General features: G+C 54.7%; 1 protein-coding gene across 9 annotated transcripts; it reads right to left on the reverse strand.

Moving 5' to 3' along the window:
* Positions 1–8543: 8543 nt before the first annotated feature.
* Positions 8544–195021, reverse strand: LOC123952790 (DAB2 interacting protein). Of its 9 annotated transcripts, XM_046022292.1 has the most exons (17): positions 132795–133031; positions 110617–110720; positions 92135–92280; positions 35906–36059; positions 33931–34029; positions 32582–33136; positions 29544–29688; positions 29316–29460; positions 26836–27072; positions 25019–25220; positions 23204–23382; positions 20498–21386; positions 19652–19804; positions 17408–17601; positions 12386–12473; positions 11531–11601; positions 8544–10472 (listed from the first exon to the last, which is right to left on the reverse strand). In XM_046022292.1, exons 1-17 carry the CDS (start codon positions 132916–132918, stop codon positions 10463–10465), a joined length of 3495 nt encoding a protein of 1164 aa, XP_045878248.1. In that variant the 5' UTR covers positions 132919–133031; the 3' UTR covers positions 8544–10462. The 9 variants fall into 9 exon arrangements, with proteins under 9 accessions (XP_045878248.1, XP_045878247.1, XP_045878246.1 ...); XM_046022291.1 differs by lacking the exon at positions 132795–133031 and adding an exon at positions 194855–195021 and having other exon boundaries at positions 8544–11601; XM_046022290.1 differs by having other exon boundaries at positions 8544–11601; positions 20498–21320.
* Positions 195022–247329: the final 52308 nt, after the last annotated feature.

The following is a 247329-nucleotide window of genomic DNA, read 5'->3' on the forward strand; positions in this document are numbered from 1 at the left end:
ACTGACACGAAACTGACCGAGGTTGATGACCATCCCGCGATTACCCAACAGAGGATCTCCAGTCGTACTCAATGCACGCGGGAGTCCTTAGGGGTAAAGGACCATGACGTATGTCGCTTATCTTCAAAGAGTTCAGAAAAAAATTGTGGGGTTGGGGGTGTGGGGAGGAGAGACACCAATGATAAGGCAAATGGGGTAAGTGTTACTAGGGGAATCTGGGTGTTCTTTGTGTTATTGATTTCAGCAAATTCACTGTAAATGTGAATTCTATCCAAATCGGAAGGTGGTTGTTGTTGTTGTTATTGTTTTTAAAGATTTTATTTAGTTATTTGATAGAGAGAGAGAGAGCACAAACAGGGCGGAGAGCAGCAGGCAGAGGGAGAGAGAGAGGCAAGTTCCCCACTGAGCAGGAAGCCTGACATGGGGCTCGATCCCAGGACCCTGAGATCATGACCTGAGCCAAAGGCAGAGGCTTAACCCACTGAGCCACCCAGGTGCCCCTGGAAGGTTTTTGGGTTTTTTTGTTTTTTTAAACTTCAGTTTCCAGAGCTTGAAATTTTAGACTATGTGCAAGTATAATAATTAAAAAAACAGGAAGGAGGAAAGGAAGGAAAGAGAAGGAAAACAAAAAAGAGAAGGAAGGAAGAAAAAAGAGAAGGCAGGCAGGCAGACAAGGACAGCTTAGGAAAAGGATTGTATCTGTCATGAATTGTTTGGTGTCCGTGATACACTGCCAAGTGAAAAAAGCAAACTGTCCATTGGTGGGGAGTGTGATTGCACTTAAAGATATTAGTTTGTATGCTCGGGAGTTAAGTCTGTCAGAGATCTCAATCGGCGGTTCACAAACGATTTCCATCAAGAAGGGGATTTGTGAAGGAGGAAATCCCTTTTAACTTTAGAGGTTTCTGTTTGTTGTGGTTGTTTTTCACAGGTGTCAGGAAAATTTGTGAAAGACTTCAAAATAGGGAACAAGGATTACCCGACTCCTGGACCCGGAAACTGCTTTTCAGTATCCTTGAGCTACTTTTCAGCTCCTTCAATCACAAAAACCTGATTAAAAGGCATATGACTTGGGCAGGCAGAAGCTCAGTCGGCTCAGACTACCATCAGCTCAGGTCCTGATCCCAAAGTCCTGGGATCGAGCCCCACATTGGGCTCCCTGCTCAGTGGGGAGACTGCTTCTCCTTCTGCCCCTGCCCCTCTCTCTCTAATGAATAAATAAACAAAATCTTAAAAAAAAAAAAGGCATATGATTCTTATTCTTATTTGTAGAAACACAGATAGATCACGTCCAGTGGAATGTCCTTGATTACGGCCCTGTGGACAGACTAGTTTCTCATCTATTTGTAACATTTGTTCAGCATTTGTGATTTCCTATATAAATGTGGCTTTTTAAATTCTCCTCTGAATGGGTTGTGACAACTGGCGGGTTTCCTCATTAATTAATAAGTTTTAAAAATGCTAAACATACGTTCATTTGATTTGTGTGAGAGGCATGGTTTCATCATTTTAATAAAACGTATCTTTTAACTTTCATAACGAAAGGTAAAATCTAGAAACATTTTAAAAGAAAGACAGTCCAGAGATTCTCCAGAGAGCCTAATCAGAATCTTGGGGGAGGGTGGGAGGGGGTGCTTCTTTTTTTTTTTAAAGATTTTATTTATTTGTCAGACAGAGAGAGAGAGCACACAAGCAGGCAGAGTGGCAGGGAGAGGCAGAGAGAGAAGCAGGCTCCCTGCTGAGCAAGGAGCCCGACGTGGGACTCGATCCCAGGACCCCAGGATCACGACCTGAGCCGAAGGCAGTAGCTTGACCCACTGAGCCACCCAGGCGCCCGGGAGGGGGTGCTTCTGATCTCAGAAGAGATCAGATCTTCCCTGATGGGCAGGAAGTCCAACTTCATGCACCAGGAAAGCGTAAACACCAAGTGTGGGCACCCCCATCCCGGGACCCCCACCAGCCTTCCCCAGGGATCCTGTGCCCCCAGTGAGTGGGGCTTCCTGGCCCCTCATTGTCACTGACCCAGAGTCACTGGCTGGCCAGGAGGACGTGGCCAAAATCAGACCTCCGTCCTCTGGGAAAGGGATTCTTTCTGTTTCCGACTGACTAGGCATCTCAGAGAGCAAGACATCCTCGGTTAATTTGTTTTCTGGGCGTTTCAAGGATATAAAAAAACAAAGAAATGCCAAAAGAGAGTCACAAAAATAGCAAATTTTAAACATTTATGTTGCATACATGAATGTTTTAATACGAATTCAATAAACAGTGCTGCGTAGTTGTCCTGCTCATCAGAAAATAATTCCAGGATCTGGTGTGTGATGGGGTGTGCTCTGGAGACGGCCTCTTCCCCTTGCTGGGGGTCCGGGTACCACCCAGACCATGTGGACCACCTCTCTGGGGGATCCAGGTGTGAGTGCCCATGGAGAAGCAGTTTCAATTTTTTATATTTATTGCATACGTAGACACTTTACTGAATTGTGACCAGTTTTTGGCTGATTCCCAAGGAAATCCTAGGACAACCCCGTCTTTTGTCTTCTCTTGCCCGGTGATTATAGTTGGCTGCTGGCATTTGCCGCTGACAGGGGCAGTCCTACAGCCGAATCTTAACTTCTTACCTCATCGGGTCTGTTTCACTCTTGAGGGTGATCTTGGCTATTGGCTTGAGACAGTCTTTCTTTTTTTTTTTTTTAATGTGCTTTTATTAAAAAGCAAAAATATGTTCAGAAAATACCGATAAGCAGGGCGGGGGGAGGATACAAGTCCTCGCCCCCTCTCCATCCGTGTTTTGCGACCAGCTCAGTGTATGTCCTTAATAATAGTAATTATTATCTTAAGATCTTTTTTTTAAAGATTTTATTTATTTATTTGACAGAGAGAGATCAGAAGTAGGCAGAGAGGCAGGCAGAGAGAGAGGAAGGGAAGCAGGCTCCCTGTTGAGCAGAGAGCCCGATATGGGGCTCCATCCCAGGACCCTGGGATCATGACCTGAGCCGAAGGCAGAGGCTTTCACCCACTGAGCCACCCAGGTGCCCCTTATCTTAAGATCTTTATGAGAATGATTATTATTGCTCCCAGAACAGGTAACGTTCATTTCTGCATCAGCACCTGTGGACAGACAGGGGTGACAAACAGCATCTCTGCAGACAGTTGCGGAGATGGTCAGTCCCACCTAGAGTCGGCGGCCGTCAAGACTGAGCAGACTTGCCCCAGTCCCCTAAGCTCACATATCAGCAGACATCAGACTGAAGCCCAGGGTCCCTTACGCCCAGGCTCAAGCTCTTACTTACCCTCCACTGCCTCTTAATGCAGATTTGCTTTTGCAAATAGATTTTAGAAACTAAACTCCAATTCTCCTGGACGTACGATCCTGTTATCAGCTTTTACACCCAATGTAGTGTTAACAGCTCTCGCCCTCTCTTGTTATTCCACAGATTTAATGGCTGTCCAGCTTTTTATTACATGGATATGTTTTACTTGTTCTTAAAGGGCTCCATACCAAAACAAGCAATTTAGACTGGTTGGGAAATATGGACACAATGATAGTATGAAGCAGAAAGGGCCTGTCCTCCTGTCCCATCCTGCTGAGCCCTGCACGGCGGAGGAAGTCATCACTAGTTAGTAGCATGTTTGTTTCTACGGCTCGGCCGTATCACTCACTGTGTAATTTGCTTTCCTTTAAAGGCTTGGGGGCATGTGGATTTACTTCCTGCCGTTCACACCCGCTAGATCGTGACCACCATTCCAGAACCATCTGTCCTTTTTCATGCACGAGAATCAAGAAGTCACCCCTGGCTCCTGGTGACAGCAACGGGGAGGACTGGCAATGCCGTTTTGGGGTCAGACAAGTCCGGAGCTTAGCTTTGGGCACGTGGAGCCGGACGCCAACTGGCGATGCTAAGTGGGCCCCTGACCCTAAGGATGTGGAGCTCAGAGAGACGTGGAGCTGGGTATGGAAACGTGGGTCTGTGAGAAAAGCCACGGTATGGAAATCTGTAGCCGTGTGCCCTGCTGGGGGGAGCCATGCCTGCAGGAAGGGCAAGTGCTCTTCAGTTCACCCCGGGCCCCACCTGCTGCTCCGGTGACAGTCGTCACAGGTGGCCCTGCTTCCGTCACTCACATTGCCTTGCCCGCTCACCGAGGCCTTGCGTTTCGCATTGTCAGAGAACATTCAGAAAAATCATCCAACTTTGCAATTAAGGCAAAAGAGGCCAGCTCATCGTTCCAGTGTCCCCTAGAGTATTAGGGTTTGTTTGTTGTTTATCTTTTTTAAGTTTTATTCTTTTTTCCCTTTTTTTTTTTTTAGAGTGAGCCCACGTGCATGCGTGAGTGGGGGCGTGCAGACGGAGGGAAGAGAGACTTTTTTAAAAGTACTTTTATTTATTTTTTTGCACAAGTGATAGAGACAGCGAGAGAGAGCGAGCGGGGGGGGGGAGGGGCAGAGAGAGAAGCAGGTTCCCACTGAGCAGGGAGCCCGATGCGGGATTCGATCCCGGGACCCTGGGATCATGACCTGAGCCGAAGGGAGCCACTTAACCAACTGAACCACCCAGGCGCCCCTGGAGGAGAGAGAGACTTAAGTAGGCTCCACGCTCAAGCCCCGTCCCCGTGGGGCTCATCCGCAACCTGAGCAGAAGTGGAGTGGGACGCCCAACCAACAGGGCCACCCAGGTCTCCTTTTCCTTTTTCCCCTCCTTCAGGAATTCCCAGTAGTTGGATGTTGGGATGAGCTGGATTGAGCTTCTAGATTTTTTTCCCCCTCACTCCGTCCCATTCTGTGCTTGTGTATTTTGTTGTACTTTCTGGAAGCACACCCCAACTTTGTATTCCATCACTCCTACTGGATATTCTGTTTTTGTGAAGAATCTAATAGTCTGTTCTTGATCCTGGTTTCTTTTTCGTGGCACCTGTTCTTGTTTTAGCTCCATAACGATCTTAGAGTTTGGGGTTATTACTGTTTTTTTTTTGGTTTTTTTTTTTAAGATTTCATTTATCCATTTGACAGACAGAGATCACAAGCAGGGAGAGAGGCAGGCACAGAGAGAGGAAGGGAAGCAGGCTCCCTGCCGAGCAGAGAGCCCGATGTGGGGCTCAATCCCAGGACCCCGGGATCATGACCTGAGCGGAAGGCAGAGGCTTTAACCCACTGAACCACCCAGGTGCCCCTTTTGTTTTTTGTTTTTTTTTTTTTTTATGATCTTCTCTTTCCTGCATTCTCTCTCTTTCCTGTTTCTTCTCTTGGGCTGGTTGGTTTCATCTCTCTTTCACGTTACAAGATTTGTTTCTTTCTTTTCTTCTTCTCCCTCCCTCTCTCCTTGCTTTCCTTCATTCTTTCTTGAGCTGTTATATTTGCAAGTAGGGGCTTTATTGCCATATTGAAACAAAGGCCCAGAGAAATTCATATCCAGTTCCTTTTACTTACTGGAAGCTTTCCTTAGTCCGGGGGGTGGGGGGGGCGTTCCTGGGATGTCCGTGCTCTTCCCACTCCCACGCACGCACACAGAACATGTTGATTGCTGGGTGTCGTTATGGGATGCTGGGACAGAGATACAGTCTTGGCATTGGGGAAGCATCTGGAGGTCTTTTCTCCAAAGCCAGTTTTCCAAAGAATGTTCCAGTCAGGCTGCCTGGGGGATGGGCTCCGGGCATTCTGGGAGCAGAGCAGGTGAGCGGGGGGGGGGGGGGGGGGGCAAGCACTACTGGGGGCAGAAGCTCACTTTACCCCCCGCCACCAGCTCGCGGACCTGCACCTCACAGAGCCCTCTGCTCTGCCCGTGTCCCCAGGTCTGGAGCATGCCTGTTTGATTCCTCCATAGAATAAATGTCCAGTTCCTTCCAAGGAGATGAGACGGTGAAGAGAAATTTCCTGGTTGTGCAGAGCAGGGGAGGAAGCTGGGGCCTGGTTCTCCTGTTTCCCACCTGGTGTCTTGGCTCAGCCCCATCACGCCGAGACCTCTCACTCCCCAGCCTCTCGGGCGGGGCTGCTCAGCGCACCCCCGTTTGTCTGTCTCCCTCCTCAGCTTCCATCTGCCAAGGCTTTTCAAATTCTCCTGTCTACTGAGTCTCCTCCCACGTGCACTGCTGATCATCTTTCCAGTCCTTTCCCCGTCAGGGTGGCGTTAAGGGAGTTAAAGAGATAAATGAGTGTGGTCCTTAGGCTTTAATGAGAAGATGTTTCTTTCAAAAATCTAATTCTATTGATTCAATATTTATTTTTTTAAACTTCCTGATGGTAGCTTTTTTAATTTTCTTGTTTAAACATTTATTATTGATTTCTAGTGTTATTGCTTCGAGGTACAGAATGTGGCCCCAGTTGTGTCTTTGGGCACCTTTCTGAGGATTTCATGTCTCAATATATAGTTGACTTTGGGTCATGTTCCAAGCATACTCAGAAAGAAGGTATGCTCTCTGGGGCAAGAGCAAGGTATCCCTGCTTATTAAACGTTATAAATTATTTAAAGCTTCGGGGTTCTTATTGTCTTCTTCATCTGTAATAAACCAATAGCAGTGGTGTGTTAGTCTCGAAGGTAATTGTGTTTCTGTTGATTTTTTTTCCTTTGCATTTCCAGTTTTCGTTTTCTGTTTGATGCTACTTAATGTACACATGGAGGTTCATGGCTTCCGGACGTTTGCTGAGGGACGCCATTCGTCAACATGATTGGTCTCCTTTGTGGCTACTTCCCTGACCCCTGTGATGTTTACGTGGTCCTGCCCAGCGGAGGAATGGCGGTCCTTGATCTTGAGGACCAAGGATAGCGGAATGGAAGCTCTAAGGGGGCCCAAGCGTTTGGCAACGGGGTGGTAGAGGTGTGGGAGGTGAAGCCCGGTGGAACTGGGTAGGGGGAGGAGCGGAGGTGACGAGGTGGAGACGGGGTCCCCGGGGCAGCACACCTTAAAGGTTGGCTGAAGGGGGAGGGAAGAAAACCCAGCCTGGAGCAGGTGAGCACTCCTGGTGCGGTGGGAAAGAGCAGTGGGGCTGGTTTTAGGAGCGATGCAGGCAGCAAGGGTGATGGTCCAGGGGCTGCCCCAGGAAGAGGGTCTCCTCCTTCCCTGTGGCTGCAGGCCGTGAGGGCTGGGAGTGAGCCAGGGAAGGGTCAGAGGGTCAACGATGGAGCCTTCTCCCCGCGGGCAGTACGGCCCTCTGAGCAGGCAGGGCGTCTGGCTGGGAGACGGGAAAAGAGGGGAGGGACACGGGAACCCACAGGGGCTCGGTGCGAACTGGGGTGTTTTTCTTCTGCCGTGCTCAGCCACCCAGAGAGCACAGGTCATGGGTAGACTCAGGGTGACGTGATCCAAGGAGATTGCCAAAAGGGTGGCTTGGAAAGGAGGAGGAGGGAGACCACAGGGGCTAAGCTGGGTGGGGAAGGCAGCAAACACAGCAAAGACACCTGGGAGGGAAGGGGGTCTAAGGCCGGGGTACTAATGTAGACAATGGGGAGGGGGTCTTCACGGAACACCAGAGGACTGTGGTGACCCAGGCTGATGGCCGGAGGCATGGTGGAGGGGCACAGTCTGAAGGGCGCTGGGCAGGCAGGCAGCGGTGTGGGGCAGGGGCCGAGCCAGGAGAAGCACGGGTCTGGGAGGTGGAAGGCAGCCCCTCCCCCACCCGAAGCCCCTGGGTTTGGAGGCACCCACGGCCGAGAGAAACACGGGTGGGCTGGTATAGGTGGGCAGTGACGTGGGGCTCTGCTACACTGTGCCACGCTGTTCTCGAACCAGGCCTCCCACTGTTTTCAAGGACAAGCACAGGCCCTGGGAATGCTGGACAGCCGGGGCCCAAGTCCCTGGCAAGAGCCAGAGACACCTGTGCAGGGGACAGACGGGAGATCCCCATCGGGGATCTGACGAGACACATCGCTGCCCTCTGTTGTATCTGGGCCCCCTTCCCAGGGGATGGACTGAGGCCTGGCCATGCCCCCTCTCAGCCAGGTGTGAATAGGACCGGCACTGACCCCTTGGGGTTACTGGGCGGGGCCTAGCTCCTGCTGAGTCAGCCCCTGGCTGCAACGCCCCTCCCCACCTGCATGGGTGCAGCCGAAGGGGTCTGGGGGCTGCTTGGTTTCAGAGACCCTGGGTGGGGCCTTGCAAATGGGTCGGGCTCATTGAGACCCCCATGCGTTTAGGCCTTCCAGGCATTCGAAGGTTGGTTGACCTTGACCTGCTGGTGACACAGACCAAGCTCCCGCCCCTCCCCTGGAGAAAGCATCTGAGCTTGGCAGGAGATGGTGTCTGCCACAGGACGTGCAGGAGCCATGCCATCCCTCTGGAACTGTGGGACCAGCAAAGAACTCCCTCTGGAGCTTCTTGGGGCAGGAAGGGCCCTGCAGAAGGCACCAGTCCGCTCCCTAAGCGGAGAGACCCCCACCTGCTGGAGGCAGCGTTCACTCGGTAAGCTGAGACCACTGCTCCCCGTGCTCCAGGAGTCTCCCCTGTCCACGACTACTGCCAGGGTGAACCCCGCGCTGCCGCCCTTCGGGAAAGCCCACAACTCAAGAGTCACCCCTGGAAAATCTCCTGAGACACAGCTGAAGGGAGGTGAGTCAGGCTTAAAATAGCTAAATAAATCTTTAATATTTCTAGGTGCAAATGTACAGATTGCACAGCCACACAGTTGTAGAACAGCAACAACCTTCTCTGTACATTCTTACATGGTTAGAAGTCACAGCGGAAGGAGGACGTCCAGCCAAGACTCTGACGTTTGCACTTTTTTCTTTTTCACATACTTACAAAAGGGGGAGCAGGAGGTGGCTTTGGGGCCAAAGGTGTAGAAAAGAGGGGCTGTTTCCCTGGACAGCCTGCCTTCCGCGGATGGGCGGGGGCGCAGGGAGAGAGGCGTACCCCGGGGCAGATGCTCTGGGGGGGGGGTGGAGCTTTGGTCTTGGTTCCCCACCCCCCTTTCTGGGCAGTCGGAAAAAAGTCTTCACTTATAGGAAGTTTGGCAGTTTCCTTCACCCTAAATGTAAGAGTTAAGCAAAAAAGTCAGGCCTCTCTGTGCTGGCAGGGGAGGAGAGCTAGCTGTCTCCCGCAGACTCTGGGCCTGGGGCCCCATTGGGCCTGAGGCCTTCCCTTCCCAGAGCAGGGCCTACCTCCCCTCCCTCCCCTTCCCTCTGGCCTTCAGGCAAACCGGCCCAACACTGGGACGCGGTTCTGCGTGGCTGGGACAGAAGCCACTTTGCTGGTCCCGTCAGGGTGCATGTCCCCAGCAACCCACCCAGACCGCACGCTGCGAAGCCAGCAAGTACATGCCGCGGGTAGGGAAAAACCCCAACACCCAAATCCCAAACCTCTTCCTCCTGCCCAATACTGTTCTCTAGATTAAAAAATAAAATACACACCATCGGAGAGCAGCGGTCCCGGGCAGCCCTCGGCAGCACCAGGACTAAAGACTATATACAACCATTAGGTGAAATAGTTACATTACAGTCGAACACCAAGAACATTTACAAAAATTGTCAGACTTGCAATTCAGATAAAAATCTGTGAAGAGTCTGTACACTTTTACAGTTTTTGCACTAAGTAAATAAGGCTCTCGGCCTGAGAGCTCACAACCCACGCCAAGGGCCGCCAGCACCAGACCCGCGCTGGCCTCCTCTACCCAGGGCCCCGGGAACCTCCCCCGTATTGCTAAGAGGCGCTCAGTCCGAGGTTGCTCTACGAGGCATCGAGGCATTGGTGGGAGAGAGGTGGGGGGGAAGAGGGGAGGAGACCAAACCAGAGGACGTCCCTGGGGCTGGGCCCTGCCTGTGTGGGCAAGAGTGGGGGCAGCGCCATAGCCCCCACGGCCTTCCTTCCTGAGGTCTGTGACCCTTGGGGGGCCTGCCCTCTCCTCACCGAACTGCAGGCTGCCTCTGAGAGGCCCCTCCTGGGGCACGGGCCAGGACCAGGATGGGGTGCTGCACGATCTGGGCCACCCTTCGCACACTCCCCAACCCGGCGGGCTCTGCGGGGACCTCGGGGACCTCGGCCCCTGGCAGCGGCAGGCCTCCAGTCCCAGGGCCGGGAAGGGCTCAGGCTCTTTCCGAGGGTCTCCCCGGCTTCCCGAGGCTGAGGCGGAGGGGGTGGCTCCACGGCCCTGCAGCTGGGCAAACCACCAGCTCTGGCCGGAGATTACCCAGGGCTGGGGGCGGGGACAGGGAGGGACCGAGACAGACCCAAGCTCCTGCCCACCTGTGTCCCACAAGAGGGGGGGAGCAGAGAGGGCTGAGAAGCCACAGAACAGCCTAGAGCTGGGGAAAGCCAGCCCCAGCCGTGCCCCTGTCCTGTCTGCAGCGCCTGGGTCCTCGGCTGGGGGCCCGGGAAGGGTGAGGAGGCGGCCGGCCACACACACGGGGCCTGGTGCAGGCCGCTGCTGTCTTGGAGAGGGAGCAAGGCTAACATCCTCCAGGGCTGCTATTTCCCATGCAGTGCGCACGCTCAATTTAAAAGGCCCCTGTGTTCCAGCAAGCGAGCAAGCGGGCTTTTGTTTCTAATGCATACTGTGAAAGGAAAAAAAATCACAGTTATCCACCTTCTCAGGGCCTGCTGGCATCAGACTCTTTTCACCATCCATCAGGGAAGGTCGGCCTTTCTTTCGGGGTGAGCACCAGCTGGCCACTCCCCGTGCGGCCACCGTGTCCTGGCGCACCAGCCCCAGGGGAAGGGCGGGTACCAGGCACAGGGCCATCTGGGCGGGCTCTGCCCAGATCTTTGGCTTTGGGGAGGCCTGGAGGGTCAGCCTGGGCCTGGGGGCTCTGGATCGTCCCCCCAGAGATGAGGGCCCAGAAGAGCGAGCCAGGATCCTCACTGGGTCTATTTGGCAACACGAATGGGGGGGGGGGGGCAGGGAGTCTGGGGACAGGACAGGTACAGGGGGAGTCCTCAGTTCTTCATAGCCAGGAAGGGTCCCCAGACGGACTGCATGCAGGGGCAGGTGCTGAGGGTGGAGCCCTGCGGGGACAGGAACTCTGATGGCTCCATCCCTCCCACCCTCTCCCTGCCTACCAACCGGCCGGGCAGCCCCGGGAAGCAACGGACAGGCCCCCCAGGGCAGGGGCCGGGGCCCCCGCCTCTTCAGTCCTCCACCTCTGCAGTGCTCCCCTCTGCACTGCTCCCTCCCGAGGGAGGGTGTAGGGGCTACATGCACTTGGCCAGGTCAAGAAAGAAAGGTGACACACACCAAATTCAATAACCAACAGAGACATTTTGGCAGGCCCCTGCTCCCACCAGGCCGTCCCCCCCACAGCGTGCAGTCTCCTTGGCCTGCACCGAACTCGCTTCTCAGGCCAGAAGAGAGGGGAGCAGGCCCGCGCCGCGTCAGTCTGTTGAGGCTCCCTCCGTGGCACCTCCTGGACCGCAGGTGGAGGGAAAGGGGGGGAGCCTGGGCCTCCCGCCCCCGCGCTGGGGCTCCCCGGGCTGAGGTCTGCCCTGCGCCACCACAGTCCTCCCTCCTCGGGCAGGTTAACAGTGGCTGCTGTTTCGGAACTCGCCGTTCTCGGTAATCTGCAATTTGGTGGGGTTGGTGGGGGAGACGCCGTTACGGGCTTGCATGCTGTACCTCTCTTTCAGCTGCGTCAGGGCGCTCATGAGGCGGGCGTTGGCGGCATCCAGCGAGGCGATGCGCTTCTCCTGGGGGCAAAGAGGGCATTAGTTGGGGCCGCAGGGGGCTGTGCCGGGACAGTGGTCTCCCCAGGGGCTGAAGTCGGGGGGGGGGGGGACCGGGAGCCCAGGGTGTGCGAAGGGCGGTAAAGGGGCTGAGGTCATGGGGCCATGGGTGTATGGGGAGGAGGCCGGGGAGCAGGCGGCCTCAGCGCCGTGGCCTGAGACCTCAAGCCTGCCTTCCTAGGTCTCTCACATCACTGCTTCTCCCCAGAACGGCCTAGTGGTGGTGTCCATCAGCCACCTGAGCCCCAAGGGTACAAGGTCTGTGCCTCGCTCACATGCACGTATGTGACACAGAGGTCACAGCTCCTGGCTGGTCCGTGCTGTTCATAATCTGAGCAAGGCCTGGCCTTATTCCTGGGTGAGTGAGAGGGGAGAAGTGCAGGGAAGGCAAACGGAGGCCAGAGTCTCTTCTGTGCCTCCTTTCTCAGTCCCCCGGGAAGCCACAGTTCTGAACTAGAGCCCCTCTGCTCTGTCCGCCCAGCCTGCTGTCACCCCATGCCATCCCCAGTCCCCTCCTGAAAAGCTTCCACTCTTGGGTCAGTACCCAGCCTTTCCAGAGCCTGTCCTAGTGAGCTTGTGATCCACTGAGACCTTGAAGCCGGACTTCTCGGATCAGAGAGCCTGGCCTCCTGTCCCCCCTCAGCTTTTACAGTGGGGGTATGACAGGGGACGTGGAGATGTCAAAATCAGCCCGCTCCTTCCCCCAGGTCCTTCAACACCTCTGGCTGACCAAAGGGCCAGAACCCACCTGGGCGTCGATGATCTTCTGTTTGGAGTCTACCGCTGCTTGCATCTCAGCATGGTCCTTCTTCAGTTCCTCCTCCACTGACATCAGCCTGTGACCAGACACAAGGACAGTCCAGCTGGCACTCGAGGGAGCAGCTAAGGAGGTGGGGTGGGGGGGTTGGGAGGGGGCTTGTGGGAAGCAGCCATCACACGGGCACAGAGGGCACATACTAGGAGAGCCCGTCCAGCGGGCCTCCAACCACTGACAAGAGATGAGTCTGTTCCTTCTTATACTTAACCTGCTCCAGACTCTGTTCCCAAATCCCCCAGAAGCCCTTGGAGGTACCCATTTCTGGATGTTCTTCCAGGAGCCAAGGTGGGTGGGTTGGGGGGGTTCGATATTTAGATATTCACCACCCCCCAGAGCAAGGCAGGGGGTGTAGCGTCAGAAGATCCGATCTGTGGCATGGGGGGAGGATGAAAACTCTGCAGAGCCCTAGGGCTCTCTTCACCCACCCGGCATTCACCAAGGCTACGCTAAGAGAGGGGCGGCACTCGATGTAGTGAGATGAACAGAGATCTCCAACACTCAAGAAGTTACAAGGTGGCAGGGCTATAGACAGGCAGACAGCAGCCGTGCCCTGCATGGGAGGCCTGGAGGCCATGAGAACGAGACCAGGGAGTAGTGACTGTCCTGGAGGGTGGGGTGGACTGTCCACAAGGGCTGAAGGTACGGTAGGGAGTAGGGGAGACGGGAGGAATGCCGTGTGCAGAAGCCCCGAGCTAAGGCACGTGTGTGTCTGTCACCAGCTGCTCCTTCCCTGAAACCCCTCCTGGCCTCACCTCGAGGTGCACTGTCAATCACAGTGGCTCACACCTACCTTCTGATGCTCTTGCATTAGTTTCCGGACCCCACACTCTCTGGATCTGCCTCCTAGCTGGCAGGCCACTGCTCTGCCGATGCCTGTTCCCCTTGCCCCCAGCATGTCAGGGCCCTGCGGGGTCAGTCCCAGTGCCCGTTGTTCTTGTTCCCCATGCTCTTCTCAGACAAGCTCACCTGCTCCCAAGGCTTCGTGCCCATTGCTACCTGCATGACTTCTCCAGGCCTGCAGAGCTGTGCCCTAACTCCCGGGTGGGCACTGAGCCCCTGATGCAGAAGGAACACAGGGAGGTCAACTGTGCTGAGGCAAGTACCCACGGGGCCTTATGCGAAGTCAACAGGATTAGCAGTCAGGGAGCACTGATCAGGAGGAAAGGGTGAAGGGCCACGTCAAGGGGGGGTGGTTTCCTTGTCACAGTAAGATCAGACACTGAGTAACGCCTGCAAGAAGCAGGGAGGGAAGACCAGGGAGCAGAAGGGCACCGAATGGCGTCAATCTGAAGGGAAATTACACTAGGGGAGAGAGACTTGGGCTTCCAGTTGGTGGGAAAACAGGGACTGGGTTTACACTCCTGCCATCAAACAACAATACTAAGAAACTAGAAAACCAAATAAAAAATATGAAAAAAAAAAAAAAAATGCCTTCCCGACAATGAACAACAGGCAGTGCGTCCTAAGGAAAGGGAATGCGTGAGCTGAGTCCCGCTCACAGCCTGAAGTGTCCCGGTCAAACAAAAGGGAAGTCATGTCGCGGAGCTAAGGAGAGCCAGGGAAGCGGTGCCCAAGAAGAAGACGACACAGGGGAAAGTCCATGTATCTCCCCTTAAGAGTTCCCCTTGAGTCTTCGGCTGCGGATGGGTCTGCAGGCCTGTGCGAACACAGCCAAGCTGGGGCAGGAACCACGAGAACATTAGAACAAACAACCCCAAGGAGAGCTCACACTCCTACCTGGCAGAGTGGAAAGACATACTAACAGGGGGACATGAAGTAGACTCCCCCAGAAGGAAACTGACTCAGCAGTGGAGCCAGATTAGGTTAGATTAGAGGCTGTCCAGACCCACCCCAACAAAGCTTAAACATAAGCCTCCAAAGACTCAAACTAATTCCAAATAACCTCATGGTGTCCCAGAACAAAGCCTCAGAAATATTTAAAAGAACACAAAATATCCCACACCTACCTAAAAGTCACAATGTCTGGCATCCAACCAAAAATCACCAAGCATAAGAGAAGGAGAAAAATAGAATCAATAACCAGGAAGAAAATTCACGAAAACAGACTCAGAAATGTCACAGATGACAGAATTAGTAGACGCTGAAACAGCTATTGTAAATATATTCCACATGTTTGAGAAAATATAGAGGAAAATATAAGCGTGATGAGAAGAGAAATGGACAGAATTTAAACCAAGCTGAAAGTCTGAAAGTAAAAAATACAGTATCTGAAATGAAATGAAAAAATACTAGGTAGGCTTAATAGCAGATTAGACACTGAAGAAGAAATGATTATTAATCTTGCAGACACAGGGATAGAAATCACCTGATATATAATGGGGGGAAAAAAGTAAAAAAAGGGGACGCCTGGGTGGCTCAGTGGGTTAAACATCTGCCTTTGGCTCAGGTCAGGGTCTCAGGGTCCTGGGATAGAGCCCTGCATCCAACCTTGTATCCAGCCCCGCATCAGGCTTTCCACTCAGCGGGGAGCCTGCTTTCCCATCTCCCGCTGCCTGCCTCTGCCGACACGTGATCTCTCTCTCTCACCTTGTCAAATAAATAAAGTCTTTTTAAAAAAGTTAAAAAAGGACACAATGGAGCTTCAGAGTAATGTGGGACAATACAAAGCAGTCTAATGTATGTGGGATGGGATTCCTACAGGAAGGGTGGCATACCTACAGATTCAAGAGCTCAAACCCAAGAAAGATGAAGAAAACCATGCCAAGGATCTTCATAATCAAATTATCGGCAATCAACGATAAAAAAAAAAAAAAATCTTAAAAACAGCCAGAGAATAAAGACAGTTTAAATACAAAGGAACAAAAGTAATGACAGAATCCCTACTATTACAGTCTGACAGGGCCCAACTGGGCCCACTGCCTGTTTTTGTTAATAGCCACACCACACAGACAGTTCTGCTCAAATAGTGCGGCTGAACACTTACAGAGGCCATATAGTCTTGCAAGGCCTAAAATATTTATTACCTGCCCCTTTAGAAGAAGTCACCAACTCTTGCCCTAAAGTGACAGAGATATAGCTAATAAGCCAGTAAGAGATAAATTGCAATCATAAAAATGCTCAATCCAAAAGAATGCAGGAAAAAAGGGAACAGAACAGATGGTAGGAATAGAAAACAGTAGCAAGATAAAGAGATTTAAACCTAAGTATATTGATAATTACATTAAATGTAAATGGTCTAAACACTCCAATTAAAAGGCAAAATAACTGCCAGATCAGATAAAAAGCAAAAACTGAAAAGGTGTCTACAAAAGAAACTCATTTGTACAGAAAGACACAGATTGGTTCAAAGTATAAGGACAAGAAAGGATATACCTGGCTTTATACTAATCAGAATAAAGTTGGGATATCTATAATCAACAGCAAAGTAGATTTCAAAGCAAAAAGTATTATGAGAGATAAAGAAGGTGATTTTATAACAATAAAGATGCCAGTTCATCACCAGCACATAACAATCCTAGATGTGGATGCATAGTTTCAGTGTACATGAGGCAAAAACAAAAGAAAAAAGAAATACACAAATCCACAATTACGATTAAAACCTTCAATATTCTTTTCTCAGTAAGTAACAGAACAATGAGCACTAAACAAGTAGGCAAAAACCTAGTAATAACATAGAAGGATTCAAACCATGCTACCAATAAAATTGATAAGTGACATTTCCATTAGGGAGGAAAAACAGCAGGATGGGTTAGTAGAAATAAATGTATTAAGCAAGCCACTGAATTCAGAGACCACGCACCCTTCAGAGAAGAGACACGATGAGGAGGTGTTGGTTAGTTTGAGAAGCATTTCCATTCTTGAAACCACACACATGAAGAGAGCCGAGAACAGAGCTGGCTGTCAAGTGAATGGTGGATTTCTAGTCAGCCCGGTTACAGGCCCTCTGCTCATGCTAACCATTTTACAACGAACAAACCCACAGGTAAGTGAAGCAAACAATAATTAGGAGCAGAGAAACACACAGCCTAAAGAGGAAGCACCTGGGAAGGGTTACTATAGTGGATGAAGCATAAGGCCGGGTGGGGAAACGTCCTGGCTCTGGCAGTCCTGCGAAGCCTATCCAGATGACGGACTTGGATCGTGCAAACAAACAAGGTGCAAAACCCACAGCGTGTCCTCCTCAACCTATTACTGTCGTGAAGAAGTGAACATCATGACTGGGACACCACGGGACGGCCAGGATGCTACACCTTCACTGCACTCCCTTCCTACAGACACGCAAGAGGGTGTACCCGCCCCACCCATGGGTGCAGACAGAGAGAGACAGAGAATGAGAGAGAGAAAAGCACCACAGCATGTGATATCTAAGCCATCAACAGAGATAAGAGTCAGCATCAAAGCTAACGGAAATCTTTGCTGGATACCTCACCTTCCAACTCAACAGATCCCAAACTGGCATGGTTGGGACACCTAAATGCCCAAAGACCCTCTTCTCAGCAACTGGTACCAAGACACCCCGATCCTCTTGGTAGAAATCTGGGGTCATTCTGCCTCCTTCTCCTTCACCCAGTGAATGTAACTTGACTTATCCCTACTTTTTCTGCCCTGAGTTGGGTTCTCACTGTGTTTCCTGGCACCTCCAATCCTACCTCCTCTGACAGTGCTCACCAAGATCACAGGACTCCTTCCAGGGGTCATAGGCCATGTCAGCTGGCCTTGGCTGACCTTCTGCTGTGCCCAACTCTGCATTCTACCATCAGTACACACTGATGGCAGGGCTCCCCACGCCCCAGGCTGCTACCCACCTCCAGGCCTGTGCCACACTGTCTCTGTCCCCTGGGACACTCTCCTCCTTCCACTCCCATCTCCCCCTGCAGCTGATCAGCCCTTCCTCCCTTCAGGAGGGCGGTGCAAAGGTCTGCCCACCGTGTGTGTGTGTGTGGGTGGGGGGGGCAGGACCAGAACTGGCCCAGAGCAAAAGGCTGTCCTCACCTGCTGATGATGCCCTTCATCTGGATGTCCTTGTCCTCCTGCTGCCGCCGGAGCCGCTCCTCACCCTCCTCTAGCCGCGCCTGGTACTCCAGCACCAGCTTCTGCGTCGTCTCCTCCTGGCACTTGAACAGGGTCTCATACTCTTCCAGCTTCTTGGTAGAGATTCGCAGCTTGTCCTGCAGCACCGCCAGGTCCTACCAGGAGGGCAGCGTGCCACGGGCACAGCACCCAGGACAGAGAGCACAGCCTCGTGAGCCCGAGCAGGAGCACAGGGTGGGAGGGAGCCCAGCTCGGGATGTACCAGGGGTCTTCACCACCTCAGCCCACTTGACACAGTGAGGAGACGCCTTCCGGGCCCAGCTGGAAGGGCCAGGGTGAGACTCCGAGCTTGTCCCCGTCCAGGGCTCCTCCCCTCCAAACTCCCACCCCTGCAGCCTGACCTTACAGCTATGAGGGAATGAAGACTCAAACCCAAATCTCAGAAGTAAGGACTGCACTAGAGCACTGAGTTTTTTAAATAATAAACAAATGTTAAAACACACTCTTGAAGATATAAGATCTGACAGCACCCTGAGAGATAGGGACTCTATAGGAGGGGGAAACTGAGGCCCCAGAAGGTCCCCCAGTCCCATGGTGACTGACCCAGAGGGTGAGATCCTAGCCTCCCAGCCTCTACTCGACCGTAAAGCAAGGGCAGTGGTGTGGGGAAGTGAGGGGCCAGAGAAGCTCAAGGTAAGGTGGGGTTGACGCCACGGGGTTGGGGGCCAGGGTGCTGCGACTATATGGGACTGGGGAGGCAGGGGGAGCCTCTCCCAGAGTCCTAGGCAATGCAAGCCTAGTATACTTTGGCAAAGGGCCACCCAAAAGTTAGAAAGCAGCAAGTCCAGACGCTGGTGAGAGGCCCAGCCCAGCCCCAGCTCCAAGTTAAGCATCTAAAGCAAAGCTGGACCCACAGGAGAGGCGGGCTCCAGGAGAGATGACCCTGGCCCGTCCCAAGTCTTGCTCAGCCAGCCAGAGCCGGGTAGAGAGCTTCCTTCCTGACAGAGGCAGTGCCAGGTCTCCAGAGAGCTCGAGAGAAAGGTCTCCCCCGGACCCGCCTGTGAGGGTTAGCAGCACAGAATAAGAGGAGTAGCTCGTTCAGCCATGGAACGGCAAGGGAAGAGGGCACTCCAGCTGCAGCCTGACCCCTGCAAGTCACGAACGGGACTCTGGGTCTCCGAGAGGTGCAGAGCCCAGCCCCAGGCTCACAAAGGGAGCCAAGGCTAAGGCTGGCCCAACTTGCTGCCCAACAAAACTCTGGCTCTTGGAGCACTGAGCCAGGTGTCCCCCGCCTCCTTCATGTAATTATGGTGAAAGCAGGTGGATGCAGTGGACTAAGGGGATGGTGGAGGGTGGCGGAATGCAGCATGGACGTGAACCTCGCCCTAGGCCAGGGGGAGGGAGAGCTGCCGCCCTGACCTCCGTGCCCTTGCCTGAGAGGCTTTTCTAGGGCCGAGGCGAGGGCATCTAGGGGAGTGCAAGAAGTGGCTGCCATTCTGAGGTGGTTTTGTGCTGGGTCCTGCGTCTTCTGGGCTCTGGCCCACAGGAGGACACAAGAACCAGCCATGGAACCACGGAAGTTGCCATAACAACGGGCAGAACTTGGGAGGACAGGAGCACCCCCACTGGCCCACATAGTTGCTAGATGTGTGTGGTGGGTGGAGTCTGGGTATTTCAGAACCGTTTCCCCCCGGGGGAAGAAAACCTCTCAGTAGCAGTCGGACCCTTTACCTGGCTCTTTCTCTCTCATGTCCTGGTGGAGACAGGAACTGGGCAAGAGCCAGGCTCTGGATAGGTGCAAACCCAGAGTGGGGGACCTGGTTGGGGACAGCCCTCCCCACTGTCTCAGGGAACCACACCTCTGCCTCCTCATGCACGAAACTCCCTATGACGGTCTCCATGTGCCTCTCTGGCACCCCCAGCCCTCAAGTCCCAGCCACCAGAATCTGGACTCTGTACAATCTCCAGCTGAGCCTCAGGTGCAGCCTGTACAGGAATTCTTAGCTCTAAGCGAAATTCCTCTTGCTGCTCTTTTTCCAGAGTCCACGGCTGATGTCTGTATGGGGGACGAAGGGTGGAGAGGGGACTGGCCATATGCAGGGAACAAGCGGCACCTCTCATTCAGGGCTCAAGGGGAGAGAATGTTGCCAGTGGCCACAGGCAGGCAGCCCCGCCCTACCCCAAAATGCCAGGGTCCGGCTTTACCTTTTCTGCTTGGCTGAGCTCTTCCTTACTCCTTAGCCTATCCCTGTGGGGGGGATCTGGGCCCAGGCCCTCGTCTTCTAACAACTGCGCGTTCATGGTCAAGAGCCAAGCGGCTGTGCGGTCCAGGGCATTGGGGCTCACGGGTGAAGGGCCCTACAATGAAACACAGCTGTGAGGGTCTGGAGGGAGGCAGGGGGGTGGCACCAGGTGAGTCACAGGGACAAGTGGCTCAGGGACATTGCAAGGGTAGAGGACCTCCAGCTGGCCAGTTACTGATACAATCCCCGACTCAGGAATTCCCACTCCTGATGGCAGCCTGGGCAGAGTTAGGAGGCCAGGTAGTCTGAGTGCCCCTCTCTGCCACCCAGGTAAGAGCAAGTGAGCTCGGCCAGGCAGGCGGGCGGGCATTCAACCTAGAGCACATCTGTCCCACGTACTGTGTGTGGCCCCAGGGTGACACGAAGATCCTGGAGGCCAGTTCAGAGCACAAAGGTGGGGGTGCTGGGGGTCTGATTGACCCCTAACCTGGTGGGGCCTGGAACTGGAGATGAACGGACCCCTCCCCTCTCTCCCTGACCCCAGCTGCCTCTGGGGGAACTGGCAGAGAGACCCTAAGGCCACACTGTTCCTGGTTCAAAGGATTCTGGCAGGGATCAGTGGGCCTCAGGGGAGAGGAGAGGTGGTATGCGTGGCAGGCTGGTGGGATGGGGCCACGTGTGGCCTTGTTCAGCATGGGATGGCAGCTGAGGACAGGTGAAATGACCAGGAGGAGCAGCACGACACGGGTGGGGTATGATGGCCCGGCGGGCCCACGAGCACGGCCTGCCCTTGGACAGCACCACTGACCTGCTTGTGCACTGCACGAGGCTTCAGCTCCGGGCTGTCACCCTTGGACGAGGATGAGGGCTGCCGAAGCCGGGCTCCGGGGCCAGCCCAATCAGGCGAGGCCGATGCCAGGGTTCCACTCGAGGGCCGCGGGTACTGCAGGGTGCTCAGCAGGGTGGGTGGCGTCCGGCCGCGGGGTGCGGGAGGTGGCGGTGGGGGCGGCGGCGGCGGCTGGTCGATCCTCCGCTGGGGGCCGGCACTGTTCTGCCGCGGCACCGTGGGCTGCCCGCCCTTCTCAGTCAGTGACATCTGCCGCCGCGCCAGCTCCCCAGGCCGCCGTGCCAGGTCCTCAGCGGCGCTGCTGAAACTCCCCAGCTTGGCAGCAGCTGCCAACTCCTCGCTGTTGCTGTGGGAGCTCAAGGAGCTATGGCCCTCAGAGCCCGAGTCGCCCAGGCCACGAGGTGAAAGCGGCAGGCCGGCCGCCATCTGGTACACGGGGTTCTGGAAGGAGAGTGGCGCCAGTAGCTGGGGCCGGCCTGGGGCGCCCTCGGAGGTACCCGGCGTGGTCGGCGTCTGGCCTGCCCGCCGCACCGTGGCCAGCCCTGCCAAGCTCGCTGGGGCTGCCCGAGCCGGCCATCCAGCCACCAGCTGTGATGCCGGCGCCTGTCCATCGGCGGTGAGGGCGTCGGGGCCCGCCGGGGAGCCCGCCTCCCCGTCCAGCGTGCGGGCATCTTGGAGGTCCACCATAGACAGGCTCTTGCCACCATTGGCCATCTGAAGATCAGGCTCGTTGGCTTCCGAGTAACTCGAGCTGCGGGCAGGTGAGGGCTGGACCCCGGAGGACCTTGTGACAAAAAACAAGTCCTTGTTTTCGGGGGTTGGAGACGGTAACCGGGTGAAATCTATGAGACTGCAGGGAGACAAGCACACACAGGGAAAGAAGGGGGAAGAGAAGAGCTGTGAGTGCGGCCAAGGCGGCTCCAAACCGAGAGCCCCGCCAGCCTGCCGGGGCCTGGCAGCCTGAGCATGAGCCGGGGCAGCGGGGGGAGGGGGAAGGCAGGGCAGGGGAGAGGAGGTGCGCGGGCTGCAGAAGTGGGCTGGTCTTGCGACCAGTGGCCTGGCTGCAGCACCAAACCACAGCCCCGGCCGCAGCCCCTGGTGGAGGCCACCTCCGGGACCAGGCGACCAGGACAGCCGCTTCTGCACAGCACCTCCCTTCTAGGGGCCGGTGCTGCTAGTTCCAGGCCAGGCAGTCCGGCATGTCCATTCCTGGTTCAGCTATACCTTGGGACATTGGGTGCCGCGGCCTGGAGTGTTCTGGAAAATTCCCCCTAGCTAAACCCAAACCCACAACGCAGTGGCTCTCTGCTATCCAAGGGTCTGACTTCAAAGCCACAGGGGCTCCCGCAGCCTCTTCTCTCGTGTTCCTCACCAGACTGACAACCAGAATGGGGACCTAGTGAAGCCTTCCCCCCCACCCCCACCCCTACCCCGCCCAGCCTCCTGCTGCCACCTTTGTCTGACTGGCAGGCGGGGGCTGCTGTTCCTGGCAAAAACAAGGAATCAGAGGAGGATCCGAGGGTGTGACTCAGGCAGGGAAGGTCTGCACCTGCAGAGGCAGGCCATACCTTTCCCCCAGTCCCCCAGCCTCTCCCTGGCCCCTCCCCGGAAGCCGGCTCCTTAGAAAGCACAATGTGGTAGGTCAGGTGGGCTTCGGAGGGGAGGTTGTAGGGGTGGGGTAAAGAGAGCTCTGAGCAGGTGGGGGGCTCAACTATGGGGGGCTGGAGTTGGCCCAGCCCTGGGATGGAGAGGATGCCTGGCTCCCTCTGAGCCAAGGTATGTCTTCTACTTGAACTGCTCTGTCTCGCTCGGCAGCTTGTATGAATGGACCCTCAAGACTCACAGGGAGCTGGGAAGTGGCCTCCAGTCCTGCACACCACACCTCCGAGGTTCCTGATCTCAGTGCCCTTGCCTGCTTACAGGCTTGCCGCCGCGACAGGACCCGACTCCCGGCTCTGCTGTCCGTCCTCGTCCTTATGAGTCGGCCCAAAACGGCCGCTGCAGGGGAGGGCATGAGTGGGGCAGAAATAGCTCCCCGTAAACCCGAGTCTTTCAAAGGAACATCCTCATTTTGATATTAACATTCTAGAACGTTCTGCCTCCCTGTCCACCAAGTGCTTTATTTACAGGTCACTGTGCCTTTGGGCCAAGGGCTCAGACTGTGGTCTGGACCTCGACACCTCCCCTAGTTTCTGGAGCTCCCAGACTCGGAGACTTGCAGTCAGTCACCCCCGCGCTTGCTGAAAACACACATGCCTGAGTGCTACTTCTGGAGATTCTGATTCAGACCCAGGAAATACCACCAGAGTATTCTGAACACATGACTGGGTAATCTAGAGGTATTTGGGACCAAATGGTTCTTCAACAGAGCGTATTTCTCCAAGTCTTTGTGTTAGTTCCTCTATGTAGAAGGCCTTTTCCACCAATGGAAAAGGTTCTCGCTCCTAACGAGCCCCAAACTATGGCACCACCTTCTCCAAGAAGCCTTCCCTGATTTTTCCCAAAAGGAGGTTCACTGCCTACAGCCTGCCTAACACATTTCAAGTCTCATCTAGCTTATTTTATAAACATTTGTGTAGACGTCCTCCTCCCCAACTGGGGCTGCAGACTGCCACACCTTGCCTTCATGCGTACCCTACAATACCCGGTATGCCTCGCAGGTCTTACCCAGAGAGGTCGTTCTCTATCACCATTTTCTGCAGTCCGGCCGAGATACTGCTACTGCCAGAGCCAGGAGTGGAGGCCAAGTCATTGGTCCCTGGGAGCTGCCCACTGCCTGGGGTGCTCAGTGCTGTGTGGACATCCCTTAGGATTCGAGGCAGGGGCCCCAGTTTGGATACGATGCTCTGCAAACACACAATAAGAAGCAGGTGTGATCTGTGGGGGCCACTTGGGAAGGCCAAGTGCTTTGCAGCTGCTGTGGTTCAAAATTGCCGGGGAGCCCCTTGGAAAGGCAGGCCCTGCCCTCCCCCACCCATCAGATCCAGCAGGTCTGGGAAGCGGCTGGGAAGGCCAGGAATCTGCACATGAACATTTTTCCCAGGCCTCTCAGTTATTTCTGGGAGTGAGGGAGGGGCGCAAAGCCCAAAGGGAGAAATGGTGACCTAGCCCAAGCCTTCAACCCGGGTTTGTCCTATCCCTGTGCCCCAGAGAGGGGAGCCCAGGGGGTACCCCAGAATCTGCCACAGTGACACCTCCTTCTCTGAGGGGCTTCTGGGGTGCCCTCTACTTATTCACTGGCTTCCAGGACTTTGTGCAGAAGAAAAGTGTGAAACTCATATTGTCAACACAGCACAGACTTGAGAAGCAGACAGCTCAATTTCAAATCCTGGCTGCACCGGCATCAGCCGTGATGGCAGCGGCCACCATCCGTGCTTCCACCTGCTGGAGCGGATGTAGCGGTCGGAGGCCGGCTCCGGGACTCGGCAGGCAGTGGCTGCTAGGGCGTGACCCCTCCGGTGCCTCCTGCAGCTAAAGGGCAGTGGACTCCCGCAAGCAGAAGGGAGTGCAGCAGCAGAGCACTGGGATGAACCCGAGTGTCCAGCGACAGTGCAGTGGCCTGTGTGCTCCTGTGCCAGACAGCGTGCGGCCATCAGGTCACAGTGGTGATGCGGCAGGACAACAGTGAGACAGAAATGCATACTGTGGGCCCACCAAAGTTCCCGCTTGACCACGAACAAGAGGAAAAGAACTCTGTGCCTGCGTGTGTACTTCATCCACGAGCAGAGGAATCTGGAGAGCTGCACACCAGAGGGCCCCGAGTGGGACTGTGACAGCAGCAGGGAGGCCCTCCGGCCCTGTCTAGGCAGTAACTACTTTAGTCAGGCGGACTCGTGCGGTCCTGGAAAGCAGGAGATATTCCGGAAGCAAATCCTGCAGGCCTGGCTCTTGCCGCCAGGAACCTGTCCACTGTGTGGGCTGGGGTTGCGGGGCCAATGGGGGGACCCCAGGTCACAGAGGGCGCCTGCCAGGTGGCTGCAGCAGGGTGAGAGGTGGCTAGGGAGTCAGATTTTCAACTGACAGTCAAGGGCAACTCTGGAAAGGTCTACGCCTTCCTGCCTGACATGGGGAGGTACCGCATCTTCGGTCTACATTTTTCACATCAATAGCCTTAAACCCTGAAGCAAGGACATTTCTGGAGAAGCAGTGAAAAACGATCACATTTCTTACAGGCAGGGAGCACACCGTCATGCACAAACCCGTCCACTCACTGCTGAGTGTGCCCAGGCAGAGCCAGAGCCCCGGTGCACAGAGTGGCCTCCGGTGGCAGGTGCTGGCCAAGTGAATGGGACACGCCCCTCCCAGGAAATGGGGCCCAGAGCCCCCCAGCGCATGCTGACAGGGCCTGGCCTGGCACTTCCGGCTCCAGCACCTGGGTGGGCAAACACTTTTGCTCCCCGAATTAGTCTGGAGGAGGACCCTTCAGCGCTGCGGCAGCCTCTGGCCCAGCCCAACCCCCTGCAGCCCCTTGGGGCCAGGCACCTGCTCCAGCTGGCTGACGGCCTCCCAGAGCAGCGAGTGCAGACTAGAGAGCTCCCGGCCCAGGTCAATGTAGCCCTCGAAGCCCGCCGTGTTGGAGACGGTCTCAGGGTTGGAGATCTCCAACAGGAAGCGCTGCATGTTGGTCCACTCATGCTCCAGGAACTGGTTCATGAACGACATGTACTCCTCCTTGCTGCCAAACCTGGATGGAAAGCAGGCAGGGTAAGAGCTCCGGGGCCTCGCCCAGGAGCCTCCCTTCTCTGAGGCACTCTGCTGCCTCAACTCCCATCCCTCCTAGCCCACTGCAGCTGCCTCCCATGCCACTCACTCCCCTAGCCGACCAATCTGTTCTGATTCAGAGCCCTCGTTCCTGGCTAAACCCAGAGACCCCTCTCAGGACCTCTTCTCACAGGACCTAGAACACTCTGTGGCCCTTACTCTCCATTCACTGCCGGTCAGTCTCTTTCTTTTCTGCCAGGTTCCAAAGGCTTGGTGTTTAGATGCTTTTCAGTGCGTGTCTGGCAGGCCTCTCTGCTGAGCTTTCGGACATGCACATCCTCATGCCCCTCCCTGTCCCTGGCCTGGCCAAGTGACATCCGCTCTGTCGCCCAGACCCATGGCCCGCCACCAAGCTGCCTATCCTCAGGGGGTTCCCCAGATAGCTGAGCCAGAAGCCTGGTGGTGTCCGGCTTCTTGCTCTCTCACCAGTGAGACCTGCTGACTTTATCTCCCAGTAACCCCAGACCCCAGAGCCACTGCCTCCTGTACCGCCACCGCTTGCCCCCGGCACTGCCAGTTTCTTTCGTGGGCGGGAACCACGGCTACCCTCTTGGCCCTGGCTCCCAGCTGCCTGCTGTGCTTCCTCCACGTGCCCCTGACTTTCAGGCTAACGGGTTTAGGACCCCGAACGGAGGACAGCCAAGCCCCCTCTTGCTTCAGGCTGTCCAGTGGCTCCCCCTGCCCCACCTGCACCTCAAGTCCCTGTGACCTCTCGCATCCCGTCTCCCGTTCCCCCTGGCCTGGCGCATGATGAGTCGGGGATGCCGGGGTCCGCATCCTGCCAGCACATGGCCCTCCGGGGCCTCCTGCCGCACCTCTGCTCCTGCTCGCCTCATCCTGACATGCAGCAGGGGCACGTGTCCCAGGACCACCAGCCCGGGCCCCTCCTAAGAGGTCTGTGCGTCTCCCTCACTGCTCTGCTGCTTCTCCCACATCCCTCTCCCTGGGGAAGGATGGGTCCGGGAAGCTGGGGCCAGATGTGACTCACAGCCCCGCACAGAGATGCCTACATAGGCCCCCATCCACACTGCAAACGAGCCCTTCCGTTTCCACCCACTGGCTCCAAGGGCCAGCTAAGAACACTGAAGTGCCTTCTGAGCAAAGACATCCTTCACGGCATCAAACAAGGACAGTCTGAAACAACCTGGGAGCCCGACCACGCCAGGCGGGTTACAGAAACATGGGCCATTCTCCCTGGAAGGCATATTAGTCATTCATTGCAAAATGAGGCTTATGAATGTTAAGTACATGGGATAATCCTTATGATAAAATGTTAATTCAAAAAAGCAGAAGGAAAAAATATCTCCTCTTCTCACCTTTGAAAATGAAGGAAACGTACCCAAATGCCATGTACTTTCTGTAGGGGGAGGATGAGGGGCGGAGATTTTGTTTTGAACAATGGGGACGGAAGAACTGAGGACAGCGGGGCCATCCGTGGGGACTGTGCGCCACCCAACTCCAGGGCAGAAAGACCCCGGCTCATCCCCGCGGCTCCAGCCGGCGCCCGGACTCCGCCCCGAGGGGCGCCCGGCACTCACTTGGCGAAGTTGGCCAGGTTCTGGGTGACCTTGGCGATGAGGGTGAGGGTGCGGGCGGTGCGGTCGTCAGGGTACTCCTGCAGCAGGTTGAAGAGCGAGGGCGACATGATGGCGGGGCAGAGGAAGCGCAGGAACAGGGAGGCACTGATGAGCCGCTCGCTGATGTCGGGCCGGCCGCGGCTGCTGCACTCCTGCCGCCACGAGGCAAACACCTCTTTCAGCTCCCGTGGGAAGACACTGAGGGGACAGAGGACGGGGGGGGGGGGGCGAGTCATCGGGCAGGGTGCCAGGGCAGGAGGGTGCACAGCAGGGACCCCAGTTCTGGGCCTGAGAGGGGGAGGCGGGCTGCGAGGGAGTTAGCCAGCACAGGGGAGCATGGCGCAGCGAGGGCCAAGGGAAGGCTGGGTGGAAGGAACAGAACAGTTGAGCTCCAGGCAGGCCGGTGGGCTCTCCACGAAGGGGCCGAGAGGGGAGGGGCACGGGCACAGAAAGGCCAGGGCTCCGTCCCAACAAGAACCAGTGGCAGTGGCTAGCCTGCCCGGGGGCTTCACCCTCCGCCTCCAATACCAGACACGAGGCACAGGGAGGAGCATACAACTGGAACCGGCCGCGGCTCCCTGAATGCCATCACTGGCTGCTGAGACTCACTCCCTTTGCTTGAATCATGTGCGGGAACTGGACAGCTTCAGCAGAGCTCAGAATGATCAAGATGGGAACAGCCTAATCCCGGGATGAGAAGACAGCTTTCCACTTTCTCGGCGGGAAGGCAAATGGAGGGAGTGCGCCCCCACCCACCCATGGGGGGCCGGTGGGGGTGGGCAGGGTTCCTAGCACCCAGCTGGGGGCTCTCTCCGCTGAGCAGCCACAGCCTGCCACAGTCAGGCCCCACTGGCCAATCTTTAAGTGGTTTCCCTAGCCTTGACCCAGAACAGAGATGCCTCCCACCCCAGGAAAGACCAGTACTGCACAGACTCTACGTCCGGCTCCATCACCGGCTCCATCACTGGCTCCACCGCGAGCTCTGTCGCTAGCTCAGGGTGCTCTGAGCAAGCGCCCAGCTCTCCCTGACCTTCAGCTCCCTCACTCTTACAATGAGACCAAGGCCTGCCCTGCCAAGTTCACAGGACCATCTCAAGGCCGTAGGAAGCCTAAATCAACTCACAAGGCTTTTGCCCAATAAGCCCAGCACCTGCCCAGCAGGTTCTCCGCAGTGAATGAGGCTGAACCGGCAAAAACATGCCAGAGAGAGAGCGACAGGGGAGCAGGGCAAGGATCCTTAGTCCTGGCCCTCTAAATGCCTGACCAAGACCAGGCAGGGGCAGCTGTGGAGCCATGACATCTGTGGAAGGCCTGTCCAGAACAGAAGGGCGCCTCTGGACGTCTGACAAATATCAGAAAGAGGAAATGGGAAATCGCCATGGATGTTTCCCTGGGTCCCACACCCAGTCTCCCCTGGGAACGGGCCGGAGGGTGAAAGCGCAGCCCAGCCCAAGGGCGGGAGGTGTGTTCCCAAAGCGTTCAGGGCTATGTCTCTACCACCAGGTCCGGGGGTCATTTCTGGCCCAGCCCAGGGAGCCAGGCTGACCCTAGGTGGGTACCCTGTGCAGCCCAGGGGCAGAGGACATAGTAGGGGAACATCCATTCTGCTGCCTCTGGCTGTTCCCTCTGCTCCCTGCCCGTGGCTCTCACTCACCGAGCAGGCCTATCTCTGCTAGTCTTTCAGGAGCAGCAAGCCATTCTTGGGCCCTCCTAGGTCCAGCCCTGAGCTGGCGGATCCAACTGTCCCCAGGGAGTTCCAAGTATATGCAGGAAACAGATCTGGACACAGGCACAATCCCCCTCTGACAGAAGTGCCCAGGAGGGATGAGACAACCATGTTTGATACCATGAAGGGGGGCCGCTGAGGGGAGGCAGGCATAAGGCCTTAAAACAGGAAGGGAGGTGGCGTGTGGTGGTGGGGCTGCGGGGGGAGGGAGGCCCTGCCCAAGAAAGGAGCGAGGTATGGCGCGGGGGACAGGTGGTGGCTGCAACCCTGTGGACAGCGGAGAGACCCTGCATGAAGCCATCTGCCTGGCCCTGGAGGGTGCCTGGATAGGGCCTTGCCCACCTCGCTCCCCACACTGCGGCTCCGGCACCTGCGACAGCGGACGGCCCACGGACGGGACCCACTAAGAGACTTGGTGACACACTGCCCCATCGATTCTCCAACCCGTGTCCTGCAACGGATTCTGAGACCCTCTTCTACATCGGAGAGCCCACCAAGGACCAGGACGGGGGCCAGGCAGGAGGGAGGTCCCCTCCCAGAGCCACCACTTGGGAGCTATGTGAGGCTGCAGCTGGGCCACCGGCGCCCTCATCAACCCTCTGCACTATCGTGTAGGAGTCAGGGAGGATGGAGCCCGAGGGCCTTGCCCAGCACCCTGTGGGCACACTGACACAAGCAGGGCCAGAGGCGGGGCAGGGGCGCAGGCGGCACTGACCAGTAGGAGTTGATGATCTTGCAGAAGGCCAGCTCGCAGCACATCTTGAGGTTGCCCTGGTGCTCAGGGAGGTCAGCAGCTGAGCACTTGCTCGGGTCGACTTCGCAGTTCTCGTCCGACTCATACAGCGCTTTGATGAACTCGCCTGGGGCAGGAGGCAGCAGGAGGGCGTAAGGATGGGCGGGGGCGGGCCTCCCACCGCCCATAGCTAGCCTGCACCCTCCCTACCTAGCGCGTCCTGCAGGTACTTCTGGCCCACCAGCTTGAGGTACTCCTCGATGGCCTTAGTGGCCAGTGTGTTCTCCCGGAAGATAAGGTGTTCGTTGTCCCCGCAGCGGTCCACCTCTGACATCATCAGGTCGGTCAGGAAGTCCTGGGAAGGCAGGTGAGAAGAGCGGATGTGAGCAGGCCCGGATTACAGGACCCGAGGATCCCAGCCCCACTCCCCAGTCAGAAGCACCCACTTCTTGTAGCTGGTCAGCTGGTGGTGCCCACCTCTGGGAGCTGCTGGCGGGTGAGCATGGGCAGCCCATGGAGGGTAGACACCTAGAGGTGGTCATCAGTGAGAGCTGGGTCCAGCTGCCAGATGGAGCCAGGAGCCAACTGCACTGTGATCAGCCCCGCTGGACTCAAACCCTGAGCAGGCCTGGCCAGGAGACCAAAGCAGATCTCCCTCCCCATTGCCAACAGCGCTAAAGAGGACACACAGGCCACCCTCCCTCCACTGTATAAACAGTTGCCACGATCCTCCTACCCATGATTCTGATGGGGTCTCCCACACCAGATAGACTTGTGCCACCCCACAGGGGGAAGCTGTCCAGACGCCCTGGAAGGCAGTGGGCCAGGGCTCAGATGGCGAGAACACAGTCCTCGGCTTGAGGGGTGAGGCAGCCCCTCACTGCTGTGGGTCCCAGGCTTCTGGAAGGCAGCTGTGAACCTGAGAAGTCTACAGGTCCCCTACACAGTGTCACGGGGAGACCCTGGAAGGAGCCTGAGCCCATGCCCTCCCTCCTGACTGCGAAGATGAGGTACGGTGAGCCTGCCTCCCTTGGGAGCCCCTGCCTCCTCAAGCCCTCAGCCAACCCTGTGACCTGGGGGAGGGGAAGAGAGGGAATCAGAGACCTAGTGGAAGGAAACAGAGGTGGCAAGGTGGCCTGCATGGGCCAGGGTTTCTGGTGCCCTGGAAATCCCTCACATTAATACACACCACTTTGGGCCCTTTCAAATCACAAGTGGCCCCTGAAATAGAGAAGTGAGTTCTAGGTGCAGGAGACCTACCGGCCAAAGAGGGAGAGGGGGAGTGGCTGATGCCTCTTTGGGTATCACACACCCCAAGAACCCCTTCCTGCCCTACAGATGAGCTGTAGGCCCCCTTCTCTGAAGACACAGAAGCAGAGGCAAGTACTGCCATGGGGCCTTGCAGCTCCACTGGGCTCCGGCTCCCGGTCACAGGTCTTCCATAACTCCTGGGGTGGGCGTGAGGCCCAGGCTGGGATGAGAGCTAAAACCCAATGAAGGGAAACAGGCACAGAATAGTAAAGTGACCTGTCCAAGTCCACACACAGCTACCTGGGCCAGATCTGGAGTGGGGATGGCAGGGAGAAACCCTGGAGTCCAAGGGCAAGAACTCTACAAAGTCATGGCCCCGGAGGGCAGAGCCTGGGGAGAGGGCAGGAAGGTGCTGAGATGCCCACTCATACAACCTTTACCTCAGGATTGCAGGGCCCTTATTAGACACTCTGCCTCTCCCCCAGAATGCCCCATTAGTTCCCAAGTGTTCAGAGAGAAGAAGCTCATAGGCACATCACCCCAGCTCAAGTTACTTTCCATCGTTCTGCCTAATGATCCCCCAGGCCCACTGAGGGTGGCTAGAGCCTGGCGTCCAACTCCCTTGACGGTGAGGACCACAAGCCTTACGAACAAAGGTCACCGCAGAAGGAAGTTGGACTGCCAGGCCAGCCCAGCCCAGGCGGTCAGGTCTTGAAAGAACCAGACCCAGCAGCAGAAGATGCCTTGCTCACTCCCTCTCTGGGAGCTAGGGGCTCCCTCAGTTCATTCGGTTTCCCAGCAGCCTACCAACACCGACCAGAGCCTGTCCAGCCTAGTCAGGTCCAAAGCTGGGGGAGGGAGAAGGAAACTCAGCGCTCCCTCCCTGCACAGAGACCATGCTGAGGAAGTCCCTCTCCTTGAGGGGAGCCACCAGTCCAAGAGGTGGGGGGCTCTAGAGGGCCCAAAGGGGGCCAAAAACTTCTGGGAGCAGGTAAGGGAATAAGGGGCCCTGATGGGGGTTATGCGCCTGGGCCCCCAACCCACGTCTACCCCCTGCCCCAGACCGTGAGGGCTCAGGACCTCGACACATGTCAGTCCCTCACCTCCATCAGAGGCCACTTGGCCCTCAAACCATACCATGTCCAGAACACAGAGGCCCGGCTCCTTCTTTTTACTTCGTAAATGTAGATAAGACATTCATGTTTTACTCTCCTATAACAGGGGCCAGTACCCGCGGCCTTCCGCACTATGCAGTCCTTCTCCACTGAACCCCCTTCAGGTAGCTCCCCACCAACGGAAGCAGCAGGACTCTGAGGTCCATAGAACCACATTCCACCGTGCTGGGCAGCTGGGCAGTGGGGGCCTTCCTGAAGGAGCCTACTTGTCTCCGGAATCAGGTGCGAGGGGCTGAGCACAGCCTGGAAGATGAAGGTGGGGGGCAGAGAGGTGAGGTCCTCCACCCCTACAGGAGGGCCTGCTGGATGGCTCTGGGACAACCCCGTTCTGTGGGCTGTGGGGCCAGGGACAGCAGTCACCACAGCGGGCTGACTGCCGAACGGCACAGGCACGGTTTGCACCGTGTATGTGAGCCCAGCTGTGAGCCTGTGTGTCTGACATGGAGGGGGAGGCTGGGGGTTAGGACAGGCCGTCACATGTGGGGGATGTCACCTGAACGCTCCCTCACTGGATGTGTGTCTAGGAGAGGCCAGCCCTCGAGGGCCGCGGAGAGGCCCCTCAAACCTGCTCCTTTGCTCTATGCCACGACCCCATCCCTCGGCTCCACGTGTACGTTAGCAACCACCTCCAACCATGGAGGAGGGACACAAAGCCTCCCGTTCTATGATGCAACTCTGGGGCTTGGGGGCCCACCTGGCTGTGAGGAGTGCCTCTGTGAGAGCTAAACGCCGTGACTCGGACACGGGGGACAGTGTACGCACCACCAGGCCTCCGTGTGGGCCGCACAATGTGCAAAGACCCACCTGTGCCCACACACGCACCTTGACCTTGCCCGTGCTCTGCAGAATGTGCACCAGGGCCGACGCCATCTCCTCCTTGGTTTTGGCACTGAGGATCGGCTCGAGGGCTGCGCAGAGCCCCAGGTAGTGGTTGGTGATGTGCTCGGCAAACTCCTTGTACATCTCCATGGGCAGGATGGTGATGGTCTGGTAGCGCGCCTTGATGCGGATCATGGGCCCGGGGCCCTTGCCACCCTTGGGGTTGGGCGTCACCACCGGGTACCATTTCTCCACAAACTGTCGCCCGGCCACGGAGGCAGCCGGCAGGCTCACCAGGCCCAGGTAACTGTTGCGCTCCTTCTTCTTCTTCTTGTCTGTCTCCCGGTACAGGTGGACGGTGACAGTGCGCAGGGGCGGCAGGTTGTGGAACTCAAAGTGCTCCCCCCAGAAGACATTGTCGGTCTTGAGCTTGCCCGTGGTGCGGGCGTAGAGCACGTCGTCCAGGCACAACTCGCACAGGTACTTCTTTTTGGCCGGCAGGTCCTTGGCCTCAATCACCCACAGCTTCAGGATGTGCTCCACACGCCGGCTGTTGTCCTGCACACACACAAGGGGGCCGCGCTCACCGTGGGGGCCGCAGAGAGCTCTCAGACCCAGGTGGGGCCCAGCCCCGACATGGGATCGGGAGGAGGCAGGGACAGCTCTGGAGCCTGGCGGACAAGGGGCCGGGTCTCTGCTCTGCCTTGCACTAGCCCACGGACCTTAAGACTGTGACTTCATCTAAGCCTCGGGTCCCTTTTCTGTGAAATGGGAACGAAATGGAGTGACAGACCAAGTGAGAGGGCAGCACAAGGCCTGGCACACCGCAGACAACTGTGCCATTTCCCAGCTCTTCTGCATCTGCCGGTCTGTAAAGTCACTTAGGTGTGACCGCTGCTAAGTCCCCTTCTTCAGTGAGGTCATGGCGACCAGGACTCTGCCCAGGCCGTGCAGGCAGGCCACGGAGGCAGGCCCAGAAGTGGCCAATTACAGAAGGGGGATCCATGAACCTGACGGGAGGAGCTGGGGGCCCAGCAGCCTAGGCCAGTGGTGCTCCTCTGAAGGAAACGGCTGTCCAAGCTGGAACTGGATGCACATGGAACCAGCCAGATGCATGGTTAGGGGGCAGGTGGGGACAGGAATTCAGGCAGCAGGGCACTAGCACCCAAGTCCTTAATGGCCCCATACTCGGTCCTCTGGCCTGCGTCAGCCTGGCCAAATGGAGCTCCTACTTCGGGGCCCGACACCACTGGCACTCTGATGCCGCGTCCATCCCCCATCGCGGCCCACACCAGAGAACCCTACTCTGTCCCTCTTGCCAGAGTCTGTGTCTGGTTTGGGTCCAGGCTTACCTTGTTGGGGTGTACCGCTCGCCGGAGGTTCTCCATCCACTTATCCCGCTCGGCTGCCGATCGGCAGGAGAAGCACTTGCTTCCCGACGATGTCGTCACCTGGGGGACGGGCAGGATAGTGTCACAGGAGGGGAGCACAGCAAGGCTGGTATGATGGAAGACCTCTGGGCCCTGGAGAACTTCAGCTGCCGGGTCTGCACCACAGCCACAGAGAGGAGGCAGAACAAGGCTCACAAAGACCACGTTTGTAGGTGACTCGCCGAGACCCAAGGTCCCAGAGCAGGTCAGCAACAGCAGGACAGCCCACGCCTGTACCCGTTGGTGCCTGGCCCCGGCTCCTTGCCCTTGTCTCAGCACCCTTGTCCACAGGAAAGCATCTTTCTGGCTCCAGTCTCTCTCCCAGAGATGGCAGGAGAGAAGGTGAGGGGCCCCCTGTCCAGGTCAGAGGGCAATGCTTACCCAGAACCTCCCTCTACAGGTAAAACCACAGGCACCAAGGAGACAACCACCGGTAAGCACAAAGGATCACCTCAGTCAGCTGACGCCTTCTGACAGTTCTTTTCCCAAGTGGCAGTGACAACAGTGATCGTCACAGAAACTTAGCATTTTGGGAGCCACACTGGAGAAATAAGAATTGGGCTATCTAGGGGTGCCTGGGTGGCTCAGAGGGTCTGCCTTCAGCTCGGGTCATGATCTCAGGGTCCTGGGATCGAGCCCCGCATTGGGCTCTCTGCTCAGCAGGGAGCCTGCTTCCCCTTCTCTCTCTGCCTGCCTCTCTGCCTCCTTGTGATCTCTCTCTCAAATAAATAAATAAAATCTTTAAAAAAAAGAATTGGGCTATCTAGGCCGGCTGGACCCTGGGGTCCTTCTGTCTGAAACCCTTCCCCTCCCCTGTCTTCCTCATCCTTTGGTCTCCTCCAGGTGAGGCGACCTAACCCAAGCAGCTCCTACTCTGTTCCTGCTGTCCCCAGCACCAGGCCAAGGGCTCTACAGGGGGAAAGCAGGGTCCTCATCCAGCCACTCAAGGGCTGCACAAAACAGCACCCCCTGCTGCAGACAAGCGGACAGACATCATCTTCAGTCCATCCCAGGCAAAGACGTCCGAGCCCGCTGGACCAGGAGCCTGTAGCCCGAGACGGCACCCAGTGGGTACAGAGCATGAGGCAGGTGCCAGGCCCCACTCTGTTCTTTCCCCAGGGCAGGGGCGTTTGGAGGTTGTCCCTGAGTAGCTGATTTTCATTACCAGGCTCATTCCTCTATCAGAGAGCTCCCCTAATCATGCCAAGATTGTTAGGGGTGGGAAGCTTCCCAGAAACAGAGGTGGGAAGAGAATACAAATAATTGGAGAAGCTATTAGGAACTCCCAGGAACCCCTGCAACATTAGCTACCCTGGTCCTGGTTTGGCCTCGGGCTGCTGTGTGGCTGTTGACATCTTCTCGATCACTCTGGGCCTCGGCCTCCCCATCTACAGTGAGGGACTGGGCAGGTCACAGCCCTGCACACCCTGCATATGTTGGGTGGCTGTCCCTCTGCTCTCAAACCTTCGGTCACAGAAAGCTAGGACAAGAAAGGCTCTGGCTCTCATTATGTACAAGGGGAGACAGGCCCCCAAAAGGTGATGGTCTCTCCTACCCCACAATGCATTCATTTGAGGGGTTTCTGAGGAGTGAGCAGGCTCTGGGGCTTAAGCAATTCTATACAGGCTTTCTCTCCTCTCACCCAATGGGACCTTGTGCCCTGCGCATGAAGGACAGTGCTGGCCCATTTTCAAGGAGCCCACGGAGCAGGAACAAGCACCCCATCTCCCACCTCCATCTGGTTTCTTAGGAGCCAAAAGCTATAAGCAGATTTCCAGCCTTGCCCCAAAGCACCCAGGCCCCAGTAAGGCCACAGAGCACTCCAGAGAGTGGATGCAAACTGGCCTGACCAGGAGAGGACAGCGGTGCCCCACCCCACCCCTGCGGGGGGACCCACCTCGAAGCAGTAGTCCTGGCCCAGGATGCTGCTGTGCACCGGCTTGATGACCACCTCCTCCTCCATGCTGAGGTCCAGCGCTTCCACCGCGTTGCTGGGGCTGAGCAGGGACTCGTGGGAGCGAGACTCCTTCAGCCTGGGCATCAGATGGGACCTGGGGGGGCGGGGGTGGCTCTTGCGTCAGGTCCAGCTTGCCACGCCCCTCCCTTCCCCCTTTCTCCAGGAAGCCTGCCCAGACCTCCCAGCGAGAGGCAGTCACTCCTCCCAAGACGGGGGCATTACAGTCCTGGAGTTACAGGGACCCGCCAGGCCCTCTTCCCCACTGGGGGACTCTGGAGAAGTGGCTCAGCCTCTCAGGGAGCAAACGGCTGAGGGCGAGGCCACCACACAGGAGCTGAACACCAGCACCGGGTCTGGGGCAGGGTCCTGGCCTTGGACCCACAGCACCCAGGCAACCTTCCCCACCTCCTTTCCTTGGCCCTGGTCTTCCTCCAAGACCTAAGGAGTCGGCCATTTGTCCAGAACGTCACTGTCAAGAGCCCTTTCACACAGAGCATCACAGTCCGCGCAGCAGCCCCCTCAGGAGGAGAGCAACAGGACTTCCGCCTCTCCCCGGCCACATACAAGGACACGAGGCTCAAACCGGGAAGGATGTAGCAGTCTCTGCTCGGTCCCTGAGATACTGACACTCGGACTCGTACTGGAGCTTGGGCCCAAGGCCAGGGTCAGTGGGCCCCACGTGGACACAAAGAGCAGAGGTAGTGGGCCACCTGGTGCCCAAATGGAGCCCAGACCAGGATGGGCTCTGTGAGACCTGCGCACACTGCTCACTTGCTGTGCAGCCCTGAGGAAGTCACTTCTCCTCTCTGAGCCTCGGTTTCCTCAGCATATCCCATGGAAAGCACCTCAGATGGCACGTGTACCAGAGCTTGGTGGAGTCCTCAGAGAGGTGAATGTCCCTTCCAGAGCCAACGGCATAGAGCAGTGCCCCACCGAAGCCCCCTCCCACAGCTGGGACCTGAGGACTCGCAGGCCTGCTAAGCCCTCCCCTAGCATGGAAGCTGGGCGGGCCTTGCCCCTACTGTTGTCCATAGCCCACACCCCTGCAACAGGCACAGAACCCACCCTGGGCTTAGCCCACCCAGGCTTCCTTCCCCCAACAACTTCTGCCTTTCAGCTCCTGGCCTCTAATGGCCCAAGGCCCACGCTATCATTCTCTCCCTATCTCAGCAAAGTCCCCACCTCAGGCAGGAAGATCTGGCAGGGGCACCAGACACTCACCACAGGTCACAATGCTGTAGCCCTTATCTCTACGCCCACTGGAGGTAAGGGGGAACTGAGGCCCACAATGTGGGGGGGCTCAGGAATCCAGAGATGAGCCAACAGGCCCCACCCAGAGACCTCACAGGCTTCAAGAAGCCACGCTCCACTCTCTAGACTCTCCATGTCCATGCAACAGCCTTCTCTAACATGGAGTCCTGTGCTAGGCACTCCATGGGAGTCAGAGCCAGAAGTGGGACCCCAGCCCTAGGGAGTCCCAGAGCTTGACCCAAGAGACCCAGTGAGCCTCCCTGCAACTGCTCCCCGCCATGCCCAGCATGAAGCTGGCACAGGGTAAGGCTCAGATCACTCAAGCTGAACAGAGGAGTTCACATAGGACTCCTGAGAGCTCGAGGGGACTGTGCAGACCAGAGGGAAGCTGTGGGGCAGGCTGAGGTCAGGTCAGAGCCAGGCCAAACCCTCAAACTCACACGTAGAGCCTAGTGAGACTCCAGGCCAGCGGCATACACAGCTACACTGGCTCCGCTCCTCTGGCACCCTGTCCCCGGGAGGCGGCTTTCCCAAACATGCACAGTGGCCTACCACACCACCTGCCCTTAACCAGTTCCCCAGGTTCTGCTCCAGTGGCCCGTTCCCCGTTCCCATCACAGCACTGGCCTGGGCTGGGGGTAGATTTGTAGGTTTGTAGTCCCCTCAGCTGCAAAAGGCCACCCTGGGCTGTCCACCACATGGGGCAGACTCCAGGCCTCCCTCCCAGGATGGGGCTTCACAGCTCAGTGCAAGAGAGGCCCTGGCCCAGAGGCTGGAAAAGTCACCCTGCCCAGGAAGGGCTGGGACCCACCACTCCTACACTTGCTGTCCGGGACTGGAAACCCAGCCGGCAGGCCAGGATCCGGCTGCTTTCTGACCCAGCCTGGAAACTCCTGCCTGGTAAGGATGCTGGGACGGCAGAGTACGGACCCAGGAAGTGCAAAGGGAGTCACGGTTCAACAGACTGGTCCTATCCAGGGAGAGCGAGGGGCTCTGGTTTTATAGTCCAGGAGCCCCGCAGTCCAGGTCAGACCTCAAAGCAGCCAGAGCCTGGAACCTATGGCTGCAGAACCCTCCTCTTCCTTCCTCACCGTCCTGCTCCATAAACACGCCCCAGCTGGCCCAGGCCTCCCTGGGAAGGCTCCTGGCTGAACAGAGGCCGTGGGCAAACTCACAGCTAGGGCATCCTGGCTGCAGCTGGGCAGCCGTGACCCTCCCACCCTCCCGGGGGCTTCTCCAGGCTGGGGGACTGGAGCAGAGGCCACACCGGGCCAGCCAGTAGCTACTCCAAGGTGTGCCAGTCTGTTTCTGCACAGGAGAGGGCCAAGCTCGAAGTGCTGCCCCATTGGGTGGGGACAGGACCAGCAGGCCGGGGCTCCTGATTCACAGGCAGACACATATCCTTCCTGCTCAGCCTGAGTCCACCTGTTGCCCTCCTCCCCAAAAGGCTCCTGGCGGGAGAGAAAAGGGCACAAGAGGCCCAGAGGGAGCTGTTCTGCTGTGACCCCGCCAGGGTGAAAGGTCCTGGCAGAGGCTGAGTGTGTCCCTGGTGGTGGTTGATAAAATGACTAGGGCTTGGGAAGGAAAAATTGTCACTTGGTCACTTCCTGAAACCAGAAGTATCACCAAATGGCTTAGGAACCACCTCGCCCAGGAAGCCAGCCCTGTCCCAGGCTTGCAGGACCCCTAATACTCTACACCAGCCGGCGCCATCAATGAGTCAAAGTAGGCCTTCACCCAGCCCTGCCTTTGCCTTGGGACAGCATCTCAGGGTGGTGTTTCGCTCACCTATAGGCTGGCCAAAAAGCCCAACAAGGCAGGGAGAAGGGTGGAGGGCACCGCAGACTTCCCAGGCTCCCAGCGGGCAGCAGGAGGCTCAGTCTCCCGACCTAAGAAGCTCCGGAAAAGGAGGAGACCAGCTGCCAGCTACTGCCTTGCCCCCACTCCACTGCCGGGAGGTACTCCACCCAGAAGCACCCGCCTCCATCAGGCCCAGAACACCCAGCTGCTCACTTCCACATCCCTTTCACCAGCAACATTCATCTACCCATTTTACAGAAAGGCAAGGGGCTCAGGGAGCAGCAGTGACCTGATCTGCCCAAGGTCCCTGATGCAATGGGGCCCCAGTTGGTCTAGGAGCCCTGCCCATGGCCACCTTGTGTGATGCGGGGTTCTGGGGCCTGATGCCATTGTGTACAGGTCTCTGTGACCCCTAACCCCACATCAGGTCCCTCCCTGCCACTCCACGGCTAGCCTAAGAGAGAAGGTGGCCCAAGAGTCCCACTGCGTGGCCTCCTCCAGCGCCCAGATTTGTCCCATGATGGCTTACCCTGATGACCTCCTGTGGTCCCTGGAGACCAGAGCCACCACACTAAGGGGAGCAAAAGCCTTCACACTGCTGCAGTCCAGGTCCGAGCTCATTCTCACAACAACCCTGCCAGGGATGCCATGGGACTGCACTGGGCTCAGATCTCAGTCCAGACTTGGGCTCCGTGCGCCTGGCCCTCCTCACCAGAGCAGAGCTGGCAGCTCTGGGCTGTGCCCACGGGAAATGTCACATATATCCCTTCGCTGAAACCTCACATGGCCGAGAAGCGAATACTGAGCTCACCCCCACTTCACCAGGGAGAGACAAGCCCGCTCCGAGAGGGCAGGCCCAGGGGCTGGTCTTCCTCCCCGTGTTGCCTCCATACCTGAACCCCCGGGAGCCACTTCCTTATCTGAAAAAGAAGGGCCCTGCTTCAAACAAAACCCAACAGAAACGAGCAGACACTGAAGTGTATAAAGAGGATTTGGGGAGAGAGGCGATTCTCGGGCCCTGGAGCAGAAGAGGGGTTCCGGGCCAGGAATGCATGGAATTCAGTACCAGCTCCGCTTGCTGGGGTCCCTCTGCCTGCTCTCCCTCACCCTGGGCTGCTCTTCCCCAGGACTCACAGCTCCCTCAGGCAGGCCTCCAGGCATATGTCATCCCCTCATCCTATCCAAACTTCAACACTCAACATCAGCACACCCTCCTCCGTGAAGCCTTCCCGGACTCCCCGGAGACAGCAACCTTGCAATGGCCCCAAGCCCTGACAGTCATCAGACTATGCTGGGAAGGTCTGTCACAGACCATCTTCCTGTCTGGCTGGGGGCTCCTGGTGGGTAGGGCTGGATCTGTCTCAGAAAGAAGATTCAGGGCCTCTGGGGTTCCCGGACCAAAGCCACAGTATCCTAGCAGCCAAGATCAGCTAAGCTCTGGGAAGGGGGAGGAGCTCAGTTGGGATGGGGGCAATCCTCCCTGAGCTAGTGGGGTTATCTCAACCCCACTGACCGGGAAAAGGGACAAAGACAACCCAAGCGTTGATCACGGTGGTTGTCTGCTCGAGGTCAGGTCCCAGGAGCAGCACCCCAGGGCTCCCCCAGAATTTGAGAGATGCCCCTGTTCTGGCATTGTCCAGTTATGGGGAGCTCCCCCCACTCCTCCCAAGACCAGATGGCTCATTGTACCCTCCATGGCCACAGCCCCCATGACTGCTCCACCCTCTGAGATATCCCTGAGTCTTAGACACAATGGATTCTCTAGACCCTCATCAGACCCCAAGGACCAAAAGCCCTGTGTCCCCTCCCCAGCTGAGGCCGTCTGCTCAGGTCTTTACCTCCATGGCATGGAATCTTCGTACTTCCTGGGAAGGGGATAGTACCACAGTTCCCAGGTCACAGATGGGAGTGCCACGGGTCACGGGGAGCATTGCAGGAGGGCCTCCCCCCACCAGCCTTCTCCATCTGACCACAGCAGCACCATCTTACCAGATGGGCCCCTCCACCCCCATCCCTCTGCCATCCCCTCACAGCCTGAAGAGAAACACGTCACTGTGCTTCAACCTGGCACTGAAGCCCTCCCCGAAACACCTTCTCTATCTCCCCTCACACCACACCCCGACAAGTGACCCAGACTCTCCTCCCGACTCGTCCCCCTTTGGGGCCCTTTGCCCATGCTATTTCCTGAAGCCCTACCACGTCTCCCCATACCTGTCTGCCTAACGAGTTCTCTCTTTCTCAGCTGTCGAAGCCCAGCCCAAATGCTGCCACCACCAGCCTGTGGCCTGGTGTCCCCGGGCAGACAAGAGCTCACAGCCAGACCATGCGGCTGAGACGATGCCCCGCACCGCTCTCCCACCTGTCTCCTCGGGACAACCCACCAGGGCCGAGGTGCTGCACCCCAGAAGGGCCGGGTAACTCACCCGAGATCCCATGGGTGGCGAGCAGCCAAGTAAGATCTGAACCTGTTCAGCAGAGTCTAAGGCTAGCTCCATCCATGCCTCCTTCAACATTCCATCACCCCACAGGCAGCTGAGCCACCGAGGGCCATGGCCGGCTGACTTGCTCACCATGACCCACGTCCAGAGGGAAGAGCCAGGGGGGCTGGTGAGGGTGGGACAGCCCCTGCCCAGGAAACGTGGGCCGGGCACAGGCACGGGCACGGGCGGAGGCGCCGCTGGAGATACAGCCAAGCCCCAACAGCAGCTCATTGTGAGGGCCAGGGAGCAGGAACAAGAGGACATTGTCCCAGCTCTGGGGCCACAGTCTTATCTGATAGCCTTCCAGCCAACCCATGAGCTGTTTTTCAACTCCAGCCTTTTTTTTCTTCAAAGGTTACTAACACAGAAGTTTAGCAAATTCCCCATTATTTCAAGAAGGGAGGAGACCCAAAAACAAAACTTGCGATAATTAAGAAGCCCTTTCTTACATGGGAGGATATTCCCAGTGGACAGGGTGAGTTGAGAGGTTGTGTAGCCTGGAAAATGAGATTCAAAATTCCCTTCAAAGCCTTAAAGGGGCAGAGGGAGCTGCCCTGCATGCCCCCAGAGGGCAGAGCTGGGATCAGGAGAGGCCAGTCACTACTCAGGCACAGGCTGGTTTGGTTTTAAAGGAGTGAGCACCCTGTCTGTGGGAGTGTGCAAGCAGGAGCTGGTAGTCCCTTTAGGCATGCGGCAGAGGGGACGCCTGCCCTACCGGAGGATGGCTGGGTAACAGGCTCTGCAGGAAAGCAGGCAGTGGAGTATGCCCGGGGAGCAAAGGCATGCATGCCCTCCCGACTCACAGTTGGGAACAGGGAGGAGGGTAGGAGGGCCTAGTGTCAATGGTGCCCAGCCACAGCGCCAAAGCGGGTCTCTATTTCTTAGAAACCACTCAACCACAATCACTTGAAAGTCATTCAACTCTCCGGGCCTCAGTTTCTGCACCCGTAACTAGGAGAATGGCCTACCTCCCCTACAGGGCTGTTAGAAGGATCAAGTAAGATGGTGCGGGTGAGTGCCAGATACCACTGTGGGTGCAGGGGTGCAGCTACGAGCAAGGCCAACACAGGACCTACCTACCTGTGTGAAGGCTGTTTCCAAGGTGGGTGATGCGCCTGACATTTGGGGTGATGAGATAAGGACTTCTCAGGCCATTTTCTGTTCCTTTCCTCTGACCACTCTAGTCTTTTCACCTTCTCCACGCCTCAATTTTCCCCATCTATAAAATGGGGACAAACTACATCTACCCAAATGCTCTGGGATACCTCAAAAAAAAAAAAAAAAAAAAAAAAAAAAAAGGCCCTAAACTTCCTGAATGAGAGGAATAGGTGGTCAGGAGACCCCTCGAGGGGCCACTTTAGCCCCTCTGCCTGTGACTCCCAAGCACAGCATCCCCTGACCCAAGCTCCCACTCACGCTTGTGTGGTCCACTGCCACTGCCCATGACCACAACCAGGCCTGGAAGGGGTAGAAATCCTGGACGAGGTTGGTCTCCATGGAGGAGGTGCCCGCCTGAGGGCTGGCGGGACCTGTGGACTCTGGAGTCAGGTCAGAACATGCCAAACTCACTTCTGCCTGTCACAGAAAGGCGGACCAGACAGCTGTGCTGGTAACCTCTGCCTTCCAAAACTGGAGCACAGTCGGGGTGTGGGCGCCAACGTCCTGGGAATCGAGCGGCAGGACACAAACAGGGCAGCACCCCACCCAGAACATCCAGCAGAGCCATCTCTCCCCACACCCAGCCTTGCCCTGCTGGCCTGGGAACCCGCTGCTGAGAAGGCCAGTGCTTACTCCTGGCCCAGCTGCGGTCCCAGGAGAGGGGAGAAGAATGCAGCTGCCTAGCGGCTCCCAGGGCCCAGGGGAGACAGAGCCTGTCCTTAAAAGGCAAGGAGGCTGGCTGCTCTGCCTGGGAAGTCTTCCTGGGATGACAGGGCCTGGAAGCATGGTCCCTCTCGGCCTGGGGTTCTCTCATCCAAGGCCAGGGGACAGGTCCTAGCAGTCACTGGAACCAGTATGACCCCATCTCTATCCACACGCTGAGCCCTGGGCTGGGCAGTGCTGGTCTCCAGCCTTCATCCGACCCCTGGGAGTCCGTGCTTCCCTTCCACGCCGCAGGGCCAAGCTGGCAAAGGAGGTCTACACCACTACAACAACAACAGGAGGACGGGGTGGCTTATCACGTGCTATGGCTACAGCGCAGCCCCAGGCCTGGCTCCTAGGAAGTGCCCCATGGGTGCTGATTTAATGATCGACACTGTGGCCGCGTGGACTTAACAGCCACTTACTAAGCACCTACTCTGTACCCAGCTGTGGGACAGGAATGCCTATCTGGGCGCGCACATCACAGCACAGCCTTCTCCCACAGCCCCGCACAAAAGGCAGCATCACCCTAGCAGAAACGGGGAACATGAACTCAAACAGGTCCGCACAGCCCCACCTCACGGGGCAACTTTCCCCCTACACACCCCAGTTAATCTGAAGGATCTGACGAAGGAAGCTTTAAGACAGCAGAGGACACGGGCTGGGAGAACGGAGTGCCACGGCCCGGTCACACAGGGCAGAAGGGGAGCTGAGAGCCAAAGGGCTTCATCAACCTCAGGGGGCCGGCGCTGGTACTTAGCTCACACTGGGCCGGGCCTGGACGCTCTCACAGAGAGGGAGACGAGAAACCTGGCCAGGAGGGCTCCTGTCCTGGACAACCCCACCCTCCCACCCCATCCCTCAGACCCCTGGACTTGCTGCATAGCAGCCCCGAACTAGCTCCCTCCTCTCTCTGGGGTGCAGTGCCTCACCCGCTGGGCCGCTTCCAAGGGCGCCACAGAAGCCCCACCATGTCCACAGCCCAAGAGACCAGACACAAAAGAGCACACTGCCTCCCCCGGCCGCCACCACCTCCAGCGCCTTCCCAGCGCACCTCACTGCTGCCTGCCGCGGAGCCGGAGCCCAGACGGGGGACGTGAGGGGTGATCCCCATCCCCACCCTTTCCAGTGCTATTCCGCAGCCTAATGGAGTTTTCAAAAAACATTCGGGAACACATTTACCTCCCACCTCTTGTGTCTTGGGGGGGGGGGTCGGGGGGCAAGGGGCACACACAGTGAGAAGAAACAAAAAAACTTTCCACCTAATCCCCCAAGTCATCCTGCAGCCTGAATAATTTCGGGTTTTTAATCAATAGCTGTCAGACTTGTCAAATTACTTTGGGGACCGCAAAGCAGTTTTTAAACATTCATAAACCTCAGTAGAACAGCGAAGTGCCCTGAATTTTAAAAGAAGAGAATCTGAGGAACACTCGTTGAATGGGATGAGATCTGGACAAATCGAAAGTGAGTTGAGGGCCGAGTGCCCCTCCTGCTTCGGAGTGGGGGCAGCTCTCCGGCCCCCTCGCTGCTCTACAGGAGAAACAGCCAAGAGCCTGGCCAGGGCACTCAGAAAGATTAAGGAGGGTGACACCCCTAAACCTTAAGCCCCCCACTCCCAGCCCCAGGAGCACTGCCCCCAGCCTCGTGTGCGGCAAGCCTGGCACTACAGGACCGCCAGGACCCAGACAGCAACCCACCGCGCACACGCTGGGCCCCTGCCGGACGCCCTTCCACCTTCTCCACTGGGACAACTCTCGAGAATGGTTCAAGGCCCTCACCGAGCTGCTCCCACCCTGCAGGCTCAGTCTGTAGCCCCTCCTTCTCACATACATGAACGCACCCATCCATCCCCTTGGTCCCACGGATCACACCACTGAGTGTGGGACTGGTTTCTGACTGGTTCCCCAGCAACCCCGTCACCCCCTGGGGCAGCAACCATAAATACCGCCAACAGCTGCCTCAGGCCCTGGGGACTCATGACCCAAGTGGGGTGAAAGATGATGAAATAAAAAAAAACAAATGAACTGAAAACCAAGGACTTCCGTCTCCCAAGAAAGCCACTTTTCCCTCTGGCTTATCTAATTCCTCCCAGCTCTTCACCTCTGGGAAGTCCTCCTAGGTTCAGGTGGCCCCTCCAAGAAACGGGAGGTGGGGACAGAGGCAGGACCTTCTCCTCTCCTAACACCCAAGGGCCATGCCATGTCCCCTCCTGTTCTGTGCAGGCTGTTCACGTCAGGGTGACAAAGCTATGTGTGGACTGTCTTCCCCGTCCCTGGTCACCAAGCTTCCTGTCTCAACCAAGGACCAGGCCCTTGTCAACACAGCCCCAGGTCCCGGCACTGTGCTGGCTGATGACTGGTCAATGTGGAGAGGACTCCTTCCTTAAAAACAAACACAGGTTGAGAATAAACCTCTGGGACTTTGGTCACATTAATTACTCCATATGTCTCCGTCTGTCATCTGCAAAATGGGGATGACACCACCTCTGACACGCAGTGAGCCCTATGATCAGCCCTGGTTCTGCCTTTGCCTGGACACTGCGCCCCTTCCCTACCCAGCAGCACTGCTCTGGAGGTTCCTGGCTTCTCCCTGGGCACACAGTTATTTCCAAGACGCTTCTCACTCTGCCCAGCATGCAGGACCTGTCCGGCCCCCCTGTATGGAGGCTCTTGAAGAACCTCTCTGCCATCTGAGCCCAGAGAACCTTGGCCATTCCACATACCACCCCCAATAGCAAGATTGAGAGTGTTGTCATTTTAAGTGGGCACCTCAAGCCCCCATTTGAGGAGAGATGGACAGACACATCTGGGAACAAACACAGACCAAACACCCTAGGTTCCAGCCCCAGTGTTCATCTCCAGTCCTGCTGTCTTTTTAATTCCAGCCACAATTTGGGACAGAGCGGCTGTGTGATCTCAGGGAGACAAGAGTCGAAGATGGGAACAGGCACTGGGCCAAGAGAGCAGAGTTCTCAAGTTGGCCTCTCCTGCACCTCGGCCTCTTTACCTGACAAATGGGCTGCCCTTTCCTCCTGCCAGAGCCTGCTGGAGGCTCCTCATGCTCACGAACCTCATTATGTCCCCCATTCCCGGTTCGAGTTAATCCAGCACCCCAGCAGAGAGCTACCAGGTGCCTCCAATATGCCGACACTGAGCCTGGAGGCCTTGGGACCCGCGCTCCCTAGTCATCCCCAAGCCTGGTATCTGGGAGTCTCAGCAGGACATCAGAGCTCTGCTTCCCAGACTGTAACTAGTGGGAGACAGCCTGGGTCATTCAACAGCAGCAAACTAGCAGGAGAGGGTGGCCGCCAGTGAGCCGCAGGTTCCCAGGCCACCAACAAAGGCAGGAATCTAGACGTCAAAGGAAAGTGGGGTGTAGCTGCTGAGTTCCTGCTGCTCCTAGTGACCGTAAACCACAGCCATCTGTGACTCTACAGTGCCTGCCTCACCAATGACATCTCACACCTGGGAAGTGTAATGGGTCCACTAAATGTGGGCTTCTGATGCTCATAAAACCCAGCCTCCTAACTACAGTTAAGGAAACTGAGGCTCGAGACCTTAAGGGGCTTCCCAAGCCCAGACAGTATGCCAGACCCTGAGAGCTTACCAACTCTCCCCACCAACCCCCCATACTGGCTGCCTCTAGGATAAACGAGCCCAATCTGTCATTCACCACCTGGCCCATGGGATTCCAACCAATAAGGCCATACACTTTTAAATACAGCATCCCAGGTGGGTTCCAACCCAGCAGCTTTATCCATGAATCCTGGCTCAAAGACCCCCTACCTCCATGACATGTGCCCCAGCAAAACCGAGAACGCCCTCCAAGGTTTGACCCATGCACCTCACCCCCCAGACACTGGGACATGGAGGCAAGGAGTGGTCCAGCAGCTTGTCCAGGGTCACCACTCCCAGGTACGGGGCAGAGCTGGAGGCCTAGCATTTGGCCTCCAGCTCTAAACTATCTTCACTGCTTGTCAAAGCCTCTGGCTTCACCAAAACTACAGAAATCATGTGAGCCCATGCACCAGCTTTCAGAGAACTTACAGAAATTCTGGGTCGCCAGACCTGTACGCCGAGCTCTGCCTTTGTCACCTCCGGTGTGACCCTGTCTGGAAAATGGTGAGAAGGACACCCTTCTGGTAGGAGTCGGATCCACCACCAGCCCCCGGAAACGGCAGTGAGGGTGGCTGGGACCAAGGCTGGAATGCACCCGGCCTAGCGCTTGGCGCTTCACGGCACTGGCTCATTTATTCCTCACAAGCCCTCCGCTAACAAGCTGGATCTCTGCCTTCCCTAGAGACAGAGGTACTTCCCCAGGAAAGGCCGCCACATCACAGTGACCCGGCTCCTAACACCGTTTCAGATGTGTACGCGGGAGCGGAACACACTCCAGGTCCGGAGCACCCTTCCTGATCTTCCACCGCCCGCAGGCCCAGGGATCAGGGAACAGATCCAGGAAGGGAGGGGAGGAATATAAAAAAGCCCTGCTGGGGGGCTCGGGAGCTGGGGTGGAGATGACATGGCCCCCAAACCCCAGCGCAGCCCCACCCAGTCCAGCCCAGGGTTGGGCCACCCAGAGCAAAGGCCAAGATCCTCAGCTCAGAAAACTTTTCGGCCATTCCTAGCCTTTCCTGGTTCTCAAAGGGGTAGGCCATCAAGGCTTGGCTGTAAAAACTAAAACCAGCAGCAACACTTCTCAGTTTTTCGCTTTTTGGCGGGGCTAATCTAACTGTTTTCACATTCTGGGCAGGCGGGAGATGTCTGCAGAGACACCATCTCTGGAGAACTACCGAGTCCCTCCCAAGACTGAGTACCTGTGACAACCCCTCCCTACCAGCCTGCTCCCACCTATCTCACTGGGGATCCCTGGGCCCAGGAGGCTGGTCAGGAGCCCTGGGGCTGGCAGCCGCCCACATTCCAGCCTCTGCTCAGGCAGATCAGAACAATCAGGCCACTTACCATCCCTCAGCACGGCCACCAGGGTCCCCAAGCCACCAGGATCACCAGGCCAGGGAAAGCAAGGGGCCAGGCCAGCCACCGGTCAGCCTGCTGTCCCCCAGTGGGCCCAGCCAGTCCGCAGCACTCCAGTCTGGTCCTAGACATACCACTCCAGCCCTGTCCGCTGGGACTAATCACTGCTAGTTAAACAAAGGCTAAGTTCCAACTCTCTGTAATGTGCTTTTAAAGGGCCAGTGTCCCACGCAGGGCTGCTGGGGCCTTAAAGGCACAGATCCCTTTTTCAGTGTAGGAGACAAAACAGCAAAACCCAAAAAAACTCCCCCAAAGTCATGATCAGAATGGAGGGCTTGGGCTTCTCAGGAAATCTAGACAAAATACACAACAGTAAAAATTCAAGTTTCACCCGAAGAGCGCCCCGCACCCCCAAACACAGCTACCTCTGAAGCAGGAAGAGCAGAAAGCACGGCTCTTTGGCACTCAGGCTCTTTGGCACTCAGTACGGGGCGGACACAGTGCTCAGCACTTCCTAGCACTGCTCACAGCCCTCCACAGGCACGTGTCCCCACACCCCATCTCACAGATGAGGAAGCCAGGCTTCTGGCTCCCACCTGCCCCCTCTGGAGGCCCGCTTTCCCCACCCTGACCCACAGGCCCCACCTGTTCCACACCCACGAGCATCCTTCCTTCACAGGGAGAATGTGGAGGGTAGATGGGGACTCACTTGTTGCAGGTGCCCAGCCACTGGGCTTTCAGTTTGGGTCTCAAAACCCTGTGGGGTCTCTTCTATTGTTTCACCCTTACAGATGAAACAACTGGGAATCACGCCTGGACACAACACAGCAGGAAACGGGCAGATACTACGCAAGAGTGAGATACAGGAAAAGGAGAGAGAAGAGGCAGGTCTGCAGCCCTGCAGGAGGACTGCTTGACACTCAGGCCCTCATCGCTTTCTGGAAAGGCTGTATGGCCAGAGGAAGGGACAGGTGAGGCGAGCCATCCTCCCAAGCTCAGCAGCTGAAGCCCTTCCACTGTCCCAGAGCATGGAGGAGGCAGGGCTGCAGGGCTGAGTGCTCTCCAGAGGCCCTGAGGCTCCAAGGGTAGGCAGGGCCTGCCGAGCTGCTAGAACAGGAGTGGACAGAGGTGAGGAAAGGAGAGACTTACAGCCTGCACCTTGGTACCTGGTCTAACAAACACTCCAAGAGAGGTGGACTGTTTCCCGGCATCTGGGGTGTCTGGCCATCCTCCATGAGAACGGCCAAGGCCAGGCAGTGTCCTTGGGCCTAACTCTGCGAGGGCCAGGTCCTTCAAAGGTTGACCATTTTGTTTCTGTTTCTGATTCTAGAGAACCCGGCAATCACATAAGTTTGAAGCTGGGTAGGCTGCTGGTTAAGAACAGACTGAGTTCACATGTGGGCCATGTCACTTGTCACTTGCAACCCAGGTGGTCGAAGACAAGCCCCTCTCTGTAAAATGGGCAATAACAGTACTTAACCCCCCAGCGGGGTGGCTATGAGGAACTGAGGAGTTACGGAACAAGGCCCAGGTCAGAGCGAGCACTTGAAAAAGAGCAGCCAGATAAGCTAGGCTGCAGGAGGTTGCCCCCATGATATGCTGGGAGACAAAGTAGGAAACCAGCTTACTGGGTTGTGACCCTGAACAAGTCACTTCTTCCTTAGGTCCTCAGATGCCTCTGTAAAGCGGGGGGATCCACCTGGAACCCTCAGGGACTACAACGCAAGACCACTCTGAGCTCTTCCCAGGTGCCTGCCCTCCCCAAGAAGCATCCAGGCCAGAAAGCCATGGAGACAGTGGGGTGGCAGGGGTGGGGGTGGGGTGCTGTGGCCCAAATCCTTAGAAACCTGGAAAGAGCCTGCCTCTGTCCTGCACCAGCCCCAGACACTACCCCAGGCTAACTGGGATCTGCTGGGTAGGAGGAGGGGAGCAAGAGTGCAGAGGCACCTGGCCCATGGGGAGGGAGCACAAGAGCCACCCCTCCAGGGGCAGCCCAGCCCCACCCCTGCCATCTCTGAGTCTCCTCAGTCTCCCCAGTCCCCAGTGAGGTGGCAGGCCCTGTCCTGCTTGGTTGTCTCCCCCGGGATGCTGTGCAGCTGAGCTGGCTTTCCTGTGGGGTTTTCTGCAGCAGCCACACATGCCATATACAAACAGCCTCCCAGAAACTGGGGACCCCCCAAGCCTTGACCCGGTTCAAGGCTGCCTCATCCTATCTTCCTGGAGCCTGGAGCCAGGGAAGGGAGGGTCTGGACTGCCACAGTAAACAGGTGGTCAGGAGGAATGCCCTACAGCGGCACAGCAAATGGCCACTGCTCCCAAGGGGCAAGAGGAGATCCAGCACCCTGCACCACCAACCGCTCCACACCCCCAAGGCTGGTCCCATGAGCAGCCTCACTGGGTGGGGGGGGGGGGTCTGCAGGCTTGGAGTGCAATTCTGGTGATGTTACTTAGCAACTGTGACCTCCGGGCACAACCTTTCACTTTCCTGGGCCAGTTTCTTCAGGTATGAAATGAAGAAACACCCCCTGCAGATAACAGATGTGAAAACACTGCTTAACCAGCAGAGGAAGCATTTAACCAAACAATCTGGGAGCCCAAAGACGCAAATATCTGAGTGTCATTCATTTGACAGTTTCTGAGAACCCCCATCTGTGGACCATTAGAACTTAGGTTGTCCCCAACCCTATTCTGTCCACCCACAAGCCAAACACATTCTAAACTCCCCATACAGCCATCCATGCCTTGGGGGAGGTCCAGGTTCTGGCCACCAAAATACCCTGAAAAAGACCTCAAACTTCTCTGGATGCCCAACACACAAAGGAGCTTTCCTCCAGAGTAAAGTTACCAGTGTAAATGAAGTCTAGCGTGCTCTGACAAAGAAGGAAAGACTCTCCAAGCAAACCCAGTTCCACAATGATCTTCTCTAGGGGCCTTGGACCCAGAGAGAGACGAAGTAGGGAGATGGGAAGAACGGGGATCAGGTGCTCCCACGAACCAGAAAAAGTGAGCCATTACAGGGCAGTGAGCAAGCTCTGTTGAGAAAGGGAGAGAGGAGCCCAGACAGGGGTTCAAGAGCACCTTACGGCACCCCTCCAGCCCTCTGTATCAGCCTCCAAGGATTCTGCTCAGAGGATTTGGATGGGGCACAGGGTTGAGATGAATGGGCAAGACCCTGGCAAACCCAAAGAAGAGAGAGGAGGGTCTGAGCCCTTCCCCGATCCTCCCCTGCTTCCCGGATTGGCTGGTGCTTCCTGCCCTTCCCTGACACCACTGCCTCCTCCTCTACTATCCAACTCACTTGTCCTGACCCCAGTGGTTCTCCCCATGGTCCCCAAGCGCCTTCATGGGGCCAAGGCCAACCATAGTTTCTATCCTCTCTTTACTGACACAAGACAGCCCACACCCTCCCTGAAACCCAGGCCACCAGACCCTCTGGTGTTCCTCCTCCCTCCCTGCCTCCACCACCTAAGGTTCTCCCATCTCCTTTCCTGCTACCTCGGCCCCTTCCCTGGGTTGGGGGGATTTGGAGCGGCTCAGGCTCTAACCCGGCACGCCCTTTCAGTAGAACACCTTTGCTTTGGGAATTTCATCTGTTCCTTTGCTTTCATCAACTCTAGTGTGCTCAAGGCCCCTCCGAGTTCTATCCCTAGCCCTCCCCTCCTCTGAGCTCCAGACTCACACATGACATGCTGGGCTGACATCTTCTCTTGGACGCCTCAAGGAATCTCAAGTCCGAAATGTCCAAAGTGAAGACTCAGGAGACAGGACAACCCCCCACCCCAGCCTTCAGGATCCAATCCATCAGCAAAACCTGCTACCCCCTAACATCTCCCTTGCTCGCCCCAGCCTGCAGCCTCACTCCCACCCCCACCAGGGAGCCAGAGGGACAGTACAGAAATGTAAATCGGATTATCTAACGCTGGGGTGAGAAACTCCTCCAATACTCCCTACAGCACTCTGAATAAATCCACACTCCTCCCCAAGTGGAAGAAGTAGGCAGGTGCCTACCCTCTAACCTCATCCACCAAACCCAACCCCCACCCACCCCCGCAGCTTCTGCTTTCCCGCCTTGGGGACTTTGTACTCGCTGCTGCCTCGGTGGGCGTTCTCCTGTCACCTCCGCCAGGGAAAGGCCTCAGGGAAGCGCCAGCGTCTGGAGCTCAGTTGTTCCCCACCGATAGTCCCTGGATAGCTATCACAGGTCCTGCCACACCCCATTACTCCCCACTGAGACACTTGTTTCCTTCATAGTGTTTGGCTCATTCAGCCAGCAAATATTTATTTAGTGCAAACTACGTGCCAGGCACTATTTTAGGCACTGGGAAACAAGGTGCCGAACAGAGGAGACAAACATCCTTGACTTACATTTCAGGAGGACAACTTTCCCCAATCTGGAATTACTCTGCTTTCCCGCTTATTTACGAGCATCTGTCTCTCCTGAGAGAAGCCAAGCTCTGCAAGGCCACGGCCGCGTCTTCTATTTCTGCGTCCTAAGGGAGGCTACGGCAGGGTGTTGGAGCTCAAGAAGTGTTTATGAAATGAAGAACAAGGCAGCAAAATTTTGAACCAAACCCAAAAAGCCTGAGAAGTGGGGGCGCCTAGGTGGCTCAGTGGGTTAAGCCCCTGCCTTCGGCTCAGGTCATGATCTCAGGATCCTAGGATCAAGCCCGGCATTGGTCTCTGTGCTCAGCGGGGAGCCTGCTTCACCCTCTCTCTCTGCCTGCCTCTCTGCCTAGTTGTGATCTCTGTCTGTGAAATAAATTTTAAAAATCTTGAAAAAAAAGCCTGAGAAGTCAAGAGCAAGCCTTCACCATCTCCTAGCGCAGATGCCCTTCACTGCCCTCGGGGTCTCAGGCTTCTGTATGCCCTACCCTCGACCCTTCTGGGGAACAGACCAGATTCGCAATGGCAGCTCCGGTGAACTGCTGGAAAACAGAGGAATGACCACAAGGCCAGTGCAGTCAGGCAAGACTTCCTGAAGAGGGGAAATCTGAACAAGGCCAAATCCCACCCCCAGCCCCAAATCTAGGGAGAGGAAGGAGAACAGATTTGCGTTTTAGAGCTCTGATGTTCTTTGATCCAGTAGAAAAAAAGGAAAAAAAAAAACAAAAAACAAAAAACTTACTCCAAAAAACCTTTTACTTTTTATTAGTGTCTTGATCAATAAAAGTTTTAGGACTAAAGCTTCTCTCCTGCAACACTAACCGCCGGAGAGACAGGCTAGGATTATTAAATCTGTCTCCAAGAGGCCTGCTGGGAGCCCCAGGCTAAGGGAACAGCCGCCGGGGGCCCTCACTGACTCCTCACCAGGCAGCTTGGGGTCAAAGCCCACTTCTCACAGCCCACCTTGGCAACCCTGCCAGTTCCCTGGGCCTAGGTTACCTTCCAGGCACCCGAGTCTTCCTGCTTTGGCCTCCTTGGTCCTGTGCTCCTGGGCCTCTCTGTACCCTGCCACCCAGACTTGATGCTCCCTCAGAAGAGCTTCTGAGTCCCAGGAGAGGAGCCAGCCTAGCAACCCTGGCCCCACCTTCACTCTTCCCAAGCCCTTGGGGAAGCCTCCCATTCAGTGCCTGTGGGCCAGTCAGAGATAAGAGAAAGGGGTGCTGTTGTAGACCTCCTCGGCACACCAAGGAGGCCCTGGACCCAGGTGAGGGGGATATCCCAGGGCTGGGCCTCCTTGGAGAAAGAGCCCCACACCTTCCAGCTGGATCCGTGCCCACCCACCAGGGAGGAAGTTTCCTGTGCCCCTTTCCTCCCACGGAGGCCCCCACAGACCTTGGCAGTGGAATCGCAGTTCTCTCAAATGACCCCGGTCTGCGCACTGGGAGCCTGGGAGCCAGATCTGGTTTGCGAGGTTGACCGGGTCTCCACAGAGCTGGTGCTTTGGCCCGGCCCAGAATTTTGCCAAGGTTGTCACCAAGGAGTCCGAGGCCACAGAGGCCCATTCCTGAGAATGGCCTGCAGCCAAGTGCCTCTCCCAGCCAGATCGGGGGGACCTCTCAGCTCCGGCCAGCATCTAAGAGGTGTGTTCAGGCGTGCCTCCCCTTCCCGCAAAGCACATGCTGAATCTGTCTTCCAAGTTGAAATTTCAAAAATGACTTAAAAAAAAAAAAAACAACACACACAGCAGTGACAACATCTAGAGATTTCCGGGTCCTTCAGAGAACAAGTGGAAAATTACAGTCTTCCATACAGGTAACCACATGGCACAACATCCAAGAAGTCTGGAAAGACTCCTGAAAACCAACAATTGCTTCCAGCCACGGGCAAGTCTTCCTCCCAGAGCACGGGGTAAGGGTGCAGACCTGGCGCCAAGCTCTGGGTCCAGGAAGCTGGAGGAACCTCGGCCAGAGAGGTCCGTTGCAGGCTCCTCCCATGAAGCGCTGACTCCGCCCCGGGTCATATCTTGCCCCAGTCCCGCCTCTGGGCCTTTGCACTTGCTATTCCCTCTGAGCGGCTCTGGCTCTAGACAAGTCTGGTTTCGCCTCATTCCGGTCTCATATCAAGTCTCATATCAAGTGTCCTGGGAGAGGCTGTCCCTGGCCACTCTAGCTAAAGGCGTAACTTCCACCCCAACCCCCAAGTTACACCCCGGCTTCATTTTCCTCGTAGCCCTGATCTTAAATCATCTTGTTCTCTCTCTCACCGTAGGAAAGTTTTGTAAGAACAGGGACCTGTTCACCCTGGTAAGCCCGAACACCTCCGAGCAGTGTCTGGCACAAAGCAGGCAGTGGCACATGTGCTGAGGAATATCTTTCGGTACCTTACTGGCTGGCCTGTCACAGACCTGTCACAGCTCGGGAAGCTGAGCGAGGTAACTCGGGGGACGCGCCAAAGCGCCTCTCCACCAGCCGCTCCCGGCGCATTCCTTCGGGCGGCTCCACGCCCCATTCCCCCAGGCCGGAAGCTACCGGCTCCGCCCCCAGCCGCCGGCCCCGCCCCCAGTCCCGGGCCCAGGAGCCTGCCCACTGGGAGCCGCACGTCCCGCCCTTCCCAGGCCCCGCAGCGGCGCCGGTCGGCGCGGCCAGCTGTCCGCAGCTGCAACGGCTTTCCGCTCCCGCCCGGCCGCTGCGCCCTCCCGCCCAGCTGCCCCCGCCAGATCCGCCCCAGATCCGCCGCAGCCGCGGAGGCCACACCCGGGCTCCCTGGCTAGGAGCCGCAGCCCGGAGCTTTCGCACTCCCGTCACCTCGCACTTCCATTCAAACATTTCTAAAGTGTGAACGAAGGCGGAGGTACCGGCACAGTCAGGGATTTGCTCACCCAAGTCACTGGCGCAGACCCCTGCGCAGTGAGGAAGCACCGGGCAGCAGTCCGGAGTTCAAGTTCCCTCTCCCACCCGTTCATCTCCTGTAGGGAAGCACCTACACACCCACATCCTGGATGGGGCCACGATGACAGGAGTAGGTTTCACTACCAGGAGGCGCTTGGGTGAGCAAGGTCAGCTGCCCAGGTTTGGGAAGGCTATGGGGGCAGGCAGACCCAGTCCGACCCACGGGCCCAAGTGCCACCCCACCCTCTGGCGCAGAGACTCATCTTCAGGTCACACCAAAACACAAATCGCTCTGGGAAGGGCACACCCAATCAACTCAACATTTTGGCCTGGAGTCACCCCTTTTCCATTCCACTTGAGCTGGCTACATAGTGAGCCTCTGCCACACATAGGGAACACCTTCTCTTATAGCCACCACCCTGAGGGTTAATCAAGCTGGGGCCCAGCACCCAGAAGCCTCCACTGGCTTGGCTGCCGCACAGCCTTCTGAGACAATGAGATAACAGCATCCAATTCCGCCATGTAAATATGGATAGAGAAGTGGAGGTGGGGGAGAGTATACAGCCCTTGCTGGGGGTCCTGCCTACTCCTTGGCTTCTATATCCAGAGACATCACAAGCCCCTGTTCAGCTCACGGTGCTTTCAGCCTGGAGTCCCTCGGCAAACATCTGAGTTCCTATCAAGTGCCAGACTGTCTAGCACCTACTGTGTGCAGGCAGCCAGGACTCTGGCTGGAGCACGAAAGGCTGGTGAAGAGGCCTGACTGTGGCCCCAAAGCAACCCCCAAACTGGGAAGTCTGTAATTCACTCCATCCCCTGCACTGTCCTCACTTGGGCTCAGCTCCATTTAGGCAATGGTGACCCTGACCACTGGTGGAGAAGGCCTGCAGCCCCCAACATCTCCATCCACCCACACCCACAGCCCAGAGGGCTCCAAGCCCAAGATCCCAATGTCCTAGGGGAAATTTCAGAAGAGGGGAGAAGTGAGGCTATAAGCAGAGGGAGAGAGATGTCTTAGGGCAGAAGCCAGCCCCTGGCGACTGGAAGGAGGGCCAGAGAACATTTCCAAAGCACCTCCACTAGGTGCAGGCCCTACATGACCTCCTACTTGAGCTCAGTCTGGCAACAAACAGGCGAGGCCAATACTGTGACCCCTTTACAGATGAAGAAATCAAGTCCAGAGAAGCTTGGTCACTTGCACAAGTTGACCCAGCTTCATCTGAAAGCAGACGATCATCTGCACCTACTACCCATCTGGTCCCCTCAGACTCCCTCTCCAATTCTAACAACCCCTTTCTCCTGGAGGCCTTCCCAGATTACCCCCCCCCGCCAGCATGAAGCCACCCTGCTGATGGGTCCTCCCAGTTTTAAGCTTTTGTTCTACAGAACAGGTCCCTAGGACAGCGGCTTCTCAATATGACAGCTACCACAGGAGGGGGTCAAAAGCTAAAAAGAAACAAGTTTTTGCATAACGTATGTAACTATCAAATCATCCTGTAGTGCACCTAAAACCAATATAATATTGTCCATCAACTATACTTCAATTTTAAAAAATAAGATAAGAATAAGAAAGAAACCTGTATTTGGGGTCAGAAAATGTACATCCCACTTCAGGCTCCCACACTCACCAGCTGCTTGACCTTGAATAAGCTCCCTCCTCCATACCCTTCCAGCCTTAGCTCAGAGGGCTACATAACCTCCTGTAAGCTCCTTTCAGAGTCAACTTGAACAATATGTGAAAGTACAGAACACACACTGACTTGGCCACAGATAGCTGGGGGAATTCCGGAGGCTGCCAGGATCCAGTCACTCCTGCCCGGTTCCAGCACCTTGGGAGAACCAGGCCGCCGCGATCACTTGGCCCCACCTACCCACTGAGGCACTCCTCACCCTCACAGGAGCAACCAGCCACAGGCTCTCCTTTTTCACTGTCCCAGGCCTGCCCTGCCCTTCCTCCAGGCCACACCTTTGCTCCCCGCTGATCTCACCCCTCCTCCCCCTACTCCTAATTCTCATTCAAATTTTCAGACCCAGCTTAATTGTCCCCACCTGCGGGAAGGCTTTCCCAGTGTCCCCAGGCACAGGAAGTATGAAATCACCCGTTCCTCTTCCTGAATTCCCGGCCTGCAGCACGCAGCATCCCTCTCCCCCGGGGGTCCTACTGACTGCCCTGTCTGACCCTCCTTGGGATCTATTCATCTCCTGTTCTTCAGTCCTGAGATTCTAATAAATGTGTGATGAACACAGACACCCTGTAGGCCAGTCTCCTACTAAAAGTTCAGAGCCCAGATGTGGCATCATCTTTCAGATCTGAAGATGTCTCGCCAACTGGGCTAGGCTCTCTGGAGAACTCTGGAACCGTCCTCCCTCAAGCACCTTCCCATCTCTTGATGTGCAAGAGCCAGCCCCAACATTGTCAAGGCACAGCCCTTTGGGAGGGGGACCTATCTTGTGGCCATGGATCTCTTCTTCCTAGAGGCTATGTAGAGGATGGAGGCCCTCTGAACTGCCCAGGGCTTTCTCAGCTAGAGGACGGAGATGGGCACAGGGCCGGAGACAGATGCCTTACAGGAGAGTCAGCCCCAGGGACCGGCTGTTCATGGACAAGAGCTTCTAAAGAGACAACTGCTGTATTTGCTGAAGGTGGGAATCAAACTTGATATTAGACTGAGGGCCAACTCTGGAGAGCAGTTTCAGAGCACTCCAGCTGTTAATTTATGTGCGCACATCTATGCTTATGTGGTTTTATCATCACCAACAAACAACAACTGTGTCCTGGCACCTGCTATGTGCCAGGCCCAGTGCTAGGCATTCTACATACATTATCTCCATGAATCCTCCAGAGAGTCATAAGCTGTGGGCATCCACTGCTACATTTTACTAAAATGAAGCTAAAGCACAGAGACGCTGGAAAAGCTGCCCAAAGTCACACAGTTTGCTAGTGGTGGGAGCTGGGATTCCAGGGCCCGTCAACAATCTGGCCCCAGCCTGTCCTTCTGGTCTAAGCTGCCAGTGTTCACCATTCCAGAGCCTCTGTTCTTTGTCCCTGTCTCTGTGCTCCCTACTCACCTTGTTTTGTGATGTGTGTGTGTGTGGGGGGGGGGGGGTTAATGTACACCGTCAGCCCACAACCTCCCAACTCTCTCCCTCCTCTCCACCTGCTTAGAGACCCGCACCCCCCCCCACCCTGGCCAAGCTCCCCGGTCCTACGGCCTCCCATCAGGCCAGCCAGGCTCCCCACTTGGCCACCTCCTCACCCTCCACTGGCCTGTTTGTATCACCCCCATCTGCCAGGCCCCCAACCAGTGCCTTGTGGTAATGACTTTAGCTGGCAGGGAATCCTGGAACCTTCTCCCCCACAGTGATGTTGACACATGTTCACTCAAAAAATGCAATGTTTCCATCAAAACACTGTGCATGTATAGGGGGTGGGTAAATTCCCACCCACGTGATGCCTCCTTAGAAAAATAGTAAATTTACTCTCGAACTTGCAGTAAGACCTGGTCAGCATTTCTCTCTTGGTTGTCATGGTGCCAAGTGCTGGGCAAACACTCAGCATGGTGTTCCAGGGACTGACTGCTGCAAGGGGCAAGGGGGAGGGAGGGATGGCTACAGTTTCTGAGCCTGTGGCTGCCAGAGTCCTGTGACGGTATGCTGGGCTCGGCTGGTGGTCAGGCCCTCCCATCCCTAAGCCCCCAAAGCCCCCAAATTCCATTCACTGTGCTCTACCAGGGTCTAGCTTCTGTGTCTTTGACTAGGTCACCTGCTGCCCAGTCCCCAAGTTCTGTCTCCACCCCACGACAGTGGAACCCTGCTCTCATAGCCATTGCCACCACAGGTCTACACCGGGCCCGATGCCCCAGTTCACAGACACGCTCTCTGATTTCACCAAGTCCCTAAAAGGTCAAGGAATCCAAATCTCCCTGAACTGTCCCCTTACCCATCCCCATGCCTCTGGGACCAGCAACAGTATCATGGGAGTGGACTGGGGGACCCTGTTCTACCTCCAGATGCAACACTGCCAAAACAAAGTCCCAATGCCAGGCACTGGGACCTGGGCGCCTTCCTGGAGGTCAGCAGCGGTTGGCTAGGTCCTAATTCATCCCAGCCCCACCACTGGACAATGGTAGGTATGGCTCTCTGAGACCAGAGCAGCTCGAGCAGCCCGAGCTTGGGAAAGACCCAGCCCCCAGAGCAGAGAAGATGGAGGGGATGAGGGGAGACCCACAGACTACACCCCGTCCACACTGCTCCACATAAGGAAGCGACTCTGCAACAAGACGGCACTAACAGTCCTTCCCAGGATCCCCCAGAGCCCGATCTTAGATGCTCCGGGCTTCAAGAGGGTGGAACAGAAGCATCTGATCTGACTTCCTCCAAATGTTTCCCAAGAGTTTTTGCAGGTGTCTATGCACAAAGCTGCCAGTAGCCTCTTTCTGGGTGTCCCGGGGAGACACTACTGTCTCATTTTACAGACGAGAAAATAGGTCACCCGTCCAAGGTCACCCAGCTAGAAAGGGTGTGACATCAGTGTACAAGCAAGTGAAAAAGACACGTGCTCTCTACCCTCAGGAAGCGCGGGGGGGGGGGGGGGGACCCACACATACAGACATCATTGCCAAACAAAAGCACACCTAGCTACAAGTCCAGGAGAGGCTGAGTGAGGATCCATTGCAGGGCCTGGCCCAACAGGGGGCCTGTAATGACTGCAGAAACATTTCCAGTTGATTGCAGGGAATCAGGAACGGTTTCACAGAGAGGAGGGCAGCCCAGCCTGTATGCCTTCTGAGATCTGGGTCCCCTACCACGCTCTGTGCCTTGCACACAGTGCAAGGGAATGAGTGTGGATGGGTGGGTTAACTGTCCACATAGCACGTCACGTTCCCAGCACGACAGCCTGGCCCCCAGAGGTATGTCAAGTACTCATGCCTCATTTACAGATGAGATGGAGTGGCCAGCAGTCAGCTCTCTGCTCCAAGTCATACAGCTAGTAAGGTCCCAGTTGCATCTGATCCCAAGGCCTGCCTCTCCAAAGCACCCGATTTCCATGAACCTCAGGTTCCTTGTCTGTAAAACTCCACTGTCAGAAGCACGTCTACTGCAGACAGGGGTTGGACATGAAATGCCCCAAACCTGCAGCCTGGGTCCAGGAGGTGGTGACCACACACTCCAGACCCTGCTCCTGTGGCCTGCTCTGTGAAGGAGCACAGGGTGTTCCTCTGTTCCCAAACCAAGCATGCTAAGGAACGGCCACTGATAGGGAGTTATAATTGGTGAGCTCGGCAGCACGGAACCCAGCAACACGCCCGGTGGGCGCTGGCGGTAGAGGGGAAATAGCTGAGCACAGCAAATATAGCCGCTGACCCAATTCAGTTCAGTTCTGTCTTCGAGAAAATAATTGAGTTTAAATGAATAGGTTTCCCATGTCCCCTCCGGCCTCAGGAGGGTAGAAAGGGAGAAGGGGAGACAGGAACAGTTCCCCAGGCTCACTGTTGGTTAGTTTTGAGTCATTAGGCCCATGAAAGGTTTTCTTTCTTTCCAGGGTGGCCAGTGGGGCTCAGACACACCTGGAGGGCGGTGAGGATGAAGTGTAAGTCCGAGCCTCCCCAACACCAGCCTGTGGCAGGGTCCAGCGGTCCCGCTGGGCCCCAAGCTCCCTGTCTACAGAATGGGAACATTATCCCCCTCCCCTGCCCCCAACACACAGGGCCTCTGGGAAGAGCTAAGGCGGGCTACGCCAACTTGAAGGCCTTCCAGGGAGAAAAGGATGGGATTCCTGCAGGAATACAGGCTCAATGCTGCCACATCTGCTTGCTCGGGAAAAGCCAGAAACCCTGATTTTTCAGGTGAATGTTTTGTGGGTGTTTCAGTGTTGGTAGCTGATTTTTTTTAAAAACACCAAGAAACACCTCTGTATCCTCTCAGACCCAAGGAAACCTGTCTGTGGCCGACGTATGGCCATAAGCTACCTGGGTGCAACCTCCGATTTAATGACAACAAATGGACGGCGATTTATGGTGCACTTGGTGTCCTCCCACCTGTTTATTGCCTTATAATTTTCTTGGGCTGTGAGGCCAAGCCCAGCGGTGGTTGAGTGGGAGAGGCAAGACACCATCCTCTCAAGATGGGACTCAAGACCCCAGGGAAGGACAAGGAGGGGCGGCCCTCCCTCTGCTGTGGGAAGGTGGTTGAGTGAGCTGGGCCCGGTGTCACCCGAGAAATGAGGGGCCCCAGTCGCGCCTCCTGCACTGCCCTCAATTCCTTGTTAGGGTCTCAGTTTCCTCTGCAGCCAAAAGGGAGTTTCTGCGAGGACCAAACAAGAAAGGGAAAGCTTCGAGAGGAAAAAGCGAGCACATGTGCCAAATCCCCAGAGAGGCAGAGCTGCACACGGAGTGGAAAGAACGTGAGTTAGTAAAGAGCTTGGGCCGCGTCCCCAGCGACCAGCTCTCGGCTGTGGGTCCCAGGGACGTTACCTAACCTCCTGGATGTCAGTCTCACGCTGTGAACACAGCGGGTAGGAATCTTCAGGGCACAAAGCTGTTGTGAAGATGAGATCATTGTCAAATGGCCGGTAAGATGCCTGGCACAGAGCAAGGGATCAAACATGATAGGAGTTATTACTAGTGTTATCTTTGGTGAAAAGCATGCCAGAAATTTTGACTGAGTGATTACAATAATGTAGCACAACCAGGCAAACTTGTTGTTAACAGATGAGGCCACCTATAATTAGCACAATCATTACGTATGCAAATGGGGTGGCTTAAATGCTGGAAAAGGGTGTTCTTTGAAGTGTGTTTAAATAACCCCTCTCCTCTGGCTGCCTGCCCTCCCCAAATCTTGTTTACACTATTAATTTCATTAGCAAACATGTTCTTCTTAAAGCAGACAGAATTCCAAACCAGTATTATATTCAAATCAAGGAGGTTTTAAACCATTTGAACCCCACCGAGGGGCTCTCCCTGGAGGAAGAATTGTTTGTGGGGGCCCATGCTAGGTCTCCTCAGTTAGCTGTAGGCCTCTGCTGTACTCTGCTGTAGGGCTGGGGCGGGGGGGGGACACGGGACGACTGCCTGTTACCACTTCCCCAGCCTCCTCCCCGCGGAGAGTCCCGCTATGGAACATGCAGAGCTAGGAAGAGGGGCGGAGGAGAAGGGTGTTGGAGGGGCACGTTCTTGGTGTGGAGCAGGTGCCTGATTTGAGGAGGGGAGGTATTCAGCAGCTTTAATGAGTGAGTTCCTATGGGCCAGGCCCTATGGTATCAGGCATACCATAATACTCATTTACATCCCCCAAAAAACAAGTCTCAAAGGAATTCAAGGAAGGATTTTGTCCAAAGACATGTAAGTTGCAGAGCTGGCTTCACCGTGGCTCAGTGCGCTGCCTCGAGTCTGCTCTTCCAGCTTTGCGCTCAAAGTGCACTTAGCCCAGCCTTCTACCTGGAGAGGACAGAGTGAAGTTAATAATCCAAAACTGATCCCAGACCCTTTGAACTGGGAGGGATCATCGGGGACTGACCTGGGTTTTGAGCTGAAGACACCGAGGCTCAGAGAGGTCGTGTGATTTGCCGGGGGTCCCACAGGCAGAAAGCAGAAGAACCTAGGGCCCAGGGCCTCTTGCCCCAGCCTTGTTGCTTTTGCATTCAGATGTTTAAACACGAGACGATTCAACCATCTTCCTCCCCTTAATAGCTGGGTCAGTGTCTTAACCATCCCTGTATCCCCTGGGCCCAGCATAGATCTAAGCAGACAAAAGATGCTCAGGAAATGTTTGCTGGTTTGCCGAACAGTTTTCTTACCAAAAAAGACAATGCTGAACAGCAGGAACAGTGAAGGCAAGCAAAGGAAGATGGGTGGTGGCTCAGGGACAAGGGCGAGAGCAGACCATCCTCTGTGGGAAAAGAACACAGGCCACCCTTAGCTTGGAAAAGGCCCGTCTGAAAACATTTCCTGCCGGTGCCTGCTTCAGGGGCAGGGAGTGAGCTGACTTTCAGTGTGGGGAAACAAGAGAAGTCTTAACAGGTATGTCAGCCCCTCACCTGCCCCCTGCTGGCTCCAACCACCATCAATCCTTTCCTTATTCCTTCCTTGGTCCCAGAATTGAGGCTAAGAGAGACTTGCCTGAGGTCAGCAGCAGTGGAAGCTAGGGCCCAGACTTTGCTCCTTCAGTCAGGCTCTCTCATCACTCCTCCCCACTTCTGGCCCTGGGAAACCTAAGGGAGCCTCGATAAGGATGGTGAAGATAACTGCCCTCACCCTTGCCCCTAGCTCCTACCCCCATGACCCCTCTGCCACAGCTAAGGCAAACTGGGCCCCTCCTATGTGTGGATGCTCTGCTAGGCCTCTCCCCCCTTAATTTTATTTTTTTTTAAGGTTTTATTTTTTTATTTGAGAGAGAGAGCACAAGCAGGGGTGGGGGGGAGGGGCAGAGAGAGAAGGAGAAGCAGACTCCCCACTGAGCAGGGAGCCCACCATGGGGCTTGACCCCAGGACCCTGAGATCATGACCTGAACCGAAGGCAGACACTTAACCAACTGAGTCACCCCAGTCCCCCCCGCCACTTTAAAAACAAATAATCCTCAGAAATACTCTGGGAAGCAGGTACAATTACTGTCCCCATTAACAGAAGCAGACACTGAAGCTCAGACAGGGCAAGCAACCTGCTCAAGGCCACAGAGAGGGGAAGTGGGCCAGATGAGACTGGACGCCCGGCAGTCTGACCCCCAGCAGGGGCCTGCACTATTGGCTCCGCTCTGAGGTGCGGCCCAGGGAACCCCCAGACGGGGAGCTGGTGGGGGCATGAATGTTCTGGCGCCACATCCTGCCCCGCGTCATTCAGGTTCTCGCCCTGCCTCCAGGAGAAAACTGTAAGTAAACCTGGGCTAAAGATGTGCCTTCTGGGATTGAGGTTCTGGGGCCTTCCAGATCTGCACCAAGTCCAGCTGAACGCTTGTTGGGGAGATCACTCTAAATCCCATCTTCCCACCATCTCCGGTTCCTAGCCCACAAGCATTCAGGGGTGGGGACTGGCATTGCAGGCAGCGTGGGGGAGGGACAGGGGAGGAGACTCCCCTACCCTGGAGGATGAAGGGGAGTCCACTGCTGGTGTCCACCCCCTCCTCCAAGACAGCCTCCCACACCCCCCCCACACACAGCCGGGAGCTGCTTCTAAAACCACAGCCCCATCCCCTCTGAAAATCCAGCCAGCTACAGGGGCAAGTGCAAACTCTGCCTTCTCATCATCTTCCACTCTATCCCCCGCCACTGCCCAGCCCAACACACTGCCACGGTGGCCCACGACACCCAGACGCCAGGCCCATCAGCCAGCCCTTCCCTTACCCTCCACAGGGAGATCTGCTACCAGTCTTCACCTTTCCCCTGTGGCCCAGACAACTCTGTGGTGCCTTCCCTGATCCCAAGTGGGATCCCCACTCCCTTCTCTGTCCCACGCAGCCCCTCTAATGCAGGCAGGGTCCGCCTGCTCCAAGGAGCCCTTGGAGGCAGATACTGGGTGTGACTGCCCCGGCGCCCAACACAGTGTGCCAGCCAGCCGACTGGCTGGCATTTGCTGCACCGGGCTCCCTGCGGTCAATGAGGCCAGATCTGAGGGTGATCCCTGGAAGGGGAGTCGCCTGGAGGCAGACCTGACCGTGAGCCCCCGACTCAGGTCAGGTTAGGGCCTGCCAACTGGCTCCCCTAACTTGGCTCATCAGGAGAACGTGGACGGTGCCAGGCCCAGTCTTTCCATGGATGCCTGACAACGGTTGTGTGGAGAATCACAGGAGATGAAGTCATTGCTCCCAGAAATAGGCTGATTGAGAAGACGTGACAACAACGCAAACAGCAAGGCTGGAGTCTTTCTCTCTCTCTCTCTCTCTCTCTGTCTCTCTCTCCATGTGCTTCTCTGCCCTGGGAAGCTGGGCCAGGCCTGAGCTCCTCTGGGGAAGAAATCGTGCCAGGAACCAGAGCCAGTACAAGGGGCCTCTGGGAGCCGTGGTGCCCCGGGTCTGCCCCTTCAGGGCTATGTTGCAGAGACTCTCTGTCCTGAGATTCAGTGAAGTGTCCGACCCGCCCCCCCGGCCCTCTCTGGCCTCCCTCCCACCAGTCTTCCTCACTCCCTCCTGTCTTCTCAGGGTATAATACCCACAGTTCTCAGCCCCTTGCATTCTCATCCTCTCCTGGAGAGCAGGCCTGCCTAGATTCGGGGGAGGTGGTAGCTTCTACTGGCTAAGACAAGACTCTGGGCTACAGACATCTGGCTTATCAAATCTTAGTTTTGTCATGTTGCAAACGTGACCATGAGCTAGTCAGTCCCCCTCTCTGAGCTCACCTTCCTCGTCTGTAAAAGTGCACAGCAATGTGCCTACCTCATGGGGTAAGGGTAAATGAAATCCATTTATCTGTTCATTCACCAACCTTGTGGCAGGATCTGTTCTAGAGGCTGGAGACACATCAGGGAACAGGACAGCCACTACCTGCTTCCCTGAGGCTTATAATCTAGTGTGGGAGAAGTACACAGTGATAATCTCAGGTGAACTCAAGTGCGAGAAAGAAACACAGAGTAGGGTCCAGGCTAGACAGAGAGGAGGCTGCTTCACGCATGGCTGGATGAAGGGAGGGAGCAGGTCACAGACACCCGGGCAGGGTGATCAAGGATAAGGGAACAACAGAGGCAGAGACCGTGGGCGAGGGTACTTGCAGTGCAAGGGATAGGGATGGGTCAGTAAAGTAAAATCGACAAGACAGGCAGGAGGGAGCCTGGAGTCTACTGGGAAGGGGTGGGCCATATGGGGTTGGGGGAGCACAAAGGGGAGCAAAGCTGGAGGTGGGGACCAGCCTAGGGGTGGGCCGCGGGGTCCTGGCACAAAGTAAGCCTTCCTTCACTCTTCTTGTCCCTATCCTCATCACCATCAATACCCCCATAACCTGGACACGGGCGCCAAAGCCAAAGGCCATCAGGCAGACCTCTGTACCCCATCTTAACAGGTGACCAAGTACCCAGTGCCGTTCAATATCCCCAGAGCAGCAACAAGGGCGAACACTTGGCCCAGACTGGACTCTCCAGCCTAAGCAGACGGGTCTTCCCCCACCCAGGGCCCAGTCCTCAACGAGCTCTGCGCCTTAATCCACACAGGGCCCCCAATCCATGCAGGGGGCAGGAAACAGGGACCCCACACAAAACAACAGCACCAGCATTTGCACCTCGCAGATCTTTCCAGTTCTTTCTATCCAGTTTCTCCCTTGTTGAGCTGGAGGTACTTCAAGCCCCATCAGATGATGGACCAGAGTTGAGAAAATCCCTTTCGAATCCTAGGTTATTCCAATGCCTCCAAAAGCTTCCCTGAGCCCAGGCAAACAGTCTTCCCTGGGCTCAGCTGCCCCCAGCCCCAAATAGTCCCTTAGGGCCAGGCTCCAGGGTCTGTGCCTGGTGGCCCACCTTGGCCCAGAGGGAGAGGCCAAGTGACGTCCCCAGCTAGAGAGTCTCACTAAGGCTGCACAAATCTCTCCTACCCGAGGCTGGGAGCTCCTCCAGGGCATACAGGGACCACAGCTGACTCCTGTTCCCGTCCCCAGGGCTGGGCACAGGTGGGCAAAACCAGAAATGACTCGGTCCCCTGGGGAGTCCTGTCTGCACAAGAAGCCCTATGAAGGCCATGCAGCCTGTCTCTGCCCCCTCTAGAAGCCTGAGTTTGGAGCCCACACCACGGCCCCACCTAGGGAGCCGCGCCACCCCCAGAGCTATGTGGCTAGAGGGCCGAAGGAGGTGAGAGACAGGGGTGGAGAGTGAGGTGTCTTCATTCTGGGCCAAAACAGCCAGCTTTCCCCTCTTCCCCTCTCTGCAGGCCAAGGAGGAAGGATTACACTAGTTGACATGTCTTCAGCACATAGGCACAGACACTGTTTTTTTTATTTGCCACAAAAAGTCTGCAGAAAAAGCCCCGCCAACAGTCAGCCGTGGTTTTTGTGGGGTGGGGAGGCTCTATGGTGACAGTGGTATGGAAGGGAAATGTCACTTTTTGCTTGACACTCCCCTGTATGGCTGGAATTTGGTACTCTGTGCTTGTACTTTTAATTACCTTTACGCTAAAAAGACTTTAAAGTGAAGGATGTGAACGAGAGGGTATCCAGCAAGGAATCTGGCAAAACATGGCACCTGCTCCGCCCAGAAGGCCAGGAGCCTCCTTACGTTTTGTTTCTTCTGCCTGCACCTCACCCAGGCCGGCTGCTGCCACCCCACAGGAGGAGGACAGAGCGCGAGTGGGAGGAGGCAAGGCTGGGAAAGCAGCCAGGAGTCCCTGGCCTCAGACACAGGCATCTGGGGATCAGAGAGTCACCTCACCTCCTCCCTGACTGCCCCTTCCCACTTTGCTGCCTCGCTGCCCTTCACCCAGACCCTGGAGCTGACCCCGCCACGGTCCGTGGGTTGAGTCTGTCTACGCCACCCGTTCCTGGCCATATCAGGTCTCTGGCTTCAAGCACCTCTGTTTCTCTGGCCCAAGGTCCTGCACACAGCCGGTGCTCAATGCCAGTTTGCTAGACATATTGCCAGGACAATCTGAAGGACCCTTGCAGCAGGTGATCACTTAGAAGGAAAAGAAAATATGGATTGTGGAGGGCGTGGCAGACAGGGTGGAGAAACAAAGGAAAGTTATGCCTGCAGGCCTGAACAGGAAGACAACCAGACAGGCTCTGGCCAGAGCAGTCCAAACCCTTTGAAGAATGCAGGACCCCTGCAGGGGTGGGGAGAAGTGAGCCCCTTCTGAGGGTGTAGGACTTCCGGTGCCTGAAGGAGCTACAGGGCCAGCAGGAGAGCAAATGCAAAGGGCAGGGGGAGGTCTTATGCACACACGGACACCCAGACAGACGGACAGTCCCCCCAGAGCTGTGTAATTATACCTCCGCTAAAGATCTGGATACCAGGTGTCCCAGGGCCTTCTCCTAATTACCTCTGACCTTTCCTCCCTGAGCTCTTCCCCGACCAGAGATTCTCATTTACTGTGCCGATGGTGGGCAGAAACCCCCAGCTAGAGGGTTGGGGCAGAACCGTTGCCAGCTCAGGGTAGCCGGGGTCAACCTGCCACTTCTCCACTCCGCTGGGGCAGCATTTCACACCAGCTAGGGTCGGTCCGTCTCCAGGCAGCACGGCTTCCACAGCCCACATGACACCCCACCCAATCTGCCACTCCAGGCCGCTTTGCTGGGGTCCCCAGACCGTCCTGAAAACACGGGCGCAGATTCGCCCAGCCACACCTCTGCCCAATGTGGCTCTTCTTCCAGAAGGCCTTGCCTTACCCACCCCGGCTGTCCACCTGGGTTCCATCCGACACTTAGATAAAGGTCTCTAAACTAAAGAGTATGGGCTGTATTTGGTCAACATTCATGTTTTGTTAAGCCCACATAGCGTTTGACATTTTTAAGTTTTGAATCAATTGCCAACATTTAAAGATGTGAAATTTTAAAATGTCACCCAAAACGCTCTAGATTTCTGGCTTCTCTTATATATCCAAAGACCTGGTGACATAGTATAGAGGCTGCTCCCCGCCCTTAGCAGGGCACCCACTCTCCAAGTTACATAGTGCCCCCCCCATCCGTGGACTGCCTCAGCCAGGGGCTCCTTTCACAGCTGGCAAGACAGGGACAGATCCCACCACACATCTCTCCAGGGACAGAGTCAGCACCTGGCACACAATAGGGACTTGTCTATCGTCTGTGGAATAACGGGCAAAGATGCAATGCCTCACTGTGCCCAGGATCTCCTGATTGCTATCCACTTCCCTGCAAGCCCCCAAGCACTCCTGGGGATCCCCTCCCACAGCTAGGCACACATGCAAAGGGGCACTGGGGTAAGCCTTGGGAGCTGGGTCCAGAGTCCCACATCTGTAAGTTGTGTCTTCTAGAGCCCAGGCAAAGCAGAGCAGCGATCCTGGCACGGCCCTGCCTTCTGGAGAAGTGGCAGGATTCCAGGCCAGCCCACAGACACTGATCCCCAGGACTTCTGTTAACCTGAAAAGGAGAAATTCGGCAGCAAGAACTGACAAAGCCAAGGCTTCCTCAATGTCCGCCCGCAGGAGGCCTGCCCCCCTTTGAAGCCTGCAGCCAACTCTTCCCTTTTTCTGGGTTTCCAAGGTCAGAGTCACATTGGCAGGAAGGGTTCTCTTTGTTCTCCTGCCTCTGACTTACCCCAAACGCAGTCACTGTCCCAGACAGCCAGTTCCTCAGCAGTGGCAGAGGGGGCCCCTGCTCCTGCTGGGGCAGAGCAATGAGAAGGAGTCAGGTGCTGGCTGTCCCCCCAGGGGCCCTGCTCCTGGAAACCAGAGTCTCTGCAGGCCTGACTTCCCTGCTGGCCCGGGAGCACCATCTCTGGTCCCCCGTTCCAGAGTTCAGTGAAGCTGGTGGCAGAGAAACAGCTGACAGCTCCCAAGACGCACTCAGAGCCCAGGGGGTGGGCATCCACTTGGAGGATGGGCGCAGCCTGGCTCTGGGCCCCACCGGCTCACGATGTGACCCCAGGCTACTTGCCTCTTCTCTGTGCTTTGGTTTCCTCATTTGGAAAATGGGGAGAGGAACACCTGATCCAAGACAACTGACCTAAAAAGAGCCAGAGGAGCTCTGGGGGTCACAAAGTGCCACGCCGGAGTCTATTACCCCAGCGCCCGGTGGAGTTCCTGCCATGCAGTAGGTGCTCAATGTATCATCCACAGTACAAGCATTTATCAGGCCCCTGTGCTAGGCCGGGCTGTAGGCAAGGTACCAGAGGCCCAGAATGGAGGCCTGTCCCTCAGTGAGGCCCACAGACAACTGTCATACCCTGAGAACTGCCAGGAAATAAGATCAGAATAGTTGTGAGACCTACGGGGGGGTCGTGGGCTCCCCAAGGAAGGGGTGAAGGACCCAGGTCTTCTAAGAGCCCTATCTCTCGGCTGCTGGGCGGCAGAGGCCAGAGTTGGGGCTGCCCAGTGAGAGGCCGCCTGGCACTGGTCTCATTTCCCAACAGGCCTGGCTCAAAGAAAGAGCAGCCAGGCCCGCTGAGCAGCGACCCCATCCTCGGAAGGTGCCCACTGTGTCGTGTGCACCCGCACACATGTGCTGGGTGACTCACAGTGACACCGCATCTCTGTGGCCCAGAACCAGGGCCACCCCTTTCAGGTACACTCTCCTCATGGTTCCCACACCTGGCTGGGGAGCAGCTAAAATAAAAGTTCGGGCCCCGGCCCTAGAGAGGAGGCACTGCACTAGCTCCAGCAGGCAGTGCTCAGCAGAGCCTGGAGGCTCATGAGGCCCGGGTTCCCACTCTGTGCCCCTTACTAGCCCAGGAAGCCCAGGTCAAGTCACCAAACCTCTGGGCACCTGGTTTCCCCACCTCTCAGGTCACGGTGAACATCTAGGAGAAAAGGCACCCGGCACAGGGCAAGGATGCCCATCCTCCCCTAACTCAATCCAACACACGGGCGGGGGTGGGGGGACTGCTCACCTCTCTGCACCCGCATCTCCTCACCTCCCACTCCCTAAGCTCCAAGCCCTTTCTCACCTCCCACGACGGCCTCACATCCCACGAGGACAGGAAGATTCTGACCTCTGAGCATTTGCTCGCAGGGTCCCTCTGCCTAACCACCCTTCTCACCCATCCCTCTGATGGGCTGCTCCTCTCTCAAACCTCAGCTCCTGTCACTTCTGTGAAGTCCTCCCCAATTCTTCCCAGCTCCAACCAGCCCCCAAGGAGAGAAGCATGCAGGGCCTCCAGGTCCTGCGTGCCTGGAGATGTTCCTGCCCCACTCATGGCCTCAGCTTCCCCACCTGTGACAGGATCTCAGACTACTTCTCATTCTACAGCCTTACAAATGAGTTTGGTCACGTGCTGCACTGGGGGAGGGGGGGACCTCCAAGTTCACCCTGAGGTTCTGGGGGACTGTGAAGGAGCTAGACTCTACTTTGTTCTGCCGAGAAGGGCAGGACAAGGACAGTTCAAGAGACCCGAGCCAGTACCCTCAGAAGAGCCCAATTGCAGAGCAGACGCAATAATCACAAAGCACAGAAAGCAGGTGGAGAAACACGGAGCAAAGTGAAATCTGCCGGAGACCGGAGCAAGGGGCTGTGGGCGGGCTCCAAGCAGCAGCAGCCAGGACTAGACAGATGGACAGTGTCCACGCAGGAAGAGCAGGGGCAGGGAAGGAGGCACTCCAGAGAGGGGAGCGGCCCGAGACAGGGACACCTGCCGCTTGGCAGGGTTCGGGCGTCTCAGCATTGCTGTGCGTGTCTCAAGGTGCTCTGCCCAGCACCTGGCCACAGATCCCATTTACTCCCCATGACCTCCCTGTGAGACAGGAAGTGCCCGCATCCCCATTTTACAGAGTGAGGCGAGTTTCCTGGAGTCAGAGTTGACGAGAGGGGTGCTGAGATTTGAACCCAGGCATCCATCTGCAGGGGGAATTTGTCTGAGTAACATGAATAAACAGGGATGACCCGGGTAGAGAGCCTCAGGGGAGCGGGGGTGCAGCGAGGATGACAGTCTGGGGACTCCCAAGAGACTTGTTAAGACCTGGAAGTCGGGCTTTGTTTTCCTGCAGCCGGGTCTTGAGCGGCACCCAACCAAGGCCACTGTTGCGGATGAAATCTCTCAAGGGTAACGCCCCCCCCCCACCCCCGATGCTCGGGAGAGTCCAAGGACCCCAGCCCAGCACCTGCCCTGCACCATCAGCCTAGAGGACGCGGGAGCGCGCGGCTGCTAATGAGTGCCGGGGTGTGAGGAGCAGGGGGGCCGCGGGCGAGCGCAGCCACTCAGCAGCCAGAGCTGTCAGCGGCCACGCGACAGGCTGGCGCGGAGCTGTTGCCAGGGCAGCCCGAAGATTCTGCCTTCACAGGCAGAGTGATTTAGAACCCAAAGGGCTCTTCTAGGCCACTAGTTTGGCCAGCTGGGGGCTCCCCATCGAGTGCCTGGCCTCCTGAAATGGGAACACAAAATGTCAGGGGCCCCCTGCAGGGGGGCTACCAGCATGAAAGGCCATCAAGACAGAGAATGGGCGGACATCACATGGTGGAAACAAGTCCCTTGTCACAACACAACCCAAACAGGGACCCCGGCTGGGGGCTTGAGGGTCCTGAGCTAGCATTTCCAACAACCCAAGTTTATCTTGTAGGATGCCCAGCATGACTGGCGGTGGTCCCCCACCCCCACCCCGGTCCTCCGAGGCCTGGCCCGGCAGCAGCAGGTGGCCCACAGGGACCGGTGTGGAGGCAGGACCAGGAAAGGCAGGGGAGGAGGGGAAGCTGAGAGGGGACCAGTGCAAGGAAGGCAGGACCCTGACTTCAGTGCTCCCCCACCCCAGCCTCCCTCTGGGGCCAGTAGAGAGCTGCCATCCAGCAGGACCTGACACAGAAGCCAGAAAAGCTCGGGTAGGGAGGGGCGACCATGCCCAGAAGGGCAAGGTGATGTTCAATTACGAATGCCCACGTACTGCGAAGTAGAATGTGGTCCGTACTGAAACACATTAAGGTAAATGGCTGACAGTGGGATAAATACATGTGTGAAACTTAAGTGAATCCACCCAAAGGCAGGTTTGCAGACCCCTCATCAGGACCCCAGCATGCTAGGGGTGGCCACAGGAAGCCTGTTAACTAGTTTTTTGTACAACTGAAACCAGAGAGGATGCCGTGTTTCCTCTTGTTTAGGAATGTGTTTCCAATAATGTAATGAGTGGCTTCAAATGTGACTGGACAAAAGAAGGGCATCGGGCATTGCCATCCTGCCCGTACCTGCCCCCAAATTCAGGTGAGCTTAGCAAGCCAACCCTTCACATATGGCCGCTTGGGGTCCAAGAATTCTTTAGATCCTGAATCCCACCACTCAGCGGAGAACCCTGGCCTCAAGCCCATAAGGAGGTCCCTGCCACGGCGCTGGCACGAGAAAGCGCTGGGCCACGAGGACCCTGCAGCATCACCTGGGAGTGACTCTGGGGTGCAAGGTGCTTCTCCAGGGCAGAAGGACAAAGCTGGGGGTGGCCAGGCTTACCAGATGCCATGGAGCTGCACGCCATGTGCGTGCACAGGGCAGGTGCTCTATGAAACATGCCTGCCCTGAAACACTCTTCCCAGTAGTAGCTGGACACAAACGAGATGGAGTCCCACCACCACTAACGGTTATAGGCCGCAGACATCTACGGAAGGAACCCCACGACAGCTACGCAGCCACCTTGACTTAGGAGAGAGAGAAGCAGGGATGACCAGTCAGAAATGGGTGGTGACAAATCCTCAGGCTTGCTGCTGAGCTGCCTGGGTTCCCCGGGGCGGGGGGGGCGGGGGGGGGACAGGGACAGTCCACTGTCTCCCTGCAAACAACAGAGCACCATGAAAACAAGCAGGAGAAGAGAGTGCCTGAGCTGGGGCAGAATTTGAGGGATGCAAGACTCTGGAATCCATCCATGGCCCAAATGGAAGAAAAAGTGTGTGGGACAAGGCTTGATCCGGCCACTTCTGCTTCCCATCTGCCTGGGCTCAGGTTAGACTGAGTCTGCCCCCACTGGAGAACAAAGACTGACTAGGAGGAGACTCCAGATTGGGCTGTTGTGGGGACCAAAAATACCACCATGAGTAGGTCCGGCTTGCTTGGTTTTCTGAGAGAGGGACTGGCTCCCTGAGAAGAAGGAATAAGAACAGAACGCAGACCTCAGGGCACCAACTCTGGGGGGCCACTGATAACTCCCTCTGGCAGCACGAGTGCTAGGATGGGACTAGATCCCCTCTGTACCCTCAGGGCCAGCCACAGACCTGTCCCGAACCCCACAGGAGAGGCCCTGCTGTTTATCTGAAAAACTCAGCAGAATTCTTTTGGAAGTGGAATCTGAGCAGGACAAAAGGCCCTCAGCTGGGGCTCTTCCACCAGACCAAATAAACACTCTTCCAGGGGGGCTGTGGTTTATACTTGGAGAGGGGTAGGGAGGAGTCAATCCAATCTGAGTTTGGGCTGAAAGTGGGCTTTCAGCCAAAGCAGTAGCAAAGCAGCATAGCCCAAGTTCCTGTCTCCTCCAGGGCTCAGGTCCCCATGGTGCTGCTTCGTCCTGCTAGTGTCCCTCGGGGCCATGAGGCCTGGCTCCCCCAACTGGAGCAGGCAGTGGTACATGCGGCCCCAAGGTCACTCTGCAGCCTGATAACCTGGCACCTCCACCACCAACAGCCCCCAGAGGCCTGGGAGCCTTCCAGAAAGGGGAGAATCCAAGGCTACTAGCTAGGGATCTCAGTGCTTCAGTGGGTCTTAGAATCACACCGGGGTTGTCAAGAATTCAGAATCTGGGGCCAACTCTAGTCTTATGGCTCCGACCCTCCCACATAAGGCTCTGGAAACTTCTTACCAGACTCCTTGGTACCATGATGCTGTTGTCATCAGGGACAAAGAAAAGGTGAGATGACCTCTGATGGCCCCCATCCCAGTGCTCCAGGTGAATACTTGATTACTCCCTATTCGCAGCTGCCACTTCCTAAAACCCTGGGGAGTTCATAGGTCCCCAAGCACCATGAACGACCACACCTCCATCCCACTACTACAGGAAGCTCATAGGCTCCACCTGATGACAGGCCAGCAGGGATTAATGGCAGGGAACAAATCAACCCACTTCATGGGGAGAGAAGTGTGTTAGAGAACTTTTTTCAAAAAGGAGTCATTAGTTGACTTGGCATTTTGATCAACAGAAAATTACCCAAGTCATGTTGCCACCAGGAGGAAGCAAAGCCTCCCAAAGGCAGAGGCCTGGCTTTGGGACTAATGGAGCTCCCTCTCCCTGGAATCTGGAATCTTGGGAGCTCAGGAAAGTCCTAGGCCCCCTGCCCTAGAGGAGTGGGGGCCTGGCGCTGGCTGTGGAGACTCCTGAGAGGGCAGAAGGCGCCTAGAGCAGCTCCCAGGCCAGGCATACAGTTAGTCACGGAGGCCTGGGTTCAAATCTGCCTCTGCCGTGAAAGGCCGCATGATCTCTGGCAAGTCTCTTAAGCATCTTCAGCCTTAGTTTCCTCACTTCCAAAGTGAGGAAGTATCCACTTCTTAGGATTGCTGTGAGGGTTAAGGCCACACAAGCCCGTTTAGCACCTTTGCTCCCAGACCACTGGGTCTGCACAAATTCTTCCCTCTGCCCAAAAGGCTCTTCCCTAAGAGCTCAGCTCACTCCTCCCTTTCCGTGGGGAGGCTGTTCCCACCATCCCCCCCAGATCAGACCCACTAGTTCTAGGCTCTCCTGCCTCTCCCGGCCCTCAGGACACAGATCTCAACCATAAAGACACCTTTACCTGTGGGTGAGTTTCACTGCAGTCTGTCTCCTCTGCCCAGAGAGCAGCTGGGGCTGGCTGTGCTCACCACCACATCCCCAGAGCATCGCCCAGAATGTAAGGTAACTGAAGAGTATCCCCTCGCCTTGGGGCCAGGCCATCGGAGCTCCCTGTCCCACCAGACTCCAGATCTGATCCCCCAGTAACTCCTGATTCCAACCCCTACGATGCTCAAATCAGAGCTCTGCCCTGAAAGGACCCTCTCGGACCATCCACTACCTCTGCAGCCTCACAATGCTACCAGCTGCTTCCGGAGATTCAGCCTCACATGGCTCTCCAGATTTTTCATAGTAACACCTTCTCAGAGTTTCGGAAGCAAACCGAAGTCATTTGCCAACTATTTTCTCCCATTAATCTCACAATGCATTTGCTATTCTCCCTCCATAATGACTCATTTAGCATCAACAGAACAATTAGGCAGACCACAGAGTATTGATTTTATAAGTGGGAGAGATGTCCACACAAACATCTCTTCCTGCCTGTCTTGGGCTGTCTCCTGCTGCACGATGTGGTGAGCCCTGGGAAGGCGAGGCCGCACCTGCTGGCGGGGCGCCGGCGTTTCACACGGAGGCTCCAAAGCATGGCATGTGCTGGGGCCCCTGCACGGCTCAGTTAAGCGTCTGACTCTTGATTTTGGCTCAGGCTGTGATCTCGAGGCTGTGGGAGCCCCACATCGGGCTCTGCGCTCAGCAGGGAGTCTGCTTTCTCTCTCTCTCACCCCCCTCCTTCTGCCCCTCCTCCCGCCCATGCTGGCGCGCGCACTCTCTCTCAAAATGCTAATAAATAAATCTTAAAAAAAAAAAAAGCACGGCGAGTGCCAATGTGAGAGATGGTAAAATGATCATGTGAAAAAGATGATCCCACATAACCAGAGGCACCATTATCACACTCATTTTAAAGATGAGGAGATCTAGGTTCAGAGCTTAGGGCACTTGGCGCAGAGCACACAGGAGGTCAGGAAGCCAGGGCCGCACCTCAGCCCGTGTGTCGGCAGAGCAAGCTTCGGCTCATCAGGGTACTCTTGTGGTGTCTTGCTCTCTAAGGGAACAGGGTGGCCTTGCCACTTGAGGGCAACACAGTCCCTTTCACCGTGCGACCCAAGGAGACTCCTGAGACATAAAACAGTTGGCCTGGGTCCTGGACTCACACCTGAGGTTCAGAGCAGCCTCTAAGCCTGGGTGCTGCCGACGAGTTCACCCCAGGCTGCCCCTCGCCACCCACCAGGCCCGGGCAGCAGCTCTCAGAAACACCTAGAACAAGGGATGGCAGTGGGACTTGCCTGGCCTCCGCCACCCCCTGACCACCACCACCAGCCTGAGACAAGTGGCTACCTAGCTCCTGGGGTACTATAGGTTCCCAACCTATAGAAGGAGAGCACAGAAGAAAAAAGAGAATCCGGAATGGCTTGATGAGTGGGACACCTAGTAGTTTTATGCCCATCTCTGCATGTGGCTCCAAACGCAGGCCCTGCAGCTGGGATACTGTTAAACAAGGTTTTGGAGAACCTCCTACTTCCCACTCCCGGAAATTCGGAACCAAGCTGGGATGGGGGCTGTGGGAGGAACAGGTCCCCAGTGGCCCAAGGACCAATGCCAGCCAACACACTGACCTTCATTTAGGAACAAATGGTTTCTTTGCGGCCAAGGGGAAAAAACTGAAGGTCCAGCTAGCAGACATGGGTTTATTTATTTATTTTTTTTAATATTTTATTTATTTAACAGAGAGAAATCACAACTAGGCAGAGAGGCAGGCAGAGAGAGAGGAGGAAGCAGGCTCCCTGTGGAGCAGAGAGCCCGACGCGGGGCTCGATCCCAGGACCCCGAGATCATGACCCGAGCGGAAGGCAGTGGCCTAATCCACCGAGCCGCCCAGGCGCCCCCAGACATGGGTTTAAATGCCAACTCCACCACCCATCTATGTGCCTTAGGGTGAGATAATGACCCTCGAGTCTCAGCTTCCTCATCTGTAAAATCTGTAAAATGGGATAATCCCTGCCACCTCCCTAGCCAGTATGAGGGCCAAATGGTAATGATGGAGTGCCACACACACGCTGACAAGGGCAGCTCAACAGAAGACAGGGTTTCCTAGAGCTGGCACTGCCCAGCAGTGGCATGGACATCTCCCCACGCCTGGAGATGAGCAAGCAGGCCCCAGAAGAGTCTGTGCACGGGGCGGGGGGAGAGCATTCTATATACCCTCTTGGACACCCAGATGCATACATTAGCATATTCAAGGCTCCCAGGACTCAAGCATTGAAGAAACTTACTTGCTTTGGTTCACTGGCTGTTTCCCTGACCTGCTGGCACTATGGAATCCCCTTATCTCTTAATGGGTCAAGCACTCATTAACAGAATGTGGTATTCTGTGGGAACCAGTTTGAGAAACACTCTTACAGAAGCTTCTGACAATGATGAAAGGAGGCAGGGCTGAACCGAAGGCCTTTCAAGGACAACCCTGGCTTGGAGAGACTATAGGATCTTCCCTAGTGTCAGCAAGGCACAAGCAGACTCAGCCCTCAACCTCCCTTCCTAGCATGGCAGGTGGGCAAGACCACATCTATGAGGGAAAATTCACTTCTTCCATGAAACAACATAAAAAAGGGACTTAGAAGCCTCAGATGCAAGGCACTCTCAAGCCACTCCTGACCTCAAGAAACCCAGAAACTTGGAGGAACTGAAAAAGAAGAAAGGCCTCGAGCAGAAATGCCCCCTCGTCCCCTGCTCCTGCCTGCAAACTCACCACCACTGCCCTTACCTCTGAATCAACAGGGGTCCCTCCAGGCCACCAGAAAAGGGAGCTAAGTCTCTACAACAGTCGATCATACTTCAAAGAAGAGTTAATTTGTAGGACCACAGAAAGCAGGAGAATAAAGAATCCCAAATCATTTGTGTGTTTGAGACCCCATTTGTGGGTCCTGGAAGAAAGGAGCAAATGTATTACCAGCCCCGCCCATTATGATGCTATCGGCATCACGTGGACACGGACACACACACGCACGCACACACACACACACACACACACACACACACACACACCCTGCACACACATCATAACCCAGTGCCCTCTCCTCTCTCTGGGGGCACTCCATGCCAGGAAAAGCCAAAGAGTCCGGGAACTGGTTCCTGGAAGAGCTCCGGCAAACCCATCCATGGCAAACCCATCCATAATGGTGCAGTCTTTGCTCCCAGCAAGGACAGAGCTTTATTAATTATTCAGGGGACAGTGCAATTATGCAAATCAGTGGGTAGCCTCTGCCCGGCTGCTGCCTTCTGCAGGAGTCCAGAGGGGGATGGGGACGCCCAGAGCCCAAAGCTGCTGGGTACAAGAAGGGAGCCATCCAGCCTGCAAAAGAGGAAATAAATCCCCCACACGCTGGGCCCACAGAAAACTCAGACCAGAATGAGCCCCAGCCCACATGTAGGAGAGTGGGTAGCTGCTCCGGGGAGTGATTCTGAAGACCTGGGATGCCTTTTTCCAAACCAACATACCCCCATACGACCTGCTGGGCTAGCAAGGCCATCATTCAAAGCTTACTCCTGTAGGTCCTAAAGGCATGGAATACTTCCAAAGATTCCTCTTAAAAGCATGCTTCTAAGGAGAGGTAACATCTCAAATTAGTGTTTACTAAAGAATGTTTGGCGAATGGCTACTGCTCCACAGATGCTCCTGGGGTGGGGTGTGGGGACAGGAAGCCCTGGATTAATCAAGATGAAAATGGTTTCTTTACTTCAAGGCCTCTCCTGCCGTCAATGTTCTGGATCAAAGAATGAGTCCCCAGGAGCAAGGATGCCCGCGATCCCCGTGGAGGAAAACACCTAGCCTTACCTCTAGGAACCTCAGGAACCGAGTTTGAGAAACTCCGGCTAGATTGCTCACTGAGTCCCCCGCCAGCTCCAACAGCCCTGGACTCTGAAAACCCCTTAGACTGGGTCTGGCCATCAGAAATGTGGACTTCACATCCCAGGGAAACTGGACAAGACCACCTCGGGCAGCTTGCGTGGGCTGCCGTCATAACACCCGACCCTGTCTGGCCACTGCCCCACACGAACTTCCAGCTCCCTCCCGGTCCTGGCAGCTGGGATAAGCACCATCGCAGGTCTGCAACGGCCTCACGGCCCTCACCAGTCAGGAGTGCGGCCCCAGCTGTGATTAGTGGCCCCCTGGGTGCCAGGCTTCCCCGTCTCCCCAGAGGTCCACAACAAAGGCTGGCTGGGGAGACCCTGCCCGCCATCGCCACTCTGCTTTCCCTTCGCCCACCTGGGCAATGAGGAAAGTCACCTCTGTGTGCTGATCCTGGGAAGAAAGGGAGGTGCCGCACAAGGCCAGTTAGCCGGCGCATAACCTCTTCCACCTGCCCGATCTCACCCAGCATTACAAATCAATAGATCTAAATGCAGCCACAGCTCATCAGCTCTGCCAAGAGAAAAAGAAATATGGGAGCCCAGAACCCTGAGGGGCCCATGGAACGAGACACGTATAATCACTGATTAAGTACAAATGCCGGGAACAGTCACCGAGCGGGCCCTGCCCTCACATCCTGGAGAGGAGGCCAGGAGGAAGGCCCGCCTCCATGCCACCACGGCCTCAAGACCTGAGCACCCATAACGGCCTCTAGTAGTCCCCACAGGTGGCTCTCATGCTGTCTCAGCAGGAAGACAGTAAACCCGTCCAGAAAGATCTAGGAGGGAATCCTACCTCTGCTGTGCACATGCTGTCCGATGCAGGGCAAGGAGCTTTGACCTGACAGAGCCTGGGCTTCCTCGCCTGGAGAACAGGGAAAAGGATGATACTGGGCGGCGAGCGGTTAAGAGTACAAACGTGGGAGCCGGACTACTTGGGTTCAAACCCGGCTCTGCGGTTCTAGCTGTGCGGTGGCAGTTTCCCGGCTGTAAACCTGGGATGACGAGCATGCAGCACGCGGGCCGGTGGAGGGAGGTGACCCTAGGACGTGCCCCTTGTGTCAGCTGTTGCATTAGAGAGGGCCCAGACTTTGAATCTAAAGAGACCTAGATTCTAAATCCATCAGGAGGGTAATCCCCGATAAGTGATTTTACCCCTCAGAGCCAGTTTCGTCACCCAGAAGATGGGCGGAGGATAAAACCAGGGGAGTCAGAGGATTAGAGATGACACCTACGCGACACACAATGCCTGGCACGAGACAAGACGCTTCATAAAGGCAGGTGGCTGACTGATGACATTACTGACCGGGCATGCCTTCTGTAGAACGAGCGTGTGAACACAGACCACGCAGAACAGTGACTGCCAGCGGACTTCATATAACGCAGGCCCAGAGCCTGGGTTGGAATCCCAGTTCTGCCACTTATGGGCCATCGGACTCTGGCAAGCTGTTCAGTCACTCTGGGCCTCAATTTTCTTCTCCGCAAGATGAGGACAGTAACAGCACCTATCCCTTACAGTGTAGTGTGTTGGAAGGCTGGAATGAGAGAATGCAGGCAAAGGCACCAGGAAAGGAGCCTGGCCCCTCCTGAGTGGCCACTTGAGGCAGCCCAGCACCAAGAGAAGCTCGCCGTGAAGGATGCAAAGATGGAAGGCGCACCGTCCACCTGGCTGCTATGGCTCAGCTCCAGGACATTTCCGGGGGCCTCAAGGCCTTGAGGAGGTACAGCAAAGCCTGGGAAAGATGACACACCACCCTGTACTAGCTGCTTTCCTTCCAGGAATCCTAGAATCCTGAACACTGGGATATTAGCTTTTGGTTTTGCTTTGTTGAGATGGGGAAACTGAGGCTCAGAGAGAAGCAGCAGGTAGGCTGGGCCTTGGACCGACTCTGGGTGACTGCCTCGGGCACACATACTATTGACCTCCTCAGCTACTGGTGGCCCAGAACATGGGGCTTTACAGCAGTCCTGGGTTCAAATTCCAGCTCCAGGCCCACAGGCCCAGACTCCCCCTGCCCTCTCATCCTTCTCCCACAACTTCCAGCCGGTGCCTGGCCTCCTGGGTGAAGAGTGCAGCCCAGCCCACCCCACCCCACCAAGCCTGGCCTCTGCATAGACAGCCACGGATCCCTGAGCAGAGACCCTCCAGGCTGTGCTCAAAGACCTCCACTCTCAGGTGGGGACCAGAGGCACATGGTCCAGTCCTGAAATGCTGACTTGTCCTATTCTAGGGGCTCTGACTTGGTGGACTTGGGCTTGAATTACATGACTGCCACCTGCTTCATCCTGGTAGTGATTACCCCTCTGTGGACCTCCGTTTCCACACCTGTAACTGGAGAGCTGGCAAGACGAATGGGCCTTGGTGGCATGGGTAGGCTGAGCACTGGGCCTGGAGTGAGAAGACACATTATAGCTCCACCTGTCCGAGCCTCCCCTGCTTCACCCCTACAATGCCAATCACAGACACACGTGCCCTAACTGCTCGACGTGCCCCTGGGAGAGCAGGGACACCAGTGTGAGAGCTTTTTACAGTGGGGAGCCCTGCGCAAGCACAAGAGGGAGCTACAGCACTTCTCTAGGAGGGGAAGGTTCATTCCAAAAACATCATTAAGCATAAAAAGAAGGGGCGTGGCATGATAATGGGGGGATTCTAGGCATTAATCAGGGAACGGATTGCGGGGCAAGGAGGTCCCCCAATGTGTGACTCTGGGCTAGCTATGCTCCACTCCTCGTAGTTTCGGTTTCTACATCCAATGGGAGACAAAAAGCCTCTCACTATGAGGAATCAGTAAGGATACAGCACGGGCAGTGTCTGGGCAGGTCGTTGGCACAGCACTAGGGCACAATGCCTGCGCCCCTGCAAAAGAAACAAACTCTGGGCAGTGTTTCTCAAACTGGGTGAAACATGATCACTCCACCAGAATCTGACTCTGGAAGGGCGGGGCTAGGGCCCAAGAATGTGCATTGTATCAGGGGCCCCTGGCAATTCCTCTTCATCACACAGGTCCTCCCTGGGGTGGGCTGGTCTGTCCTGCTCCGGAGCCCGGCCCAGGCACGAGTGGGGCTTCAATCAGAGCATGTTCTGGGGCCCAGTTTCCGGATGAAATGTGGGGAAGTTGGAAAACGAGGAAGAAGACAGGAAGGGGACTAAGGAGGAGGGAGTGGGGCTGTGAACAATCTATTAATCAATCTCCTCCCTCGCCAGAAACAATAATTGAGGCTCATACATCCTTCACATGCTAACAGTCCTCAGCTGCAAGACAAAGCTTTGATTACAAATGTCAAAAAGACGGCATGAAATTAACTTCCCCTTAGTCCGTGGGCACAGGGAGACGCTGCACTAATTCACTGCCCTCGGTATGAAAACTCCCCACGACAACGTCGCATCCAATTAGGGCCTGCGCAGCCAGGGTGGCATCTGTATCTGCCCAGTGTGCTCTGTTACAAGTAGGCTGGGCCTGCGAACAAGGGCCCTGAGGGTGTGAGAGAGGTTGGGCCAACAGGCGGGTGGCAGGGGCATGGTCAACTGGGAGGTGGCCAGAGCCAGCTTGGAGAGGGGGCCGGAGAAGGCTCTTCAGCTCCCCCCAGGAGGGCTGCCCACCAGAAAAGGGAGGTGGGGGAAAGCGTCGTGACAAGGAATAACTCACCCCACAGGGCATCTGATGCAGAGAAATGTTAAGCCCCTTCTATCTGGACCAACTCCTGCCCCACCAGCCTCACTGGAGGGATGGAGCACAGACTCAGAGCTCCAGTGGCTTTTCTGAGGCTGATCACGTGGAGTTAGCAGTCAAGCCTGGCCTAGGAGCCAGGTTCCCACAATTGGTGCCCTCTGTCCACTCTGGCCTGGTCTGTGGCAGTCAAGGTACAAGAGGCGGAAGGAGGCTGGAGATGGCAAAGCCCTGCTGAGGCTGCCTTCGCGAGAAGAGAACATTTAAGGCGCAGGACTCCGGGGCTGCCCTCGCCGCCCCCCACCCCCCACCTTAGAAGACTGAAGCTCACGCAGTTATTCACTGGGCAAACCCAGAGCACCAACTCTGTGCAGGGTACAAAGTGCTCTGTCAGAGCTTCCAACAGTCCACCCCACGCCGCTACCATCGGCTGAGGTCTTGGAGGCGACGAGCCCAGGAGTCAGCATGCAGGCTTCCTGAGCGGGTGCAACTAGGGGTAGGAGGGGAAAACCTATTCTTGGCATGCCCCCAGGACTGGGCTTGACCTCTAGCCTTGGGGTCTCTTCCTACCCTTCCCCAAGAATGCCCAAGGTATTCCCAGGCAGACTGCCAGAGACCTTGTGGCTGGGGACCCTGTCTCCCTCTCTTCCTGGCCCTCATCCCACCACCCACCTGGCTCAGAGGGGACCTCTGGCGCACAAATGGTGGCTTCCACAAGGTTTGCCTTCCAAGTGCCAGGGAAGGCTCTTCTGTGTGCATGCCCAGGTGTGGCACGTGGTGTGAGCTACAGACACGACATGGCAGGCAGCCAGCCAAGGCTGTGTCCCGTGCTACGTGCGAGACACTGTGTGTCTTCCCACAAACTCCCGCCCACACATGCCCACAAAGAACAGAGATTCTCTCTATCTCATGAGCGGACAGTAACACAGGCCACCCCTCCTGGCACTGCCAGCTGGAAGGGGGAAACTCCCACACGGTTTCCATCACAATAATCTCCCCTGAGTTTTCAGTCTGTCCTTTGAGGTAGATGGGCAGGCTGGGATCACAGGTGACTTCACCAGAGCAGAGGGGGAGCACACAGAGAAGGGAGCTGGCCCCTGGTGGAGGTTTGGCCCTGCAGGAAGCTGCCTCAGGCTCTTAGGCTCTTGGAAGGGGTAGGGGCCAGGGGACTGCAGGAAGCAGCCCAAAGGCACTGGAGAAGCAGGGAAGGGGTTACTCTTCAAGCAGAGTGGCCAGTGACTGTCCATCCCACAGCTCAGGTCCGGGCAATGTTACCTGGCTGCTCAGAGGTTTCAGAGGGCTGGGGCTTGGGTTGGGCCTCCACAGCTATCCACAGCTCCTCGCACGCCCCACCCCCAGGATGGGAATGCGGCCCAGGCCATTCCTCATAGATGGACAGACTGATGGCCAGAAGACCAGAGTATCTTCATACAAGGGGGGCTCTCTTTCACTCACCCACAGCCGACTACCACAGGGCGGTGAGCTGGCAGGTCAGGGTAGGGAAAGAGCTAAGTGTGCCTTGCCACCTGGGATAGAGTCGCTAAGCCAGCCAGGGGCACTGAATGTTTTCCTTCTTGCCTTTTTGGTCCCCCTATGATCTCCAGCTCTTTTCTGTGGCCTTCTAAAATAGCCATTAATTAAAGCCTGGTAATTAACTTTCTGGTTCAAGTAATATTTTGCAAAGGAATTCCATTAAAGAGTCAATTTGCATATCCTCAGACATAGGGGCCTGGAAATAGGCAGGTTACTTGTGGAGAAGATGACAGGCCCCTTGGCACCCCAGGGGTGGGCTCTGCTAGCCCCTGAAGGCACAGGGGATTAAGAACACAGCTGTCCTGTGGTGCCTGGAGGCACCTGGGTGGCTCAGTCGGCTAAGCATCTGCCTTTATCTCAGGTCATGATCCCAAGGTCTTGGGATCCAGCCCTGCATCAGGCTCCCCTCCCCCGCATAAGGCTCCCTGATCGGCAGGAAGCTTGCTTCTCCCTCTCCCACTCCCCTGCGTATGCGTCCTCTTTCGCTGTGTTTCTCTTTGTCAAATAAATAAATAAATTTTTTTTTAAAAAAGTGGCAGCTGTTCCGATGGGCAGGTATATGCCAAGCCCTGAGGTTCTCCCCAAGCAGGAGGGCAGTTTGTTCACGATACTGGCCACCTCAGGGGCACACACCTAGACTGAGACTGCACACAGATGTGCACGTGTGAGAGCTCAGACACAAGACACACACTACGCACAGTGTATGCAAACGCACACACACAGTGGTAGCCACGTACACAGAAATCAGATGACAATAAGGAGAGCAGTCAACACTTAGTGAGCACTTCCTAGACTGAGCCATGTCTGTATACGACCTACAAAAACAGTCACTTCATATGGTCCAGCCCAGAACGAAGCGCCGGGCACTGTTCCAAACACTTTACATGTCATCAGTCATTTCAAACGCACACTCGTGCGCAAGAACGTTTACATATAATGCACACACACCTTCATGAAGGCAGGTACATACAAAAACATGCGTGCACAGATGTACACATGCTTACGAGCTTGTGCAAAAAAAAGGCTTCTCCAGCCTTTGAAACCCCAGCCTGGGGCTGATCACATTACCACTAGCTAATTTCCACCATTCCTAAAAATAATGCCCAGCTCTGATCTGTGGAAGATACACGAGGGAGCCACTGATCTAAAAGGAGGGCGATAAAAATGAGAAAGCAAAAAATAAATTGGTTCTTTCCTACGTCCAGGTCATGTTCTGTGGCTTTCCCCTCCCTCTCCGGAGATGAGGCTCAGAATCATGTGCTTATGTGCGTGGCCTTGGTCAGCCCTGCCCCCGCAAAAGTGCCCATGGGCTCCAAGTACAATGTTGCAGACGGGCTGGGACCTGGTCACCAGGCCCGGCTTCTGTGATGGTCCCACCTCCATGCCTCTGACTGCAAGCCTCAGTTTCCATCAACCTAATAGCCCTTTCATTGCCCACCTACCTTGCAGGGCAGAAGACCTTGCAAAGTGCTGTGTAAATGCCAGGCCTCCTTATGATAATTATCAGATTAAGAATTAAACCTGATTCTCTTATGGAGGGGAGGGGAGAAGGGAGAGGAGAGCTGGGTGAGCCCTTCTTGAGGGTAATTAATGAATTCCCTACCATACCCCTTGGAAGGCAGGAGCCCATTTAACAAAGATCCACCTACATGGGGCCTCTTAGAGCTGAGGGAGGCCACAGAGGGCAACTAAGAATGCTGCAAGGGGCTTGTCTAAGAATGTTCGGAAGGCAAAGACAGGATTAGATAAGACTCAAAAGAAGCAGCACTACTGGCCATTAAACTCCAGAAAATAATATTCAATCCCTAACAAGCAATGAAATGCAAATAACAAAGAAATGCCATTTTTCTGCCTATTTGAATGACAAAGATCGTTTTAATGACACCCAATGTTTTTAAGGATGTGAGGAAACAGGTGGGCACGCTCAAAAATCATTGGGGAATATAAATTACTACAGGCTTTTTCATGGGGGGGGGCATTTTTATCAAAAACCTAAAACTGTTTATATTCTTTGACCCAGTAATTCCATTTCTAAGACTTGACCCAGAGGAAAAAGAGACGTGAACAAAGATAAATATTTAAATATTTGAATACCAGCATCATTTTTAATTAGGAAAAAAAAAACCACTGGATATAACGTAAACATTTAAATTATTAAAAACAAGTATGGTCCAAACATAAATGGAACAATAGATTTTTTCCCCTATATTTTATTTTATTTATCAGAGAGAGAGAAAGACCACAAGCAGGGGGAGAGGCAGAGGCAAAGGGAGAAGCAGGCTCCCCGCTGAGCAAGGAGTCCGATGTAGGACTCAGTCCCAGGACCCTGCCATCATGACCCAAGCCAAAGGCAGACGCTTAACCGACTGAGCCACCCAGGCATCATCCCTGGAACAGTGGACTTTTGAAATACACACAGAAGTTTGTCTGCCCCACCCCCTACAGCATAGACAGGAATGAGGGTCATTCTATTTCTTATATTCAAGGTAATAATGATTTTCTGCACAACCCTTTTCACCTTTCCAGAGACAGCAACATCCAGTTTCTCTCTTGAACCTCAGAAGAACACAGCATGATTGCCTGATATTAGTCTCACGTTGTAGATGAGAAAACAGGCTTATCTAAAATGAAGTGACTTCTTCCCACTGATGGTTAACTCTCACTTACTGAAAATGCTAGTCTTAGCCTCTTTCACATATTATTATTTATTTAATAACATTTAAAAAACATTTAAGAAATGTGCGAGACCTAAGCGCCTGGGTGGCTCAGTGGGTTAAAGCCTCTGCCTTCAGCTCAGGTCATGATCCCAGGGTCCTGGGATGGAGCCCCGCATCAGGCTCTCTGCTCAGCAGGGAGCCTGCTTCCTCCTCTCTCTCTGCCTGCCTCTCTGCCTACTTGAGATCTCTCTGTCAAATAAATAAATAAAATAAAAATTAAAAAAAAAAAAAAAAGAAATGTGCAAGACCTGGTGTTAGTTGCCTAGGAAATAGCACCAAATGGGACACGTTCTATTAAACACATGCCAAATATATTAACATTAATATTTCCAATCATATTAGCATCATGAGGCCCATTTTGCAGATGTGCAAACTGAGGCTCAGGAAGGTTACACTATTTTCCCCAAGAATGCCTGGCTTCAAAGCCAAAGATCACACACTTCCCATTATTCCCAGAGACTGTCTAAGTTGCACAATCATCCCGACGTCACCCAAGGGAAGGCAGAGGACCAGACACTCCCTGTCTATGGAAGGGGAGGGAGAGAGGCAAGAAAGGCCGGGCCCCAATCAGCTCCTCCTGCACCTACTGTCAACAGCTAGAGCAGGAAAACGGATCCCACCTGCCATTCTCCATTTCCCTTAAGCTTCCCCTCCCCTCCCCAGGGATTGCTTCACCCAAAGGGACTGAACTGATTGCTGCCTACTCTGGGCCAGTTGAGGGTTCCTGAAGGCCCCCACCCCCACTTCCAAGTATCTCCCTCCCTAGCTTTACTCTGCCTGGAATCCCTCCATTAGTAACTCTCAGGTGTGGGAACTCCAGGCAACACACATATTCCTGAGAAGCGGTCATCAATCTCTTAACTCTGCACACAGCAGCCCTGCATGCCTGCGCCTGGCTTGCCCACGTTTACAGGATCAGCTCTGCACCAGGCCAGCTGGGAAGAATGGGAAGGGGGGTGCAGCCACTTCAGAGTAACTACAGGAGTAGGGGGATGGGTTGAGAGCCAGAGAGGGCATACTCTCAGCACCCGCGGGGAGGCAGAGTCACACAGCAACAGTAGCACCGAGGAAGTAATATTGCCAGCTGACCCTCCTAGCTACTCAGGAACATTAATAAATGAGTGACTTGGAAATTATCTTCTGGGAAGACAGAACCACCACATCCTAGATGGCTTTTACCAACATTAAGACAGCTTGTAACTGAAGCAGCAACATTTCCAGCCTACAAAACAACAATGCTTCTACCAGCACGCCTTTCACCTGGAAAATCCCTGAGCAGCATTCATTTCCCTTATTCAGGAGACATGATTACCTGTCCTTGGTGCTTACTTCCAAAACCTCCAAAGAAATCAGTGTCTAAGGGGGCCAGGGATTTTGCAGACCAGTTGGAAACGTCCCATAAGCCATTTCAGGAGAATAAGTACAAAGGCTCAAGCCTGTCCTGTGGCCCTCGAGACTCCCAGGACCCAGCTGTGCCCCCAAGTCCTGGCTGGCCTGACCCCAGCCTCACAATCAAGACACAGGCCCTCTTCCTTAACCAGCAGAATTCAGCGGCCCCACACCTGGCCAGACTCCTTTCCCAGAGAGCCGAAAAGATCCCAGCACAGCACCAACTGATTTCTAGCCTCCAGATGAGAGAATTCCAGCTCAAAAAATCGCCTCCACAACACAGCAGTTTGCAGAGCACAGCAGACGGCATGCAACGAAGCCGCTTCAGCGGCTCTAAAACAGACAGCGTTATCCAAAGTCTGAACCCAAGTGGCCACCCCAGAGTGCCCCACGCTCTTCACTGACAGGAGGAAGCCATGGGGACCAGGGTTCACACTTGCTACCCTCGAAGCTTCCGCCCTCCTTCCAATGCCTATCTCCTCACTGAGGCTGCACTTACCCCCTCCCCGGCCAGAAACTCGGCAGCCCGGTGGGGGTCCCAGGGAACTAGGATCCAACCCCCTCCTCGCTGCTAAGCCACGCCAAAGGCAGTCCGTTCTGTCCTCCCAGCCTTCAACAGCACAACCACTGCACATCGGAGTGGAGGGAGGCTCCTCTCCACTCACCCGGGTTTGACCATGAGCGTTTGGGGAGGGGGGTTCCACCAGTTGGTTTTACTCAGTCAACTCCACACAGGACGACTCCAGGGACTGCCCCAGAGAAGCATCTACCCAAGAGAAATATCTGCCCATCCATCCCCAAAGCAGCTGAGAAAGCCATTATTTCTAAGCAAAGCAGTAAAGCAGAAGATCCCAGTCTCCTGACAAAGCCTATTTTAGCTCCAAGGCTGGGTCCAGGGATTTCACACTCGGTCTCTCTGCCTGTCCGTGAGAAATCCGGGATCCCTTCCTGTGCCAGAGAAGCCACCGAGCCAGATTTTGTTTATAGAAAATTAATAAGACAATCCCACACCACTGCCAGTGACATTCTGCTCCAACAGCTACTGTTAACACCGTTTCTAGAAACAGGCTTAGAGTTTCCCTCCCGAGCCCCCACCCCCCCACCCCTCACCCCCCAGGCATGTGGCAAGGCTGACCTGACCTGAGACCAAGCTGGGCAGGACCTGCTAGAGGTCATCTGGGCCATGCCCCGACCTCCAGCCCGGAGCCCGGGTTGCCAGCCAACACTTGCCGGCTTCTTGGTGCAGGCTTCCCGCTGGAGGGAGGTAAACATGGCATGCGTGCTGTCTGCTCCCGGGAGGATAGACACTCAGAGGCTGGACCGCCTGCTGTCTCTCCTGCTCCCCGGACAACCGACACATGCACACAAAACGGGGTACGTACACAAGCCCCCGCATGCGGGTGCAGAGGGTCCTGACCCCCGCCAAGGAAAGCGCAGAGAAGGGCATGTTCCTGGGGGAGAAAGCCGGAGGCAGGGGCCGGGCGGAGGGAGGAAAGCAGCAAACCGGGTGGCCTGCCGCCCAGACAATAACAAAGATGGGAAGCGAGATTTTCAAAGACGCAGTGGCTGCACCCAGCGCTGAGCTCTGGCCTGGCTGCATGCTCCTGCCAGGGCACGCCTGGTCCCCTGGGGCACCACGGCCATCAGAGAAAGGCTGAGGGTCCTGCCTCAGGCTGGGCTTGGTGGCCGGGGCAGGAAACCAGCTGCAGGCAGCAGTGGGGATGCAATGGAGAGAGTAGCTCTGGGCTGATGGAAATTAAAGGTCTAGTAATTCTCCCCGGGGATGGGAGGGGTGCTCTCCAGGAAGATGCTAGGGGTCAGTTAAACAGCCACTCAACCTTGGGCAGGAGTTGGGCTGTAACTTGTACTCCTCTGCCTGCTGGAACCAACGGGGAGGAGAGACATTTTTATTCTACCTGTGCCTCCCCTACGGGGAGTGCCAACTTGCCAATCATACACAGGGACACAGCCCTATGAAGGCAGATGCCAGGGGTCTGAGATGTCGGGGCTGAATACTGAAAAGGCTCCTTGGTGCCTGCCTGTTCTTTCACCTCCACTAGCTGAGCAGGGACACGTTCTAACTGGCACCGAAATCTATCACGGTGCCTGTGCCCAAGCAGAAAGGTGCCGTGGCTGGTACGGCTCAAGGAGGGGGACCCGGGTGGAGAGACTGTATCCGCCCAGTGCCCCCGCACGCGGACAGGATGGCTTGCCCTTGCGAGCTGAAGCCTGCTCTGTTGCTGGTGACTGGGAGCAAGCTGAACCACCTCCTCCCTCTCCTCCTCTGCCCCACAAGCCACCTCCCCCTGGAATTTCCACACCTGCTCCTGGCTTGCCCAGGAAAAGGAAACAGGGAACAGGAGACACCCCTGGGAGTAGAGAGGTGAGGGAGGGAAGCAGCTGCCCCGGCTGGGAGAGGATGAGGCCCTTCTTCCCTAGCCTCAGGCAATGCCCCTGAGCTCCAAGCCCCCGGCACTGCCCCCTCTGCTCACCCCAGGCCCCAGCGGAGCACGCGCCCTACTTAGAGCAGATGTGCCCCCTAAGCGGCCCAGCCCCCTGCTCCTCCCCTCCAGATGTTCACCCTTTTCCTCACCACTGGGTCTCAGCAAAACCTAGCTGAAAATGCCTTTTGTATCGGACACCCGGAGGCTCCAGAGGCGGGGGATGGGTCCTGGGGGTGGAGGCGCCACTTCGGTCCCCAGCTCCGGGCACTGTACCGCCCGGGAAACAATGCCCACCTCAGCGAGACGAGGCAGGACTTCTCGGCGAGGGCACTTCCCGCCCGGCCTCGCCCCGGGCCGCGGGCACCCCCTCTTCGCCCCGCGGGGAGAGAGAAAGGTCCTCCCGCCGTGCACCGCCCCCCGTCCGAGGTGGCCCCACAAGTTGCCGGAGGGCGGCGTGCGGTGTCCTCCCGCTTCCAGCGCGCCCCAGTCCCGGCTCTCGCTTTGTCCCCGCGCCCTCCGGGGCGCATCCCGGGGCGGCGGCGCGCGGAGGCCGGGCCGGGCGCTGGTGGCGGCGGGCTCACCTCTCATTGTCCGCGGCGGCGGCGGCGGTGGCGGCGGCGGCGCTCCGGAACCCCGGCAGGATGTGGCGGAAGCTGTGGTTGCGGTCCAGCTTGGGCTGGCTCTTGGTGCGCTTGATGGAGCCCTTGAGGCGGCGGCTGAGGAAGCCCTGCGCGCGGGGCGACAAGAGGGGGAAGGGGAGGCGGGGTTAGCGCGGCGGCGGCGGCGGCGGGCCCGGGACCCGCGCGGGACCCGCGCCCGGCTCGGGCGGCCGCGCGGCCGAGGGCGGGCGCGGGCTCGGGCTCGGGCTCGGCCCCAGCTGCTCGCGGCCCGCGCCGCCCGCCCGCCAGCCGACCGAGCGCCGACCGCCCGGCCCGCGCAGCGCGGCCCAGCCCACCCCGCGCCGCCCGCCGCCCGGCCCAGCCCGCCACGTCGCCCCCGCCCCCTAAGCCGCTGTTGCCATGGCGACGGCGAGCCGAGCCGCGCCGGCCGCGGCCGAGGCCGCCCGAGCCCCCCGAGCGCGGGGGTTGGTGGGGGGTGTGCTGGGGACGAGGGGGCGGGGCTGCGAAGGGGCGGGGATTCCCCCCCCCCCGCCGGGGCCGTAGAGGGCCCCCTCACCCCTTCCCTCGACGGGGGCACGCCCCCACCCACTCACAGAAATCCACACCCCGCACCCGGTCCCGGCTTGACACTGTGCCGTCCTCCACTCATGAGGTCCTACAGATGAGGAAAACTAAGGCTCTGAGGGAAGGAGTGTGATGGGTCCTCTGGAGCCAGCGTCTGGTAGTACCCTGGCCACCTGGCCCCCTAGCCTGTGTGCCATTCCTTCAGTAGGCGACCCTCAGGGGGAAGCCCCTTGCCTGGAACCTTGGTATTTCAGCGGGGGCAACCACCTCAGGGACAGGGTCCCTAGCACCTAGCTCAGGCAAGGGGCAGAGGCTGAAGGGTTTGCTGAGTATGCCTAGTGCCTGCTGCAAGATTTGCAGCCACGTCTGAGAGAAGGCTGGGCGGTCGCTTGACAGGCTGCTGCAGGACCCCATTCATGACCCATGGTAGATAAAGGTCCGTTCCTAGGAGGAGTATGGCGAACCTCAGCCAGGGCCCCCATTCAGGCCATTTCATCTGTCCATCTTCACAGGACAGAGCTTAATCCCCTCCCCAAACCCCAGGAGCTCCTGGTCCCATGGAAGACACAAGGAAGAGACAGCAGGCAGGTTGACTAGTGCTTCCTTTATAGGGGAGGGAAGATTTAGGGGCTCAGAGCCACAGCCTGGGTGTCCAGGACTCGCAGCTACAGAAGGCTGGAGGAAGAGGAAAACTCGTGGAAGGCAAGAATTCCCTGGGGGAGGAACTGCAAAGAGTTCTGGGGTCTCATCCCCCACCCCAGCCTCAATTCCAGGTGGTATAAGGACAGAAGCAGAGGGGAGAGTAACTCATTTTGATGTCAAGTATGCAATCTTATCCCATTTCATCTGTCATACAATAAAGAATCCAGAGGTAGACATTTGCTATAGGCCAAGCCCTAGGCTGGATCTGTCCATCTCTGCACCCCAGCACCCTGGTCATGATGAGGTGAACCATTACCTGGACACATCATCTCATGTCCCCCATACAAACAAGAAAATGACAGAAACCCATTACCCCTTTCTGCAAATGAAGAAATCCTGCTCAGAGAGGTAAGAGGACTTGCCCAAGGACACACAGTTTCCAGGCCCACCTAATGCCAGAGTTTTTCCCAGAGGACCCCCACCCCCACCCCTCCCATTCTCTTCAGGCTTTCCCTTATTCTTTCCTCTCCCTCGGTCTCTCCCATCCATAGGAGACCTATCCCTCTGGCACCCACCAGAACTCCGCACATCCTCCAGGGCCGCCGCCAAACACCACCTCATCCAGGCCTTCTCAGGCAGTGGGGTCCAAATGCCTCTTTACTTGGCAGCTCGGTGTCACCCAAGCTCCTCTAATCAGCTGTAGTTCAGCAAATATCTCTTAGGTGTCAGGGACCACAGGAGGGACCCTCCTCCAGAGAGCGATCCCTAATGGACAGGGACCACAAAGGGTGGCAGGCCCAGGAGCAGTAGGCTCTCCGGGAGCCCCGGCATGAAGGCAGGAATCTGCACTTCTGTGTAAGCTCTGGGCGCCCCCAACCTTGGCCTCATGCCGGCTCCGCGGGGAGGGGAGATGCACCTGGCGAACTTGGAGGGGTTCTTCTCTCACAGGTGTTGTCAAGCAAGTTCCCCAATGGGCTTATACTTTGTCTTGGTTTTTATTTTCTACACCCAGAAAAACTTCACAATTTTTACACTCTTGTGGTACAAAGAACCATGAGGCATTCTTCACAATTTATGTAGTCATTAGGTAGCTATTGACAGCTTTATCCTATTTCTGAGTTTTTGGTTTTGTTTTGTTTTTTTTAAGCCTTCTTCCTTCTGGGAGGTTGAGTGGGATGAGTGTCACTTCCTCTTCCCCACCCCTCCCCCTAGGGCTAGACTTAAGGCTCCTCTGACAAGCTGCCTCCACCCTGAAGACTGCCATCCCGCACCAAACCAACCATGACCTTGGGGTCTCAGACTCTCTGTAACATTCATTAACTCACTCATTCACATTTATCCAGAGCCTACTATGTGCTAGACACAGTAACCAACTATAAAGAAGCAGTGTGCAGATTAATAAGAGGACAGGGGGCTCCTAACCACTGGGAGAGTGATTCTTTAGGGGAATGGGGAAGGTCCCTGTTAACCCTTCATCACACCCTGAAGGACCTTGTTTCCACTAGAGGACCCAACTCAGCGCTGTGCATATAGCGGGCTTAGCAAATGCTCATCATCCCAGAAAGCCACAGTTGGAAGGGGACTCAGATCCAGAAGACCGGATAAAAGGGTGAATGAGATCCAGAGAGGGGCAAGGACTTTCCCAAAATCACACAGCAAGGTTAATCAAAGACCCCAGACTCCCTACTCTGCCCAGCCTCACAGCTTGCTTACTGACCTATTTCCTGGGGTGAAGGGCCAAGGACGGCTTCTCAGCCAGCCCTGGCCTTGGATGAAGAGAGATGAGCTTTTTCTCCCTTCCTTTCATGGGCAGGTCCAGGGACGTGATTTCTGGAGGTGGCTGCAGCTCCAAATTCAAGAAGCATCTTCAAGTCAGAAAATCTTATTCTAAACCCAAGTCAACCTTAGTGAGAGGGAGTGAGCGAACCGTGTCCCTTCTTTCAGAAAAGCAATGTTCTTGAGGTCCGCTTTCTACGACTGCCACGGAGCCAGTTCTGAGCCCTGGTTTGCCTGCCCCCCCAACCTCTGCTCCCCATTATCAGCTAGCGGCCTACTCCCAGCCTCAGTGTCCCTCATTGTAAAACAGACTCACGATGATCCTACTTTATGGGGTTGTGAGAAGGATCAAATGAGGCAAGCTATTGCCGGTAAAATAGTAAATATTCAGCCACTACACGCAATCATTGCCAGTTTTACTATTATCATGACTGATGTTGGCGGGAGCACAGACACTGACTTTTGCCCTGAGAAGGCACATGACCACCATGGGTGGGAGTCTGTCTGGGCTCCCCCAGGGGCCTGAAGGCTGTCTCGCAGCAGGGACAGGCTGGTGTCATGCCTTGTGGATGAATGGACACGCTTGCAAAATGATCCTGGAGCGACGGAATGTCATCCTGCTCGGTAGTTTTGAACGCTTTTAAACAAGCACTTTTTTCTACAGCAACCTCACAGAGACTCCCAGTGTACAAAGTGTGCGAGCCGGGGGCGGCCAGGGCTGCTCAGGGGGAGGCCTCAGCTTTCATTCACCAGAGCAGGGACTGAAAGCTCAGCGAGCCGCCAGCGCGCTCTGCGAGGATGGAACCTGCCAGATGGGATGTACGGCCTCTATGAACCCATGGCCACGGTCCCCTGTGCCCGAGGCTGCTGCCCTTGAGACTGGGTGGGGACAGCTGTGTAGCCTCTGCCCCTCTCTGTGACGGCCAGCTGCCCTTTCCAGCCAATCCCCACGGGTCCCCTGGGCTTCCCCCTGAGGGGGTCTCTGGAGGGAAGGACCCCAGTTCTCGGCAGCTCCCCCACCCATTTCCTGCCACCATGCCACCATCCTGACATCCGGCCCTAACCTTGCTCACCCCTTCCTCGGGATGTTCTAAGAAACTTTCTCAAGGGCCTGAAAGAATTCCAGACACAGAATTTGTTCATTCCCCCATTTCAGTCAATTCCAAGTGAGGCCGATGGAGAGAGAGGACCAAGTTGTAGAGCTCCTACTCTGCTGGGTCTCTGCCCCGGGGCACCCACCGGACCCCTCCCAAGCCCTCGGAGGGAGGCTCAGAAGGGCCCAGTGCCTGTTATTGGGAACGCAGGGAGGATGTGTGCTACAGAATGCAGGTGGGGAAACAGAGGCTCCGAGAAGTTATGCCACTTGCTGGACGTGACAGAGCTCCTAAGGGTCAAGCTGGGGGGCTCTAGCCCCGGGGGTGGGCAGGGCGGGGGCCCTCTCATACATGCCCGCCCGGGGGTGGGCAGGGCGGGGGCCCTCTCATACATGCCCGCATACAGGCCCCGAAGGCCAGACTGGGAACTGACAGCTCAGCCCCAACCTCCCAGGACCACAGGCCAGACCAGAGGAGAGAAGGGAGGCGCCCTCTCTCCCTGACCACAGGGGAGGGAGGGCCTGGCCGCTCAGGGCGGGGACGCTTTGCCCAGGCCCAGCCTTTCGTATGCCTCACCACGAGTCACCCAGGCAGTATGGAGGAGACCATGGGTTTGCATTCCAGAGCCACCACTTGGCAACCCAGAGGTGGCCTGTCACCGCTGGTGTTGGAGTCATCTTTGAACCTGAGTGTGAAGCACCAGGCCCTGTGCCTGGCACATAGTAGGCGCTCTGTCAAGGGTGAGTCTCCTCCCCCAACTCCACCATCTGTTTGGGGCTGCATCCGCCATCTTGTCTTCACCCCCCTCTCCCCTTCCAACCCCCAGACCAGTAAGTAGGCCTGACCTACCTTTGACTCCCACTGAGACCTCGCTCCGAATGGAGGCAGAACCCGGTGGGCTCTCCCTCCGCCCAGGCCCCGCTCCTCCTCCAGCAGCTGTCTCTAAGGCCTGCGCCCAAACAGCCTTCAAGGAAGGAAGCTGTTTTAACAGGTGTGTCTCTCAGGATCTTTCGGCAGCTTTGCACGAATGCCAAAATCACACCCAAAACACAAGAAAGGGAGGGGAAGACCTCATCTAGATAGTTCCGCCTCTCTCAGCCCCAGGAGAGGAGACTGGCGGGGGACACTGGCTGGCAGGCCGTCCTGACCCCTCAGCAGGCTCAGGCTCCAGGAAGAGATGCCGCTTCCAGAGTCACAGGGAGAGCTGCAGGGCCCAGATCTGGCCGCCAGGCCAAGGCCCACACAGTAGGGACAAGGCACCCAAGGCACAGGGGGCAGGGCACTTGCCCATTGTCACTGAGCAAAGCAGTGGCAGAGCACGGCAGAACCCTGGTGCCCTGTCTCCCCGCCCAGTGCTCTCTGCAGCACCCCAGGCTTCAAGAACCTCTCAGCCTTCACACATTTCCCTTCTCCAGGCCTCAGTCTTCCCTTCTGTATCATAAGGGCTGGCTTGGGTGATCACCAAGCTCCATTCCGGCACAGACACTGGGGAAGTTTAAAAAACTGAAGCTGTGGGGCGCCGGGTGGCTCAGTCAGTGAAGTGTCTGCCTTCAGCTCAGGTCGTGATCCTGGGGTCCTGGGATCGAGCCCCACATCAGGCTCCCTCCCTGCTCGGTGGGGAGCCTTGTTCTCCCTCTCTCCCATCCCTGTTCATACTCTCTCTCAAATAAATAAATAAATATAAGAAACGGAAGCTAGAGCAGCTGCCTTCCACAGCTGGGATCTCCCAGGCCAGGCGCTAATAACAGTACCAGCGACTTCTCTGGCTTTGCCTGAGTCCTTCAGATGCACAGTTCCTCCTTCCTTCCTTCCTTCCTTCCCTGTTCCTGGGGCTTGGCCCTCAGCAGGCTGCTGGGCTTCTCTGGGAGGTATGGATCCCTCCAAGAGGGTCCCAGCGGGGAATGACTCACTAATGGTGGAAGGTCAGACATCGTGACAAGGGACAGGAGGGAGGCATCCGAAGCCAGGATGAAGTCAGTGCCTTCCTGGTAACCACCTACTCAAAGGCCACCCTCTGCCCACATGACACACAGCCACTGCCTGCTCCTTTGAACCTGAGCCCTCCACGCTCCAGCTTCCCCGGTGAGGGCAGCCAGATTACTTGGGTCACACAAAAAAGAACCAATTCATGAGCCATGAGAGTCAGCAGGGGGCTAGACCTTGGCACATAAGGGTCACTCTTGCATTAAACACTCATCGGTTAACCACACTTAAACACGTTCACACAGAGAACTGCACACGGCCAGAAACGCACACGAACTCAAGGGCGTGCATGCATGCAAAGACACATAAGGGGGGGTGTGCCCACGAAGAAACATACACGTCTCCTCACCACCACCGTCCACAGATACACACACATTGACGAGCACACATACAAATACACACATCCAGTTGTGAAACATGCAAATAAAGATAAAAATACTCACACATACTCAGCTGTTACCAGACACACACAGAATGACACACAGGCCAAACACCAGCCCTGATCTGTGTTCATGTTCACAGCCACAGTAGGAAGGGAAAGTGGCCCAAAGAACCAGGTTCAAAGAGCTAGGAGTCAAAAAAAAAAAAAAAAAAAGAGCTAGGAGTCAAATGTCAGGTCCAAGGGCAGAAAATGCTGTTGCTACCATAGTTCCCCTGATCCCTGTGAGGGACCTTACTTTGTTCCAGAATCCCAGGACATCCTATTTGCTTCTCTCACACCCTGAAAACTGGCCTTCCTAGCTCCCTGAACATGTGCTTTCTTGGGAGTCCTGTAGCCCAGCACATTGTCCCTCGGGGCCCAGCCCTACCCAGAGCCGGAGACCCCTGCCCCAAACATTTCTCCTTCTGCCATCACCATGCCTAAAACTCCAGGAATGCGCAGGTAAAATGCAAATACTTTTCACCTCCCTCCCCCCCCCCCAGGAGGCATGGTAGCAAAGGGTTCCACCGCTTCATGGCTATGGGCCCCAGGCCAGTGACCTAACCATCCGAGTCTGTTTCAATTTCTGTAGAATGAGGACAACGGTAACCACCTCAAGGTTGTTGTCACAAGTCCATGAGATCATGCATGTGAAGAACTTAGCCCATTTCCGGGCACTTGGTAAATGTTAGCTGCTATCATCATCATGGTCATTGTCATGGTTTTTATTGCTTGGACTTTGACCAGCAGGGGACAGCCCTGCCCTTAGCCAGAAGGAAACAGAGGGCAGGAGTTTACCAAAGCTAACTGTGGAACACAAATCACTTTTGATGGGGAAGACTGCTGGTCAAGTCTCGTTCAGGGTGTATTCCCTGGGCCTCCCCATGTGCTGAGTCCTGGAAGGGACTTTCCGCCTGCAAGGATCCCAATGTCCAGCCGGAGAGGTGGACTGGCCCTTCCTAGACACTCCCAGGAGCCTCTTTGCTGCTTTGCTATCTCCAGTCTTGCCTCCCTTTCCCTGTCCATTCTCCAAGGGCATCCAGAGGGGTCCTTGAAAAAGCAGATCAGATCTTGCGCTCTACCCCCTTTGAGCAGCTCTACCCCCTTTCACAGCTCCCAGGGCTTGAGGATAAAAGCCTAGCTCCTTGGTAAGGCCCCTACGGCCTCTCATGATCCATCCCCTGGGCTCTAACCCCAGTGTCTTCAGTGGGACTTTCAGAATTACCAGTCCCTCCTGCCACAGGGCCTTGGCATAGGCTGTTCCCACTGCCTGGAATGGAGGCCCCCTTTGCCAAGGGGATCCTGCACACCCTCAGTCTCTCCTCACAGTCTCTCCTCAGAAGCCTACCAGATGCCCCCGGATTAGGCCAGGTCACTCTGCAGACTTATCACAGTCGTATTTACACAGGTGTTTATTTCACGCCTCCCTTCCTCACAGGATTGTGGGGGCCGTGGGGGCCTGGGTTCCCAGTGCAGGACACCTGGCAGGTATTCCTAAACACTTCCTTAGTTAATTAACAAATATTTATGATACGAAAGAGAAAGGAGAAAGGTGAGAATATGCTCTGGGGAGTCTTTTAAGGGTCAATCCAGGTGGGCTTGCTGGAGGAGGCAGTTTTTGAAAGCCTAATAGAAACACTGAAAGTGAGGCAGTGGGGGATCCTGCTGAGATTATCTGGAGTAGGGAAGCCACATTCCAGACAGAACCACAGCAGAGGCAACAGCACAGAGGTAGGAAGGCTGTAAGGCCGACGGAGGGATCACAGGTCCATCTGACCTCCAGTTACACACCACCACCTGAGCCCAGGCTGATAACATGGAGCCTAACTTCCTGCCTCCCTCCACACACACACAGTGCAGAGGACACCCAGATCTAGGGGTCCCCTAAGGAACTCTGCGAGGAAGGAGGAAGGGAACACCAAGTCGGATAGAGGGTGAGCATGTGCAGGTAGGAGGGGGGAATGAGGACAAGAGAGGCTCTCCTGACTCGTGCCAGTGCCCAGGACCTGCCAGTGCCCAGGACCGAGGGGCATCAGTGAACAGAAATCGGACACACATTTCTGAGGTCTCCGGAAAGGACGTGATAACCCAGAGCAGTCAGAGAGTGACTCACTGCCCCATAAATCCTCTGGCTAGCCCGCACTTGCCTTAGCATAATCAGCCTGTCCCAGAGGTCTGGACAGCTACAAACACTCCATCAGCTCTTTAAGCCCTTGGTCAGCTCTGACCTCGGGGCAGGGAGTCCAGCACCGGGGACCGCCTGGCTGCAGGGAGGCTGACTCCATCAGGGAGCCTCGCCCCTGCCACAGGGTCTCCACTTTCTCCCTCTGCCTCCCTCTAGGCCCTGCCTGAGGTCCCAGCACCAGACCAGTCTTCCTGGGTGACTCACTGACATCGGTGTCTAGTTACCGGGTCCTCTGCTCTGTACGCTCCACGTGAGCGAACATTCGGCAGAGGCTGCCTGGCAGAGTGGCAAGAAAACCACGTTCAGGGTCAAGAAATGTGAGTCCAAAACCCAGCTCTGCTATTAATAATAATGAGGGATGTTCCAACATGCTAATAAGAGTAAGCCAGATGTACTTATTCAGCCCTGTCTAAGCTTCAGGCGCTGAATTAGAGATTTACAGGATTTACCTCATTAATTCTCACAATCCGACGTGCAGATGAGAGAAAGGAGGCTCAGAGAGGTCAAGCAACTTTCACGGGGTCACACAGCTAGGAAGTGGCAGAGCTGGAATCAATCCAGTCTGTGCCAGAGTCCAAGCTCTTCCATAATCCCATTACCACACTCTGAGGCTCTCTGTGACTCACTTTCCCCATCTGTACAATGAGGGGATTGGTCTAGCTGAGGTCTAAATCCTTCCCAGGGTGGGCATATGGCATCTCTCCCCTCCCTGGTGACCCACTTGCGGGTGACAACAAATGGGAGGGATCTTCTGGAGACCACAGCTTTCACGAAGGAAGAGTGTCAATGGAGGGGACTCCAGCTCTGTGCTGGGCCACAGGGAGCTTCTGGAAAGTGAGATCCTCCCTCTGGCCAGCCCCCAAGCCCACAGCTGGCCTGGAGTAGCCCCTAAGCAACAAGGCAGGGAAGAGGTGGTATCCTGTTTCTCCCTGCGCCAAGAGCCACGGAGGAGGACCAGGACCCCAGGGTGCCCCAGCCCCAGGGACAAGTAAATGTTAGTGGCCTGGGAGGGGCAAGAGGCCGGTGGCAGGCCCGTAAATCCACCTGAGTGAGCAATGCTTTTTAAAGCCCTTTTCACTACAGGATACAAAATGCACCGTTTTGGGAGAGGATTTTATAGGCTCTTTCTCCTCCTGGGTGATTTACCATCTGTAGGCTGCCTCACCTAGGAGTCCTGCCCCTGAGGGATCATGGGAACCCAGGGGGCGGAGTCAAGGTCAATTTCACAACAAGGGCTGGTGTCCTTGCCAGGGCTCTGTGGTGGTCTGGGTGACTTGTCCTGACCTCTCCTCCCAAGAAGAGTGGCCACTCGGCCCCAGAGACACCAAGTGGGGCTCTCAGAAGCCAGAAGATCTCTTCTCCCCTCCTTTTCCCCAACCTGCACTCACTCACCAAATTCATTCTTTGCCTCTGTCTCTCTCACACACCTTCACTGCACAAGCCCATCCAGGTGCCCACCACAAGTGAGGCCCCGTCTCAATGCCCGGGGTTCAGATAAATCAGAAACAGTCGCTGCCCTTGAGAAAGTCACCGTCTGGTAGATGGTTAAGTCACAGTCTGTGCTCTGAAGCCTAGGGGAGGGGGGATGCCTGCTGGAGTGAGGGGAGTGTGGAGGAGGGAAGCAGCTCTCAAGGCAGGGAAATGAGGGAGTACAGGACCAGCCTATAGAAAGGCCCTGAGGCTGGGACAGGACTGGGGGTGCCAGTGGGGGGGGAGGGGGCAGATCCCATCCCCCAAACCATCTAAGATGCTAGAGCAGGGCAGTGACAATCATGGCTTGGTTTAAGCATTCTTTAAGCAATTCCACAGGATAAGTAACTCATCCCAGCGTGGGGCCTTGTATAGGAAACAGATGTCATTGCTGCCACCTCCAAAGAGGGCCTCCTGGCTTTGGAAACAATTCCCACCCGAAGACTCAGAGATAATTATGTCTATAATCCAACCCAAATGCCACTTGATGTGACAGAGGCAACTGCTTCATTTTCATACCATGGGGGGAGGGGGGAGTGAAGGCATCTGAGCCCTGCCCCCCATAGCCCCCCCCACCCAGAAGAGAGACTGCAGGGGCCACAGGATGGGGAGGAGGGAAGCAGTTCCCTTCCAAGCCAGGTGTGTTGGCCCTGCACAGACACCTCTTGACCCTTGGGGGCTACGCTGGCTGGAGGCAAGGCCAAGACCAGATGAGGCAGCGAGATGGGGAGCCCCAGGTTCTAATGCCAGCACGGTCCCCAATTCGCTATGTGACCTGGGACAAGGCACCTTCCCGCTCTGAGCCTCAGTGTTCTCATCTATAAAATGGAGAGAACAGCAGCATGGTTGGCAGAGCCTGGGCTGGTCCTGTGGGCCAGGCTCTGCAAGGACTTCATCACTGTCCAAACGGCCAGCGGCTGGCAGAGCTGGAATGCGAACCCACGTCAGTGGGACTTTCAGCCCAGGCTCTGACCGCCACCCCCCTCTACCAGAAGATCAGCCTTGCTCCCTTCCGAAGTCCTGGCGAGAATGGAACAGGACACTGCAAACCGGGGAAGAATGGCCACAGTGGAGCGTCTGCTGGCCAGCTTGGCAGACAGCGGCCCTCAGGGAGGCCGGCCTCAGCCTGCGCCTGTGCTCCTGCTGGAAGGTTGCATTTGCCCCAGGCCTTGCCCCGCTGCAATGGCCCTAATTAGGATCCCCTTTCCTGGGTCCCCCAGCTCTCCGGCCAACCTCGGTCCAGTCGGCTCAGCCACCAGTGCCAGGCCCAGCTGTCCATAGGTGCTCCTTGATTTGAGTTCTTCCCTCCACCCGGTGGTGAGCTTTGTGGCTAGTAGTTCAGTTCAGCTGGGCCCCTGCGGCCCTGGGGGGCACACAAACCCCTGGGACTTCCAAAGCTCCTCTGGGCATGGTTGTCCAGGCAGCCACTCGCTGCCCTCTGCTGCCCCCAACTGGTGGGAGGCGGCCCTGCACAGACACCTCTGGCTCCCTAGATCCATGCTCAGGACCTGGGATTTTGGTCTCTGGCCCCTTAGGTATCATTTTACCCACCTCCACCTCCTGGTGCCTGGGCCGAGCCCTAGAAGCTCTGCCAAAGGCAATGTCGCACTGGGGCAGCAGATGATGGGTGGGGTGGGAGTCTGTCTGTCTGACTACCTGAGGATTTGGGGAAAGGGGTCTGGCGGGAGTGAGCCCCACCCAGCAGAATGGGGGACAGAATGGGAAGCTTAATGCCTCTCCTTTGCCAGGCACCGGACCCTCACAGCCACTCTGTGGGTAAGGGGCTCCTGTGCCCATTTACAGATGGTGAAACAGAGACTCAGAGTCAGGCAATGATACCATTATTAATGGGGCCAGCAGCCTCTAAGCCCTATCAAATACCACAGCCCGCCCAGAGCCCCAGGCCTGACTTCAAGGTTCAGAAGGTTCCAAACAGCCCCAAGTCCGACATCCCCGACCCGAAGAGCATCCCGTTCCACCCCGGCTGCCCTGGCCAGCTCCTGCGTCTGGGTTGTCTGTAAAATGTCCCCAGCTCCTGCATTCCCGCTGCAGGAAAGGAGTCTCTCCCTGTGGATGGTGGACACAGACCAAAATGATAGTAATTTTCCTTTTGCGTTTGAACAGTTTAATAACAATTAGGCTCCATGAATGGCAGGGGTGGAGGAAGGCTCTCCCACCACCCTCTCATCTGGGGAACACTTGCCAGACGCTGGGCTGGGACACCAGCTCACAGGGCACCACGGAGCAGGATATTGCAAGGACAGGCATGGGGCGTCCATCTGTGGGACCCTGATCCAGGGTCCAGTACCACGGTCCCATCACAGGCAACCACGGATGCACAGCTGACCTCCCCACGCCAGCTGGGGGACCACAGACATAGACGTGTCCCACGTGAACGCACATTTGCTGTGGGCCAAGGACAGCCAGGAGTGGAGGAGCAAGTGAGCCCCGACAGGCATTCCGGGCAAGCCTCCCCTCTCTGGGCCTTCGTTTTGCCGCATGTGCAATGACGGTGTTGGCTCATCTGATCTGTGACCCTGACTGGCTTTTCTGCCCACCCCTCACCCAAGGCCTACTGGAGTCGCCCTCGCAGAGAAGGGGCACTCGTGGACCCAGAGAGGCAGCCCCGGAGGTGGCAGTGTGCTGGTAAGTGGGCAGGAGCCACAGCCTCTCCTCCCAGGAAACCTGATGGAGGCAGGGAGAAGGTCTCAGCTGCAGGGGAGAGAGGGCTGGAGTGAGCAAAGCCCGAAGAGCGCTGAACGGGGGGAATGGCGAGACCTGGGCTCAATTCCAGGCCCAGGTATGCTGTGTGGCTTTGGGAAAGGACCCTCCCCTCTCTGAGCTTCAGTCCTTCCTCTGTCCAAGGAAGGCTTCATGATCATTTCCAACAGCCCTCCAGGGTGGGGTGGAAGGGGTGCCTTCCAGGCCTGCAGGGTTATGTCCATGTGCCTTTTACTATGGGTGTGACAGGAAGACAGCTGACCTGGGGGGAAGGTGCAGAGAAGCTGCCAGAGTGGGAAGGGGGCCAGCGGCTGGGGAATCCTGAAGTCTACACCCCAGAGATCCGCTGGTTCCACTCTCACCCAGCATCTGCGGCGGCTCCTATGTCCCGCAGGGTAAGTCCAGAGCCTTCACTCACTCCCTTTCCTCCCCAGCCACCTCCCCCGCCACTTCAAGACTCCAACTCACCCAACACTCTAATCCCATGGGGCCACTGGCTTGTTCTGATTGGCTTCTGTCTCCCCCAACTGGGATACTCTTCTCCCTTTGTTCCTGACAAACTCCTACATGTCCCTCAAAGCTCAGCACCTCTGAGCCTCCCTAGGATGCCTCCTCTAGGAATTCTTCCCTGCCCTTCCTAGCCAACAGCAACTGGTTCTGGGTGCCCACAGCACCCCAGCCACACCTCCAATCACAGCTCCAGGACCAGCGAGGGTGCGCACGAATGAGCATCCAGTCAAAGTGGGTGATTAAAAGGAATGAAGACCCTCTTCTAGAAGCATCTGCAATCAACCCGGCACTGAGTTTATCCGCAGCTTCCGCCAACCCCCTGGGCCTTCCCCTCCCTGACACTTCTCCTTCTCCATCTTGCAAAAAATAGCCCTGAGACCTAATTTCAGCTAAACCTTCAAACACGATTCTCCACTTTCAACTTCCCGAGGAGGAATCAATTGGCTGTCAAGTTTCCCAGAGTCTCTGCCACCTCCCACACCCCAGCCCTGCCAGCTCTCCTCAAGGTCGAAGGGAGGGGGTGGGGGCGGAGGAGGGAGAGGGGAAGGACCCAGCCTACACCAGGGGAAGTTGGGTCTGGGGAAGGTGGTGGGCTGAGGGGACCTGTGGGGAGACCAGGAACCGTCACCACTGCCTTCCCCCCAAATCAAACCATCACTTCCCAACATGGGGTGGCGGGTGACGGGGGCAGCACACTGCTACGCTAAGGGTGCCTGGGCTTCGGGAAGGGAGATGGGCCCATGCAGAGCCTCTGGACTCCGCCTGACAGTCTGTGCCGATACGGGCCCCCCCAGCTTGCTGCCTGCCCGCCCTCTCTGCCCCTCTCTCCTTTCCAGGATTCCCTACCGGTCCAGAGAAAAACAGATCTGGGTTTGAATCTTGGCCTCAGCATCTCTTTGGAGCCCAAGAGCTGACAGCCCGAGATGGGCAGGAGGTTCATTTGGTCACCTACTTCCAGTTTCCTTTCCCATCCTACCCTCATCCGGGGTCCTCCACAGCCCTCAGGGCACACACGAGCCCCCCCATCGCCGTGCGGTCCTAGTGGCCCACTCCCAGCTGGACGGTGAGCTTGCACAAGCCCAGGTCCTCCCAGGCTCTAGTCTTCATGGAGGAAGTCAAGACGATATACAACACAACATGTTGCTTCTTCATTAAACTACTGGTTGCAAAGGGGCACTTCTACAAAGAGACGGTGACATCTGCCATCCGAGTTTCAGATGGCAGCGAAGACACCAGTTATTCAAACATATCCTGTGTAGCTTCCCCAGGCAAAACCATGTTCCCCGAGTTCCCTCGGGGGGCTGCACAGAGCAGCAGTCAGCCAAGCACGAGGGATGTGGCTTGTGGGGGCGCCTGTGAGCAAGTGTAAGCTGGGGCAGAGGGAGAGGGTGGGCTTTGGGCCCTTCACAGGGTCTGGGAGGAAGAGTGTCCCCAACACCCAAGCCAGGCACACTGCCCACCCGCCCCCAAATACCCTGTCCTCTGTTTTCCACCCTGACCCTCCCTAGATCTGTACTGTTCTAAAGCCAAAGAGGGAAACACAATTCCAAAGACAGTGGTGGATTTTTTGTATTAAGTGTCTACTGTGGGTCAGACCTGGGCTTGTACGCGCCAGGGCTCACGAAGGTCCACAGTCCTTCTAGAAAGGGTGGACATTCCACAGTTGACTGATAAGGACACAAAGGTCAGAGAGGCTGAGTGACTGACGAGGTCACAGAAGAGCCAGGATTTGAACACAGATCCCTACCTCTGAGCTCTCCACCACTTCCGAACTGTGAGCACCAACCCAGGATAGAAACTCATACCCCTTGCGGCGCCTGGTGGTTCAGTCGGTTAAGCGTCCGACTCTTGATTTTTGGCTCAGATCATGATCTCAGGGTTGTGGGATCAAGCCCCATTTCAGGCTCTGCTCTCAGCGTGGAGTGTACTTGAAATTCTCTCTCCCTCTGTCTCCCTCTCCCTCTGTCCCTCCCCACTGCTCACGTGCATGCTCTCTCTAATAAATAAATAAATCTTAAAAAAAAAAAAAAAAAGAAAGAAACTCACATCCCTTTCCTTAACTGCCACACGCAGAAGAGGACAGTGCACAGAGAAGGACACAACATGCGAGCATCCAACAGTACTGGCATCCGTGCCTGGCTCCTTCCCTCGGAGCGGTGTGACAAGGGGCAAACAACTTCCCGTCCCTCAACCTCAGTCCCCTCATCTGTGCAATGGAGCTGCTCGTGGTCCCTCCCCTCGGGGCTGCTGTGAGAAGTAGGGAAGTTGGCAAGGGACCATGTCTCCCGGCCTGCAGAGCCCGGCAGAGCAGGCGGGACGGTGACTCCTGGGCCTGGGGGCTCAGAGGGTTGGGGCTGGCTCTGCCCACGTGTGGGCTCCGCACTAGGACACAGAGCGAAGAGGCCACTGCAAGGAAGATGACAAGGCTACCCGACAGTTAAAGAGCTGCGAGTGACAGCCACGTCAAGGTGGGATGATACCTCTATCAGAGCAGCCAAACAAGGGGACAAGGGGAAAAGGCCACACTGAGAGACTCCGGGAGGGCGCGGGGGAAACAGCTCTCCTCCTCACAGCACGCTCGCAGTCTGCCGTCAGACAGGCTGGGTCCCAATCTTGGCTCGATCATTTATTAGCATCTGGGGCTTGGCTGAGTGACTTCCCCTCTCTGAGCCTCAATTTTCTTGACTGTGAAATGGGTTGATCAAAGTGTCAGCTTCAGGGCTCTTGAGGATTAAAAGAGATCACAAATGTGAAACTGGAAACACAGGGCAGGTGGCCACATTATTATTAGTCATTGTTCCCTCAGGCCCCTGAAGGCTCGGCCCCAGTGGCTGTGGCCCCCAAGGGCCTGGGGAAGGCAGGACTCGGCCTCAGCTGCAGTTGACCGGAGTCACGGTTACCCAGGTGTCAGCATCCTGGCCCTCCCTGCAGCTGGAGACCCTCTCCCAAGGGCCCCCACCCCCCACCCCGCCATACCCAGGGGAGGGACCCTGAACGCACTCTCCTCCTAGGCTTCCCTTTTCTCCTTGCCGCCCAAAGTTGATTCAGAGCCTGAAGCTCTCAACCACCACTTGGGGGCGCTTGTGAAAATGCAGGTATCCAGGTTCTGTCCCTGGTCCCCTGCTCTGAGATCTTGAGGGGGGCCTAGGAACATATTTTGCAAACATTTCTATGGCACACAGACAGGTGGGAGAATCAGTTGCCCTGGGGACAGACCCATCCCTTAGCCTGGCACTTGACTCTCTACCTAAGCCAGACTCCGCCCAGCTTCCCAGCCTCACCCCCCACCCTGTCCTCCACACCCCTCAACTCCAGTCCCACCAAAAATTTGCCCGCCCACAAACACATCCATTTCTCGTGTGCCTCTGTGCCTTTGCAACTGCTGTTCCCCCTACCTGGAACTCCCTCTCTCACTGTCCCTGACTATCCAAATTCCACTGACCCTTCAAGACGCAGCTCAAAAGTCAGCCTCTGGGGTGCCTGGGTGGCTCAGTTGGTTAAGCGACTGCCTTCAGCTCAGGTAATGATCCTGGAGTCCAGGGATTGAATTCCGCATTGAGCTCCCTGCTTATCAGAGAGCCTGCTTCTCCCGTTGACCCTCCCCCATCTCATGCTCTCTCTCGCTCTCAAATAAATAAATAAAATCTTAAAAAAAAAAAAAAAAGTCCGCTTCTGGGGGACACCCTTCCCAATGCACAAGGAATAGCTAGTCATTCTTAACTCACCTGGAACCCTAATAACACACACCGTGACAGCCGGGCCTGTGCCCTCTCTGGTCCCTCCACCCAAAACCCTCTTCCCGCTGCTCCCTGTAGGACTGGCTCCTCATCCACTGGGCCTCAGCACAAATACCACCTCTCGACCACACCACCTCCAGGAAGCCCTCCTGTTTTCCTCTATCACAGCAGCATGCTTTTCATCACAGCACATAACCTGAACATCAGAATGTGAGCCCATAAATTCCAGAACTTTGTCTACCTGGTGCTCTCGTGGCCAGCTCCTCCCACTGTGCCCCACTCCCAAAAATGGGGACTGGCAGGACGCCTGGACAGCTCAGTGGGTTAAGCTGCTGCCTTCAGCCCAGGTCATGATCCCAGGGTCCCGGGATCAAGTCCCACATCGGGCTCCTTGCTCGGTGGGAAGCCTGCTTCTCTCTCTGCCTCTGCCTGCCACCCTGCCTGCTTGTGCACTCTCTCTCTCTCCCTCTCTAACAAATAAATAAAATCGTTAAAAAAAAATGGGGCCTGGCACACAGCTGGCAGGCCATAAAACTGCTGAATGAATGGACGGATGAGCTCACGATCAAACATCCAGCTCGGCTACAGACCACGAGCCCTCGGGAGAAGAGGCCGCGGCTTCTATTCTTCCCGTTCTACTCCTCCTCCAGGGGCTGACGGAGCTCCGGACAGAGGAACACATGGTAACATGCTGAACGGGGAGGAAAAGGCATGTGAAACCGTACGTGCTGGGCAAGGACACAGAGAGTCAGACATCAAGGGTCACCGCGTTCCGTCTCTGCAAAGTTGTTCAGGTTTGTGAGAAAAAGGTGCGTGCCGGTGGGCCTATGAGAATCAACAGCTAAAGTATGTAAGTTGTGTTTTGTCAATTTCAAGACATCATCAGTTTTAAGATACAGCATTCTTTTATGTCTCTCCAAGAAAGAAAAAAACACAGCAATGAAATTGTGACACACCGCAGGCTGTAACATGAGGGAGATATTCCCATGTAAAAATGAAAACCATCCTAAGAGTCGAGAAAGCATGGTGCGCGCGTGCACAGGAGAGGCTGTGTTTATCTGGTCTCACACGACTCTCTCTCTCTCTCCCCCGGCCAGCTTGCTCCGGGTCCCACAGATGCAGGGCTGTCTGTCCTCTGTGTCTGCCCCCTCCCTCACAGGATGGGACCCCCACGTGGCCCGCAGGCTGAGCCACCGAGAGTGGGAGCAGCTGAGCAATCGGATACCTAGAACGAGGGAGGCTGGATGCTCTCCCGGTCCGTGAGGCTCCAGGAAGGGGGCCCGCGGGGTCGCAGAGCAGCACCCCAGGCCAGGTGGCGATGGTGACGCAGAGATAGTTACCGTGACCCGGAACGGTGTAGCGGCCGAGGGCTCCATGCTGGGGCTCTTCTCTGACAGGCTGCCGGGCAGACTGCGCCGGGAGCCTGGCCTTTCCTGGGGCGACTCTGTCAACAGAGGGAGAGAGAGGGTGAGGATGGACATTCAAGGCCACCCAGTGAGGCCCTCCTGTCATTCCCCATCCTGGCCAGGATAGCAGACAAGTGGTCCCCATAAAATGGTATAGTCACTATGGAAAACAGTTCGGCGGCTCCCCCGGAAAGTGAAAGACAGAATGACTGCGTGACCCAGGAATTCCACTCCCGGATATATACTCAAAGCCTTGAAAACAGGGACACAGACACATACGCAGACTTGTATACAAATGTGCAGAACAGTGTTATTCCTAACAGCCAAAGGCAGAAGCAAACCAATCATGCATCCACAGGTGAATGGATGTAGTGTGGGAGGTCCGTACCACGGAATGTGGCTCCAGCATCAAAAGGAACAAGAGTTCTGATACACGCCGCAATATGGACAAACCTTGATAACAAGCTGAGTAACAAAAGCCGCACACAAATACTATACTGAGTCCACTTACACAAAACACGTCTTAGGCAAACTCCTAGAGATGGAAAGCGGACTAGAGGTGACCGGAGGCTGAGGGCAGAGGGTATGACTTAATGATAAGAGTTTCTGTTTGGAGTGATGGGAAAGAGAGGGAAACAGACCAACAGTGCTGATGGTCTCACAACACATAATATACAGCAGATGAATATGCTTAATGCCATTAAATTGTACACTTAAAAATGATTAAAATGGCAACTTTTATGTAATATGTATATGTATCCCAGTTTTGTTTTTTTTTTTAAAGATTTTATTTCTTTATTCGAGAGAAAGCAAGGGAGAGCACAGAGGGAGAGAAAGAGGGGGAAGCAGACTCCCCGCTGAGCAAAGAGCCAGACTCGGGGCTCAATCCCAGGACCCTGAGATCATGATCCAAGCTGAAGGCAGACGCCCAACTGACTGAACCACCCAGGCATCCTCCCCCCCGCCTTTTTTTTTAAAGGTCTCCTAAAACCTTCACTTCAAATCATATATCTTGTGACATAAGGAGCTGCCTGTTACTGGAGGTAAACAAGTAGTCCCTACAAACACGAGAATCCGTGATCTCTGGCTTCCAATTCAGACCTTCTTTTCCAGCGGCCTTACACTTGATGGCAGTGCAGGGCTGGCAGTTTCCAGGATCAAGGGTAGCAGCCTCCTGCTTGTTCAGCGTCGCCACAGGGGGCCCAGGGCAGCCACAGCTTCCCACAATGCAAGAGAAGCTGGAAATCTGAGTTTTTTTAAATGTAAAATACTCTAATTTTTAAATGGTGATGGCTCATTTAAAACTTATGGCCATGACGTGAGCATGTCTGTTCAAAACCTCCCAGGTTCAGTGCAAGGCATCCACTTTCCCAGCTGGCTGTTCCCCACACCAGGCTCGCCATGCTCAGCTCCAGGTGCCTCTTTCCCAGGGCTCTGGCTGGGACCCCCACAGGGGACTCTGGCTCATCCCATCCTGCAGGCCCCAGAGGAGACCCTTGGAGACCCTTGTGCACCTCACTGTGGGACCCCTTCTGGTTCCTACAGCAACAGCCAGGCCAGGCCAATCTATGTTCTCACGTTGCACCCAGTGCATGCGTCTGTGTGTCTGTGTGTGTCCCCCCTCTGCTTGGCCGTGGAACTCCTAAGGCCCATGCCCGATCTGCCTGTACCTCCATGTCCCCAGTGACCTGCGTGGAGCCTGGCATGTGGGGGTGCTCGGGGAAAGGCCTGTTGGTTCACAAGGAAGAATAAGGACAGGGCGGAGATTCCCCTGGTTTGCACGCACACACAGGCACCATCGGGTGCACTCTCACTCCACACACGCGCACGGAAACATCAATGCATGTACGTACCCACACAGACTCATCCCCAGGGACGTGTCCACATGAGGACAGGTGGGCATGTGCACATACACAGGACAGATGACAGCGAGGAGCAGGCTTTTCCAGAAGGGAGAAGGGGCTACTGGGGACAATGTCTACACCTTCCGGTCCCTTCCCTCATTGCAGCCAGATTGGGCAGGGGTCTTCAGATGTGTGGAAGCCAGAGTTGAGCCCCCAAGGAAGGGCGCCAGTACCAAGCCCTGGCCGATGACCCAGCAGGCAATGCCACCCTGGGCCTGGGGGAGGTGAGCCACCCACGGGGACGGGTCTGAGCACTGCTGACCACCAGACAGACCTAAGGCAAGGGTCGATACCAGGCCCAGACGTGCACCAGCCAGCCCGGGGCCCCCTCCTCCAAGAAAGTTTCCTCCTCTCGGTTCCTCCTCAGCCCAGTGACCACAATCTCTGAGGGCCTCAGTGTCTCACTCGTGGTGCTTCCTGCTGAGAACCTTCCTCCCTCTTCCATGGTCCCAGTCAGTCATACTCTAGGAGACACCCACTCTTTCTGGAGGTTTCCCTAGGAAATCTCTTGTGCTCCCCAGTCTACCTTCACCTCCCCCCCGAGCACCTCCCCCCCATCACCTGCACCTGCGTGTCCACCTTAACTGCTATGTCCTACCACACGTGAGGCACTGTGGTCAGCCTCCAGAAGCCCCTCAGGAACGTCCCTCCCTCCCCAACACACACACACACACACACACACACACACACACACACACACACAGCTATAGCTCCACGGCCCCCTCCTGGGCAGGTGGGCCATCGTGGCTCCAAGCAAGACATGCACAGAGTCCCCTGTAGGGCTCAAGGAGCCCAACAAGGCTGCCTCCCTTCTGAGAGTGATGTCCCCAACAACCTGGACAGAATACCGCCTCTTGCCTCCTGGGCCAGGAGGTTCTCAGGGCTTGCTTGAACCAACCACCCATTTTACAGATGAGAAAGCTGAGCGCAGAGGAAAGGAACTTGTCCGTTAGTCCCTAACCCAATAGGTCTAGAGCAAAGACTCTCTCAGGTGCTCCCGAAATAACCTTAAACTTCATTTCAGAAGCCTTGGCCATGCCCCCTCCCTGTCAGAAGGTAGAAATGCAGCCGAGGGCTGCAGGACAGGACAGGACAGGACAGGAGTTGGCTCTCCCTCCTGCAGAGAGTGGCCAGTTCTGCCTGACCTCTCAAGCCTCCCGGCCCACGCCCAGGGCAGGGCCCTGCCCTCCAGAGGACACTGAAGGGGACTTTTGTACCTTTCCAGGTAGCTTCCACTGGGCCCAGCTCCATTCTCCACTCTTCTCCACCCTGCCTTCTGCTCCAGGGGACCCACCCACCGAGCTTCTGGGCCCCCCAACTTTTATGGGGTTAGGCCAGGGAGGAGGGAGTCCCTGGCAGGGAGGTCAGGGGAGGGAGAGTGGCCCAGGCTGGCTGGCTGCCTCCCTCCACTGACGGCCCCAGGTACTATCAAGATGAGCCCTGAGCTCTTGCTCACCTCCCCTCCCTAAGCCTCGGTATCACGAGCTCTGGGGTCCTGCGCTCCCTTCATGAGTCCCCATGCCCGCCCACACTTCCAACCATCCTAGCGTAAGTGCCATCTGCTTCTTGCTGGACCCTGACTGATGCTCCAGGCGGGATCCCAGCTGCCCAAGCCCCAGCCCCCACTTATAGAGGGATGGGGAGGTCAGGCCAGGAAAGAAGCCATGTCGTACACGCGGTCCTCGGGGGCAGGGTCTGGGCTGGCCCAGGCCAGGCTCTCTCGATCCCTCACCCCAAACGGCTTTCCCAAGCCCGCCACAGGCTCAAAACCCCAAGTTAAAAACCTCGTGGACCACTGAGTTCGGAGCCAGCATCTCTCTACCTTCTCTTCATTACCATTTCTCCTGAAGGATCTTTTTAGACATTTTTTTCCCTAGTTCTCCTCTCCCCCCATAAAACTTTAACACCACATTTCCAGTAGCTATCTTTATGTATCTACGTATACTGGGCTTCATACAGAAAAAGAGTGAGAACTTTTTTGCCCCCTCCCTTCCAAGAACCAATTTTTCCCCCACTTTGGACAGTATCACTCCCCACTAAGAAGGCACGTTCTGGATCCATTCAAATAGTCCCCACATAACAACTTGGACAGCTGTGGTCAGTTCCATTTTCCAGATGGGGAGACTGAGCTTGCAGGGGCAAAAATGACTTTCTCTAAAGTTCCACCTGGTAGGAAGTAAGAACGTGCCGAAGCTCCTTAAACTGCCCTCCTAGGGCGCCTGGGTGGCTCAGTGGGTTAAAGCCTCTGCCTTTGGCTCAGGTCATGATCCCAGGGTTCTGGGATCAAGCCCCACATTGGGCTCTCTGCTCAGCAGGGATCCTGCTTCCTCCTCTCTCTCGGCTGCTTCTCCGCCTACTTGTGATCTCTGTCTGTCAAATAAATAAATAAATAAATCTTTTTTTTTTAAAAAACTGCCCCCCTAAACCCACACCGAGGACCCCACAGAAGGCTGAGATTGCCTGGAGCCAGGGGCATGGGGAGGAACTTAAGGCTGTCATTAGGAGACAGGATTCAACCTGGCCTTTGCTGTGTGACTCCAGGTCAGCCCCTTTCCCTCTCTGAGCTCCTGATTTATCAGCAATCCAATTAGTCAGGGAGGGTTAGAGCAGTGACAATCTCCATTCTCAGCCACCAAAACAAAAGCAAAGACAAAAAAAACAAACCCTATTTTACACCAGCAAAGAATATGGAAAGTTGACCTTCTGCCCCCCTACAATTAGGCAGAATTAGGACCCTTGACAAAAACATAGATGCCTCTGACTTTTGATTTAGGAGACATTTTTTTTAATCTGGGGAAGCAGACACTGGGAGGCTCAGGCCCTGTGCTCCCCAAAGGTCTAAGCAACACAGCTGGTACAGAATCCCGGACAGGGTAAGTGACCTAACACTGTCCAGCATGAAGCTGGCAACCCTAGACCTTGGAGCACTGGTCCAGGAGTCTCCCCTCAGCTCAGACTTCCACTGTGACCTCCACATGACCTCAGGGCTCCCAACCTGCAAAAGCAGGCCATAGGACAAGCGGATCCTCAACCTCCTTTCCACCACAAGGTCAAGAGAATCTCCATTTACCAGGAAAGCCAGGCTGTCTTCCCATTCCTGGAAGCCACAGCCAGAGAAATGCATTTTAACCTTGATGTGTTTGCAAAAAATAAATAAAATAAAATCGGTTTCATTCAAATGCTGCTGGCTTGGTTGCCATGGATACCACCTAATCATGAAGGATGACTGTTACTTGTTCCCATGGAAACACGGAGGCCTGAGGAACATCCTGTAATTTCAGACAAGACACCAAATTTCAGTTGTCGGGTCGCACTGCCCAGATCTTAATGCTTAAAAACAGGGAAAGGCAGCAACCTCTAATATTGGTGTCAGGAGAAAAGAAGTCAGCACGAGTATAGAAAAAAGAGACAGGAGACAGGGGAATATGTGTGTGCTGGACTTCAACGGTGACCAGGAAAATGCAAATTAAAACTACCAGATACCATTTCACACCATTCAGACACGCAAAAATAAAAAAGAACAGTGACCCCGAATGTTGACAGGGACGTACGGTACTCTTTCATCGCCGCTGGTGGAGTGGATCGGGTCTGAAGAACAGTTAGACAAGAGCTAGCGGAAACTGACTCACGCACACGCTCTAGGACCAGAACTCCCTCCCTCCACATCCAATCTAGAACTGCTTCATCCTTGCACAAGGAGATCTGCCCACAGATGTCTCCTGCCACACTGGTTGTAGCAGCAAAAGGTTGGGAGCAACCTAAGTGTCCACCAGTAGGGGAATAGATGATCCCACCCCAGGGCAGTCATTTGGTGGGATACGACAGAGCCAGGAAGAAGGTATGATTAAGGGGGCTCGGTTCACGTGGCACACAGTGACACTACGAAGGACCTGGTTCTGTAAGATCCACATGAAGCACACCCAGAAACATGGTGTTGAGTGAAAAAAAGTATGCCATCCAAGGAAATGGAGCATAATCCACTTTTGCACATTTTTGTACCAATGTTCATAACATGCATAATAGCCAAAAACCAGAAACAGTCAAAATGTCCTTCAATAGGTGATTGGTGAAACTGTGGTCCATCCACAGTGTGAGAGGCGGAAAATAGCCCCCCAAAGAAGCCCACACTTCTTCCTAATGTCCAGAGCCTGTGAATACGTTACTTTACATGGGGACTTTGCGGACAGGATCAAGGGTAAGGAGATGGGCGTTTATCCTGCATTATCCAGGGGAAATAGTCTTAAATGAGGAAGAGAAAGCAGAAGGGTACAATGATGGAAGAGGCAGGAGACATTCTAAGCACGAAAGGAACGACTAAAGAAGAGAACGCAAACCAAGAAATGTGGGTGACTTCTATCTTGAAACTGGGAACATGCTTCCCCTAACAGCCAGCAAGAAAAGGGGATCTCAGTCCTACAACCACAGGGAACAGAGTTAAGCCAATGAAATGGATTTTTCCCGAGAGCCTTCCGAAAAGAACTCAACCTGTTAACATCTCAATTTTAGTGCTATAAGACCCATGACCCATGGCAGACTTCCGACCTACAGAACTGTCCAATGGCAGCTCTGTGTTGCTTGAGCTGTTCAATTTTTTTAAGTTTATTTATTTTTCTTTTTAAGGAAGCTCTGCAGTCAACGTGGGGCTTGAACTCACGACCCTGAGATTAAGAGTCATATGCTCTTCTGACTAAGCCAGTCAGATAAAACTAAGCTGCTAAATTTTCATTTGCTGTGGCAGCAACAGGAAATAAACACACATACTATGAAATCTACACAACAATAAAAAAAAGAATGCACTATTGATTGATTTCCACAACTTGGGTGGATCTCAAGGGCATTATGGGGGGGGGGAAGCAAGTAGCAAAAGGCCACCTGGAGTATGATTCCATTGATATGGTATTCTTAAAGTGACAAAGTTCTAGAGATGGAAAACAGAATAGCGATTGCCAGGGGTTAGGGATGGTGGTGAGGGGTGGGGCATGTCCGGTGGGTGTGGCTATAAAGGGGCCGCACAAGAGCTCTTGGTATTCATAGAGTCTTGTGTCTTGACGGTGGTGGTGGTTACGTGATAAAATGGCACAGAACTGGGGCACCTAGGTGGCTCCATCACTAAGCACCTGCCTTTAGCTCAAGTCATGATCCTAGGATCCTGGGATTGAGCCCCATATGGGGCTCCCTGCTCAGCGGGAAGCCTGCTTCTCCCCTCCCACTCCCCCTGCTTGCGTTCCCTCTCTTGCTGTCACTCTCTCTCTCTAATATATACATAATCTTTTTTTTAAAAAAAGGCACGGAATCATACATACACAGGTACCAGGTTGCAGAAAAGGAGGGAAAGGAGTGAATGACAGCAGCCCGTGGCACCCAGAATCCAACCCGGCGTAACAGACATGCCATGTTATTCTCCTTTTGGACATACAGAAACTTCTAGGATACCAGCCTCAGACAAGTTTACCGGGTTAAAGTGAAACAAAACAAGGCCATGTCATAATTTTGCCTAAGCAAGTGGCCAAAGTCAAGTCACTGTGCCATGCACAAAATACCAAACACCCTCCTGCCTTGGCTGAAATGACTGACTGCTGCTTCCCTACAATGACAGCTTTATCTTCGTGCTTGCCTCCTCTCCCTAAAGACACGTGTGGAGATCCCTCATCATAAAATCACCCCACATTCTAATAGCAGCCAAGCTAGAGTGAACCTCACTTCCTTAGGCTTCCCCCTAAAACACCCCCATCAAAGCCCAAATCCTATAGCAGGTATTTTTTCTACCATATTTATGAAGACTGAGATGTCCTGTGGTTCTCGGTGGTGTATATTCTCCCTCGCTGGCATAATAAAAAATAAATTCACCCTGTCTAACTAGAGGCGTGCTCCCCGTGGGTTTACAGCTGGAGGGCATCGATGCTGGAGGGTATCATAAAATAGTCACGTTGAGACATAACTATCAGAGAAACCAGGTGAAGGGTACAGGCAGACCTCCCTGTACTCTTTTTGCAACTGCTTATATATCCGTGATGATTTCAAAATGGAAAAGTAATAAACAGCCTATTTGAAATACATGGAATCATATCTGTGTGTAAATAATTGAGATTTTCCATCCCAAGAAACTAACTGCAGAAATGGATTGGTATCCCGTGTTACCTAATAGAGGAGTTAGCAATCTAGAGGTAAGAGGCCCAGAAATATAACCTTCACCACACAGGCTTACCCTAGATGCCTTAGGCTGAAGTACATTTGTTGTCTATGTGATTAAACCGATACGCTGTTTTACCTTCTGTTGTGTGTGTGTGTGCACAAACTCATATAGAAAAAAAAATCATCAATAGTTCTCGAAACATTTATCATCAGACGTCCTCGTTGAAGGAGGGGATGGGCTAGGGGTGGACACAGATGACCACACTATTTACTGAACAAAGAATAATTGAGACATCCAAAAACTAACAGAAAAATTATAATATAAATAGGTGGTATGAGAATTCAGCATGAATTGTGCTCCCTGAACACATAGGAAAGGAGGAGGAAAAAAAAAAACAAGTCAGAAAATGAAACCAATAAATCAGAAATGGCGGCCCAAATTACCAGATGGCTACAGAGAGTGAATCAGGAAAAGTTCAAAAAGTGGACCTAGGAACAAATCGGTAGATGAGGGAACATAGCCCCCGATCCTGGAGGGCCAAAAGACTGGTCCCCGCCATCCCCCTTGCCCACCCCCACCACGGGAGTGGCCAGGTAAACAGCAGGAAGAGCCAAAGGTAAAATCACCATGGCAACAGGCCATGGAATCTTCACACTGTTAGAACTTTCCAGACGCAGCAGTCCAACTATGATGGCTCTGTGTCTATCTTTGTGTGCGTTAATGAAGCACATCCGTACTCTTATTATCTGCTCGTAACAGTGAGCTAAATAGTGAGTTTGCCAAAATATTGCACTGATAAGTTGGTAGGTCTCCTGTCTCCCACTGGGCACTTTTTCCAGTTCAATTTTTGGTCATCTGTCTTTGGGAGAAGGGGGACAGATGTTCCTTAGAGATGACTAAGCCTTACCCACCGGCGGTAGGCAGAATAATGGGCCCCAAAGAGCCCAGGTCTCAATCCCTCGAACCTCTGTAGAGGTCACCTGTGTGGTGAAAGAGACTTTGCAGACGAGATGAAATCAAGAGCCCTGAGATGGGGAGTTTACATTGGATGACCTGGTGGGCCCAATGTAATCCTGAGAAGGAGACAGGAGGGTTCGAGAAGGCAGAGCTGGTGCTGTGGTGAAGGGAGCAAGGGGGGCGGGGGCCATGGGTCAAAGACTTCTAGAAGCCGGGAAAGTCCAGGAGACTGACCCTCCCCTGGAGCCTCCACGAGGAATAGTGTCTGCTGACACCTTGATTCTAGCCCAGGGACACAGGTTTCAGACTCTTGACCTCCAGAACTGTAAAATAATAAATCTGTGTTGTGTTAAGACACCGAATTTATGGTCATTTGTTACAGTAGCAACAGGAAACCCATACAGCCCCTGATAAAAGCACAACGGACTCTAATTACATTAAAGTAAAGATAGAGGGATAGCGCCGTCAGACCGTCAGCTGATGCAGACAGGGGACGCTCAAGGTCTCCCATCTCTCACTTACAGCTGCTTTAAAAAAGAAGTCAAGCTTCCTTCTAGAAAGACAGTGTTCATCACCGCGTATAACCTAAGCCTCTTTCTCTCTCCACAATGCACCTGGTATCAGAGGACACACGTGATAGCCACAGACCTGAAAACCACAAGCACATAGGGTACATTTGCTGGTTATTTCGCAATATAACTTAGAGATGTTTTCACATCTGTGCCTGGAGAACGTTTCATCTCTTCGTACTCAGCACTCTGTGTATTTATCCTCAGTACAGATACTATTTACATCAATCATACTTCTCTAGGGTATATAAGTTCTAATGATAGCACTCCAGAGGGAATCGTGATTATCCAAACCTAAATATTCTGATGTATTATTAGATTCATCCTATTTTTCATTTCATTCAGAAAATACAAGCTATTTCTTTTTTCCCCAAAATTTGACCTCAGGACTTAAGGTTCTGCACATTTAAGAATCGTATTATTAAATTAGTACAGGGCTATATGACATAACAGCCTTCATTTTTTTCCCCCAACAAATTAAAAGGGGCATAAAGCTTTAAGTGTGTATCTATTGATGTTTACATATAACTTGAAAAACTCCCTTTACCTTTCGGTACTTGACAACTTGGAATTCAAATCCTAAATGATCTCCCAGGTTCTAACTTAACGGTTTAATGCTTAAAGCAAACTGAATTCCAGTTCTTTGTGCAATTTTTAGCCTACAGAACAGCTGACCCCCTAGATTATATATCAGATTCTGTCAGGGACATGAAGCTGTAATTTGGAAACACAAGGGAGTGATCATTTTATGTTCTAGAACAGACCATCTGTGACTACCCTAGGAACTTGAGGGGAAAGGGGACCAATGTAGTCATGGAGCTCCAGCTTCATGTCTCTGACCCTGGGGTCTCCTATCTTCTGCCAACACCCATGAAACTACCAGGCTAGGCTCTTAGCTTACAAGTAGGGTAATAGTCCCACCCTGCGTGGTAATTAACAAAGAGCATCAAAACTACTTTTAATAAAGGAGGTACAAGACTAATAGCTAAAAATATGTCACTGAGAGACTTTGTAAAAAAAAAAAAAAATCTAAATAAATGAAGAAGAGATATACCATGTTCAAGGATTGGGAAGACTCGATGTTGTTAAGATGGATTTCTCCCAAACCCATCTCCAAATTTAATGCGATCCCAATCAAAATGCTAGCAGGCTTTCTGAAGACAATGACAAACTCAATTTTAAATTTAGGTGGCTAGGCAAAAGACTCAAAAGAACCAGACGATCTAGAGTAAGAAGAAACAGGTTGGGAGACTTACATTACCTGGTTTCAGGGCATAGTTTATAGTCTTGAAATAGAGCTAAAGTAATCAAGACCGTTTAGTATTAGCATTAGGACATAGATCAATGGAACAGAAGAGCATGCAGAAACAGTACCCCACATAGATGGTCAATTGATTTGGGGGGGAAAATGAAAAAGTAAATTGATGGTGCAAAGGATAGTTATTTCAACAAATAGCACTAGCACTGGATATCTGTATGTAACAAAAAATGGACCATCAGGAAATGTAGAGAAACAGATCTGGGGATGGTGACCGTGCCATGTATCTGTATTTTTATCCTAAGGCTGTTTCCCAAAGTAGGAAACAATTCTAACAGGAAGAAACAGGTTCAGAACCCTGACTACACGTCTAGGAATGCAGAAGGCAGAATTCGGACCTGTCATCTGTGAACCTAAGGGTTGCCCCACGGTGGGAACGTCCACACACAGAGCAGGGAGAGGACAACGGGTCCAAGTCAACCAGGAAGCTGAGTTTCCTCCCTGCCCTTGGCCTCTCTCTCCATTTCCAGGTCCTCTTGCAGCCCCAGCAACAAGGCACAAAGAGGGAGGCCTCGCTTGGTATCACATTTTGTTCCCATGATGCTGGGTGTGGGGAAGGAAGGTGTCCTGAGACCCAGAACTGTGATAACCCATTGTCTCTCAAATAGAATTGGGATCAGAGTTCAAGTTGACGTTAAGTTCAAGATGTGGTTCAGAGTCAGGGGAGGTTACCCACTGTTCCTGGGGGTGGGTCTGCTGGGAGATGGGCCTGGCTAGGGCACCCATCACCACCCACCCAGAGCATTTGGTGCGGGGCACAGCCACTCTCCAGAGGGGCCATGGAGGGGTCAGGCTGCTGGCACTCGGGAGCTGGAGGGAAGAGTCAAGGACATGCGCTCCCCTCACTTAGATCCCGGGAGGGGCCTCTCAGAAAGCAGAGTGCGGGGGTCTGCCCCCTGGCCCCCTGGCTGGCCTCAGCAGCCATCCAAGGGAAGTCCTACAAACTTGCCAGCAACTGAAGACACTGTCACCGGCTCTTCTTGAGGCCCGTCTCCTGGAGCCCCTCCACAACTGCCTTGATAATTTACGCTTCTATCCCTCACCCCTGTACACCTCGCTTTCAAGGAATTCCCAGCCTTCCAGAAAACTCTGGATTTCTTGCTCACTCCGAGGACTCATGAACTGGCCTGAAGTCTCCTCTTGTCCCCAAGTCTCTTTCCCCCTTTGCTCTCTGAGGATTTTTAGGAACTTGGGTGTGCAGGGTTTCTATTCCTGCATTTCCCTCTGCAGCCCTTTTCTCCATGGCTGCAGGGCCCAGCCTGGGGCCCACAGAGGGCGGCCATTTTTACTGTGCTGCTGAGTGCGGGAAGAGAAGGCAGTCCCACAGTGCAGGCACAGGTACAGCTTCTCCACATCCACCCCTTGTCTGAAACAATGCCATATTATGCACTTTGAAGCCTTTGCATATGTAGGAAAAGCATAAAAGCACAGGTGGGCAGGACACACCCAGCCTTCAGGAGGCCGGCTCTCCCTGGGGACAGGACAGGTCGCTTTAGCCAGTCAGCAAATTTTTCCCCTAAAAGGGCCAGTGAGCAAATATTTAAGGCTTCTCTGACTACTCAACTTCTTTCAAAGTAGCCTGAAAAAGGCCACAGACAATACATACATGAATAAGCATGGCTGTGTGTTCCAGTAAACTCTACTTAGGGACACAGAAACGTGAATTTCACAGACTGTTCACATTATAAAACATCACTCCGAGGCACCTGGGTGGCTCAGTGGGTTAAAGCCTCTGCCTTCCACTCAGGTCATGATCTCAAGGTTCTGGGATCAAGCCCCACATTGGGCTCTCTGCTCAGCAGCGAGCCTGCTTCCTCCTCTCTCCCTCTCTGCCTGCCTCTCTGCCTACTTGTGATCTCTGTCTGTCAAATAAATAAATAAATAAAATCTTTAAAAAACAAAAACAAAATCACTCCTTTTTTGATTTTTGTGTCCACCATGGAAAAAAAGCTATTCCTCGCGCCCAGATTGTACACAAACAGGGGGTGGGCTGGGTTTGGCCTGCGGCCTGTACTTTCCTGGCCCCTGTTATACCTGAATCATTTTATTTCTGGGGGAAAAAAAGAGAGAGAGAGAGAAACAAAAGAGAAGGAAGGAGAAGCAAATAGGATCATTTACCATTTGTTACATCTGAGAAGCGAGAGCATGAGTGTCTGCGATTTTGTTTCTCACACTTTCTATACTTCCAAATATTTTAGAATTTTTTTTTTAAATTCAAGAACAGAAAAAAAAAATTCAAGAACAAGAAAAGACCTGGAAGGAACCCCTACATGCTCCCAGAGCTTTATCACTGGGTGCTGGGATTAAAGGTGATTTTCTTACTTGCTCTGCTGGCTCCCCAACCCACTCCAAGGGCTCAGCTCACCTAGATCTTTCCAAAGGCCATATGCCACCACCTTCTTGCGGGACCTCTCTCTCCTGAGTGCCAGGTTCCCGTCAATTTGGAATTTCGGGAACCCATTCAATTTTCATCCATAAAAACAACGCGGTAGCATAATATGGAAACGGGCACAGTAAATAGGACCTCTGACCTCTTGTCTTGCCAAATAGAATGTTAAAACAATTACCACCCCTTGCATCTCATAAAAGGAACGTTCTAACCCCCAGAAGAGGCCAAAAACCATCATCTCAGACTAAAGAAACGTTGGGAAGATGGATTACATCGAAACGGACGTCGTGGGCGGCTCACTGCACTGGTCTTACTTTTCTTATTTTGCTGTCGGTCAGGGAGAAAATGTGGGCCGTCTGTCCAGCACTGCTCCTCAGATGGGAATGGCATTCCCTGTACCACCTCCCCCAACCTTGTCAGTTTCTCTCAACCTGCCCTCTGCTTCCCTAGACCGCACCGACTGGACTGGCCTCCCTCTGAATTCTCCAGGAAGCACGAATGACCTCCTTCCTGGGCCTCTGAACCCAGCATCACATCTGAGTCCTTCGGGAAACCTCCTCCCTCACTCCCCCAAACCGATCTGGTCCTTCTCACCCTCTCCCAGCTCAGACCCACTGCCTCCTCCTTCGGGACAGCCAACACTGTCACCTCTGTTCACGGATACCCACTCTCCCCCAATCCTCTCCCTGTATCACACCGACCTAGCTTTCTGGCTGCTAAAAAGCATATTCCCAATCACAGCTCTGGTAAGAAACGTGAGGGTTAAACACCCTGATCTCTGCCCCTCCACAGCTGGGTCATGCTGAGCAGGTACTGAACCCATCACAGACTCAGTTTTCCCATCTGTAAAATGAAGCAGATCAGGGTACCAGAGAGAATGAGGATTTAATAAAATGGTACACTGAAAGGACTTAGCAGAGCCCCTGGCAGGCCGGAAGTCATTTTCATAATTACCATTATTTTCAAAACCTTTCCTTTGATTCCCTGAGGCTTGCTAGGGTGAGTGCCAACCTCTTGGCTCACCGTTCAAGGCCCTGACCAACCTTCCAGTCACACCGTCTGCTAACCTGATTCCAGGAGACCTTCCCCCAGGCTCAGCTCCCTGAGGTTAGAGACTGGCTCTATCTTCCACGGCAGCCCCTGGCACAGGGCGTGCAAACAGTAGGTGGCTCATTAAAGCTCTGCTGCTCTGAACAAGTACAAGTGACACTTGTAGCAGCCTCTGGGGGAAGGGATGGCAAGGAACCGTCTAGATGGTTCCAATCCCCATAGGCATCACATTTTATTTCTAGATCAGCCCTAATAAAGGTGTAATTAATCCCTCAGGCTTTGGAGGAACAGATACTGACAATTCACTCAGCCTATAATAATACTCTATGCTGCGTCACACCTCTTTGCTGGAAGTGCTTCCGAGCCCAGAGACGTTTAGTCATTTGTCTGAGATCACACAGCATTTATGCTGCGGTCAGGACTCCTGCCCTGGCCACACTCCTAAGTCAAACCCAGTCCCCAGAACAGAAGTATAAATAGATGGGAAACCATTTTTCCCTAAGACTCTCCCCGACCAATTTATTGGTCTCCAATCTCTACAAACCTCTCCCTCCAAGAGGGGCAGCAAGGAGCACCCATCGCAGGCTACCCAGCTCCTCTGGCCCCTCTCCTTCCTCTTCCCTCTGCTCCTTCATCTGCCAGGGGCTGAGGGGGAGGGCACAGAGCCTCCCAGCCCCACATTTTCCTCCCCATCCTCCCTGTACTGTGCCGTTTTCATTTCATAGCCATGTCAACTCATCACCTCTAAGGGCCAAGAAAAAAGAAAGAACATGGCCCAGATCCCGAAAGTGCTCTCCTGTCTGTCAGGGAGAAGAGAGGAGGGAAATAAAAGCTTACAAGGCTTCTAAAAGCAAAATCCCCAACCACCTCTCGGGCACCCAGCAGCTGTCAAAGTCAACACAGGATCCCGGCAACGGGGAGGAAATCCCATCCCAAATACAACCCAGGCAGCTGCTGAGTCTGGGATTCACAGACCAAGCGCGGCTGCCTTTCCAAGGGCCTGATGAGAGTCCTCCGCCGTCCTTCCCGCTAACATACAGGTGGGTCCGTCTAGACTGCAGAACCGAGCTGGTCTTTTCTGAGTACCGAGACTCCCGGGATTATTTTTTTTTTTTTTTCATTATCATTATTTGGAGGGCGATTGAGATTCCCCTCGCTTCCTTATTTATGCAGTCAGAGGAAATCACAGCACAGAGAGCCGCTTCCAAACTCAAGGCCACGTGGGCCAATTTCGGATGGATAATTAAATATTGAACAAACGCTGCGATGCCTCTGTTGGATGGGGATGGCTAAAAATAGCCACCCAGCCCCTCCACCCGATAACCACCCTGCCACTCGGCAAGGCAGCTCCCCCGCTCATTCTCAAATCCCTCCTCCCAGCAACTGTCAAACACAGCCTTGCAGGGGGGTGGGAGGGAGGTAGTGGGGGGAGTGGGGGGGGGCTAGGGGGCTGCAGTGCTGTCGGGGCTGGGGACTGACTGTCCAAGTTCCCACTCAACGCAAAACAAAACTTCAGCTCCCGGCAAGCTCCGAATGTTCCTGACCAGGAAATACTCTCCCTTTCCTGACATTTAAACCGAGTGGCCTGGAGAGGAAGGTGCAGGGGAAGTATCACAGCCGTGGCTTTTCTTTTAAAAACAGTCAAAAGGCTTCAGTTCATTTCTAAGCAAAACACGTGTGGGATGTGAGTGTGGTGGCATCAGGTGACACAAGAGCCCTCTTGTGTCCTCTTCTTCCCCTTCTTCTTCTCTCTTCTCTCCCCCCAGCAAGACCCAAGGAGGAGCCCAGCTGCCTCGGTTTCCCTTCCTGCGCAACAAACAAAACCAGTGTGGAAATAGAATGGAAGAGTCAGAATTCCAGACCTGCATCTCTCATCAACTTCTTTACATTGCCTTGAGCAAGTGGCCTCGGCTCTGAGGGCCTCAGTTTCCCCAGCTGTCAAGGGGAAGAGTTAGCTCCCTGCCACCGTGCTGGGGGTCCAAGAGGCCCCTCCAACCAGGCCCAGCAGCGGCTGAGCAAAGTAGGCTCTGGTCCCCCACCCCAGCAGGTTTTGGTAAGCACGGACGGCAGCGGGGCAGAGACTGAGTGGCAGACATGACCCACTGAGCTTAAGAGGGCATTCCTGTGTCCTCCCCCCGCTGACCACAGAAAAGAGGGAGCACTGGGCTCCCAGGCCTGGTTCTAAGTGGAAATGGGCTTTGGAGCCTAGTGGCTTCAGTTCGGACCTTGCCTCACACTTACCACCATGAAGCTCGGTTTCCCAACCCGGCAAAGGGAAGTGATAATGAGGACCCCTATTACCTTAGGAGGGTGGAAGGGTCAAAATAAGATATGACATGATCAGGACAAGCTCTTGGCCCCTGGCCTGACACACATTCAGCCATTATCTTCCTTGTTATTGAAGGTGATAAGGACAAGCCAGGAACACAAAGGCTAAGGGGCTGACATTCTGGCAGATTAATGGGGACCTTCTGGCCTCCCTCAGGGACCTAGATAGCCCTGGAGAATGGGTCTCAAGCTGTCTGCCTGTCTTCAGGGACCTCATACCAGGGGACCCTGAACCCTTAGCACAAAGAGACTTGGTGAAGAGACAAGGGCTAAGGCTGTTTGACCTGTGACCTTCCCAGGGAAAGCACATGGTTGGCAAAACGCAAATGACAGCGGGATATAGGGGTGGGGGTGGGGGTAAAACCAGACCTAAGGGGTCAGCTGAGTGGTCTCAGGCAGGCAGACAAGCCAACCGAGAAGACTGACCTCCCACAGATGCCAGCGGAATCATTTCCCTGACTCTTTCCCAAGTTAGGGCCAGGATTTGGGGAGATGATGGCCAAGAACACTTGGTGGAGTCGTTGACTGTACAAATCAGATAGGAGGAAGAGGCCTTATCAAAGCCAAGGCCTGATCACAGAAAGATCTACCGGCCCACAGAATAGTGAGGTGGTGCATTTATCAGCTCAGGATCCGGGGTCTTGCAGAACTGGACTCCAGCATTTCTGAGATGTGTGATGCTGGATACGGCTCCCCCTCTCTGGGCTGCAGCTTCCTCCCCCTTAAAATTAGGAAAACACCAGTATCCATCTCACAAGGTTGTTATGAGCATTAAATCAGATAAGGCAAATACAAAATTAAGCTCACTGCTGGGCACTGAGAAAGTACTCAAGAAACAAAAGCCATTTTAACTTTATTACATGCCATGAGAGGTACTGAGTCTCCCAGCTCCTGGGGTATGTAAGGATGAGGAGAGCCTGTAGAAGCTGGGGTTAACCCCCAAAGGAAGGATTGTGTCTCAGCAGGGACAAACGAAGCGATGAGGCAGGAAAGGATAAATGTACGATTTCAGAGGTTGCATCCAAGTTGGGGACAGAGAGTTGGGCCTTGGGCCCTTGAGGGTACATTTGAAGATGGGGGTTTGAGGGGACAAAAGACACAACTGGCCCCCACCCTCAGGGTCTTGCCAGCCCACAGGGCATCTGGGCAGGGCTCAGTAAAATCAGGGTCCGTATGGAGTGGTCCAGCCCTTGCCCTCCCCTAAGGGGCACACAGGCCCTTCCCTAACCATCATCCCAGTTGGGAGGCTGCTGTGTCAAACCAGCACCCTCCCCAACCACATCACCATTCTCCTGGGGGCCAGCAGCCCCGGGTTCCACACCTAGTTCTATGAAGGTCCCTCTGTGCCTCAGTGTCCTCATCTGGACTCCGGGGACTGTCACTCAGTTGCCATGTTCTAAGCACTGGGAGGGGACCATCACCTCAGTAGGTCAGGCCCAGCCTTCCTGGGCACCATCACCACTCTTGTCTGCATTCCTCCAAGTGTGCTGGGGTGTTCCTGGGAAAGCCCCGCAGAGGCCCCTCAAACAGACTCCAGCATACCCCGAAACTAAAGGGGCCCGGGGAGAGGGGAGATGGATCACACAGCAACCAAAATATCAGGCCAAGCAATGGGACTATGTATGGATGTGGAGGAGGAACCGACCATCTCAGGAGAATACATCCACCAAGGCCCCGTCGTGCAGGCGGGTAAGGATTAGCCCCTGGAGAAACTCGGTGAAAACAGAAAGAAAAGAATCAGATCTCCAATGAGTATGAGGATGGGCATTCCAGGTCTCCTGACCTGTCAGGCAACATTGCATGATAAGCCCTGCTTGACAGATGGGGAAACTGAGGCCCTGGGTGCCTAGAGTCACACCACCAGTCACACAAGTAGCTCATTGCTGAGCTGGGGTAGAACCTGTCTCCCACTAACTACTGCTCTGTACCCTGAAAAGGGCTCTGTGCCTCAAGTGAACCTCAACAAGTCAGCTTCCTCAACCATCTGAGGGCTTGGGAAGGGCTGGGAACACGTGCCATTCATACCCATGGGCCCCCAGGACCCTGGCTGGAGCCCAGCACATAGTAGGTGCTCAAGACATGTCTGCTGGTTGGGTAACGGGCCAGACTTTATCTAGAGCAAGGGAAAAACTTGCATTTCCCCCCAGCAGGCCTGGGGGGACAGATAGGTCAGACAAACAAAACTTCTCTTGACCTGGTGTGGGGGAAGGAGAGAAGGAACCTTGGCTGGTGACATTCTACTGGGGACAGCCCCCCCCCCATATCCATAAGCCATCCCTAGCCTTCAAGCGGACTTAGGATCACAAAACCCAATGTGAAATGGCCAGCTGACCCTTGCCATCTAAAGGTCACTGTTTCCACCATGCTTCTGGTCATTGTCAATGGCGGATCTCACTCTGCCTATTCCTCAGATGGGGAGATGGGGGGCCCGATAAGGAAGAGCCCTGCTTAGTGCCCCCACTTTCCTCAAAGCTGGGGGGGGATGGGACTGTGGATGCTGTCTGTCACTTGCAGTCCTAGGCAAGGACCAAGTCTGGCTCTCAAGTCCACAGCGCGCCCCCCCCACCACCACTCCACAGGGCAGTGGGGGCAATGGACGGGGGCTTCCTCAGAGGTGGCAGCCTGGCCACAATCCTCCCCAAGACCCAGCCGGCTGCGAACCTCCCTCCAGCCACTTCTTCCCTGCACTTTTCTGTTTCTAAACAAACACTCCCCCCCACCCACCGAGTTCTCAGTCACTGTCCTTCCTCACAAGTGGCAGAGGCCAGAATGGGTATGGAGCAACAGCTGTGCGTGCTTGGGGCTGGGGTGCTGGAGATGACCCCCTCTTCCAGGATCTGACATCAGCACTCTGGGACCAACTCCTCTTACAGATGGGAAGACTGTGCGGCCTGAGGTCAGCAGGCACCCACACGCCCAAGGCCACAGCGTGGCTCCCCCCAACATGAGTTACCACCTGGGTTGGGGCACTGGCCTCAGGAAGGAGGTTGGCCCCGGGGGTGGGGGCGGGGGAGAGGCCGGGATCTGGGGCTCCAGGGAGGGGAGGTCAGTGGCTGCTCTAGCTGTGCCACGGGCCCCCAGCCTCCACCATACACCCTGCCAGGCAGCTCTCATCCCCAGCCACGACTCCCCAAAACTCAAGGCCCTTTCTCCAGCCCCAACTACTGCTCCCCACTACTCCCCTCCCAAGCCCTTCCTCTCCTCCACCCCAGGAGGAACTCTGTCCACAATGTCCAAGACAATTCCCTTCTGTCTTTCCACAGGCAGTTCCTCCGCCCAGAGTAAGAAGACCAATAGCTCAGCCCAGCTGTGGCCCAAGTACCAGACAACACAAGCTTCTAGCTTCCTATGCGCTTGCTCTCATCCTTAAAGGACCCTGCCGTCACCGCACCTGTCACTATACCCGTCTACCAGACTAGGCCAAAGGGAGGTGACTGGCCAAAGGACAGTTTTGTGCAGAGCTGGGGCCTGGACACACATCTGACTCAACCACTCCCTGTGCTGAGGGAAATCACAGCCACCTGGTGACACCCTGTCCAGAAGTCACTTCCTGGGTGAAGCTCTCCCTGCTTTCCCAGATGTAACTTCTGTACAGTGACAGTCTCCTCCCCACTCCCTGCAGGCTTTGAACTCCTTCAAGGCTGGGACACAAAGTAAGGGGCTCCTGCCCAGGCGGGGCCTGGAAGCTGGGGCTCAGGTGACCGCTGGACACACTGTCGCCTGCCCAGTCGGCAGAGCAGGAAGGGGACTTCCGTTTCTCTCCGGGCCTCTGCAGTCAGGAGCAGAAGCGCACCGAAGTGCAAGGGAGGTCATGCAGGGAGGGCATCTGCAAGGAGAGGGCAGGAGGGCTCAGGGTGTCCTGAGCATTACTGGGCATTTGTGCAACTCCCATTTCTCCCAGCAGGAACCCATTTTCTCACTGAGTCCGACGAGTCCTGCTAGCCCCCTTTACAGCTCAAGAAACTGAGGCTCAGAAAAGACAAGTGGCTTGCCCAAAGTCTCTGTGCTCAAACCCAGATCTCCGGTCTTTCAGGCTAAGCCTGGAATGGGACACAGGGGGTGCAGAGGAGAAGAGCCAGAAGCCACTTCAAGGAAGGCAAGGGGAGGTGGGCCCCAGGCCTTGAGAGACTCTTGAGGACTGAACTCGCAGCACACACCTGTGCACACTTCCAGTCTCAGCTTGAACCCATCCACGCATGGGGAACTCACTACTTCAGGAACTCACTACTTCCTGAGGAAGCCTTGTACATTGTTATTCAGCCCTGACTGTGGGAAAAAATCTTCCCTGTTCTGAGGAGAAGCAGATGAACGCCTACTGCCTGATTTACCCGCAAGCTGATTTACCCTCAAGCTGATAAAACTGAGGTCCAGCTGCAGCACCGCAGGGCCTGAGCCACACAACCAGCACCCAGGAGGCTGGGGATCTGACCTCAGGTCTACCAGGTCCAGGCATGGATCTGTTCATACCGCAGCCCAATCAAGCCCAGCGCTGGACCAGGCTCCCTGTTTCCCAAAGCGAACCAACGCAGCCCAGGTCCTGCTGGGTGCTACCGACTACCCTCCTCCCTCTCACCCACTGCCCACTGGTGCTTCAGCAGTCCTGACCCCCATCACAGGGACCCTGGCCTCCCCAGGACCCCTTCTGGCCTCCTTCTTCCAGGAGTCCCCTCCCTAAACTCCATCCCACCCAACCTCGGAAGGAATGCCCGGCTTCCACCAGGCCCAAAAGCCAGCCTCCTGGATCACATGCCCTTCCAACCAAGGATCTTGTTACTGGAAAAAAGAAAATGCTGTTTCCATTTCCCCTCCTCCCTGTCCTGCCTGCCGCTTTGAAAGAGAAACTTTTCAAAGGCAGGGGGCCCATCCACCAGGCCCAGTCCCAGGCAGATCTAAAAGCCCTGGCTCCTTTGGAGCCAAGGACTCCTGGGACAGGACCCTCTAAAGTCCAGCCACCTGTCCCTCCACCCAAGAGGTGGGGAAGCCTGTTAAGTCCCTGGGGAAAGAAGGTGTGTGGGGGCACTGAGATGGGCCCCCCTGCCCTGCGCTGGGAGCCTAGGGCCCTGAAGGCAAAGTGAGGAAAGGCTAAGATCCACTCAGGATGACTTCATCGCCAGGCTGCTGAGTAAACTGAGGCACGGGGGAAGAGGAAGTGGCATCTGAGAAACGAATAAAGAGAACCCCGAATTGCAATCTCCCCTTTCCCTGCGCAAGGCACCAGGGGAGGCACCGGGGAGACTAGAGCTTCGGATTCCCCAGGACGCTGGCAGAGGAGGGAGAGGCTGGGGGGATGCGGATCAAGCAGACATAGTACGGGCAGCCAGATAAGGGCGATTGCGGGGTGGGGGGTGGGGGAGACCGGCTAAGTAGACTGAAGGAAGATCCAGGGTCCCCAGCATTCCCCGGCATCAGAGGGCAAGGTGGCGGTAAGGGGAGCCCAGGGGTCGGGGTTCGGGGTGGCGCCTACCCCTGGTGGGCCGGGTCCGGCTGCGGGAGCGGCTCCTCTGTCGCTGCAGCCGGGGCCGCCGCAGCAGCCGGTAGTAGTAGGAGGGCCTCCCGGTGCTCTTCCTGGCGCTGCCGCCCGCGGACATGCTGCCGCCCGCCGGGCACCGGGCTGGGCCTGGGCGCGCTCACACGGGCCCCATCGCCCGCTCCGGCGCGCCCGGCGGGCGTCCCTGTCTTCTCCCGCGCGCTGGTGCGGGCGCCGCCGAGGCCAAGGCTGCCCCACAAAGTCGCTCAAACTCCTCCTCCCGCCCCCGCCCTCCCAGAGCAGCCGGCCCCGCCGCGGGGGCCTGGGACCGGGAGGCTGGGCTGGCACCGGCCCGGAAAGTCAGTGCGGGAGAAATCCCGGCCTGGAGTCGGAGGGGCCAGGCGGCCCAGAGTGCCCCGGGACCCCAGGCAGGTCCCCAGGAAGGTCACCGTCTGCACCCCTCGCGCCCGAGAGCCCGAGAGCCCGAGAGCCCGAGAGCCGTGGCCCGACCTCAGGGCGCACGAGGCGCTCCAGCCCGCCCGCGGGTGTAAACGGTGCACACCCGCGTGCGCGCGATCGCGGACACCGGACAGGGCGCACGCCAGGCAGCCAGTCGGGCACCGCGCTACGAATCCGGTCACCTTTTTAGGGGCCGAATGAGGCTGACACCGCAGGGCGCCTTTCTGCCCCAAGCTCTCTGAACTGAGTCTAGACCCGCAAACACACCGCCTGGCGAGCTCCCGGCCCTAGCCTCCTAACAGGCTTGAAAAGACTTCCCTTTCATGCAGAAAAGTTGCCGGCTCTTTACATTTTAAAAATTGCTCCGTTGGATACACATATTCTTTGCATATAATTTGTATATAATTTGTATATAATTACAAATGCAGCGTGTATCTCCAAGCACACAGAAAGGCCAGAGAAGTAATGAACACCTGTGTATCTCGCAGGTTTTGCCAAATCTGAACATTTTTCCCCCTGCGATCTAGACCACACCTCCCCCCCCCCCCCCCCCAATACAACACCACAGACGCGATGGGCTCTTCCTCCCCCTGGGCGTTCAGGGCAGCTCCCGCAAGCCTGCAGAAGAATCTCCAGGAGATGGAAAAGGAAGGCGGGGAAGAGAGATGCCCACTCCCTCTACTGCCCTCCTGCTGAAAGACTTCCCCAAGTCACTCCCCAGCCCAAGAACTTTTCATGGCTCCCCAAGTCCAAACAACCTTCCTTGGTATTTGAGGTTCCAACCATCTGGCCCCAACCCTTCTCCAGCCTCACAAGCTAGTCCCCCTCCTTCTCACTCCTCTTTGTGCTGCTTCCAGAAGGACCTGCCCTGCCAAAGGCCATCCTTCTAGGGCCCAAGTGCTATAGCCTTTCCTGACCATCCTGGCCCTTCGTGGTCTCTCTCTCTCTCTCCTCCTATTTGCCCCAGAAGCAGCATTTCTCTTTTAAATTACGCGGCCACCTGCCTGAGCTTCATTCCCTCACATATAGAGGGGGAAACTGAGGCCCTGACAGGGAGGACTGACTGGCCTCAGTCACACAGAAAACGGCAGCGGCAAGCGGTCTTAGCCTGGGGCTCCCAACACAGTCTTAGGGGTGTGCTTGAGGGATCGTCGTCCGTGTGCGCTGGAGACAGTCTGGAAGTTCTCCAGAACAGCTGGAAAGGTGTGGCCCTGGAGGGGGCGGGGCAATCTCGGCAGAAATCCAGGCCGGGTTTTGCACCTCACAAAGAGAGCCCCCCTCCTTGGTTCCCTCAGCCCAGGGGGGAGGGCCCCCAGGTCAGGAGGAGCCTGGATCACAGCTGGAAGCCAGGCGCCTTCCCAGGACCAGGGGGGAGGGGCAGAAGGGGTACTGCTCCTCCAAACCCAATCTGGGTTGTCCAAAGACCCCCCTGCTGGCCCCTCTCCCCAGAGTGGCGGCCAGTCCCTGCGGCAGATGGAAAGCCACCGTGCCTGCAAAGACACCACTGACCTCCTTTGGGGTAAGCATTGCTCTAGCTCATTCTCCATGGCAGGCGCTGCTCAGGAGTCTCCCTTGCCAGAGCAGAGGCCCCAGAGAAAAGCTGTAGGCACCTTCCCCTGACCTCCCCACTCAGGTGGGGCTCCTGCAACCACCTACCCACCCCTTGGCACTTCCAGAAAGAATGACCCCTCCAGCCAGGCCCACCAGTTTCGGTGGATGGAAGCCTCCCAGAAGTCCAGCTCAGGGTCGGGACATCGGTCCTGTACAAGAGCCTGGAGTTCATCGGGCCCAGTTTCCTTCCCAAAGCAGGAATGCCCTGATCAACCAGGGTCTGGCCTCCCCTTTAGGGGATGAGACGTTCCCTGCCAACAGACTGTCAGCGGCCGAGACAAGTGGTCTTGGCCTGGCATCCCCAACCAGTAGATTTCGTTTGTATGTGTGTAGAGGAAGGCGGGGAAAGCAGCCAGTAGTTCAGGGCCTCGCCAGTAAACACAGTTGGGCTCCAAGACCTGGCAGAGTCTCTCTGCTTATGCTTGGGCCTCTCAAGTGCTCTGTGCCTCAGTTTCCCCACCTGCGAGGAGAAGCAATGGGCCCCCAGCCTATCTACCTAGTGCAAGGAGGAGGGTCAGCTATTAAAGAGGAAGAAGCTTCCACACTCCTGGCCTTGAGATGTGGCGGACATTGCCCACCGGCCCAGCTGAACACCTCCCGAGGCCTCGGGAGGGTCTGGAGTAGGAGCCAGCTTGGGTACAGAGGAGGCAGGAGGCCTGGGCTCCCTGCCCCTCCTCCTGTCCAGGCCCCCCAGGGCGGCAGGCAGGCAGACAAAGGCTGCTCCCTGCACACCCCAGCAGAGCATCTGGAATCAATCCCGCTTTGGAGCAACCCACCCACCCCCTTTCACTGCCCCTGTGGCCTCCTCCCTGTAAACAGGAGCAGTCCTCTTTCTGGAGGCCACCTAGACGAGAGGAGGGGTGTTTGAAAACACCCTCCCCACCACCATTTCCTGCAATAGTCCCCCTCCAAGGGGAAGTAGTCTGTGATTGCCCTGGCCAGCAGGGGCTTCCCAGGCCCTGCTGATCTGTGAGCTGGAGCCCTACAAGGCTGGCAGTCTGTCAGTGGTCTGTTCTCCACTGCTCTTTGGACCTCAGAGGGGCTCCTGGATAGGCCCAGCTCCCACCTCCTCAGCCTGCTCCTTTGGGTCAGGGTCAAGGCTGCGGCCTCCACACCCCTGAGCCTCCAAATCACCCCAGTACATTAAACACGTATATTTCTGGGTTCCCCCAAAACACCTGATTCCATGGTTCCAGATGGGGCCTGGGAACCTTCATGATTAGTAAGTGCAGGCAGGGGGACAAGGGCCAGCTAAATCAGATCTGATCCCCCACCCCCTTCACCTGCCCTTAACCGCCTCCAAAAGTGAACACACAGAGTACTGAAAAGGACCCAGGTTTGTCACAAACTGGCCCCCTCCCCTTGCACCCCTGCCCCTTATCTATCAAAGTCTCCCCGCTCATTTCCACCCTGCCTTGGCCCCGTTGGTCAGAGGATCTCCTTCTGCACCTGGTGAACTCGTCCTTACCCCTCAGGACCCAGCTCGAGCATCATCTCATTAAAGCAGTCTGAGTCCCAAAGGGAGACCCTCCCCACCCCCGCCCCATCCCACCAGTTGGGTTGTATAATGAGGACATGGGAGAAGATCAAGGAGAGAAGGACCCAGAGAATCTGCCTCTGGGCAGAGAACCATCCCTGTCTGGGTGTCCAGAGAAGAATTAACACCCTGCTGGGCAGAGGGGGTGGAGGCCCAAGAGCTGGGCTGTAAATCCAGGTAAACCCCAAGCCAGGGGGTGGTGGAGGGCGCTTAGAAGGGGCACCAGATGCAGAGCAAGGGGGCCAGCCCAGTGCAGTCTCCCATCCTACTGGGGTGTTAGGTTTAAAGTCAGTGAGGGAGGAACAAAAATGCGTATTGTCAGAATTACCCCTGAAAAGCCTTTAATTGCCCATAAAGGACACTGCTTCCTGCAGTGTTAGGACAGAGGGGAGCCCGAGGTGGAAGGGCTTGGCCTTTATTGAGGGGCCATCTGGCGCAGGAGGAAACAAGAGCAACAAGAAGTGGTCTCCTAACGCTAGATTCCACCTGGGGAGGAGAGGGGTTCACGCCCAGAGGGGACCCCAGAAGTCCAGGACTTTCCACGGAGCAGGGCTAGATGTTTGGCCTGGAGAGGTCTGTCTGAAGATGAAGCTTGGATCTAATACTGATAAACTGTATTCAGCATTTGCTGTGCGCCAGACCCTGTCTGGGGCATTCAACGCACAAGATCTCATTAAATCCCACAACAAGCTTAGGAGGCCAGTGGTTACCATCTTCATCTTACAGAAAATACTGGTGGCGTAGAGAGGGAAGTTCTCTGTTACACAGCTGGCACCAGGAGTCAAGATTTGAACCTAGGCAAGCTCTTAAGGCTGAGCAGGACTTTCATGCAGAGAGGAGGAGGGGCAACAGTCTGGAACTTTCCATAAAAGCCAGCTTTGACAAGGAACAGGAGGAGGTGAAGAGGGTTAGGAGTCTTGACAAGGGAAACATTGGAGCCCACGCCAGGCCCCACACAATGGGTGTCCGGAGGGCCCAGACCTGTCGGGTTTCCTGTCGGGACAAGGGTAGGCAGCAGGGACCAGGGGAAGTCCCTAAAGCTGGGCAGCCCAGCACACATCCGCCTCCCGGGCCAGCCTCAAGCCATGAGTGGCTGAAGCTCCAGGCAGGGGTGTGGATGGGGGTGCCGTGGGGGCGGGGGAGGGGCGCTGGTGGTCAAGGTCATTGGCTTCGGTCTGGAGAGGTGGCCTGTCTGACCAGCAGTGTCTAGTATGCGTCCAGGAGCAAGGCTGAACCAGGAGCAGACCTTCATCAGGATGTGGGGGAGAGGGGGCTCTCCCCACTCAGTGGAAAGTGCAAACGGGCCCTGCGAGGACACACTCAGGCCCAGCCAGCTGTCCACCACCTCCACTTCCCCCCAGACTTCCTCCCAAAAGCCACCAACAAATTTATTAACATCCTTCCCAGAAAATTGCCCCATCAAGGCCGTGCCAGCCCCAGACTTGGAGGACTCTATCCCTCTCAACACAGGTGGAACTGGGGTCCTGGTCAAGTCTGAATATTTGAACACACACAGCCCTTGGGGAGTGTATCTTCTAAATGAAATCACCCAAAACTGGGCTGAGGGTGAGCTTTGGGAGACAACAGGGCCTTAACAGGAGCAAAAGGCCAGTTGTCCGGGTCACTGTATTTTGCCTTTTTTTTTTTTTAAGATTTTATTTATTTATTTGACAGACAGAGATCACAAGTAGGCAGAGAAGCAGGCGGGGGGCGGGGGGCAGGGGGCAGGCTCCCCGCCGAGCAGAGAGACAGGATCGGGGCTCGATCCCAGGACCCTGGGATCATGACCTGAGCCAAAGGCAGAGGCTTTAACCAACTGAGCCACCCAGGCGCCCCAGGGTCACTGTGTTTCTTTGGGTGCTGTGTGACTTAAAGGAAGGCTCTTGACATCTCTGGTCTCAGATTCCCGCATACGATATAGAGATGAGACATCTCCATCTCCTCCCAGCCCACCTCCATAGGATTCCATCAGGATCTAGAAATTTCCCCCAGTCTCAATACAGCACCTATGTGTTCCTTCCTGTCCTCCAAAAGCCCAGAGAAGTTGTAGTTCCTTTGTACATGTCAACAACCTGTCATAAAATCCTGGAATGTCAGAGCCAGAAGGACCTGCAGAGCCGAGTGATGGAGCCGGAGAAGCCGAGGCCTCACGGAACAGCCACTTGCCCCGGGGACGCTGCCTAATTCATCGTATGCCCAGATCTGGCATCAACTCCCCAAACACAGGGATCTGATTGCCCCTCACCCCCTCACCCCCCGGCACAGAGCAGTCAAGGTAGGGTAGGGTCACTCCCTACAGATGGGAAAGGGAGGCCGAGACAGGTTGTGACTCGCCCAATGTCACACATGAGTGTTGGGGCAAGGCCACCATGGCATTTAAACAGAACTGCCAAGAACCCCCTTTCCACTCTGACTCCTTGGGCTGCCCCCCCGACCCCCAGAATGACTGCTGGCTTCCGCCCACAGGAGCCCTGGGCTTCCGCTCCAGGCCGACTGCCCCCCCGGAATCTCAGGGCTCCAATCCCAGGGCTGGGGGAGGCTGGGATCCACTCTCCAGGCCCGAGCCCCAGCCCTCCTTCCTCGCCCCCACCCTAGCAGCCAGCATTTCAACCCAGATGGCCAGGCCTGAAGCAACTCTCTCTCTGCATTTCCTCTCCCTGCCCTGACCCAGAAATGCTGCCAAGCTCCAGGTGGGCCCCCAGCCCCTCCTTCCCCAGGCCCAGGCCTGGGGCTGAGGCTCCAGGTCTCCAGGCTTCTTCCTCCCCTTCCAGTTGATGGGCCCAGACAGCTCCACACCCACTGGGTGACCAGAGGGGGTGGCATATGGTCCCAGTGTGAGGTCAGAAAGCCCCCTCCCTTCCCAGCAAGGCCTGCCTGGTCATCTGTGAACCACTTCATGGCTGGCACTGGCCTGGGTTCCCATCGGGAGGGGCCTCGCTCAATCCTTGCAGATCCTACTGCAGAGGACAGAGGAACTGGCCTGGGAGCCAGCACCGAGGAAGCGCCCATCTAAGCGGGGTGCTGAAAGGGTATGGGATTTGGGGGTGAGGAACCAGCGCTTCTTGGCCGTGTGACCCCAGATTAGTGCCTTCAGTTCCTCAACTCCAGAATGGGTTTAATGATACTTAAACTTTGTGAGGTTGTAGAAGGTCAAATAGCATAGGGAATCAAAACCCCGTATATAAGCTGACAAACATCTGCTCCTCTGGGCTATTTCTTTTCTTGTTCATCTGGGCCCCTCAAAAGCAGGATAGCCAGAGCTTGACAGCAGATTTACCAGCCCAGAGTAGGCTCCCAGGAAGACTGACTAGGAGAGTTGGTAGCAGCATTCGGGAAAAGTGGCTGACCCCATTGATCTGGAGTCAGCACTAAAGAATTCAGAGGAGGGAGAAGTCCTAGAAGAAGAGTCTGACATTGAGCCAGAAGGCTGAGTAGGGACTGCCTAGGTAGAGAGCAGAGGACCGTATTCTTGGAGGGGGAGACAGCATGAGCAAAGGCCCTGAGGTAGAAACTAGCAAGGCATATGCTGGGGGGCAATGTGTAGAAATGTGAGGCTGGAGCAGAGGGTGAGGGGGGTCTTGGGGCAGGCTGTATGAGATGTAGACCCAAGCAGCAGTGAGCCTAAGCAGCCCCTCCATAAGGGGAGAAATGAAGTGGTAAAGAAAGAACCCTAAGCAGGAAAGCAGAGGTTCAGGCTCTAGGCCTAGCTCTGCAGCTATGTGGTTGTCTGACTTTGATAAGTCGTAGACCTCTCTGATCCCCATTCTGCAACTGTAAGGGAAGGCCTGGCTTTAGAAGGCAGGCCTGCAGGTGGAGGGCAGGGCCTGCAAGTGCCCACAAACTACACTGAAGCATTCAGAAACAGATTCACTCTCAACATCACTGAATCCAAATTTTGGCGTGTAGCGCCAAAAAATACATATTCTCCAAGGTTTCTAGCAGCTTTCTTGGGGAGCCACTAGCTAAGATGGTTGTAGACTCGGCTGGAGATCTTTCTGATCCCTGAGCATGCCAAACACAGTCCCGCCTCAGGACCTTTGCATGTGCTCTTCCTTCTTCCTCATCCACAAACCCCAGACCTTCAGATGGCCAGCTCCTTCCTGTCTTTCAGGCCTCAGCTCAAATTCACACCATCAGAGGTCTTCCCTGGCCACCTGATCTCAGTGCCTCTGCCCCAGTCCCCACACCCTGTCCCATTGCCTGTTTTATTTTCTTCAACTTCCTGCTTCCTAAAACCATCTTATCTGTGTATTTGATTGTTCACTAATTGTCTTCCCCTAAACTGTAATGAGGGAAGGGGCCTTGCTAGTCCTGTCACAGCCATGTCCCCCATGCACTCGGTCACCACTTGGTGAATGAGGGAACAGAGGGAGCTGGGATCAAAGGCCCCATTCTTTTCTCAAGAAGGGCAGCTGTGGGACAAGGGGCAAGTCACTTCCCCTCTCTGGGCCTGGCTCTCCTCCACGGGACACACAGACAGCAGGCTGCAAAGTTTACTTTCAGGCAGCAGCTTAGAGCTAATCAGGACGATCCTGGAGCCGGCACAGAAGAAAGGGACAGATGAGTAAGTGCTTTTGCTCTGCCTGGTGCCTCTGAGCAAATCCCCACGTATTTGCAGACCCAACCCTTTTTCCCATCCTGTAAAATGGGCTTGGCCTGGGGGATCCCTTGAGCACTTACATGCAGAGCTTCTGTGCCCAGTCCAGAACATAAGTGGGACTCATGGCAGGTGTTAGAGGAGGGGCAGGTTGGGCCAGAACCATGGTTCTCACACTTACTGGCCTTTCCTGGGGATCCCACCCAGCCCAAAGCTGGTGTCCCAGGACCACATAGGTTAAAATTAAGTGTGGCTTGTGTAACCTGTCACCCCTTGGCTCTGCAGAGCAAGAACAATGCCAGCCCTTCCCCCATCCTGGGAACAGAATTTTGTCTGGAAATTCCACCAAGAGGAGGAGGAAGGGCTGGGGCCCTAGAATTTCTGTGCCTGATCAAACAGGAAGTAGCTAAAAGTTTGGGGCCAAGGAAAACAAGTTCAGGGTCATCCTGGAAATCAGCAGTCCCCTTGGCAGGGACTTGCCCCTCTCACAGGTGGGGCTCTCCTCCTGATTAATGATTAACATAGACAGACAGATGGTGTGTGAACGGGGGATGGTCCAGGACCACAGGCAAAGGCCTAAAAGGAAGCAAAATTCACCCAGTATAATTTGTCATATCTTTGATGATGGGGAGCTCACTACCAAATGACTCTCCCCGCCCCACCCCATCAGCCAGTCCCCTCCTCAGAAAATCTACAAGTGACAGCGCCTTCCCACAAGCAGGAATTGCAGAAGGCCTTCAGGGATCTAGTGGTCAGCCCACTCTTGACCCAGAGCTCAAAGGGCTTGGGACTTGCCCAGGTCCTCCCTCAGTTCCCAGGAACAGAGGAAGCGCTTCCAGGCACAGTAAGGAGGAGCCAATCGGAGCTTCAGCCCCATCCCCAAATGCCTCCTGGCTAAAATGCCTAGCCCCTCTAGGTTGGGGGAGCTGACATCTGGCAGACCTTTATTAGAAAGCCCAGAGGACCAGAGGATGCTGGGAGGAGGCAGACTGAGACAGTGTGGAGGTGACCTGGGGTACAAGGGCCCCTCTGTAGCCTGTCTGACCCACAGCCCCTATCCTCTTTCCTGTAGCCTCTGCCTCAGGAAGCTGCAAGAGGGCTTTAGAACTTTCTAGACCTGCTTTCTTAGCCCTTGTGTTTCTTACGTCCTCCTGTTGTCCCTCTCTCCGAGCCAGCCCCCTTTCACAGGCTTCCATGCACACACAGACCCAGCTTCCCACGGAGGCCCAGGTCTCCCCCTTCCCCAGTGGGTTCCTTCTAGGCCCTGCCAGCCCCAGGGCCCGCAGAACAGCCTGGGGCCCTCTGGAAAAGCCCATGGTGCTGCCCCCTGCTGGGATAAAGAACTCTAGGACTAAGTCCTTGGCGCTGTTGCCACCACAGGGAGAGCTGTGTCCCTTGAGATCCCCAGGCTGGCATGGCACAGGGTTCCAGTCTGCTGGGTGACATGGACTGGCCCTCACCCTCGACCCCGCTGGGCCGCTATGCCCACTGGAGCAAAGGGGATGGCTTGGAACCTCGGTTCTCAGGTGCTTCAGTCCCGTGGGAAGAAGGTTCAAATGCAGATGCCCAGGCCCACTGGGGAGCTTCTGGTTTAGCCAGCTGTGAAGAGCCCAGGAGTCTGCATTCTTAACCAGCTGGGAGTGAGCTCACCCTGGCCACACACTCCCTTCTGCTCTCCCTCTCTCAGCTTCCCGGCTCTGTATGGGTTCTGGGACTCCAGCCCCCAACGGTCTCATAACTCTTTTCCAAACTGCCACCAGTCTCCGTCCCTTTCTCAGCACTCCACGTGTGGCAGCCTGGCAGGGAGTCCAAGCCTTACAGTACAGATGGGGAAACTGAGGCTCAGAATGGAGAACAACAAAGTTTGCCCACAGTCCTCATCCCTTGGAGAAGCCCCCAGCTTCCACAGCCTTCTCCAGCTCTCCAAAGACAATCTAGATTCTGGGGCCCAGCAGGTCAGTTCAGGTCAGCGGCAGCCCTGACTGGCCCTCTTTGTCCTGGTCTGTTGCCCTGCAACTGCACCAGGTCCTGAGCTGATTAAAATATCCCCTTACTGCTCCAGTAGACCCAGTGTCCCTTTACAGGGCTGGAAGGGACACAGTCCCGTCGGAGGTGACGCTGGCAGCTTGGTGCCACACTTGGGCCACCCTCAGGAGCTGGACACTTGCCAGCGCCACAGAGATGAGAGAGAGCTTTCACCTGACGTGTTTGCAGAGACCAGCCAGGAGAAACTAAGGCCCGGAGAGGGGACCTTGCCCAAGGTCACACAGGACCCAGTTACTAACCCCAACACAGAGCTTCCTCTCTGCCAGGCGGTATTGTCACTGAGCCCATATAACTCCCTTCAGAGGTGGACAGTATTATTCTCCCGCCATACGAGGACAACAAGGTGACTGGGGCAGACCCGGGACTTGACCTGGCTCCTACAAAGGATCCCTTTCTGCCACAAAAGATCTCCCTTTTCCTGTCCTTGGGTCCTTTTCTTTGTAAAACTGTGTGCTATGGCAATGAGCTGGGGCCCTTGGCTCCTACTCCCCAGCCCAGGGGTGGTCCCTGGCTATGGTCCCAGTCCCCGACCTCACCTCTCACCATGGCCTATACCTACCCGTTCCTCAGCCATGCTGTGTCCCCAGTCCTCCAGCCCCTAGTTCTCTCCTTGTGCCTTTGTTCCCATTGTTCTCACCCGGAGGACACAGGGCAGGCTCTGTGAAGCAGGCTACCACCAGCTCAGAAGAATAACTCGAGTCTGTCCAGCTCTCTCCACTACCATGACTCAAACACAGGTCACCACCATCTCTAGCTTTGGGAACACCCATAGCCCCTGACTCGTCCTCCCAAATCCTCCCCCTAGCCCTCTGCCCCAGTCACGCCAGACCTCGCTCACCTGCAGACCCCCGTTCCCGCTCATCCCACCACCCCAGCTCTCCTGAGCCACCTGGCCCCTCTCCCACTGCCTCTTCATTTCGGTAGAAACCACCTTCCTGGCACCCTGACCCCACTGCTTCCCCGCCAAGGCCTGCACACCCCATTTTTTCCAGGCCCCCCTGCCCCGCACCTTTCCTCAAGGGAGCCCCCCGCATGGTGCAATGATATCTGTGTTTTGGTGATTCATCTCACATTTGCCTCTCCTGGTGTGCCGCCCTCCCCAAGGATACGGTCCTGCCCGCCGGCTCCCATCGTAAACCCGGTGCCCAGCCTGGTGCCGTCACGCGGCTGCTGCCAGTCAAGAGGGGAAGGGGGTCATGGTCAAGAATGCTGGCAAGCACCACACACAGACCTCAGAGCCTCTGAGCACGATGAAGCCCAAGGGGGCCAGATGCCCTCTGCCCCGCCCCTAACAAGTCACAGGTCAGGACTTGGTAATTTTCCTCCCCGAAGGTTTTGGTGCTTTCATTCTGTGATTTAGAACAAATCCAATGAATTTCCCCTATTATCTTTCACACGCAGCAAGCTGCCTTTCTGCCAGTTCATAACACGTTTGGCTCATTGGCCTCCCCACCGGAAAAATCTAAGGTTTGGCTCCAATTCGGGGGCAGGCCCACGAGGCCACGTGGGATTCTGAGGGCTTGTTTCAGATTCAAACCTCCAGCAGGTAGAGCCTCACGCTCAGGACTAACCGGGTTGGTCCCCAGCTCCCCTCCCGCCCTCCTGCCCTCCCTCTAGCTGGACGCCCGGCAAAGACAACGTAAGCTGCGTTGTCCAGCACCCACGGGGGCCCCGGTGGCCGGTTTGAAGTCTGGTCTGCAGACTCTATGCTTCTCCCACCCAGCCTCCATGGTTTCCAAAGACTCCACAGACAGGACCTTAATCTGCCGCTCTACCTCCCCGAGGAAGGCAGGAACTCATCAGATCCGTCTCGCAGTTAAAGAAACTTCTCTGAAATACAGGAGATCACAGGCCAGCCCTGCTTGCCCCACTGGATACTCGCCAGGTTCAAGTGCAGCCAGCAGAGATTTCCAAGGGTAGCCTCTGTGCCAGGCATTGTGCCAAGTGCTTGACTGGAGCAGTCCCAGCCACCTTTAAAGGCCAAAAGTACTATAAGCCCATTTTACAGGTGGGAAAAATCAAGTCCCAGAGAGAAGCAACTTTCCTATGGAAGCAAATGACAATAACCCAGAGGAAATGTGAGGGATGAGAAAGGTCTAAAAGCTACAGGGAGCACACAGCTTAAGGCAGCACTACCCACTCAAAAAGGAAAAAAAAGTGGCAGGGATGCAGGGAGAGCTCAGAATGTTAGGGTTGGAACCACACTGCTAGAAGTGCCTGGCTATGTGACCAGGGGCAAATCCCTTCCCCTCTCTGGGTCTCAGCTCCCCCACCCTGGAGAACAGAATACTGTCCTACCCTGGACGATCATGGGGCTTGCATGAGGCAACATGCAGGAAGCTGCCTTGTACACTGTCCAGCGTGGGGCCGAGTCATTCCTGCGTGTTGGAACAGCGAAGGCAGACACCATGCAAAGACCTGCAGGGAACCCCGGTGCAGCTCTGGGCTAAGTCTGCCAGTTGTCTCGGAACTGTGCCGAGATCTGGACAGAAGACCCAGGCTCCTCCTCAGATCACAAGCTGCTTACCTCCCCCTGGGCCCAGGCACCTTACCCCGAGGCGCAGGAGAGACCAGGCAGCCCCCTGCTCCCAAGCGCACAGATCCTGGATGGGCAGTGCAGAGTGTGGAGCAGAGGGCAGGGCAGGCTGGCCTGGCCCCGGTCCCCACCCCCCTCCCTGATGCCCACGGCCCTTGGGGCCACTAAGTCTGCTGTCCTCCCTGGTCCAGCTCTTGGAAGTTCCTGCTTCTGCTTTAGAGTTTCCGTGGCAACCTCCTCTCTCCCTCCGACTGCCTTCCTCTCCTCAGTCACTTTACCATCTGAAGAGGCAAGTTTCTCTCTTCTTTATACAACCAGGCAAATAAAAGTGGGTTGGGGCAAGAGGTCGGCCCGGGAGAACGGGGACAGAGAGTGGACCTCCCGGATGCAGCCAGGGGATGGTGCGGCCACGATGTGTCCCCCCAGAGACCTCTGCATCTGGGACTGCCCACAAGGTCCTCCACAGCAAGCCTCTCCAGATGTGACTGTCCTGCTCAGAGGGCCTGCCAGGCCCTGTAGGAGAGGCTCAGGCTGGGGGAGGGGGGTGTCTGGGCTTGGCAAGCTGGCTGGACCCAAATCTGCTTGCCCCTGTCTGTCTTCACCCACCAACGCCCTGGGTTTGGACCACGTCCACCCCCTCTGCCCCCATGCTTTCTGCTTGTAGGAATCCTTCCTTTCCCAAGGTCTGGCTGCAAAGTAGCCCCACAGGAAGTCCCCACCCCTTCAGAACTCCCCACTACACCCCCACATCTGGTCCTCCACCATCTAACCATCCCCCCCAGAAGGCAGCCTTCTGCCCTGCAAGCCAAGCCGATGTCCCCTCACTCCATGTCCCAGCAGGGCCACAGGAGGCCACGTGGAACCTGGGGCCACAGAGTGGGGCTCCAACCCGCGTTCCATCGCCAGCCGGCCGCGGGCTCTCCATAAATTTGTTCTAGAACTCTATCTTCCCTGTGGTCACATAAGAATGGCACTCACTTCCTCCCAGGCTGTTGGAGACTGAAATGAGTTTGCAGGTCTGAAAGAGTTTGGAAAATTCTGAAGTGCTGTGGGGAGTCCGGGATTATTTTTAGGCACTGAATTAGTGCCATCCGGTGAATAGCCCCAAGGCCTCCTTGACCCCACGGGTCTCACGGCTCTCTTTCTCCACCTGCTGACCTCCCAAGGCATTGACTCCACACCAAGTCACGGGCCACCAGCTTCCCTGACACACACACACACACACACACACACACACACACACACAGCCCCTGACACATGTGGGGCCCCGCCCACTCAGCCAGGGCCAGATGTTGGCGGAGGGGACTGAGGTACGGAGGGGACTGAGGGTACCTCGGAGGCCCGAGTCAGCAGGGAGAGGCCCAGGCCCCGAGGTAGGGGCAAGGTGGAGGGATAGCTTCTTCCTAGCCTGTAAGGTCTGGGGGCTGGGGCCAGAGGCAGCCCCAGAAAGGACTCCCCTACCCACTGGGCTGTCTGCTGCCTTCTCCTGTTCCAGCGGGACCCACCCCTCCCCTAATGGTCTGGCGGGTTCCCTAGGAACACCTCCCAAATGTGCTCTCCCCAGAGCAAGATCTCTCCCTCCCCCAACCAGGGCCTCCCTCCTTCCTCTGGTGCTGACAGTGAACTTCATCCCTATTGCCCGCCCTGCCTCAGACCTACACGTCACCCCTTCCAAAAGCTCACAGAGGCTGCACCTGCCCAGGCTTGTGCGAGGACAGGGCTGGTTTCCACGTGCAAGGGGACGCCTGGGGCTGTGGCCGCTCCTGTGTACACTTGAGGGCCATTTTGCTTCCCTCCGAAGGGCTGCAGAATCAGAGGGCTTTAAGCAGACTCAGAGAAAAACGAATAGACTTGTGAAATGTCAGGACCAAGTGAGTGAAGACAGGGTCAGCCACAGCTGCCCTGGACTCCCTCCTGTGCCTGCCCTTCTGTCTCCCTCTGTTCCCTGTTCAAGAGCCCAGGATTCCCACAGCTGGCACTGGGAAGCCAGGCCATTCCACCCCCACACAGGATGCTTAACAGACACTTTCCAGGAGCTGGCATGTGAAAACCCATGCAAATACCAGCACGGTCCTGTGAGGGACACTGTCTCAGCCCAGGGGGGCTCAGACACAGTCCCTGTTCTCAGGGAGCCAACAGTCTGGTAGGACACACGAACTCCCTCAGGGAACGACCAACAAGTGCCCAAGGCAGAGGAAGTATATGAAAGGCAAGGCAGGAACTAATTCTGACTGGCGGGCCAGGTGGAGATCAAGGAAGGCTTCACGGAGGAGGCGGCATCTGGGCCAGGACTTTGAGTAGGACTCCAATAGGCAGAGGACATGATGGAAGGGAGGGGACCTACTAAGTTTTCACAGCAGCCTAGGAACCACAGAGAGATTTAACTCGACTTCCTTTTTCCAAAGGCCATGTGGTTAGACCATGGTGAGGGTTTGGGTCTGGAGGATGTTGGCCTCGTGTCTAATCAGCTGGGGCTCTTAGGCCAGCCAGGTGATAAATGCACCAAGATGACCCAGAAAGAGGCACTTCCTAACCTGGCTCCTGACACCAGACCCTGGGGCAATGTCTGTTCTGGTCATTGCTATCACGGGGCAGTGGTCCCAGAGTGCCACCGGGAGACAGGGCCTGCCAGGTCTTAAGCTCTAAAGAGTCTCCTGAGTTCCCTGAGCAGCCCATTCCGGGATTTCACACCACCCCATGGCTGGCCAGGAAGTTCTTCCCCCTATCTAACCTACATCTCTCTTGCTGAAATGTACACCCACCTTGCTTTGGAGACACAGGAATAACAAAGCACGAAGCTAAAAGGCCTCACCGGGAGCTCTGTTTGCAGCAGAGGTGGGAGTGGGGGTGGGTCAGTGGGCACAGACGCCACCCCTGGCCATGACAAGAGAGGACAAGGCCCTCTTTGTGTGCATGATTAATTTATAGGCCTGGGGAGGGCCAAGTGAGCAGGAATGTCCTCTCTCTAGGCCTTGGAGGCTTCCCTGACCCAATTTAGAAGCTGTGTTTATTGTGTTGCTCATGTCAAACCTTCCCGATGAGGTCTCTATTCCCAGCGTGCTCATGAATTTTCCAGGGGTTTAATAGTGTACGATCTGAGAACGATTTATTAAGAAGATTAAACCCCCCAAATATGCTTCCGCATGCTCTACAAAACACAACAAATTTATCCTCCAGCATTCGTGGGCTCCCACTGCCCGGAGCAGCACAATCACTCACGGAAGCGAACGCTGGAACCCCTCGCCCTGGGGAGGCAGGGAAGCCGCGTGGGGTGTGGGGATGCCCAGTGAGGGTCCGGGGGGAGTGTGCGAAGGTGCATGTTTGAAGACCCTGTCCTGGCCCCCTGCCCACTTTGCCTTTATACCCGTGCCCCCCCAACCCGGCTTCCATGCTCAGCGAGGGCTCCAGGATGCTAGATGCAGGATGCGGGTCTAGACATTCCTGCTCTGGGACTTGGAATCAAAACAATGCTCCTAAGTTCATGTCTCTGGGCACCCCTCTCATTCTCCACACCTCCTGTCCCTGGGAACTCCTGGAGAGAAGACCCGGGTCAGACCCGGCCGGACAGGGAAAGAGACACAGTTTTTGCTTGACCTTTCCTGGGGAGGGATGGGGGGCTACACTTGAGGGGCCAGAGGAAGCCTTGCCGAGAGGTTGGGGAGGAGGCTGCCCTGCCCAGCCCTTGGGACAAGGGGAAGACAGCAGCACCCAGGGCCCACGCGGGGCAGATCTGGTCTCAAATGCTCGTACGGAGGCCCAGGCCTCAGTGCAGATCTGAGACCACTGACTGGCCTCTCTTCTCCCTGCAGGCCCTCGAGTCCAATGGGTCCCCAGACCATCTATTTTATCACCAGTGATAAAAACCATCCTGGTGGGGCGCCTGGGTGGCCCAGTCAGTTAAGTGTCTGCCTTCGGCTCAGGTCATGATCCCGGGATCCTGGGATCCAGTCCCACATCGGGCTCCTTGCTCAGCGGGGAGCCTCCTTCTCCCCCTCTCTGCTGCTCCCCCTGCCTGTGCGTTCTCTCTCTCTCTCTGACAACTAAGTAAATAAAATCTTAAAAAAAAAAAAGAAAAACCTGTCATGGCTAGAGCATGTCCACCACTTACTCTGTGCCCCGCACGGTGCTAAGCTCTAGACACACTGTCTCTTGTCACACCCACACCACCCTGCCAGTGGGTGCTGTTACCATCATGTGCCTCGGAGGAGGGAGTGAGCCTTTGAGAGTGTAACCCACACACCTGGGCCAAGCAGCCAACAACCGACAGAACCAGGATTCAAACTCTGCTGGTCAGCCTCCAGGGTCTGAGTTGTCAAGGTCCTTCCATGCCACCTAATTCCACAGCTGGGACAACTCCCGCTCCTACCGCCCTGAAGCCCCTCGGTTTGGGTTCAGTTTAGACCTCTGCATCCACTGGAAGACCGCCCAGTCCCCCTGATGGCCACCCAGCCTCCATCCCCATCCTCTCCAGCCTTCCCTCCACCCAGCAGCCAGAGGGACTGTCCCAGATCCCGAACCTGATCACGTCCCTCAGCTGCCGAAACCCTCACCATGGTCCCCAGGGCTGACAGTGCAGAAAGCAAGGTCCCCTCCCCGCCTCCCCTCTGCTTGCCTCCTACCACCAGCTCCACACTCACCACCTGTGCCCCAGGCATCCTGTCTCCAGGCCTTTGCTCACACTGTTCCCTCTGCCTGATGAGCTTTCCCCAAATCTAAAGCCACTTTCTGCCTGAAGCTGTCCCAGGATCAGGACTCTACAGTAGAAATGGCTGCTCTCTCCTTGGAGGGAGTCTTTCTCCCCTTGCCCCAACCCCCAACAAGCCCAGGAGCTCCTGGGGGTAGGGTCTCCTCCTTCTAGAAGCTCCTTCCTCTGATCCCTTCATACAGCTGGGCATGAGCATTAGGTTGGTTTGGTGCAGATGTGGTCAACTTGACAACATGACACCTTGACCTTGTGAGTGAGAGGAAGCAAAAGTGGCCTGAGTGCCCAGTTCATGAGTCCTTTCCCCTTTGGGGAGGCATGGACCCCTGTGGCCTCTAGAAGGTCTAAGACTCCCTTCTCAGAAAAATGTTTTTAAATGCATAAAATAAAATGCCAGAGATTACAAAGGAAACCAATTACACTGAAATAACAGCTATCAAAATATTATTAAAAAACACATAACAACACACATGCTTTTTATTAATGCTATAAATCGTAAGATCTAGTTCTAATAAGTACTGTTACTTTGAAGTAGGAACAAATGTGCTATTTCAAGACCCCCACAAAACTATACTATGATATGATAGGGTCTGTGATTTCTATGATTCCTGCAAAATCACTGAAGGGCTAGTACCATTGCGGTTTATCACCCACATTTGCAGTTGGAAGAATTCAACTTTGTAACCATAATCAGAGGTCAGAGAAAATAAAGGTGGGATATATTTTTTTTTCCTGTCCACATTCTGAGATTCCACCCAGAGACTCCTGGGGTCCTTGGTTGAGAACCCCTGGCCCAGAGGTGGGAGGGGCGGTGGTATAAGGGAAAACAGTAGGCTTTGTCCTGAAGCCCAGCGTTTGGCTGTGTGCTGCCCAGCTCATCGCCGACCGTCTCAGAGCTCCATCTCCGTCCACCTGCCTTGGTATGACCATGGAGGAACCAGGGCCCGTGCCCACAGCCTTGTTGTTCGGGCTTATCCCAAAGCCCTTCAGTGAGATAGGCTTCACAGAGGCCCCCCCTTGGAGCCGCTATGCCCCAGACAGCCCAGCTCAGGGCCTCAAGGCCCCTGGCTGCCTCCCAGGAAACTTGTTTTATGTCCCGACAGACCAGGGCTGACAGGTGATAAATTGCCAAGGAAGGCTGGAGTGGGCTCACGTCTGCCCGGCGCCCAACCAGCCACCCTGCTACCCACCACCACTCTCTCGGAAAGGATAAAAGCACATTAATTACCAGGGAAGAAAGGGCGCCATGAGGACGCGCCCAAAGGCTTCTCAGAAATCATCTTTGGCCACATTTTCTGAGTGTAGCGCCAAGCCCAGGGGCCGACTGTCAACCCTTCCCGCCCTCTGTCCCCAGCAGGCTGGGCTCTCCCCGTCCTGGGATTCCCACCCCACAAGGCCACCTTTTTACCTGGGTCATTTCCCCAGAAACCCCTGACCTATCCACTGTCTGTGAATGGATTGCTTTTGTAGACAGGGCCCCCAAACAGTGCTCCCCAGCTGAGGGTGGGACGTGATAATGAAAGGGAATCAACCTTTCGCGTCTGTTGCCTTCACCAGCATAAGTCCATCAGCGAGTCCTACGGACTCCACTAGGGAAGTGTCTCTAGCCTCACCCAGACCCCATTGCCAACGCCAGCTACCACCCCCCCCCAGGAGACTGAGTCACTTGCATGGTAGCCCCCCAACCCGCCAGTTACTTTGGGCAGGCTGTGCCAACTGTCCAGGCAAGAAGTCAGACCTGTTATTATTCCATTTTATAGACACACTAAGTGAGGCTCAGAGAAGTTAAGTGATTGGCCCAAGGAGGCACAGCTGGAAACTGACAGAGCCAGGGTTTGAGACCAGTCTGTCTGGTTCCAAATCTCCCTATTAGCAGCTTTTCAGTCCCCACACAGTCCCCCCTGCAATCACAGGTGGCCAGAGAGTCTAACAGAGGTTTTTGACGCCCCTCCCTCCCTTTCCTATTCCTGCCCAGGGGCTCCCTAAGAGAGTTGTCTCTAAACACAAATGGTCCCCGTCTCACCTCCTCCAGGAAGCCTTCCCTGACCACCCACCCTCTGTAGAGTCTGAAGTCTTCCAGTGCTTAGCAGAAGCTGCCAGGGATACCATGAGCACTGCCTCTGGGCTAAGCGAGTCTTTTTCTTCATTATCTCTACCACCATATGCTCAGCCAGACCCATACACCCCACAGGGGCTCTTCTAAGAGGAAAATCATGCAGCAGATGAATGAACGAGCCATGGCTCATGCCAACCTTCCACCAGCAACAGATCTGTTCACAGGCATCATCAGAAAGGGGGCCCACGAGACCAGGTAACCAAGATGGCCAGGCGGAGCTAGGAGTTGACTCTACAGCCACTCTGAGCAGAGAAGAGCCCAGGACCGGAGAAACTCAGTCCGCAGATGCGCTGGACCCACACATTGCCCTCGAAGAGCCCACAGAAGGTTCAGACCCATTTTCAAAGCCAAGACAAAACCGTGACTTCTGCTCCAAGCTCACGGCAGGAATAACAGCAGTACCGTTCCCGGCAACAAGCACTTTCCTAGGAAACGTGCTTGCCCCAGACAGAGGGACGCTGGCACCTGAGCCCGAGAGCCTGTGGAAAGCTCCATGCAGCAGATAGAAACAGGGAGGCAGAGGTCCATGTCCCGACCGGGAAAATCTTCTGAAAATATCTTCGCAAAAGAAGCAAATTGCAAAATGATAAATGATTTTTTTTAAAACTGTTAAACAGAATCATAGATGTGTTATGGATACATCTGTGTAGATGAGGGCATAGAAGAAGCCTGAGAAAAGAGTACTCCAAAGGCCCCCATCCCAGCTCCTGGCTGGGTCCTGCCCCAAAGAACACACCCAAACTCTACCCCAGCTCTTAACGCACCAAAGATCATGAGCAAACCAATGTCCACCCGCAGTAGGCAGGAGACTTTACTGCCCCACCCTTTGTGGAGGGCAACTCAGACATGTGGATCAAAAGTCAAGATCCATACAAAGTCTATTTTAAATTCATATATTCTTCTGCAATCCTGTCCCTCAGATGAACTCTCACAGGCGTGCAAGAAGAGATGTAGAAGGATGTTTACACACCTGTTTGCAGCAGGAAAAACAAACAAACAAACCAACCAACCCGTAAACAGCATCCGTGTCCATCACAGAGGACCCGGCTGAATTAATTATGGTCCCTTCTGAACAGGGAATTCCAGGGGGCTCTTGTGCAGTGTGTGACAGAGATGTGCGTACCAACATGGCACGCTCCAGGTGAGGAGACAGGAGCTATGGGGCAACCCCCCAGGGCAGACAAAGCATGCAGGGAAACAGGTTCTTGCATATTCTTCAAAAAAAAAAAAAATAAAATAAACAGTGGTTACTCCAGGGAGTGGTGTGTGTGTGTGTGTGTGTGTGTGTGTCTGTGTGTGTGTGTGTGTGTTGAGTGGGGCAGAGGCAAGAAAGGGGCGAGGTTTAGTCTTCTCTCTATACCCTTCTGTACCACTTTCTTTTTAAGTCCCGGAGTATACCGATTTTATATATTAGAACACAGATCCTGGTACGGACGGATGTGACGGCTGTGGGTGGTGGAGGAGGCTGTGCGTAGCCGGGAGCAGGGGGTCTATGGAAAGCTCTACTCGTCCCACTCAGTTTTGCTGTGAACCTAAAACTGCTCTCAGAAATAACGTCTGTCTAAAAAAAGAAAGAAGAACGGAGTAAAAGCCCTTGGAAATGAAAAACACACAGAACTTCCCCCCATCGCCTGCACTCCTCCAGGCTGAGGCTCCCTGTGCCTTCATCACTCTTGGGTGAGTCCAAAGTCCCAGCCTATTCTTACATCGTCCTGAAAGAAAGTGGGTGAAGCTCACGCCTGGGGAGCCCCATGGAGGTCCCAGCCCCGCACCTCTGCTCACACCCTCTCCTCTGACCAGGGTGTCCCTGTACCTTCACGTTTCAAACACCACCCTCCCCGAAAGCACGAAAGCCCCCTCTCCTTTGGCCTTCTGACCACACTCCTGATAAGACGGGGAATGACAAGCCTCAGAGTGGCCCTGGGAGGCCTTTCACAGATGCATGCCCTTCTCCAAAACCACCACATTCCTCAAATAACAGAAATCAGCACTCACACGGGGCACTTAGTAACTATCAGGTGCCACGTTAAACGCTTCCAGTAAGTTCCTGTCATTTCACTTTCTCAACAATCCCAGAAGGTAATTATTATGATTACCTCCCCATTTTACAGATGAGTAAACTGAGACTCAGAGAAGTGACCTGACTTGTTCAAGGCACCTAGTCAGTGGTCCAGCCTGGATTTGGCTATAGACAGTTCTACTATAGCTGTCTCAGCCAGCTCCCCTTCCTGCCTCCTTCTCACAAATCTTTGATTCCCAGCGTGCCAGCGCCGACCAAGTCTGGGGACTACCAGGAGCCAGAGCAGCTCCTGCTCCGGGCAGCCTGGGGCTCCGCCCAGAAGAGCTGTGTCACAGCCGAGAAGTGAGGAGAAGCAAAGCCAGAAGTGCGCAGGTGAGCCCTGGGCTAGTTGCACCGGGAGCAAACCCAAGACACCTCAAGCTTTGAGGCCAGAGGCTGGGAACTGCAATCCAGACAGAACCAATAAGGCTCGACTCAGGGCAGGTGAGAGAATGGAAGGCTACCTTCTCTCTCTCGAAGGAATATGCAAATACGGAAGAAAAATGAATGAGCTAAACATGATGGAGGTGAAGAAAACTCAAAACCTTAAAGCTTGGGGCGCCTGGGTGGCTCAGTGGGTTAAAGCCTCTGCCTTCGGCTCAGGTCATGATCCCAGGGTCCTGGGATCGAGCCCCACATCGGGCTCTCTGCTCGGCGGGGAGCCTGCTTCCCTCTCTCTGCCTGCCTCTCTGCCTACTTGTGGTCTCGATCTGTCAAATAAATAAATAAAATCTTAAAAAAAAAAAAAACCCTTAAAGCTTAAAACCTACTTTTGGGGACCCTCCGTCTCCCAGCCCATGAGAAGAGGAAACCTCTTGCCAGGCAAAGGTCCACTGCTTTGGCACCAGACCGCCTTAGCTGCCATCCTGGGCGGGGGAGACAGTGTCACTCAGGCCTAGGGCTGAAATGGGTTCCCTTTAAATTCACTTGTTAACGTTCCAATCCCCAGAACCTCAGAAGGAAACCATATTCGGAAATAAGGGCTTTAAAGAGACGATTAGGTAAAATAAAGCCACTAGGTGGGCCTTCATCTAAACTGACTGGTGTCGTTATAAGAAGAGGAAATTAGACACACAACAAGGACAGCGGGTCCCATGTCCCAGAGGACAGCCGTGTAAATAGGACACAAGAGGGTGGCCATCCACAAGTCAAGGACAGAGGCCTCACTGGAACCATCCCTGCCGACACCGTGATCTTGGGCTTTCAGCCTCCAGAATTATGAGAAAATAACTGTCCCCCAGGGATGAACACTGAGGTCAGGGGCGGTGTGGCCAGCTCATCTTGGTTTCCCTGCAACTGTCCTGGTTTAAAATAGAAAGTTCCAGATCCTGGGAACACCCCCTACCGAAGTCCTAAGCAAACCGAGACGGGTGGTCATCCTAGCCAAAGGCATGACCTCTCCTGACTCCTTCACGTACACACTCCCGCACGCATTGGAAAAATGCTCATGAAGTTTCTACTACGAACCAGAAACTGTGTTGGGGTTAATGGTGAAAAGCCAGCTAGGGAGCCTCTCCGCCCCTCATGGGCTTTCAGTCCACTGGAAAGACCCAGAAAACAAGCATTAAGAAACTATAAACACACTACCACGTACATGTACCTATAAAACTATGAGCCAGGCGGGCCCAGCAGGACCTTGGGGCCAAGGCCAGCCTAGCCGCGGGAATTGGGAGCAACACGAACCAGTCTCCGGGAAATTGAAACAGCACACGCACATCGGCTACAGAGTAAAGAGCAGAAGGGAGGCGAACGAGCAGGACCGGGCGCAGTTAGCAACATCCTGCAGTCAAGCAGGAGATGGGCCAGCAGCCTGGATCCGGGGAAGCCAGCCAGCCTGCACGATGGACAGATTCATATGCTCCCCGAGTATCCCTCTGATCTTGCCCTTTAACTCAGCAGACCCTGTCCTCACCCCAAGAAAACTCGCAGGAATCAAAGGAAGTCAAAGCCCCGCAGCCTTGCCAGTGGCACTGACCCCCGCCCCCTGCCCCACACACCCCGCGGTACCTGCCACTCTCTCGGCCAAGCCTGCCCCAAGCTGCCTGTGAATCAGTCCCTTCCAATGGGCCAAGGGACTGTGTGTTTCTCTTCCCGGGGGTGGGGGTGGAGTGCTGGTGGTATTTTTAAGCTATTAACAATTGACATCTGTTAATTATTACTTTGTTCACCTCTGTTTTTTTCACCCACACCATTGCTCAATCCATCAGCAGCCAAGGCCCTGAGAAGGGGAAATATTCCCTCCCAAGCCAGAGCTGGGGAAGAAGAGGCCCCTCGCCCTAGTAGGGGTAGGGCTCACAGTCCCTGGGCCCTAAGCATCCAACAAACCCACGTGGACTTCTAGATCCGGAATCACAGGAAGGGCAGCTAGGTCTGTGCCTGGTACTGGGGGTCCCCATTCTGGCCCCCTTCAAGCCCTCTACTTTCATAGGCACCCAATGCCTCTAGAGAGGTGGTCCTCCTAGCCAGGCCAGACCCTTCTGTTGTAGACCCCAGAGATTTCTAGGCTGAGCCCCATCGGTCAAGCTACACATACTATAGACTCCACGAAGGGAACATTCCCCAGGAGCCCAAGGGAAAGGTGAAATGCACAAATAACCATGCAATTCCGATTGGAGGCAGGGGACTGGACTGCAACGGGGAGACCCCGAAGGCCCCTGAGCAGAGGAGTGACTGGTCAGACCAAGCTTTAGAAAGCTCCCCTGGAAGAGGAATCGAGGGGGATCAGGGATGGGGAGGCAGGCCGTGTGACAGGAGCCTGCAGCCTGCTTATCCCCAGGGGACAGTGGGGCTGGGAGAGAGACAGGAGCCAGTGCCAAGGGGGGCTACTAGTCTGGCACGAAGCAGGAAGGAAGGAAGGGAGGGAGGGAAACTGCCAGGCTAGCATTCTCTGGCCCCGGGCCGGCCAGGGCAACACACCTGAGAAAGAAGGATGTCGGGGAAGGGGGAGGGGGAGGAGGATGGGAGGATGTTTTAGTGGTAAGAAAAGGACTTCCCTGGTGGGCAGTTGATGTGACTTTAGAGCATCTGGTGATAATCAGTTCTCCATCTGGAACTCAGGAAGGAGGATCAGGGTAAGAGATTTCCAGTCGGGAATGGGAGTGGCTCAGGTTCAGGAGTCACGGACACCCCAGGAGGAATGGGGCTCCCAGGTGAGAGCTAGCAGGTGAAAAGAGGAGCACACCCAGGTGGGATGGGGAGGCCACCGGTGAGGAGCCCGGAGAGGGCAGAGCCTGGGAAGGCAAGAGTCAGGTGGCTGGAGACCCGGTACTGCCCCCAGGAAGGCTGGCCAAAGCCCTGAGCAATAGCAAGATAGTAAAATCATCGAAGAGCCACATACTGGAGTCCCTTTTACATGCAAGGCCTTGAACTTGGGGCTTGACATGCAGCATCTACCTCACTGACACCTCCCAAACCCCTTGGAGCTAGTACAGTTAACCCATTTTAAAGATGAGAAAGTCAGCAAAGAGGTGGCTCAGTCCTCAGCTGGTCAAGCCTAGTCCTGAACCCAGCCGGACTCCAGAACCCACACACCCTTTTAACCACTATAAGGAGGTATAGGGGGAGATCAGTATTTGCTGACCGGTCGCTGTCGGATATTTTCATGGGGGAGGGGTTCCTAGAGGCCAGAAGGTGACCAGCTGGAAAGGGTGGGAGGGCGGCTCTAGCAGCTTCCTCCAGCAGCTGGCCCAGACGGCTGGAGCAGGAGCCACCCATCTGAGCGGAAGGATCTGGAAGACGGCAGCAGGGAGCCAGAGCCGGGAAGGACCTTTAGTTCTTGTTCTGCCTTTAGGATCCAAACTTGGAAAACAATGACCGCTAAAAGTGATCTGATGACTAAAATTTTTGACCGCTGCTAAGTTTAGCACTCAGGGTGGGGTAGTCACAATGATGTACCATGCGCAAACCTTGACTTCCGCCCCCAACCCTGTGTTGTATCCCGGTCCCCTGTTTAACTCCTCTATTTCCACATTTCCAAATAATAACTTGTAACTCAAGGGAGGTTCAGCGATGAATGCAGTCCCCAATCACTATCTCCTCAGTACCTAACACCTAAGTTAAAAAGTACAATGCTTAACCCAAAGAAATAAATCACTAATGGTGGAATTTCAGGCACCAGAGGTGGTTTATAGGAGTTTCTGAAATCATACCAGTTCTCAGCCTGCACTGAAACAGTGCCTGGGACATGGCAGATGCTCAGTAAATTTGTGCCCCTCCAGGCAAGAGCTATGTAGCTCACTAGTGGGACAAGAAGTCCTCCCTGGAGCCTCAGAGAGCCAGAAGCCACACTCTTCAGCAATCACTCCTTCATTATGTCCCATCACCTTATAATTTACCCATCGGTTCTATAGGATAATATTATATCCGGCCAGAAAGGGCTTCTAAGTACATATTTTTTTAATTAACATATAATGTATTATTTGTTTCAGGGGTACAGGTCTGTGAATCATCAGTCTTACCCAATTCACAGCACTCACCATAGCACAGACCCTCCCCCATGTCCATCCCCCAGCCACCCCATCCCTCCCACCCCCTCTCTCCTCCAGCAACCCTCAGTTTGTTTCCTGAGATTAAGTGTCTCTCATGGTTTGTCTCCCTCTCTGGTTTCATTTTATTTTTCCTTCCCTCCCCCTATGATCCTCTGTCTTATCTCTCAAATTCCTCATATCAGGGAGATCATATGATAATTGTCTTTCTCTGACTGACTTATTTCACTCAGCATAATACCCTCTAGTTCATCCATGTCATTGCAAATGGCAAGACTTCGGTTTTTGATGGCTACATAGTATTCCATTGTATAGATATACCATATCTTTATCCATTCATCTGTTGATGGACATCTGGGCTCTTTCCATAGTTTGGCTGTTGTGGACATTGCTCTAAGCACATATATTTGACCTTTTATAGTTTGGAGGAGTCTTTCAAAATCATTTAGGTTCAACCCAATTGTTTTCAATCCTTGAAAGTCCTTCTGTAACACCAAAACTCAGACCAGACTAGGGACAGCAAACAGGCCAACACCTAACTAATTCATTTTGTCAGGATTCCCCGGGCCTCCTGGATTCTTTATATGCATGAGCTCACAAAATACGTCTAACTTTGGCCAGTTTGAGGGGGAGAGAGCTTTGTTTCTTGTACCTCAAGGAGCCCTGAGGCATGATCCCAAGACAACAAAGGGTCCTTGTCCTTCAGGAGCTTCCCAGTGTAGCAGGTGGTCAGACAGACTCAAGTAACCCTTCCCAGTGTCAACTGCTACGAGCCACAATAGAACCAGAGAAACCCCCACCCCTCCTCCACTGGGCTGCTGACGAGCTCCCACCCCCACCACAGCCCACAGAGGTCCCAGACTTGGAGTCAGGAAGTCAGTGAGGCCCAGCCTTGCTATTAACTCACTGTGGGAACTTGGACAGATCGCCCTGGGCCTTGATTTTCTCGTCAGCAAAATGGGGTAGAAATGCCCCATGACACCCAGGCTGCAGGCCAGGGAAGGGAGCTGCAGCGTCCAAGCCTCCCAGGGGAGCGTGGTGGTTAGACAACTGACTCTGGGTCTGGAGGTTCCTTTCTCTTGGGTGAGGGTGGGAAGGGGCGGGGGGGGTGGGCTTGGGAGGAGAGAGACTCCCCTGAAACCCCCCCCCCCAGGCTGCCTCCTCCATACAAGCCCCAGAGGAGAGGGACCCGAGGAACCTTCCAGTCCCAGCTTTTCTTCCCATTTCCAGCACTCACTCACTGGAAATCCGGTCTTCCCTTCCCTTTGTCGGGGGACAACACTGCTTTCTATCCACTGAGCAAATAAATCTCCCGGTCTCATTGGAGCTCCCCACACTAAGGCCATCCCTTCCTGCTGCTTCTGAGGTGCCCTGGGGAAGCAGGGTCCAGAGCCAACACCTCTGTCTGCCCAGGGGAAAGGTCAGGCCAGTTCACAGCAGCTGCCCTCCCTAAAGGCTCTCCCTCACCCTCCAGGAGGCCAGAGGGTGAGGGCCAGGGTCAAGGGCAAGTCAGGGCCAATGCCCAGGACTGAACAGCCTGCGGTGAGCAGTGACCAAACCCATTAGAGCTGACCCCTGCCTTTCTGCTCCTCATTTTCCTGCAATAAGCCTGTCCCAGTTCCACAGTCAGGTGGGCTCCCATGCAACTCACACGTCTTCAGGAGGAGAAGGGCAGCCCACGTGTCTTCAGTGCCAGAGGGGACAAATTCAAAGGTATGAGACACCAGATACATTGTCTCCAGGCACTGCCCCGCCCCTACCATCACCGTCACACAGGAGCCGCTGGCCACGAGACCACCTCTGAAAATGTCTTTTTGGGCATCCCCCTGCCTCTGCCTCAGCACCCTCCCCTAGAACAACATTCAACAGCTCAGAATTACCCAAATCAATTACTCCAAGAAGGAGCTCAGGCAGACAGGCATTAGAATAAAGACACAGATAATTCCCACCGTCAGGTAATTGCTCCCCAGAGAATTTCAGATAATAAAAGAGGAATCAAAAAGAGAGCATTTTTTCTCCCAGAAAGGAAGGGGAGATTGTGCACTGATAAACAGAAAGCTATTCTCTTCCCTTCTGCCCTCCCTATACTTCCTTGGCTGTGTTCCCTCAGGACCAAACCACAATGTCTCGGAAATCCACGGAGATGGAGATGGGAGGAGGGCAGGCGAGGTCCAGGGTCCTGGGCCCTGGAGACAGTGCTGTGTTCTCAGAGGACATTTGACTCTTGTGTCCTTCCTTGAGCGGGGACACAGACGGGGACAGGGCTCCAGTTACACAGAGGCACAGCGATCCATGATTGGGCAGTTAATCTCTTTCTCCACGTGTCCAGCTCATCCCCTCAACAAAGACAGAAGCTTTTTGACAGCAGGTCCTTGACTGACACTACCAGCCTCTCCTTGCCACCCAGCCCCAGATGCCCATTGATCCAGGAGGCGATGGAGGTGGGCCGTACAGGTTTTCCCGAGGCCCCTTACTTGGTTTTCCTGATTGTAAAATGCAGAAGTAGCACCAAACTCTCATACAGATGTCCCAACATCACAGCCCCAAGAATATCACAAAGCCCTGTGAAAAGGTATTCCAAGAAGAAAAGTGTCCTCTGGTTAGAGGCTGAGGAGTTAGGGGGAAACAAAGCTCAACTGGTTCCTTCACTGCAGAACTTCTCAGAGCCTTCAAAATTGCTAATGTGGACTGGTCCTGTATGAATGCACCTACAGTGTGCCGCCTTTTTCAAAACTCTTTTTCTACTACATGTCTCCCCAGACTACTGTCCCCAAGGACACACTAAGGCCAGCACTGGGTGCAGAAAGAAGGAACAATGGGGCGGTCTTAAGGCATTTAAAGGGGACTGGTTAGGGAGCCGTAAGAAAAACTCATGGAGAGCATGGAGCTTGAGATACATTCTAAAGGAGAAAGGAGGGGCAAAGACAAGGAGAGGACATCCCCCACAGAAGAGACTGCCCAACCAAGAATCCTAGGTGTGGGAGAGTCCTGGGCGTGCTGGGTCCAACTGTTTGCCTTACCTGCTTTCTGGAGAGAAGGAGGGAGGGCTAGAAAGGTTGGGTGGGGAAGGTCTTGGGGTAAGGAACAGAGTGAGGGTATTTTGAAGGTCATTGAGTTGATGCTGGCTTGCTCACAAGTGGCTACTGTGAGCGGCACAGCGCGAAGTACAATTCTGACAACAGCCCTAGGAAGCAGGGTCTAGGGTTTCTGTCTCTTCAGAGCCAAGGACAAGTTAAGGGGCTATCCCAGTTCACGCAGCTGAGTGGTGGGCGGGGATCTGAAGCCCCCAGCATCTCAACCAGAGAACCCACGCCCTTAACCACTGAGATTCCCCACCCCAGAGCTGCAAGGGACAGGGCTGAACCCAGTGCCACCAACACCATCAAAGTGTGGAGAAGGGCCAGTCATTCCTTGCTGTGGGAAGCTTTGTCCCTGTGCCTTGGTTTCTGATTTATATTCCATCAGCTGACGCTCCCCAAGTATATACATAGGTCATTAGTTCTAAATATTTAAAGGGAGCCTTTCCAACCATCCCTCTGGGAATAGACAAAAAAGTGCCAAAACACAGCTTGGCACTGACAGAAACGTGCGACCGAGCCCATGGACATCCTCAACAAGATTTATGTTTCCCAAACACGTGGCTGCCACTTGATTTACGGGGCCTGCGGCGCTATCCTGGGGGGGGGGGGGCGGGGAGGAGACCTCTTAAGGGAGGGAGGCATCATCATCATCAAATATTTCGAAAATCATCTCCATCACAGTAAAGAAGGCACCAGGCCCTTTCCTGCCCTTGCACGGGAAAGGAAGCGAAATTGTTTGCCTTAATTCAATTAGGTAATTAACCAGACAATGCAAAGAGAAATTCCAGCAAGGATAAAAATACTTGAAATCCCTGCACTGGTTGGTGAGGAGGATGTCAACAACAGGAACCCTGGCGGAGGGGAGAGGTGAAGGTGGGGAGAGGTGTGTCTCGAGCTAAAAACAACAGTGGGCAGGCAGCAGGTCATAATGATAGGCACTTACCCGGGGCTGGCTCTCTGATAAGCACTTTACATGCATTACCTAACTCGTGCCCCAAAACAACTCAGTGACGTAGGTGTCACTATTATCCTCATTTGACAGAGGAGGAGATGGAGGTGCAGGGACACGTTGGAGAGCACACAGCGCAACTGACAAACCCAGGTCAGATTTCAAACCCACCTCTTCAGCCATAGCCCTCTGCTCCCTCTCCAAAGGCATGCCTACGATAAAGGTCCTCTAGGGATGGTTCCAATCTAAATTGGGAAACTGAGGCATATTGGGCACCTCCCTCCTCCCCAAGCATCTAGACTGCCTGGCCCCGGGTCTCCTAGCTAACCTGGCTACTGGGCTGCCCCAGAGAAGCAGTCAAGCTGGGGCGAAGTGATTTTGCAATCCTGTTTGCAGAAACCTGGACAGCTGCCTTCCTAGGGCCTCCTCCAGCCTCACTTCCTCCAGGAAGCCTCCCTGACTTCTCGCCCTCCCCGACACATGAGCCTGTGGGCTCTCCAAAGACTGGGCACACTTTCTCTCTAGGACTGAACCCCAGAGGCTCTCGAGAGGGAAGGAAAAGCAGAACCTCACGCTGGTTCGAGTCCCTTCCACCTTGACCGGGCAAGTCTGTTCCAACAAACACGCACCCCTGTGGTTTCAACGGCAGAAAACAAGCTCTCGTGGAATGTGAACGCCGTGCAAAAGATAAAACTTCAAGCGCCTTAAAGAAATCTTTTCCTCTATTATCCCCTGTCTCTATTCATCACTGCGGCTCACTTAAAAGCCCATATTCGAAAACCTTTTTGTTTGGGCGATTTGAGGCGCTGTATATCTTTACAAGAGAAATAAATAAGCAATTCATATAGTCTCTTTAATTCAGACTTCTCCATACCCAGAACTGCCTTCACCAGAGGCAGTAAGTTCTGGAAAGGAGCACTGGCCAGAGTGTCCCAAGACCAGTGTGAAGGTGACGGAGAAGGCCCTCAGTATCACAGTGCAAATACTGGTGAGTCATAACGAAACACTAGCATTCGACCGGGATTGCAGCTCCATGCCTAATTTTAACCTAACAACCACCCCAGGAGACAGGAATTGTTGTTATGCCCAATTTACAGATGGAAATACTGAGGATCTGAGAAGTGAGGTAGCTTTGTCAGAGTCACACAGCTGGTAGGTGAGCTATCCAGGACTCCAGTTTCGGGGTCCCAGGCCACTCCCCACGCTTGGCCTCTCTGCAAGACCAGGCCCTTCTGGGGTGGAAACAAGCTGCTTGGCTCTGCTCCCACCTCCCACCCCAAATCCAGGATTCAGTAGCCAACACAGACCCCTGGTCTGAATCAACACCTCGTTGGTCACTCCACTCAAAGGGAAATGGCCCCAACAACTGCCCTTCCTTCAAGGAATCTTCTGGGGACAGAGGGGAATGGAATTAACACCAACATCGAAAAGGCCAAGAGCTAAAGGAGGTGGAAAGAGACAGGACCAGGACTAGCTGTCTGTGAGAGCATGGCTTCTAATATGCCCTTCCCTGGTGGAGCCTGGATACAGCCGTACCTGCTCTCCTCTTTTCCCCCTCTGACTGCTCAAGGCCAGTGTTAGAGGGGGAACACGGGGGATGATGTCCAATGAGAAAAGGACTCCTCATTCGCCCTCCTTATGCTCCTCGTCAGCTTCATCACACCTAATTTCTTCATATTTATACTTTCACAGCAGCTGGAGGGCAGAGAAGCACGGTGCCAGACACTTCGGGCCAAGGGGTGGTGAAAACTTTCATTCAAACTCTAGCTCTGCTCCTTCCTGGCTAGGTGATCTTAAGCAAATCACTTCTCCTCTTTGGGCCTCAGTCTCCTCATCTGCAAACCGGAAATGATGACAGGAGTTCATGGGACTGCCGTGAGAACCAGATGTGCTAATATTGGGAAGTCCTGGGTCCTGAGCCCAGCGCCTGGCCTGGGGTAGTACTCAGTAAGTGTGGGCTGCTAGGAATCATTATTACAGCTCAGACAGGTCCTGCACCTTGCACAGAGCCAGTGTAAGGCAAGCAAACACTAACGCCGTGTTCTGGCTCCTGGTTCAAGCTCTTTCTCAACACTGAGCCACTGAGGAATATGAAAGGGCCCAGCCCAGGAGCTCTCATGGACACGTGGCCTCCCCACATCTGCAATTCCCGGGCCAAGTACAAAGTCCCAACCAACAGGTTTGTTTCTCTCTCTCTCTCTCTCTCTCTCTCTCACACACACACACACACACACACACACACTCGACAAGTGGCTCAGAGTGAAAGTTCCCAAACCTTGGCATCCTCCTCCATGCAGAGGTGAGTAGTGACCTCATCCCTGTGACTAAGCCAACACCGACGCCAAGAGCCCTCTCTGGGAACCCGCGGGCTTGGCACTGTTGGCTCCGAGCCCCAGGAGGAGCCAAGGCTGTGAGACTGGGATTCACACAGAGCTGGGAATCCCTGCTCTCGGAGCTGAGAATCAGAGTGGCTTTGAAAAGCAGGGCGGTGTTGCAGCCAAAGACCAGGATGGGCCAGGAGATCTGGGTTCGAGTCACAGATCTGCCATGAACTTCTCACGCGGTTTTAATAAGCAAACTTAGGCCTCTGTCTTTCCAACCCTAATATGGGTGGATTACAGGTTTCCCATGGTCCATCCAGCTCAGATCTGGTTTCACTCCCTTCCTGCCCACCAGAGACCCCTGTCCTAGAGCTAATAAAGATACGGGTTAGAGGAAATGGACACTACAATGCCTGAAAGAAGTCACTGTTGTTGGAGTGGACGGTGCAAGCCGCAGGAGAAGCTGGGTGGGATTAGGGGGTAGGGGTAGGGGGGTCAGAGGGCTGGGAGGACGGGAAGAAGAGAAAACCAGTCCTGGTGGTCTGCAGGCTGGTCAGGGGCAAGGAGCCCAGTGCCAGAGACCAAAGCAGCCTGTCAAGCATTCCAGGGAGTCAGGAATCAGGAGAGGAAAAGAGCCTTCCCCCAGAACATCAGCCCCCGCCTCCTCCTTCTCACTTAATTCCTCCCACCATGGCGAAGACAGGCAATCAGGAGAACCTAGATTACAACTAGGAAAAAGCCGAGATACCCAGATACAGATTCTGCGGCAGGGCTGGCTCCTCCAGAACCCCGAGGCAGCAGGAAGTGAGGTCCCCCCTCTTCCATGGCACCAGGGTCCAGGAGAGGTGGGGACGGACAGGGTGTCTTCTGAGAGTTTCTCTGAAATCCGCTCTACCACATGCCATAAGATGCCCCCTGCAGCCAAGCCAGGGGAGCCCGCCACCGCCGGGCACTGTTGAAGAAGCACGCAGCTGCTATGTGCTAGAAGCCTCCAAGCCTCCCCTTTGCCCACAGCATCCTGTTCACACTCCTTATCACAGCCTTCAAGGTGTTCAACTTGGGCTCCCAAGGGGAACTTTTCACCCCCATCCCTGCCCCGCCCCCCCACCCCTGTATTGCTGCCCTCCCGTTCTATGTTGCCATCAGGAGCCTTTGCCCCTGGGGCCTTGATCTGTCCTCAGGCTTCCCACTGCCCTTGCTGTTTTGCTTAATAATCTGCCCCTGGACAAACCGTAAGTGACTCTTAACTCTAGGGAACACACTGAGGGCTGTTGGAGGGGAGGCGGGCGCAGGGCTGGGGTCCCCGGGTGATGGGTATTAAGGAGGGCATGTGATGTAATGACCCTGGGTGTTCTAGGCAACTGATGAATCACTAAACTCTACCCTTGACACTAGGAATATACTGTATGTTAACTCATTGAGTTTCAGTTAAAACATCATCATCGTCGTCATCATCCGTGCCTGTTGGTTTGACGGACCCCTTTCCTCTTGTCGTCTGTTGACTCCTGGACTTTAACTGGGCTCCCTGCGAGGATGAAGAAGGCAGACAGAGGGAACAGACCGAGGTTCAGCCACCAGATCTCAGGTACAGGCTCAAGCAAGGAAGTGTGGCCGCGCCTGCCTCCACATGCCCACCGACAAGGCGGGTGGTGCGACCTCTGCCTGCATCACCGGCTGCCGAGCCGCGAGCCACGCGGGCCAGCTCATGGAGCCAAAGGGCTCTGCACAGCCTCAAGTGTGACACGAACCCGAGGGATTAGGATGTCTATTTTTAACTCCCCACATCCTGGCCAAAAAACACACCCCTTCAGATCCCTATCAGGGGGGCTGGCAGAGCTCTTTGGGAATTGTCTCCTCCCGGAAGCAGCGCCAGCCCTGATGGCTTCGCCTCTGCCGGGAAGGGCTCGGAGAGACGGGGCCAGCTGCCCTGATGTCTGGCTGGGTCCCCACTGCCCCTGTCAAATAGCCGTTTCCTGGTGGACTTGGTTGTCACAGATCCTCCAGCCAGTGACAGCCAGACAGGGTCACCAGCCATGCTGGGGGCGGGGGGGGGGTGGTATGCATTCTAACCCTCACACTCCCTCCGGCCCTCTGAGGAGGCGGGGCCAGCGAGCCTCCTCCAGAAGGGTTGGGATTTGGGGCTCCCGGGCTAGGATGCTCTGTCTGAGGGCAGAGGCAGGGCTGAAGGCAGGTAAACCAGTAAGGTGGACGTGAGTAGGATATTTAGTAACAAAGGCTCTGTGGGAAGCCACAGGACTTCAAAGGCCCTGCCAGACTCCGACCAGAAAGGGGCTGGAACAGCATGGGAACGGGAACCGGAAACCAGACCATTACCAATCTCAATTGTTTCCCCTCCTCCTGGCACCCCTGGCATCCCTCGGACCTCACTCCAAGATGGGTCTTTAAAGGGGATCAGCCACTGGGACCTTCAAGGAGATGGGAGCTTCCTACTTCAGGGACAGAGAACACCTCTCCAGTCCCTCGCCCGCCAAGGGTGTTGATCAAGTTCATAAGGACGTTGCCCATTCTCCCTGGTCCCACCGCACCCACCTGCCACTGCCCAAGTTCATTCTCAGCAAATACCAGCAGAGAAAGTGACCCCAACACACGAGTCTCAAAACCAAAAATCCTCATTCCAAATAGAGAGGTTTCAAGCTGGTCAGCCTTCTCCTGGCACGGCAACCCTCTCTGACCTCAGGGACAGACAGTTTCCCTGAAGGTTCTGACCACAAATAACGGTACAACCCTGGAAAAATCATGTGACCCCTAAGTGTCTCTGGGGCCACATCTGTGAGCCCCCAGCACGATCTCAACGACCCCACAGACCCTCCGTAAATACTTTACACACCCCCTCAGGAATTCTAAGGAATCTTGGCGATGCTCATTTGAGACCTGAAGTTCAGCCTGCAGGCGGGGTTGTGGGGGGAGGGCGGGCAGGAAATGATGTGCCCTTTTCAGACCTTTCTCTGGGCTTCTCTGTCTTTGATGCCACAAAGCAGAATAGATTTTTTTAAAAGCAGATCAAGAACAATCCAAAGGAGTCAGGGAAGTCTTTCCGCAAACCAAAGGCATCTCTGGGTCCGTCCCTCACCTGCAGGCAGCCTAGCACAGAGCACACACAGGACCCAGGCGGTTTGCATGGGGAAGGAGGGTTCCGGAAAAATGCTCTGAGCCAGGAACAGAAAAACCAAGTCCAGTGACAAGCCAATCCAACCCTACAAGGCCTTATGAACCTTTACTAGACCAGGGAAGGCCCTGGCCAGGCTCCACCCCGCTCTGTGGGCACTGAGACGAGAAGTAAGGCCCGGGGCTTGCGCTTAAGAAGCTCAGAGCCTGTCTTGGAAGACAGGCAAGCTGACAACCAGCTATGAGGCAAGGCGGCTGGTAGGAGCTACAAGCCAGGCCTGCACAGCGGGAGGGCTCACCATTAGTGGAGTGATGAGACCAAGTGAAGGTGACATTTGGGCCAGACCCAGAGGGGCAGGAAGAATTGGCGCAGTGAAGCAGTGGCCATGAGAGAAGGACATCCAGGAGTCATGGGCAGAGACCGGGACACAGGCAGCCTGGAGAGCAGAGGCAGAACAGGCAGGGAGGAGAGTTGGAGTGGGCACGGAATGTGGGTTTGATCCTGCAGGTGGGTAACAGGGAGCCCCCCAACCCACAGAGGGAGGAAGAAACAGCATGGAGGGAAGCTGAGGGCAGGAGGCTGGTGGAGGCTGGAGTTAACAAGACCCCAATTTAGGAAGCTGGGCTGCTGGGGGCTCCCCCGGGCGTGGAGCACAGGCAACCGGATTCCCTGAACAAGCCGACAGAGTGAGCTCTGCCCCAGAGTGAGCCTCTAGCCAGGCTGGCACAGACCCCAGCTGGGAGGGGCTGGCCTCAAGGAATGCTGGGGATGCCCAGGGGAGAGACACGTGGTGGCTTGGGAGGGAGGCAAGAGACCACCCCACACCATCCTGGCCTCTCAGCAAAGGCTCTCAGGGGCCGAGGTGGGGTTCTGCTGGGCTGAGGGGGCCCCACGCTCCCGCTCGGCTCCCTATCACAGGCCCGGCCATCATCACCCTCCTGCAATGCTCAGAGTGCTGATTACGGTTTCATTCCAGAGGTGAGCACCCTGACCACTCCTGGAGCTCCCTCCTGCTGCCCGTGCCCTGCCCCAGCTCCCTGAGCCCCCTAGACATGAGCCCACAGAGCCTCACTGACTGGCTTCACAACAAGCCAGTGTACTCCTCCAACCCAACCCAACATCTCACTTGCCCCAGCCCGTCATGGAACCCCCTCCCCAGAAAGGCCGAAAAGAAAAGAGTCACCCATGAGTATTGAGACTAGAAGGAATCTCAGTGATGCCATTGACCATTCCCCCCACTCCCCAACCCTCACATTACCTTTACAGACAAGGAAACTAAAAGTTTAAGAGATGACCAGCTCTGCCCAGGATCACACGACCCAATGGTGGCCCAGCCAGGACACAGATCTTCAAGCCCCCAGGAGGGATCTGCACCAAAGCCAGGCCCAGGTGGGGCGGCAGAACCAGATATGTCGGCGGATACATTGCACGAAAGGCCTGTACTTATTGTCAAGGGGCCTAGGTTCGAGTTCTGGCTTTATCACCTTCCCTTATGCACGCAGACATCAGAGCCTGGGACGTGCCCCTGCAGCTTCCTGGACTCTAGCGACTCTTGCATGAAATGGGTGTTCGGTAAGTCCGAGCTCTCCGCAGGATCAAACAGAACGGAGGCGGAACGAGAGCTCTGCATGCAGCCGAGCCAGGCAGTCAGGACGGGGACACGGCCGCGGCCTGGGACTACTGGCTTACCTTCACCCCTCCAGGAAGCCAGCCCAGCCCAGCCAGCCCTAAGTCAGACATCTCCCCAGAACTGCTCACCGGCCGGCAAAGCAGCCCTCCAGGGGAAGGGGTGGATGGCTACTGGATTTACAACCCAGATGAACGCATGGCAGACCCTCCCCTCTCCCCTTCCCAAGAGGCCCCCCAGCTCCTCCTGGTTGAGGTCATCATGGGGCCGTGGAGCATGAAGGGGATGTGTGTGTGTGTTTTGGGGGGGGGGGAATCCTGCCCACCTCTCCACCCCAGCTAAGAAATATGAGTACAAGTTCCTCACCCAAGGTACACTAATCCTTCTAGAAAGCAGAGGTCACAGGCCTTGAGGGGAGGTGGGGTGAGCGGGAGCCTGGGAGCCACAGGCTTGCTGCCACGTTCCTCTTCCTATGGCGGGAGTGGCCTCAGTCCTCCAGGGGCCTCCCCGTCATGCCTGACATCCACCCAGACAGCCATCGCCCCACCAGTGGGCATAACATCCTGTCCATTTTACAGTCGGGAGAAAGCCCCAGAAAGGAAAACTAACCAGCTGAAGAGAGTAGAGCCAAGGCTTGACTTTAGATCACCAGGGACCCATATCCCACTTCTCTCCCGAAGCACATCTGAGAGCCCGGGTTCCCAGGATGTGGGGTGCGTGAGAACGGCCCCGCGAATTTTTCAAAGTGCAGCTGCCTAGCCCTGGCGTGGAGATGTGGAATCTGCATTTTAACAGGTGCCCCAGGTGGTTGTGAGGAAACACCATCAGCACTCACCACAGGCCCGGGTGAACACCCGCACGTGCACACGACACGGACCAGCACAGGACAAAAAGGACCAGTAGGAGCGCAGGCTCCAAAGGCAGATGCCAGGTTTGGGATGCACCTCAGCTCCTTATGGGTTATATGACTTTGGGCAAATTTCGTGACCTCTCTAAACCAAAAGGAGGGCAAGAAAAGAATCCACCTCAAGCTGTTGTCTTAAGGATGCAAGGAAATAATATGTGTAAAGCGCTCAGCACGGGACATAGCACATCATAAACACTCAAAACACTCAAAACAAACACTCATAAACACTCAAAAAACAGTGTCACCGTCACAGCCAAACTCAGTTCTGTGTATCAAATGCCTAAGGGAAGGAACCGAGCACCAGGCACCGGGGGACCACAGGGCATCGCTGAGCCAGGAGGAGACACCTAAAGGGTTGAACCAGAACCAGTGGGTAGAAGTAACGGGGACACAGAGCTCTCTGCTCCAAACTGGAAGAATTTGTTATCAGACTGGAGTTGGCCCATCATGAAACCAGCTGCCTACTGGGCTGTCACTAGAGGATGGCAGCTAAGAAGACACCGAGATGTTCACCAGATGGAGACGCCGCATCAGGGAAGGAAGAAGGGAGGGGGTGGCCTGGTGCTCTTGAAGGTGACTTTGGGTTAGGTTCTACAGGTCAGTCCCTCTCCCTATAGTGCTGGTTAATTTGGACATTTGCTCTGTCCTGTCCTTTACAACCTTTACCTCCACAAATCCAAAAGGGATGGAGAGAGGCCAGTGGTGGATAGAAAGGCTTCTGCCTTCTGAGTAGTTCCTGGTAAGGAGGGGATGGATAGGGCTGTCTTAAATCGAGGCCTGCAAACATAGTGAAATCATATGCCTTGGAGGATATGTGCATCTGTGCACTTTTCTCAGAAGAGCTGGTTAAGAGGGGGCTGGTTCGTACCAACTTTTGAGTGGAGGGGAAACTGAGGCACAGTGGGGTCTGGGTGGCTCAGGCTGCAAGAGGGCCCAAGCTCCGGGATACGGACTGGAGCCTAAGGCTGTTGTCCTATGAGCCAGGTGCTTTCCATGCCTTATCTTTCAAAATCCTCACTACATCCCCCTGGGGTGAGACTTTTGAGCTCAGAGAGGTTAGGTAAACTCCCCAAGAACACACAGCTAGTGAGTGGCAGGACTGGGCTTTACGCCCAAGTTCTCTGGGCCTCAGAGCTGGTGCCTGATTTGGTTTGAACCCTTGGCTGCATAGTCTTAGGTCAAGAAAAGATGTTTGGTTTTGACAGAGGGGAAATAATGTTAAAGACAATGACTCGCGTAGGCGACAAGCTACCTACTCACCCAGCCTCAATTAAAATTAAATTCGAATCAAAATTAATTTCACCCCTAAATAGCAGAAGTGGGGGGGGGGTGCTCAGTTTCCATATGACTCAAGCCAGACAGCTCAGAAGAATGGAGCATCTGGAAACCAGAAATCCCAATCGTTTCCACCAGGCTGGGAACTGGAACCTAAGTGCCTTTGGTCCCTCTTCCTACCCTGTTTAGCTCACAGGTCAGGGCAGCCCAGGAAACCAAAAACAGACCTCTCTTCAATGACCCCGCCCCCTCAACACCGAGGAGTGGCTACTGGTTGAACAAAACAACACCTCAAACTTGGGTGCCCCAGGGTGACTGGCTCTGGGATGGGAGGAGTTGCTGTTCAACCACCAGCCCCCAGGGTGAGCTGAGGAGGGTCTTAAGTCTGGGGAGCCCACTGGAAGCGCTCCGGTGGGGAGGCTGGAGAAAACCGCCGCCCTAACCCCTGCGGGCTGCAGGCCCCTGACCGGGGCGGGGGGCCTTCCTTGTTGGAGCGCGCCGTTCTCCCCCCAAGGATCCAATGATTTAGGCTGGGCGCCCCGGGAAGTTTAAAGGGTCAACGCACCTCAAAAAGGCCGTTTGACGGCACAGGGGGACTGTAGGGTAGAAAAGCAAAGCCGCAGCCCACTCCTCAGTCTGATACCCCCATAACTCCCGTTAGGTCCCCCAGATCCTCTCGAACCTCAAGTGCCTCTGGGACCCTGCAAGCCCCGGGGACCCCCTCCTACCGGCTCGGGGGCCCCAGCTCTTACCTCTATGGGCCGGCCGGGCCACTGGGCTCTGACATCCCGAAGGCGCCGGAGCCCCAGCTGCACACCGGACCAGGGTCACGAGGTGGCGGGGTCGCGGGGACGCAGGAAAGTTTCCGTAGCGCCAGGCAGGCGGAGCGGGCCAAGCAGGCGGCGGGGCCGGGCAGGAGCGCACTCCGGCGGGCTCCGTGCCTCCGCCTGCGCGGCGGTGCTCTGGCTGCAGGGCTCCCCCAGGCCACCCGGCCGGCCCAGCCCCGCCAATCGCAGGCCCCGCCACCCGCAGCTCCGCCCGCCCGGCCCAGACCGAGCAGAGGCGGGGAGGGGCGGGGCGGGGGCGCACCTGTTTGGCCAATCGACCCCACTACAAACCACCTCGCCCCGGCCACACTGCCAGACTGAACAGGGCGATCCCCTCGGCTCTCGGCGCCGTCCGCCCATTCCCGGCTTGGACCCGGGATCTAGGCTGGGCACCCCACCCCCCACGCCTACCCGGCCGGGTCTAGCGCGCCGCTGTCTCCTCCAGCCTGCGGAGGCCCTCTGTGCGGCCGGACTGCGCTCCTTCCCCAGCCCCTAGGATGTCAAAGACAAAATCCCGGCTTTAGCCTGGGGGCTATGGGGTACAGGTCTGAGGAGTGGACTGCGACTCTGCTTGGTTCACTCCTTTTCTACTCCACATCCTCTTCTCCCTCAAGGATTTTCGCGCGTCCTCTGACCCCGTAAACTTCGCGGCGAGCTTGCCTCAGTCTCCGACGGCGGGGCCGCGGGCTGATGCTAGGTGCAGAGCTCTGGGCGGATGGCAGGGTGAGGGAAGGTCACAGGCAAGGCGCGACCAGCCCTCCCACCAACAGAAACCCTCGAGAATCCTGTCCGGATTCGAGCAAACGTCTCCAGGCGCTTGCGATCCGCTGCAGCGGGTCCCCCAACTTCTCTTGGGGTCACAACACATATTAAAGCTTGGCGATTCTATTGTTTCATTTTCCAGATAGGAAGACTGAGAGGCCAAAAGGAGACGAAACCTTCTCGGTCGTGGTGGCGAGACTGCGACTTTTTCAAACCAAAGGTGAGTTTGCGGAGGGCGCCTGGCTCCCCTCCAGAGCCCGGCGCCGACACCTGGGTTCTCCCTCGCTCGCCCCCCGCGGACCTGGGGTGGGGAAGGAGAAGGAGGCGCCGGCAAGGGCCGGGAAGAGGGAGGGCACGCCGGCAGCCCGCCCTGCCTTACCTCGGCAGCAAAGCGTGTCCTCGCAGAGCGCGCCGGCCGGAGGCCCCAGCAGGGGCAGGGAGGCCCAGGCGAGCGCGCGGGAGGCCGCGCCGCCCGCTCCCATCCCGCACGGCCGGGGCCGCTCCCTCGCCCGCCGGCCTTCCACCCTCGGCGGCACCTGTGGGGACAGCGCTCTGCCCGCGGCCTCCGCCGCGGCCTCGGGGCTTGGGACCGGGCCAGGCCCGGGATGGGACGTCCCGGGCTCCCCGGGCTCCTTGGACTGTCGCGGCCCGGACTCCCACGGTCGCGGCCCCGGCTCCCGGCGACCAGCGCAGGGCAGGGCGCTATTTTTAGCTGGAGCTGTTCTCCCAGTTGGACAGACAGAACCAGTTAATTCGGCCGCTCGGGAAGGGCCTGCACCGGGAGCTCCCGGGAAAGGCAGCCGCAGCTCTGCTGAAAGCTGATCCTTCGCATTCCTGCCTCTCGAGGCGGGAGGGCGGGAGGACGTCTCTAATTCCCCCGGGAAGCCAGGAAGCCGGCGTCCTCTCTGAAGGCAGCCCTGGGCCCCAAGTGCACGCCCAGCGTGGGGCTCTTTAAATTGACTCTGAAACTCCACCTGCCTTCCTCCTGCAGGCTTTGCTGATTTCCCATAAAACGCCCACCCTTCCTACTGGTGTCCAGCACGGGGAGGAGACCCCCAGCCATGCGATCGGGTCCCCAGCACCGGCAGAATCTGGCACACTCCCCGGACTCAGGAGCTACTTTGCTGAAAGAAGGAAAAGTGAAAATCCCGTATCAGATTAGCCAGAGGGTCTAGAGGTCTTCTGAGCCTAGGCAAGATGGGATAGATGGACCGGGTGGCTTCGAGATCCTACAGAAACCCTCACCCAACACCTTCTGATTGTATGACCTTGGCAAGTCTTCTCACCTCTGTGTCTCAGTTTCCTTTCTGCATAAAGGAGTCAGAGAAGCCCCAGAGATAGCATCTGAGAAAGGCTTTGTTAAAAAAACAAACAAACAAACAAACAAAAAAACACCGGAGGGGCATGCCCCAATAACGAGAAATGAAGAAATTCAAAGATGAAGAAGATGGAGATCTGCTCTGAGGAAGCCACTAGCTCTTCTAGTTCAAGGGAGAAGGTGCACCTTAGCCCCTGATAAGGTACAGCTAGACTGTGTGATACTAGCCCAAGGAGAGACCAAGAAGCTGGTGGACTAGAACAAGGGCTGCCAAAATAGACTCACACATGTATGGAAACCTGGTATGCGGCAAGAGTGGTGCTACATGTCACTGGGAAAAGGGTAGGCTTTTCTATAAAGGATTTTTTAGAGTAACTGGATATCCACATTGTGGAAAAAAGATACGAAATCCTACCTCACACCTTGCACTAAAAAAAATCAATTCCAGGTGGATTAAAGACTTAAACACAAAGAACCTGTGTAATAGGGGAAGATTTCTTAAAGATCCCAAAAGCATGGGGCGCCTGGGTGGCTCAGTCTTTAAGCATCTGTCTTCAGGTCAGGTCATGATCGCAGGGTGCTGGGATCAAGCCCCGTATCAGGCTCCCCAGAATCTGTTTCTCCTTCTCCCTCTGCCTGCTGCCCCTACTTGTGCTCACTCTCTCTCTCTGTCAAATAAATAAATAAAATCTTAAAAAAAAAAAAAAAAAGACCTCAAAAGAACAAACCATCAAGGAAAAGATTGATACACTTAATTAAAGGATAAAACTCAGGGCGCCTGGGTGGCTCAGTCGGTTGGGCTTCCAACTCGTGGTTTTGGCTCAGATCATGATCTCAGTGTGCTGCGATCAAGCCTCATGACAGGCTCCTCCACTCAGCACTGAGTCTGTTTGGGATCCTCTCCTTCTCTTTCTGCCCTCCCCCAGCTCATGCTCTCTCTCGTTCTCTCTTTCTCTCTCTCTCTTTCTGAAATAAATGGATAAATAAAATCTTTTTTCTTTTTTTAAAGTGTAAAATTCATGGGGCCCTGGGTGGCTCAGTGGGTTAACTCTCTGCCTTCAGCTCAGGTCATGATCTCAGGGTCGTGGGATTGAGCCCTGCATTGGGCTCTCTGCTCAGCGGGGAGCCTGCTTTCCTCTATCTCTCTGTCCGCCCCTCTGCTTACTTGTGATCTCTCTCTCTCTCTGCCAAATAAATAAATAAAATATATTTTTTAAAAAAAGTGTAAAATTCTTGTCTGTCAAAAGAAGATATTTGGAACACAATCTCCAAAACATACAAAGATCTTCTACAAATCAATTTTCAAAAGAAACAAGAGAAAATGGGAGTAAAATGTATGAACAGGCAATTTGAGGAAGGGAAACCGGCTAATAAACATATGAAAAGACATTCAGCCTCACTCTTCCTCAGAGAAATGCAAAGTCAAACCCCAGAGATGTACCCTTGCACACCTGTGCGATTGGCAAAAACCAAAGAGGCAGGAAGGCAGAATGTGGATGAAGATATAAGGCACAGGGAACTCTCTCCTACACTGTGGTGGTGGGGGGGAATGAGTGCCCCATTCTGGGGAATAATCTGACAGTGTCTAGAAACGTTGAAGATGGAGTTACGTACCCCGGTGACCCAGAGTACTTGGCTTCTGGGATAAACCTGGGACTTGCTCACGGCCACAGTGTTTACCCTCGTAAAGAATCTTAGGCAGCCTTGATGTCCAACAGCAGAAGGCACAAAGAAATGGTGGACCAGTCCATGAAATTCTGTACGGCCGCGAACATCGGTGGGGGCTCCTTATGGATCATAAGTTGGTGGGGAGATGGGAAGCACATTGGAGAAGACCACGTTGGAAGACAGCATTCCTAGAGATTGTTAAAACATGCAAAACAGAATGATACCACATATTGCTGGGAATGCACATGTTTGGTAACAGTCTGAAGAAATTCAGAGGAATGACAAGTATACCATTTAGTGAGGTGTTTGCCTAGCGGGGGGCAGGGAGGGAGACACGAAGGGTGGGGGGACAGGGCTTTGTTGATATTGGTAAGGTTTTATTTCTTGACCTGGGTCAAGGGTGTTTGCTTTACTCTTCAGAACCTTTTTTAAAGATACAGAACAAGCAGGAGAGTATAAAACATAAAATCCCCATAAACGCAGTCGTGCTCTGAACTTCAGTTTCTTCATTTCAATAATATGACCATCATGTCTGTGAAGTGATCAGACCAAAGTCTGACTCACGGCAAAGTGCTCAGTAAGACTTGAGAACACGTATAGCCTGTTCCTCGAACTCCCCCGGGATCCTGCGTTCCCTAGTCCTAGCCAGCTGAGACTCCCCCACCCCATGCAACAGAATCTCCCAACCCCCCCAGCCTCTCTCCCGCCTCAGTGCCTTTTGCACAGACTGTTAACTTTTCCTAGAGTGTCTGTCCTCCCCGTCTTCTGTTGTCATCCAGCACTGGCCTTTAAGCCCATGGGGAACCCCTGCGAGCGCCTCGTCCACTCTCTAGGCAGACGACTCTCACCACATCCACCCACCCTGCTGTCCGCGTCTCTCGTGTTGTACCCTGTTGCACCTGGTTATGGCTCTGTGCCCTCCCTGAGCGGACTGGGAGCTCCTCCAGGTCACCAACCTTGTCTGAGCCACCCCTGCAGCCTGGCTACCTACATAAGGCCTGGCCTCAGGACGGCTGGATGAATGAATAAAGGGGCAACCACTTGCCCAAATGCTCACAGACAAGAAAGGGTCATGTCAAACTCTCAAAAGGAGAGCAATCCCACTTTGCAGATGGACTGCCTGGTCTTCATGGAGTGTTGGGGATGCAATGTGACCTTTGGGGTCGGAAAGACCGGGGATCCCCTCTCCGCTGAGCCACGTGTCCGCTGGGCAGGAGACGGCACGCTGCTACCTCATTCTGAGCCCTAGTTTCTGTGTCTGCACAGGACGGTGGCTAGGGCTGACTGCAAAGGGTTCTCATGAAGAGTCAATGAGGTAATAGAGGCAAAATGCATGACCCCATTTTTGGGAACAGGTAGCAATTATGTGACTATTGGCCAAGAGGAAGATATTTGCAGGGGAAGGTGAAAGGGACCCAACTGGGCTACCCACCACGGAAGAAGGAGGCTAGAAATAAATGCCAGGGAGTGTCCTCCGGCTCTGCACAAAAGCAAGCAGCAGGGAGTCGGCCCAGGAGGTGGGAGGGTCAGAAGTGTGCCCCAGGTTAGTGCCTCTGGTGCTCCTTCCTCCAGTCCTTTGCGCTACCCAGGGGTGGAGGGCTGCACAGCATTTCAGAACCGACAGCCCTCCTCCCCGTCTCTCCACGTCCACTCTGGCCCCCTCCAATCTGTTCTACACATAGCCCAGGGATCTCAATCTGGACCCGTCTTTTCCTTGCCAGCTTCCATCTGCAGGGGCGACAGAGCCTGCGGCACCTTCCCCAGGGACGCGTCTGAGACTACCAAATGCGTCGTCTACAGCATATACGCAAAATCCACATATGTCTGCTTGTCAGGAGCTTCCATCAAGGCGACATACAGGATGGCAAATTGCTTATGGTCCACACCCTAGAAGATGAGCTGGCCAGTGTTGCATGCTGTGGGAGAAACAAATACACAAAGTCGGCAGGGCAGTGCGGTCCTTGGAAAAGAACAGCACTGTGCGCTTCATGGGCTCGGATGAGATTTTCTGAACTCATGAGCCGATCCTCTTTAATCCAGATCACACTGGACAATGTCATATTACCCTCGTGATGCGGACATGGGCTACTGCTGCCACTTTGTCCCATGCAAATGGCCATGCAAGGTGGGAATCCTGCCCAGCTTAAGGTCTGCCTTAGCATGGATCATGTGATAAAGCCCCAGACCCCCAGGAACCCAGGGCAGGGGTGCCGTGAATGGAGGGAGAGGAGGGCACCAAGGGGAGCTCTGTTCTTGTGTGCATGCAGGGCACTGAGGTCACAGGAAGCCGCAGTGGCGATGTGCAAAACCTCACTCCAGCTCTGGGGTGTTTGAAGATTTAGATACCTCAAGAGAAAGCAGCTGGAGTGGGACACGGTGCGTGGAAGAAAGTTGATGATGCTGGCAGGGAGAAAGGCTCTGGTTCCCAGGGCGGCACTGTTCCAAGGGGCACAGCCCTGCCCGGTGTGGTCAGCCTGGAAGCTATGGTTCCCCCTCTGTGGTTTCTGGCACACCCTCTCTGCCGTCCGAGAATTCCCGGAGTGTCCAGGCTGCTCATGGACCCTGGGGCCCGCACCTGAGGAGCTCCCGGAGTGCTCATGACTGCCGGAGGTGGGTGGGTACCTGCGGGGGGCGCGGGGGGAGGGCTGGGCTGGTGGGCCAGAGCGGTGGCTCCAGAAAAGTCTTCTAAGGAGATGACCTCAGAGCGTGTCTTAACAGAGCAGAGAGAGACATCAGCCAGGCAAAGAGGGAACAGCCCAGGCAAAGAGAAGGGCAAGGTGAAGCCACCCAGCACGCTCTGGGAACTCCAAGCAAGCAGCTGTGAGACACCTCGGAGGCAAAGGAGGTGGGGCTGGGGCATGAGGGGCCTGAATGCTGCTCCCAGGAGCTTGGAATGTTTTGGGGTGGGGGACTGGTGGATGCTGGCACATGCCGCCCAGACCCCCGCTTCCAGAATGCAGGACTCACTCCCCCAGGCATGTGGAGGTTGTTACAAAATGGCCCTCAGCTCTCAGTTCCCTTTGGGGGTGACCTCTGCCAAAGGAAACCACTGCACCCCAGGTGACACTCCTTTCCTAGGGTGTCCTGCTTCCTGTGATGGATCCCCTCAGGGCTGAGCCCCTTGACACTAGCCAGGACAGCTCTGGAGGGCCAGCTCTGCTCCAGACCCTCCCCTGGCCCCATGCAGGGCAGCTCATCTTTCCTTCTGCCCCGCCTCGCTGCCGGCCCCTCTGTCCCGAGCCTCAGAGCAGCTCCCCGGGAAATCCAGCCTGCAACAGAGGAGAAAGGGAAGCACTTGCTGAGTATCCAACGGGTGGGAGGGACCCAGGACAGCCTGTGACTTTGCCGGAGCCAGTGAGAGGGGTGACTGCTACTCATAGAAGCAGGCAAGGTCTCAGGAGGGGCAGAGAGGCTGGCTCATCTGGAGATAGAAACAGAAATTGGAGGCAGTTGGGGGTGGGGATGGGGTCAGGAAGTAGAGTGAGTCATGACCTTAACTTTTTTTTTTCTTATGCTGCTGGAAGTGAGGTCGGCTCCTCAAAGGAGGACCAGATATTAGAATTGCATAAGAAATTAATGACCAGAGTGCATGATAAATGTTGCCACAGGAGTAGTAAGGAGCACAGGGCTTCAAAGGATGGATAGGAGTTCACCAGGAGGTCTGCCCGTAAGGGAAAGTCATATAAGGCAGAGGAAACAGCTTGTGCCCAGAACCCAGTTGGGCTAGGATACCCAGAAGACAGCCAAGATGCCCAATAAAATGTCAATTTCATATAACTGATGAATGATTTTTTTTAAAAGATTTTATTCACTCACTTGACACAGAGAGAGAGAGATCACAAGCAGGCAGAGAGGAAGGCAGAGAGAAAGGGGGAAGCAGGCTCCCTGCCGAGCAGAGAGCCTGATGCAGGGCCTAATCCCAGGACTCCGAGACCATGACCCGAGCCTAAGGCAGAGGTCCAACCCAATGAGCCACCAAGGCACCCCTGAATGATTGTTTAGTATATGTTTGTCTTGTGCAATATTTGGGACATACTTATCCCAAAGAATTATCCATTATTTACTTCATCACCTTCTTATCCTGGTCCTGGCAGCAGCCCACTAGTGGGCCCCACCAAAGTGCAGCTTGGTACTGCTCGGATTCAGTGGTATCCCTCCCATAATCCAAACCCTCAGCTCTCATTGGGGGTCCTCTACTGTGTGACCCTCAGCCATCCCATCTCCCATCTTTAAAACCCCCCTTTAATCTCCTGCCTCTGAGTGTTTGCCCCACTATTTCCTCTGCCTCCCCACTATGCCCTCCCCAGGTCCACTCTTCCAGGAAGCCTCCCAGATTTCTCTGGGAGAATGGAAGTAATCATGTCCGCTGATCAGTAGCAGAAGGACCTTTGGCAAGTCACTTCATGTTTCTGAACCTTCATTTCCTTGTCTCTGCACTGGGGACCACACCACCTCTGCCAGGTTGCTGAGAGCACCAGACACACTCTCAAACGTTGGCATGTTCCCCCTGGGCATGCCTAGATCATAGCCTGGCACCCAGTGGGCACAGATACACATTAGCCGAACGGAACCAACTGCAAAGGTCCTGAGCTTTTACAGCTTAATTTGCTTCTCAGAATTGCCATGCCCAACAGTGGAACTTAGACAAATTCAATTTCCTATGTTAAGATGATCCGAAAAGAGATGAATAATGAAGCCACTGCAATTCCGATCGCATAACAGGTTTCTCCCCTGGTTGAGAAGGGACCAAACCAGCTCCCCAGAAATGGCCCGATTTAGCACCAAACATGGCGCCTGGCCACTTTAGATCGAAGCAGGTAATATCCGCCCCACACATTTCTGCCTCAAGCCCTCCCAATCCCAGACCACAGAAGGTGATTTCTTATAACCATTAGCATAATTACCTGACTGCAATGCTACAGAGAAGCGATGAGATGAGCCTGTGATTTCCGCACAGTTATTTGTCTCAAGTAAGTCACCTGAAGTTCATCTGCCATCAGGATTCATGGCCGCATTCTGTAATCGTCGGGAATTATTTTGCTAATAACAGAGGTACCTGATCTAATTTAGTTTTAATGCCAGGAGGTGCCCTCCCAGAATAATCAGCTCCAGGGCAATTCCAATTTCCAGGTCTGTTACACGTTCTGGAGAGAAGATTCAATTCAAAGAGGCTGAAGTTACTTCTTTATCACCCAAAGTCATCGAGGGGTGGGATGGGAATCCTACCTCCACGGGTTTGCAGAAAGATGCAGGGCGAGGTTGAGCCACAGGGAGCGGGGTGGCAGGGAGATGGTAGCCAAGAGCAGCAGCTGGAAGACGCCACTAATGGGTGAGGACCTGGAGGCATTCGCAGAACCCTGATTTTTCTTGAATTCATTCATTATCTCATTGATTCCTTGACTCCGTTTCTGGGCTCTCTCCCCGGCAAGACCTGGTCTCCGCTGTTATCTGAATACAGATATTGATAGCAAACGTACGCAGCCCTGTTCTGGGTACTTCGTGCTTATACACTCATTACTTCCCGTAAGGCAGGTGGGTGTCCACTACGATCCCCACTTTGCAGATGGGAAAGCCGAGGCACCGAGGTAGAGAGGTTAATTTGCATCAAGTCACACATTTAGGAAGGGGCGTAGCTGGGATTTGAACCTTAGCCTGTGAACTCCCTCGAGTTCATGCACCAGGGAGAATCCTGAGCCTACCAGGAATTGTTGAGCCCCTCCTCTGTGTTCTCGTGCACCCCTCCCAACAACTCTGCATGGGAGTGTCGTCCTATTTTATTGAGGAAGACACGGAGTCTCCAAAAGGGGTTAATTCGGCCAAGGTCAAGTGAGGAGATGGAGTTAAGTCTTCACCTCTGAACTCCGATTCTCTACCCTCCTGCTGCTCTGGCTGAAGCCAGGAAGTCTGAGCCATGTCTCTGAACCGCTTTGGAGACGGGCTGGGTAAGGTGTGATTAAACTGCAAGCGTGGAGATACGCCGCCCAGCTCTGCTCTTTCTTCCCTTTCCGCTCTGGAGCGGTTCCTCTTTCCCACCCCCACCCCCACCCCAGAAACCAAGTGTCCTTTGCTGTTCTTCACTGTCACCAAACAAAACCTACTTTCAGATTCCAATCACTCGCTCACATTTAGGCTTCCAGCCAAGGGCCCAGCACTCCCGTGGGAAGGGCCAGGAGGTCGACGCGCCTCGGCCTGTCTGCTCCTCACCGGGCCTGGGCCTTCCCGTGTCTTTGAGGAGGTGCGTTCTTTATAAACGGGGGGAGCCACAGAACCCTCGTTTCGAATGAAAAATTTCAGGCAAGGCCAATATTTAGATGACAGCCAGCTGCTCTGGGCAGAGCTGTGCTGGGGCAAAGGTGGGAAGTCTCTCTGATTTGGCAATCTTTTGGCATCTCCGTGGGACCCCAGGACTCTTTCGACAGTTGGGAAACCACTGGTCTGGACAGAGTCTATTGGCACTTGGGGTTCGTAGGGCCAAGGAATCTGAGCTCCACTGAGTGCTGGCGATACCCGACAACGTGCAGGGTGGGCCCCTCCCCCTGAACACCTGTCCAGCCTTGTTAGGGGCGTCAAGGGGCCGAATCCAAGAAGGGCATGTCAGCAAGACCCCGTTGTGCCTCTCTGCACACGCCTGCGGGGCCAGCCCACCCCAGCACACTCTGCAGTGGCGGTGAAGACAGGCCACTCCCCTCCCACTGTGGCCTATTTGTTTTCTCTCTTCTGTCTTCCCCTTTCTCTAAAAAATGTGGTTTGTTTTTTTGTAATATCTCCCTTCCCTCATCCTTCCTTCTACAATGCTCAGGGACATCTGTGTTCTGGAGGAATCAGTGCTCCCAATCACCAGGCCCATCACTCATGGCACCTGGGAATGCCTTCCGGAGGCTTTGGTTACCCCCGGGCACCAATGTATGTGTAGGATTTAGCCCAGGTTGGGGACATTGCATTGGGAGGAGGCAGGCGTTCCAGGCTCAGAAGAGAGGCCGGGGAGGCTGGCCATCACTTGACATGGCTGAAGTGTGGACTTGGCGGTTGGGGGGGCGGGGTGCGGGGGTTGGGGCATGGCAGGTGGAGTGAGAAAAGCATCCTTGAAAGGCTGTCCTAAGGGCGGCGGGCTGGTTCCTAAGGGTCAAGCAGTCTCAGGAGCCATAAGGAGGATCAGATGCACATTTTAGAAGATCGTCTAGCTGCATACATGGTTGGGGAAGGGGTAGACCTTGAAGATGGGGCTTTCCTCCCCCTCATCCCACTCCTGCCTCCACCTGCCCTCAACACTCTCCAGGGAGCCCTGTTTCCCTCAGAGACACGGCATGCGCACAGGAGGGAAGAAGGGTTTCGGGCTGCAGGGAGTTCCCACCTTGGCCAGGCCCCCAGCCTGGAACGCAGCCCTTGACCCCTTCAGCCCCAGGACCATGGGGTCAAGATGGGTTAGAAAGTTGGAAATTTCATCCCAGTTGGCTGGGATGCTCTGATTTGAGGGTTTCTGTTTGTGAACAGGAACCCAGGCAGAAAGTGAGCTTCCCCACCCCATTCTAGTCCCTTCTATCCAACTCTTGGCTCTGACAAGCCCCTGCCCCAGTCCTGCAACTCCACTTGGCTCTTGGATCACTGCCTCCCCACCCCCCACACTGCAGTGGGAGAGGAGGAGGTTCCTTTCCCCAAACACAAGCCCTATTGTTCCACCACTCAGCTGGGCACCTGTCTTGGCATCCGCACTCACTTGGCCTCAGGTCAGCCATGGGATGAGGCTGAACTAGTGGGCACTGAGGGTCCGGGACCCAGGGCAGGCGTGCAGGCCATCGCTGGTGGCAGTTTTGGACCCTGTCCCTCCCCAGCTCCCTTCCAGGGCTCCTGCTTACTCTGGGCACTGGTTCTTAACCAGAAGGGATTTTATCCCCCAGGGAACGGTTTGCAATGTCTGGAGACATTCTTGGTTGCCACAGCTTGTCCTGGGGTGGGGGGCAGGTATGCTGCTGGCGACTGGTGGGGGGAGGCCTGGGATGCTACTGGGCATCCTTCAGGGCCCAGGACAGCCTGCTTGACAGTGCTCCGGCCCCAAGAGGCACCAGTGCCAAGGTCAGAGGCCCCGCCTGAGGTTAAAACCCCCCACCCCATGCTTCAGGCTGGGACACGCCAGACACTCACTCCCACCTCAGCCTCTCTGCTTCTGCTATTTCTCCTGCCAGGGTGCCCTCCCTGCTGCCCTCCACTTACCTAAATCTCAGTTCTCTCCAGCCCCTCTGCCTGTGGGGGCTCTCCGCTGCTGCCCGCACCAGCTCCAGCTGCCCCTTCCAGAATCCGTCTCTGACTACATGGCCCCAATGATGTCTCTCCTCGCCCGATCAGCTCCTGTGGCTTTGGTCCTCCTGAGTCTCAGCTGGCTCATCTATGTAATGGGTGGGCGTGGTGAGTGGAGACCCCAGCCCCCCCCCACCAATAGCACGGACACAGCCCCTCCTGTCTCTCCCTGGGATGCTAGGCACATGGGACACTCAGAGTTGGCACACAGTGGGACCCATGTGGCTTTGGAGCCAGTGGGCCAGGGTTCGAATCCTGGCTCTGCTATTTCCTAGTAGTTGGACCAGAAGTTAATCACCAAACACGTCTGCACCTCAGTTTCCTCCTTTATAAAATGGGTTTTCCGGCGAGAGTTCCATGTGCTGTGCGGTGTCCTGTCCCTGTCCTTGTTCCCTGTCTGGCTGGTCTATCCTGTCAAGGTGTGCCTGGACAGCCATCTTCTCTTGGGGCCGAGAGGACGAGGATTAGTTGCCCTCTTACTTCTCCCTAGAAGCTGAGCTTGCACTGGGCTGCCAAGGACTTCGGGGAATGGAGACCCCTGAGGCCACAGCACCAGAAACCGGAAGCTGAGCAGGCCTGGCTGAGTGGCTCCCTGCCACGAGAGTGACCACCCTCTTGGCTCCCAGACTCTTTGGCCTCCCCTCTCAGCTCTCCAGTCACTGCCTGGGCTCAGCTTCTCCTGCTGGGGCTGTGACCTCCCACAGGTGGGCGGCCACCCAACTTAGCCAAGCTGGCTCAGGGGACGGGGCACTGCGTTGAGCAGAGGGGTGGCTTGGGGTCTTAGGAATTCTGGGAAGACAGCACAGAGACAGACTCATAAACCCAGAGAATGAACAGGTGGTTGGGGGGGGGTTGGGGGGGCGAAACAGGTGTAGAGGATCCAGAGGCGCAAACTTCCAGTTACCCAAGAAATAAGTCACAGGGATGGAAAGTACAGCGTGGGAGCTACAGTCAAGAATGTTGCAATTATTTTGTTTGGTGACAGATGGTAAGTACACTTCTCATGGTGAGCATTTTGTAATGTATGTAATTGTTGAGTCACTATGTCGTACACCTGAAATCAATATAACATTGTTCGTCAACTTCAGTGAGAGCTAGAGAGAGAGAGAGAGAACAAACATGAGCTCCCAGGCTCCGTGACCCTCCAACTTCAGCAGTTGGTCGCCCCTTAGAATCACTAGGAGGCAGAGAGACAGAGGGACAGTGAGAGACAGAGAGATGGAAAGAGACAGTGAGAGACAGAGACAGACAGAGCACAACAGAGATACAGCAAGAGAGAGAGAGAAACTGAGGGGGGACCCTGTCCCTCCCCTCCAAGCTATCAGAGGCCCAGTATGGGGGAAGAGCTCCAGAAGAGAGAGCACGGGCGCCCCTTGTCACCCACCACAGAGCCGGCAAGAGAAACCCTAGCTTCTGGGCACCCTAGCTTCTGGGCCGTGGAGTTGGCATGGCCATTCGGTCAAAGATGGGCCTCACCTCTCTAGTTCCACTCCCAGTTCTGGAGAGAAAGCAGGGACAGATCTGGGCCAGCCCCCAGAAGGCTCCTGAGTCAGGCCCTGAAGGCAACCCCCCCACTTCAGCTTTTGCTGGGGAGCCCACCCACCCTCCTGCCCTCCCGACCTCTCTGCTACCATCTGGTACAGCCGCATGCTGTCTCCCCTCCCTCCACTGCCGCTCCTCCTAGCGGCCGCCCTCCACCCCATCATTAGCTACGCAAGGGAGGCCCTTTGTCTAAGATTTGGGTCAAGGGAGAGAGAGTCCAGGGCAGAAGGGGGGGTGGGGGCTGGGGGGACAGACACCCCAGCTGCCACTTCAGGAACAGTGCAAACTCGAGCTGGCTTTTTTGGAGCACAGACCCACGCGTTCTGGTGCAGAGTCGGTGGGAGCTCAGGGTGCGGGTGTGGGACCCCCACAGCCAGCCAGGACAGAGGCCCCCTGGCAGGCATTCTGTCCTGCTCACACGTGCTTACGCCCTCCACGTGCTTTCATGCGCGTGCGTCCACGCACACACAGGCACGCCGGGATGTAGGTCACGGGCTGCAGGGCCTCAGGGCCAGGGGTTATGAGGATCTAGCCACCTGGCACACGCTTCCGGATTGGACAGAAAGCCACCCCTCCCGCTTCCCACCCCCCCTCCTCGGCTCGCCTGTGTCCATCTGACCCAAAGCCTCTCTAGGCTTCTGTTCCATTTTCCCTAGAATCCCACTGGCTGAGACTGCTGGGAAGAAACTCTGTCCGGGGTGCGCCACGTGCCTTTTATTCTGTCGGGGTGGGGGGGATCCCTGTGCAGGACAATGTGGAGGCTACAAGAGACAGAGGGTTGTGACCCCATCGTGAAGACTTCCAAGGCATAGCTCATGTGATGCTTCGGACTAGATGCGGTAATGGCCAAGAGGGTACGGTAAAGGAGAAAACCAAGCAGCTTCAGCCAAGCTGATCAAGGCTGGCTTCCTGGAGGAGGTGGCAAGACCTTGGCTGGGCAGATGAGTAAGGTTTCAAAAAGCCTGGGAATGGGAGTGGAACTTACACAGCTGAGGAGACCTCAGCCACTCCTGTCCTCCACCCTGAGCTGGGGCCTCTCCCGAGGTCACATCTGGAAGGACCATCACAGACCCTTCTACGGAAAACCCCCGGATGGTCCCACAGGACTTTCAGACACAGCAAGCCCAGGACATCACTCCCACTGAGAAGCTGCTCTTCCACTCACGTCCCCCACTGATGTGGACATTCCTGCCACGGGTCAGAGGCAAAGTCATCCTGACCTCTTTTTCCACCCCACCAGTCTCAGCCTCCAAGTTTGCGGTCTGGCTCCTGAAGCAGCTCACAGCCCAGAGGTGGAGACAAGCAGGAAAGCAAAGGGACTTACTCTTCAGTGTGTGACAGGATAGCGGGAAGCTCAGGGTGCCTTTGAGCTCAGTAAGGTGGTCAGGGAGGGCTTCCTGGAGGAGATGACGCCTGAGTGGAGAACTCAGGATGAGTGAGAGTGGCCAGGTTGGGGGAGAAGCAGTAGGGAGAGCTGTATTACAAGACTGGTCCAGGCAGGGGGCACAGCAAGGGCAAAGGTGAGGGAGGAGGAGAAGGACAGCGATTCAAGGCAGCGATTAATTCATGGAGATGGGGTTGGGGAGAAAGAAGGGGTGTGGCGGGAGACAAGGGCAGAGGCACCAACCTGGGGTCAGGTGGTGGGCTGCCTGGAGGCCGTATCAAAGAGTTTACACTTTATCCGACTGCAGTAAGTGGGTGTTCTGTGGGACTTTAAGATGCCTGTGAGTGGCCCCCTTGGCTGCACATCGAGGATGAGTTTGGGGCATGGGTTGAGATGGGGAGACCAGGGATGGGGTAAGACAGCCCTCTAGGAGTCCAAAGGGGGGCCTGGCCTCAGGTGGGGGCTGGGAGCTGGAGCTAGGGTAGATTTCAGGATCCATAGGAGGTGGGATGGACCCTGAGTGTTTCCTGGTTCCTCCTCACTCGGGGGCCCCCACCTGCCCATTGGACGTTATAAGATGGCATGATCTATTGGCGTGGCCCTCTCAAGATGGGAGCCGTGGGAGGTGGCTACTAGTTTCCCCACCCCTCTGTGAGCAGAGCCAAGTAGCCCAGGACAGAAGCCGAGGCCTGGGTGTGCTTGCCAACAGCACCTCCGGAGGGAGCCCACCAGAAGCCTGTGGAGAGGAGGGAGAGGGGATATCTTTGCTTTCTAAACAATAGGAGCTCCTCCGTCCTCCCACCAGGAGCCTCACTCCCTGGGGGACAGGAGCTCCTTTCTCCTGAGCTTTCTCCTGGCTCTGCCTGGCCCAGCTCCAGACCCGGGGCTGCCCTCTGCGTCCCCCTCCCTGGGCCCCATTTCCTAGCCTTCTTGTGCAGCCAGCTGCTGAGGCTTGGTCACATAAATGATTTAAGCCCCTCCCGACCATCCTCATTGTTCTTCTTTATTGACTATTTTTTCCTGATTTAGCCTCTCCCCAGACTCCCATGGGGCAATGGGGCAAGAAGGCGGGGGCTCCACCCCCATCCACCTGCCCGACGGGGGAGGGTCAGAGGCCCAGGCATGGCTGGCCAGCAGGGCCTTCCTGGGCATGGGAAGGGCTTTGGATTGGGGGCCAGAGTGCCCAGCGAACAGCCTAGAATGTGGAAAAACGCACAGGAGTCTTGGACTCCTGCGTTTGAATTGCGTGCCCCCGCTACAGCCTGTGTCTGTGGGCCCTTCTAAGCCTCGGCTATCTTGTGTGCATGGTGAGGTCGCTCCTTCCTCTGCCAGGAGCCGGTGACTCCGTGTGGAACACATCACAGAGTTGGCATGTACTAGGTGCTCTGTAAATGGGGTCCCCACTCTGCCCCGCTGACCTCACTCGTCCACCTGGGAAAGGGCCCCTTTGTGGGGAGTGTGGCTATTCCTGTTCCTTCAGTGGCCAGCAGGCCCAGGGCAGAGCTCCAGGGCAGGATGGAAGGAATCAGGGTCTGGCATTCTTTCCCCAGCCCAGGTAGGCCAGCCTGGAGCCAGCACTCAGTTCCCCAGACAGGGAAGTGAAAGCTCGCTGAGGGCCCACCCAGGTCCTTTGCCCAGGACCTGTTGGGTTAGCCAAGTGGCAGAGCAGGAGGAGGTCTGGGGCTCTTGTCCTGAGAGGCAGGCCAGGCCTGAATGCCCTTCCCAAGTGGTCCACCCTCATAGACACGGCCTCAGAGAAGGACCTATTGGGCACGGGTTCAGAGCATGCGCTCTGGGGTGGGACAAACCTGCATGACTCTCGGCTTTGCCACTCACTAGCTGTGTGATCTGGGTGAGTCACTCAGCGTCTCTGGGCTGGTTTCCCCATCTCTAACCCACAGGGTGCTGGCGAGGGGAAGCCAGATGATGAAAGGGAGGCACATGGCCGGGCACACAGCTGTTCTTTTACAGTTTTTGTCTATCTGTTACCAGCTGAGGCAAACCCGCTTCTGATACATCGGTTCCTCCTCTCATGGGAAGGACTGGCGAGTGGTGACATCAGACCTCTGACAGTTTCTAGCCCAAAATAGCCTTCTCTTTAGACTGACCCTGTCCCATCACAGCTGCTTCTGCTCGCCGTTCCCAGCTGGGTGGGTATGGCCTTCGGTTATGGCTCCTGCCGCATCGGGCTCCTCCCAAGAGCTATGCCAACAAACCCTCCCAGGAGGCAGGATTTGCCGGGGGGAAATGAAGGGGCCGCCGGGGGGGGGGGCAATTATATAGCTCTCAGATAGTGCCCCAAAGTCAAGGTCCTGAGCTCTGGAGCAACCTGGGTTCAAATCACCTTGTATGACCTTGGCCATCATGTAACTTCCCAGAGCCTCAGTTGTCTCATCTGGAAAATGGAACGAACAGCAACGGGTCTATGGTGTTGAGGACTCGAGCAGACAAAGTCCATGAAGGACCTTGCATGGAGCCTCACCTGGAAAAGGGCCTCAGTAAATAGGCCTGGTTGTTGTACCTGCAGCACTGGGAGTTTATAAAATCACTTCTGTCTGACAGCCTACTGGGACCCCCTCAACGGGGGCAGATGTCCCCGCTGGTTATCACCAGGAAGAAACTGAAGCCTCTTCTGCCCCCAGGATTTCCGAGCAACCAGCCCCTTCCGGAGCACTGATCCCGGCTATCTGTCCAAGCCCAACTCCCTCTGGGAACCACAGATTCCCCCTGCCACCCCCTCACCCCCAGGTGTCCAGTCTCATGAGATTTTACCTTGTCAATCCCCGAGACAGCCAAGGAGGCGGGCAGGGCCCAGCCAAGTCTGCCCATTTGTCAGACAAAGTAGCCAAGGCTGAGCGAGGAGCAGGGACCTGGCCCAGGGCGCCCGATGGCGAAGGGAGCCAGGATGAGGCTCGGGCCGCAGGGAGGGGAGAGGGCGCCAAGTGCTGAGTCGGATTTAGAATCTTAGATGGTCAGAGCTGGATCATTCCAGGGTGTGGGGTGTAAACGACCATGAAGGGAACATCACGCCCAGAGCAGGGGATGATGCCTGAGGGCACAGAGCACGTCCTGGGCGGGATCCAGCAGGTGCCATTCACTCATTCACTTGTTCATTCATTCATTCATTCATTCATACAGCGAATGCAGTGGCAACCAAGGCACAGCCCTGCCCTCAAGGACCTTATGGTCTTAAATGGGAGTCAGACTAGCGACCAGGCGATCAAAACATGCCCTCATCAGGGAAGCACCTAGGTGTGCCACAGGGCAGGGGTGGGAGGCGACGTCGGCAAAGTGGAGGAGTGGCAGGACGGCGTGAGAACCTGACGAGAGAATGTTCTACAGGGTGAGAAAACAGGGTCCTCCTGTTTTCTTCCTCAGCAACTGGAAAGATGGGAAGGAAGAGCTTCTCTGCGCCAGACTTGTCAGGCAGGCAGACTTGCCTCGATTTACACACAGGGAAACTGAGGCCTGCCCATGGAGGGCTTCTGCTTCCTGCCTTCCCGCTTCGGATTGTTGTGTAAAGAAACCCCTGCTCCTGTGTTTGCCACTCCCCCAGCCACGTCAGCCCCTCACTGGCCTTGCTCGAATGGTCTCTCACCTCAGGACCATCCGATAGGGCATCGCTTAGCTCCATCGTCCGAGACCCCCTCAACACGGAGCTGCCCTCCAGAGCATTTGCGCCAGTGACTGGGATGTGGCTGAAATCCCTTCATTCCTGGAGCACCAGGTGGACAGAATCGAAGCTCAAGCTCTCCACCAGACGAAAGGAGAGAGTCTTGCTTGATCTGAGCCATGGAAGGGGGCCCAGAGCCCCACTCCCAGCTGTGCCTCTCCCAACCCTGTACCCACTGAAGTTTCCAAGTCCCCCAAGGAGCTCAGCTTGTCAACCCCGACCCAAAGCACCACACTCCTTGGAAGTGTCGAGGAACCCTCAGAAGTTTCTCTGGCCTTTGCACCTGCTGTCCTATCTGCCTGGAATGCCTTTCCTCACTGCTTTGCCTGGGCCAGCGGAATTTGTTCACTTACTCATTCAACATGTGTGCTGGATGCTTACTCTGGGCCAGGCAGAGAGTTATGCTCGGGGGATAACAGCTGTCCAAGAGCTCAGAGACTTGGGGACACATCGAGTTCAAGTACACGTGCGCGCACACACAATAACGTCCTGTACAGATAGGAGCAGACCATATCAAGGAAAAGAGAAAGTAAGAGTGAGAGCTCATTTGATGGATCGAAGGAACATGGTTTAGGGAAGGCTTCTCTGAGGAGGTGACTTTTCAGTTGAGTTTGGGAACAAGAGGGGGAGGAGGAATTAGTTTACTGAAGAGTGAGAGGAAGAGTGTTCCGGAAAAGCAAACAGCATGTGCAAAGGCCCTGGGCTGACAACGACTTTGATGATTGTGAGCAAGTTCAGATCAGCAGGACCAGAGTCTAAGGAATGGGTGCGTGAAGGAGAAAGAGTTAGATCATGCAGGGAAGCAGAAGCAGCAGACCTTGGTCAAGGGACTGTGTGGGTAGCAGGAAAAAGTAAGGATTCAAGAGAAGGAGCCAGAAGAAGAGACTGAGAAATAGGTGGGAGAAAATCAGGAGAGTGACCTCTCCCAGCAGCCAGTGAAGAAAGGGTTTCATGAAGGAAAGAGTCATCAACTTCTTTAGTGGAGGAGTCATCTCCTCCAGGAAGCCTTCCTGGACTCCACATGTGGGGTGAGGGGTTCCACAGTGCCTTGATTTCCCCCACCAGGGTGCTTTCCTCTCTCCCAGCCTAGCCTAGAAATGTCATGAAGGCAAAGATAAGGTCTCATTTGCCTTTCCAACCCCAAAACTTAACACAGGACCTGAAAGTAGTTAGCTACATAGAGAGGAAGTGACTCTGAGCACATGGTTTTCCTTCGTTGGCCTGGTCCAGGAGGCTCCTTCTGCTCTGGGCCTCCCAGGCATGGTTGGAGCCAGACCTCTCTGGGCTGGACCTGAGATCACTTGTAAGAGCCTGGGCTCTCCTCCATTCCTGCCTAACTCCTTCCTAAGGCTCCCTCCGTCTCTTTGCCTCTTCCTCTTTGTTCCTAGGCACCTTACGACCTGACCAGCTTCCAGAAGACCAGCAACAGGCTCCCCAAACAGGTAAAGACAAGGTGGCCCCCCCCATGCATGGGGCCCTTTAGTTAGGGTGCACACCGTTTCCAGGGTACCAGCCTCACCCTGCCCAGAGGCTGCTGCTCGAAAACCAGGAAACAGCTGTTAGGGGTTCTGGGTCCCAGGTGGGGAGATGGAGCCCTGGAAGATACAGAGCCTCACTTGGCCATGGGTTGGTCCCCCAGCGAAGGGTCTGTGCCCTCTGTAGAGTCGCATTCAGGCAAGGCTATACCAAGTTTCAGGTGAGCACTTCCGGGGGGCATATCTCAGACTGTCTGTGCCCCACTCCCCGGGGAACTCATCACTCAATCCAGCCTCATTTCATTCCTCTGTCTCCCATTCAAGGCTGGGAGTTCTTCCAGTTCAGGGGCCTCTCTTTGTCCCTTCCTCCTTCCCCTTTCCCGCCCTCCCTCTCTTTCTCTCTTTCCTCCCTCCATGCCGTAAGCACAAACTATTTCTGCAGCTTGAGCTAGCTCATCATTTCTGCACCCGTGCCCGTGGCACACAGCTGGGCACGCGGGGGGTCACTCAGCAGACATCCTCTGGTCCCCTGACTGCTCGGCAGTGCCAGGTCCACGGGCTGGGCCTTGCCAAATCTCCCCGGAGGATACAGCCCCGAACATGGCAAAGGGCCCCTCTCCCTGGAAAGAGCTGAGCTCCGGCAGAAGGAAGGAAATTTGGCTTTGAGTCTGTATGGAGACCAGGCCTGGCAGGGGTGGGGGTGGGAGCGGGGTCCAGAGGGAGATCTCTGTTTTCTTCGCAGGAACTGTGGTCCCAGGAGGACCTGGGCCCCCAAAGGAGCTCCAAGCCAGAGTGAGGCCACCTCTCAATGCCCCCTTTTTGGCCAACAGGGCCTTCTCCCTGCTGAACCCCCAAATCTGCTGTCCCCCCACCCTGCCTCGGCCCCTCAGGCACCCTGGCCCTCCTGCTTTTCTCAGGCACACATTGCCCAGAGACAGCCAGGGCGCCCCGGCATGCCAGCTGACGGGCAGCTCCCTGGCCAGGCTGAGCAGTGGGGGTTCCTGTTCCCTGCGTCCCTGGAGCTCCAAGCCTGCAGAACCTAACCCCGGCCAAGCCATTCCGAGTCTGACAAGTCCTGTCCCAGGCTCTCAGCAAGAGCTCCGTCCTGGCAACTGTCCCCGGCAATCTTCCCTGGGGTTTCCAGCCACCCCGAAGGCTGCATCAGGGGCAGCGGGAGCAGCCCCCGGTGGTAGCCCCCGGGGGCCTGCAAAGTGGGGCGTGCCTTCAGCCGGGCGTTAATTACAGGGTACGTTCCTGAAGCCTGGTCCATCTATATTTATCTGCAGGATCTCACTCATTAAATTCCCCACAGCACCCGGCAGGCCTAGGGACCCGAGCAAGGCAGACAGACAGGGGGGCTGCAAACTTCCTTCCTTTCCTTCTTGACCAAGAGCAAAACAGAAGCAGCCCAAACTCCCTCTCCCTCCCCTGACCCTACTCATGTCCAGAGTCCAAGGGGCTGCCCCCGGCCCTGCCCAGGGGGGACCCTTCCGCCTTGTGCCCCCTCCCCCGGAGCACCCATGCCCACCCACAGGCCCCAGGATCAGACGGTGCCCGGCCGCCTGCCGGCCTCCCCGCATCAACTCGGATTCCTGCAGCAAGCAGGGAAAAGTCTGCTGAGCAGCGGAGCAGCGCGGCCAAATCCCCAACTCTGCCACTTTGCAGGGGCCGGGGCCCTCTTACCGTAGGAGTCGTCTTGGTCCAGGAGGGAATCGGGCTCCATGGCGAATGGGCCCCCAGCCCCTGGCCCCACCTGATTTATGAACCAAGGCTGTCTCCATGAGCGTCTGGGTTTCTCCTTTTGTATTCCATCTGGCGGCTTTTCCAACTAGATGACTGGGTATTCCTGCAAGCAGGCCCCTCTCCAGCCCTCGCCTTCATACAGTACATTTAAAGTAGCAGTAACCTCTTTTTCCTCCCCCCGCAGCCGGGCTGGAAACATTAGAAGGGACCGAGGCAGCGAGATGTCTAAAATAGGAAGACGCCGGGACGATTGGCCTGGCTGCCTGCGACGCTGGCTGCGGGGTCTGGCCGGGGCTGTGCAGATGGAAAAGCTAAGAGGTGAGGCTGAGCTGGGGCTTAGCATCTGGAAGCTGGCTCTGGGGCCCCGGGGTCCGTGGGGGGTGGGCGCAGGCTGACCCACCCGTGGGAGGGGCTTGGGGGGGGTGCTCGGCTCTGTTCGCCACCCTGTGCCCAAACCCCAGGGGCTTCTCCCAGGCCCTGCTGGAACCTCCCACTCAAATCTGTTCTACAGACATTTCCTGCAGTGTGGGGGATGCAGAACTGACTCATCCCTCCATTCAGTTAGTCAGTAACTTTTTTTCTGAGCATCTACTCCACGCCAGACACTGCCAGGTGCTGGCTTAACAGCGCCGAGCACTGCACGGCGGTGTCTGGCCTCGTGGAGCCCGAAGGTAAGCAGGTCACGGCCAGGTGGGGGGAGGGGGAAGTGTTGCAGAAACAGAGCCGGGATGTCTCCCCTGGCCGCGGGAGGTGGTCAGGGAAGGCTTCCTGGAAACAGAGGCACCTGAGGCTGAGTAAGAGTCAGTCGGGTGAAGGAGGGAGCGAGGGGGGAAGGCGAGCCGGGCGAAAGGAGGGACCTGCGCGAGAGCCTTGAGTGGACAGCATATGTGGGGTCTTCAGAGCCCCCCGAAAAGTTCCGGGTGGTGGGAACAGAACGAGGAGGTGGTGCCAGGAGATGGAACCAGGGAGGGAAACAGGCGAGAGCCAGGCAGGGCCTCAGGGGGCTGTTCTCAGGCCAGACCCCAAGGATGGTCTGTGCGAGTGACACATTCCAAGTCATCTTTCGAATGGCCTCTCTGGCTCCTGGAGCCACCGGAGTGGCTGGAATGCTGGGTACCACTCAGGGAGCGGCCACGGGGGCTGGCAGCCGCTCTGAGCATTTACCCACGTGGTCTCATGCGCTGCCCGGTGGTCCCTCACAGAAGCTCTGCTGTCCTGTTTTACAGATGAAGACAGTGCAGCCTGGACAGAAGTGACTCGTCCAAGGCGGCGGGTGGCCTCAAGGGCAGGCCTGGGCCCCAGAGAAGTGACAGCCTTGGTGCTGGGGGACCACGGGGAGGACAGAGACACAGTAATTCATTCAATCTGCATTCAACCCAGAATACAGACCAACGCCATAGGCTTGTGGGAGAAATGCGTCGTTTTGGCCCAATCAGGGAAGGCTGCCTGGGGGAGGAGGCAAGAGAAGACGAGGATTTGGATGGGCTGAGCTGGGGAAGGTAAGGGCATCCCAGGCAGAGGGAATGGCACAGGCAGAGGCAGGGAAGGTGTCATGCAGTGGAATGACAAGTCACTGGAAGAAGGTCAGGGAGATGGGCTGGTTGGGGCTGGAGTGAGGACGACCTGGAACCACAGTCTTGGAGCTGGTGTCAGGTAGCCTCAGAAGGCATTCTAGAGGCCTCCTTTCTAAGGACTGCCCGGGAATTCCTCCTAGCAGCCCCTTCCCAGGCTTTGTAATGCTCTGCACTAAAAGCAGGAGAGAGTTTTCCTACATAAAACAAACACACTAACAAACAAAGCAGGAGAAAGCTTTCTGCCCCACAGCACTGTGAGAACATGACAAGCTACACCTCTGCGACTAGCTTTTTGGAGACATGCCCTGGTTCTGGTGGCCAGGCAGAGGGGACATCAAGAGGAGGGAGCTGGGGGGACAGGGTGACAAGCTGGGAGGCTGGCAGGAGGGCCCAGGCCAGGGAGGGCAGGAAGCAAATACCCGTCTGGGCCCCTCCCAGCCACCTTGTGCTGCCCAGCTACTCCCAGAGCGGCCAGTGGATGCTGACGTGGTCGGCCCAGCCTCGGGGTCACCCTTCACCCCTCCCTCCAACCTCGGCTGCCAGAGCTCCCAGCTTCCAGCCTCCCGCTGCCTTAATTACAGGGAGACCAGGCCCTACCCAGGCAACTGCGGGAGTCCAGCTCTCAGACTCTCCTCTCGGCGGGCGTGGGGGGCGGGCTGCCATGTGGGGAGGCATCTAGGCGTGAAGGGTTGGGCCCTGGGACCACCAGCCAACAAGTGAGCTCAGGTCCAGTTCTCCTGTCAGCTCTCCGGGGCCCTGAAGCTTTTGGGGGTTCTGGGGTCACATTCTAGATAGAGTGGGGGGCGTTACTAAAGTAGACCCTCTGGGCTTCTAACCCGACTCTGCCACTTACTAACTGGGTGACGTGAGCCAGCCCCTTGGGAGTCTCACTGGTAGAATGCTGTTCCTCATAGTGTTTCCTCATGGCGGGGCGGGGGCTCTGAGCCTTATGGCAGGACCAGACTGGGCAACTGTGAAGTACTCTGTGAAGGGTAATTCTTCTCTTTGATCATCCTAACAGCCTCAGTGTGGGGAAGGCAGATGGGGGAACCCATTGTACAGTCAAGGAAGCTGAGGCTTTGAAAGAAGGGACTTGCCTCGAGGGGCTTGGAGGGGGCGCCCAGGATGCCTTCCTCCCCAGGCTGTGCCCCAGGGCCCACGGAAAGCAGGAGGCGCTGTTCAGTGGGAAGAGGGGCCTGGGCTCCAGGTCCTGCCGGGCCCCCGGGCAGCTGGTGTGAGCCAGAGCCAGGCACTTCCTTCTCAGGCCAGTGCTTTCTCACAGGTCAGGGTCAGAGCCGGATGAACCGGGAGGCTCCCACACCTTCCCAATTCATTTCTCTGTTTTTATGAATTAGCTATGTTTCCGTGCAACCAGAGCTCAGAGCTCAGGGATTCATTTACAATTAATGTGTCTGGAGCACGGGTCTCCAGGTCCTTCCCTTGATGACACTGTGATGCCAAACAGATCAGCCTCCTTCTTGGCAGCTCCGTGGGAGCTGGGCTGTACCTGCTTTGAGCCAGTGCCCTACTGATGGACACCCAGGTTGTTGCCAGTCATTCGGGCTGAGAACCAATACTGGGGTGGGTATCGCGAGCATTCTCTGCGTGCATCCGTCTCATGACCTCCCTAGGGTACAAACCTAGATGTGAATTCTCGGGGTCCAAAAGTGCCAGCTTGCGTGCACTCCTGGAGTGGCAACAAGGGGCATCCAAGCCCCATCTGGTTCTTTGACTCATTCTCCTGCTCATGCCCTGCTTTGGTGCATGGCTCTGGCAGGGGGTGGGACGACCTTATCCCTGCTCACGGCAGTGCCGTCCTAGCCACGGGGAGACGTGTGTAGAGTCACACAGAGAAGAGTGCTTATCAGGGCCACGTGACAGAGCATGACAGAGCCCGGCTTGCGGCTGGGTGGTCAGGGAAGACACTTCCAAGGGGGTGACATCTGAGCGGTGACCTGGCTGCCATGTGCAGGGAAAGCAACCAGCACTGGGCAAAGCTACCGCAAAGTCCTTGAGGTGGGCGTGAGCTTGGTGGACGGGAGGGACAGGACAATGACCGGTGTGACTGGACCTGGGTGGACAGTCAGGGGAACGGTCCCAGAGCAGAGAAAGGGCACAGAGGCGACTTTGTGGAGCGGCTTGTGGCAGGGGAGGGTGGGAGCTACTTCAGGCTGAAGCAGGAGAGGGACATGAAAGGCTGCTGTGGGCAGGGTGGCCCCAGGAGGGTCAGAGTGGACAGAGAAAGGCGGATGCATTCAGGATACCAGTAGGGCCCTAGGTGCTGCAGGCCAATCAGACGTGGAGAAAGGGAGGAGAGAGGTCCTGGCAGATGCCCAGGCTTGTAGATTGGTTTATGGAGTTGGGGGAGACCCAGGAGCTGTGTTGTGGGAAATTCACACGGACACATGGAGACATCCAGGAGGCCATGGTGACAGGCTGGAGCGGACTAGAGTTGGAGGGGAGGGGGCAGTGAGTCTAGAAGGGGTCGCTAGAGCTCCGGACGTAGCCCAGCGCACCAGCCGGCTGCACGCCCCAGCTCCAGCGGCAGCAGGAGTCCCCCGGTTCCAGACAGGACTTGTCGCTCTGTGTAAAGACAGGGAACTAGGAGTCACTGATGGCAGCGGGCCCCAAACTGTGGCTCCGTGGAGAGAAGCCAGCAGGAAGGAGCAGGGAGAAGGGGAGCCTGGCGGTGGACTCCCCGTGGTCAGCTAGTCCACTGCCTTCCCTGCTGGGGACAGTGCATTCTCGGCACCACTCACTCTCTCTGCCCCTGCCACACCCGAGACTGGACTGAGCCGGGGAGCCAGAAACCTAAGGGGAGAATAGAAACCCAAGGGTGTGAAGGCTACAAGAGCGTATGTACAGGGAGCCACCTGGTCAGCAGAATCAGGAAAGCCTTGCAGAGTAGGGTCCAGCTGAATGGGACTGGGAGGGATGAAGAGGAGTTCGCCCGGCAGATGCAAGGAGTAAGGCCAGGCCACGCTATCTATCACACGGAACGGCCCACATTCTGCGCCATGAGAACTTTCTAGCCCTGCTCTGCCCTGAGCATTGGTTTTCTAACTAAATCCTGCTGTTCAAGCCCAAATGGAGCCCGTGAGGAGTCCACAGTGTCTGGCCTGGGGTCCCTGAGCTGACCCTGCATGGCCCCTCTCCAGAACACAAGCCAGTGTGGGCCAGATCCCACTCGGGAGCCTCCTGGCTGAGTTTCTGGGGCGAGGACAGGTAATCCCAGCTCCCCACTGACCAGCTGGGCGACCCTGGGCAGATGATTCCATTTCTCAGAGCTTTGGTTTCCTTGAATGTCTTGTAGGGTAAGGACAGTCCCCGGAGGCCTGGCAGGAGAATGAGTTCATGCAGACAGAACTTAGAACAGGGCCTGAGGAAGCATTCCCCCCTCCTCCTCTCCTCTCTCCCTCCCCTCTCTTCCTTCCTTCCCCCCTCCCTCTCCCCTCCCTTCTCCTGGGCTCCTCCTTCCCTCTATCCTTCCCCTACAACCCCACCACCTGGCTTTTCTTACTGCCCCTTCCACTCTCCCCTTGAGGCCTGGTCATTTCCTCTGCTTGGACCAAGATTCCCTCAGAGTTTCACCCTTTCTATGGTAAGGTCTCTGGTCAATTACCACTTCCCTGACCACCTTCTCTAAGATATCATGCCTCCACATCCCCCATCACTTTCTATCCAACCCTGCTCCCCCCCCCAACTTTTGGGTTTTCTTTCCGACACTTAGCATCCCATGTGACATTGTCTTATATATTTGTGTCCTGTCTGCTGGCCTGGCTTCCATGCGAGCTCCGTGCTGTATCCCCAACACCTGGAACTGTGCCCGGTGCCCCGGACCTCCCATAAATATGCATGGGACGAAATCTTTGTGGAGGAACTAAGCGTCCGTTGTAATGGTCACCCTTCCCCCCCTGCCTCCGGCCTTGATCTAGAAGCACACAATCTGGGAGCTCCCACTGAGCCCCAGGGCACCTCGCGTGTGGACTCCTATGTGTCTCCCAGTCTCTTAACGCCTATCTGGTTGGACCAGTCCTCCCTTCTCATCACAGGCCGGGCCCCAGCGGGGAGACAGAGGTTCTCCCCTCGGGGGCTGTGCGGGTACCGTGAATCGCGTGTTCTCTTCATCTCACTCATCCGCTCTCCACGGCAGGTTTTCTGAGTCCCGTTTCACAGAGGAAAACACTGAGAGGCTGCTCCAAGCTGGGGCTTGAGGCCGTGTCAGCCCAGCTGGAAGTCCCCACTCCCCCCAAGTACCACCCAGTGGGGCTTCCTAGAGTGTGTCTGGGTGCGGGGGGGCAGGGAGGCTCAGATGGGACAGGCCAGCCTTTGGTGGCTCGATTTCCCTCCGGGCCGCCCCCTTCCTTCCCAAGCAACTGTCCTTCACCATCTCCTATATTTAAGGAGAAGGGCGGCTCTGTTTCTGTGGCTCACTGAAAGGCCTCAGAACTGAGGGTTGGCAACTTTGGACAAGTCGGGAGGCAGCCAGCGGGGCATGAGGGCGCGTCCCGGGCTGGCCCTGTGGTCAGCTCCACCGGGGAAGGAGGGGCTGGGCTCCTTCCAATGACGGCAGCCCTGGGTGTGCACGGGGCCCTCGTGGGGCCCTCGTGAGCTCCCATGTGCTCTCCGAGAATCCTAACCACTGAGGACAGCAGGACACAGGGGCCAGAGACGCTCATCGACCTCACACGGCCAAGAGATGGCCGAAGCGGGTCCCAAAAATCTGGGGCCAGATGAGAAATTCAAGTCGTCCACAGCCCTGTTGGGAAGGTTGGTAACTTGCCCCTTGTGGCCGCAGCAGGCTCCAAGGCCTGGGCTCTGAACCACAGAGTGCCGTGGCTTCCTCCTGCGGCACAAATGTGAGGCCAGATTCTCATCAAGGAACCTCAGATCTTTCCCGGAAGGAGGCGAGCTCTAGCTCAGTGCCAGGAGTTCGGGGATTTCCAGGGCTGAGAGGATGGGGACCATGATCACGGTCCCCAGGGTTCTGTGAAGTCATCAATTTCATGATGAACCATGGGCTCCATCAAGAAATCCCAGCTGCCGGGTCCCAGGGCCCTGCCTTGAGGTCCATCTGAGAAGTCCTGCTGATGTGGGCAGCAGGGTTGAGACACAGGCTGGCATGAAGTGGGGGGGGGGGATCTTCAGCAGCTGACAAGGATAGTCCTCTCCGTTTCTCCCCAAACCCCCAGATCTCAGCCCTGTGCCTGGCCCCAAAGTCCCTGATCTTCGCCCTGAGAGGAGCCCAGGCTTCTAAGAGCCCCAGGTTGGAGGCTTATCCAGTGCAGTCCCTGAGAGGGCAGGAATCTCCTCTGTAACATTCTTGATCCAAACTCTGCTTGCTTACCTTCAGAGATGGGGAACTCACTCTCTGTCAGGAGGTTAATTCCCTCTGACTCCAAAGTAAGGTCCCCGCTCAATGGAGTCAGGCTATGTCCTCCTGCTACTGTTCTGCACTGGTCTGCTTGTTCTCCATGGTCACACCGCATGATTTTGCCCTGGGAAGAGCCCCTGTGATCATCAGAACACCCCCCCCCCTTCCTGCCTCCCATGAGCTCAGCTCACTGCACTACCCCTGAACCTCACCCCCCATTCCCACCCATGCTTCCTGGCTAGCTTTCAGGTTTTGTGGTGAGTCAGGGGAAAAACCATGAAGCCTGGAAGTACTTTACCCACAAAGCAATGACGGCAATTCGTGCCACTTGGCCAACTGGAGCCAGAGACCAAGTCAAGAGCCCGAGACCCAGAAATGAATCAGTCCCTGCCCTTGAGGATCCCCACTGGGACAGGGATGGGATGGTGCAAAGGCGGGTGTACCTGTACCTGGGCATCAGCCAGAAGTGGGGGCCACCAGAGGGAGCTCTCCCCGCTGGTTGCTGGTGGGTTTGCAAGGATAATTCAGGATGGCTAGTTTTCCAGCAAGGCAGGTGGCAGAGAGAGAGAGAGAGAGAGAGAGCCTGGAGAGGGCACAGACCCGAGAGCAAAGGCCAAGCCTTGGGGCCACTTAGCCCACTGATTTCCTTGGGACGGAAGCTATCAGGGATCCACACGCTTTGTCTGTAAAGGTCCAGACTGTGAACCCAGGTTCTGCGGGCCGTTCGGCCTCCATGCCATTTTCTCAGCTCTACCGATGGAGCTCGGAAGAAGCCGGAGAGGATGCCTACATGAACGGGCATGGCTCTGTTCGGTGACACTGAAATTTGATTGTCACATAATTATCCTGTGTCATGAAATGGCATTCTTCTTTTGATTACTTCCCGGCCATTTACAAATGTGAAAAGCATCCTTAGCCCAGGGGCTATGCAGAAACAGCTGTTGGGCTGGGTCTGGCCTGCAGGCCGCAGTTTGCTGCCCCCCGCCCCCCGCTATATGTGTTTGGGAATCCTGGGAGATTATGCTCATAGCTGGGTAGAAGTGAGCCTTGAAAGCCAAGGGGAGGCTTGGTCAGCGCTTGGTTACAGATCCCACACCCACTGCCCTGGGGGAACTCGCCACTCACCCATCTACCCACCTTCCCACCCAACCCAACTGCCATCAAGTCCAGTGTTGAAATGTACAGTGGGACGATTTCTTTAAACATGCATGTCCAATGACATAGGAATACAAGCTTATTGTTGAAGGAAAAGTTGGTGCGGTAGAGAGACTAGTAAAGAAATTGCCCTTCCAATCCCACTGTATACCCCAGGGTGACCGTGGTTAGGAGGCGGGTGAGTGTGAGCCCAACCTCTTTCCTGTGCACAAGGGCACACACACAGGGTGTGTTTATTCACACCACGCGTAGTGCATCCCATATAACTATTCATTTGTCACTTAGCAACTCAACCCCGAATCTTCCCTCCTCGGCACACAGATGCGTCCTCTGGACCCTCGCACCAGCCGCCGAGCAAACCTCGCCAGCAGTGGTCCACTGACGGACCGCCAGGCTGGTCCCCGTGTCACAGGATTACAAGCAGCCCTGCCACGACCTTCTCGACACCGCACCTATTTCTGTGTCCCCGTGCTGACCGTCCTGATGGAGAGATCCTCAGAAGCGAAAATGCTGTGTCAAAAGGCACCGGAACTTAAAATGTGGATCCGTGTGGCATTCTGGACCACTTTCTCCTCGCCACTGGGAATGAGCAGAACAAATCCTCTGGGGCCTGGAGAGGCCTACAGGGGCCAGTCAGGATCTGGGACCGCAGCCTCTCACGCACTCCTAGAGGACTGGGGGTTCCAGAGGCGCACCTGCCCGTCAACACCTTCATCCGTCCCCCCATATTCGCCCATCCCCCTATCCAGTCCCTACCCCCCCCACGCCTATCCCCCTACTCACCCATCCCTCCCTCCCTCCCTCTCTCCATCCGCCCCCCTCATTCAGTGCTTGTCGAAAACTAATGGTGGCTTGAGTACTCCGGTGATCGTGGTGAATACAGCCATATCCCTGCCTTTTTAGTCTTCACCATCTAATGAAGGAGAGCGTCTACATGCCAGATACTAACAATAGAGCAGGAGCAGAAGACAAAAAACCCTTCCCCCCACTCCCCGACTTACATTCTAGTGGAGGAGACGTAATAAACACATACGCTATGTTGGGGAGGTGATGAGGCAGAATGAAGGGGTTAGGGAGTCCAGGGAGTCAGGCTGTGCTCTCTGAGCAGAGATCCTCCGGCAATGAGAGGAGGAGCGGGGCAGATATGGTGGGCGTGAGTGTCAAAGGCGGAGGGAACAGCCAGTGCAAAGGCCAGGAGGCAGGGATGTTCAGGGAACAGCACTGAGGTAGTGGAAGAGAAGGTCATCTCCTGAAGGGCTCCTTGGCAGGGAACGGCTTGGCTGTTGCTCTGAGTAAGGAGTGGGTCTGTGAAAGTTCTGGGAGGTGTGGTGGGGGGGTGGCTGCCGGGTTGGGAATAGACAAAGGGGGCCAGCGCTGAACTGGGGAGTTGGGTCAGGAGGCCACTGAACTTGACCCAGTAAGAGATACCAGGCCAGGTGGCTGGGTGGAGGTGGCGAGAGGGTGGGACTTGGGTGTGTTTGGAAGGTGGCCATGAGCCTTCCTGATGGATTGGTCGTGGAGTCATAAAAAGGGAAAAGGATGACAACAAGGCTTAGGGCTTCACAAACTGGAAGAATGGGGCTATGGAAGAGGAGGGGGTTGAGGGGAGGGAGTTGAACTGAGAGCTTGATTGATAAGTTGCCGGTGGGCATAGCCATCAAGTGCAGAGGGGATAAGCAGGTCAGAGGGTGGAGACAGACCCCGGGAGCAGGCAGGTGGATTTAAAGCCCCACACCAGCATCAGAGGAGAGGAGGTGGAGGAGAGAGGAGTCCTGGCCGAGCTGACACCAGCAGGCAGGAAAATGAGGAAGAGCTTGTCGAGGGACCTGAGAGGGAGCGGCCGGTGAGCAGAAGGAGGGTCCAGAGAGTGGGGACCTGGGAGTCCAGCGCAAAAGGGGTTTTGGCAAGGAGGACAGGACCAGCTGGGTCAGGTGGTACTGAGCAGCCCAGTGAGCGGGGGACACAACAGTGACCACCAGGTTTGACAACACAGCACGAGCTGGGCAGAGAGGGGAAAGCCCACGTAACCATGAGACCCCTAAGGAAGAGCACCTGATCTGGCAGGGCTTCCTGGAAGAAGAGCGTCTATGCAAGAACCGGAGGGACACAGACACGTTTGCCACGTAGAAAGGGGTGTCCAGGCTGAGGGGTCAGCCCAAGGTCAAGAGGAGAGAACACTCAGCTTGTTTGAGGAACTGAAAGAAAGTCTGGCTGTAATGTGGAGCGCGGGAGGGGCAGACGCGGAGGGAGCGCTGTCCTCACAGGACCCTGGAGAGATGGCAAAGCAGATGGTGGGGTCCTTGATTAGAGACCAGGCTCTGGGGCTGGGTGAGTGGTGCGGGTGCAGTGTGGGGAGTGAGGACCCAGGAGGAGAAGCAATTTGGAGACGGGTGATTAATTCGATGAGTTTAGGGTGCGGAGGGTGTTCAAGAGGAGATGTCCAATGTCAGTGTGCACGTGGGCTGGGCATCGGGGTTGGAAGTGACCTCCCTGTGCAGGGAGGGAGGTCATTGGGCAGAGCTGGGTGGAGCTGAGCCCCTCATCTACCTCTATCTTTGCTGCAGCTCGAGGCCCGCCTGTGTCCAGCCACACGCTGCGTGCTGGGGAGGGGCCCGGCAGCTTCTAGCTGTTGTGGTTTTTCTTGCCTGGAAACAGGAGCCCAGGGGGAGCCCAGCGGTTCCTCTGAATGAGCTGTTGTAACTATGGCTGTTCCTCCCATGTCCCTCCCATCTGCAGCCCACAGAGCGCCTTTGCCATACCCCTCAGGCACCGCGGAAGGAAGGGGCCCCCGCCGTTCCATGTGTGCTCTTGAACATTCAAGGGACCGTGATTTACGGAGCACCTAGTAGGTGCCATCCTAGCCATGGGAGAGCAGGCTAGGTAGACCCAGGCAGGCTGGCTTCTGTCCTCAAGGTGCCACGAGGGGAGGCAAACAGTAAATGTATAATTCGAGTCCAGTGTGGTATCTGGAGAAAGAAGCTTGGTGGGGGGCAACGGGGTGGTGGGCAGCTGGGATCTGGGGGGCTTCTAGGAGGAGGCAACATTTAAACTATGGGTCTGAAGGATGGGTCAGAGTTAGACAAGAAAAAAATGGGGGGGGTGGAAAAGTATTTGAGCGAATAGGAACAGTCTGCTGAAGGCTCAGAGATGAGAGAGCGTGCCAGGTGGGACCGAATGGAAGCAGTTAGTCTATTACAACCAGGGCGCGCTGCCTCCAGGTGGCAGTGGTTTGGAGGGGGGTGTGGTGACGGGAAAGAAACTCAGGAGTCAGGCTCAGGAGTTTGGACTTTCTCCTGAGGGCAATGGGGAGCCATGGAATGTCTTAAGCAGGCAGTGCTCTGCTCAGATTTACATGTGGGAGAATTCACAGACAGAAATTGGAAACACCCAGTCTCAGCCCAGAAAGACCCAGGATCATCTCACCCAAGGCAAGATCCCCTCCACCTTCCTGTAGGTCCCTTCACAGGTGAGGTGGGTCAGTAGGGCTTGCACACCTCCAGGGACCTAGACCTCACTACCTCTGGAGCCGGGTCCCAAGGGCACGTTCCGGGAATCCAGTCTTGTCACCGGGATACCCCGGGGCATTTAACACGTGCCTCGGTTAACACGAGAGGTGGGTTGGGCCGCACCACAACGTGGAAAATGGCCCGGCAGCTGGCGCTGGAATGCAGCGCCGCCACCTACGGGGGCGATTGACTTGTTGCGTGCGAGCGCTCCGGATGCCACCTGGTAAGGCTGTCGGCAGGATGCTGAAGAAATAAATCTGTTCATGAAGATGCACCGCCCCCTCCCCGCCGCGACTTCACCGGCCCCCCCCACCCCCAGCCGGGAGCTGCCGCGCCTGCCCCGCAGCGCCACCGTGTGGGTGAGGAGGGTCACGGCGGAAGATCTGTCGCTCCACTCCAAGTACTAAGCGCTGGGCCAGGGAAGGAACGGGATGGGTCACTGGCCTTCCAGGCTGCAAGGCACAGCAGGTCCTTTTCTCATTCGATTTTTAAAATTTATTTTCCAGAATGGACGTATATTTTCAGGATGTTTAAAATTATTTAAAGAGTATATGCTTACTGAAAGAGACAGGCAAACTCGATAGACCATACAAAGCTGCGATCCAGTTTTCTCCCAGCATTCAGGCCGTCCACCCCCACAGACATCCGCGGATTGCATCTTGGCCAATAGGCTTCGAAATTTTCCTCTGCAGAAAAAAATTCCTGTATACATTTTCCTTTGTCCCACCTGTTTTCCGTTTCTTTTTCCTTATTTTTTCCCTATGTATACATAAACAAATGAGATCCTATTCTATGTGCCCAGTTTCTGCCAATTGCTTTGCCCCCCCCTTTTTAAAAGATTTATTTATTTATTTTACAGACAGAGATCACAAGTAGGCAGAGAGGCAGGCAGAGAGAGAGGAAGGGAAGCAGGCTCCCTGCCCAGCACAGAGCCTGCCCAGCACAGAGCCTGCCGCGGGGCTCCATCCCAGAACTCTGGGATCATGACCCCAGCCGAAAGCACAGGCTTTAACCCACTGAGCCACCCAGGCACCCCTGCTTTGCTTTTTAAATTTATTTTTATTGGGACACCTGGGTGTCTCAGTGGGTTAAGCATCTGCCCTTGGCTCAGGTCATGATCCAGGGGTCCTGGGATCGATCCCCATGGAGCCTGCCTCTCCCTGCTTGTGCGTTCTCTCTCTCTCTCTAACAAATAAATAAAATCCTTAAAAATAAATAAATTTATTTTTATTAACTATAGAGTAGAGACAAAAACAATACTTACCTAATGTATTTAAAGGATATGAATCAGGTTGAAATGAACACTGCGTGCTCCCTACCCGATTTAAAAATTTTATTACCCCTGAAGTTTCTTCTGTGTTACTTTATTTCTCAGTTAAAAAAATACATTTATTTTCTCTCCTTTCTTACTTAACTCTGGATTGATTTGGTATTTTTTATTACTACATGTTATTTCTTTATTAGCTTGCCAGTTTTCTATTCTTTTAGTGCTTCCCCTAGAGATGACAATATGCATCCTTGACTTATTAAAGTCTAGCATAAATTAGTACTCTTACCACTTGCAGAAAATGCAGGAACCTTGAGCCACTTAAAACTCCATTTACCCCCTCCTGACTTACATGCTATTGTCATCTGGTGCCATTTGGTATTTTAATTCTTTATATATTTCAAATTCCACAAGAGGATATTATTATTGTTTTATACAGACAATATTGGTTTAGATTAACCACATATTTTCTCTCTCTATTGGCCTTCATTTCTTCCTGCATCCCCAAGTTTCTGTCTGGGATCCATTTTCTCCTGCCTGGAAACCATCTTTTCCTAATTCCTTTGATGGGGGTGAGCTGGTGACAAATGATTATGGCTTTTATTTGCCTGGAATACCTCTGCTTCGTTTTCATTTTCAAAAGAGTAGCTTTTGCTGGGGTATGTACTTTCAGGTTGGCAAGAGAGGGTAAGAGAGGAGACAAAAGCAACAGAGAAGAAGTGGGACAAACAGAACAAACAGGAAAGTGGGAGATATAAAGCCAAATATGTCAGCAATTATATTAAATGGAAGCAGATTAAATACTCCAATTGAAAGATAAGCATGGACACATTGGATAAAAAATGAATAAAACCCAATCATATGCTGCTTATGTAATAGACATGTCCAATATAAGGATATGGAAATGAAAAGAGGAAAAGGATGGAAAAAATTATATATAAAATACTAACCCAAAGTAAGCTGGTGTAGTTACATTAATGTCAGCAAAAGTAGAGTTTACAGTGAAAAAAAAGCAATGCTAAAGATAAAGAGAGCTATTCACAGTGGGAAAAATATGTTCAATTCATCAAGCAGATACAATAATTCCAAACTTGTATGCAACTAATAAGGTAGCTTCAAAACACGGAAAGCAGAATTCAAGAGAATGAAAAGGAGAAACAGATAAACCCACAATCCTTCTTCCAGTAATTGATAGCACACGCAGATAAAAAAAAAATTAGGGGAAGCTTCATACATCCACAGGAACATCACGGGGATCCTGCATTCTTTTCATTGCATCTTAACAGGTGATTCTGGATTGTCACTTGTCTCATTTCTGACAGCTTGATTAAGATGGTGCAGCTAGGCATCCCCACTGTAGAATTACTCTTTTACCATTTGTAATTCAAGAGCATTTTTTGGGGGGAGTTACTTTGAAATATATAAATATCCAACTCTTTATCAAGCTTTCAACATACTTTCTTATTTATTGCTATCAGTATATAGTCATGGATTCCTGTTTCATTCAATGGGTTATATCAATATGACCAATACTGGTTTATTAATGTCAAATCTTTGACACTCAGATATCTTCAGAAGTGGCCAGAGGGCACTCCTTTAGATTTGTTTCCTTTTTCTTTGTACACTTGCTTACTTTTTGTTGCAATATGACATTTCAGGCTCATTTTGTTTTTTTTTCTCTGCCCTGAAATCAGTCATTTCCCTAAGGAGACTTGATTCTTTTTAATGGAGAATGATATTTTCAAATTTATTTTTTTAGTTAATTGGTTTGTTTACTAGATTTTATTTATTTGAGAGAGAGAGAGAGAGAGAGAGCCTGGCAGGGGGTAGAGGTAGAGGGAGAAGCAAGCTCCTTGCTCAATCCCAGGATCCTGGGATCATGACCTGAGCCTAAGGCAGATACTTAACCAACTCAGCCAGCCTTTCCTCTACCCACCCCCATGCTCTTGCTCTCTCTCTCTCAAATAAATAAATAAAATCTTTTTTTTTTTAATTTAAAGATTTATTCGAGAGAGAGTGCATGGGCCAGGCCAGAGGGAGAGAGAGAGAATCCTCAAACCCACTGAGGACAGAGCCCAATGCAGGGCTTGATCCCAGGACCCTGAGATCATGATCTGAGCCAAAATCAAGTCATCCGCTTAACGGACTAAACCAGCCACGTACCCCTAATAGAAAATTGTATTTAAAAACCCACTAAAAGGGGCCCCTGGGTGGTTCAGTGGGTTAAAGCCTCTGCCTTTGGCTCAGGTCATGATCCCAGGGTCCTGGGATTGAGCCTCGGCTCTCAGCTCAGCAGGGAGCCTGCTTCCCTCCCCCCCCACCTCTCTCTCTGCCTGCCTCTCTGCCTACTTGTGATCTCTGTCAAATAAATAAATAAAATCTTTTTAAAAAAACCCATTAAGAAAAAAAATAAAAATAAAATAAAATAAAAACCCACTAAGTGTGCCCACTACCTTTGGTATACTGTTCTGTTTTCTCAGTGGACAGAGCTGGGAGTACGTGTGTGTTTATACACGTGTATCTACACATTCCCCCCCCCCCCCCCACCGCACACACTCACATCTCTATCCATTCAACATCTATGTACAGATACGAACAAGCAAGAGCTTGACTTTCTATCTGACACCACGAGGTCTTTCTAATTTTCTTCTTTTCCATACTTGCATTTCCTTTCTTCAATGGTGAGAAATCTGGCTTCCATTAGTTGGTAATATCTTTGCTTCTCTTTATATATTGGATCAATCCCTGGTTATTAGTGATCTGTTGCTGTATAACAAACTCTCCCCAAACTCTGTGACTTAAAACAACAAAAACCACTTATTCCACTGTTCCTGCGGGTCTGGAATTTGGGAAGAGCTTAGCTGGGGATTCCGGCTTGGGTCTTGCATGAGTCTGCAATCTTCATCCAGGCTGTAGTGAGGGGCTGGAGAATTTGATTCTGAGACGGCTCCACAATCCTTCTTTCAGTAATCGATAGAGCAAGCAGATAAAAAGTTAGTAAAAACTTCAAGTTGGTGCAGGCTACTGGCAGGTTGAGGGTCGTGTAGACTTCTCCTTAGGGACAATAAGTGTGGCAGCTGGCTTTCCCAGAATGAGTGATCCAGGAGAGAGCAAAGGGGACAGAAGAATTTATTTCAGAGCAGTGGGGTCTTAGGTCCCTCCCAGGCCTGGGTTCTCAGATCCTCGCCCTCAGGACTCCCATCCTTCTCCGTCTTCCCCAGTGGAGCCCAAAATGGGCAGAGCCCTCCATGCCCATGATGCCCAAAGGATGTTGATGTTCATTTACTTTTTTGTTCCAAGTCGTTCTTCCCACTAGATTATGAGCTCCTGAGCCTGGGCCTGTGTGTCCCGGGGGGCTGGGAGGGGGCCAGGCACATAGTAGATGCTCAGTAGGTATGAGTGGATGGGATGGATGAGCAAGTGCTCTGACCTTGGGGTGGAGGTCAGGCAAGGGGTGTCTGAGACCTTGACCTTTGAAAGCCTGCACCCTCCCTCCACATTCCCACCCCAGGTGGAAAGAATTCAAACCTCAGCAAATGTCCGCCTCTCTCTCAGCTTCAGTCACCTTCTAAGGGGGCAGCCAGAACTGCGTCCCGAAGGCTAGGGCTGGAGAGGAAAAGGGTGGGTAAGTGTGGGCCCTGGGTGTGACAGCACATTCACAGGGGGAAGGTTCTCTGGGGCCTGGGGACCCAGAGCCAGGGGTGGGGATGGACTCCCTCCCCAGCTAAGGGAGCCTGGGCCACGGAGTCAGAAGAGCCCTTGGAAGCATCCTTGCAGAGTCTTTGGGGGAGGAAAGCAGAGAGTTGCCATGGAAACCATCCCACAACAACCCACTCCACTTGGAGCTCACGGAGGTTCCCCGAATAAGAACTGTCATCTCGGGGCGCCTGGCTGGCTCAGACACTAGAGCAGGCAACCCTTGATCTCGGGATTGTAGGTCCAAGCCCCACGTTGGGTGTAGAGCTTACTTAAAAAAAAAAAAAAAGAAAAAAAAAGAAAAGAAGAGAAGAGAATCATCATCTCTTTGAGGATGCCGCTTCTTACCCACACGCGGCGTGTGTGCTGGCTGGCGTGTTGGCGTGTTGGCTTTGTACACCTGCGTGTGGCCCTCACCGCACATGTTACCTCAGGAACCCTGGTTCTCTCTTCTCCAGGCCTTTGCACGTGCATTTCCTCTGCCTGGAACATGCTCTCCCTTCCCCAGCCTCACCGTGATCTGGTGCTCTCTTGTCCATTCATTTAGAGTAGATGAAGGAATCCTCTCCTTTGGGAAGCCTTCACGGATCCCCGCACTGTCCGGCCAGGGACCCCTCCAGTGTTCCCACAACCCCCACCCCGGGCTTCCTTCCCCTATCAGCACTGGGCATGCAGGGCTGGACTTTCTGGATCTTGTGTCCATGAATTCCTCATATGCAGGATGGGCCCAGAAAGTGCTTGCGGAAGGAAGGAAGGAAAGGAGGAAGGAAGGAGTGAATGTGGAAACAGCAACTGCTGCAGAAGGGTTTGGAACACTAGCCCAGCTTCCTCGCTCAACTCAAAAAACCAAAGTGCTGGGGCACCTGGCTGGCTCCGTTGGTAGAGCACGCAAGGCTTGATCTTGGGGTTGTGAGTTTGAGCCCCACGTTTGGTGCGGAAATCACTTAAAAATAAAGCCTTAAAAGAAATCAAACCCAGGGACACCTGGGTGGCTGAGTGGGGTAACCCTCTGCCTTCAGTTCGGGTCATGATCTCAGAGTCCTGGGATCGAGCCCCGCATAGGGCTCTCTGCTTGGTGGGGAGCCCGCTTCTCCCTCTCTCTCTGCCTGCCTCTCTGCCTGCTTCTGATCTCTCTCTCTCTATGTCAAATAAATGAATAAAATCTTTAAAATCTGTTAAAAAAAAAAAAAAGAAGAAGAAGAAAGAAATCAAACCCTGTCAGGGTACCTGGCTGGCTCGGTCAGTGGAGCATGCAACTCGGCCTCGGGGTCGAGTTGGCGCCCCACGTTGGATGTGGAGCCTACTTGGAATTAAAGCAAGCAAACAAAACCTGTCATCAAAGGTGACAGGTCTCCCAGAGATAAATCCAAGAGCCAGCTGTGTGGGCACGCCCCCAACCTCAGGCTTGTTAGAAATGCAGCTTCCCAGGCCCTACCCCGGACACACTGGTTCAGAATCTACCTTTTATAAAAAGATTCCCAGGTGATTCAAAGGCACATTAAAAGTCGAGAAGCGCACTCTGGGGACCCCCCACTTCCCATTTTATGGACCAGGAAAGCAGAAGGTTATAACAGGAAAACTGAGGCTTGCAGAGAGGAGGGTGCCTTGCAAGGCAGTGGCTGCGCTGGGACTTCGAGCCAGGTGGCCTCGTCGCAGGTGTCAGACTCCTGCCTCCACCTCCACCACTTCAGCCCACCCGGCTTGCAAACACCTTCTTTCTGGCGGGCCTGACCTCAGAGTCCCGACCCTTCCCTTGCCGCCTCCTGAGGTCTTTGCAAGGAGCGTGTGCTCCCCCTAGTGGAAGCCGGCCGCAGTGGCCCGGGAGGCTTGGCTCCCCGTCTAACACGAATGGAGACAGAGACGGAGGGTACATGCCAGATGCCAAGCTCCGTGCTCAGTCTTCTTCCTCTTTTTTTTTTTTCTTCTTTTTTAAGATCATATACTTTTTATCTAAAAATTATTCTTAATTGACCATATCAGCTGTTTGTAAGTGCACCACTCAGGGGCATTAAGTATATTCACAGCGTTGGACAACCATCACGGCTACCCACCTCCAGAACTCATCATCTCAAACAGAAACTGTACCCATTCAATGGGAACTCCCCGTTGCCCTCTGCCCTCTGCCCTGTAACCTCTGCTCTCCTTTCCGTCCCGGTGAACTTGCCTGTTCTAGGGACCTCAACTACGTGGAAGCGTATACTATTTGTCCTGCTGTGTCTGGTTTATTTCACTTAGCACAGTGATTCCAAGGTTTGTCCGTGTTGTCATGGGTCAAAATTTTATTCCATTTTAATTAAGGCTGAATAATATCTCATTGCGTAGACATGCCACATTTTGTCTTTGCGTTCATCTGCTGGGGGACACGGGTTATTCCCACCTCCTGATGATTGGGAATAATGGCACTATGACCACAGTTGGACAGGTATCTGTCCCTGCTGGGAATTCTTCGGGGAGCACCCCTGTGAGTGGAGTTGCTGGGTCCTATGGTGGTTCTGAGTGCTTTCCACAACAGCTGTGCTAAGTGTTCTTTGTGCCTTATCTCAGGAAAGTTCTGGAAGCACCACCTGGGAGGCTGGACCTGCCCCTGAGATCCAGACAGACAAAGTAAAGGGTCCTGTGTCCCTCAGCTAATAAGTGCAGAGCCATGATTAAAGCCCAGGTGGTATCGGGCACAACACTCCGTGAAGTGATTCAAGGGGAGGCTGTCACAGAGAACCCCACTCATCTTAACTCTGTCTTCTCCTCTCGGGACCCCTCACCCAGCCCCAGAGCGACTCATTCCCATTTAGCACCAAAGTCATGCTTTTCCTGAGCCATGGGTTTGTCTGCGTTCAAAGACTTCGGGATTGTGTAAGCGGCTGTGATGGACCCCCTTTTGTGCCACCTGCTAGAAGCTGAGAGCCAAGTCGTGACCCTCCACAGCAAGACACAGTGATGGCGGAACCCAGCCCCCTCGTAGCAAGAGAACGTCTCACCACGTAGCCCAAAAGCTAAGCATTCACCTGACAGAAATATCCTCAACACTTAATCCTTCAAAACTATATTCCCTTTGTTATTTTTTCAAGAACATTGTCTTTTCAAATGTATGTCTAGATCTTTTTCATGGGAATAGCTTTTTTTGTTTACTGTAACTCCTTGTTTACAAAATGTATCATTCTTCAAATGTACATTATAAGGGCCTCTCTCCCTTGTACAGGAGGATGTAGTGAGCTCTGTGTGTGTGTGTGTGTGTGTGTGTGTGTGTGTGTGTGTTCATGCCCGCGAGAAACCTATGAACTGATGGGGCAGAACAAAGATGAGTTATCTCTTCGCCATGGCTGCTGGTTGCTTATGTCCTTTAGGACATAACAGAAGCCACCTTCCAATTTGCTGAGCCTGTGGTCTTATTTCCAGAACAGTCAATCCTTATGGTCTGTACTTTAACTTCCCTCCCACCTCCTCCGTGTTCCCATTCTTGTGCTTCCTTCTCCTTTGCCCACACCCTTATTCCCCGCTCTGGGGGTGCATTTTGCCTCCTTGGAAGTTGCCCGAGATCTTTTCTGCAGCAAATCAATCCTCGCCTAGTTTGCTGTGGGGCTGCTGGGCTCCTAGGCCGGGCTCCTTGTCCTTCCGGCACTAGCCAGAAGGTGGCACTAGGATGCTCCCAAATTTCCCACCAGGGTCAGGGTCAGGGGACCTCAGGTATTGCGTGGACGGACCTCAGGTATTGGGTGGACTGTGGAGGCCCTGAGGACTGCAGAGGGAAGAGGCTGGGGTAGAAGAGAGCTGAGACATGACAGCAGCAATCAGCATCCCACAGGCTGGGCTGATTTTCAGGCCTCCCAGGCTAAGTATTCCAGGTCAATGTCAGGAGTGAATAAGAGGTGCTCAGGAAATGTCCATGTTGTCCTGGAGGAACGAGTAGCTTTGCTCCTTATAGGACTGGTATCTGGGGCCCAACCCAGGACCACATTGCCGCCAGGGGTTTGTCCACTGGCACTGGGAGCCCCTCCTGGGAATTTCCATGGTGAAATTCAGGGGGTGGAGAGAGATGGTAAGAACAGCGGCAGCTTGTCCCACTTCCCCTTGTCCTTCTGGTTTTTCTCCCAGAAGAGGAAGCCAGCGGGAGGGGCACTTTGCCAGCAGCCCATGGGCCAGCAATGAGCCTCAGGGGAAGAACAACAGAAAGAACTTGAACATTGGAGTTTATAACCGTAGGTCTGGTGAAAAGCCTGGACTTCAGTGCCAGTCAGAGCTCAGACGGGAGCGGACATCCAGATGTTCCTGCCTTGCACACTTTCTGACCTGGGGCCGATTACTTATTCTCCTCGAGCCTCAGTTTCCTCATCTTGAAAAATGGAGCGAAGAACCGTTGTGTTGATTCCATGAATTAATGTTAGTAGGATGCTGGGCCTGGCACCTGGGCTCCCGTCCCAGTCAACGTGAGTATCACCGTGGCCACCTTTCAAGGAGCGACCTGGGCAAGGACCTTGGTCCTGGGGAGCCTCCATTTCCTTATTTGATAAATGGGGGCTACAGATAACTCCCTCCCTGGGTTGTTGGGAGAACGAAGGGAGTCAGCATGTGTCGGCCCCTTGGACAGTGGTCAGCACTCAGAAGATGTCCCGTCACCATGGGCTGGATTGGAATCCTAAGAATCCAGGAATAGAAGGAAGTACTCCTTCTAGTCCTTAGTCCCCTCCAATTGTGTGCCCTGTGTCTGCTTGAATGCTTCTGGTGATGGGAGGCTCACCACCTCTGAGGAAGCTCTACCTCTTCTGTTAAGCTCTGGCCTTGACCACACCTTCTTTGTGTAGGGCTGGGACTCATCTCCCAGCAGCTTTCCACCCAGGAGTTCAATGTATTCCAAACCTTGATCTCTGGGGGCCATCACTAACCCCTCACTTCCCTTCCCCATGACTTCTGCTAAATAGATTAGTCCTCCAGCCTGTGCAAAATTAGATTCTGGATCTGGCAAGCCAGAGAGAGGGTGGGGTACAGCTGAAGCTGTCCTGGGGTTTAGGAGGACAATTAACCAATTCCATGCCAGGCCTGGGATCACCCTGCAGATCTGGTGACCAATGGGGGAGGCTGCTTCTGCCGGGACCAGGGATGTCCACAGTCGGAGTTCATGTTCATGGGGCCATTGGACACATTGCCATGGCTGCCTGATGCCCAGGGTAGCACCCACTGCACCATCCCACTGCAGATGGGGAAACTGAGGCTCGGAGGTAAGTGGCCAAACTGGAGGGTCTGTCTGTAGATGAGTTTATTTGTTAGTTCAATTGTTCTCTGAGCCCTTAACTCTATGCCAGGCCCTGCGCACGGTCCTAGGGATACTGCAGAGCACAAGACAAAGGTGATTGTATGCTTGGCTAGTGTAAGGCTGAGTAAAGAGGGAGCTACAGAGGGGGAAATAATTTATCCTCCCTAGAGCTGGAAAGATGCCTTCATCCGGCCATCTGTCTGTCTGTCTGTCCATTCATAAATCCATTCATCAGAGAAACATGTACTGAGTGTCTAGAATCAGGGGTTCCCCAGAATTCAGGGATTCCCCCAGAATTAGGACCCTGTGACAGAGACATCAGTTACGATCCTCTTTCTTCTTGGGACAGTAGTTCCCTGATTTGCCTTTGGGGGACCTCGGGTCCCAGCCCACATGTTTCATAGTCGCCAACTCCGGTTTCCAGTCTTCGGGGTGGAACACATGATCTGGGCTAAACCCATCAGTGCTGTCTGCAATTCTGGCCATGATGATCCGTTTAGGGATGGGCCCTTGACCTAGGTCAGGCCCATCAGGACCAAGAGGGCTCTTTCCCAGGACTCTGGTTTGAGAGAAGGAGGAAGAGCACTGTCCCTTCCCCTGGACTTGGTGTTGAGGTCATGGGAGCTGCTGGGGGTCACCTGACAGAGCCGGAGAATGGAGCCAACCCTGATAAAGGAGGCTGGGGTCAGCCACTCCGAGGATGTTGTTTGAGTCCTGAACCTACTTATGCCGAGGCCAGACGTGTACAAGATGGGCACCATGCTGTGGGTAAGCCAGTCTGGGTTTGGGGTCACTTACAACACAAGAGGCTGCCTGATTCAGGCCCCGCCCTCCTCCATGCTGACCCTGGGAGGACAGCATGATCCGCAATTTCTGTTGCCCCGTCACCACCTCTTACCTCCCTGACAGCTCGTGGTCTGACCCCCTGCTCCCCGAGATGAAGGACACCCTCCTCTGCCAGCCTCCCAGGGCAGGGCTTCTCAACCAAGTTCAGTTCCCCTTGGGGCTCCTCACCGCGGCCCAGCTGCGTCCTCTGCTCTCACCTCTGCCCCCAAACTTGGAGCAGACCCCTTGTCACTGGAGAACTCTTTCTTGGGCCGTCCCCTCAGGATCCTGCCCGGGATGACGTTTTTTTGTGAGGGGAAATGGCCCCTCAGTCCTCACAAGGCTCTCTCTCTAGGAGTCATCCCCCCACCACATCCCCGCACTATGCTTACCTATGTTACACCCCCATCCTGCCGTTGCAGCTGCCCGGATCCAGGCTGGACCTCCCATCAGCCTTCTCCCCCTGGCATCTTGGCTTCCAGCCACTGTCGTCAATGGAGGCACACCCTTTGGGACACAGTCGCTTAAGAGACAATTCTTGCAACCTCTTGCTTGGGGTAGAGCATGGTGGGCATCCCAGGAGGAACTTACATTTCCATCGGGGCTCCCCACGTCCAAAGCTGCACTTGCCTCCGGCTCTCCCCAAACCTGCCCGTCCTTCTTTGCTCCTCGCTCAGGAAAGGTCACCACCATCGCTCTAGTCGCCCTGAAAGTCGCCAACCTTGACGGCCCCATTTTCTCAATTTCCACACTCAGTTAGTCACCGAGGCCCACTGGCTTGACCTCTGGGATGACTCCCTGCCTGCCTCCTTCCTCTTCATCCCGCCAGCTTCTCTCTTGGCTGGCCTCCCTGCCTTTAGACCAGCCTTCTTCATGCCTGCATGCTGGCCATCTCCTGTTAAAATGCAAATCCCATCATGTCCTCCCCTCCCGAAAAGCCTTTGATGGCTCCCTACTACCTAGGAATTAAGTCCAAATTGTCCCAAGGCTGGAATGGCCAGATTTAGCAAAAAAATAAAATAAAATAAAATAAAAATAAAAAATGAAAAACAACAACAGGATGTCCAGTTCATTTGAATTTCAGATAAACAATGACTCTGTGTGTGTGTGTGTGTGTATGTGTGTTGAGTATGTCCTCATCCAATCAATATTTCACATCTGGCCCTTTCCATACACCTAACTTCATTTCTTGCTACTCTTTATCTCACATCTGACCCTCAGGAGGGACTGACTGCTTGACAATGAACTTCCCCAAATGGGTCAGATATGTTTTTACCCATAGGCTCCTCTTATCTGCTGTTCCTTCCACCAGAGGGGCCACATCCCCTTTTTATCCTGGCCAACCTGTGCTCATCTTTTGGGTTTTGGCGCACCGGGACCCCCTCCTCCAGGGAGCACTCCGTCGTGGATTGGGCTCCTTGCCTGGGTGACCAGAGGCCCCTGTGTTTCCCTGGTTGGCAGCACTTTACCCTCTGGATTGTCATTCAGTTTGCTCTTTGTCTCTCTCCCCTGCAGACAGGGAGTTGCCAGCCTGGCCCGGCCTGCATGTGGCCAGGACTGCATGGCCCCGTCCAGCTAGATGCTCCCAAGGTCCCAGAGCCTCAGCCAAGCCTCCGTGCTCTTCTCTCTCTCTTGGCCTGGGTCCTGGCTTGATGGTTCACACTCCCTGCTTGCCTGAGTTCCCAAGAAAAGTGGCCTCCACCCCTAGCCCCCTGTCCAGGGCCAGATTACAACACGCTGAGACAATGGAGGCTCCAAGCCAAACTTCCAACAGGCCTGCCGTTAAATCCCCCACAGCATCTGCGTATAAACCTGGGGACAGATGCCAGCAGCTGAAGCCGTGGCTCTCTCACAGTACACCTGGGCCTTTGCAAGGGTGGAGGGGAGGGAGCTTAGGCCGGAAGTCAGGACACCTGGGTTTGAAACCCAGCCCTGCCCCTTTTAGCTGCCTGGAGACCTGGCAAATGAGCACCCACTGAGCCTCAGATTTCTTGTCTGTAAAATGGGTATAAAAATGCTTACCTCACAGGCTCTGCTGTCAAAGAAGAGCGTCTAACACATCCAAGGACATCCCACAACAGACAGGATGCTGGCTCTCACCTCCGCTCGCGTTTCTCGAAGCTGATGGTAACAACTGGAGGCCAGAGCTCTCCTGGTAGGCTTCTTCTCTAACTTCTCCTGCCCTCGCCGTCCAGCTTTATTCAGATAAGTGGGGGGAGTATTACCAGACCTGCAGCATAGGGTCTAGAGAGCAGCTCCACTGGGAAAACCACCTCCAAACCAATAGCCCAGCCGACCTCCATAGAGCTGATGAAGCAAGCTGAAGGCCAGGTGAGTGAGGAGGGGGGAATTACAGACAGAAGACAAGGGCCAGGAGGCGGAAAAGCTAGGCCTACTCTCTCCTCGAGGCTGTCCCCTGCCACCTCTCTCTGCCCAGCGCCCTCAGACCCCGGCTGAACCAACCCTAGCCTTCCCTTGGAGACATTCCTGGGGTGCTTCTCAGACCCCCCCTCCCCATTTAGATCCTTTACTCCCCACGCCATTATTTACATCCCAAACTGAAATGCCATGAGGAAAAAAAAAAAAGAAAAGAAAACAAAGGAACAACATATCAAAACAGTGGGACAATTTAAAGGTACAACATGTGTGTCCTGGGAACACCAGAAGGAGGAGAAAGAGAGAAAGGAGCAGAAGACATTTTGGAAGTAATAACGGCCGAGATTTTTCCAAAATTAGTGATGGCCACTCCCTCCCTGCCTCCCCCTCAAATGCTAGGGGCCCTAAGGGCAGGAGTCTGTCAGCTTGCACATAACAATAACCAAAAATGTTGAGGATGACATTTACTAAATGTTTCTAAAAAATTATACACACACACACACACACACACACACACACAGACTTCCAGTTCCAATGCCAACACACACAGAGCTCAGAAGTCATCCCTTCCATCCTCCACAAGAAAAAGCCAGAACTGCAAATCTCAGGTCCATCAGAAAGTTGAGGTCACGGAGCAAACCCCGAACACTGGGGAGACCAGGAATACCGAGCATCACTTGCAGATTAGCCTCCTCGGGAACGGAAACCCCTGGACTGTAACTCGCAGGATCGCTTCCAATGGTAATTGATAGACGGCTCGATGCTCGGTGTAGACTAAGTGGAGAGTTAAACAAAACTCCTAGGGGCCCAGTCTTCAGGACCCCATGTGTCTGAGGGTTGCATCTCCAGCACCCCACCAGGGGCTCACGTTGAAGACTGGAGAGAAATCCCACCATGCTTCCAGCACGGACAGCCAAAGAGGAACCACTTTGAGAAACCATCCAGAAGGTTGTCTGTAACAAAGCCCTGCCCGCTAGGAAAACTGCTTCACCCCAGCGTCTTATCTGATCTGGGCAAAGGGCAATTAGACAGCTTTAGCGGCTTCCAGCCTTCCCGTCTCACGGGCGAGAGGGTGGGGGAAGCTAAGAAAGGCTTCTGAAGGTCACAGTCCCATAGGGACTCAGGCTGGAGAAAACCCAGCAAAGCAAAACAAAGCACAATTGAGATTTAATCATAAGATTATAGAAAGCTTCCCCTCCCCAAAACTGTACCAACACATCAAGGGGTCTAATCACAGTAGATTACCATGTAGAAAGCTGGAAGACAAATGCATTATTTAAGAAAGACTTGTGGGGGGGTGCGGGAGAGTGTTGGGGGAAGGCCCTGGCTGGCTCAGTGGGTAGAGCATGTGACTCTTGCTTCTGGCCTTGTGGGTTTGAGTCCCATGCTGGGTGGGGAGGTTAACTTAAAAATAAAATCTTTTTAAATAAATAGAAAGAAAGAAAGACTTTTTAAGGATAACCGAAGACAACTAGAGAGAAAATAGCAAGGACCCAGAGCCTCTGGCACCAACAGTTATAACAAACATGAAAGACAGTCCTGCTCCTAGCCAGGGTCATATAGAACCTCACACTAGAAGCCTGATTTGGCACCTGGGTGGCTCAGTTGGTTAAGTGGCTGCCTTCTGCTCAGGTCATGATCTCAGGGTCTCGGGATCAAGCCCCCCACTGGGCTCCCTGCTCAGTGGGAAGTCCACTTCTCCCCCTGCTTGTGCACCTCCCCCAGATAAATAAATTTTTTTAAAAAATCTTTTTAAAAAAAGAAATAAAAATAAATCAGTCTCTGATTACCTCGGTTTTTAGCACCAGATATATCACGGCCAGCTTTCAATACAAAATTACAAGACATGATAAAGATCAAAAAAAAAAAAGTGTGAAGAGACAAAGCAAGCATCTGAAGAAGACTCAGATACAATGCAGCTTTTATAATTATCAGATAAAGAATGTAAAATAACTATGGCTACTATGTTCAGGCCCTAATGGAAAAAGTGTACAACATGCAGGAACAGATGGGTAAGAGCGCAGAGCCAGAAACTCTAAGAATCAGAAGAAAGTGTTAGATGTCAGAAACACTGTAGCAAAAGTGAAGAATGCCTTTGATGGGCTTATTAGTAGAGGAGACCCAGCCAAGGAAAGAATCAGTGAGCTCAAAGCTATGTCAATAAAAACATCCCAAACTGAAATGCAAAGAGAAAAGAGAACGGGGTGGGGGAAGAGGGGGGGGGGGGGAGGGAGTGTGGGGGAGGGGCAGAGCAGAGAAGGAACAGAAAGTCAAACACTGTGAGACGGTTACAAACGGTGTAACGTATGTGTCCTGGGAACACCAGAAGGAGAAAGAAGGGAGGAAGGAGCAGAAGAAATTTTGGAAGCAATACTGGCTGAGAATTTTCCAAAATTAATGACAGACACCAAACCTCAGATCCAAGATGCTCAGAGAATAGCAAGCAGATCAATGCCAAAAACAGAGCAAAACAAAACACAAACAAACAAACGACAGCGAGGCATATTATGTTCCAACTACAGAAACCCAGAGATAAAAAGAAAAATCTTGAGAGAGGCCAGAAATGAAAAGCACCTTCCCTATAGAGGAACAAGGATGATGGTCACATTTGACTTTGGTCAGAACCATGCAGGTGACAGGAGAATGGAATGGAATAGTTACTGAAAGAAAAAAGACAGCCCGCCCAGAGTTCTGGATAAAGCGAAATTATCCTTTAGAAGCAAAAGAGAAATAAAGTCTTCCAGGGCACTTGGGTGGTTCAGGCGGGTGAGCATCTGACTCTTGATTTCGGCTCAGGTCATGATCTCAGGGTCGTGGGATGGAGCCCCATGTGGGGCCCCGAGCTCAGCATACAGTTGGCTTGATGTTCTCGGTCCCTCTCCCTCTGCTACTCCCCTGTTCGCTCATGCTCTCTCCTTCTCTCTCTAAAATAAACAAATCTTGCTCAGACTAATAAAAACAGAGGATTTGTGGCCAGAAGTCCCGATTGCAAGACATGGTCACGGAGATTCTTCAGAAAGAAGGGAAATGATGCAAGTGGCGACTGAACTTGCGTGAAGAAAGAGCATCAGAGAAGGCGCTTCTCCATCTTTTTGGGGAGCGGTCAGGAGTGGCTGCAAGAAAGGACACAGGAGAGGTCAGGAAAACAAAGTTTATGACACTCCCAGGTCCTAGAGATGGGAGGCACTGAGCACCCCCGGTGGTCAGGAGCCAGAAGACTAGGGAGGGCATGCTTAGGCCATGGCCTTCACTGGCGGTCCCATGGGGCAGAATGAACAGTTATGATTGGCCGGTTTGAATAATTGGGTGGGGGGTGGCTTTGGGCTACAGAGGTGCCCTCTAATTGCCTGCCACCTTGCCCTAGGATGATGGAAGCAGAAGGATGTTGTCTCCTAGGGTGTATGGATCAGATGGGGTGGAGGGAGTGGGGGCTCTGAATTACAGCATTGTAGGGTGACTTTATCACCCTGTTATTTGTTTTAAATTAATTATTTATTTATTTGACAGAGGGAGAGATAGATCACAAGTAGGCAGAGAGAGAGGAGGAAGCAGGCTCCCTGCTGAGCAGAGCCCAATGTGGGGCTCGATCCCAGGACCCTGAGACCATGACCTGAGCCGAAGGCAGCGGCTTAACCCACTGAGCCACCCAGGCGCCCCTCACCCTGTTATTTGAAAGCTGATTTAGATTCGTTATGAATGTATGTTGCAAACTCTAGGGTAACCACCAAAGAAAAAAAATTTTTTAAGCATAATTGTTACGCTAAGAGAAGATTGACAATGGAAGCAGAGTAGATGCTCAATTAAAACCAGAGAAGTCAGATAAAGAAGGGAAGATTTTAAATATGTGTGTGTGTGTGTATGTGTGTGTATCAAACACACAGAAATATAAAGATAGGAAAAATGGCCCATAATTCTACCTTCAGATAATCGATGTTGAAACCATATTTAAAAAATCAGATCAGAAAGTGCAAACTAGGGGCACCTGGGTGGCTCAGTCATTAAGTGTCTGCCTCTGATTCAGGTCATGATCCCAGGGTCCTGGGATCAAGCCCCACATGGAGCTTCCTGCTCCTTAGGAAGCCTGCGTCTCCCTCTCCCACTCCCCCTGCTTGTGCTCCCTCTCTCGTTGTGTCTCTGTCAAATAAATAAATTAAATCTTTTTTTTTTTTAAAGTGCAAAACTGTACAGACAGCAATGGAATGAAATTCAACACTCTCTCCCCCAAAATCTTTCTTCTACTGTTAGTTTCTTGTGATTCTTTCTAAGGTTAAAAAAAAATTATGCACAAAAATAAATTTTGCTTACTAGTGACCTCTCTTCTTGTTTATGGTTTTTCACTATGCTGCAAGGAACATTCTTCTTATCTTTTCAAAAACATTTTTTCTTTCGAAATAAATGTCATCTTAGAGGGAAGTTGCCCAAAAAATGGTCCACTCCTCACAGAGCTTCCCCTCATGTTGACATCTTACATGGTCGTAGTCCAGTTACCACCATTAGGAAATTAACCTCATACACCTGATGGCAGCCAGCGGTTTCCCCACCCCTTTCTCTAGGCAGAGCCAACCCAGGATCCCACGTGACATTCCCTTGTCAGGCCTCCTCCGCCTCCTCGGATCCACAACAGCTCTTCCTCTTTCTTGACCTTGACACCTTGGCAGAGTTTCAGCCAGCGGTTTCCCAGAATGTACCTCCATGGGTGTTTATCTGATGGGCTGTCATGATTGAATTGTGTACTGGGGGCAAGAATACCATGGAGGCGTATTGTGTCCGTTCTCAGCACCTCCCATCAGAAGGTTGTGACGCCTGCCAATGCTCATTTCGCTTATTTGGCTCAGGAAGCCTCGGTTGTAGTAAATTATACTATTTCTCATTTGTGATTAATAAGTGTCTCGTGGGGAGATACTGTAATATGATACAAATATATATATATTTATACACACACACACACACACAGAGGGATGCCTCTGATGTCCCGCCAACACCACAGAATTCATTCCAACCTTCCTCCTCTGCTTTTTTCTGACTCTTCCCTCCAACACCACAAAGCCTGGCCCCACAGCGCATGGCCCTACTTGCTCAGCCCCAGTACATGCATGGGATATACAGAACGGCTGCCCCATACCGCTGTGAAAAAACAGATTTACTCACTGGAACACGGTCCTGGTGCACAGTTAGTTGACTTTCGACTCACAGACATTTTGTCTCTATCCGGTCAAAACAACAGCTTTCCAAAGTCACTCAAGTCCGTTCTTTTCTTCCCTGTGGCTTTCAGTGTGGTGATGTTATTGGTATGTCACACTGTCGTGTTTGTCTATTACTGTTTGGACAACATTTCGGGGCTCCCCCTACATCCTGGTGGCTTCTGTTTAGCCAGTTAGTTTGGGGGATTGTAGAAGGTTACCAAGGCTCCAAGGCAGAGGTGTACATGAGTGGATGCCCAGAAACATCATTCGTCTTATCTCTCCCATCCTGTTTCCATTTCCCCCCTCTTCCCACCCTGCCCTCACCTACGCCCTGCGGATAACCAATCCCATTGGCACTCGTTGATCCTTCCTGTGTCTCTTCTGCTCTAGTGAGTTGATGCGTGTGTGTTTTCTTATGCTCCTTTAAAAAAATACATTTATCTCGAAAACATTTGGCAAAAGTTCATTTCAGGGAAATTCCAAGCATGAGATTTCTGGTGTGCGCTGCATTCGTTTCTTAGATTATACCAATTGCTTCCGCACAGAAGAGTAGGTGCTCAGTAAATTGCTGACGAATGAATGAATTCTTGGTTGGAGACTAACTCATAGTGTAATCTGGGGAAAAATCTCTTCGTCTCTCTGGACTTCAGCTGTCTTAGGTTTATGAGCGAAGGACGGCTCTTCCAGCTCTGACCTTGGAGGACACACAACAAAGACAGCAAGCTAGATGTGTGCTTGACCGCTTCTTGGCTCACCTTTCACGGTTCCTCCCACCTCTTGCTGTCTGCCTCTCCATTCCCTCTCCACCAACAATAATAAACACACAGCAAGGACAATAATAGCCAGGACTTCTTTTTTTTTCCCCCTAAGATTTTATATATTTATTTGAGAGTGGAAGAGAGAGAGCACAAACAGGGGGAGCAGCCGGTAGAGGGAGAGAGAGAGAGAAGCAGACGCCCCGGTGAGCAGGGAGCCCAATGTGGGGCTCGATCCCAGGACCCTGGGATCATGACCTGAGCTGAAAGCAGATGCTTTAACCGACTGAGCCACCCAGGCGCCCCTCGCCAGGATTATTTACCAGTCGCTTGCCTGTGCATTACCTCATTTCATCCTCACAAAAACCACCTGCCATGAAGACTGTTATCATTCCTACTTTAAAAGATGAAGAACTGAGTTTGGGAGTGTCGGTTGTTTGCCCAAGGCTGTGTGGTTCTAACTCGTGGAGCACGATTCGAACTCAGATCTGCCCGACCTCTGAATCGACATGGTTATGCCCTGAGCAGAACGTTCTCCCTGCTTCCCCGGCATGTTTCTGTGAGCCTGGCTGTTAATGGACTGTTGACCACATCTCCTATGTCCAGCATTTCCCGTCTCTGCTGCATATAAATAGTGTTTTGTGCTCAAATTAGCCAAAGCCGCTCTCCCCCAGGACTTCAGCGCTGCTGAGTGCTCCGTGACTTTCCACAGAGCGTCTGCAGCTGCCCAGATGCTGAGTTGCCCAAACTCGTGCAAGCACGAAACCGTTTTCCTTTGCATCGTCTGCTTACGTCCCACATACTCATTGGGCCGAACCTTAATATCACCTTTGAGTTTTCAGGGGCAATGTGACCCAGAGGGTCTCTCTTTTCGGGGGTAATTACGTGTCCCTAGGAGGCTTGCAGCCTGGAAACCATCCAGGAGCCAGAAGGGTGACGTCAGACCCTGGAATCCTGCCAGGGAAGCCGTTGAGGCCATCAGGACCACCTGGCCTCCTGCATATCAAAGGCAGTCAACGCTGCTTTTGTTCCCTTGGCTGGTTCTGGTTTCCAGAGCCAAGATGATGCTCCTTCCCCTTTAACCCCAGGGGGGCGGAAGAGTTTGGCTTCAGCTGTGTTTGCCCTGGTTTGCCTGTAATCAGAAAATGTAGAGGCACCTGGGTGGCTCAGTGGGTTAAAGCCTCTGCCTTTGGCTCAGGTCATGATCCCAGGGTCCTGGGATGAGCCCCGCATCAGGCTCTCTGCTCGGCAAGGAGCCTGCTTCCCTCTCTCTCTCTCTCTCTCTCTCTACCTGCCTCTCTGCCTACTTGTGGTCTCTCTCTGTCAAATGAATAAATAAAATCTTTAAAAAGAAAAGAAAAGAAAAGAAAATGTACCCACCGCACAGCGTTATGGAAACCACACCAAAGGCCCCAGAGATAAGGAGGCTCTACGAGAACACCTCTTTTTGATGAGAAATGCTGCCCGGGGCTGCCGCCTCCCACAATCCCAAGAGGCACTGCTCAGAGAACGTGGGGAACAAAACAGATCTGCCTCTCCAGAGTCCACGCCGGCAGAGCCCCCTGGAATGGATCCAGGATCAGCGGTGATCCCGATGCTGCCTCTTTCCCTCTGCTGAGCCAAAAATTAAGAACTTGTTCCACTGAAAAGAAGGCAAAGGGCAAATTTCAGGCAAGATTATGCCTCCAAATTCTTGAAATTTCATTTCCTGAAATGTCTTCATACGAGCGGTGACCCCCCAAGACATTATTTTTAAAAATGAGAAAGAAATGTCCCTACCAAATATTTTCAGGAAATTCCAGGTTAAGTAAAATGTAGCAACTCCCTCTGCGATAGGACTTGTAAGAGCTTTTAATATATTGAAGACCCCGTGAATCTAAGAGGTAGAAATAAGCTGACTCTCAAACTTATTTCACTAACAAAATCCCACCCCCCCTCTTTTTTTTTTTTGCAGATAAGGATTCAGGAAAACACACTTTGGGAAACTCTGGCGCCAAAGGGTGTGTTTTCCCCCCAAAAGCCAAACTTGCCCTAACGACGTGTAGAAAACATCTTTTTCCCCTCCTGTCCTCCCCAGCTTAAATCCCATTCCATCCCTGAGACTGCTGGGACCCTGGCACAGCTCAGCCCACCAGCCTGTGGGCTCTGGAATGAACTGTGGTATTTGTTGAAGTCCTAGGATTTGTGGTTGCCTGGCCCTGGAATGCTGTTCTTTGCCACCCTTCATCCCCTCCCTGTCCCCTGCAGCCTCCCACTCCTTTTGCTCAGGCTTTAGCTTTAAACAAAAGTAGGTTCCCCTTTGAATCTGCCACTCCCCTGCTATGTGACAGCTGGGCCAGTGATAAGACCCTTTTTTGGGTTAACTGTGCCTACATCCTAAGGAAGCTACAAACGCTATGATAGATAAAGGATGTAACGAGCTGAGGCCAGTGCCAGGCACGTAGTAGGTCTTCAGGCTCTCTGGTTGAGTGATCCCAGCTGTGCTGCTTCCTGGCCATGTGAACTTGTGCAATATACTTCTGGACCCCGAACTTCAGTTCCTAAAGTAAGAATAATCATGCATATCTCAGCGAGTCATTGGGGAAATTGAATAAGATAATGCATGAAAATGCTCTTTGGAAGCTGCAAAGCCCTACGGTAGCTACAGTAACCATGGTAACGACAATGAGTTCGTGAGATGGAAAGCGGATGTCCCAACCTCCAGGAACCTATTCTAAACCCCTGAGGAATTCTGTGTACTTGGCAGTAACTCCTACAGGACTGAACACCACCATTCATCCCGTGGATATTCTGGACTGCTAACAGTATGCCAGGTTCCAAGCTAAGGCTGGGGTTGCCTATCAAGACCTGGGAAGGGGCGTGACATTCTGCCCTACATGCTAGCGGATTCGGACACTGGCAGGAGACACGGAACTCTAGGGTCAGAGAAAGGACTTTATTACCCACACCACAAGCATCAGTGTATTCGGACCAGTTTCTCTTTTCCCCAGGTCCTTGGGGGTAAAGTCACCAAGCTTTAGGGCACCCCATTAAAGTTGAATTTCAGATAAGCAATGAATGAGACTTTTTTGTGTGTAAGTCTCAAATATCGCATAGGACATGCATGTATTACAAGAGGATTCATTGCCCATCTGAAACTCCAGCTTAACTGGTGTCCTATAATTTAACAGGCAAGTCTACTCAGGGATGGCATAGATGGGTCCAGCTGGATGCCTGGCACGCAGTGGATTGTAATACAAGAGAAACCAAGCTTTTATAACGGACCCGTTGATTCAGAGAAGGATCCCTCTTCCAAGGCTGTTCGTTATGTAAACATCCTTGGAAGAATCGTCTAGAACCAGGGGCAGTCATGGGCTCTGCTTGCAACAGTCAAAAGGCCCAGGGAGAGAGGTCTCCGTGCAATATCCTGGTGGAACAGGTATGGGGAAGAGGGGAGGGCTGGGGTCTCAGCCCCCTGGAGTCTGTACCTAGAGGCGGGGTCCCATCCCTGTCCCTCCCCTGGCCTCCCTCCCCCCATCCACCCGTGACAGTCCACCTCCCTTGCAGGGGGAGAGCAGACTGTACAGCAATCCAGAAGCAGTTCTGCGAAAATAAGAGATGGACAAGAATACATCCTTCCCCCTTCCAGCTCATTCAGTGTCTGGGGCCTACGAGGCTCAGTCCAGGCACGAGGGCAGGCTATGACCTCGTCTTGCCCTCATGAAGCTTGCAGTCTGTGGGATTTGTAAAAGGGTCCCCAAGAAAAATGGCTGCTCCTTTCTGTAAGGGAAAGACTCCAGCTGTGACGCCCGCACGAGGTTCTCTGCCTGGAGGCCTCCACTACAGCCCCACAATCCACCTGTCGCTCTCTGTCTGGCCTGTGTCTCTACTTCCCTGCCTTGGCTCTAACCGCAGCGGCCTGGCGGTGCCTTTCCCTACCTCCACTCCTCCCGCTCATACCCTGCTTTTCCCCGGAAAATTGCAGCTCAGATCCTACCCCCTCCAAAAACTTTTCTCAGAATGGTGCTTGCTTTCTTCCCGCTCTGACTGCAGATTTCAGCTTCACTCTGAGCACCAGCTTTCCATCCCCGGAGCCTGGACGCTGGGGTCAGACTACCTGGGCTTCAGGCCAGGCTTGGGCACTTGGAAGCCGAGAAATGCTAGGAAAACTGCTCTGCCTCTCGGTGTCATCTTTGGAGAGGGGTCACAGAGAGGACTGAAGGAGATAATTAAGGGAAAGGGCCTGGAACAGATCAAATGTTCACTCTGTAAGTCCCAGCAAGAATGATTATGACAGACTGTGCTCGTGTTCTCTTCGGCTGATCCCCCAACCCGGCCCTACTGCGCAAGCATCGTAATCCCCAATTTACAGAGGCGAAACTGAGACTCGGGGTTACGAAGGGATTTGCTGAAGCTGTGCCAGTTAGTGAAGGAGCTGGGCCACCCGCCTTGGCTGGCCTGTGTTCTTCCTGCGACAGAAAACCTCATGGGGTGTGGGAGCCAAGTGCCCCAGGAATGCTGGCTGCGCCTCCTGGAAGACTGGGAACCACGAACCCAAGAGGCGCCTTATCTTCCATCCCAGGCTCCATCTCGGGGAGAAATGGGCTGATCTACAAGCAGGTGGACTTGGGGGGTCTTTGAGCCTCAGGGGGCCCTGGCGATGTTATTCGCACACTCAACCCCCCATCTCCCATCCCAAGACATTCCCGTAAGAAGTCATGTGAGCCCTCACAGAACAGGGAAACTCATTTCCTTCCGCTGTTGCTCTGCCTTCCCAGCTCCTGCCGCCCGCTCTGTGGCTTTCCTTCTGAGCCCAGAACACTTGTTTGGGGCCCCAGGCCCGCCCTGAGTTCCTGCTTGCCTGGGCTGTTTCGCTCATGGACTGTCAGGTCTCCAAGGTTCCTGAGATGCCTGCAGACGCCGAGAGCCTCAGCATGGAGCAGAACTGGGACAGGGAAAGCCTGCTTGGCTCGGGCGGGTGGACCCAACCTGGGAGGCTCAAAGCCTCGGTGTCCACACCACACAAGGCCCGAGGGGCAGTGAGAGGACCCTCGGGAGCCTTCCCAGAGGCCGGGTGCTTTCCATTTCACCTTCTAGAAACATTAAGGGCATGTTCTGTCCCTTTCTCTTTCATGGGGCATCAAGACTTATCAGTGAAGCCAGGGACTTAGAAATGCACCAAGCTTGTCTGCTGTCCTTGGTGGTGGTGGTGGGGGGGGGGGGGGTCAGGCCTCCCAGAGGGGAAGAACATCTTTTCTTCCTTCCAGAGCCCAACAATCTGCGCCCCCTGCATCACACACCTGCTCGTTATCAACTCAGTGAAGGAGATGTCTCCCTTAGCATCAGCTTAAGCTCTCTCTGAACCGGCTCCTTGTGCTAATGGCCCTCTCCACAGTCCGTAGCCCACAAACACCCAAACACCTTTGAGATGTGTGGTTTATGGAGGCGTTTTAGGGAGAGACAGGCTCTTCCAGTGACCCTTATCATAATCAGAAGAGCTCTCACTTGCAGAATACATACAAAACACGTCCTGTGTGTAACCCACCAGCAGTCGGCTTGCATCCTGGAGCTCTGCTGGAATGTGTCCAGGGCCCTCCACCCCAACATCACAGTCCCTGGAAGTCTAAAACCTTCTGCGAGTGTATTGTTTGGTGTAGGTTAAATTTCTTTAAACATCAGACCCAGAAAGAAATGACCTAACCCAATAGAAGCTTATTTTCCTCTCCCGATAAGATCTGGGACATTCCAGGCTGGTGGGGGGGACTCTGCTGTTGGCCACGCATGGCTCCCAAGGCCCCCCCATGGGCAGGAAGGAGAAGCAGGGAGGGACTGGTGCAGGAGGCCCTCTGGGCCAGGCCTGGACGCGGCCCTCATCACTTCCACACGCAGTCCACTGGCACCAGCTCCCTCGTTGGGCCAGGCCTCCCTGCAGGGGAGGCTGGGAAATAGAGCGAGCTGGGAGCCCAGGAAGTGGGGGGCGGCTCCCCACGCAGAGCTGGTGGGTGTCTGCCAAACCAGGCTTTCTCAGAGCCCTTAGCTTTGTCTTCCTGATGTGTGGTCTCTGTTTCTCATTCACTTGACTCAGACAGGAATTTGAATGCTCTTTGGTTTACACAGACACGCGTGGGCACACGCACGCACGCACACACACACACGCACACCCTGTTGTGGGACTAGATGATCTGGGGCTGTAGAAGGGATGGGGCTGGGTGGCAGCTTCTGGGGAAGGGCAGCCACGCTCTCTTGCCTGGAAGCCTAACTGCTCCCCGCTCCCCGGTGCTGGCCCTTCCGCCTGCCCCTTCCCTTCCCTTCCTCCACCCCATCTCTTTATCGTTTCTTTTTAAAACTTGTATTTTTAAGTCTAGTATGGTTAACACACAGTGTTATAATAGTTTCAGGTGTGCAATACAGGGATCCGACATTTCCCTACATGATTCGGGGCTCGGCACGATAACACACTCTTTAATCCCCATCCCCGAGGTCCCGCATCCGCCCACCCACCTCCCCTCTGCCAACCGCCTGTTTGTTGTCTATAGCCAAGAGTCTGTGTTTTGTCTCTTTTTTCCCTTGCATTGCTTGTTTTCTTTCTTACATTCCACATATGAGTGAAATCACATGGTATTTGTTTTTCTCCGACTTATTTCACTTAGCATTATATCCTCTAGGTCCATCATGTTGTTGCCAATGTCAAGGTTTCGTTCTTTTTGATGGCTGAGTGGTATTCCACTATAGACATATGTATCCCCCAAATTCCTTATCCATTCATCAACTGATGGACACTTGATTTGCTTCCATATCTTGGCTGTTTATTATAAATAATGCTACAATAAACACAGAGAGGCACGTATCTTTTTGAATTAGTGTTTTTGTTTCCTTTGGGTAAGTACCCAGTAGTACTTACTGGGAATTACTGGAATTACTGGATCATATGGTAATTTTATCTTTAATACTGTTTCCTACAGCTCCTGCCCCCGTTTCTTCCTCTCCCTTCCAAGAGCTCCCTGCCCCGAACGAAGTCTTCCCGAACATCACGCTGAAGAGGTGCCCATCCTACCGTATCCAGCCCTCTCCAAGCTTAGTGAGGTATTTTCCCTGAACAAAGACAGTTCCTGGCTGTTAAGATAAGAGATGCCAGCTATTAGGGCAACTTTCTCTGTTTATGTTCTTCGTAACTCCCGGAGCAGGCATTGCCACCTCACTTTACACTAAAGACAGGGGAAAACTTGCTTCATTGAACAGCTGGTCATTTGCAGAGTCTTGGCTCTAGGACCCCAGGCTGTGGCCTGGGTGTGGCTGGAGAAGGGCACTGGTGTCTCTCAGGTGGTCTGCATGGTCCTAGGGTTGTGCATTTCTCATTGGACCTGGAAGTTCTTCCCATTTTGCAGATATAGAACATGGGCATCAGAGACAGAGAAGCAACTTGCTTGAAGTTAGCAGTGCTCCAGGCCACTGTCCCCTGCCCAGGTAGTCTCCACACTGTGGGGGTGCAGAAGTCTGGAAACCTGAGTCTTAGCTCCCACTCTGTTCCTGATGACTCTGTGACCTTGGATAAATCCCTTCCCAGGGCTGAACAACGGGGTTGGATCGAGCTGTTCTTCCCAATGCTGATGACAACTGATGATGGAATCCCATCTTCACTGAGCCTGCTGATGCTTCTTTAGGCATCTTGGGAGGGCCTGGATCCAGGGAAGCACCCCTCACCCCACCCACCCCTTTCAGGCTTCATGAATCTGTTTTGACTCCCGGTCAACTGGTCAACATGCTCCTGGTGGATTTTTTTTTAAAAGATTTTATTTATTTGACAGAGAGAGAGATCACAAGTAGGCAGAGAGAGATCACAAGTAGGCAGAGAGGCATGCAGAGAGAGAGAGGGAAGCAGGCTCCCTGCTGAGCAGAGAGCCCCATGCGGGACTCGATCCCAGGACCCTGGGCTCATAACTGGGCCAATGGCAGAGGCTTTAACCCACTGAGCCACCCAGGCACCCCCTCCTGGTGGATTTTGCAGGAAAGGAGATGTATTTCCTGTCCCCCTTGCCCACATCTCCCCCAGCTGTATTCCCTGTGCAGCCAGCAACCTTGGGCCTCCAATGGAACTACAGAGCAGTTCGAAATATCTTTCCAAACAGCCGAGAGGGCTGAGTTCTAGGGAAAGGAAGAAATGGAAAAAGGAAGAAATCGGATAACAAAGCCAATTACAAGACTATTCTTGTTCTGGTCTGGGGGCATGGCTCAAGTTCAGTGCTTCAGGGTGGCCCCTCCCCCGGGTTCCCAGTGTCTCTCCCACCTTGGAGTAGCCAGAGCAGTTTCTCCTCGGGTGACCAACTCATCCTCATTTGTCTGGGACTACCCCAGTTTTAAAGGCAAAGCCCAGCATTCCAGGAGCCCACCTTGGTTCCGGGCAAACTGGGACAGCTGGTCACCCCGCTCTCCCCGTCCTTTTTATATTTACTACCTTCATAGTTGCACGGTGACTAAGCATTCTGGCTCTGGAGCCTGGCGGCTGGGTCCTCTCTCTGTCCCTTATTGGCCATGCAGCCCTGAGCAGGCCATCTCTCCCCCTGGCCTCGGCTGTATTACCTAGTTGCTTGGATCACGGTGAGGACACAGTTCCTGCCTCACCTGAGAGGGCGGCTCTCTGAAAGGCCCTGTGTTAAGGTTCTAGAGGAGGCTAGTCCTAACAGGCTCCTGGGGGCATAGGGAGGGGCTGGTTGAGGCAGCCTGGAGCTGATAAGAGGCGCCCGGGCTCTGGAGAGCTGTTTTTCTGGAGCCTTGATAGGCAAGTAGGAGTTATTCTTGAGGAGAATGGGGAAGAACATTCTAGGCCAAGGAAACGGGCTGGGGAAGTATGTGTCTGGTCAAATTTAGCTGAGCTGGAACTACGTCTTCTGGAATTTCCTTTGGGTTGGGGTTGGCCATGAGAGAAATCTGCCTGAGGTTTGGAAAGGGGAAATGAACGCAGCCGCGTTTATGCTCTCAGACTGTCCGCAGACGCGCCTGTAGCTTGTCCATACGGCGCAGATGTGCTGGTTCTCCGTCTCTGTGTGTGTGTGTGTGTGTGTGTGCATGCACGCGTGCAAGGCGGGGGAGAGAGGAAGGGGTGTGGTAGCAGCTCGTACCTACTCTAGCTCCTGCTGGACCTTCTCCTTCAGTGTCTTCGTCTCTTGGGCCAATTTTGCCAACAGTCTCCAGCCTCTGCCGCAGGGTGGTGGCACGAGGGAAGCTAGAGGCTTGGACGCAAGGCGAGACAGGTATGGGTTCTAGTTTGTTTTTTTCACACGCTCCCCAACTCCTGACCATTCTCCTTCTCTGTTGTCCGCTTCTCTGGCCTCACCGCGGCCCCGGGTGCAGAGGTCACAGCTGGGCAGGAGCCGCTGGTGCAGCCGTTCCGCTCCTAGGATTGCATAAGGTCGGCTCCCTGTAATACAGCCCCGCTCTCTGCCCCTCCTGGTGCTTCCGCTTTTCCAAATGAACCCCAGCGGATGCCTTGAGTCCTGTGTGATGCGGGGGAGGGGGCAGTGTGATGGGAAATGAGGATAGAGAGATGGACTGGGACCCCGGACCTAAAAGTCATGAAGGTCTGGCCAAAGGCTTACAGTTTAGCCTGCTGTTAATGAGGAAGCATTGAAGGTTTTTGAGCAGAGAAGTGACATGGCCAGATCCCAGATGTCTTTTTCCTTTTCCAACGTCCTTGATTCCTATGATTGTGTGTTTATTATGGGCCAAGCCCTGGGCTGGGTCCTGGGAGAGACCCAGAGGGTCAAACATGGATCCTGCCCTCCAGGCGCTGAGCACACATGCACACACACGCTCACGTGCACACACACACACGCACGCAAAGTCTCTCCCATCAAGGAGGGACTCTGAGGCAGATGGTGGTCAGAACCACGGAAAGAGAACTGGCGAAACACTGCATTTCCTCAGCAGGAATGTGGCTTCCTCAACGCAAATTTCTTCTGTACTTCCCCCACCCAGGGCCCAGAGAGTTTATAGCCCCGCTTCTTGGATTGGCGGCTTTCAAGTCAACGCTAATCGCTCTTTATCAGAAGAGGCTGGAACATGCTTGGGGGCTTACACTAAACAAACAGAAGTTTCAGAAACTGTCTTTTTTCCTTTTGTCTTCACTTACCCAAAACTGTGGGAGCATCGGCTTATCAGCAGGGGCTAGGACACGGGGACACCAGGAGTGCTCGCTGGGCGGAGCTGAGACTCTGACACCTTTGTACGTGTGCCCCTTTAGGGGATGCCCACCATCCAGCCTTGGGCTACCCGTGCCCACAGATTTACAGGAGGGCTGAGGAGCTCCCTGGGAGGAGACCCATGGCCACAATCAAGGCTCTGACAGAAGGAGGTGTGTGTGGCAGAGGAGGGAGAAGGAGGAGGGAGGGCGGGAGCAGCTGGCAAGGCACTCAGCGTTTCTCCCAGAGGGTAAGGGATTTGGCATGGCATCGCGGACTCCTCACAAGGCCAGGAAGGGGAACACGGGGATTAGTGGCTGCTGTTGGAACCTGCCTTCATCCTGGTGGTCCTCGTGGGAACCACAGGAGTTGGCTCGCTGACGGCTAATGCAGCCTTGCCGTGGGGCTCCGAGACCATGTGTCGCCCAGTGCCCAGCGAGCCTTCTCATCTGCAGACACGTGACAAGCGGTGGCAGCCCTGGGAGGTCCACCTGCGTACATGGCAATGCAACAGCCCGAGCTCGACGGCAGAACCTCAGAGAGGCAGAGGGACGGCTGTGCCAGATGCTGTCCTGCTCAGTGACATGCCATCTCTCACTTTCTAATGGCGAGAGCACTGGCCATGGCTGTGACAGGAAGTGGTACCCAGGGCTGACTCAGGAGTGATCGTATCACACGCCTGGGGACAGGGAATCCTGTGTGAGCAGGGGGAGGGTTTCCAGCTCACAGCACTGAAGATTAACTGTTAGCGGGACATTGTCCATTTCCGTAGTTGGCAAGACCCGAGAACATTGGATTAGACTAAAATAAGATTGGAGCTGGTGCCAGATAGCGATTGGATGCGTAGAGAACTGGAAATCCGGTCTTGTGGGAGGGGAGGGCGTGGGATTTGGGGGAGCCTGGTGAGAGAGTGGGGGTGTGCGTAGGGTGCGGGGCGGGGGGTGGGAGAGAACTAGTCCCCTCTTTTGTATGGCTGTCATGGTGCAGAAGGGGCAAGACAGTTCTGCGGGGAGGGGCAGCAGGGAGGAAGCAGGACTGTTGAGGGAAAGCCTTGGGAAAGAACTTTCTAGCAGGATTGTAGCAGAGGCCAGATGACTGAACGATGGGGACGCTGAGGACCGGTGGACTCCAGGCTCTGAAGTCTCCTGAACCCATAAAGTTAAAATTTAAAAACAATTCTGGCTGTCAACAGAAGTTTGACACCAGATGAGCAAGAAGAACGTACTCACAGCCCTCCCTAAAACAGGATTTATTGCTCACATTCCAAGAAAAAGAAGGTAAAAAAAAAAAAAAACCAGAAGAAAAGATCACAACGTATGCCTCCCATTTCTGTTCCCACGATGGGCTGTGATGCAGCAGTGGCCAGGAAGGAGTCTCACCTGGAAACACGATGCGGATGAACCTGAGAAACACAGCGTCGAGGGAAAGAGATAAGAGACAAATCACAGAAGGGGTAAACCACCACACTCTGCCTCTAAAAGGGTTCAAAATCAAACACAGCCCCAAAATACATTGTGTAGGGGCAGATATAGCTGTGGTAAAACTATTTTTGAAAAGTGAGGGGATTGGAAATACAACTTTAGGTGGTGGTTACAGCTGCGGAGAGGCGGGGGAGGGGGACAGGCTGCGGGAACCCCCCAGGTGGCTCTGACAGCATGGGTCACTTCCAGGTCTGGCACAGGTGGCCGAAGTGCAGGTGTTTGACTTATGACCTCATAACGTGACATGTATTTTTGTCTGTATAAAATATGAAATACAAATTAAAAAAAAAAAAACAAAGGACATATGCAGAATTACACCAAGAAAGAATGCATCTATTTAAAAAGAATTTTTTTTTTTGGTAATTTCACGGTTATGTCATTGTTGTCTATCCAGAATCCTTTCCGTTTAGCACCTAGACCCACGGTAACACAGAAGTGGAGCTCATAAGGCCAACTTGCTCCACAATTTCCCATCCCTTTCCCCAGTCCAGTGTCACATGGGTGTTTGGAAGCCATTCTGTCGCTTGTGCAAAGGCAGGAAGTGGAGGGATGGTAGCTCTCTGGGGGGCAGGGCTTGGGGGAGGCGGGCAGCCGGGCTGGCTGGGAATGCGGTGGGACCGGGAAACGTGCAGATACAATCTGGAATTTGGAAACCAGGCAGAGGTAGGAGGGAAGGGTGTGGTGTGGAGGGCGGCGGGGGAAGGGAACACTGTAAGCAGCCTTTGAGAAGGTGAGAGGCCCTTGTGGGGTTGCTCTTAGACCAGAGACGGATTCCCAGTGACACTTTGGTCCTCCTCCCGCTGTGCCCTCTCTGTGCGGGGAGGAGTCCTAGGTCCAAAGGGACGTACCTTCTCAGAGCTTCCCTTGCCCTCTCCTTGGACCCACATCCTGCAACCTGGGAGTTCTCTGCTCCGTGGTCTTGGGCCTGCTTCCTGAGGACAGATGGTGCTGCCCCGGGTGCCCAGGATGGTCATGCACGGGGAGAGTGTGGACCAGCCCCTGTCATGGAGTGTGTCTGATTCTGAAACAACTATGCCTTCCCTGTGAGGGGCTGTCTCTTGCTCTCAGTTGACCCTTTGCAAGCTGCTCTGTGGGGAGGCCCACGAGGGAGAGGGGCTCAGGGAGCCATCCAGCAACCAGCAGGGAGAAACTAAGACCCTCAGTCCACAGCTCCTGAGAAACCGAGTCCTGAGTGAGCTTGGAAATGGGTCCTCCCCCACGGGAGGCTTCAGTGGAAAGTACAGCTTGCTGCCAGGAGAGATCTGAGCCAGAGGCACCCCACCTAAGCCGCGCCCAGCTTTCCGACCCCAGAAACTGGGAGATAATGAATGTTTGCTGTTTCAAGGCCCTTAATGCTGGCATAATGCATTAAGCCACGATAGATAACTAAGCCAGTGGCTTTCCCTCTTCCCTCACCAGCCCCGATGGTTCCTGGCTCCTCTGTCTTCTGCTTTGCTTGCAGTAGGCCTGTTCTCCAACCGTCTGTCACCTCGATTTTCTAGGCTCCTCTGGGGCAGGGCAGCACATGTCCATCCCATGGGGTCTCTGGGGGAGGGGGTTTCTCTCTTTGTGCCATCCGCTGAGTCTGAGGCATCTCCCTTGGACAGAGGGTGATGGCCCAGCCCAGAGTTGGGTCCTGGCAGGTGCTAGTTCTGCAAAATTCTGTAGGTTTGCTGTGTGACTCTGGGTAGCCATTTGAGCCCCCTCTGACTCCCTCCCAGCATGGCCAGGGACGCAGAGCTCTCCCTCAGGATCATTGCTGCAAACCAGTGACTACAGCTTCTCCTCCCTGGAAAGGAGCCTCTGGTTCGCTGGTCTCCTGGGCCAGCTGCTTCCACTGTTGCCATGGAAAATGAGGATGGTCAAGGGAAGCTCAGAGAAGCCGTCAAGTTGTGGGGGTGGGAGCGAGACAGCCAGGCCCCAGCCTCCCACTTTTGGCCGGTACATGACCTCGGCGCTAGTGCCTGTTCCTCATTTCCTCACAAATGCTCCCGCAAGACCACCTCAGACTTAACTATTCTATCTCTTCCTCCACTTTTCTGTGCGGGTAGTCCAGGGTCTCCCCCAGAGGAGATTCTCCTGAAGGACCCTTGGAGAGAGTAGAGCGCAGATAGCCGGAGAACCCAACCCCAGCTTGAGAATCAGACCTCGGTGCAAATCCCAGCTCTGCTTTTCTCTAGCCACCGCAATGTGGGGCAAGTCAATTAATCTGTTTGAGCCTCAGTTTCCTCATCTGTAAAATGGGTGTAAAATGGCGCAAGTCATCGATCCTTGAGAGTGTTTTCGAAAACGTTTACTGTGGTAAACATATATATAACAAAAAACTTACCGCTGTAACCGTTTTTGTGCACAGCTCGGGGGCGTTGGAACGTTCACACTGTTGCACAACCATTGCGACCATCCTTATCGGGGCATTGTTATCAGCCCAAACCCACACTCTGTACCCATGAAGTGGTAACTCCCCGCTTTCCCCTCCCATCAGCCCTGATCACCCGCCTTCTCCTCCCTGTGTCTTTGAACATGACTCCTCTGGGTTCCTCGTGCAAGTGGAATCAGATGGTGTTTGCGCTCTGCGTCTAGCTCTGCTCGCGGAATGGCTGCGGGGTGTCGGAGGAACAATCGGAAATGCGCGTGTGACAGCTGCGGCTGGAGGAGGGCGCGTACTGGGTGCTAAGCCGTTTGTGGATGAGCGACTATTAGGACAGTCCCCTCTGGCTCTGGGTCCCCAGGGCAGAAGGAAGAGGACAGAAAGGGAGGGGTCCACCTTACATGTGGGGAATCCAAGCCCGGGGAAGGGAAGCAGCTTGCCCGGGTCACGTAAGGTGGGGACTCCCGATCGTCCCGTCGCAAGGCAGGCCGTGCAGTTGACGACAGAACCCGGAAGGTCCCTTGTGCCTTCAGCGCCACTGCCACCAGGGACAAATATTCCGTCACTGGGACTTGGTTATTCTGGGTCTTCGTGGCGTCTTCATGGGGTCTTCAATTCCCCGTTCGTTCACACATCTATCCTCTGCTCCTGCCCATCAGCTCCTCAAAAGCTGGGTCCCTTGCTTCTTTGCCACTGTGTCCCTCGAACCTTCGGGGCAATGGCATGATGAATAGCTCCCAGCTTTAACAGGTGCGCACAGCGCTATAACAGAAAGCAAGTCCACCAGGGCCCCCAGACCGGGACCTCCTCAAAACCAGACGCCTCTTTCCCCCAGCCTGCCTCCACCTGGGCTAGACAGTTGCTTTCCTACAGCCGAGGCTGGGCTGGATCTGGGCTGGCACCGGGAAGCTGGCACCTCCCAGACCACGTGCCACCATTGCCAGGACCCCGGGGGTGGGGGATTAGTTATCTACCGCAGCTGTGACAATTGTCAAACACTTGGTGACTTAAAACACATGCGTTAATTATCTCATCGTTCTAAGCTCAGATGTCAGACGGCCTGGCCTCATTGACCTAAAACCAAACTGTCAGCAGGGCCATGTTCCTTTCTGGAAGCCGTAGGCAGTATCTGTTTCCTGGCCTTTTCCGGTTCCAGAGGCTGCTCATGGTGCCTGTGTCTTCAGAGCCACCAGGGTGGGACCGAGTCCTGGCATCACACCACTCCAACCTCTGCTCCTTCTGGGATCCTCCTGTCTCTGTCTTTTGCTGTTAAAGACTCTTGTCTTGGGCTCACCCAGATAATCCAGAGTTTCACATTTTATTTTTAAGGTTGGCTGACTAGCCAATTGATGGCCTCAGTTCCTTTTGCTATGTGACATAATACACTCAGGTTTGGGAAGTTGGAATGGGGACGTGCTGGGGGCCCAGTATTCTGCTCCCACGTCTTGTTGCAACCTCCCCCACCCCCTGCAGAGGTGGGTGCAATCACTTTCTGGGGGCTCAGGAGTCTGCATTTTACACCTGGGTCAGGGGAGCAGGAAGTGGGGACTAGGAGAATTTCATGGCAGGTGAATGAAAACCCAGGTCTGAAGTGTGGGTGTGTGTTTGTATAATGAAGGTCAAGGTACCCCAAAAAAGAGCCCCAGGCTGCTCGGGTTCAAGTACCTCCTAGAAACTTTCCTTTCTTTTTCCTGTGCCATCCTGGTCCTTACGGGATATGGATGAGTCCCTGGTCACAGACGGAGCTGGTGGCCACAACAAATGTTTCCAGGTGTGTCTCTGAGATCCTGAAATGCCTGCATCCTGAGTCACTCAGGGCGTGCAGAGGGCCCGCTGGAACATGCAGAGGAATCCTGGTGGGAGAGGTGTGTCGCAACCGTTTGGAGAGGTGTCATTTTGTCAGAAGAAGAACTGGAAAGCGAGACTCAGAAGATTGGGGGTGGGGGGGAGGGCCCCGCCTGAAACCCTCTGTCTCCACTGCTCTCAGGACAACAGAGTTCGAACCCCGTAGCACCTCCCAGCTGGACATTACCCAGTCCCCCCCTTGCCTCTTTCTGACCTGCCTCGTCAGCTTGCCCTTAACCCCACATGTGTGCCCTTCTGTCCTACCTGCCTCAGGCCTTTTGCACATGCTGTTCCCTCCTTGAACGCCTTTCCCTCTCTCAGCCCCTTGTTACCTTTTACTCATCCTTCAGAAGCCAGCTTCCTGATCATGTTCTCAGGAAAGCTTTCCTGGCCTCCATAGAGGAGTCTTGACTTCCCCCACGCGAAGCCCTCAAGGGCAGGCTGTATTGTCTCTGACAACACTTTTTATGGTTGCTCTTTCTCTCCCAACGGTCTGTAAGCTCCCCAAGGGCAGGGGCTGCTGTGCCGGCTTAGGATCATGCCTGGTACACAGTGGGTTCTTAAAAATATTTGCCCACTGAATGAAAAAAGACGGATGACTACATTGTCCAAAAGTAGAAGATGCTTCTTTGGAGGGAGTGAGCCCTCCATCCGTGAGGAGCATTCAAACGCAACTCGATATTTGCCTGGAAAGAATATGTGTGTAGGGGGGAGTTAAGCATGGGATGAGTGTCTCAGATGAGTTCTCTCGTCCCCTTGGATCCCGAGAAGCTAGAGGAATGGGGGAAATGGTATGAAGCAGCCAAAGTTGACAACTCAACTCTAACACTTTTACTGTTTATATTTCACTTTTTTTCCTCCACTAAGAAAGCTAAAGAAGGCTGTGGTCTGGGCTGGCGATCAGCTTAGCCTGAGCCTAGAGTGTGGATCACATCATGGAGATGGTTTCATCTTGAGATAATGGGCGAACTTTCTATATAGCCCATGGCAGTCAGTAGTCCTCAGTGGCTGGGCACTCTGGAGGAGCGACAGGACCTCCCAGGCAAACAGCATCCATTTGGCTGAGGTCAAGAAGGGGGCAGCTGTGACCTGAGGAGCTAATATTCACAGAGGCGGGAGCTGGGGGCACCAGCCAGGGGGAAGGAGATGTGGACAGTCCCAGCGGCATCCACCACTCACGTTCAGCATCTCTGTTCGGACCTCCTGGAATCAGCGGGGTCACCCTTGGTATCAGGCACCTCATTTTACCAGTGAGAAAGTAGAGGCTCAGAGGGTTTCAGCTACTTGTCCAAAGCCTCCCACTTCCCCCAAGGGTGGGAGCAGGACCTGAACCCAACTTGTTGGCCGCCAGATCTCTTGACCCGTTCATTCTTGCTGCCAGTACTGAGGCTCCCCTGCCTGGGGCAGAGCCCTGCCATGCAGCCCAGCAGGAGAGGTGAGGGCATCATGGGAGAGGGACACGATGTTGGGGGGGCTCCCTCCCTTGGGGCCAGAGCTGCGGTGTTCCTCCAGACCCTCAGCGTTGGGGCCTATGGGAACCAGCTTCAGCTGAGCTCTTACAAATTTGTCCTCTCTGGTTCCCACAAAGGAAACAGAAATAAATGAGTGGGTGAGAGGCTGTCAGGTGCCCTTTGGGGCCCCGTCGGTGTGAAAGGGGAACTGCCCAATCATGTACACCATGGACGTTTGTTTCCTGACGTGCAGAAAGGACAAGCAGCCCAGGACTGCCAGGCTCACCTGCCAGTGTCCAGGCGCCCACCCACCCAGCACACAGGCGTACACACACATGCACACACTCACGCACACACGCAGACACTTGCAGCACGTACCCAGAGGCACGCCCACAAACCACCCTTGCAGACAAGCTCACAAATGTACATAAGCACCGTCTCTCTCACACTCAGCTGCATTCGCACACCAGTAGGCACCCAGACCTCCCTCCAAACACGAGCACACACAGACACAGATGAACCTACGGGACTGGGTGTGCATAGCTGTACAAAGGCCCTCGAGAGGGCACACATGCTCTCCAATAGGTATTCATTCAATTATCAAATATTGATTGAGCCCTAATACGTACCAGGCCTTGTCTGGGCTTGCAGACGCACGGACACAGACATAGTCAATATGTCTGCACACACAATGTTGCACTTGCAAGCAGACCCACAGTCACAGAGAAGCAGACACATGCCTACAACCTCACACGCATCACAAACACAAACTGCTCTCCAGGCACACGCCCAGCTTTGTTTTCCAGCTTTACCAACATATAATTGCCCCCACACCCAGCCGGATGCCTCAGTAAGTGAATATGACAGAGGGGCGTTGTTTCTAGAGAGATCTTGTCTTGGCCACTTCTCTCTGCAACCCCTCCTCCCACATCCTTTCTCCGTTTCCTCCCACCCTGCTTCTCTTGCTGGTCTCCTGTAAGGGGAGGGGTGGCCACAAGGCTGTTGTATTTGTAAGAAACTGAACCTGAAAATCTTGTGGGCCTGGGTTTCTGTCTTCCCTTGCATTGTTCGGACCCTTTTTCTTTTGTTCAGCTCAACCTGCCTGCCTCTAGCTGAGGGCCGTCCCAGACCCTGATGACCTGATAAAATTCAGTCCTGGAACGCAAAGTTGGGAGAATTTAGTTGGAAAGCTCAAGGGACAAGAAAAGGATCTAGTCATTGGCCACAGGGTGCATCCCTGACCCTAGCCCTCCGGCCTAATTCCCTTTCCTTCGGAAGGAAAGATTGAGGCTGGGAAAGAGGCAGAAGCTTGCTTAAGCCCCCTAGGCAGGGGGCGCCTGGGTGGCTCAGTGGGTTAAAGCCTCTACTTCGGCTCAGGTCATGATCCCAGGGTCCTGGGATCTAGCCCCACTGGGCTCTCTGCTCAGCAGGGAGCCTGCTTCCTCCTGCCTCTCTGCCTACTTGTGATCTCTGTTGGTCAAATAAATAAATAAAATCATTAAAGAAAAAAAAGACCCCTAGGCAGGAAGCCAGATGAGGAGATCCTCCCACTCTTCTGGGTCACTGTACCTATGGGGCATGCGGACCCCAGGGAAGGGACTTGTGGCAAGATCTCTTCTAGGGAGAGCTCTGAAGCTAAAAGTCAATCAAGCTGGGGCTCTCCTAGATGGAAGGGGGCGTGGCTAAATCTGACTAGGTCACACCCAGGAAGTGGAGTCAGTGGAGAATATACATGAATGTACTTTTACGGCAGGAAGTTGGGCACCCAGCAGGGGCTCAGATAGTGCTGGTCACCCCCTTATCCAGAAAGGAGACGGGACCCCAGGCTTGAGAAAGAACTCAAAGTGCTGTCAGCATGCAGACTGCCCAGGTGTATCAACTTGTATCCCAGGGACCGGGTCTGGCATGGAGAAAGCACACAATAAGAATCTTTAAAAAAAAAAAATCATAGTCAACTCTAAGATGGACAAAAGCATCGCCGTCCTTTAGAAACGGTCTGCGGTCCAGGCAGCTTCAGTTCTGTCCAGGACCCCGGAACCGGCAGATACAGCGTGGGGAGAGAGCAGCTCCCTCCGTCGGCGTTCAGAATGACCGTTGTCCCCTCACCTTACGTGCAAAGAGACACACAGGGCTGGCTTCCCAGGACCGCAAATTGGTTGTTGCCTGGGGTTACAATTTGAGGCGGCCCAAGAATGCCCGTCCACCCTCCCTGTACCTTCCCCATTGCCTCTCCCAATTCCTGACATTCGGCCACTTGTCGTTCATTCCTCAGTGTCCTGATAACCGTCAAAGCTGTCCTACGTGCCCCGGGTGCCACGCATTCCCTCTCATTGGTTCCTGAGAGGTAGGATTCCTTGTTGCACCAATAAAGAGACTGAGTTTCTGAAAAGAGCAGCATCTTGCCCAAAACCCCAGTTAGTAATGGTCACACCAAGATGGGGACCAGGTTTGTTAGAATTCAGGACTTTCTGTCTTCCCTGGGACAAGCCCTGGTGACTCTGGCTTCCTCCATGCTGTGACCTCTGCCTCCAGAAATGGGGTGACACACGGCTCTCCCGGGGGGCCCCCTCCAGCGACCAGGGTATGTAAGCCTCGGGTAGCACGAGTGGTAAGACAGAAGGTAGAGAAGTGACCTTGCCTAATGGGGGGACACACAGACCCAGGCGCAGAACTTCTTAGCAGGGACCTCCTGCCAGGGTTATAAAACAGAAAGAGAAAACAGGCTCTCAACACGTGTTTTCTTGACAGCCCCATAGATCATAAACCAGTACCACCAGAGACAGAATTTAATAGATTTTCTTAGTTTAAGAAGGTTTTCTGCTAGTTTTTACTAAAAAAAAAAAAAAAAATCTAAAAAGTACATGCTTACAATAAGGAGAGACGTGGCTTCGGAGGGGGTCCGGGGGAGCATCTCAAGAAGCTCCCTGTTCCCTGGAATGGGAGGTGCAAAGGCCCAGGTTTGGATTGTGTTTGACCTGTTTGAGGGACAGCAGAGAGTGTTCCGAGAACCCAGGAGGCAGGGAAGAGTGTCAGGAAGCGGGGGACCAGGAAGCCAGGTTGTGCCTGGGCTGAGAACTGCAGGGAGAGGACAGGGTAGCCAGGAGCAGACGGAATGGCATGTCGGATAGGAAGACCCCATTCCTGCAGGGTTTAGTGCCTGAAGAATTCAAAGGCTTTCTTCCAATAATTGATGATAAGAGCACCCATTCACTTAGCATCTTATTGTATTCAGTGTCTTTTGCAAGAGCACACGTTATCTCATTTTTTACCTTTACAAATCCCTGGGAGATAAGAGCTAAGGGTCCCATTTTAGATAACTGAGCCTTGGAGAGGCTGAGCGATTTATTTTCCCTCAAGGTCACACAGCTTGTGGAATTGCAGGAACAGAACTCAAATCCAGACAGATCCCGGGGTGGTTCTACTAACATTCGATTTCAAAAGCATCGAAGATAGCATTTGAACTCTTAAGAAGACCCAGTATGTTGGCTTTTTTTTTTTTTTAAGCTGTGCTTTTATTTTATTTATTTACTTGGTTTAAAAAATAGGCAAGAGGGGTGCCTGGGTGGCTCAGTGGGTTAAGCTTCTGCCTTCAGCTCAGGTCATGTTCTCAGGGTCCTGGGATGGAGCCCCGCATCGGGCTCTCTGCTCTGCGGGGAGCCTGCTTCCTCCTCTCTCTGCCTGCCTCTCTGCCTACTTGTGATCTCTATCTGTCAAATAAATAAATAAAATCTTAAAAAAAAATAGATAAGATATTCTCATGGAACGACAACCCAAAATTAGGAAAAGGTTTACAGTGAAAGTTTCCCTCCCTTACCCTTACTCCCCTCCACTCATGGATATCTTCAGAGCCTGTTTCAGAGGTTCAGGGGAACACGCTTTTAAAACTCATGGAGGGCGCCTGGGTGGCTCAGTGGGTTAAAGCCTCTGCCTTCGGCTCAGGTCATGACCCCAGGGTCCTGGGATCGAGCCCTGCATCGGGCTCCCTGCTTAGCAGGGAGCCTGCATTCCCCTCTCTCTCTGCCTGCCTCTCTGCCTGCCTCTCTGCCTACTTGTGATCCCTGTCAAATAAATAAATAAATAAATAAAATCTTTAAAAAAATAAATAAAACTCATGGAACGCAGCTTCGGTTTGGTTGCATAGGTAGAATAGGATTCTTTGG

This window comes from Meles meles, chromosome 11, assembly GCF_922984935.1.
Source record: "Meles meles chromosome 11, mMelMel3.1 paternal haplotype, whole genome shotgun sequence".
NCBI classification, from domain to species: Eukaryota; Metazoa; Chordata; class Mammalia; order Carnivora; family Mustelidae; genus Meles; species Meles meles.

Bases quoted from the DNA above. Each gene is read 5' to 3' on its own strand.
- LOC123952790 (XM_046022289.1), bottom strand. From the start codon at position 132,918: ATGTCCGCGGGCGGCAGCGCCAGGAAGAGCACCGGGAGGCCCTCCTAC. The intron at 23,383-25,018 runs GTGCCTGGCCCC...GTGTGTTTGCAG, and splicing joins CCGTCAGCCAGCTGGAGCAG to AGCATCGTATCCAAACTGGG. The intron at 12,474-17,407 runs GTGAGGACAGCC...GTCTGGTCACAG, and splicing joins ATGAAGGGCATCATCAGCAG to GCTGATGTCAGTGGAGGAGG.